The 239,036-nt window shown below is 46.5% G+C and overlaps 3 protein-coding genes, 2 long non-coding RNA genes and 1 pseudogene across 11 annotated transcripts; 2 read left to right on the forward strand and 4 right to left on the reverse strand.

The window, feature by feature from the left end:
* Positions 1–21,699: 21,699 nt before the first annotated feature.
* Positions 21,700–22,137, reverse strand: SMIM34 (small integral membrane protein 34). The gene has a single exon (XM_081573671.1). It carries the CDS (start codon positions 22,135–22,137, stop codon positions 21,700–21,702), a length of 438 nt encoding a protein of 145 aa, XP_081429797.1.
* Positions 22,138–34,753: 12,616 nt separating this feature from the next.
* Positions 34,754–35,095, reverse strand: LOC145526668 (transmembrane protein 230 pseudogene; annotated as a pseudogene).
* A 13,920-nt stretch (positions 35,096–49,015) lies between these two features.
* On the reverse strand, positions 49,016–68,984 carry KCNE1 (potassium voltage-gated channel subfamily E regulatory subunit 1). 2 transcript variants are annotated; one of them, XM_081572969.1, is made up of 4 exons: positions 68,913–68,984; positions 67,427–67,538; positions 55,352–55,446; positions 49,016–50,345 (listed from the first exon to the last, which is right to left on the reverse strand). In XM_081572969.1, the coding sequence occupies exon 4, from the start codon at positions 50,292–50,294 to the stop codon at positions 49,905–49,907; it is 390 nt and encodes a 129-aa protein (XP_081429095.1). In that variant the 5' UTR covers positions 50,295–50,345; positions 55,352–55,446; positions 67,427–67,538; positions 68,913–68,984; the 3' UTR covers positions 49,016–49,904. The 2 variants fall into 2 exon arrangements, with proteins under 2 accessions (XP_081429095.1, XP_081429096.1); XM_081572970.1 differs by having other exon boundaries at positions 49,713–50,341; positions 68,913–68,965.
* Positions 68,985–91,948: 22,964 nt separating this feature from the next.
* Positions 91,949–200,449, reverse strand: RCAN1 (regulator of calcineurin 1). 6 transcript variants are annotated; one of them, XM_081572976.1, is made up of 5 exons: positions 200,005–200,158; positions 110,583–110,685; positions 99,747–99,920; positions 97,148–97,307; positions 91,949–93,734 (listed from the first exon to the last, which is right to left on the reverse strand). In XM_081572976.1, the coding sequence occupies exons 3-5, from the start codon at positions 99,765–99,767 to the stop codon at positions 93,562–93,564; spliced, it is 354 nt and encodes a 117-aa protein (XP_081429102.1). In that variant the 5' UTR covers positions 99,768–99,920; positions 110,583–110,685; positions 200,005–200,158; the 3' UTR covers positions 91,949–93,561. The 6 variants fall into 6 exon arrangements, 5 of the variants coding, with proteins under 5 accessions (XP_081429102.1, XP_081429097.1, XP_081429098.1 ...); XM_081572971.1 differs by lacking the exon at positions 110,583–110,685 and having other exon boundaries at positions 200,005–200,449; XM_081572972.1 differs by lacking the exon at positions 110,583–110,685 and having other exon boundaries at positions 97,148–97,294; positions 99,743–99,920; positions 200,005–200,449.
* On the forward strand, positions 125,716–130,072 carry LOC145539256 (uncharacterized). Its single transcript, XR_014077672.1, has 2 exons — positions 125,716–125,770; positions 129,698–130,072. It is a non-coding gene; the product is annotated as an uncharacterized LOC145539256 (long non-coding RNA).
* Positions 200,450–200,557: 108 nt separating the features above from the next.
* On the forward strand, positions 200,558–228,532 carry LOC145539257 (uncharacterized). The gene is made up of 6 exons (XR_014077673.1): positions 200,558–200,693; positions 200,906–204,248; positions 218,549–218,693; positions 218,838–218,929; positions 227,008–227,258; positions 227,948–228,532. It is a non-coding gene; the product is annotated as an uncharacterized LOC145539257 (long non-coding RNA).
* The last annotated feature ends 10,504 nt before the right edge of the window (positions 228,533–239,036 follow it).

Consider the following 239,036-nt stretch of genomic DNA (forward strand, 5'->3'; position numbering starts at 1 on the left):
TCTCCTGCCTTTAATCTTTCCCAGCATCAGGGTCTTTTCAAATGAGTCAGCTCTTCGCATCAGTTGACCAAAGCATTGGAGTTTCAGCTTCAGCATCAGTCCTTCCAATGAATATTCAGGACTGATTTCCTTTAGAATGGACTGGTTGTATCTCCTTGCAGTCCAAGGGACTCTCAAAAGTTTTCTCCAACACCACAGTTCAAAAGCATCAATTCTTCGGCACTCAGCTTTCTTTATAATCCAACTCTCACATCCATATATGACTACTGGAAGGACCGTAGCCTTGACTAGATGGACTTTTGTTGGCAAAGTAATGTCTCTGCTTTTTTATATGCTGTCTAGGTTGGTCATAACTTTACTTCCAAGGAGTAAGCGTCTTTTAATTTCATGTCTGCAGTCACCATCTGCAGAATGCCAACAGGAGGTCATTAGAGCATCATGCATTTGCATCTTGGGGCCCTGGTTGCTGAGCCACCTGTGGTTGATACAACAGCATCCTATTCAAGTTTGGAGCTGCTGTTGATGGTAGTTGTAAGGATTAGTGGTGGCATTTTTCACTTTTATAGAAAAATACCTGCCTCCTATTAAATATATCACAAAACTCACTCTTGTTTATGTATGTTCAGGCATTAATTTTACAATTGAAGTGATTATGCTGGGATATGTTGAAAACAACATCTGAAAATTGCTACCCAATTCCCAACAGACTTGCCTATATGTCAGACGGGGAGACTAGGTTTCTGCTAGCCAATATAAAAGTGAAAAATGCCACCACAAATCCTTACAACTACCATCAACAGCAGCCCCAAACTTGAATATTTGCTTGTTGCCCTGCCCTACTCACTTCCTAAAAGTCTTTGGGAAGCATTCTGTCAGAAAAGAGATGTTCAGTGGTTTTTCAGCAACTAAGTGGTGGACTCCCACAGCATTTTGTGTTCATGCATTTTATCTGGGGATGAATTTCACCCACCAGTGCCAGTCACTTGGAACCACAGTCTCAGCTGCACCTCCCACTTTACAGCCTCCTGTGTTGTATGAATTTCTTGCGACAGCTGTAACAAGTGACCACACACTTGGTAGATTAAACCAACAAAAACTTATTATCTCCCCGTTCTGGAGGCCTGACGTCTGAAATCAGTTCCACTGAGTCAACACTGAGTTGCCAGCAAGGCCACCATCCCTCCACGGGCTCTAGGGGAGAATACACTTCTTGCCTCTTTCAGCCGCTGATGGCTGCCAGCATTCCTTGGCTTGTGGCCACATCACTCCAAACTCAGCTTCAGTGGTCACATGACTTTCTTCTCTTCTGTGTCAAATCTCTGTTTGTTTCCCTCTTTTTTTTTTTTCTTGAGGACAAGTAATAGGACTCAGACCTGCTTGGTGACCTCAGTGACGGGGGCCTGAGTGTGGGGATGTTGAATGCCCCCACACCACATTTATCTCACACTTGTCCAGAGTTCTGTAGTGAGAAGCACTAAGAGCTACACACACTTAACTCATTTCATCCTCACAACAGCTGGCGATGTAGGAATTGCCATTGTCTCCATTTCTCATAAGGGTAAACCGAAGCACAGAAAGATACGTAACTCGCTCCGGTGTGGAGGAGCTGAGTTGCAAATCCGGAGCTCCCGGTTAAGAGCCGTTATTCACACAGCCCCTCCACCAATGAGCATTCATTCATTCTCGTAACAATCCCTCTGTTTTACAGATGGGGAAACTGAGACCTTGAGCAGACACTTGGACCTGTCAGATTCTAAAGCCCACGTGTCCAGCTGCATGCTTGGCTCGGTTAATGAAGCCCACCTTTTCTTTCTCACCACACAATTCACAAGGCGTAAGGCTCGCCTCTGACATCAGACAGGCATCAGCCAACAAAACAGCTGCCTCCAACTGGACACCACAGTAAAATGTATTTCAGCACACAATTGAGCCAGAGGCAGATGCCTTTTCAAGACACATGATTTTGCAGTGAGAAAAAAAAAAAGGAGATTTTCAGGTTATCAAATGAACGAGATAGACCAACAGGAGTTATTTTTCTTTGAAAGCCAAAATGATCGAATAAAGTGCGATTAGGATTGTATGCCTTCAAGGATTTGTTCACTCATTAGAAAAACAAGAAGGGGAAAGAGAACATTGGTATAACCGGAGATCAAAGGGCCACTGTCAAAGTGTTGTGGGAGTACATAACATCATACTCATAATTAAGAAATGCTGCTTTATAGCATTGAAACATGTATATTACCACATGTGAAATAGATCTCCCGTCCAGGTTCAATGCACGAGACAGGGTGCTCGGGCTGGTGCACTGGGATGACCCTGAGGGATGGGATGGGGAGGGAGGTGGGAGGAGGGGTTCAGGATGGGGAACACATGTACACCCATGGCTGATTCATGTCAATGTATGGCAAAAACCACTACAATATTGTAAAGTAATTAGCCTCCAATTAAAATAAATAAATTAAAAAATACATATATGTATAAAGAAATGCTGCCTTATGCCAAGTGTGGAAACTTCAGCAGAAGAGAATGGAAAGTGCACTGGGTTTCGGGAATCAGATGGACCTCGGTAGAAGCTCAAGTTTCCAACTTGATAACTAGGAGAGTTTGGACAAGTTACTTTACTTCTCTGAGGCTCAGTTAACTCATTTGTAAACTATAGAGTTAAGGGCTTTAAATGCTGAGCACAAGCCATGTCACTACCTCAAGAATTAACATTGTTACAGTACAGGCTGGGGTTCCAGAAACACATCCACCATGAGACCTACTGTCGCTGACCTCATTTCCTTTTCACTCTTTTAGGAAAACTCTTGCTGCTTTTTATCATTTGGTTGTAATTAGGGTAGACACAGCCATCTTAAGATACTTTGATCAAAGGAAATGATGTTCACTGGCATTTCTTTTCAAGCCATCCGTGATAGGTTAGGAAAACAAGAATAATAAAGTTTCTCCGGGGGGGCGGGGGGTGGTGGACCAGAAGGGATGGTGAGGATAGCCTGAAATCTTTGGGGGGAGCAGCGCTTGTATGAGATAAACAGAGGATGTCAAAACACAGCGGCCCTGGGTGTGTGGACATGTCCCCTGGAGGAGTCTTTGTGATGTCGGTGGCACTGACTCAACCTCTTGTCCTCTTTGGTCCTCACCAGCACTAACAACCACATCGCCACTCCCTTACCACAGTGCTTCCCCCTACACACCCCCAACTCTAGGAGGTGGGATGTTGGGAAAATGGTCCAGCCCTGGGATGAGCCCAGAAGTAAATAGGAACATGGAGCCAGATGCCTACTGGCTCTGCCCTTGACCATCAAGGAAGGTCCAGGCTCAGCTGGGTTTATGGAGCCCACACCTGGCCAATCAGGGGACCAAGCTGCACCCCCACCCCAGGCAGGACAAACTCCTTCCATCTGTGATTGTTTTACAGAACGTTTTTACATACTTGACCTCATTCAGTTTAGACAGCCACCCTGTGTATAGGCAGGGCAGTGATCTTGAAGCCCATTTTACAGATGAAGACGAGGCCAGGTGGTAACTGAACTCACCTGGGGGCATGCACACCTGTAGGGACAGGAGGGTCAAAGCTAGAATCCACGTCTCCCTATTAGGAAGCACTCACATCCCTCTCTAGCTGGCTCTATGGGTCAGCCAGGATCAGGCCAGGCTACAAGTAGTGGAGCCCTAACCACAGAGGTTTAAACAAAGTAGAAGGTAACCCCCTAACCCCCCAACCAACACAAGAAGTCCTAAGGTGCTAAGGTGGCGTTTCACGGTTCATAGGATGGATCCATCGTCATAAAGAGCTCAGTGTCTTATCTTTTCCTTCCACTGTCCTAGACTTGGTTCCATCCTTGAAGTCCTAGTCCAAAATGGCTGCTGAACAGGTCATTGCATTGGCATTCCCAGCAGAAGAGAAGGAGCAAAAGCGGAAAGAAGGACTCCTCCCTTTTAAGGGACTTTCCAGGAAGTCTCACCGACCAGACTTAGGCTCAAGGGAAGCTGGGAAAGGCGGTCTTTACTTTGGGTGGTGATGCGGCCAGCTGAGCATCCCTGCTTTCCTTCCTTTGGGTGTGACCGCTCGTCCACTCAGCAAAAATGCGAGCACCTTCTATGTGCCTATAGTCTGTGCCCTGGACAAGGGTCCAAAGAAAGCAAGCTCGGGCCCTGGAGGCAGTCAGGCTGGTGGTAAGGAGCACCTCTCGGTCAGTGAGACACTGGAGGTGAGGGAAGTGAGGGGTCAGAGTCCAGGGCTGGTGTGGGGAGTTGTGGGCAGAGTGGCAGGAAGAGATGAAACGGGCCAAGCCCAGAGGAAGAGGTGCAGCTTATCACAGAGGGAGAGAGGGAAGGGACCGTGCACCCAGGCAGAAAATCAAGTGTGCCCAGGCTACCAGCTCCCTTAGTCGTGGGTTGGGTGAGCATGAACCTGTGTGTGTGTGTGTGTGTGTGTGTGTGTGTGTGTGTGTAATGGGGCATATGGAGAGTGGAGAGCGGTGTGAGTGGAATGAAAGGAAGAATGCAAATGTGGAAAGGACAGGGCGGAAAAAGGAAACAATGCACTGTGTGAGAAGGAGTCTGGGCTATTCTAGAAGGAAGGGAAAGGAAGGGGGGAACTGGGCAGGGCGGTGGGTTTCCGGTTTTCAGGTTAGGGTGGGGAAGCATAACTTTTCCCATGAGGAGTCCAGCTCCCGGTTAAATACCCTGTGTGGTTTTCCAGGCCCAACCGCGGCGGTTACAGAGGTGTCACCTGGCAGGGCTCATGGGGGCAAAAGCTGCCCTCCCCCTGCAGACTTGGAGACAACCCGCACCCTGCAGTCTCTGAAGGGAGCTGCAGTCGAGGACCCAGGGCCCCCCCGACCTGGAGGGAGAGGGGACTGCAGACCTCAGGCCCCCAGCCTCTGCCCACTGGGGCCGGCACCCCTCCTGCGCTTGGAGCCGAAGCCAAAGGGGAAACTGAGGCCCCCAGCACAGCTCCCCTGGACACCCCCTTGGCCCACATTTACCAAGGTCTTTAGTGCCCGGGCACCTGGATGCCACCCACCCCCGCCCAGCCAGCTTCCCTCCCCGCTTCCTCTTGCATCTCCCTCACCCTGTGACCCAACGCAAGCTTACTCCTTCTGGAAAAACCTTTCCCTGCCCCCTGCCTTCCCCTCCGGCTCCCACTGGCTCTGTCCCCGCCCGTGAGGTGCGCAGCAGGCAGCGAAGCTGGGAGAACTTCTTTACAATTTTCAAATAACCAGCTTGCTGTGTTTTCAGGTGAAATCCCTCCAAATTTAATTCAGTGGAGCTAATTGCGAATCTGAAAAAAACAGTACAGTACAAAAAAAAAATCAATATATTAGTGTTCAACACATCTGGAAAGGATTGAGCCAAGGAAAGTGAAAAGTGAAAGAGAAAGTAGCTCAGTCGTGTCCGACTCTTTGCGACCCCATGGACTATACAGTCCATGGAATTCTGCAGACCAGAATACTGGAGTGGGTAGCCTTTCCCTTCTCCAGGGGATCTTCCCAACCCAGGGTTCGAACCCGGGTCTCCTGCACTGCAGGCAGATTCTTAACCAACTGAGCTATCAGGGCCAAGGAAAATATTGGGCCAATTATTTGAAAACTAACCAGTTATTTGTAACTAACATTGCTCAGTGGACAGAGGAGCCTGGCTGGCTACAATCCACAGGGTCACTAAAGAATTGGACATGACTTAGCCACTAAACAACAACGAACCTGTTACTCAGGTATAATTTTGTTTCCTGACTTTGCAGATCACACACACACACACACACACACACACACACACCCTTTCACATACACACACACACTCTCGAAATAATGCAAATGGCACTGTTTCTTTTTTTTAATTGTTCTTTTTATTTTTGTCTGTGTCAGGATCTTTGCTTCTGGCCCAGGCTTAGTTGTCCCACAACATGTGGGACCTTAGCTCTCTGCTTGGAGATGGGACCCGCGTCCCCTGCCTTGGAAGGTGGATTCTTAACTACTGGACCACCAGGGAAGTCCCCCAAACGGGCGATTTCTATTTCCTCACACCCTCCCCGCTCTTCATAACCTGGCCTCTGTTCTCAGCATGTCCTCTTGAAGACTTGATGACCCATGACTTTGAAGACCAAGAACTGCCTGCCCGGTCCTTGCTCAGGGTTGCTAAGTGCAGCCCCAGAGCTGATCTAAAGGTCCGCATCCTCTCTGCTTTTGACAGAGAGGTCAGCCTTTCTGTGCCTTTGCTTCCTTATCTGTGAGATGGGGAAGATGACAACTGTTGGGGGTCATCGATGTCAAGCGGGTGTTCGGGTGTTCGAGTGAAGGGCTGAACGAGGATTCGCGGCTCCCTCCTTTCTCCCCCTCCTCATTCTACCTCTCCGGATGCGCTTTCCCAGCCTGGCTTCCGCTTCACCTCCCACTGCCCATATTTAAAGCCCCAAAGGAAGTTCAAGGACCATCTCCGCAGAATCCCCTGAGGGGGTGTTCAGATTCGTACACAGATTACCGGTCTCCCCCACAAGGGTTCTGATGCGCTGGGTATGGAGCCCAACCCAGGAACCTGTATTTTAAACAGCCTCTCGTGTGCGAGAACCCGCCTCAATCCTCTTTTCCCTCCAGATGCTCCATCACCCTGACTTCCCTCCGGGACGGAGGAGACCTGCAGGATCTCAGTGCATCCCGGGGCCCCTGCAGGTGGTTGGGAAGACGTCCTCAGGCAGGTATGCTTCCCTGAGATGAGAATTTCGGAGATTCTGGCGAGAGGGGACCTTTTAATAAGCACCCCAGACTTTTGGTTTGAAATATTTAGTTTCCGAAATACATTATGGACGTCTCTGCCTCGTTAAGCAAACTTTCACCTTTTCTTAACTGCTCGATCATCCTGAACAGGTTAAAAACAGGTGGTGTTCACGATGTGGGCTCGGTGATCCTACAGACGAGGTCTCAAGCCTGGTCTGCTGCTCAAAGACCGTCTGTCTTGCTCTGAGGTATGTCTGCTGCTAACAGCCTGTCTTCATTTCTGCTTGTAGTATATCCTAAGCTTGAAACCCAGCCCCCTCTCCCAAATGTGTTAGGAACCCGTCTAATAAAATTACATAGGATCCTAAGGCTCTCCTGTGTGTGGAGGACACAGATTTCAGTTCACGCTCTTTGCAACATCTTCCAGCTGCCCAGGGGTGGTCTTCTTCTTATGGATTCATCCTCCGTTATGGTCCAGAGAGGGGCTAGGTAGACGCCGTCAGATGCAGTCCTGAGTGTGGGCTTCACCAGTCGCTCCATCCACCGACATCCGTGTAGATTCACGTCCAACCTGTTATTTAAAGTCAAACTACAAATCTTCTGACTTCATGTGTATGGATTGGAAGAGTATCAATAACTCCAACAAGTAATTAATTGTTCAAACTACCGTACAACTGCACTCATTTCGCATGCTAGGAAGGTTATACTCAAAATCCTTCAAGCTAGGCTTCAGCAGTACGTGAACCGAAAACTTCCAGATGTACAAGCTGGGTTTAGAAAAGGCAGAGGAACCAGAGATCGAATTGCTGACATTTGTTGGATAATAGAGAAAGCAAGGGAATTTCAGAAAAACATCTACTTCTACTTCATTGACTACACCAAAGCCTTTGACTGTATGGATCACAACAAACTGTGGAAAATTCTTCTAGAGATGGGAATACCAGACCAGCTGACCTGTCTCCCGAGAAACCTGTAGATGGGTCAAGAAGCAACAGTTAGAACCTTACATCCAACAACCGACTGGTTCAAAATCAGGAAAGGAGTACAACAAGGCTGTATATTGTCACCCGGTTTATTTCATTTCTATGCAGAGTACATCATGCAAAATGCTGGGCTGGATGAACCACAAGCTGGAATCAAGATTGCCAGGAAAAATATCAGCCACCTCAGATATGCAGATGATACCACTCTAACAGCAGAAAGTGAAGAGGAACTAAAGATTTTCTTGATAAGCATAAAAGAGGAGAGTGAAAAAGGCTGGCTTAAAACTCAACACTCAAAAAATGAAGATCATGGCATTTGATCCCATCATTTCATGGCAAATAGACAGGGGAAAACATGGAAGCAGTGACAGATTTTATTTTCTTGGGCTCCAAAATCACTGCGGACAGTGATTGCAGCCATGAAATTAAAAGACGCTTGCTCCTTGGATGGAAGCTATGACAGACCTTGTTGTTGTTCAGTCACTCAGTTGTGTCCAACTCTTTGTGATCCCATGGACTGCAGCATGCCAGACTTCTCTGTCCTTCACTATGACAAACCTAGACAGCATATTAAAAAGCAAAGACATCACTTTGCTGACAAAGGTCTGTATAGTCAAATCTGTGATTTTTCCAGTAGTCATATATAGGTATGAGAGTTGGGCCATAAAGAAGGCTGAGCACCAAAGAATTTATGCTATTGAACTGTGGTGCTGGAGAAGACTCTTGAGAGTCCTTGGACTGCAAGGAAATCAAACTGGTCAATCCTAAAGGAAATCAACCCTGACTATTCATTGGAAGGACTGATGTGAAGAACTGGCTCATTGGAAAAGACCGTGATGCTGGGAAAGACTGAAGGCGGGAGGAAAAGGGAACGACAGAGGATGAGATGGTTGGACGGCATCACTGATTCAGTGGACATGAGTTGGAACAAGCTCCGGGACTTGGTGATGGACAGGGAAGCCTGGCGTGCTACAGTCCAAGGATTCGCAAAGAGTCGGACACGACTGAGCAACTGAACTGAATTGAACATATGGACTTTGTGCCCACTGCCTGCCCACTTTAACAATCAAAAGTGTTTTTTTCCAGGTGGCAGAAAGAGGGTATGGTGAACAGCAAACGAAAGTCAGCCTGTGTGCCTGTCTTTCACTGGGGCTGCCAGTTCTTGAGCTAATTCAATAACCTGTCTGTAAAGACTTGAATTTTGTACACTCAAGGCAAAATGACAGTTCACTTCAAACTCTAGCAGCCTCTTGAATTTCCTTTGTATTTTCTTATCTCCTTAGAGCTAAAGATGTTTCATAAACGTGCATAATGGATTCCATCAAATGAAAATATGGACAAAATGATTTAGCAGGTCCTTTACATGACTGTTGAATGGATGGGGATTTTCTTCCCAAGAAGATTTTCTTGGGACTCAAGTTTAGGCAACACCAGACAATAGGATTGAATCCTGTGCTCTCCAAGCACCTTTCTCAGAGGATAGAATCAGTGGATTTGGGTTGACAATTGTGGCCATTTTCTCTTAGAATTTTTCTTTTAGTAATGGGAACCATTTTCAGACCAAAATTGATATGGTTGCTAAATATGGAGAAGAGAAGTGTGTTTGCTTGGGGGAAGAGGTAAGGGTAATCCTATAGCCTCCCTCCCGTTCAGCCTCCCCTTTCTCCCCACTGCCCCACAGGACCCTGTGGCCTGGAGCAATGTGAAAACATTATTTAATACAATGAAGTCAATTCTAAGACAATAATTATTTTCTTCTCTCTCATCCAATCTTCAGTTATGTATGGATATGAGAAACATGCTCAGAAATATAGAAGAGACTGTATAATGTGGCCTTTGTGTAAATACATGTGCGTAAATGATAAATAATGTGCATATTTGCTTATATCTTCAAATATAAACAACAGAAGAATAAACCTAACACTAAATAAAAATGCTTACCTATAGGGGAAGGGATAAAACAGGAGGGAGGAAAAAAGTAAGAAATCTTTTCTGAATGCACCTTGTTTTATAGCTTTGACTAGAAAATGTAAACATCTTACATTTTAAAAAAAGTAAAAAAAAGAAAACTAAAACAAAGTGATCTCTACAATATGCAAGAAAAATGAAACTAATGAACCTAATTGCTTATCATGTCAGTAAACAAAAGAAACAAATCCAGTAGCAATGTATACTCCTACCCTCCAGGTTATGGTCTATTTATAGTATTTCCTGAGCTTCCCTGCTAGCTCAGTTGGTAAAGAATCCGCCTGCAATGCAGGAGACCCTGGTTCGATTCCTGGGTTGGGAAGATCTGCTGGATAAGGTATAGGCTACCCACACCGGTGTTCTTGGGCTTCCCTGGTGGCTCAACTGATAAAGAATCTGCATGCAATGCTGGAGACCTGGGTTCAATCCCTGGGTCAGAAAGATTGCTGGAGAAGGGACCGGCTACCCATTCCAGTATTCTGGCCTGGAGAATTCCATGGACTGTGTAGTCCATGAGGTTGCAAAGAGTCAGACACGACTGAGTGACTTTCATGTAGTGTTTCCTATTGAAAGAATCAGGGATCCTTTGATTCTAGGTCTGGGGAAGGAAATATACAAGATGAGCTTGGAACATCTTGTTCAGCCTGACAACAAGGAATCCAGCAAAGACCACCAGGATCCACCCTCAGGCAGGGAGGGGCCAAGCCTGCATCCAGGCAGGACCAAGAAGTAGCCTGCCAGGCAGCAACATGGGGCTTCAGTTCAGTTCAGTCGCTCAGTCGTGTCCGACTCTTTGCGACCCCATGGACTGCAGCACGCCAGGCCTCTCTGTCCATCAGCAACTCCCGGAGTTTACTCAAACTCATGTCCATCGAGTCGGTGATGCCTTCCAAGCATCTCATCCTCTGTCGTCCCCTTCTCCTCCCACCTTCAATCATTCCCAGCATCAAGGTCTTTTCAAATGAGTCTGTTCTTTGCATCAGGTGGCCACAGTATTGGAGTTTCAGCTTCAGCATCAGTCCTTCCAGTGAATATTCAGGACTGATCTCCTTTAGGATGGACTGGTTGGATCTCCTTGCAGTCCAAGCTTGGACTGAAGCAAAGTATTGCATCGTGGATGGTTGCAGAAACTCAGAGAACTCTTCCCTTCGCTCCTTCTCCTGACGGAAGCCCTGTGGATGTCCTCTTTTTTACCTCAAGTTCCACTGGGGCATACTAAGGGCTTGAGAGAAAGAACAAGGCTTTGCTAGAGTTATTGACACTTTGAAGATTTTTGCAAGGTGGCAGAAGGACCACCAGAGGGCAGTACACATATGTCTCCATGATGACTTACTAGGCCACACATTGTCAGTACTTCCCAGAACTGGAGATAGAACCTTGCTTTCTCAGAAGCCTCACAGTCCTACAGCCCCTTCCCAATCTCAGCCTGCTCCCTGGCCCCAAGAGTTACTACTATCTGCTTTTCTAGAAAATACTTCTGTACTTTTATTTTTGGCTGTCACGTTTAATTCTTTGAAACTGATTTTGTATAGTTGGGAGATCAAGCTTGTCAGTTCAAAGATGGATAGTAGCAGAAATCTGAACTCCGTGTGTAAGTATTAATGTGGCTCACATCTGGCACAAATCGTGCTTGTCACCAAAAAAAAGGGGAACCTTTGGTAACTGGTTTTACCAACCACAACACCCCCCTCTCTAGAAAGATCCCCTAAACTAAAACAGTCGACACATATATATAAATAGATGTGTGCTTACATGTGCTATCTTGAGTCTTATTCCACAAAGTTGATTATGCAGGAAACATTAGGCTTATTGCTTTAAATCAATCACGCTGGATTCTGGCATTGTTGGGGCCTCCTTACCCCTCCTCCAAGGCCAGAGTATTGGTGAGACGCTGAGGCCACCGCTCTCCTATGCTAACTGTGCGGACCTATGGATGTGCCTGCATCTGACCCTGTGGCCCCAGCTCCCGGGCACTGGAGTCCTGCTGGGTCTAGCAACCTCAAGGCCAGGATCCAGCCCACAGAGGTATGTGCCCCAAAGCCACTGCCCCAGGAGGCCCCAGGAGGCCCCAGGCACCTCAAGGGGTCCAAGAGTGAATCGCCCAAGGACCCTCTGTTCCCCCAACAAAAGAGGGTCTTTCTGGCCCCGGGCATGGGAACGCCTCTGCCCACACACTCTTCCCTAGTCGGCCCTGTCCTCTGCCTCCCTCTGCGGGAAAGTAGCTCGGCCTGGGCTTCACAGGAAGAGGGCCTGCCCTCAGGTTTATGGCCTGGCACCTTTATTCTCCTCCAGGGCAATGAGTCCCGCACCCCCTACAGACGGCAGGAAGGAAACGCTGTTAGGAAGAAACCTAACTTCACCGCCTGGCAGCTGATCCACCATTCTGTGTGTGTGTGTGTGTGTGTGTGTGTGTGTGTGTGTGCGCGCACGTGCACACGCATGCATGTGTCTCACTTTTCGCCCTCCCCCAGCCCACTGTTGGGGTGTCACCCCCAATGAGACACGTTTGTCATATGAGGTCACGAAGCCCCTGCTCTGTTGGCCAGTGGGGACAGTGGCAGTGTTTCTGAGCACTCGGCGCTGGGAACTGTTGTTGTTCAGTCGCTCAGTTGTGTCCGACTCTTTGCGACCCCATGGACTGCAGCACACCAGGCCTCCCTGTCCATCACCAACTCCTGGAGTTTACCCAAACTCATGTCCATTGAGTCGGTGATGCCCTCCAACCATCTCATCCTCGGTCATCGCCTTCTCCTGTCTTTAATCTTTTCATGCCCTCTGGCCATTTTACCATGGACCAGCTATATGGGCTTAAGATTAATAATCAGTTCAGTTCAGTTCAGTCGCTCGGTCATGTCCGACTCTTTGCGACCCCGTGGACTGCAGCACGCCAGGCCTCCCTCTCCATCACCATCTCCCGGAGGGCACTTGCCCTCCCCCTTGCAGTTGGGAGGACCAAGGGCTTCTTCAGCTTATGAGTGGCAGGCTCATGAGATGTGAGTCTCTCCTGGGCTGGAGCCTTTAGTCATCCAGGAGAGACAGTGACTGCTTCAGAAACCCGCGTCTCAGAGCAAGGCCAGTAGGACTTGTATGAGAGCCCCAGCCAACCCACTGTGTGCACAGGACCCGAGAGAGAAATGAACCTAGCCTGAAGCAGTAGTCTTCCCATTCCTCACCTTGGAAGAAAATTAAGGCATGTTTTGGACAAACAGTTCGCGGAAACATTGCATGAACTTAGCTTTGAATCTCTTGCCTGCTGTTTGACAATATACAAGGTTTTTTAGCCTCTTTGCCCCTCAGCTCCCTAATAGCATCCACTTCATGATGTTTGTAAAAGGACCACCTGGGCTAGTGCACATCAAAGTGCCCAGTGTTTGGTAGTGTTCATTAAATGTTCGTTTTCTTTTCTTTCTATGGCACTTTTAACGGACACGAGGTTGCCTCCCGCTTTCCATCTTTCCAAACACCCTCCACTGAGTACCCTGAGTTCACTTGAAGTGTTCACCTGTCTCCCATGAAGTGCAGGCTCTTTTGGAAGAGGCTGTGTCAACTCCTGCTCTAGATGTAAGCCGATCAGCACACCCCACTCCCCCAGCCACCGTGTGATTCAGGGTGTGCTTGTGATGTTCGTGGTGGTGGTGGTGGTGATGGTGGTGGTTTAGTCGCTAAGTCGTGCCAACTCTTGCAACCCCATGGACCATAGCCTGCCAGGCTCCTCTGTCCATGGGATTCTCCAGGCAAGAATACTGGAGTGGGTTGCCATTTCCTTCTCCAGGTGTGATGTTAGTAGCCCCAGTAAATTTCAGGGTTCTTTCTAGGGCTTCTGGGCCCTCAGGACCCAAGAGAGTCCTACACTTACTTCCCTGGATCTCTCTTTCCCCAGGAGGAGATCTGTTCTCTGTCCTTTGTGCAAACATCCTCACCAACACTTGCTCAGACCCATCCAACCCAGCAGGAGACACAGCCTGGGATCCAGCTGGGACCCTCCGCCCACTTACTTGTTTTCTGCTAATTAAGATTTCTAATACAACTCGTGCTAAGTGGGTTTGCAAGGCAGGGGGTGTGGGATAAAGGACCCTGCCTGGCCTAAAGAGGCTCCCCTCTGCACTTCCTGCTAATGAAGACACGCATGCATGAAAGTGCTTATCTGGGCTCTGGGTTAGCTGAGCGCAGAAGGCGCAAGGCAGTCAGGGTTTCAAACAACCCAGGAGGAACACGACTCGGGGGCAGATAGCTCGGCATCCCCCTGGCAAATAATAATTACAATACTCTCTGAAGAACTTCAGGATTTGTGCACACATGACAGCAGAAAATCCATGTCATGGAAATGATGTGGCTTAATTGGACATTTATGACTTTAATTGGAGGCTCATCAACACCAGCCTGCTGGTTGGTTTCACTTCATTAAATTTGCCAGTGTGTCAAATTATACTGCTAATGCTGATGGTGGATGACATAAATTCCCTTTTCTGCTCTGACCTGAGGTTCATTGAGCCACTTTTCAGTTCTGTTGTAACACATTGTCCCGAATCACTGACACTTTATACATGCTTCTCTTACAAAGAGTGCATAGCCTGTGTCTTTCTTCCCATGAGGACACCAATCCCATAGTAGGGGGTCCCACCCTCATGACCTCATCTAAACCTTGTGTGTGTGCATGCTCAGTCGTGTCCGACTCTTTGCTATCCCAAGGACTGTAGCCTGCCAGGATCCTTTGTCCTTGGGATTATCCAGGCAAGAACACTAGACTGGGTTGCCATTTCCTTCCTCAGGGGATCTTCCCAACCCAGGGATCGAACTGGTATCTCCTGCGTTGACAGGTGGATCCTTCACCACTACATCACCTGGGAAGCCTTATCACCCAAAAGCCCTACATCCAAAAGCCCTTATCCCCAAAGCTCTGCATTCTAACATCACCACATTGGGGATTAGGACTTCAACATAGCAATTTGGTGGGAGGTGACACAAATTTTCAGTCCATGCGCAGTACCAATGACCCACTCCCCTACCAGCCATCCACTAGCCTCTGCTGGCCTCTGTCCTGGACAGTTGTTTTCTGTAGCCTTCCCATCACGGATGCAGTGCACACCAGACTGTGTGTGAACCTGCCTGTGAGTGGACTCCCTACACTCTGATTCTCCATACCCATCCATTCTTCAGTCTTGACTCTCCTGGGCCAGAGAAACTGTTAACTGCTACTCAGAGACTGTGGACCAGTCAACCCTGTGAACCCTGTGAGCCCTCCACCACCCAGTGGCTGCAGCTACATCTTCTGTAACAAGATCTGCACCCCAGCCTTGAGGAAGTGACCCCCTACCTTCCAAGTTTGCTCTTCCCTGGGCATTCTCCCTTACCCCTAAGGTATACTTTAGTGTTCTCTCTGCATTTTTATATTTTCTTCCTTATCATCATTTAATCATTCTTTATAGAAACTGCCTCTGTTCAAATGACTGTGCGGTGTATCTCCAGCTTCATTTGTGGGTGTTATCATAGAGGCAGCATAGAACCTGGATGCAGAGGATGATTAACAGGCAAATGAGATAATACATGTAGAACATGAGTGCCTGGTATACACCAGGTCTTTTTATTTTAGCTGCTATTTTTTTAAAAAATATTGCTATTTTTTTTTTAGCAGATCAGTAGGATACTGGGCAAGGGGAGAAGACTTTCTGAAGGAGAGGATGTCTGAGCTGGTTTGAAGACAAACCAATGAGTTTGGAGTGGGAAAGGGAGCCATCAGGGCCAAGACCAGGAGATAACCCACCTCCCATGGTTCTTCTAAGGACTAAAATGAGATTAGAAAGATACGTGTACTTTGTCAACATAGAAATTATAAACAATAATAACCCAACTCCGTTTGCTTATTGAAAGCAGGCCTTAAGGACAACCAGTTTCCTTGTAGAAATTCCACACTCATTATATTTTGAGGACTGGACATTTCCACCAGAAGAAAGTGCCTAGAAAAAACTGTACCTACTGTCCCAAAGGGAATAGCACTCATTGTGAATAACTAAGCTGACACACTCATGCATGAATCATTCACTCATTCAGCGAATACTTCTTGTGTGTTCTGCAAGGAGTGGGTGATGTCAAAATTAATAAGATGTTGTCCTTGTCCTTAAAGTCATATTTTCATGGGCCACTAAGGGACACAGACTGGGGATCAATATTTTCAGTCTTACATGATATGTATTCTAATAGATGGACTGAGTTTTCAGGTCCCCCAAAGGCATTCACTCCACCCTCCCACTTCCCTGCACCCACTCTACAGGGATTTGGTTAAATTTGACACCAGCTTCCCCATGACTTTTGTTTATTTTTTTTTTTGATGAAAAAAAAAATCTTACTATTTTTAATTGGAGGATAATTGCTTTACGATGTTGTGTTGGTTTCTGCTGTACAACAATGTGAATCAGCTATATATACATGCACATATCCTCTCTCTCATAAGCCTCCCTCCCCCCTCCCCTATCCCGCCCTTCTGTGTCATCACAGAGCACTGAGCTGGGCTCCCTGTGCTATAGAGCGGCTTCAGGCTAACGATCTACTTCACACAGGGTAGCATATATATAATACATACGTCAATGCTACTCTCTCAATTTGTGCCACCCTCCCCTTACCCTTCTGTGTCCACAAGTCCATCTGCTACTTCCTGATGTTTCAGCTAAAGTGAAACTGGAATTAAAGTGCTTCTGTCCTCAACATCCATGTCCGCCTGCTGCCTCAACTCCACTTGCCTCAGACTCAACCCACCACCAAGTCCCTTCACGGTCTCCCGGACCACTCACTTCAAGCATTTGTCTCATGAGTTTCCTAACGTTGTAGATCAGGACTGGTGAGCATGATGGTGGGCCAGTCACTGGAGACATTTTCTCAGCGTGTCCTGTCATCCAGCGAAATTCCTAAGTCTCTCCGCCTTCTTTTCCTCCTCCCAACTCTCTTGAGAAGCAAATTCTTCTCCTTGTCTCCTGTAGAATAGTCCTGCCCATACTCAGGAGGCTCTGAGGTGTCACTTCCTGTACCGAATACTTGGTAAACAAATGCGGTTCCCTCCTTGGAGAAGTTCTGTTGCATAAAATTTTCTCTTTGACCCATCCAAGTGTTTACCAAGTGCTATGGCAGCCCTGGAGGAGCAAACAAGTCTGCTTTGGGGTCAAGAAAGTTTCAGAGGGTGATATCTGAGCAATGGCTCTGTTTATTGGCATTTTCTTCATAGACTTAGTGCCCCTGCAGGTCCTGTGAGTGAGCACATGACCCAGCTTCAACCAATCAGAGCTCTGCACTCCCTGGGTCCTCCTTGGTCCAAGGGGCAGGCACCTGCTATTCCTGATCCCATGCAATGCTCTCCTCTAACATTTGAAGCATGAGTGGAGGCACAAAGAGACGGCCTGGGAGCTCGCAATCTTCTGGGAGGGCCTTGGAGAGCAGGCCCTTCAGCTGGGGCCACTGAGTGAGGGCCTTGGGTGGACTGACCTCTCTTCTTCCCGAGGCCTGGGTAAGCTGCTGCCCTCTTGGTCCTGTGAGCTCGCTCAGCTGCCTTCTCACAGATCCGCACCCCCCTTCCACCTTTTTTTTCATGAGTGAGCTAAAATTGGTTTCAATTTCTCCAAGAGAAGAACTCTAACTTTAATTGAAGGGCGAGTTGACATTTCCGCTCTGGTTGAGGTCTAGACAATCAGAATCATTTCTGAGAATCAGAGCCACCTGCCATTATACGAACAGTCGGGTGACTAGTAACAAATCTTTCCCCTCTACATTATTTTTTTAAAATACTTAAATCTTGTGATAATTATATAAGTCATAATGCAGCAGAGCTGATTAGACTTTTATTTAGAATAGATGTGTTCTGGACTTCCCTGGTGGTCCGGTGGTTAAGATTCCGCACTTCCAATGTAGGGGGCACAGGTTCAACCCCTGATTGGGGAACTAGATCCCACATCCCACAAGGCACGGTGGGGGAAAAAAAAGAATCAATGTGTTCCAATCAACCAGGAAAGCTCTGGTAACCTTGATTCGATTTGGTACAAACTGTTCAGGGCTTCCCTGGCTCAGACTGTAAAGAATCTGCCTGCTATGCTGGAGGCCCGGGTTCAATCTCCGGGTTGGGAAGATCCCCTGGAGAAGGGCATGGCTACCCATTCCAGTATTCTTGCATGTTGAATTCCATGGACAGAGGAGCCTAGAGGGCTATAGTCCATGGGGGTCATAAAGAGTCAGACAGGACTCTTTCACTTCACTAGGACCGTAAGCCACAAATCTAAAAGGAAGCCATTCCTGGAGACAGTGAACCAGCTTCATTCTACATCAGTTTTAAATAATTTCCATTTCAGAGGAAGGCCTTCATCTGACCTGATTTGCTAATCTTGGGGGAAATTTACCACAATGAAAGCAAAAGTTTCTAGAATGTTGGGACTCACTTCGCTGTTCTCCCGTCTCCACCAAGGATGGTGAAACATGCATGTATCCTTCCCACTCGCTGACTTGGACACAGGCTGTGGTGCTGGTCCCTTCTCTCCTGGTACAACCACATAGGCTTTGCACAGGAAGTGATTGACTGCTGTGAGCCTGAACAGTTTAGATTTAAGGGACTGGGCACAAAATATCCTTAATACCTGAGGTTCTTTCCCACCAGGCTAGCTTAAAATGGAGCCTACACAATTCCCATCCAAGAACACGTCTCCCTAGCAAACACTCAGACCAGCTCCCCAGAGAGTGATGAAGTTGGATCAGACAGGAGTTAGGTATCCAGGGAAGATGTCCTTGGATTCCGTGTACCTGTGTCCTGGTGTCAACAGGAAGACAGCAGTTTTGCTCTTTAGGAAATACCCTTGGAGCCAGTCCTGACCTCATGTCTAACATGACAGGCCCTCTTAGGAGCTTCTATGACAAGAGTCAGGGATGGGGATTAAATGGAATGAAATCTCACTGAATGCCCTTTGAGAGGTCAAGTTATAAGAACTTGCAAGTAACTAGTGAGCTGACATAAGCATAGCGTGTTTTCCCCATAAACACAAAATTGTATAAATATAAAAAATCTCGGTGAAAGATGTGACCCCACTTTACCACATCACATTGCTTTTATCTAATTCCACTCCAAGGTCCACTTCCTTCAGGAAATTATTTCTCTAGTGGTATCATTAAGGATATTTTTGGTTGAGGGGGACAGAAAGCCTATCTCTAAAGGACTTGATAAAGGAAATTTATTGGCTCATAAACTAAAACAATCCAAGGGGAAATGAAGGCTTTGGGCACAGCCTAATTAGGAGTCTATCCTCTGTAATTTTCTCATATCTCCACTTTATGTTGACTTTTGCCCTCACACTGGCTTTGCCCATGGTGATAGAATGGCTCCAACAATTTCAAACTCAGGTCTGGATTTAACACCATCCAGCACAAGAGAGGGCTTCTGTGTTCCAGAATTCCCCACAAAGTCCTTTCCATCATTCTGATGGGGTGGGCTTACTTGCGTCATGAGTCCAGCTTAGTCCCTATTAGTGAGGCTGGAGATGAGATGTGCTGATTGGATTAGGCTCTTGAACCGGGAATAGTTTCAGCTTTCTTAGAGCCATATGCATTCCCAAATGCAAATTAAGGAGGCGTTGGATTGAGGAAGAGGAAGATCCATTGGGAGGAAGCAACCAACAAGACAGAGTATGTATTTTATCTTCAAATTCATTTAAGTTCTGACCTTGTGCTCCCATTTTAGTGCATTCTGCACTCCTATTCGAGGTTCCCAGGGGGCTCAGTGGTAAAGAATCCACCTGCGATGCAGAAGATGCAGGACATGCCACAGATCCGATCCCTGGGCTGGGAAGATCCCCTGGAGGAGGACACGGCAACCCACTCCAGTATTCTTGACTTGGAGAATCCTATGGACAGAGGAGCCTGGCAGGTTACAGTCCATGGGGTCACACAGAATCAGACACGATGGAAACGACTGAGCACTCACACATTCCTATTCACTGTGGATTACATTTTTGTCTGTCTTTGTGTCTACGTTTTATCCTGCCCTGTAAGAGTCTCAAATGTGAATGATGCCCAGCCCTAACTATATAAACAAACTAACACTTTTGCTGGAGAGCCTGTGAGATGATCATGTGGAAAATAGGAAGAAAAGAAAAATAGTTGGAAGTCTATCTCATTCTTTCAAAAAAAGCATGGCATTTAATTTAACCTTTATGAAATCATGCAGTTGATTATAGGCCACTGTGCATAAATAGGGGGAAATTTTTTTATTTGTTGTTCAGGGGACCCCTCCAAAAGCCAAGCCAGATAAACTTCACAAAGGTTGGTACAAAATATAGTTTTTCTCTTTGCCTGCTAAAAGTTGCTTGTAGAAATTCAGCTAATCACAATCTCTCTAAATGAATCAATCATGTAGGCAAGATCTTATTTCTTTTTGAAGCAGAGACAAGAATATAAGTAACAGATGTTTGTGAAACATTTGAATGAATCATATGATATCTACAGTAATGAAAACTAAAAGTGACTATTTTGTCTACGTGTACAACTTGAATCTCATGGACTTGATTCAGAGCACACGTCATCAACTTTTATGCAGATGTGTTCTCCTGTAGAATCAAGTAATGCAGCCATTACTTATAGCTATTACCAGTAGGCTAGTCATTTCCTGGACCACAGTAGCATCAACAACAGCACCAACCCTCACCAACAACATCATCCACAGCTACCACCACCACCATCATCAACATCAACCACCAAGACCACCATCAACACTGACCATCAACCACCACCAACACCATCAATAACAACACCAATCACCACCACCATCACCATCATCAACTCAACTATCAACCACCAAGACCACAGTCAACACTGACCATCAACCGCCACCAACTCCACTATCATTAACATCAACCATCAACCACCACCATTCACCACCAGTACTACCATCACCATGATTTAACATCAGCCACCATCATCACCACCACCACCACAGGTTTATATTTGCATATTTATTTTACTTTTCAAAATACGTTCATATACATGATTTCATTAGCTCTCATCTGCTTTGTGGGAGAAGGCAATGGCACCCCACTCCAGTACTCTTGCCTGGAAAATCCCATGGACGGAGGAGCTTGGTAGGCTACAGTCCATGGGGTCGCTAAGAGTCAGACACGACTGAGCGACTTCACTTTCACTTTTCCCTTTCATGCACTGGAGAAGGAAATGGCAACCCACTCCAGTATTCTTGCCTGGAGAATCCTAGAGACGGCGGAGCCTGGTGGGCTGCCGTCTGTGGGGTCACACAGAGTCGGACATGACTGAAGCGACTTAGCATCTGCTTTGTAAGGTTGGCGGAAAACTGGCATCATTATCTTCATTATCTGTAAGGAAACTAAGGCTGAGAGAGGTGAGTGGTGCATGTAAGGACATCAAAGTGGTCGAGAGTCTAACTCAGCGTAGAGTCTGATTCTTCTGACTCCAAAACTAATACATTTTTTGAATGGACCCTGCACTCTCAATGAAAATGAAGAACTTCTGAAAATTAGAATGTTGATATTGACTATTTTGGTTCAATATTTTAGACAGAGTCTTCAGAATGAATGACCCTCTGAGACCATATATCCCAACCCTCACATGTTCTATGTGAGCCACCAGCCAGTCAAAGTTCATGTGACCCTCTAGAAGTTGAATTTCATCCAAGGCATTTGACTCCAAATTCAGCCTTCTTTCCATGACAAGAGGCTACCTTCACACATGCCCCAGGAGCCTACGAGATTCCTTTGAGAACAATGGATGTCCCATGTCCTTGCCTGGAGCACAAAGTTTTCCAGAGAAGGGTGAGTAGGACTGAAAGCCACTACTCCTGCTCATCTCGGAGCATCAGAAAGCCTGAGAAGGAAACAGGATGCTGGCTTTTGGTCACGCCCCCATGCACCTGTGGCTCAATGATGCTCTTTCAGCCCCGCTCAAAGGCTCAACTCCTCTCTCAAGGTTCCAGGTAAGCCCAAAGCTGCTCCCTCAAGCAAGAAGTGTGAGCCTTGGCTGTGGAGGCCTCCTTCCCTTGACTTTCAAGGGGTCTCTTGGATTTCAGTGTGGGGGCTGCTGTTCCCGCCCTTTGTCTCCAGGCTGGCCTGGTTGGGCTGCTGCAGGACAGCTCTGCTGCTAGTGGTCAGGGAAGAGCATTTGGCTGCCTTGCTCCGGAGCCCTTTCTTTTCAAGTTCAAATGTCAGATTGGAGTAATAAGTGTCTTCCAAGGACTTTTCGTTCTTTCTGAGGATGTTGCTGGCCAATCGGAAGAGGAAAATCACTCCGTAGATGCCAAAGATGGTGAGGATATACCAAGCGGCGCTGGTCCCATCCGGAAGCTTCAGGGCCCTGGTGGAGTTGCTGCTGTTTCTTCCCTCTGTGTGGTCCCCCAGCAGGTGCCCCAGGACGGGGCCGGCTTGGGTCTGGTTGGGGGCTCCCCAATCCCCTGAGAAACAGAGACGTCCGTGTGAGACCCACATTCTGGGCTGAAGGCTGCCTGGCCAAGCCAGTGGCAGTGTGTTCACGTCAGTGGGGAAATGGGACTGCTGAAAGAGGCTTTTTCTGCTCAGTGGGTAGAAGCCTAACAACATACATGTCAATATATTTTTAAATTATTTTTTTAATTGGAGAATCATTGCTTTACAATCTTGTGTTTGTTTCTGCTGTACAATGAAGCTAATCAGCTGTATATATACATACATACACTTCCTCTTGAACCTCCCTCCCACCCCTGCCATCCCACCTCTCTAGGTCATCACAGAGACTGAGCTGAGCTCCCTGTGCTATATAGCACCTTCCCACTCAGTTCAGTTCAGTTACTCAGCCGCGTCTGACTCTTTGTGACCCCATGGACCGCAGCACTGTGTTACTCTATTTACTATTTTACACATAGTAGTGTCTATACATGTCAATCCTAATCTCCCAATTCTTCCCAACTTCCCCTTCCTCCACTGCGTCCACACGTCCGTTCTCTATGTCTGCATCTCTATTCCTGCCCTGCAAATAGGCCGATCTGTGTCATTGTTTAGAGTTCAGAACATCAAGTTCTTGAAGAGGAGACACAACATCTAATGATATCCATTTTCCCTAAGATAATCTATACAAATTAACATGATTGCAATAAAAACATCAATAGGATTTCTTTGTGAAATAAACAAGCTATGCATACTGAAAAAGCAACTGTCAAGACTAATTAGGAGACCTCTGAAAGAAAGAGTTGAAATGAGTAGAAGTTAGTCTAGCAAGAAATATAAAACTAGACAGCCAGAAAAATAAGTTTACTATTTTTTGAATGAATGAGTGCTTTATTTGCCCACAGTCCAGCCAGGGCTTAGTGGGCTTTGCAAATGGCATGAGAGGCTCTTCCAAACCAGGTGCAACTTTTCCCTGAAAAGTCTTCCCTATAAAACTACAATAAATAAAACAGTGTGACAAGATACATAGACTGGCAGACCAATGGAACAGAGTAAAACATCAATAGAGTAGGAATTGGAATTTGGTAGATAAAGGGACATTTGTGATCAGGAAAGAAAAGATGGAATTTTCAATAAAACATTAAAGCATTAAAACTAGATAATAATGAATCCACATCTCTCACCTCATCTCTTTCACCCAAAACAGTCCAGATAAATGAAAGATTTTAATATTTAAAAAATTTAATATTAAAAATAATTTAAAGGTTTTAATATTAAAAACAATTTAAAGTACTAGAAAATAATATGGTATATTTTTTCCCCCTTATCATCTCTTGGGGGCTTCCTGCATAGCTCAGTTTGTAAAGCATCTGCCCACAGTGTGGGAGACCTGGATTCAATTCCTGGGTAGTGAAGTCCCCCTGGAGGAGATGGCAGCCCAACTCCAGTATTCTTGCCTGGAGAATCCCATGGGCAGAGGAGCCTGGCAGGCTACATTTCATGGAATTACAAGAGTTGGACATGACTTAGCACTATGCTTATCATCTCAGAGTGGGATATCCCTTTCTAAGTATAACACAAAAATTCAGAGGTGGATAAAAAAGAAGAAAGACATAAAATGTTAAATCCAATTACACAAAAAGTTTTTAAGTGATGGCATACAAAAGACAAATGACAAACTAGAAAAAAAATAGATATTTATGCCAGTGAACTTCTTCATAAGCTTCAGTTCTACAAGAAAAAGTACAAAACCTCAGTACAAAACTATGCAAAGGATATGGACAATTAGTTCAGGGAAAGAAATGGACCTTGAACATAAGAAAAGCTTCTCAGTAACACTCATAATAGGAGAAACGCAAATTAAAACTACAGGAAGGTAATATTTTGTTATTTATCAGGTTTACAAACTCATGATGTCTCAGAAGACAGCCTAGATATGTCCGCAGGGCTGTCAGGCTTTTGCTTAATGACTGATGAGAGTGCAAATTTATACAACCAATATGGCAGGCACATTGACAAGATCTGTTGACATTAGTAACATGTTTACCTTTGACCCGGTGATTCTACCTGTAGAAATTTATTCTGAAAATATGCCAGAACAAGTCCAAAACAATGCATATTTAAGATTAGTCCTTGTAGCATTCTTGTGATGACTAATGTTTAAGAAGAGCCTGAATAGAGTCAACTGGGAGATGGTTTAATCCATTTTAGAAATTTCATGTGGTGGGATACAATGCAGCCAAAAAAAGTAACAAAGAGCTTTCTTGGTGCTAAATCTTAACAAATGAAAGATATCCTATGTATAAAGTGGAGTATGCTGTTTGCTTGAAACTTGGACGTATATAAAATACCTCTGGGAGAATACAGAAAGAATTGGTATCTAGGGTTGCCCTTGGGGAGGAGAACTGGGGGAAGGAGGTGTACATTTCACCAATGCCCTTTTGCACATTTTGTACCACGTGTATTTATTTTCAAAAAGAAATTACTTTAAAAATGGAAGAGTACAAGTGGGCATTTTTCTGGTCTCCTTGGTGAAGTGCCCCTGGGTAAAGACACTGTGCCCTTCTAAGACCAGAAGATTAAGATCTTAATTGCTGTTTACCTCAAAACTGTTTTCTCTGCTAGGAGAGCCGGTGAAAATGCAATGATAAAAAGTCAGAGAAGTAGTACCTAATCCTCTGAGATATTTTCCAACTGAGGCTCAGATTCTCATTTCTTGCTCTATGCGCATATAGATGTGTCCAGACATGTCATAGGATAAATCCCATCACCTGCTGAGCAGCCCAAAGGTGCTGCATTAAGTGTTTTCTATTTGATATCTGCTTGTTAATTCATTTTGCTAATGCAAAGCTCAGGGAGACCAGTATTCTTTTTTTTATTTATTATAATTAACTATTGAATGAATGAATGATCTTATTACTTTGAGATTAAGGGAGAAACCATTTAAAAATAACTGCAAACCACATGTGACAAAGTCCAAATTAACAGATTTCATTACATAAAATTGGTCAGTCATAAGAAACAGTACAGTGATCAGGAATTTTCCTACCGCTGTTGATAACATGGTTTGAGAACTTAAATAAGGAAGAGAAAAATGTTCCCATCATTATTAAAAACAAATCAACCCAACAAGAACATCATAAACCTTAATTAGGGTAAGAGAACTTGCTTAAACTTGGAATACATGAATCAACTCATAGACCTTTCTGTGAATTGTTGCAGAATGACGTGCTATGTTCAAATATATATAAAATAAAGCCAAGAACAACAGAGCATAAAATTATTTGAAAACCAGTCCATTTGTCACATGAAAGATTTTCACTGTTTTAATTAGGGCAGTACATTGTTCTTTACCTTTTTCAAAAAATACAGAAGAATAAGTTAGATGGTATCTTCTAGAACCTGTAGAAGAGGTCAAGCCTTTCATCTGTGTTGTTTTGAACATCTAAATCAATAATGCGAAACATATAAGAAATTCTAGCCCTGCCCATCCTTGTGTCAGGGCAGAATACTCACATTCCATGAGGTGGTGTTTTCCTTGACCCTTAGGGAGGCAAGTTTAAACATCTGCCATGGAAAGAGGACAACTTCTTTTTGCAAATGATCACAGTCTTTCCGAAGCCAACACTGAGGCTCAAGAGCAGAGAGTAACTTGATACCCGAAGACTCTTAGGGCAGCACCTAATAGAAGCTTAGCAGGGAGAAACTGGACTCATTTTCTCTCATTCGGTGAATCAGAGAATCAAAGTTGATCTGTCTTCTGTTGGCACAGGATAAAAATCACCTCCTGCCACTGGTTTGTTGAGAAGATCCAAAGCCCAAGAACTGTTTAAACACACGCTAGTTCCAAGGACACGGTGGCTCTTGCAGGTCCCATCTGGGGCGGCGGGGGCAGGAAGCTCTCCGAAGCTGGCTTATAGCCTGGATGGTTCCTGAAATTCCCTGTTCTGCACCTGTGGCAGGTGTGGCTCATGGTCAGGTGTGGCAGAGACCCGTTGTCAAGGGCCAGAGAAAGTCACCAGCTTCCTCTTGGACTGTTCTGGATGCAGAAACCCAGACAGGAAGGGGTCTGTACAGAAGAACACAGCTGAGGGCCCTGGGTCCCCTCAGGGACCAATGGGTGGTGGACTCGTAAGCCAGGCCGTGAGGAATGGGGCTGCTCTTTCCCACACCCCTGAGTCATGGAACACATTGGAATTAAAGTAAATTTAACTGGAAAAGAGACGTGTCTGGGAGAAATGGGAACACCAGGAGGAAAGGTCAGAAGACTTGGGCAGGTTCTCTGATGCAGCCACTGTTCCTGAATCCTCACTAATGTGGCCCTGATCTGCCTAACTCAGGAGGCTCACTGGCTTAACTTGATCACATTTTCATCAATAAGAGACTAGATAAGTAGGTTTAGAAATAATCCATAGAACCCAGCAATTCGACTTCTAGGTATATATTCAGGATAAACAAAAATGTACATCCAGACAAAAAAACTTGCATATGAATGTACACAGCCACATGATTCAAAATAGTTAAAAGTAGAAAATGTCCAAATGTCCAACTGGTGAACAGAAAAATAAAATGTGATCTATCCGTACTGTGGAATATTATTTGGCAATAAAAAGAAACAAAGTACCGATACGTGCTACAACATCAATGAACCTTGAAAGCACTATGCTAAGTGAAAGAAAACAGTTACAAGGACCATGTTATACAATTCTGTGTATATGAAATGTCAAGAATAGACAAATATGTAAAGGAAGAAAGTAGATTAGTGATTGCCTTGGGTTGCTGTAGGGGACTGAAGCGTGATAATTAAGGGATATAAAGCTTCCTTTGAGGTGATAAAAGTGTTTTACAATTGATTGTGGTGATATTTGTGAAAATCTTTAAACATAGTAAAATCCATTGAACCATGGACTTTAAGTGGGTGAATTTTGTAGGATATGACTTGCATTTTAATAATATAGGTAGACAATAGATAACTATGCATCTGTGAAATAGAATGAGGGAGCTATTTGTGTTGTTGTTTAGTCGCTAAGTCATATCCGACTCTTTTGAGATCCCCATGGACTGTAGCCTGCCAGGCTCCTCTGTCCATGGGATTCTCCAGGCAAGAATACTGGAGTGGGTTGCCATTTCCTCCTCCAGGGGACCTTCCTGGCCCAGAGATCGAACCTGCATCTCCTGCATTAGCAGGCAGATTTTTTTTTACCACTGAGTCACCTAGGAAGCTGAAGCACTCCAAGATGTTTTGCTGAATGAAAACAGCCAAGAAGAGAGTATGTTACCATCTACGTAAAAAGTAGGAGGAAAAATCATGTAGATTTTTTTTTTTTTTTTGCTCATATGGGCATTGAAGAGCTCCTTTAAGGATGCCTGAGAAAGTAAGAGCAGGAGGAACTTGGGGAGCTTAGAACTGGCTACAGGGAGGGCAGGTCGGGAAGGAGAATTCTTACTCCTTATGAATTCATATTCCTCATGACTATAAAGAAGTTCAGGGGATACAAGTGGTAAAGAATCCTGCCAATGCAGGAGACTCGGGTTCGATCCCTGGGCCGGGAAGAGCCCCTGGCAACCTACTTCAGTGTTTCTTGCCTGGAGAATTCCATGAACAGAGGAGCCTGGCAGGCTACAGTCCATGGGGTCACAAAGAGTGGGACACGACTGAGAGACTTTCACTTCACTTCACTTCATGTAAATCTTGGTCAAAGTGATGCTCTTGCTGTCCTGGCTGTGGGATGCCTGGATGCTGGCACCTCCAACTTTGCCCCAGAGTTAGAAGTTTTCAACACCAACCATGAGAGGCGAGAAGGGGCTGGAGATCCTTCATGATCAAGGGCTAATGGCAGCGATGAGGGATATAAGTCAGAGCTCTGGTCCCCAATGCACCCTTATTGTGTAACCCTGGGCAAGTCCCCACCCACCCTGTAGATTTCTCACCTGCAAGGTGGAGAATCAGCAGGATCAATACCCTCTGATCCCAGCGAGACAGGGAGGAAGCCCGGGGCATAGAGAAGAGCTAATCCTCCTGGGGGTGTCTGAACAGGAAGGCTGCCAGCTCTGGCAGCCCCAGGACAGGGAGGACACATCCAGGCAGCTGGAGCCCAGGAGGTGGAGGCTTGAGAGCGTGCATCAGCTGTGAAGTCAGAAGTTTCAGCAGGATGTCAGCGTGGGATGTGGGGAGAAATGAACTCCGGAAAAATAGGGGAGGTGCAAGGAAAGAGGGGACTTTGGTCTCATCCATGCCATCAAGGGGCACTGACATTAGGAAAGAGCTCTGTGCCAGGTGACTCATTGGAAATGACCCTGATGCTGGGAAAGACTGAAGGCAGGGGATGAGATGGTTGGATGGCATCACGGACTCAACGGACATGAGTTTGAGCAAGCTCTGGGAGATAATGAAGGATGGGGAAACCTGATATGCTGCAGATCATGGGGTCACAAAGAACTGGACATGACTGAGTGATTGAACAGCAACAAGGCACTTTCCTCTTGGGTCCCCCTCTTAAAATCCCTGAGAGGCAGGAGTACCATTCTCATTTAACGAGGCTCAGAGAAGAGACTTGCCTGATGTTACACAGCTCCTGGGTGCCAGAGGTGGGTAGTCTGGCACCAAAGGAGTTCTCCTTCCACACCCTGAATCTCACCTTCAAGCTGGACCCAGAGTCCCAAGAATTCTCCTGATTGTTTGCCGTATAGGTTGAATTGTAGACAGTCCCTGCTGAGACGTAACTGTGACCTTGAAGCCCTCCCATAGTTAGCTGAAATTAAACTATGATGTTAAAAGTCAAGGTAATGTATATCCTTCAGTAAAGGTGAATAGAGGGGGCAGAAAGGGAGCTCTAAAGTGCTGGCCATGTCCTGGTTTCAGGGCTTTATTCGGTTTGGGACACTTCCTAGAACTGGATTCACTTTTCACTATGTATGTTATGTTGTTGTTGTTCAGTCACTCAGTCATGTCCGCAACCCCATGGACCGCAGTGCGCCAGGCTTCCCTGTCCATCATCATCTCCCAGAGTTTGCGCAAATCCACGTCCATGTTTGTTATATTTCATTGCTAACCTCACCTTGCTGTTTAACACGGAAAGCCCTGATAGGTGATGGAAAAATAAAGCTGAAAGTTTTGAAGGTTTATCTAGAAAATGCAAATGCTGTTTTTAAAAAAAGGTTCTATATTCTGTCATGGCTGTGGGCACATGATACCATCTAAGGAAAAGTGCCCTGTGCCTGGGGGCAGAGGGGGTGGTCAAGATCACGGTCACAGGGTCTGGGTGGTGTTTACCATTCCCAAATGCTTACATAACAGCACAACGTACCCCCACATGGGCCAAGAATTTCCTTCCCTCCTGGATCTGTCTCCTCTGGGCTTCTGGTTCAGTCTAGACCAATACCGACCTCAAGGCAATCAGTGAAACCACTCATCCAGTAAATGTTTGTCTGAGCTACAGATCTGCGGAGAAGGACCCCAATACCCTCTAGCTCCTTTGACATTAGAACCTGAACTCTCCCAGGGGGCCATGACTTTTTATTTTTGTCACCCACAGAGCCCGTCAGCTCAGAGGATGGCTAAATTGGGAGCCAAGGTGGCAGTGATGTGTATTTGATTCTCCAAAATAAAAGAAAAAGAAAACAAACCCATGCTTTTGCATTTCAGGGGACCAGAAGGAGCATTTTTTAAATATCATTAGATAAATACCTATATCCACACTTGACCTTCTTTCTGAGGAGTATTTTCTGAGGCTGGGAGGAAGAGCCCACCAACCAGTTCTGACACCCAGCAGCGCCAGAGGACGTTAAAACTGACGCCCGAGTCCAACAGCCAAGAACTCAGATTCCAGACATGGCTGCCTTTGCAGGGGGTACAGCCTCCCAGAGAACTTTAAAAAGATGTTTTGCATGTTTCTAAAAAAAATCTTGAATGTATATGTCACCCCTGCATTTCCTTTCACTTTCACTGGTGTCTTCTAGCATGGAGGTCCCTGCTGTGTCCAGGCAGATGCAGAGAAGAGCTCAGAGCCTTCAGAACTAGAGGACCCAGGTTCTATATGGGGCTTTGTCACTTACTAACTGAGGGACTGTGGACAAGTTACTTCATTGCCCTTAACCTCAGTTGTAGATATAGGATGATAAATTGTGATGACATGAGAGACTCCAAGGGGCAAGTACAACCCCATCTCATGTCTTCTCCCAGTTAATTCCTTGAGCCCTCAACTGCTTGGTTCACAGCAACTCCCATATTTATTTCCCTCTTAAGGCCTCCCAGGTTGACCAGAGTCCCAGGAACTTTGTCCAGAGTAGGGAGAGGGCAGCCTAAATTCCTCTGCCAAGCCCAGAGGACCGGGAAATATCCTCTGCTGCTGTTGCCTCCAGCTGCCACATGGCGCCGCTGTTGAACACAGTCCTGGCATAGTCCTAGGAGAGGAGGATAAGCAAGTCTTCAAAGACTTAAAAAAATGAACCCAGGGGATTTCCCTGGTGGTCTAATGGCTAAGAACTTGGGGTCTCAATGCAAGGGGGCCTGGGTTTGATTCCTGGTCAGGGAACTGTGATAGAATCTGCAGGCCCCAACTAAGAGTTCACACGTGCTAAGTGGATTCCGGCACGTCTGACTCTTTGCAACCCCATAGACTGTAGCCCACCAGGCTCCTCTGTCCGTGGGATTCTCCAGGGGAGAGTTCACACGCTGCAGCGAAAAAGGATCTGTCATGCTGCAAATCCCACGCCGAAGAAGCGACACTTAAGACTGCTCTGATCTGCTGCTACTCTTGTTCCCCGGCTTCAGCCCCGCGGAGGTCAGACACCAGCGTCACAAGCCGAGGGAAGAAGCAGGAGAGCGGTGATGGGAGGAAGAAGGCCGCCCCACTTTCCCTCCGCAGTTCTCCTGCCCCTGAAGCCTAAGCTGGAGCCGGGGGAGCCCCAACCTGAGAGCGAGCTCAGAATTTTGATTATGACATGAGACTGCACATCATAATTACTGAATCAAGACCATTTCCCGAACCTGAATACAGGGCGGGGAAATCAAACCCCACGCTGCATTAGAGCTCACAGAGAAGAATTAAAGAAGAAAATAGGGCAAATGAAAAAAAACGAAAAAAAATGAACAACAAAAAAGCATGATCTAAAACCAGATAATAAATGAAGACTAAATATATTTGTCCTATCTATATACTGCAGATGGAAAACAACGGATCAACACAAACAATAGCCAATTATATTCATATTCAGAAATACAAAAGGGTTTTGTTTGTTTTTATTTTTTATTTTCAGCAAATACTTAATTAGCACTTGCTACGTGCTAGGCGTGTTCACAGTCAGCTTCCAATTACTGACTAATCTAAATCACTTAATGATATCAAAAGACAAAGAATGGGCATAGACACACAAAGAAAATGCAAATGTAAAGAAAGCAGAAATATCCCTGTTCATATCATTTGTATTGAATGCAATGCACAGAACTGTGTAAATTTACTAATAAGTGTTGGTGAAGATGTGGAGAAAAGGAAACCTTTGTGAACTGTTGATGGGAATTAAATTGGTGCAGCCACTGTGGAAAACTGTTTGGAGGTTCCTCAAAAAATTAAACTAGAACTACCATACAATCCAGCAATTCCACTGGACACTTGGCCACCTGATGCGAAGAGCTGACTCATTTGAAAAGACCCTGATGCTGGGAAAGATTGAAGGCAGGAGGAGAAGGGGATGACACAGGATGAGATGCTTGGATGGCATCACCGACTCAATGGAGATGAGTTTGAGTAGACTCTGGGAGTTGGTGATGGACAGGGAGGCCTGGCGTGCTGTGGTCCATGGGGTCATGAAGAGTTGGATACAACTGAGCAACTGAACTGAACTGAACAATCCAGCAATTCCACTGGATATTTATCCAAAGAAAATGAAAACACTAATCTGAAAGATATACGCACTTCTATGTTCACTGTAGCACTGTTTACAACTGCCAAGATATGGAAGCGACCTAAGTGCACAATAATTGACGAATGGATAAAGAAGATGTGATACACACACACACACAGGAATATTATTGTACCATAAAAGGGATGAAATCTTTCTATTTTTGTGACAAAATAGACAGACTTGGAGGGTGTTATGCTAAGTAAAATAAGTCAGAGAAAGAAAAAACTGTATGATTTCATTTATATGCGGAATCTAGAAAACAAAACAAATGAACAGACATAAAACAACAGAACCAGAGTCATAGATACAGAGGACAAACAAGTGTTTTTCAGAGGGGAGGAGGCCGAGGAGACGGGGGAATTGTGCACAGAAGGTTAAGAGGCACAAACTTCCGGTTACAAAATAAGCGAGTCGTGAGTGTGAAAAACACAGTGTGGGGAATATAGTCAATAATATGTAACATCTTTGTATGGTGATTGACTGCAACTAAACTTATCATGGTGATCATTTTGAAATATATAGAGAGATTGAATCACTATTTTCTGGATCAGGAACTATAATAGTCACAGGCCAATTATGCTTCAACAACAAACTCACAGAAAAAGAGATCAGATTTGTGATTACCAGAGGTGGGGGGAAGGCAAAATGGATGAAGACAGTCAAAAGGTACAAAATTACAGTTCTAAGACAAGTAAGTACTAGGAATGCAATGTACAATATGATAAATGTAATTAACACCGATATTTTCATATGTTATATATGAAAGTTTAGAGTAAATCCTAAGACTTCTCATCACAGAGAAAACAATTTTTTATTTTATTTTGAATTTATATAACATGATGGATGTTCCCTAAACTTACTGTGGTAATCGTTTCATGATGTGAGTGAAAGTCGCTCAGTCGTGTCCAACTCTTTGTGACCCCATGGACTATACAGTCCATGGAATTCTCCAGGCAGAATACTGGAGTGGGTAGCCTTTCTCTTCTCCAGGGGATCTTCCCGACCCAGGAATCGAACCAGCGTCTCCTGCATTGCAGGCGGATTCTTTACCAACTGAGCTATCAGGGAAGCCCATGATGATTTTATGATGTGTGTCAGTCTAATTATTACACTGTACACCTGAAACTTACATGGAGAAGGCAATGGCACCCCACTCCAGTACTCTTGCCTGGAAAATCCCGTGAAGAGAGGAGCCTGGTAGGCTGCAGTCCATGGGGTGGTGAAGAGTCAGACACGACTGAGTGACTTCACTTTCACTTTTCACTTTCATGCATTGGAGAAGGAAATGGCAACCCACTCCAGTGTTCTTGCCTGGAGAATCCCAGGGACGGGGAAGCCTGGTGGCTGCCGTCTATGGGGTCGCACAGAGTCGGACACGACTGAAGCGACAGGAGCAGCAGCAGCAGCAACACCTGAAACTTACATAGTGCTGTATGTCAATTATACCTGAATAAAACCAGAAGGAGAAAAAGACATCAGTTCAGTCGCTCAGTCATGTCCAAGTTTTTGCAACCCTGTAGACTGCAGCATGCTAGGCCTCCCTGTGCATCACAAACTCCGGGAGCTTGCTCAAACTCATGTCCATTGAGTCAGTGATGCCATCCAAGCATCTCATCCTCTGTCGTCCCCTCCTCCTGCCTTCAATCTTTCCCAGCAACAGCGTCTTTTCCAATGAGTCAGTTCTTCACATCAGATGGCCAAAGTATTGTAGCTTCAGCTTCAGCATCAGTCCTTCCAATGAATTTTCAGGACTGATTTCCTTGAGGATTGACTGGTTTGATCTCCTTGCAGTCCAAGGGACTCTCAAGAATCTTCTCCAACACCACAGTTCAAAAGCATCAATTCTTCAGCGCTCAGCTTTCTTTATGGTCCAATTCTCACATCCATTCATGACTATTGGAAAAACCATAGCTTTGACTATATAGATGTTTGTCAATAAAGTAATCTCTGCTTTTTTTTTTTTTTAAGATTTTGACATTTTAATTTCTTTTGAATACAAGTCACTTTTTGCAAGCTAGGAGGTCGATCAAGCTAAGGCAGTTCAATCCTCTAGAGAGCCAGGCCAATTCTTAAAATCTTCGGCAGAATGACATCATAATACAAGGTGCTAACAAAAGGGTTATAAACTCTAAATAATAACCATTTGTCTACATTTTTTCCTTAGGAAACAGCCAAAAGTCTAGTCCATAAAGGTATGATATACAGAACTTCTTGATCTACACAGGACAGAATGATCCAAATTGTATGCTGGCCAACCTATCAGTGAGCCAGATCAGAGCTGGCCAAGGATTGGTGAACAGAGAAAAGTGTTTACATTTTGAAAACTTGCTCTGAGGTTTAAAAAATTCCTGGTTGTTGTTAATAAGAAAGCAAGTAAAAAATATTATAGATGCACCACTCTGATATTGGATTGTGCCAAGGTCTTCCACTAGAACACAAAGTTCGAGTATGGAGATAAGACTCTTAGATATTTTCAAAGTAAATTATTTAGTAATAAGAAATCTGACATATTCATATGGAAAAACTTGTTAGGAGATTTTGCCAGGGCCAGGAAATGAAAAATAGAGAATGTCCTCATGGCAGTTCCTCCTGAGCTTAGTTAACATCTTTTAGGATGGACCCATAAAATCTGGTCACTGTTTTGTTAAACATCTGCAAACTGGAGAACTCCTTAGCCCTCAGTCAAACTTCTGCTCAATGTCTTAAAGCTGGCTTCAGTTCCATCTGTGACTCTTTTCTTCAGGGCTGGGGAGGGTGCTAGTCTTCAAAATCTAGAATGTCATTGTAGGAGTATCCCCGGTAGCCTTTGGATGCACTGTAGGTGATGCATCAGGTGGTAAAATCCTGGCAGGAACACCAGGATGCCAGTGATCAGAACAGGAATGGCCTGGTCTGCTCCCTCTTTGCTGATATAGCCTGCCAGCAGGAGGGAGTCTATGATAATGAGAAAGGCACCAATCAAAAACAGCACTGTAGCAAGTGCAATGGCCTTATATGGGATCTTAGGAGGGCTTTTCTTAAACTGAAGGTCAATGTAGCCATCATCTGTACTAGAGAGTCTTGAGTATTTCACTTTGCTACTGGGAATTCCAGTAGCCAGGTTGGTACGAGATGGCATCATAACATGCTGACTCAGCTGGAGAATCCCCATGGACAGAGGAGCCTGGCAGGCTACAGTCCATGGGGTTGCAAAGAATCCAACATGACTGAAGTGACTAAGCATGAATACACTGCTTCACCCCAAGCACTGGAAGGAGCAATTTCCCTTTTCAGGTTACTCCTTCAGTGGAGTCCCGGCCGAGCATGCTGCGCGCTGACAGCTCGCTCACGTTTTTTTTTTTTTTTTTTTTTTTAATATGCTGTCTACGTTGGTCATAGCTTTTCTTGCAAGGAGCAAGCATCTTTTAATTTCATGGCTGCAGTCACCATCTGCAGTGATTTTGGAGCCCAAGAAAATAAAGTCTGTCACTGTTTCCATTGTTTCCCCATCTATTTGCCATGAAGTGATGGGACCAGACGCTATGATCTCTGTTTTGTGAATGTTGAGTTTTAAGCCAGCTTTTTCACTCTTCTCTTTCACCTTCATCAAGAGGCTCTTTAGTTCCTCTTCGCTTTCTGCCATAAGGGTGGTGTCATCTGCATATCTGAGGTTATTGGTATTTCTCTTGACAACTTTGATTCCAGCTTGTGCTTCATCCAGCTTGGCATTTCACATGATGTAGTCTGCCTGCAATGCTGGAGACCTGGGCTGGGAAGATCCCTTGGAGAAGGAAATGGCAACTCACCCCAATATTCTTGCCTGGAGAATCCCATGGACAGAGGAGCATTGTGGGCTACAGTCTATAGGATCACAAAGAGCCTGACACGACTGAGATACTAACACACACACACTCTGCATGTAAGTTAAATAAGCAAGGTGACAATACACAGCCTCAGTGTTCTCCTTTCCAATCACCCATTATCACCACTGTCATTTAACATTGTGCTGGAAGAAGCATTCAATTCAATTAGATAAGAGGTACTAAAACTGGAAAAGAGAAGACAAAAAATTATCATTGATTATATGATTGGAAAAATAAAAAGAATCAATTGCAAACCTGTTAGAAATAGGAGGGTAATTTAGTAAGCTGAGTGGGCACAAGATAAATTCTAAAAAAATCAATATCTAAGAATCTATGTTAACAGCAATAACTTTGTAAATATAATTGAAGAAAAGATTCTACTTACAATTGAAACCAAAATACATAAAATACCCATGAATAGAATGAACATGGAAGATTCATAGAGACAAAAGCTTTGAAAAGAGGGACAAAAAGGAAGATTTGACTAAATGCAAATATTGCTTATCCTTAGAAAGACTGACTTGCGTAAAGATGACAATTCTTTTCTAATTCACCCACTGTGTTTTTGTTGTTGTTGTTCAGTCGCTAAGTGGTGTCTGACTCTTTTCAACTCCATGAACTGCAGCATGTCGACTTCCCTGTCCTTCACTACCTCCCTGAGTTTGCTCAAACTCATGTCCATCGAGTGGGTGATGCCATCCAACCATCTCATCCTCTGTCACCCTCTTCTCGTGTCTTCAATCTTTCCCAGCATCAGGGTCTTTTCTAATGAGTCAGCTCTTCTGTATATTTAGTATAATCCCAACAAAATATCCATGTACATTTCTTGTTGCGTTTTCCAGAACTACACCAAATGCCAAGTTTTCGGAGCCCTTACTCCATTTGTTAATGATCTTTATCTTCTCTTTTCCTTTCCAATGATATATTTCATGTTTTCAGGCCCAACATTTTGTCAGCTTCAATAAACAGAATTTCAGTTTTTTGGCTTGAAAAATCACAGCAAAATCTCAGCAAAGTCTAAAGGAGCGAAGATTCCTTCTTCCCCTGCAGCTGGAGAGAACAGCAGAGAGTATCCTTCATCCTCAACACACATCCTTGCAGGGATCATTCCAGCAAAGAAACAGGTGAATCACCTGGATTCTCAAAGTTGCCTCTATGCCCTGAGAAAAGTAAACTTGATTTCCCAAAGGCTATCATTCAAACTAGTCATTTTACTTAATTTATGTCGACATTGGCAAAGATAAAAATGGATAACTGTTTCCTCAAAAGCATCACTATAAGCATTGTTATCTTTGTTTGGATTTCTTCTTCTGCCACCTGAAGCATAAGGTAAATAAATCCACTAAATTTCTTATTTAAACAGAGACTTTGAGAGCCTTGCTCCATTCAAATTCACACAGATAAGGCTAAATTTTATACAGAAAATTGAGCATGCAAGCATAACCAAGAATTTTCTAGGGGAAAAAAGTAACAAAACATTCCTGCAAGATGTTAAAGCATATTGTAGGCATGCACGCTAAGTCGCTTCAGTCGTGTCCGACTCTTTGTGACCCCATGGACTATAGCCCACCAGGCTCCTCTGTCCATGGGATTCTCCAGGCAAGAATACTGGAGTGGGTTGCCAGGCCCTTCTCCAGGGGATCTTCCTGACCCAGGGATCAAACCCACACTTCAGTATGTCTCCTGCATTGCAGGCATGTTCTTTATCACGTCTGCCACCTAGGAAACCAAAACATATTGTAAAACCAAAGAAATTAAAAGTGCTTGATTCTAGCACATAAACAGGCAGACAGATGATTAAAACAGAAGAAATTCCAGAAACAGACTCGAAAACTTTCAGGAAAAGAGTATAAAATAAAGAGGAAGTTTCAGACCAGTGGAGAAAAGATCAGTTATCTCATAAATGCATGGGACAACTGGGTCAACATCTGCGAAAGAGTAAAATTGAATCTCTACTTTAGTATATCAAAATAAATTCCAGATGGAGCTAAATTACGATTTTTAAAAATAAAGCTATAAAAGAGCTGGAACAAACATGGGAGATTTATTTTTGTAATCCCAGATTGCGGCAATCTTTCCAAGCATGACACAAAAGTCAAAATTCCCAAAAGACAAGACTGATAAATCCAACTACATGAGAATTGAAAATTTCTTTGCGGCAAAAAAACCCCAAAATACTATCAACCGAGTCAAGACAAAAAAATAAATGATAAACTTGGCGGAAGCATTAGCAACATACAAGGTAATATGTCAAACTTCTTAACATTTAAAAGGTTTCTAACATTAAAAACAGAGGTCAACAGTCCAACAGAAAGATAGTCAAAGGACACAGGCAGCTATGTCACAGAAAAAGAAATTTAAAAAAAAGATTTAAAAATATGTAAAGAAAGAAAAACAAATGCGAATGACTTTTAAGTAGAAAGAATATACTCATTCTCACTTATAATAATATCGATGCAAATTCAAATTATAAAGCAATCTCATTTACCTCTAGTAGAAGAGGAAAGGGCTTCCCAGGGGTTGCTGGTGGTAAAGAACCTGCCTGCCAATGCCAGGAGACGTAAGAGATGCGGGTTCAACCTCTGGATCAGGAAGATCCCTTGGAGGAGGGCATGGTAATCCACTCCAGTATTCTTGACTTAAGAATCCCACGGACAGGAGAGCCTGGCAGCTCATAGTGTTGCAGAGTTGAACATGACTGAAGTGACTTATCACACAGGAGAGTAAAAATCCACTTGTAAATTGGGTGTATCCACAGTGTGTTCACTACAGTAAACAAAACCGTCTGAATGGTGTCTGACTCCCAGTGACGGATCATAGAAGTCAGTTATTATTACCATCGTTATTGAGGATAAAGGGCATTATTCACATTTTTGACATAAATTTTATAAAATATAAAAGATATAAATATAAAATTTTATAATCTTCTGACTACTCAGTCATCTTCTGGGAAGTTTGGGGGACTTAGGTGTGATTTGAGAGTATATCCAGGACATATATACAGGTCTGATCATTGCAAGCAAGAGACTGGAATCCATCTAAATGTCCATCAAGAGAGGGCTGGTAAAAATGATATGGGTTGTGTTGTTGTACAGCAGAAACCAACACAGTACTGTAAAGCAATTTTCCCCCAATTGAAAATGAATTTTAAAAAAAGATGATATGGAAATCCACACAATGGGATCCTAGTCAAGCATTAAAAGAAATGAGGTAGATGTTTGTGTATGAAAGGGGGACATCCTTCAATATCTTGATAAGTAGGAAGAAAATAAGCAAGAGGCTGATTGGCATGCTGTTCACCATTTGTATATAAAAGCTGGATATTCTTGTATATGCAAGGACTATTTCCAAAAAGACCTAAGAATCCTGTTATTATCCTCTGGGCAGTTTCCTTCTAAATTACATTTTTTTTTTTTTTTTTACTCTGTGTCTATTACCAATTAAAAAGACAAATCCATTTTTTAAGAGTGAAGAACTTGCAATGAATGTATTAACTCTTTACAGGGAAGCAGCCATTTCTGTGCTGAAGATGTTTGCAATTCTCGCTTTCAAACATCTTAAATCTAATGCCCTAGACGCCCATCTCTGCCTTTGATTTCCATCTTCTTGTAGAAATGTCCCACTGTGTAAGAGAAACAGCCTGCCTCACTCAGAAGAGGTATGAAAACTACGTGTGTGCAGGTTGCCCTGACTTTATTGCAAAGGCCCTTTGAAATTGAGTAATTCATTCTCCCTCTGACTTGGCACCGCCGGTAACTGCTGATTCAGTAGTTCAGTGTCAGCTGTCCTGACCTGACGACCACTAGCCTTCCTCTCTCCAAGGGCGCTCCGGGAGGCCCCTGAGGACTCTGGACTCAGGGATTCCCGCAGTGCGGGGCTCCGTGGTACCCATGGATGCTCCGCCACCTTGTGCTGAGAGGCTGCTATAGCAACCAGACCATCCCCACCGAGCGGCCCCAAAAAGGATTCCCTGGGTGACCAGCCCGAGGGTTTTCAATAGAGGGCGCTGATGAGACAGCCCTGTTTACCGTGGGACCTGCTCCATGCTTTCTAGAACAATGGTTAGATATGTGAATTTTACACGCGACGCGGACAAAAGCACTCAAAAAAATTGTGAAGTGCATAATTCAACAGTCAGTGATTTTTTTAAAAAATTCAAATTCTGTTATTCCATGCTTAACAGACAAAAATTCAAAGAACCGTGAAGGACGTTTAGCCCTGGCCTGCCTCCGTTTGACTCCAGAGAGAGCCCACCTGCCTCACACCTGTGGCTTCTGTATTTGCCTGTTACAAAATGTGCCTCCTCAGGGCCACGTGGGGCCACATTACCGGGTATTGCCAAGTCATCAAAAACCACAGGGTGGTTCCAGAACAGGGGTCGGCATCTTTTTTTTTTCTTTTTTTCTGTAAAGGACCAGATAGTCAATAGTTTTGGATTTGTGAGTCAGTGTGATCTTTGTCCCAAAGACACAATTCTGCCTCTGTAGCAGGTATGCCGTCTTAAGCCATATGTAAATAAATGTGTGATTGTGTCACAATAAAACTTTATTTATAAAAACAGGAATCCCCTGGCGGTCCAGTGGTTAGGTGGTGGTGATGGTTTAGCTGATGAGATGTGTTGGACTCTTGGTACCCCACGGATCGTAGCCCTCTAAGCTCCTCTGTCCATGGGTTTCTCCAGGCAAGACTACTGGAGTGGGCTGCCATTCCCTTCTCCAGGGGATCTTCCTGACCCAGGGATAGAACTCAGGTCCCCTGCATTGCAAGCAGATTCTTTACCGTCTGAGCTGCAAACCACCACCATTTTTAAAGACTTGACTGACTTTGTTAGAACACTGCTTCTGTTTTATGTTTTGGTTTTTCTAACAGGGAGGGGGTCAGTCCTGCCAGCTCTCAAGGGGTTGCTTAACAGCTGAAACTGCAGTTTTGCTTTTCTCCTCTCTTTCTTTTTCCTTTTGGCCACAAATATCAGAAAGTCCATCATTTACTTTAGCAAAGCAGGCAGGAAGTTTCACCTAGTATATGTCCAACCTGGAGCCCTGGAAGGCAGCCTCTGACATCCAACAAGTCGTCCCCATGGGTCAGTTTACATTTTGGCCCCAAATAATCAACCTTCCCTCCAATTCCCTGCGTCAGGCAGCCTGTGTGAGGATTGACAGGGCCATCGCCTTCCTAGAAGAGACAGGGTTCTCTTTCATGCCGTCCTGTTTGCTGGCTGCTGTCTGCCGTTAATACCTGCTTGTTTTCTCACTCTCTTTTCCCATTTTCACCTTTTTCAGGTCTTCAACACCTGCTTACCCACTTCTTCCCATTAATTTCTCTGCCAAAACAAACAGCGGGGTTTCTCTTTTCCTGATTGGACCCTGACTGATCAGACACAAATAAGTGATAAGGCCCGTGGTTGAAGAAGGAAAATGTGCAGTGATAACATCACTGGAGAAAAATCGCACCTGGGTTTATAGTAGCACCTTTCAGCTGGTGGAAACAGGTAATACTGACATATACTGAGAATTTATTATGTGCTAGGCACTGTCTACACCCATGGCCTAGAATCACAATGAAAGTGCCAAGTGAAAGTGTTAGTCGCTCAGTCATGTCTGACTGTTTACGACCCCATGGACTGTAGCCCACCATGCTCTTCTGTCCACGGGATTCTCTGGGCAAGAATACTGCAGTGGGTAGCCATTCCCTTCTCCAGGGGATCTTCCCAACCTAGGGGTCAAACCCGAGTCTCCTGCATTGCAGGCAGATTCTTTACCATCTGAGCCACCAGCGAAGCCCAGGATCACTATAGTGGATTGAATAAAATCCATGTCTACCCAGAATCTCAAAGTATGCCCTTATTTTGAAATCGGGTCATTACAAGTGTAATTAAGGTAAGGAACTAAATGAGACCATCTTGGAAGAGGGTGGTGTCCTTATAGGAAGAGGAGGGGACACGCAGAGTACAAGGCCAAGTAAGACAGAGACAAAGGCTGAATGATGCGACCACAAGCCAAGGAGATACCAGCACTGCAGGAGGCAGGAATGGTCCTCCCCAAGAGCCCCAGAGGGAGCAGGGCCCCGTCGACACCCAAGCCTCTGGAAGGGCCTGGGGCTCAGAATCCCGAGAAGCCGCTAAGACCCTCTTCTCCCTTCCTTGGTGCTAGAACCTGCTCACCCCCTCTAGATGGACTCTAGAACCATGAGGGGATGCATTTATCTTGTTTCAAGCCGCAATTCCACAGCCATTGTTCATGGCAGCCACAGGAAGTTAATACGACGGTTCACTGAATTCTCCCAGAAAAGCTATCTTTAAAAAGCAGTGAGGGGGACTCCCCTGGCTGTCTAGTGGCTAAGACTGTGCTTCCACTGCAGGGGCTGTGGGTTCAATCCCTGGTTAGGGAAATAAGATCTTGCATGCTTTGCAGTGCAGACAAAATCATAAAAAGTTAATTAATTTGCGAAGAGCTGTCTAATTGGAAAAGGCCCTGATGCGGGGAAAGATTGAGGGCAGGAGGAGAAGGGGACGACAGAGGATGAGCTGGTTGGATGGCATCACACAATGGACATGAGTTTGAGCAAACTCCGGGAGATAGTGAAGGACAGGGAAGCCTGGCATGCTGCAGCCCATGGGGTTGCAAAGAGTCGGACACGACAGAACGACTGAACAACAACAACAAAGTTTTAAAAATCAGCTAAGAGACCTGGGTTCTTTTCTATGGATCTCCAGGGTTGTCCCCAAAGAAGCCACATTCTCCATTCTTCGTGCTTCCTTAAGGTCTTTCGTGGCCAGGTTACCCCAGAGCCCTTCTCATCCTGGGGGAAGCCCCCCGCCCCCGTCCCCAGGGTGAGCCCAGCTCCAGACCCGGCCTCCTCCCACTCCCTCCCAGTCTGTACTCTGAGAGGAGCTGCTTCTGGGGACTGTCGGGTGTGAGAGGAGAATGCCCAGTGAGGGTAGGGGGTAGGCGAGCATTTGGCGGAGTGGGGGGAGTTGGGGGGATCCTAGACAAGCAGCCACTTTCTCCGTTCCCCTCCCTCGGCGTGAGAGTATTTGAACCAAGTCACCTGGGTGACTGGTACCCAAATTTGCTCAGCCATCTTCATCGAGATCAGCGGCCACAGGCCTGGACCATTATAGGGCCTTAGGTCTGGGTGAGAGGCGGTTACGAAGGGCTGGAAAAGATGTGAAGAGATTGCGGGAGAGGAGGAGGGGGTGAGCAGGTTCTAGCACCAAGGAAGGGAGAAGAGAGTCTTAGCGGCTTCTCGGGATTCTGAGCCCCAGGCCCTTCCAGAGGCTTGCTTCTGTCTCTCTCCCTCTTGTTTCATAATAATGACCACGGTGGGTCTGTCCCGCTGGACTTGACAAGTGAGTAGACGTCTAGCTTCCTGCGGATGTCTAAAAGCCCATCTGGAGGACCTCAGCGGGCTCCAAGTTTGCACCCACCTGGCTCCAGGTCCTCAGGGCTCCCGGCGCATTGAGAAATTCTCAAGCTGTCCACCAGGGGGCAGCCACACCCAGAGCGCCTTCCTCCACGCATGGAGACGGGCAAACAAAACCCAGCATTTCTGGAAATAACTGGGATACCCGTGGCCTTAAGTGGACACAACCAAGGAAACCGAAGGCCCAGTGACTCTAACTCCCTGACTCCTTCTTGTATTTGTATTTAGATTTATATATCCAAGGAATCAGTTAAAGAATTTACCAGTTTACCCATTATTAATCCATCCTTCACTTTCGGTACATCTCTTCTGGTCTCAAATCCTCATAGCCTTTGGTTACCTCCCTTAATCTGATTTAGTATTTACGTCTCATTTTTTTTCAACATTTGTGTGCCCAGAGCGAAGCCATCTACTGGTGTGGATTTAAGACCTGGTGTCCCCCTGGAGAGAGTCCTGGCCATTAACCTGCTCTCCGCACAGCCTTGCCTGGAGATTCAAAGACTGTGGGATCCATAACAATTTTCTCTGCCTGTCAGCTTGCTTCTAATTCTTGTGATGGCTGCTATCGAATTACTATAGTATCCTCAGGGGAGGCTGAAGTTCAGAGCCAGTGCAAAGATAATATTTCAAGTCATATTATCAGAATTTGCAATTGCCTTCTTTGGGGCTCAGTCTGCCTTTTTTTTTTTTTAATGTCCCAACCCGCCTGCTGGATTATCTTCTGTCTTGTCTACGCAGACCTCTAGGTATACTGTACAGATGGTACTGGGTTGTTTTTGAGAGTAAATTGTCTCATATTACTAAATGATACCTCATAAAAAATGATCGAGTCGAGTTAGTGTGTATAAAAGAATTAAGTCAGAGGCCCCTCGTTCCTTCCCCACCTCACGGACTCCTAGGAGCCCTTGACTGGTCAGCGAGGGCAGAAGTTAAGGAAGAGAACCTGCCGCTGGCTTTGTCCTTCCAGCAACCAATGACCTTGGGTGTGTCCTTGAACCTCGCTGAGGCTCGGTTTCCCCAGCATGGAAGTGAGAGCTGTGGTCCAGTTAACCCTCAGGGAGCTTGCTCTCCGAGGCCAACTGTCCAGTGAACTGCATGTCCTACCTAATGTGGAGCCATTTGCCCAGCCAGACCAGGTGCCCCCTGCAGAGGTGAGGTGCCCTGCCATTCTTTGAATTGGCTAGTGCAGCCCAGCTCACGGTCAGTCCTCAGTCCTGTAGGAGGCTCACAAGCCTGAATTGTCTGCTTACAGAGAGGGTCCCCTTCTCCAGGGCGAACTCCACAACTGGTTCCAAGTCTACAGAGCAAAGCTGGAGTTCATGCCCTCTTCTATACCGAAGAGTGGAGAAGGAAGTGGCCACCCACTCCAGTGTTCTTGCCTGGAGAATCCTAAGGACAAAGGAGCCTGGCAGGTTACCGTCCATGGGGTCGCAAGGGTCGGACGTGATTTAGCGACTAAACCACCCCCACCATACCAAAGAGAGTGAGAGGCCTGGCATCCGAATGGGAGGTGTCAGGTGGAGACAGCCCGATGCAGTGGCCCCCATCACGGGGACTGGGATCTGAGAGTCCGTGGCCAGGACCACACCTTGTCAGCCACCGCCAGTGATTCTGCCTGCCTCTGCCACCAGGGCAGGCAGCCCTGCAGAAGCAGGATCATCTCCTTGACTCAGTTTTCTATCGAGTGTGATGTGGGGCTGGCCGGGGCTATTCTTCCTCCTTAAAGCGGAGTTGTACATCAGTGGGTCTTTGAGCAGAATTCAGTTCAAGGGCACATTTTGTTTGGCCTACAAATTTTGAAAAAAATTGATTTAGTTGCCAATCTTTAAAAATCAGGAGATTTCAAATGAATACCCAGATTTCCAGCTTCTCTTCAAAACCAGCAAGTCCACCAAGACTCTGCCCAAAAATCATACACAAAGCTGTAATTCAAACAGACCCATTCACCCCTGTGTTCATAGCAGCTCTGTTCACATGAGCCAAGACATGGAAACAACCCAAATGTCCACCAACGAATGAATGGATAAAGATTTGGTACATATAGACAACAGAATACTACTCAATCACAAAAAAAGAAATTAAGCGGCATTCTTTCATTCCAGGTAGCAATATGGAGGTACCCAAAGATTATCATACTAAATGAAGTCAAGAGAGAAAGACAAATACTCTGTGATATCATTTATTATATGAAATCTAAAATATGACACAAATGAAGCTTTTTACAAAACAGAAGCAGACTGGCAGATGTAGACATCAGACTTGTGGTTTTCAAGGGGGAAGGAGGGTGGGAGAGGGATGGACTGGGAGTTTGGGTTAGCAGAGGCAAACTATTATATAGAGGATGGATAAGCAACAAGGTCCCACTGTATGGTGCAGGGAACTATATTCAATACCCTGTGATAAACCCTAATGGAAAACAATATGTAAATGAACGTCTGTGCTGTGCCTAGTCACTCGGTCGTGTCCGATTCTTTGCGACCCCATGGACTGTAGCCCACCAGGCTTCTCTGTCCATAGGCATTCTCCAGGCAAGAATGCTGGAGTGGGTTGCCATGCCCTCCTCCAGGGGATCTTCCCAACCCAGGGATCGAACCCAGGTCTCCTGCATTGCAGGCAGATTCTTTACCAGCTGAGCTACCAGGGAAGTCCAAATGAATGTCCACACAAATATATATGTGTGTGTGTGTGTGTGTGTGTGTGTGTGTGTGTACACACATATATAAATATGCACAATGAATGTGTATATATATATATACACACACATATATATAAACACTGAATCACTGCTGTACAGTAGAAATTAACAGAACATTGTAAATCAACTACAATAAAAAAAAAAAGAGAGAGAGAGGGAGACTCTGCCTGAATTTCTGGCTGGCTAAGAATACCTGGGATCCAGTGACAGCCTCAGCCCTGCCTTCAAAGGAGTCCTCCACCTGGGACTTTGCTCCCTTGCTTTCTCTGTAGAATCAGGAGTGTCGATGGCAATTTATCCATAGGCAATCACACTTCCTTATTCCAGAGCCCCTGGACCGCCTGGGCAGGGCCCCACCAAGAACCCACATTGACTTTTTTAAAAGTATCAGAGTGCTACTAACAGAACACACACCACAGATCATGATAAAAGACTCTAATTTTTTAAAAAGATGTTATCACTGCAAAACACATTGTCTTATCCAATGAACATATAACCTATTGCCTACGAAATGCTGAGATTCTGGTTTTAAAGAGCTCAGAACAGTACCTGGCTCATAGTCAGCACTCCATGCATGTTAAACAAAATTTTAAATATGGTAACAAGCATTTGAACACGGTGTGGCTTATAAGAGGTTTGATGGACGTGGGGAAGTGAGTTGAATGCCTGGTCCTTCAAGGACGGGGAGGACTATATCTCATGGGGCAGGAATCCTGCCTTAAAAGGGGTAGGAATCTCAGTGGGGGAACGTGAACCAGTGATAAAGAACCGTTCTGTGTGCCTGGAATCCCCGAGTCCGCCTGCCACTGAGGGTCACATTGCGGACCACGTGCGCTCTGGGTCCCTCTCCAAACCCGCGCACTCAGCCTGCTTTCCTGCACTAGGGGCCATGTGCGTTTGTCACAGCAGGGCGGTCACATGGGGCCGGAGGTACCAGCCATCACAGGTGGGCTTCCAGAAGCCCAAGAACCCCCAAGATGGTGGGTAAAAATATGTCTGTGTGCAACTTGGAGTGGGGCAGGGGGGTGATCATGGTTTTGATTAGATTTTCAAAGTACTCTGATGCAAATAACCACTCCTCTTGGAGACTAGTAACCTTGCCAGGCTTCCGCCTCAGAGGTGGCTCCATCAGGAACCTCACCTTCCAGCTGTCTATTACATGAAGCAAGGACTGGGTCCCTGTGGTCTATTTGAGGATGACCTGCAATCCTTGCGTATTGCTTCGAATTTATACTATGTGCATTTATTTTTATTATAACATATTTATATCATTTTATTTTTATTATTTTATATGCAGGTTTCTAACAAGTACATTTTCTGTAAGGATTCCACCCTCTTTAGGAATACCCAAGGAGGCAAGTGTTCAGGACCAGGCAGGTGACCCAGGGCCTCTGGGGAAGAAGGTTGAGACCAAGGGGGTATGTCCTGTGAATTTCTCATCTAGGCTCACGAGTATCTTTCTGCTGCCGTGAGCAAGTCCCTGGCACCATCCGCCTCCACCCCTGAATACCTTCCCCATCCCCCAGTTGGGAGGAAAGTGTCCAAGGGAATCTCTGTCTTGTGAGGAGACGAGCCAAGAGGAACGTGCTGTCTCTGGCGGGGGTGGTGGGGGAGAGGTGCTGTGTGAGTTACCGTGGCTGCTGAAACAATCTAATCCCACCTGAGGGGCTTCAGTCAGTACAAACTCCTGGACTTTGCAGTTCTGGAGGCCTGAAGTATGAAAGCACAGTGTCATGGGGCCAAGTTCACCCTAAAAGCTGTCTGGGAGAGTCCTTCCTTGCCTCTCCCAGGTTCTGGTTGTGACCCTCAATCCTTGGCAGTCCTTCGTTTGCTGCTGCATCACCCAGTCTCTGCTTGAGTTTCCTCTTCTTAAAAGGACACTGGGGACTTCCCTGGTGGCTCAGATGGTAAAGCATCTGCCTACGATGTGGGAGACCCAGGTTCAATCCCTGGGTCGGGAAGATCTCCTGGAGAAGGAAATGGCAACCCACTCCATATTCTTGCCTGGAAAATCCCATGGACGGAGGAGCCTGGTAGGCTACAGTCCATGGGGTCACAAAGAGTCAGACACGACTGAGCAACTTCACTTCATTTCACTTTATAAGAACATCAGCCGTATTGGATTAGGGACCACCTGGTGGCTCAGCAGTAAAGAATCCACCTGCCAATGCAGGAGAGGAGGGTGCAATCCCTGGGTTGGGAAAATCCCCTGGAGAAAATAGCAACCCACTCGAGTATTCTTCCCTGGAAAAGCTCATGGACAGAGGAGCCTGGCAAACTACAGTCCATGGGGGTCGCAAAGTCATACATGACTTAATGATGAAACAACAATGATTGTACCTTCCTTGATCACATCTGCAAAGACCTTATTTCTAACTAAGGTCTCATTTGCAGGGGTTATGACTTGAATATGTCTTTGGAGGGGGGAGGGGAACACAATTCAACCGTGGTGGGCACATCATCTCAAAAGGCCCTGCCACCCCAGTCCCCTGGGTTGGCCCCTGCCCACGCCCATGCCTTCTCCTGGGCTATTTTTCTTAAAAAAAAAATTTGTTTGGCTGCTCTGGGTCTTAGCTGTGGCATGTGGGATCTAGTTGCCTGACCAGGGAGCAAACCCCGGCCCCCTACCTTGGAAATGCAGAGTGTTAGCCACAGGATGACCTGGGAGGTCCCTCCTGGGCATCTCGAGGTGGTGGGTGCCACCATCCCTCCTGCCATGATACCTGAGTACCTTCCCCCTTGGTACACATTCTGAAGTGGGATTATTTTTTTTCCTGCATCTCAATCCTGCAGGACTGAGATTGAGCTATGTGAGTAGGAAAAGTGTGTGTGTGTCCTTACATATCTGTGTGTGTTTCTCTGTGTGTTTCTGTGCGCATGTGTGCACCTGTGGGTATGAGCCTGTGTCTGTGTGTGTTCTGGGGTGTGTGTGTGTGTGTAGGATGGTCATAAGGGAGGAGTGGGAGGCAGAAAAGCAGAGAGAGGATGGAGCCTCTGTAGTGAGTGTACAAGTGAAAAGAGCAAAGGATGTCCTGTAACAAGGGGGAAAGCATGCTTGTGACAAATATGGAAATGTTATGCCTTTGGTCTCAGTCCCATAAGAAAGGTGTGTTTGTTAGGATGTTGATTCTGTTACTTTGTGTGTGCATGCCAAGTTGCTTCAGTCATGTCCCACTCTTTGCAACCCCATGGACTATAGCCCACCAGGTTCCTCTGTCCATGGAATTTTCCAGGCAAGAATACTGGAGTGGATTTCCATGCCCTCCTCCAGGGGGTCTTCCCAACCCAGGGACTGAACCTGCATCTCCTGAGGCCCCAGCACTACAGCAGATTCTTTACCACTGAGCCACCAGGGAAACTCACTCTGATACTTTAACAGAAATCAAAATAACAGTGGCTTAAGGAAGATCAGAGTTGGTTTCCCATTCCTGTGAAGTTTGAGCTGGTGATTGACCAGACTCTGCCCCATGCCACTGCCCAGGGACCCAGATTTTTGTTGCTCTGCCATCTGCGAAAAACACAGTCCTTTTCCAGACTCAAAGCTGGCTCACCGCCTCGTCCATGTCCCACCAGCGAGAAAGGAGAAAGGGGACTGGGGGAACGTATCCTCTCCTTTTCAAGGCTCACTGGGAAACTGCACTCATCACTCCCCCTTCTGCTGGCCAGAATCTCATACACATGACCTTGCTAGCTGCAAGGGAGTCAGAGAAATACAGCTCTTATTCTCAGAGGCCATGATCTCGGGGATTTTGCTGCAATTAACAAGGCAGTCACGGATACTGGGGAACAGCTGACAATCTATTATAGAAGAAACGTGATTTTAGAAATATAGTGATATTAAATCCCCCTTTCACCCCTTAACGATAGACAAAAACCCCAATTATACTCATACAATAAAGAAAATAAGGAACATGTGATTAGAAAAATCAGCTCATCAGGGAGGCTCTGTCCAGTGTTGACTGGCCTTGGGGTCAGGACAACCGCTTCATCTCGGGAAGGTATGCACTGGGTCGCTCTACAGCCAGTTGGTTCTCAATGACATAACACGCCCTGCAGCTCTCCAGAATCCGGGCCTGGAAGTACGCCTTGTCCTGCTCCTGCCAAGTGTCAGACTCAATGTACACGTTGTACGGGTCGTGGGAGTGCTCCAGTTTCTTAGAGCGGATGTAACTCAGCATGATGCCCAGGGTGAAGAAGCCGAAAAAGCCGAGCACCATGAGGATGTAGAGGGCTGCCAGCTTGCCGTCCTCATGGCCCGGGAACCTGCGGGCCAGCCCGGACGTGTTGCTGCCCTGTTGAACTGTCTCCTGCCACAGCTTGGTCAGCACAGGTGTCACAGCCGTGGCGTTAGACAAGATCATCCTAAGAGTCAAGGTGTCACTGCTGGAGGGTGAACTTCCCAGGAAAACTGTCTTAAAGAAAAATGAAACCTGAAATCACAAAATATAGATTGGCCCCAAACCCACCCCCCCCGCCACCACCACCACACACACACCGCACAGAGTTTTTAAAAATCCCAGTGACAGGGGTGCCCTAACCACACTCCTCTGTTACGGGGTGTGCCACCTGGGATCTGCACAGTGCCCTCTCTTGATTGATCAAACGATAAATTGATTCACATTTATTTCTAGTCGCCATTTCCAGCCCCTGTCACCACAGGTGATCAGCAGAAAGAGTTCCTTGAATGCACATATTGTGTGATAGGTGTATCTTTTACTTTATGTGCTATGGACCAAACTGTGTCCCCCTCGATTCATATGTTCAAGCCCCAGCTCCTAATGTGGCTGGAGGCAGGGTCTTTAGCAGCTAATTATGGCTGTGTATGCACGCTCAGTCTTGTTTGACTCTTTGCAACCGCAAGGACTACAGCCGACCAGGCACTTCTGTCCATGGAATTTTCCAGGCACGAATACTGGAGCATATTGGCAACCCAAGAATACTGGGTTGCTGTTTCCCATTCCAGGGGATTTTCCCAACCCAGGGGTCAAACTTGCATCTCCTGGGTTTCTTGCATTGGCAGGTGGAATCTTTACCACTGAGCCACCTAGGTATGGTCCAGAAGGTAAGGCCCTAATCTGATAGGGCAGTGGCCTTATAAAGAAGAGGAAGAGAGACCCTTGGTCTGGGTTCCTGTCCGGCACTGGGACTTTTCCAAACTTCCCACATGATCCTGCTTGGTAGCCAGGATTGAGAACCCTAACCCTTAGGAAACTGACCAGTGTATTGTGCTCCCTGAACACCTGGAAGAACTTTGTATGAAGAGAAATAGCAATTTCATAGCATAATTTTCTAATGTTGTTTTTCAGAGTTTCTTTTTTAGTCTTGTACATCCCTCATACAACCTGAACAGGAGTTTTGGAGAAAAATTTCTAAGTCATCACTGTGACCTCAGCTGCCCCCGCCTGAACTCACGCTGGCATCTCTGATGAGCCTGTTGGAACTTGATGGCAAACCAGAAAAGCCAAATGAATTAACTGCCTTTCAAATAATAATGCTGTTATTTTTAACGAAAAATCTTTTCTGACTTTACACTTTTATTGTATCGCTTTTGCTAAATGCCTTCTGTGCCCCCAAGGCTTGCCTGCTGGGTCACATGGTGTGTTTGCCTAATGAGTCACAAGATGAGCTTGGCAATATCCTCTAATAATCGGCATGGTACAAATAACACAGAACCTAATCTGCACGACAGCTGGGGGCTTATGGCCCATTCCCTAAGTTCACATCCATTATAATGCCAAAGCACTGGCTGGTGGCCGCAGTTAAGACTGTTGGACTCCAATGGATTTGGAGACCAGCTGATTCAACACCCTTAGCTTTATAGAAAACTGAGCTGAATAGAGGTGAGCTGACTTGCTCAAGGTCATGTCTCCTATCAAAAATGCATCTATAAACTTTAATCTTTTAGCCATGGACTCACATTTTATTAGCACAGAAAAGGGAGTTCTCTGGGTCTTTCAGAGAGAAGGTGGATCTGTATTTAGGCTCAAAGGAACTGAGAAGCCAGCCACTTGAATCAGATAAAACTGGGTCTACCCAAGTGGGGACTGGCTTCTGATCTAAGCAGGCAACAGAAGAGCCCTCTCCCCGAACAGGGAGAAGCACAGCTTTTTCTATCTCGCTCAGGGAATAGGGGGATGGAGGAGGCAGAAGCAGCAGGAAGCAGGAAGGTCCAACTCCAAACACAACCAGCTTGATGCTCAGCTTGCGCTGAACATTTTCAAGCTGGCCTTATTGGGCCCAGAAAGAGGGGAGGATTGGTTCTAGAAGTTTCTGCTTCTGCCTGGGTTTGAGACCTTTCATGGAAAGAAAGTGAAAGTGAAGTCGCTCAGTCGTGTCTTTGCGACCCCATGGACTATAGCCCACCAGGATCCTCCACCCATGGAATTTTCCAGGCAAGAGTACTGGAGTGGATTGCCACTGCCTTCTCCAGGGGTTCTTCCTGACCCAGGGATCGAACCCAGGTCTCCTGAATTGCAGGCAGACCTTTACCATCTGAGCCACCAGGGAAGCCTGGTGAGACCTTTCAAAGGGTCTCACAGATACTGCCCCTAATCAAGGTTTGTTGTTGTTCAGTTGCTAAGTCATGTCTAACTCTTTGCAACCCCATGGACTGCAGCATGCCAGCCTTCTCTGCCCATCACCATCTCCTGGAGTTTGCTCAAACTCATGTCCATTGAGTCAGTGATGCCATCCAACCATCTCATCCTCTGTTGCCCCCTTCTCCTCCTGCCTTCAATCTTTCCCAGCATCAGGGTCTTTTCCAATGAGTCAGCTCTTTGAATCAGGTGGCCAAAGTACTGGAGCTTCAGTTTCAGCATCAGTCCTTCCAATGAATATTCAGGGTTGATTTCCTTTAGGATGGACTGGTTGGATCTCCTTGCTAGCCAGTCAAGGTTAGTGCAGTATTTTTTTTTTCAAAGCTTAGTCCCAGGGCTGCTGGTCCACTGAGACTCACTCAGGATTCGTGACTGTGGGCCGCTGGGGCGAGCTGGGCAGTTGCAAATGGAGACCAAGTGGGCCTCCAGCACCGCCCCCCCTGCACCCGGTGGGGGAGAGGGGGCAGCAAGTGATGTCACTGTATTACCGGTACAGGCCTCACTTTCCGCATTTTTCCCTGGAGTTCCAGCTCTGTCACATATCAGCACTGATAAGAGGCTTTTAGAGCAGCTTTCCTAGCACTGCACCTCTCTCTCTTTCCTACGGGTTTACTGAAAGGGCTTTTGTGTCTGACTCCAAGCTCTCTGCTGAAAGGGCCAGATTCTGGGGTGGAGTCCAGGAAGGAGGAAGGTCAGTGATACAAGTTCCAGCCCTGGCTCAGTTCTATTGAAACCAGGCAACTCCCAGGGACCATAGTGGACTTATCTAGGTGGGATGGGGGTGACATTCCCGTCACGCTTGACAGCATTCCCTAAGCCTTTCCTCGAAAGAGCAACCAGTTTTGAAATCAACATTCTTTGCTTCAGGAAGCAGAACTAGGGACAAACAATTATGGATAAGCTTCATTTGGGTGAACAGGATCTTACTGAGTCAAGAATTCGGAGAGGAAAATTCCAATTTTCCTTGGAAGTAACTGTCAACTGTTTTCATGTTTATCACAACACTATGTCCAAGGAGATCAAACCAGCCCATCCTAAAGGAAATCAACCCTAACTATTCACTGGAAGGACTGATGCTGAAGCTGAAGCTCCAATACTCTGGCCACTTGATGTGAAGAGCCATCTCATTGGAAAAGACCCTGATGCTGGAAAGATTGAGGGCAGGAAGAGAGGGTGGCAAAGGAGGAGATGGTTGGATGGCGTCACCTATTCAGCGGACATGAATTTGAGCAAATTCCAGGAGATAGTGAAGGACAGAGGAGCCTGGCATGCTGCAGTCTATGGGGTCGCAAAGAGTTGGACATAACTAAATGACTGAACACTGAATGTCCAAATTGCCTCTTGGCAGCAAAGAAACCAGCAGGGGCTCAGACCCTTCCAGGAAGTCAGTTGGCTTTGTTTTGGGCATTTCACCACCTTCCCTCCCAGCAGGGGAGTCACTAAAGTGGCCACAGTCTCAGAAAATCAGGGTGAAACCCATACAGAGGCACAACATCCGACTGCCCTCGAAGATCAGAAAAGTGCTTTCCATCACCTCCCTGCTGGCTCTTGAGTCTGGTCATAGGACCAAGAGCTTCTCAGACCTCTCTGTGGGTTACAGAGAGGAACTCTGAGGTGTGAAGGGTGGAGATGGGAACCAGGGAGCTGACGAGAGGACCCCGATCAAACTCTGCATGTGAAAAGGACGAGTCTTTTGGCATGGAGAATGGAAGGGCATTCTCTGGGAGGAAACCTGAAGTCACAGAGAAGGAAGAACCTCATCTGCAGCAAATTAAATGAATTCGGGGAGCCCCAGTTTCCTCATCTGAAAACTGAGGTTAATAGGATTTCCCCTGACTGTACTACAGGGTTTAGTGGAGGCATGGAACGAGGCCAAAGCTTTCCTGTCTTTTGCTTTTGCTGGTTTCTCTGCAAAAGAGGCGAGACCCCCACGTCTGCTTGTCAAAATTCCATGGGTCCACCATAAGCGCACGTCTATGCCAACCGGTGAAGTCCCTTTCAGAAGTCCCCTCCCCTGCTTTGGGCCCTTATAGTGCCCTGTCTGTACTGGCCAGATTCTAAGCTGTATTGCAATCCTTTGTAGACATTTCTGTGCATTTCCAGGGGGCTCAGGAAGGTCAGAGATTGTTTGTTCACCTTGACCTCACTCACGCCTCCAGAATGATTCAGTAAGGGTGTGCTGAATTAAATAGGAAAGTGCAATCAACTATGACATGAATGTGAGGAGGAAATAACCCATAAAGTAGAATTCACACTGGAAAGAGCTTAGTGGGCAACCAAATGAAAACCTCTTTCAATGTAGTCTGTTTTTATGTAATAAAATTTAAATTATTTTTATGTATAGTTAATTAGCATTATTTATCTTATATATTAAACTTTATGTTAATATAGTTGTATATTATATTATATATAGCATGCATTATATATAATATTAATATAGTTATATACATATACAACTCTCCTTTTCCTAAAAAGGTTTAAGGCCATCAGTGATTGTCAATAATACAGCAAAATTTTCACTCCTCCCTTCCACTTCCTGTAACTCTTATCTTTCTCCACCTTTTTCCAACTTATCAACTGCTCCCAGTATAGTTTCCTTGTTTGTTGTGTTCGTTGCTTATTGTTTGTCTTCCCTATCTTTGGAGGGCTTTGGAGGGCCAGGATCTTTGCCTGTCTTGTTCCCAAAGACTAGAACAATGTCTGGCATATGGCAGGAGCAGAGTAAATATTCACAAATGCAGGCAAGCAAGCATGAATACTTGAGTGAGTAAATGTCCCCCTTCAACTCCCAGAAAGCCCAAAACACACGGAAACTGTCTCACCAGCTCTGCCTTCAGAGACTTGAGATGACAAGAGTGAGTCCCTCGGAGGTCTTCACGATGTACTTTATTTTCAAAACAATCCACTTCCTAAGAACCTGTCAAAAGCCAGAGATAACCTGAATATTCTGGAAACCAAGGTTGCCTTCCTCAGACCCAACCTCGGCTCCTCTCTGATGGGCAGCGTGAAACAGACCAGAGCAAGCCTAGGGGTTTTGCACCCTGGTTAGAAGCCCATAGATCAGAGTCCACTGCACCTGTTGGCAATTTATTGATCACATGATTTAAAGCAGTGGTGTGACCACAGCAAAATTCCCTATCATCCTGACCATAAGTGACTGTTGTGGTTATTGACAAAACCTTCCTTTATGGAGGTGGACGCTCTTTCTTAACCTGAAAGGGAACTCAAACGGTCAGTTCATGTACAGCAATCTAAAAAAATCGAGGGTGGAGCTTGGGGATGATGGGGATGGGGTGGGTGTGTTAGCACGTGATGGGGTGGGTGGGTTAGCACGTGATAGCCAGGGCGCATAACAGGTCATTAGTACCAGATCAACTTTCTTCTAAAAGTTCCAGGCTTTCCCCACTTAAAACCAAGATCAGATATCAGTAATGTTCTCCGTGTCCCATGCCTTTTCCCTGGGGAGACGCCAAGGCCCAAGAACCTTTCTGATCCCCCAAAAGGAAAAAGTCCCCTTTGAGGCCAGTGTGTACGCGTCTTGCCTGATCTGGAGGTCTCTGAACCCAAGCGGGGGCTAAGATCGTGGACGGTTTTAATTTTCTTTGAATGCTTTTAAGTATAAGTATTTCCCCAACTTTCTACAGGAACGACTGTCATTTAATAATAACGGGAAAAAATTGTTATTTGGCTGTGACATGATTTTTCTATGCATGCGTTCTAGAAGTGAAGAGGGCCGAGGGGAAGAAGGCGTGAGGCCGGGTCATCTACTCTGCCTTCCAAGAAGGGGGTCGCGGCGCCCCCTGCCTGGGGGCACCCGCGGCCCCCAGAGGGGCTGAGACCCTGTGCCTGGACCCTCCCCTCAGGGTCGCCCGATTTAGGGCATCGCGCGCCGCCGGGCAAGGAGCTGGGAGGCAGGAGCCCTTGACTTACCGGGTCTGGGGCGCGGAGAGAGCCGGGTGCGCAGCGGGGTGCGCAGCGGGGTCCGCGCGGGCCGAGCGCAGGGCACCGACAGCCTCGCGGCAGGCAGCGCGCTCGGCCAGGGGAGCGCGCGGCGGGGCGGGCGGGGCCTTCGGAGCCACAGGGCGCCCCGCCCCATCTCCGTGCTTCCCGGACAAGCCCGCGGCCCCCGGGCCACCCCGGGCCAGCCCCGGGGTCACCCCGACCCTCTGCACCCTGTGTTTGACCCCAGCAAATGCTCTGGCCCTCGGAGTAGGCGCAGAGCCCACAGAGATTCTGTATTAGAACTGCCAGCCAGCCAGACAGCTATACCTTCCTGGGGGCCGAGGGTGGGGGGGGCGGGGGAGGGCAGGGGGCTTTGGAGTTGGCAGACATGGAGCCGCAGTGGCCAACAGAAGTCAGTCCCGGAGACTCCCACTCTCAGCCAGACACTCACTAAACACCTTTGCAAACAGCTCCAAACAATAACTTCAAGGACACTCTTCAAAACCCCAGCTGACCCGTGTTAACTGTGCCCAGTCAGTTCAATCAGTCAGTCGTGTCCGACTCTTTGCGACCCCATGGACTGCAGCACGCCAGGCCTCCTTGTCCATCACCAACTCCAGGAGTTTACTCAAACTCATGTCCATTGAGTCAGTGATGCCATCCAACCATCTCATTCTCTGTCATCCCCTTCTCCTCCCACCTTCAATCTTTCCCAGCATCAGGGTCTTTTCCGGTGAGTCAGTTCTTCCCATCAGGTGGCCAAAGGATTGGAGTTTCAGCTTCAGCGTCAGTCCTTCCAGTGAATATTCAGGACTGATTTCCTTTAGGATGGACTGGTTGATCTCCTTGCAGTCCAAGGGACTCTCAAGAGTCTTCTCCAACACCACAGTTCAAAAGCATCAGTTGAAACCCACTAGTGGCCATGCATCTATTTGGCAAGCTTTTATTGAGCACTTACTGACCAAGTGTCCTGTCCTGAGTATTTATTGAGCACCTACTGACCAGGCGTCCTGTCCTGAGTTCGGGGTGCAGCTGTGGACCAGACAGACGGGAGGGGGGGCGGTGTAGGAGGATGAACAGGTGTCAGTGACTGGAGCCACCCATGCCTTGGCAGCCCGGATCTAAAGTTCCTGGGGTGGTGGGGAACAGACTTTGGGGCCATCAGGGGGAAAAACTAAGCCATGGCCCCAGTAACCTCCAGGCAAATCTCCCAGCAGCTGCCCACTAGCCTGGGGTGGTGGGGGAGACCAGCTTGAGAGGGGCAATTCCTAAATGACAGTCCCTTGAAAGCGCTGGGGAACAAGGTCCAGGCTTACAGTCTGCAGGCAGGAAGCAGAAAAATTCGATTCTTGACCTAGAGATACAAGACATTTTCTCCTGCCCCTAAAGCCTTCAAGGATGCCAGTCACTTCTTGCATCTCTACCTGGGGATTCTCTTGGGGAGGACCCCACTGAAGGCTCTGGGAAGTGGTCCAATGGGTGTGGCATCTTAGGACGCAGCCCAGTGGGTACAAGTGGAGCTGGCACTACCCTGAACCATGGTTGCTGGTCTAAACCCATACAGCCACTCTGGAAAGTCTTCAAGTGTCCATGGCCTTGATGTGTACTTATACTGTGTGAAATCTATTCTATGTGGGGATCTGAATTGTTGAATAACTTTATGGTTAGAAAAGTTCTTTGCAGTTTTACTTTAAATAACTAGACTATAAGTGTCTCAAAATAGAAAAGTGGTTGCATTATGGCAGGTATTTTAGAATATTATCCTGCACACTGGAATATTGTATGTGGTCATTAAGATAATGCTTACAAATAGCTGGTAACGTGGGAGACAGTGTTTACAAATAGTTTGTACTGTTAAGTGAAAAATACGAACCCTAAATGGTACATTGTGCCCATCTTCACATGAAATGTTCCTTTGATAGCTCCAATTTTCTTAAAGAAATCTCTAGTCTTTCCCATTCTATTGTTTTCCTTTATTTCTTTGCATTGTTCATTTAAGAAGGTTTTCTTATCTCTCCTTGCTATTTCAGTTGGGTATATCTCTCCCTTTTTCCTTTGCCTTTCACTTCTCTTAGCTATTTGTAAGGCCTTGTCAAAAACCGTTTTGCCTTCTTGCATTTCTTTTTCTTTGAATGCTTTTGGTCACCACCGCCTGTACAATGTTACAAACATCCATCCATAGTTCTTCAGGCACTCTGTCTACCAGATCTAATCCTTTGAATCTATTTGTCACTTCCACTGTATAATCATAAGGGATTTGATTTAGGTCATACCTGAATGGCCTAGTGGTTTTCCCTACTTTATTTGCATTATTTCAAAAGACTGTAAGAAAACACACCACAGTCTTAGTATTATCTGCTACTGATGGCTTATATTGGATTCATTTTCATATTTATACCATTTGTGTTTCCCTTTCCTTTTTTTTGCAGCAACTATATTCCTTAATATTTAGGAAAAATACATAAACTTTATCTGAAAATTCCCTCGATTCTACTCCCTCAAGGTCATGCTGTATGTATGCAGTATTTTTTTTTTTTGCTGCTCACCTTTTCACAAAGGACTCCACACCAAAAAGGGAAAAAATGGATCATTGAAGCAAAACTCTTTGTCCTCTCGAACTTACGTGCTCCTCTTTTCTGTAATAACCTGTGGACCAGGTAAGCATGCATGGATGGAGCATCCCAGACTATCTGCAGAGACCCCTCCCTGTCAGGGGTTGGGGCATTGTCTCAACCCCTGACAGTATCATCAGCAATAAAGTAATTCGTCACACATGGGGTGGAATCAGAGAGAGAAATAAGAACATCCCCACTCATTAGGACCCTGTGCTTGCTTCCACTGCAGGGGGCCCAGGTTCAGTTCCTGGTGGGGGATCTAAGATCTCGCATGCCAAGAAGCATGGAAAAAAAAAATTGCCATTCACAGAATACCTTTTTGAAGACACTTCCAAACATACAAATACAGAGTCCGCGCAGTAACTGGGTGACGGGTGAGTTCTCTGTGCTACACAGTAGGTTCCGCTGTGTGTGGAAGAAAGCGCAGAGTTCTAATGAATGGTGATGTTCTTATTTCTCACTCTGATTCTCTCCATCTCACTTGTGATGAGCTATTTTATTGCTGGTGATATTGTTGCTGTCATTTCCTGTTTGTAATGATAAAACATGATTACGGATGAGAAAGAGTGTCTTTTGTTGCCTTTGGCGAACTTGAAGTGGCTTCTTTTCTCTTCCTTCTTCTTTCACTCTTTCATTTTTGCCTCTTCCCATTTAACAGGTGGGCTTCCCTTGTAGCTCAGTCGGTAAAGAATCTGCCTGCAGTGCAGGAGACCCGGATTCAATCCCTGGGTTGGGAAGATCCCCTGGAGAAGGAAATGGCAACCCACTCCAGTGCCCTTGCCTGGAAAATCTCATGGACAGAGGAGCCTGGTGGGCTGCAGTCCATTGGGTCGCAAAGAGTTGGGCACAACTGAGCAACTAACACACATTTACCAGGTGTGATTGGTCTTAAACAATCGTAACAACAGAGCCGAAGAGTCCTTGAGTCATTTCCTTATTTTTTTTTTCTCTCTGGCTCTTCCACCTTCTCCCTTCTTCTTGGTCTCAAGAACAAGGGCTACAGACTTGAGCCTTGCTCCTCTCAGTGGGTTTATCCCTCTTCTTTCTGCATTCCACCTCAGTGCAGAGGACCTCCGAGGCCAGAGCTCTGGCCACTTCTCATTCTTTCTGAGCGAGATCACAAAGCTCAGCTCACAGCTTGGAGAGCCTGGTCACGTTCCCAACCCTTTCCGCATGCTGCCACCCTCACCAGAGAGGACTCTCTTCGTTGGAACTCACCCTGGATGCACATATGGAGCCTGGCATCATGCAGACAGCTCTCTTCCCTCTGGCTGCTGTCCTATGGGTGTCCAGATGCCCCTGCATTGACCTGGGGACGTTCCCTCCCCCGAGGCCCCCTTCCTTCTTGCTTTTTGACCCTTTCCTCAGGGCTTCTACTATCCCCAAGTGCCGCTCTCACCTCTCAGTGAGAAGCGCCTGGAAAGCCAGCAACTTTTCTTGAGCAGCTGCAGGGGATGACCTGAGTGCTGCGTTGTGCTGAAATTGTAATGTTTTCTCCCGCCGAGAAGGACAAGGAGGAGGAAGCTCAATTCCCCGTCCTGCTTCTGGTGACAAGTGGGGAGATGCAGAATGATGGAAGAGAGCCTGGTGCTGCCATCGGGGACCCGATCCCCCCCAGTGCTGCTCCAGCTGTGTCAGCATCCCTCACAGATAAAGTCAACCTGTTCGTGTCTTCTCTGCTGGCCGCTAGGTGCTCACGTCTTATCTGTCTCTCCTCCTTTAGCCAACATCTCCCATCTGATTCACCTGGTCACAGGAGGCCAACTTCAGTTTCCTCCTGGGGTTCCCCTTTGGGAGTCCTGCGCATAAGAGGCATCTTTCTCAATTGCAGCATTTTCCTAACACCCTCTCAAGGGCTGCTCCTGTTCCAAAAAGAAACCATCCCCAGGCTGCTTGGGGCCATACAGGCCATTCCAGCTCCCCGACCTCATTTCCCACCTCTCTGCTCCTCTGAGCTCCCGGAGCAGCAGACTCGGCCCCTCTGTGCACGGCCCATCTTTTTCCCTGCCCCACTTCCTGAACGCTTCCTCAGGTTCAGCCCTTCACAAACCACAGGTTGATGATCATCCTCCAACTGGGGCTCAGGACTTGGTCAAATCCCAGATCTTCCACGAAAGTCTTAGAGGAGGGAACGCGGGCCAGTTCTGAGCCTCCAGGCAGAGGGCCTGTTTATTTGCTTTAATTCTGAATTGGTTTTTCAGATTAAAAAATGAGAGCTCTTATACCAAATATCTAGACGTTTGGCTTCTCTCATCAAACCCAATGGATCTAGAAACTTCATGCCTGTATTTATCAGAACCGCAAGTGACAGGAGCTAATGGCACAGCCCCTTTTCAGAAAAATGCAAACTATGTTCTCCCTGGGGCTTCCTTGGTGGCTCAGACAGTAAAGAATCCTTCTGCAATGCGGGAGACCCAGGTTCGATCCCTGAGCTGGGAAGGGGAGAAAGGAATGGCTACCTACTCCGGCATTCTGGCCTGGAGAATTCCATGGGTAGAGGTGCCTGGCGGGCTACGGTCCATGGGGTGGCAAAGAGTCAGACATGACTGAGTGACTAACACTTTGACTAACAAGGACACTTAGCAGGCCTGCCTGGTTCCAGGACATTATGGAATATCCTGCCTGGTTCTGCAGATATTGAGTTTGTCTCTTTTGTTCTGGGTCCCTTTCAGAACAAAGTTTCTGCAAGAGCCCTTTCTCTGGCTGCTCCTTGGAAAAGACCCTGATGCTGGGAAAGATTGAGGGCGGGAGGAGAAGGGGACAACAGAGGATGAGATGGTTGGATGGCATCACCGACTCGATGGACATGAGTTTGAGCAAGTTCTGGGATTTGGTGATGGACAGGGAGGCCTGGCGTGCTGCAGTCCACGGGGTCACAAAGAGTCGGACACGACTGAGCGACTGAACTGAACTGAACTGATGTAGGTGTTCTGTTTATTCTTTCAGAGCAATGGTTCTTGATTTTTCAGGATTCTTTTGGGAATCAGGGAAAAGCTTTGGCTCTCCCCAACCCTCACCCCAAAGGCACACATGGGCAACATTTTACCTACACCTCTGCAGACCTCTGGACCCCTGATATGCTGGGTGATTCATGGCTGTTACATTAGGATTTAGACCAAGGACTGCCTTTCCCATGAAACAAATTCAATTCTATAGCATCAATTCTATGGGGCGCTACTGTGACTGGTTCCACTGAATGTTGCCTGATAGGTGGATGGCAAGATCGTCCATTAAAATGGTCATTTAAGCTGCAGCTGTCTAGGTCTTGGGGGTGCCTGCGCTAATTTTTGTCACCCTCAAGTCATCCAAATAAGATGACACATCTGGCTACAGACACACGAATCCAGGCATCACAGCCGCCCTTGCGTTTGACAAATAACAACCTTCACCTTGTTATGACAAGAGCACAAGTCCAATTAAGAAAGCTTTTCCAAAAGAAATAACAGTGCTTATTTACTCCCCACCCCCACCCCGCCTTTCTCCACCCCTTTATGCCCTGGAATAATGCTGGGCCGATAGGAACATGGATAAATTAATTACAGCCTGGAATGTTATTTATGGCTAAGAAAGAACACTAATCTACACAAAAAGTGTTTGACATTTGAATACAAACATTTCCCTTGTGTCTATTTTTTTTTTTTAGACTCCGTCTGTCCAGTTTACCCTGACATATGTCTAATCCTTTTAAATGTTGTGGATTTAAAATCACAAAGGTAGCAATGTGCTGGCTGCTTTACTCAGCCAAAGAACAAGGAGATGCAAGAGTGAGATTAGCATCTCTTCAGTTCTTTGCCTGTCAGAGATTATTTTGGTGTACCTCCAACTCCTGATAACACAGAAGCGCTCTTGTGGCCAAAGTGCCTGAAATGGAAGGGCATTGGCAAGCCTGAATTTAAAATCAGTGTAGACAGCCTTTTTGGGAATGTGTGTGAAGGTCACTGTTTTAGAAGTGTCTGTCCTTTCTAACACAGCCATTGTCATGGTTTCTGTGTTATTTCAGCCGAGACCTCAGCCTGGAAGTCTAGATTCATGTGGGTTTCTGTGGGTCCTCCATGGGAATTGAAGGAATAAGTGAAGAAATCAGGGGTGGTATCTGGCACGACTCAAAGGGGAATGAGAGGGAAAATATTCAACAGAAATCTTTAGAAAGGCAAATTCCAAAATACCTTTAAGTGCAAGCTTTGTAAACAGTGAAAAGATTTGGATAACAATCTTTTGTTTATTAACTTTTAAACTTTTTGTTTATTTTATTTAAAATATTTTTTTATTGAAGTAAAGTCAATTTATATTATGCTAGTTTCAGGTATACAACACAGTGATTCAGTCGTATTTATGTATTATTTTTCAGATTCTTTTCTCTTTATAGGTTATTAAAAAATATTGAGTATAGCTCCCTGTAGGCCCTTGTTGATTGATAACAATCTTGATCTTGAAACTGAATCATTATTCTAAGTTATGTCCTAGTCTGAACTCAGACTCCTTTCCTTACAATTTTTATCAATAACCAAATCTTCTTGGATGACTAGTCAGTTCAATTCAGTATTTACTGAGTTCCTCTATGGGTAGGTTGTAGGGCATTCAATCAACGATATGTTCATATCCACTCACCTTGCAGATTGGAGTAAAAACATCCTTTATCTTGCTAACCTTCCCCACATCCCTCCCCCCCCCAACCAAACACACAGAAAGACTTTCCAGCAGAAACAGTCTTCTCTCCCTGCTGAGAATGGCTTTGAAGGTTCCAACAGCAACAGGGCATCACCTCTGACCCTGGTTCTCCACCCTCATTAGTGATGTCAGGACTATTTTTTTCTCCTTTCATTTCTGAAGCCCCTACCAAAGGCCATCCTGTATCAGCTTTTACCAGGAATCTTGCAAGAGTTTCTGGGCTGATCTCCTGGTTGAGTATGACCCTCTTCCTTTGTCCTCACATGGTCCACTTTGCCACTCGTCAATTTCTGCCTCACTCATCAGTAATCAATGACCTTGCCAGTTCTCTTCCAGCAATAAGCTCCAGAAGGATGGGCTCTCCCAATGGACTTGCCTTTCTGTCCTTTACTGCAACCAGCAAGGAGCTTGGCATGTGGAAGAGGGCTGCCTAGATATTTCTTGAGTGGATAACTGGTTGCTCATCTATTCATGGACTCGATATTCATCTATTCACGGACTCAACGGACCTGAATTTGAGCAAATTCTGGGAGACAGTGAAGGACAGGGAAGCCTGTCGTGCTGCAGTCCATGGGGCCACAAAGAGTCGGACACAACTTAGTGACTGAACAACAACATCTATGCATGATTTGGGGGACATCCCTTCCCTTTCTGGGCCAATCACAGACCAGACCATATCACCCGGTAGTATTTGAGCATGACAGAACTTCAGTGAACATTTGCTGAATTGAACGGAATAGAAGAGAATTTTGGAGCATGGAAATTTGGACAAGAAAGATAAATGGGTGGAATAAGTGGGAATGACAGTATCTAAATTAAAATCCAGCACTGTGACAGCAGTCTGAACGCTTTTCCCTCTGATACTATTCTTGAAATCACAAAATGCCCCAGGTATCAAAGCTTTGAGAAATCGGTCAGGGGAGTTGTCTTTAATGAATGCCATGATTGTTCAGTGTTCTGTTTCTCTTGGTAACAAGAGTGATGGAAGTATTGATAAAATGGGATGCACAGGCTCATAGGGGACCATCCATTCACTAAACCTGAAGTGAAGCACCTAACTCTGTTTCTTGCTTTGCTCATTTGTCATTCAAGATGATAAGAATACCTGCTCTATTTGACTCATTACATTGGTGTCATGAACTCAAATAGCTTCTTTAAATTCCTATGCCACAAGACAGTAAATTGAAAGTAAGAAAGATAGGGAAGAGTGTTTTGAACAAGATAGCTCAATGAGCTCTTGCTTTGATCCATCCTTTTGCTCTGAACACAGAGTCATGACAGATAAGGTATAAAAATAGAAAGCTAAAAAGAGATGTCTGGCTCAACAGAGGCAGAAGAAAACTGCCAGAAGCCTCTGACTCACTGGGATCTTTGTCTAAAATCAGCAAGAGTTTGTCTCCTGCGGGACAAACCCAAGACAAAAACACCCAAGATGGCAGACAGGAACTAGGTACATGGCTTAAGTCAGGAACTGCAGGGAGCCCTGAAAAAAAGAAATCATGGTTTACACTGTTTGGAGCCCAAGATTTTAGAAGAATGAGGGTCTGGGGCGAAGAGGCTGAAGACTCGACCCCTAGCTAAAAACTAAGCATAGTCATATACTGGTCTCATGATGGCACAAATGTCCACAATCTCTTGGGTCAGAAACCTCAAACTGCCTCAACAAAAATCCAGAATGAAGTCCCAGAGACCAGGGAAAAGCTATCACAGAATGATCGTCAGGGAGAGCCTCATTGGATGGGGTGGAGGCAGGTGGGCAGAAAAATGAAAAGAATAAAAACAAGCCTAAAAATCAAAACTCTAAAACATGTAAAGAAATCTCAAGTGAAGAGCTGTCAAAAATCCTCAACTCAACTCATTCTATGAACCTCAAACATTCTAATGCCAAACCACATGGAAAAAGGGACAAAGGGAAAAAAGAAAATCACAACCAATATTATTTCTGAAAATAGATGTAGAAATGCTAGATGAAATACTAGCAAATGGAATCCAGCAATTCTAAAACAAGCACTGTATTATAATAGACAGGTTTATTCCAGGAATGCCAGGTTGGTTTAACACAGTATAATATAAGAAAATCAGTGGGTATACTTAACATATTAGTATATATTAACATTATGATGTGGTGGTTAATTTTTTGTTTTTTAAATGCATATTGCTAAGTAAAGGAAGTCTGTATAAAAAGAGTGCATAGAGTATGCTTCCAGTTATATGACATTCTGGAAAATGTAAAACTGTAGACACAGTAAAGTGATCAGTGGGTACCAGGGCTCAGGAGGAAGAGGGGAAGGGTGAATACCATGGTGGGGTAGAGCAATAAAATTGTTGTAATATAAGTTTTTAGCGCAATAAAATGACTGTAATGGTGGATACAAGATGGTATGCATTTGTCAAAAGCTATAGAACAAAGAGTGAAATTTGATGACTGCAAGTTTTTAAAAAATCGTTTTAGAAGCTAGGGGGAATCTAAAAGGAATGCAGACTGTGACAAGAGAAATTAACTGTATTCCAAACATACAAAACAGCCTCACAGAAGGGGATGGATGGATAGGTGGGGCAGGGGGAGATGTAACCCTAAGTGCCTTTGGAAATGGGTGAGATCTCTAAGACTACAGGCAAAAGGAACTCTGTACCCTAGTAGATAAAGTTGTTTCCTTTGGGGTATTGGTTAACAATTCTGATACTGTTATATACATACACTGGATTGGAACAGTCACACCAATAGGTGGCAGGTGTCTCACTGTTGGAGTGGGAGTTTATAACAAGGGTAGGATGTGTGTAGTAATGGATTTGAGATATTAATATGAACTCAAGTTTGGCTTAAAATAGATACAGATGGTTTACATATATGAGTGTTTATAGCTAAGTATATATACACCACTTAGTACAAACACATGTATTTTTTGCTCTGTCATCTGAGAAGTCTTATAAAAAGTGATACCCCAGTATCAACAAGCTTGGCTTAGTACACAGATTTTTGTTTCTAACACCATTTTCTATTAAGATGAATGAATCAAGGCTCCTCGGAAAAATGGATGATTCTAAGACTGGGGCAGGAAATATACAAGATGAGCCTGGATAACCTGATAGTCCCTGAAAGTAAGGAAGAGCTCAGAACAAAACATTGATGGGTATGTCAAAGGGCAAAGGACCACAGGAGACAATCGAAAGAGTTCCCAGGGGTCAAAGCTGGAACTTCTGGGCAACAAAATAAAACAGTATTGGCTTGTAACCCAGAATATAAAGTAAAATGTCTACAAGTCCATACTGATGTGGATAAGTGATTGAATAAATTAATAAATGAGGAAGGAGACAACTCTTCCACACAGAAGAATTCTGGGGAATTTATGTAGATATTCTGTCTCCAAGGAGAGGGAATGAACTCCTCACTCTGTAGCTGAGGGCTCTGCAGAATGACCTTCTTCCAAACTGTACAACATACAGGGAGAGAAAAGGAGTCACTTTACGAGGGAGAAACCTGACAAACGCTACTTCAGGCAAGTGACTAAAGCCACCCAACAGTCATCAGTCATGTTGGCAGGACGTGTGCTTGGTATGGTGTCATGAAAATAGCACTTCACCTCCTAGTCTGCCTCCCAACAACCTAGACCCCAGTCTTATCATGAGACAAACACGAGACAAATCCCAATAGTGAGGCACTCCACAAAATACCTGAGCAGTCCTCCTAGAAACGCTCAAGGGCATCAAAAGAGGAAATGTCTGAGAAATTGCCACAGCCACCAGGAGCCTGAAGAGACTTGACAACTGAATGTCATGCAGGACCCTGGAACAGAAAAAAGAAAAAAAAAAAAAAAGGACATTATGTAAAGGCTAAAAATATCTAAATAAATCACAAACTTTGTTAATAAAGTATCGATCTGGGTTCATTAAACGTACCTACTAACCTAAGAGGTTAGTAACAGGGGAAAATGAACAAAGTATATGGAAACTCTCTATACTATCTCTCCAGTTTTTCTGACAGTCTAACATGGTTCTAAAAATAAACTCTCTTAAAGGGAAAATTTTAAACGAACAAACTACTGCTATGCAAAACACATAGATGAATTTCTCAAATACAAAGTTGAGCCAAAGAAGTCAGACACAAGGCTACAGGCTCCGATACCTTCCATATAGAGTTCTTTTCAAAAAATATTTTATTTGGCTGCACTGGGTCTTAGTTGCATCACTTGGGATCTTTTAGTTGCAGCAAGCAGGATCTTGTTCTATGACCAGGGATCAAACCCAGGTCCTCTGAACTGGGAGCCCAGGAGTCACTGGACCACCGGGGAAGCCCCCAGATAGAGTTTTTTAACCGGCAACTATGGCATGAGAATTAAAAAAAAATGTTCCTGTTGGGGAAGTTGAGCAGATGATGGCTACGTGATGTCATGTGTGGGCTTCTGGAGTGCAGTTAACATTCTATTTCTTCATCTAGTTTGTGGTCACATGGATATGTTCCCTTTACGTAAATTGATTGAGCTGGTGCTCATTATTTGTCTACTTCTCTGTACAATTCAATAAACCTGAATGATGGAAAGAAAACAGGGATGCCTAAAGAATGACTCAGAATATATTTCCACATGGGTAAACATAAGAAACAATTTGAATTTGAAAAGTAATCTGCCAAATAATACCTAAAATATACCAATTTTAAAAAATATACCAACAGGAAAACAAATTATATCTTACTTACAGACTTAAAATGTAATCTGAGTATAAAAGCACACATGAAATTATAAGTAGCAAACTCACGATAGCAGTTGCCTCTACAGAGAGAGGCAAGGAAATAGAATCAAGTTGGGGGTGTAGAGGGTTTTTATAATATTTTACAAATATGAAACATCTGGAATACATGTTGCAAGATGTAAAGTTGTCATATAGTTGGGTTCAGCTACGTGGTTAATCATAACTTTATCCTCTATTCTTTTTCCTAGTAACACACACATATATGTACATATGTATACAGAGAGAGAGAAAGTTCTATAAGAACATGCAGCCCATACCATATAGAACAATAACAACCTAGGAGAATTAATAAGTATTTTATGATCAATCCTTGGTCTCAGTGTTTCTGAGGAGGAATAGATGCATAGATCTTTGCAATATGGAAATTTTGGGCTCCTTTTTTATCAAGAGTTCTAACTCGAAGATTAGTTACCTTGACATTTCACCAGCCCATTGTTAATATCACACCTTTCATGAAATGTAATCTCAATTTTTCCTGGAAGATAAATTACATCTGCTGACAAGTCTCTTTAGAACCCCTGGGAACAGTCAGATATTGTTAGGTCAGTGAGAGACCAACCCGGTTACTTGTTCCTTCACTCAGCACCATGGACCATGTGAGATACGGTGAGGTCTGAACTAGGCTGGTAGCAGAGGAGACAGAAGGGTGGGGACACCAAATAAATAGAAACATTCCAAGGCTGAGCTGCCAGAAGTCACTGAATGGTTCTAAATAACGTGGCAGAGCCCCAGAGTCCAAGAAGTGAGAAAAGGAGTTTAAGAAGTTAGTTGGGGTAGCAGTAAAGGCTGAGCGGCTGTGTGTCATTAACTGAGATGAGGAAGATGGGAAATAATTTAAGAAATTTGTCTTTTGAACATGAGAGTTAGGGATGCCTTTCAAAGTCCAAGTCTAGAAGCCGGCACTTGTGTATTGAGTATGGAGCTTAGGGATATACACACGGGGATGTCATTAGTATTCCGATGGTGCCTCAAGCCAGGGGACTTGCTGAGACCTCCCCCCTCCAACTAGAGAAAGGGTAGCTAGAGACAAGCGGTCTGCAGTTCAAGTCTGGAGACACTCCAGGGATTCAAGTTTCACTCAGTCGTATTCGACTTGTTGGGACCCCCATGGACTGTAGCCCGCCAGGCTCCTCTGTCCATGGAATTCTTCAGACAAGAATACTGGAGTGGGTTGTCATTTCCTACTCCAGGGATCTTCCCAACCCAGGGGTTGAACCTGGGTGTCCTGCATTGCAGGCAGATTCTTAACCGTCTGAGCTACTCAAGAGGAGTGTGGAAATGAAGGAGGACCAACCAGATGAGAAAAGCAAAGGTTGTTTTACTGGGAGCTTTCTGCAGCAAGAGAGTCGGCCACCATCACTTGCATTTTGGCAGAGATTCAAAGGCAGGCCAAAGACTGCGAAAACCTCAGAGTGGTAAAAAGGAAGGCTTCAGTGTGCCCTAGTTTGAGGCTGTGGGCTTAGGAAAGCTGTGGGGGCATGTGTGGTGAGGGGGATAATTATCATTTTTTAAATATTCTATTCATTTATTTGACTGTGCTGGGTCTTAGTTGGGGTACACGAGCTCTTTTAGTTACAGCATGTGAGATCTAGTTCCCTGACCAGGGACTGAACCTGGGACCCCTGCAATGGGAACACAGAGTCTTAGCCACTGGACCACCAGGGAAGTACCTGACTATTGTTGTTGTTTAGTCACTAAATTGCGTCCAACTCTTTTGCGGCTCCATGGACTGTAGCCTGCCAGGCTCTGTCCATGAGATTCTCCAGGCAAGAATACTGGAGCGGATTGCCGTTTCCTTCTCCAGGGGATCTTCCCAGCCCAGGGATCGATCAAACCCAAGTCTCTTGCATTGGCAAGTGGATTGTTTACCTCTGAGCCACTAGGGAAGCCAGAAGTACCTGGGGGTGGGGGGTGAGGGTGGGGGTGGTAATTACAGCAGGGCCTCCTATGTGAATGCTTAGGGTGTATACTTGGCTGTCTCTGGTTGGCCTTAAGTCGGAAGTGGGGACAAAAATTGGAAAGCTGTCAGTTATTAAGTCCTGGCTATTTGGGGCCCATTGTTGCTGAAGTTATCAATGAGCTTACTGTATCGTTAGTGGAGACGGCAGTGTGACTGCCTACATATCTGACAGTGGGCTGGCTTCCTGGGCTGGTTACTGTAGACAAGGGGTTGGCTTTCTGGACAGGTTGCTCAGACTGTGAATCAGGGTTCTCTTTTTATATGTGATCTGACTATTGTTCATTGTATATTCAGTCTCTCTGGAGAGGAAAGCAAGAGAGGAGACTGAGAGGGACCTGCAAGAGGTAGGAGGAAGAGCAAGAAAGAGTACCATCCTGGGAGTCAGGAAAATAAAACATCTCAAGACGGAGGGACTGGTTAACTGGGAAGCATTGCTGAAATGTCTGATAAGACAAAGATGCAAAAGTAAATCAAGGTTTTCCAGGTGAAAAAGAAAAGTAACCATCATTCTTGCTGAATTTTCACACATGAGAAACATTTTTTGTGGCAGTGGTTGGAAACAGGAACTAGAGGATGGATTAGGAAGAGAAGATACTGTCCATCTCTGCAGTGGGGGGTCGGGGTCGGGGAGGGGCGGGGCATTTTATATCCTGGCAGATGTAAGGATGCAAGGAGGACTGAGCAGCAAACACTGCCCCCTACTGGGCAGAAAAAAAATTGTGGTGTTGGAGAAGACTCCTGAGAGTCCCTTGGACTGCGAGGAGATCCATCCAGTCCATCCTAAAGGACATCAATCCTGAGTGTTCACTGGAAGGACTGATGCTGAAGTTGAAACTCCAATACTTTGGCCACCTGATGTGGAGAACTGACTCCTTGGAAAAGATCCTGATGCTGGGAAAGATTGAAGGCGGGAGGAGAAGGGGACGACAGAGGATGAGATGGTTGGATGGCATCACTGACTCAATGGACATGAGTTTGAGTAAACTCCGGGAAATGGTGATGGACAGGGAGGCCTGCCATGCTGCTGTTCATGGGGTCGCAAAGAGTTGGACACGATTGAGTGAACTGAACTGAACTGAACTAGCCAGAAATAGTGATTGATTAGATTACACCTGAGATTTCCATGAACCTCAACAGGCACCCAAGACTTAAGCCCCACGCTAAATGACAACCCACTCCAGGATTCTTGCCTGGAGAATTCCATGGACAGAGGAGCCTGGTGGACTACAGTCCACGGGGTTGCAAAGAGTCGGCCACGACTGAGTGACTGAGCCAAAGCCCCTATTATTCCATTTTAGGAAATATCACTGCCAAGTAGGTTGGAAAACTGGTCCTTTTCCTTCACAGACTGTTGGAAACAAGGTGAAGAAAACTGAAGACAACAATCCTGGGTTTGACCCCAAGCATCCCAACCCAGGAACTTCAAATCTGCCACAATAATGTTAACCAGCAGGAATCGTTTAATGATGCTCTTTACCATCATAAATCTGGTTTTCCTTTAGCTATGCAATGTAACCACGTCACAAAAATGGGTACAGGTAAAATTATCCAGAATCTCTCACCCCTACCTCTGCGCTGTCAGAATCACCTTGCACTCGAATTTGATGGAGGACGTAAGCAGATGTTTCTGCCTTTTCATGAGGGGACATTTGCCTCACCTTTTGATGTGTACGCTAACTCCTATTCTTCTGGAAACTGACTTAGAGGCTGCAGAAATCTGAGAGTAGAAAGACAGGGAAAGGACGACCTTGAGCAAGGTCAAAGCCCTCTTTAATCCTTCTCTGGCGCTTCCTCCTGGTCCTGCTGCTCCACCCCCAGCTTAGGCTGAGACAACTCTCACCAGGATCACCCACCAGTCTCCTACCTGGTCCCTCTTCCTGTTCCTCTCCTGGGTACCCTCCCCAGGATACCCAGAGGGACAGATACTGCCGAGCATCTTTTCAAGTCTCCAATCTACTATCCTTCTCCCTTCTCAGAGGCTCCAGTCTGCACTCCCTACTAATACACAAACATCCTTCCACATTTTTCCTCCATCAGTGGTTTTCAACTGACAGTTTGGCTACACTTCAGAATCCTGGGGAGCTTTAAAAACCGCCCAGTGATTGCGGTTTAATCAGCCTGGGGAGGGTCCCAGGTATCCGGATTTTTAGTTCATTCCCCAGGACTTGGTGACACTTTCTGGAGCTATTTGCAGATTCCAGTGGCTCAAAAATAAGAAAGACTTTTGTGTTTCCAAGGTCACTCCATGAGGCATATGGTATGTTTCAGATGGGGAGAAGAGGGTGGAGATGAGGAAAGGAAAATGTGGGAATGTGGATTGGGGAGGGGGCTCGTGATACAAGCGGTCCCAGGACTGGCCAGTGGCCAGAGAATGAAGGCAGCCAGCCAGTGGGATAAGGAGGGCCAGCCTATTGGTGCCCCCATGGTCTAAGGGGCACTTCCAGCTGGGGGACCATCCTCCCAGGCAGCTCCACCCCCTCAGTGGATCCTCTCGCTCCTGACATCCCTGGGCAGCGTAATCGGTAATCATAAAATACAAATGAAAAGAAAAGATTTTCCCTGATGCCAGAAGGGAAAGAAAACTCCCTCCCTCCCTCCCTTTCTTAGAGTATTTCCTTTAGAATCCTTTCTCTGGGGACTTCCCAAGTGGTTCAGTGGCAAGACTCTGGGCTCCCAACGCAGGAGGCACCGGTTTGATCCCTGGTTGGGGAACAAGATTGTGCATGCCGCAGCTAAGACCCAGTGCAGACAAATAAAATACATAGATATAAAAAAATAAATAAATAAAATACAATACAAATTTTATTTTATAAAATAACATTTAAAAATAAAATAAAATACATTGATTTTTAAAAAAAAAAATCCTTTATCTGTCTCTTTGAGATGTGTGTAGACTTTTCAAAAAAAGCTAACCAAGCTGTTTACCAATTTGGCGTCCCGGAAGCATCTTTCCTGGGGAACCTGGAAATGTGAACAGTGAAATAGATGGTACCCTGACTCTGGGTCTCTTTTGGAAGTGAGCCTGGGTGCCTGACTCCCAAGTTGTAACTTCCTGCTTTCACTCAGTTCAGTTCAGTCACTCAGTCGTGTCCGACTCTTTGCGACCCCATGAATCGCAGCACGCCAGGCCTCCCTGTCCATCACCAACTCCTGGAGTTTACCCAAACCCATGTCCATCGAGTCGGTGATGCCATCCAATCATCTCATCCTCTGTCGTCCCCTTCTCCTCCTGCCCCCAATCCTTCCCAGCATCAGGGTCTTTTCCAATGAGTCAACTCTTCGCATGAGGTGGCCAAAGTATTGGAGTTTCAGCTTCAACATCAGTCCTTCCAATGAACACCCAGGACTGGGCTTTCACTAAGATATAAGAATTGTAATTTTCCTTAAAATTAGGTGTTACCTGCCAAATTGTGTTTTGGAGTGGATGAGGAAGGTGAGACATCACTCCAGGGTCAGCTGACCACGGCCTAAAGCTACAGGACTCAGCTTGGTTGGTCACTGCTGAGTTTTGGAGATACGGACGGTAGACAAGGAGGAATACGCATGTGTGAATGCCAGGTAAGGAGCTGCACGACCCTGGAAAGTGAATGGCCCAGGAAGTACACAGTAGCTGAGCGATGGAGGCCACCCCAAATATGGAAGGGGGATCTGGAACTCATCTACACATCACAGCGGAGAGCAGGACTAGGCACATCAAGGTTATCTGATATAGTAAGCTGCTGCCCAAAGAACAAGTGATGGATAAAGGGTCCCCACATCCTGAAACACAGAAGTTGCCTGCTCCAAACAGAAGATATGAGCGACTACCATCAAGGTAGACCTTGGTGACTGCTGCTTATAGCTCTGCTAGGAATGGAGATAGGGTTCCTAGTACGGAAGTGGGGTCTGGCATTCGTTGGTCTGGACGGATGTGCCCATCCCCAGGACTCCACTCTTGTTATTGTCCTAGAGGTAGATACTCAACTGTCTGAGAGAGAAGGTGAGGTCATGAGATCTTGCAGGTTTTCGCCCTGCAAAATAGGTTTCAGGACCCTGAGGGCTGGGTGGAGGTGAATGAGGGTTATAGTCTTTGGGTCCAAGAGGTGTGGTCGGTGAGAACACGGAAGTATTAAAGAGTCATTAGAGCCTGGGAGTGTAAAGGTGGGTACCTAGAAGAAAGCTATGGGTTCGTAGGCCCCATGCCAGTGCCCCAGGAACAAGCCCAGACGTGAGGACCCACCCCTGAATGATGAGCTCATTCCTGGGGGTTGGAGTGTCCATGACTTCTACAAGCTACTGACGGCCAGCATCTGTTACTCTCTGGTCAAGGTACACTTCAGCTGCACTCTGAACTCCAGAAACAGTGAGCTCAATAGTAATCCTGAACCTCTGTAAGCCTTGGGGGGCCCTGGATTCCAAGGTGGGCTTTGACTTGGGGTTATCACCAACCACGGGTGCAGACCTGGAAGTCCCATACCTCAGTAAGGGTGTGAATGTTGATGTCCTGGGAGCCGGGGACAGACAGGATTAAACATGCCACTGCTATGAGTTTGCTGTTGTGCCAACCGTCTAAAACACCTTTCCTTTTTTTGATCCATGTGGCAGAGTCCTTCCTGTGTGCCAAGAGTCACCATTAGCATCAAGAAGCTGCAGGAATCTTCCCTGGGTCCTCTCAGGTCGAATGGCCCAATCCTTCCTCTTGCATCCGGTCCTTGTTGATGAACTCAAGTTTGTGTGTCTGATGGACAGAGAGGTCAAACAAACCAAAATGTCGGAGTTTGAGGTGGAGAAAGGCTTATTGCAAGGTCGAGCAAGGAGAACAGACAGATCATGCTTGAAAAGCCCAAAGTCTCCAACAATTTTGGAGAAAAAGGCTTCTTTTTTTTCTTTTTCTTGGCCATGCCACGCAGCCTGTGGATCCTTGTCCTCTGATCAGGAATGGAATCCATGCCCCCTACATTGGAAGCATGGAGTCTTGACCGCTGGACCGCTGGAGAAGTCCTGGGGGAAGTTTTAATGGGCAAAATTTGGGTGGGGGCAGTGAGCTGCAGGGTATGTGACCTTCCTCTGATTGGCAGGTGGTGAAGTAATAGGGTGATGTTCAGCCTTCTATACGCAACCAGTTTGGAGTCCTCCTCCCAGGTGAGGGCCTTGGTTCCTGTAGAAGAACTCAGAGATGTATCATTAGGTATATCTTTCAGGAGGAACTAGGACTGATGCTGAAAACTCAACTTCTTTGTACACTGGTGCCGAAGCGAATCTCAGAGACAGATTTTGGATGAAGTGGAAAAGGACAAGCTCAGTACTTTGCTGGGCAAAGGGGGTCACAGTGCGCCAATGACCTTAAAACCATGTGTCTCAACTTGGGGAAGAGAGTGAGAAGCTTTATAGTAATTGTTCAAAGAGGGTGTGATCAGCTCGTGGACGTTCTTCTAGGGGTTGGTGGTGAGGTAAGTAGGCAACCTTCAGGTCCAACTGGTCTCCAGTCTACATCCTTGTGGGCAGCATACCACAAAAACAGCTCAAAGACACTATTGTGTGTATCCATTGATGGGGAAACAGAACCTTGCCCCAAGGCTGCTCTTAACTGTTTCTTCCTGGTCTCTCATCCCCTCCCTTCCCCGGTTAACAGCTGCTTGAGTCTGCCCACTGGAACTCAGGGAAGATCATGGAGGCTCCCTGAAGGCTGCTTCCTATGATCAAACCAACGGGGGGCACAGAAAGGCTTTGTGTCTAGGAGTCCTGCTCAATATCAGGCCCCGACCCTACCCCTGCCCTGTTAGTTTCTCGATTGCCTTTCTTTTGTGTCTGCCTTGCCTCATTCCTCTAATCAGTAGTTGTTTCAATCTGCCCTCTGGGACTCAGGGAAGGTCTAGGAGGCTGAAACCATTTTCCTACAGACAAGAAATGGGGGCCACAGAAAAGCTTTTGCACTCAGAAGGGCCCCACAGGATCCTGCCTGGTTTTCTCCTGGCTAGATAGTAAGGATTTAGACTCATCTCTCTAGCTCCATCATTTTCCCCCGTATCGGGCACCAAGCAGGTGTCAATAACTTCAGAGATGAATGACTGAATGAATTCAACAGGTGAAGAAACTGGCCTAAGGATGGTTTGCCCACTTGACCAAGTCACCCAGCTTGTTAGTTTCTCATCTCTTTGCACCAACCAGGAATAAACACCAAAACTCAGATTGGCTTTTTCATTTCAGGGTGAAATTTCATTTCATTTCATGATTTCATTCCATTTCAAGCCCAATCCTTCATACTGGTGTAGACGTACCATGGAGTTTTTGTTGGTGGTCACTCCTCTTGTTAAATAGTTTATTATTAGATAAACCCTAGTGCCTCCTGGATGGAGCTCATATTATTCGAAGAGAAGGGAAGCCCATGCCCCACCCCACCCATCCCCGCACTCAGTCACCTGATCCCGCCCGACGACTCTGTCCCTCCTTCAATCAACAAGAGCGCATTGAGGACACGCTGTCAACTGTTCACTACCGAGACAGGTGAAATGCCGAGAGTCGTTCAGGGCACAGGTCCGAGGCTGGGATGGAGCCGAGGCTGGGATGGAGCCAAGGCTGGTCAGATGACCACACAACACTCCTGATTAAGCCACGGCTGTTTCTCTTAAGAGGAGCGGCTCTAGAATTTCTGAGCTTTCCATACAAATCTCACCGTGGCTACTATCAGGCAGGGGTGAGTGCTTGTCTTCCAAAATCTCCTTCTCTAGAAAAACCACCTGCTTTACTCTAAGGGACGTACATCCTTAGGAAAAGCAAATTCTTTGAGGGTCTAGCATTTCAACATATGCCACCAAACTCTTTTCTTCCTTCTGACATTTTGGAGTAGCTCCTCACCTTGTGAACTGGTCACACTCCGACTTCACAGATGCGCGCATTCAAGCACATGTAGATACTAAGAGTTATCTCCCAGCGATCTCCCTCCCATAGTCCAGTTACACAGACACAAGAAGAAGGAGGGACGTTCATCTAGGTCATGGATGTCAGGAGTCCTCCCTTTGTCAGGAGAGCCCGCTTGCTGCAGGCTCTGAGTCCTGGCCCTTGTGTCGACCGGCAAGGGGCTTTCAGAGGAAGAGGAGGTCACTCCACGTAGTCTGGACCTAGGTGAGCATTTAGGGTGAGTGGGATTCTGGAGGATACAGGGTGAGGAAGGGGGCAGGGAGAGTGAGTCTCCAGTCAAAATGAATGGCCAGTTAAGTACAGGAGAAGGTGCTCAGCAGCACTGGTCATCAGGGACATGCAAACACGCCACAATGAGATGTCACTTCGTACCCACCAGGATGACCAGAATGAAAGAGTTAGGTAACAATAAACAACACGTTTTGGCAAGGACTTGCAGAAACCAGAACGTTCACACGCTCCTGGTGGGTGTGTAGAATGGTTCAGCTGCTTTGGAAAACAGAAAGACAGCTCCTCAAGTGATTAAACATAGAGTGACCATATAACCCAGCCATTTGACACTTGGTATCTTTCCAAGAAGAACAAGAACTTTGTTTGTCCACGTAAACCTGCACGTAGATGTTCGTAGCAATGAAACAGAGCAGGACCCTATGGTCCTTGCCCCGCCCCTCCCCGCCCCAACCATGTCCTGTGCCTGCCTTTTGCCTGGGGAAAACCTGAGTCAAGGAATAAGTTTAATCAGAGAAGTGACAAATGCGGAGACGAAGGAAAATAGTCAAAGGAGACTAAATGATAATAATGTAGTCATTAAGCACAGTCAAGGACCTTTAGTGCTTTCTCAAGGGCTGTAAATAATAGTCTGAGCCATATCCTGGGAGCTGTCTTATAGATACCAAAACACCAGGTGGAGAAGTTAACTACATAATGACCAGATGGTACCCAGGATATGAGCTGCCACAATTCCGAGAATTGACCACAAAGAAATGGGAACAAATGGACCCTTAAGATTGTCTGTACCTAAAACAACCAAGATGATGCTGGTCAGAGCACTGATGACCAATTTGAAGATGACTGTTAGAGATGACTGTGCTGTTTCCGCATGGAGTGCACCCCCCACCCCACACTCTGTTTATAAAAGCTCTTACCCCCTGCTTGTCAAGGGTGGGGAGTCGGCCTTTGGACAGACACCTGCCACCGTCGCCCACCCCCCAGTTGCTGGCATTGGAAATAAAGTAAACTTTCCTTTCCACCAACCTGGCCTGTTTATGGGCTTTTGAGCAGCGAGCAGTCGGACCCCACACACAGACTCTTTCAGTAACAGCAACACTTTCCATAAGAGCAGAAAAATAGCCCAAATGTCCATTAACTAATGAACACATACACAGAATGCTGCATATACACACAATGAAAGAGTCTTTGACCATAAAAAGGAACGGAGTACTGATACGTGTTACAATGTGGAAGAATCTCATATGATCTAAATCAAATCCCTTATGATTATACAGTGGAAGTGAGAAATAGATATAGGGACTAGATCTGATAGAGTGCCTGATGAACTATGGATGGAGGTTCGTGACATTGTACAGGAGATAGGGATCAAGACCATCCCCATGGAAAAGAAATGCAAAAAAGCAAAATGGCTGTCTGAGGAGGCCTTACAAATAGCTGTGAAAAGAAGAGAAGCGAAAAGCAAAGGAGAAAAGGCAAGATATTCCCACTTGAATGCAGAGTTCCAAAGAATAGCAAGGAGAAATAAGAAAGCCTTCCTCAGCGATCAATGCAAAGAAATAGAGGAAAACAACAGAATGGGAAAGACTAGAGATCTCATCAAGAAAATTAGAAATACCAAGGGAACATTTCATGCAAAGATGGGCTCGATAAAGGACAGAAATGGTATGGACCTAACAGAAGCAGAAGATATTAAGAAGAGGTGGCAAGAATACACAGAAGAACTATACAAAAAAGATCTTCACGACCCAGATAATCACGATGGTGTGACCACTCACCTAGAGCGAGACATCCTGGAATGTGAAGTCAAGGGGACCTTAGAAAACATCACTCTGAACAAAGCTAGTGGAGGTGATGGAATTCCAGTTGAGCTATTTCAAATCCTCAAAGGTGATGCTGTGAAAGTGCTGCACTCGATATGCCAGCAAATTTGGAAAACTCAGCAGTGGCCACAGGACTGGAAAAGGTCAGTTTTCATTCCAATCCCAAAGAAAGGCAATGCCAAAGAATGCTCAAACTACTGCACAATTGCACTCATCTCACATGCTAGCAAAGTAATGCTCAAAATTCTCCAAGCCAGGCTTCAGCAATACGTGAAATGGGAACTTCCAGATGTTCAAGCTGGTTTTAGAAAAGGCAGAGGAACCAGAGATCAAATTGCCAATATCTGCTGGATCATCGAAAAAGCAAGAGAGTTCCAGAAAAACATCTATTTCTGCTTTATTGACTATGCCAAAGCCTTTGACTGTGTGGATCACAATAAACTGTGGAAAATTCTGAATGAGATGGGAATACCAGACCATCTGACCTGTCTCTTGAGAAACCTGTATGCAGGTCAGGAAGCAACAGTGAGAACTGGACATGGAACAACAGACTGGTTCCAAATAGGAAAAGGAGTCCGTCAAGGCTGTATATTGTCACCCTGCTTATTTAACTTATATGCAGAGTACATCATGAGAAACGCTGGGCTGGAAGAAACACAAGCTGGAATCAAGATTGCCGGGAGAAATATCAATAACCTCAGATATGCGGATGACACCACCCTTATGGCAGAAAGTGAAGAAGAACTAAAGAGCCTCTTGATGAAGGTGAAAGAAGAGAGTGAAAAAGTTGGCTTAAAGCTCAACGTTCAGAAAACTAAGATCATGGCATCTGGTCCCATCACTTCATGGGAAATAGATGGGGAAACAGTGGAAACAGTGTCAGACTTTATTTTTTTGGGCTCCAAAATCACTGCAGATGGTGATCGCAGCCATGAAATTAAAAGACGCTTACTCCTTGGAAGGAAGGTTATGGCCAACCTAGATAGCATATTAAAAAGCAGAGACATTACTTTGCCAACAAAAGTCCGTCTATTCAAGGCTATGGTTTTTCCAGTGGTCATGTATGGATGTGAGAGTTGGACGGTGAAGAAAGCTGAGCGCTGAAGAATTGATGCTTTTGAAGTGTGGTGTTGGAGAAGACTCTTGAGAGTACCTTGGACTGCAAGGAGATCCAATCAATCCATCCTAAAAGAGATCAATCCTGGGTGTTCACTGGAAGGTCTGATGTTGAAGCTGAAACTCCAATACTTTGGCCACCTCATGCGAAGGGTTGACTCATTGGAAAAGACCCTGATGCTGGGTAGGATTGGGGGCGGAAGGAGAAGGGGACGACAGAGGATGAGATGGTTGGATGGCATAACCGACTCGATGGACATGGGTTTGGGTGGACTCCGGGAGTTGGTGATGGACAGAGAGGCCTGGCGTGCTGCAATTCATGGGGTCGCAAAGAGTCGGACACGACTGAGTGACTGAACTGAATTGAACTGATGCTAGGAAGGATTGGTGGCAGGAGGAGAAGGGGATGACAGAAGATGAGATGGCTAGATGGCATCACTGACTCGAGGAACATGAGTTTGGGTAAACTCCGGGAGTTGGTGATGGACAGGGAGGCCTGGCGTGCTGCGATTCATGGGGTTGCAAAGAGTTGGACACGACAACTGAGTGACTGAACTGAACTGAACTGAAGTGAAAGAAACCAGTCACAGAAGATCACATGTATGATTCTGTCCTTGTGAAGCTCCTGAATAGGGTAATCTATACAAAGAGGAAGTAGATAGCTGGTTGGTTGGGCTGGGCTCGGGGCAGGGCAGGGGAAGGATGAGATCAGGGAGGTGATACTAAAGGGTTTGGGGTTTCTTTTTGAAGTGATGAAAACGCTCTAAAATTGACTGTGGTGATATACCAAGAACCACGGAACTGTACACATTAAATGGGTGAATTGTACACCTGTATATCTCATAAAAGGGCTTCCCAGTGTCTCAGGTGGTAAAGAATCCACCTGCCAATGCAGGAGATGTGGGTTTGATTCCTGAGCCATGAAGATCTGAAGGAGGAAATGGCAACCCACTCCAGTATTCTTGCCTGGGAAATCCCATGGACAGAGGAGCTTGGCGGGCGACTGTCCATGGAGTCCCAAAAGTCAGACACGACTGAGTGACTGATAGTAAAGACATTTAAAACAAACAACCAAAACAAAATCAAAGACCTTCTTTCCGCCCTTTTGGTTTCTTTTGGCAGCTGATGGCCGAGGCACACTTTGTGACCCGGGAGATGTGGGTCCTAGGAGAGGCATAGGTGGACGGGGAGAGGGTAAGACTGGAAGCCACAGGCATCATGTAAGGCTCAGGATTTCCTAAGCTATGGAGCTGGGGTTTGACCTCTTCCAGGTCTTAGAGACTCAAGCAGGACCAGTCGACATGTGAGGATGCAAACCTGTCCTCTAATCCACACCACAACTCCTAGGAGCTGGGAATGGGCTGGTTTCCTTGTAGTCATTTTGAGGATGTCTCCTGAGTATGTTCAGCATCACCATACAGATTCTCCATCTCCCCTTTGTCTGATAAAAAGTCCAGTGCATGCAAACACCCAAACTGTTACTCCAGCTTAAAAGAGACCAGACTACACCCCTGAAAAGGCCCCTGGCTTCGGGTGTCTCCTAGTCATTTCCACACCCAGTTTCCGCCTCCAAGTTGGTAGAAATTCCCAAATGGACTGAGCTTCATGAGACAAGACAGAAGTTTCTAGGGGGAAAAAAATGTTCTTAAAGGGAGTAATTTTTTAATAGAACATTGTTTAGAAGTCATTTCAACATATACTCTTTGTAGGCGCTTGCATGTAAAATGCCTTATGCTTGGAGATTATTTTGTTTTCAGGTGCTACAGGGAATTCCTCAGGAATGAATCACTATTTTAGGTTCAAAATTATATGGCTGCAATGGTTCACCAACTCAATGGACATGAATTTGGGCAAACTCTGGGTGATGGTGAAGGACAGGGGAGCCTGGCATGCTGCAGTCTATGCGGTAGCGAAGAGTTGGAAGTGACTTATCAACTGAACAACAACAGTGGTTCCTATTGCAGGTTAAGATAAAAAATGCAGGAACATCCCTTCTGTCCCAACTCTTCATGGTTGGCTGTACAGATCCCAAGGGGACAGACAACCTTTCAGAAAACTGCTGAGCATCTAGACTAATCGTGTTTTCTCATCACTCAGGATTTCTTGCTTTAGCTTAACTCTGCCGACTGGATCAATCGGGCAGGTCATAATATGAACACAGCCACGGGGTGAGGAGATGGGAACCATCCTCTGTTGGACACAGCTGGGGAAGGCCAGGCCTGTGTTTCCATGTTGGCACACAGTCTCCATTGAGAAAACACCTGTGTGACGTTTTCATATTCATTAGGTTCTGCCTCCCTCCACCCCCAACATGGCCCTCTCAATTGTGTTTGAGGGATCTGCCTCCACTTAGAGTCAAAGAAAAAAGGAATCCAGGACCACAAAGCCTTTGATCCACTGCACTTAATTCTTTTTCTTTCCCTGTTAACAGCTGAGATGCTGTGGCCCTGCAGAACTACACCGACCGGAGCTCCAGCCTCTACTTCCCGGAGAATAGCACTGCCTTGAGTTGCTGCATGTACAAGTGAAAAGTAAAAGTATTAGTTGTTCAGTCGTGTCTGACCCTGTGCAAACCCATGGACTGTAGCCTGCCAGGCTCCTCTGTCCATGGGATTTTCCAGGCAAGAATACTGGAGTGGGTTGCCATTCCCTTCTCCAGGGGATCTTCCTGACCCGGGAATCAAACCCGGTTCTTCTACATTGCAGGGAGATTCTTTACTGTCGGAGCCACCAGGGGAGCCCTATGAACTGCTGTATGAACAAAATTGATTATAATCCCCAGCATCTACACAACCTCACCACGGCTGCCACTAACGTGAACCAGACGGTTGTTATGATCAGGTGACCAGTTTCCTGCAGACCAACATGGAAATCATCCCTGGAGTGACTTTTGGAATCACATTCTTTCAGTGGATTGGCATGCTGCTGGCCTGCTGTCTGTTCCGGTTCATCATGGCCAACCTGTATGAAACGATGTAAGGAGTCTTTCAAGACTGATGGAATGTAGGACTCCCCTGGCGGTCCAGTGGCTAAGACTCTGCACTCCCAGTGCAGGGGGCCCGAGTTCAATCCCTGACCAGGGAAGTAGATCCCACGTGCCACAATGAAGACTGAAGATCTTGCATGCTCCAACTAAGACCCAGCACGGCCAAATAAATAAATAACCCTTTTAAGGGTAAAAATTAAAAAGAAAAAAAAAACAAGAATGATGGAATAAGAAACTTGTTTTCAAAAGGAGCTGCAGTGATCTTTCAAAGACTTCCAAATAATCTTAGAGCACAGTATGTAACACACCCATCCTAACCTACCACCCTGACTACAGCTGACACTCTTACACTGCCTCTGCACCACCTTCAGCCTGTATCACATGTAGTGTTCCATTGTGTGAAGCCATCACAAGTAGCGTTCCATCTGTGAAGCCTCGTTGTGCCAGAGTGAGGCCAGTTTCCTTGCATCTAACTGTAGGGGTGGCCCCTTCCCTGAAGCCCCGTGCCTGCCAGCTCCTCTCTCAGCACTTGCAGCCTCTTACTCAATAGCTGGCTGCCAAGAGGGCAGCAGCAGAGGCTGCCAGGCCCTCTGAGGGTCAGAACGGACAGAGGGTCACTCCCCCATGTTCTGATGGTTATACCAAGTCTTGGGGGCCAGTGCAGACTCAGTGTGGGAGCAGACATCACCAGGGCACGGATGCTGGCAGCTGTGGCTCCTTGGGGGCCAGCTTTGCACTCTCGCTGCCATGGCTCACCGTGGAGGAGGGAAGTGCAGTGAGATGGTTAGAACTGCAGCTCCGGAGGCAGGTTAATATGGGTTGAAATCTTGACTCAACTACTTCCTGCCAAGAGTACCAGATGTGACCATGCAGTGTAATACATAAAATGAGACTCGAGATTATGTGATCTTGACATCTGATGAAACTAGGAGCCCTCTCACGACCCAAATGCAAGTTCCCCTCCCCACTCTGCTCCTGTGGCTAAAGTTCCCCAGCTAAACACCACCCCCTCATCAAACAGACAGGGCTCAGTTTCTGCCTACCCCCTAAGTAGTGGGCTTCATTGCCCTCCTGGCTGGTAGAATTACCAAACAAGGCCATCACATCTTCCCATGGGAACCAGGGACCACTGCACACTCTTGTTACTACAGAGCCTGCATCCCACAGCCCAGCTTTTGCACCCTGTTCTGTGTGATCCCCTCATGCTCCTGCCTAGTATACAGCGACCCCCTCTCCTAGGCTGTGAGTATAGTGTGTGTTAGTCACTCAGTCGTGTCCGACTCTTTTCCACCCTATGGACTGTAGCCCACCAGGCTCTTCTGTCCTAGGGATTCTCCAGGCAAGAATACTGGAGTGGGTCGCCATGCCCTCTGCCAGGGGATCTTGCCAACCCAGGGATCGAACCTGGGTCTCCTGCATTGCAGGCAGATTCTTTACCATCTGAGCCACCAGGGAAGCCTGGGGTGTGAATTTCTGTGACTGATAAACCTCTTTTCATCTCATCTGTCCTGTGTTGGATGTGCTGTGTTTATCTGTCCCCATAACCTTGGGGCCAGGAATCTCTCCTTCATGAATGGTGTGAAGGGGAGGTGGTTAAAACAGATAATAAAAGCAAAGGGCTAGAGTAACACATATTATTGTCACTGTATATTGTCACCCTGATTATTTAACTTAAATGCAGAGTACATCATGCAAAATGCCGGGCTGGATGAAACACAAGCTGGAAACAAGATTGCTGAGGGAAATATCAATAACCTCAGATATGCAGATGACACCACCCTTATGGAAGACAGCGAAGAAGAAATAAAGATCCTCTTGATAAAAGTAAAAGAGGAGAGTAAAAAAAGTTGGCTTAAAACTCAACATTCAGAACACTAAGATCATGGCATCTGGTTCCATCACTTCACGGCAAATAGATGAGAAAACAATGGAAACAGTGACATTTATTTTCTTGGGCTCCAAAATCACTGCAGATAGTGACTGCAGCCATGAAATTAAAAGACACTTGCTCCTTGGAAGAAAAGCTATGACCAACCTAGACAACATCAAGTGGCCAAAGGATTAGAGTTTCAGCTTCAGCATCAGCCCTTCCAATGAATATTCAGGACTGATTTCCTTTAGGATGGACTGGTTGGATCTCCTTGTTGTCCAAGGGACTCTCAAGAGTCTTCTCCAACACCACAGTTCAAAAGCATCATTTCTTCTGCACTCAGCTTTCTTTATAGTCCAACTCTCACATCCACACATGACTACTGGAAAAACCATAGCTTTGACTAGACGGACCTTTGTTGGCAAAGTAACGTCTCTGCTTTTTAATACGCTGTCTAGATTGGTCATAACTTTTCTTCCAAGGAGCAAGCGTCTTTTAATTTCATGCTTGCAGTCACCATCTGCAGTGATTTTGGAGCCCCAGAATTAAAGTCTCTCGCTGTTTCCACTGTTTCCCCTTCTACTTGCCATGAAGTGATGGGACCGGATGCCATGATCTTAGTTTTCTGAATGCTGAGTTTTAAGCCAACTTCTGCTAGGCTTCTACTGTCTTCACGACTGGGGACAAGGCAGCTGTCTCATTAGAGCAGGGGCGGCCTCTCGCTGGGCCTGCCTGCCCGGTATCCCTCTCTGCCTCCCCTCCTCTCCTCCTTGTCAGACCTCATCATTTCCAGTCCCCACGGGCAGTGGTCTCTCTGCTCCCTACTTCCGGAGTGTGTACAACTCAACACGGGCAGTAGGGGGCGCTGCTGGCCTTGGCTGGCGGGCAGCCCCAGGAGTTGGGGATGTCAGCCTCCGAAGCCCACCCGCATCTCGCTGAAACCCCCGCTCTCTGGGCAGAGAGGCGGGCTGTTCTCTGGGCCTGGAAGGTTAAGGAACGTGGGAGAAGGGATAGGCCTAAGGGTCCTGTGTGGAAATTAAGAAAAAAGAAAAATGAAACTGTGGATTTGGGCACATTTTTGTCCAAATGAAAAGCAAAATATAAAAAAAGACCCTGATGCTGGGAAAGATTGAAGGCCGGAGGAGAAGGGGATGACAGAGGATGAGATGGTTGGATGGCATCACCGACTCCATGGACGTGAGTCTGAGGAAGCTCCGGGAGTTGGTGAAGGACAGGGAGGCCTGCAGTCCATGGGGTCGCAAAGAGTTGGACACAACTGAGCGACTGAACTGAACTGAATGGCTAATGGTGTTGACAGAGGATGGTTTGATGGCATCACTGACTCTATGGACACGAGTTTGAGCAAGCTCCGGGAGTTGGTGAAGGACAGGGAAACCTGGTGTGCTGCAGTCCAGGGGAAAAAAATACACCCCAAGAACAGGGTAAAAGGAAACTCGCTCAGGAAGTTGCCTTCAGAGGCTGGCTGGCAGGTCAGTGGAGGTCAGTGCTGGGGGCTCTTAGGGTGAACGCAGGAATCCTGGGGCTCTGCCTCCCGCCTACCCCACCCCTACCCCTGCCCGGCTGTGCTGTGGGGGGGTCTAGTCCTTTCTCTGCAGAGGCTACGCCTGCCCTTGCTCAGGCCTGCATGGCCCAGGCAAAGAAGAAGCTCCTAAAGTGGGAGCTGCCATTGACTCCCAGTCTCACCAAGTATGGCTTCACACTTGGCGCTGAAACCCTCACCAGGATGAGTCAAGCTCTTCCGAGGTCAGCTCTCTCCTTTTGTAGCACCTTCTGTTTCTCCCACCCCAACTCCAACCAGTCCTGCCCCCCCACACCCATCTTGGAGCACAGATTCTTCACTCTGGCTCTTTTCTCAGACATTGGAAGCTTGACCACCAGGAAGCCCTTGATCTTTCAGAGATGGGATCTCCAGACCCCAGGATCCCAGGAGATCTTGTTGACATCATCTGGGGGCTAATGGAGAACATTATCCTGGTTGAGTCCATCCTAAAGGAAATCAGTCCTCAGTGTTCATTGTAAGGACTGATGATGAAGCTGAAACTTCAATCCTTTGGCCACCTGATGCGAAGCGCTGACTCATTTGAAAAGACCCTGATGCTGGGAAAGATTGAAGGCAGGAGGAGAAGGGGATGACAGAGGATGAAATGGTTGGATGGTATCACTGACTCAATGGACATGAGGTTGAGTAAACTCCGGGAGTTGGTGATGGGCAGGGATGCCTGGTGTGCTGCAGTCCATGGGGTCACAAAGAGTCAGACACGACTGAGCGACTGAACTGAACTGAATTGATCCTGGTTCAACACTTTGGAAGGGGAAACTCTTCCCATAGTTTTCCTAATAAGCCTACAGGGGTTAAAAGAACAAAAAAAGCAAAAAAAATCCATGTACTAGACTCAGTCAGAGATATTGAGTAACTTCAGGGAACATATGACATTCACTTTGGTGAAGCCACAAACACTATGAGGGTTAAATCCATCAAGAATCTGGAATCAATCCGCTCTCAACAAAACTGAAAGGCAAATCATTTATGAAATTGAGCAGAGAGAACCTGAAGTAACTGATTTGAAGCTGAAGCAGCTCCGGGTCTAAATGTTGCCCAGTTAGGTTTAGGGAACCAGTAGAAGGGCAGTCAGATGCCGAATGAAAACACGTCACATCTTGGTGTGGCTTTTAAGCCCCCCTTTCCTGTCTGTCCATGGTAGCTCAGCTGGTAAGGAGTCTGCCTGCAATGCAGGAAACCCCAGTTCGATTCCTGGGTCAGGAAGATCCCCTGGAGAAGGGATGGGCTACCCACTCCAGTATTCTTGTGTTTCCCTGGTGGCTCCACTGGTAAAAAATCTACCTGCAGTGCAGGAGACCTGGGTTTGATCCCTGGGTTGGGAAGATCCCCCGGAGAAGGGAACGTCTACCCACTCCAGTATTTTGGCCTGGAGAATTCCATGGACTATATAGTCCATGGGGTCACAAACAGTCGGACACGACTGAGTGACTTTTGCTTCCTCTCTCTCTATCTATCTCCTGGATTTGGCAGGACTGTATGTATTCTGCTGGGTTTCCCAAATGGCCCCAGTGCTAAAGAACTCGCCTGCCAGTGCAGGAGACTTAATAACAGACACTGGTTCGATCCCTGGGTTAGGAAGATCCCCTGGAGGAGGGCATGGCAACCCACTCCAGTATTCTTGCCTGGTGAATCCCCATGGACAAAGGAACCTGGTGGGCTACAGTCCATGGGGTCACAAAGAGTTGAACATGACTGAGGTGACTTAGCTGCATGTACGCATGTGGGCTTTCTGCTACAGACAGCACGTATGCACCTACTTGTTAGTACCTCTCCACCAAAGAGTTGCCACAAAGACCAAAAACTGAAGCTGGGACCAATTTAGCCTCATTAGTTGAAGCACACCTTTAAGTTAACACAGTTAAGAGAAGTCATTTGGCAACTTTTCCTATAATAAAACCGCATAAAATGTTAGATTATTGTGAGGCACAGTCAGATATGACAAAAGCCCCCACTTATAATGGTGGTTGAGGATCTTCTATAGCTTTTGAAAGTTATTTCTCCAATACTCATGGTGCTTAAAATTTTGTTAATGACAAGTGGGCTTCTCAAGTTCACCAAGTATTTTTTTTCTTTGTTTTGTAGTATTTATTTTTATTTATTTGACTGCATGCAAACTCTTAGTTGCAGCCTGTGGGGTCTAGTACCCTGACCAGGGATCGAACCCAGGCATCGGGAGTGCAGAGTCTTAGCCCCCGGACCACCAAGGAAGTCCTGTGGTGCTTAAATGTTTTTATAAGAAAAAGAACGATGCACATTTTGTATAATTTGCAGGAAAAATGTTTTAGAAGCTTCAGAAAGTTGACCTTGCAGAAACATACTGAGTTTTGTTTCTGTCGTTGTTACTTTGCTTCTTTTTCTAGTAGCTCATTATTTTCAGATGGATCATTGTGGGTGTATTTTCCTGTTCCAGTATGTCACTCCTGCCTGAGGCCTGATGAGAGTGTGGATGGACATTAGACACCTGCTAAAATGAATTTCATATACCACTGGTTACTTGTGGATGTTTATATTCCTGAAGAAGCAATTGGTGGGTTCTGAACAGGTGAAAAATTAGTTATGTATTAAACTGTAAGAAATGTGACTCAAGTTGATTTTTTAACGTTAACAAATAGTTATGGACATATCCAGTTCTTCTAGGAAAGCTTAATCAGGATGCGCATACTCTAATTTGGGAAGCTGCTTTGCCTTGCTGTATAATTCTGTGTTTAACAATGTTGCTGTGGTTGTTTAGTAGCTAAGTTGTGTCCGGCTCTTTGTGACCCCATGGAGTGTAATCCTCCAGGGTCCTCTGTCCTTGGGATCTCCCAGGCAAGAATACTGGAGAGGGTTGCCATTTCCTTCTCCAGGGGATCTTCCTGACCTAGGGATCAAACCCACGTCTCCTGCATTGGCAGGCGGATTCTTTACCACTGAGCCACCAGGGAAGCCCTTGAGTATGCTATGAAAGCATTACACACTTGAAAAATGACAAGGGTATGGTGAACATTAAGGCCTTCCCCTAATTTTTGTCCTTTGTCTTAAGATTTAAAATTTTTTTCCTTTATCATGATTTAAAAAATTAAATCAACTTTATTGAGACACGCTTTACATAAAACGAAACACACCCATTTTAAGTCTGCAGTTCTTGATGAGTTTTGGACAAATGCATGTACTTGCTTTACAACTACTGGGCTGTTGTTACTGCTTCTATTGCTGCATTGCTCCATCCAGATAGAGAACGTTTCCATTGTCCTGAAAAGTTCTTTCATGATTCAGTCACTCACCCTATTTTGATAAGAAATTTTAAAAACAAAATTTTTTCTTTCTTTTCTCATCTGTTGATCTACCCCAGCATAATCGTGTCTCCTTTTCTTTCTTTTTGATTATGGCTGCTCTGGCAGTCTGTCAGTTTGTTGGATTCAAACAGGGAGCTGCTTCTTGGCTCTACTGACTAGGCAGAGGGGAACACACTTTATTAGTTTTCTATTTTTTTTCTTAGTGACCTCTCGCACATCCTCTGAAATCCCCTTCCATACTCCCATCCCACCACCCACCACCCACCTATCCATTGACCCCTCCTCCACACACCCAGCTATCCATCCATCCAACTTTTGTTGAATGTCTACCATGAGCCACGGATCACCAGGAATCCCACCTCCACTTAATTTCTGTTCTAACAGGGAAGCCAGACAATTTAACAACTATGCTGAGAAGGCCATATATTTATGATGGGGAAGTACAGTGCACAATGGGTAACACAGCAGGAGTGGCTGGGAATGATTCTCGGAGAGGGGGAGACATTAATACTGGAGATGGAGGGCAAGGATCATTCAATTGGTTAATTATTTCAGGCCTATTTATCGAGCCCTACAGTCTGGGCACGGTGGTAGCTGCAAGAGATTCAGGCACAGGTGAGTAGGGAAGACATGAGACCGGTCTCATGGGATACACATCATTGTGGGGTTAGAGCAGGTGGGGCTGGGCAGTGGGGTGATGTTTTAGGAAACACACTCAGGGAAGAGAGGAAGGACAGAGTGAGTTAGAAACGCTGCAAATTCCACATGACCAGAGCAGGAAAGTCAATCGGGAAGTACAACTTTGAGCAGGGGGTACAGCAATCACTGGGCTCTCGGTTGCTGTGTAGAATGGTATCTAATCTCTAATCAGAGTCTTTAAACAGAGACAGGGACTGTAGGCACCTCATCTCAATCACTTGCAAATAATCTTGTCTTTCACAAGCATAGTCATGATTAAAATGACCTTTCACGAACAGTGGGGAGGGAGTGCTGAAGAAAATGAGGTATGTGAGAATAAAATTCATCTACCTGATTGCCATGTAATGTTTGGTGAGTCACGAGAGTGAGAATTTCAGATGTGAATTAAAGATTGCCAAAAGCGGTGGCATATTTGAAATTCCCTGTGCCCTACTTTAGAATCAGAAGACAGGAGAACTGGGAAAGAAAAAAAAAATGTATTTCTTATTGTATTCTAACTGCTCAAATCATTTTAATGTAAATTATTTATGTAGTTTCCATCTGAATTGTTGACCTTTAGATGAACTTTACTTGATAGGCACTTGGAGCAAATATTCCACAGGATTCTTTAAATGCTATAAAATAGGACATACATACCCCAGCTGCCAATTCAACTTTGGTCATAACATGGCCATAGAGTGTATTTGATCCTTTGCAACATTTGAGAAGATCTATTTAGCTAGTGATGAGGTCTGTACAATTTCACGTAAAATTAAAGCTCTCCAAAGACGCAAATCTCCTCTGGGCACTAAATCTCACAATATTCTGGAAATGACAAATCCTAAAAAGCTTGCTGACTGCAAATCAATGTTTTTAGCCCGAGTATTAATAGCTGCATGAAATGTTATACTTCTCTCATCACGGCAAGGAACTGGGAGTTTTCAAACCCAGACTGAAAAGAAGTGCATCCTTCTGAGACTGCAGAAGTCAAAGGGCTCACAGGCTGACCCTTAGAAATAAAACAACGGAAAGCTTTTCCATAAAGAGCATATTGCGTCAATTTATTATAGAATGCAGTTAAAAAAAATATCTCGAGGTTAGCCTCTCCAGTTGAAAAGCACTGAACTAAGAACACTTGAACTGCTATACAAGCATCTCTTGCTCATCTGTCCCCCACGCCCCACCAGGTCCTGTAAACAGGGTTTGGAGACCATTCAGTCAGTTTCTTGATAGGAACAGCCAAACGCCCTTGCTTCTTAAAGAAAGTCCTCTTCCCCGTTTCCAAAGCATGCACTGTTACTTGGCGTTAGGTATTTCAAAAGGACAAACATTGTTACAGTATCGTAAGGCCAAAAGAGAATACCTATTGATCAGACATACACAGGACAGCTAGAAAAAAAATTACAAATGTTAACCTAGAGTGACAATTCCACCAGGAATTAATGGGAAAGGCACTGCACCCTTCTTATATCCACTATCCACTTCACGTGCTTTGAATTCAAGTCCCATCAAACATCTGAAAGGCGTTTTCTACAACATACAATTCACAGGGAGGTTACCACATCTGACACTAGTCTTTCAGGGCCATATATGTCTCACCCAAGTGCACAATGGGTGTGAATACATACTATCGGCTTTATTTACAAGTTTATCTTGATGTTTCAGTGGGGGCAAAAAAATTAATGATCTCAACTGACTATTCCCCCCAAAAAGGGTTTTGGCTATGATTCATGTTATATAAACCACCGTGTCAAAGAAAGAAATGAAACCCACGTATTGTCTGATCTAAAACATCTAAACTAAAATTTCTCACCCACTAGAAGTTGGCAGTGAAAGTGCTATTTGCTGAATTTTATAAGCGAAACACTACACAGGAATTTCAGATTGACTTCTTTTGCAAAAGCACAAGTTGTAGGTTGCATCGGACAGGATGTGGAATGGTGTGTGTATTCCGTGTAGAGAATCCCCTCCACCCCGCCGTGGGTTCCGTTGCAAAGACAGTCATGAATCTGGAAAGGTGACAGACTTTGCAGATGCCTTCCTATCTCCCCAAAAGATGTAAAACAGCAATGGCGCAACTCTATATACGAATGAAGGTTAGTTCTGAGAAATCAGTAATATACATGCACAAACATCAGAACATGAAGGGGGAAAATGAAACGCTACAATTTCCACGTTGCACTGTCGCTTTCACAACCTTTCTGCACCAGACGCCTTGTGGCTTCGCGTGGTGCCTTTTCCCACCAGGAGAGAGAGAGAGTCTACCTCGTAGACTGATTAGACACAAAGACTCTCCCCGGGGGCCCGCAGATCAATCTGCCCCTGGCCAAGACAGAACCTACCAGAAGAGAACAAGTACAAAAACACTATTGTTATTGGTTTTCTCGAGATGCTCCCAGATGTCCTTATGCGATCACCCCAAACTCAGTGATTGGCTCGGGGCATGGCCAAGAGCCACGAACACTGACTGAGGCGCAGCGCTGGAACCAGGGGACGAAGCCTCGATTCTCTTCTGAGCAACGTGAACTGGAATTTCCGCCACAGCGGTCACGGCTGCCGCCTCCAAAGCTGTGACTGGCCGCTTCCACAGTAAAAGATGCCTTCTCGCGAGCATGGGTCGGAGCACGTCTTCGTCTGGGCGCTGGTTCAGCTTAAGTGGATGGGCGTGTACTCCGGCCTCCTGGTCTGGATAATTTTGGGCTTGGGTCTCTTCATCCTTTCCATCTCATCTTCCTCCTCGTTCTCCTGATCGCTCTCACAGACGTGGACCACCACGCTGGGGGTGGTGTCGGTGGCTGCATGCAGTTCATACTTTTCCCCTGGGGAAAGAAAATAATCACAGGGTAACTCAGGCAAAGGAGGTGAGGGCCAAAAAAAGCAACAGCAAAGGGATGTGCAGGCAGGGGTCAGCTCGGCCGAGCTTCTGTGGGCATCCGCTGGGGACCGAAGGACACAGCTATACACGATCTGGATTGGTGTTTCTTTGGTGGCTCCTTGGCTCAGATGGTAAAGCGTCTGCCTGCGATGTGGGAGACCTGGGTTCGATCCCTGTGTCAGGAAGATCTCCTGGAGAAGGAAATGGCAACCCACTCCAGTACTCTTGCCTGGAAAATTCCATGGACAGAGGAGCCTGGTAGGCTACAGTCCATGGGGTCGCAAAGAGTCGGATACGACTGAGCAACTTCACTTTCACTTTCTTTATATATCTCGACACTGCAAATGACTCTGTTTTCAATCAAACAGTCTGAGTCCAGGCATATGAAAGGTATGGAAAGAATGTATATTTAATTACTCTTTGCATGTATGGGCTTCCCTGGTGGCTCAGAGGGTTAAGAATCCCCCTGCAGTGCTGGAAACCCGGGTTTGATCCCTGGGTGGGGAAGATCCTCTAGAGAAGGGAATGGCAACCCACTCCAGTATTCTTGTCTGGAGAATTCCATGGATAGAGGAGCCTGGCAGGCTACAGTCCATGGGAGTTGCAAAGAGTCGGACACAACTGAGCAACTAACCTGTTTACTTTTTTTAGCATGTACACCAGGCTCTCTGAACTACCCAGGGGACTTCCCTGGTGTGGTGAAAGCGGCACCCTTTCAGGAAAAGATGTTGTATGAATAAAGGCGTTAGGTAAGGCCCTCTTGGGCAGCTCTCCCCACCCACAAGGCTCCCACTGAAGCTCACAGCCCAGGTTAGAGACGGGAAGCATGGGGAAGCCTCTTCGCCCAAAAGACACAGATGTGCATTTTGAACCAGGTGCTCCAAAAGCATTTTTGACCACAGCATCCTTTTTCACAAAATTATCAACCCCCTCAAACCAGGAGTGTCCTACTGTTGTACGGCAGCCTGAAATTTATCAGGCTCAGTCAAGGGGCTGGAGAAGGCAATGGCACCCCACTCCAGTACTCTTGCCTGGAAAATCCCATGGACGGAGAAGCCTGGTAGGCTGCAGTCCATGGGGTCGCTAAGGGTCGGACACGACTGAGCGACTTCACTTTCACTTTTCACTTTCATGCATTGGAGAAGGAAATGGCAACCTACACCAGTATTCTTGCCTGGAGAATCCCAGGGACGGGGGAGCCTGGTGGGCTGCCGTCTATGGGGTCGCAAAGAGTCAGACACGACTGAAGCGACTTAGCAGCAGCAGTCAAGGGCTTTTGCTCATTAAAAAAAGTGTTGCCTCTTCTCAAGCCCACGCATGAGACTGGAATGTTATTGTAACTGCCTCTAAAAGGGCCTCCTTTGTGGCTCAGCTGGTAAAGGATTCGCCTGCAATGCTGGAGTCCTGGGTTCAATCCCTGGGTCGGGAAGATCCCCTGGAGAAGGGCATGGCAACCCACTCCAGTATTCTGGCCTGGAGAATTCCATGGACGGTATTGTATTAGTCCATGGGGTCGCAAACAGTCAGACACAACTGAGCGACTTTCACTTCAATGAATGGGCGAGGGCTTCCCAGATGGCCCAGTGGTAAAGAATCTGCCTGCCAATGCAAAAGACGTAAGAGACACGGCTTCAATCCCTGGGTCGGGAAGATCCCCTGGAGGAGGAAATGGTAACCCGCTCCAGTATTGTTGCCCGGAGAATCCCATGGACAGAGGAGTGTGGTCCATGGGGTTGCAAAGAGTTGGACGTGACTGAGTGACTGAGTACCGTTAATGAGCTTCAGTATTCTCAAGGGGCATAAAGTTAAGGTAGAGGGTCAGATATATCACTTAAAATGTTGGTCACGATCCTCTTTACAAATCTTTATCTCCTGCCAAGGAGACATAATCCAGAAAGCAAGGGGACGGGATCACATTTGCAAAATCTTTGCAATCTTGTTGGCTGAAAAGCACAGCTGAAATATGAATTACTATTCAAGCTCATTGTTGGGTAAACTGAAAGCAAACTGATGTCTATTCTCTAAAAGGGCTTCTCAAACAAGATGTCTGTGAAAAAAACGGTAGGTTCTAGAGTGTAAAGAATGCTCATTAACAGCACTTCCTGCCCCTGGAACAGTTTGACTCCTTTCTCTAGGTGGACATCTTCCTTTTCCCTTCTCTAACATTCCAGAAGTTTCCAACCCTGGGCTCTGCTAATGCTCCTTAGCCTGGAGCTGCTCAGAGGAACACTGGCACTTCCAACCTGACCTTCATGCCACAGTGAGCAGCAGGTAATGTGATCTTTTTTCTACCATAGAGGGAATTTTCTGTCTGAGAGGTGTTAACAGCAATGTCACCTTTTTCATATGAAACTGCTGATGGTCCAAGAAAACAAAACCCGCCACTCAAAGGAACATAAATCAGATTATCGGTCAAGGAGAAAGCTGATGGCCTCGGTGTTTATTGCATTTGCCCCATGGATAGGGCAGAAGCGGGACTCAAACCTGGTCACCCCAAGACCCCTGCCTGCACCTTCCAGCTCACCCAAACCCTATCGATAGGATGGGAATCACCAACATTTTACTGCTTCCAGAAAACAGGTACTGAGCACTGCCAATGAGCCAGGCATTGTATGAAGTGCTTTTTACACGATGATCTTGTATATAGCTTACAAGTCTACCGGGGAATACCCATTTTCCGGATGAGAAGCCTGAGGCCAGAGTACCTTTCTTCCCAAATGCTCACAGCTCTGTCCCTTCAGAGGCACAGAGCCTCTTCCTTCCCTGGCAAGCTCAGTGGGTGAGCACCCCTACCTGTGGGCCTGTGTGTCTGGGGCTCCTTCTCCTCTTGTGATCTATGGGTCTCTGACTCCTCACACTTTCAAAAGGGCAGGTGAGGACTAGGTCGATGGACAAAATTCCCTTGACTAAAAATGAAACTTAACGGAAGTGGGGAAAGGCCCATTTTCCCCTTTCCAAAGTCCAACAGCTCATATCCGCTTGGAGCGACAGGATCTGCGAGGGGGGTCTTGGGTCCCCATCCCCCCACCATGGGCTGTGGTCAGTGGGTGAGGGGAGGGAGTCACGTGATGCGATTCGAGAGATCACAGTGATGGGTCCCCAGGGCCAGCTTGACCCCCTTCCTAAAGGGGGAGGCCAGAGGCAGCCGGGCATGCACTCTCCCCGACTATGGGTGACCCCGATGCAGAAGCAGAAAGCAAAACAGAGACAATTCACAGCACGCGCCGGACAGACGCGCCGGTATCCATCCGGTGATGCGGTGAGAGGGGTGCTCTGATGGACAACCTGGGCACAACCTCTCCAAGTGTCCTCACCCCTCACCCCCACCCCCCGTCCTTACCCGAGGGCACGGCTTACCTGGCCCCAGCTTTGAGATAGCGTATAAAAGGTCATAATTTATGACGGGAGTAGCGTCTTCCACTTGTTTCCAGCCGACCGGCGGCGAGGCGGGAGGAGAGATGAGGAACTGTTTGTCTGGATTCGGAGGGGCCAGGTGCGAACTGCCTATGTGTAAAGTCTGGAGGAGAGAGGGAGGAGGAGATGTTTCTCGAACGGGGAAGGACTGCAGCAGCCGGAGGGCGCCTCACGACCGTCTGAGGACGACAGGGGTGAGGGACGCAACCTCGTCCACAGGCTCAGCCCGGGATGAATCGCCATACGGTTCACAAGCGGCGGGGAGACGGAACTTGGTTCACCCTGCAAACGTGATTAGAGCGCCCTCCCGAGGTGGGGACTCGTAGGCACCGTGGACCACGAGAAAGGATGCTTGACCTAGACTCATTGGAAAAGACCCGTGATGCTGGGAAAGATTGAAGGGGAGCGGGGCGGGGGCAGGAGAAGGGGACCACAGAGGATGAGATGGTTGGATGGCATCACTGACTCAATAGACATGAGTCTGAGCAAGCTCTGGGAGTTGGTGATGGACAGGGAAGCCTGGCGTGCTGCAGCCCATGAGGTTGCAAAGAGTCAGACACACGACTGAGCGACTGAACTGAATTGAGACTGATAGAAAATATACAGAAGTAATTTTAGTACAGATGGGGGGGGGAAGCGCTGTGGCTGAGGTTAGAAGGGATCTCAGAACCAGCTTCCTGCAGCTCCTCGTGTTACCGAGGCATTACAACATATCACGGACGCTCCAAAGGCTAAGCGACACCTCCAGGACCGACATCAGTTTTCAGCGGCACAAAGCAGGGATGGGGACCCAGGACTCCTGCTCGCCATGCTCACAGGCTTCCCACCCGCTTTGGGGCTCTGAATCAGATGCCAAAAGGGAGGAAGGAAAAAATAAATGCACCTTTTAGGATGTGTGCATGCGTGCTAAGTCGCTTCAGTCGTGTCCGACTCTTTGCAACCCCATGGACGGTAGCCCACTCGGCTCCTCTGTCCTTGGGATTTCCCAGGCAAGAATACTGGAATGGGTTGCCATTTCCTCCTCCTGGGGAATCTTTCTGACCCAGGGATCAAATCATATCTCTTCTGTCTCCTGCATTGGCAGGCAGGTTCTTTACCACTAGCACCACCTGGGAAGCCAGCTTCTAGGATACATATTCAAAAATAATAATAATAATGATAAGGGACAATAACCAAGATCGTGGTTCTGGGGGCTTAGAAATTATGCCAGTGCATGGAGGGCTGTTCGGAGTCATCTTACATTCAAATCTGACCAGTTTGGATTTTCTTTGTTCTTTAGTATCCTGCCCCTCCTCCACCCCCCGCCTAAAAATTTCACAATGAACATGTCTTTAATAAACCAGAAAACGTCGTGGGAGGGTCTAAGCAATCACTTATACGGAACTGCACCAAACGCAGAAGGGCATTTGTTCCCAAGGATCCAAGGTCTAAGGCTTGGATCCACCAGGGGGCAGGGCATCCGGCTCCAATTACCCAGAGCAGGGCCGGCAAGTTCGCCTTCCCCGCAGAGTCCAGAAGCCCCTCTACAGGGTCTGCCCTGAGACTGGGGTGGGGGACTCAAGGCCCCCGTGGGGGTCTCTTTCACCAGGGAGCAGGAGCTGAAGGGCTCTTGCCCTCTTGCCAAGCTGTTAAGACTTCTATAGCATCATCAAGTGGAAATTTATGAGCTGCCTGGAAGGTGGGTGGTCTACCATCAAGGGGGGGAGGGGGCAGGAAGGGGGTGATGGGCAGGAGGAAAAGCAAACCTACCCCACAGCCCCCCACCCCACCTGGGAGTGCCCTGGTGCCCGGACCCCCGCCTACCGGAAGGATTTCTTCCCAGAAGGATTTCTTACCATTTTGCTACCTGCCTGATGAATCCATTTTTCCTCCCGCTTTCAGACCAGACCTGGCAGCCCGCATGTTGATGTGCAGGGCGGTTTTGCAGATACGGGCTCTCCAGAAGTGAGTGGGCTACTGAGCCCCGCCCAGAACATGCATAGAGCCAGAGCCACTCTGGTCTGGGGTTCTAGCAAAGCCATGCCCACCACCCTGTGGTCCTCCACCTTCCAGAGTCAGGAAAAAGACTCTTTTTCCCATCATCACTCAACTCAAGAAGGTCATCTCAGGTCAAGGATCAACTACACCCTGCTATCTTCTTAAAATAGGGGACATAAGGCACATAATACATTTCTAGTATGAATTTTGCCCCTCTGAAGATGATTTCTTGGAGTTTTCAATCAACATATAGGTAACGGGTGTCTAGGAACTTCCCTGGTGGCTCAGTGGTAAAGAATCCACCTGCGATGCAGGAGACCCAAGTCTGATCCCTGGGTTGGGAAGATCCCCTGGAAAAAGAAATGGCAACCCACTCCAGTATTCTTGCTTGGGAATCCCATGGACAGAGGAGCCTGGAGGGCTACAGTCCATGGGGTCACAAAGGAGTCGGACACAACTTAGCGACAACAACAACTTGGTTGGTAACAACAACAATGGATATATAAGCTGTTTTAAGGGTGAGAGGGAGAATGGGGAAGCGTGGGTGTCAGTGAAATCCACTCACCTGAGCAAAATATAATTTCATTTCCTTTCCAAGAAATTCAGTCTTATGTAGCTGGAGTCTGGCATCTGCTGCAGATAAGGGGTTGCTGAAGTTTATTCTGACCCGTTTGAAGCTTTTAAAATACTGAAAGGTGATATCTTTGTCATATGTCCTAAAGAGGGATTCAAATTTGGCCTGAAAAATAAAAAAATGAAAGGAATTGGAATTTACCTGCATATGACCTTTGACTGGATGGCTTCATTACAATTCTTATGGAGAAACTGAATCATTCCTTGTTTCAAGAACTTCCAACTTCAGATCCTATTGTTCCATGATCCTCCCCAAACCAGCGAAGGTCAGTCCCACCACTCTGCTTAGAACAATGCCCTATCCATCAAATATTACTTAGGGCTTTCAAGCACTGGAGGTAGTTTGGAAAAAAAAAATTTTTTTTTTATTGAATTGGGAAACAAGAAAGTTAATTTAAAAAGGCTTGCATTTCTCATTTTTTTTAATGCCCTATAGGTGGTAAAGGTACATTTTCCCTATGCTTATTTGCCTTTTTTCTGTTTGTTTTTGTTTAATCAGAGGATAATTACTTAACAATATGCGATGGTTTATGCCGTACATCAACATGAATCGGCCATAGGCATACATATGTTCCTTCCTTCTTGAAGCCCCTCCCACCTTCCTCCCCATCCCACCCCTCTAGGTTGTCACAGAGCACTGAGTGTGGGTTCCCTGTGTCTTACATCACACTCCCACTGGGGATCTATTCTACATATGGTAATGTATATGTTTCAGTGCTGTTCCCTCAAATCATCACATCCTCTTCTTCCCCCACTGCGTCCACAAGTCTGTTCTTTATGTCTGTGTCTCCTTTGCTGCCCTGTAAATCAGATCGTTAGCACTATTTTTCTAGATTTCATACATATGCATTAATATATGATATTTGTCCTTCTCTTTCTGACTTACTTCACTCTGTATAAAAAGGCCTTGCATTTCTTAATGTAAAGGAAGCAGTTTAAAAACAAAAAATTCCCAGTAGTATTTTCCCATTCAGTCTGTCACTTTTTAACTCTCTAAAATAGTACTGGTTTTGAAAAATGAACGTACTGTCAATGAACCCGTTTCTACACACTGGCTTTAATACAGGTACGCATTTAGCTCTAGTGTTTAAGAACTAGTGAACACTGTGAAACTGCATGAGATCTTAGAACTGAAATGCCTGAGTTCAATGATTAAAAGCCTAGATTCAGGAAAGTGTTTCATCAGCTCCTGGGAAAAGTTCTGCAGAAGCACACCCCCCCCCCCACTGGGTTGGGTCCTGAGTGGGGGTGTCCTTTTGGGGAACTGGGAGACCACTGCCATCTTTTCCAACCAGAGGGGAAGGTGTTGATGGACAGTCTTGAAACTTGTAGGAAGATTGTGCAGGGGCTGTCAGTCACTGGATTTCTGAATCTTTTTTGCAGACTAAACTCTGGCGATGGTGAGAGGCTGATGCAGGTGGCTGAGAGCCGGGCTGGGGCAGGTACCTCTACCCAGGTGACTTGCAAGACAAAGAGGCCTAGAAGGACCCTGTAAATCTATAGAGAGCGTGCTGTTTCTGCAAAGGGGAGGCAGGATTCCAGCAGAAGAAGAGAACGTCCCTGAGACTTTTTGGTGCTAGAAAGTGGGGGAAGGGATGGGCCTCTGGATGGATGGGTGGTTGGTCAGCTTCTGCTCCACTGGGCAGGGCTCCACGGGGCAGGGATGTGAGCAGGGCCTGCCTTCCCTCCTGGCTGGTGTCTCCACCAGGTGACTGGGAAGAGCTCACAGTTTCTCTCTTCCAGTTCCCTGGCTTTTCTGTGAGGTGTCGCAGAGAAACGGAGGGAGAGCGAATGCGCAGCAGATGGTCAAGCTTCGAGTTCATCTGGCCGCACGTGACTCGGTTGGTCTCTGCTCCTCCGCGGAGCACGGGCGAGTCGGGGGTGTGAGGGTGTCTGTGCGGATTTGGAATTTCACACGACTTCATCCGTAGGCACTGTGACCAACTGTTTCGAGTTATGATTCATAATTTAAGAGAGATGACTTTGATGGATATTTTTAGACAAGTCAGGGCTTAGGACCATAGCGCAAGAGAACCCACACTACCTTGTTAATTTTGTATTGCTCTTGTACCGTTCTTTTATAAAATAATCGTATTTGTTATTAGTTGTTGGGTGGCATCTCTACGGAACTGAGTAAACAGTGATTTTACTCACATAAGGCTAACATTAAATACATAGACTTTGTAGTACGTTTACACATAGATTGGGCTTCCCAGGTACCGCTAGTGATCAAGAACCCACCTGCCAATGCAGGAGACTTAAGAGACGTGGGTTCGATCCCTGGGTCGGGAAGTTCCCCTGGAGGAGGGCATGGCAACCCACTCCAGTATTGTCGCCTGGAGAATCCCATGGACAGAGGAGCCTGGCAGGCTACATACAGTCCATAGGGTCGCAAAGAGTTGGACGAGACTGAAGCGACTTAACAAGCACGCACGCACACATAGAACATGCTCTAATATCTAGTTAAAAAACTACGAGTCTGGCTTGTAAGCAGACTACAGAATTAGGGAGCTAAATTTGATTTTTTTAAAAAAAGAAACTTTCCCAAGTCTCACTATGGCTTTAGGTATAAGGATATAACATGATCACTGCCCCCTAAAGAGAACACACAGAAATCATTCATACACAGTCTTGTTATACAGATCAGTTAGATAGCTTCATAGCTACTGATGGAAATCTTGGCATTTTAATCAAATGAAGAAGTAAAGCATAGTAGTTAAAATCACTAGTTATATTAATAAGTTATATTAATAACCATTGATGAGAGCTGCTCTCCAGGAGGTAGGATATTTAACTTATCTATTTATTATTTGCTATGGGTGCATTTTCTCCACCTGGAAAAACCTAGAAAGTTGAAGACAGGCGCTTATAATTACTGCAAACATTCAAATGTCTCTACAATAGTGATTTCCTAAGATAAAAGCAAAGTATCCTGAACTCGAGATGTCAAAGTGAAACATTCTGTGCACTGTCAGAAAAGTCCTCCCTCCAAAAGTTTACTTACAATCTACACAGAATGAAAAAAGAAAAAACCAAACACCATGCTGAACCCTGCCTTACTAATTAATTGGCCAAGGGACACAGACATATTTAAATATTAAGCTTTAAAAAATTCCTTCAGAGCTAATTCCTCAGGCAACACCTTTTGATTCTGAACGCTCAAAGCATTCTGGATGCATTTCAAAACCCCCCCAAACCCACAAAGAGAACCACACATCCCCACCAACTGTCTCAGCTAATAATACCAATTAACATCACGCTTTGAAAACTCTCACACACACAAAAAAATCACATTATATCAGAAGCCTTACCCTGGTTTCACTTTCGCTGAAGATCTCACTGTTTGCCACACAGGCAATCAGGGAGCTAAAACTGTAGTTAAAATTTCTAAAGTGCATCTTGCTTTCTTACAGTGAGAGCTACAGCGACTCCTGCGGTCAAGCCCCAAGTGGAGTTCTTTTACCAGAAGCTGTTAGGTTCTTTCTCGAGCTGGCGCTTATAAAGCATCGAGGTGCGGCTCCCCGCCCCCGGGGAAAAAAAAAAAGCACCGCTTCCAGGGCATCCTGTTTGGACACCAAATTCCTGAGTCAAGCCCTACTTGACTTGCAGGCGGACAGGGACAGAATGTAAGTTTCTACTGGAAAGAGGTGACGTCAACACCTTAGTCATTTTCCCTATGCTAATTAACTTCGCTTGGGGAGGATGGAAAAAACGGCCGAGGTTTGCTTTGCAGCTGTTTTATCTCTCCCTCTTGCAGCATAGTTTCCACTGGTAGTAATTCCATTCAGCCACTCAGTCACCAGGCTCCTCTGCTGAATGGGACGACCCTTCTTAGGATGGAAAATGTTACAGACAGAAGGAGGAAGGGCTACAGCAGTAAACAGCAATTAGCCTGCGGGGAACGTTCAAGGCTGGGAGAAACCTGGAAACCGAAGTCTTGGGGAATGGTTTGATACCTGTAATTTCCTGAACACTTAAATCAAAGTTTCATACACTGGGATATTAGAGAAAACATTTGGAAATCTGTCTTGATCAATGACCTCTGTTTTTTAAAGAAAAAAAGTAGAATTTGTTTCGAAATGTGCCCCATCCACTTTTTTTTCCTGATGAAACTTTATTGGATGAATGTCCTCATTCCCACTTGTATTTCATAGTGAGAATGTGGGAAGCAATCCTAGGATTTTCGCTGGAAAACTTTGTAATTGGAGAACTAGGAATAGGCAGCTCTTTGATCATTTTCTAACGGCTACTGAATTCGGAAAAAATATACGAAAACATTTTAGAATAATCTGAACCTCTGAAACTGAGAAAGAAAACGTTAAGTGGCTGTCTGCTTGGAGACTCAGAGGCTGGGTGTTTTCGGCTTTGTTTTGAATAGGAAAGGATGAAAAAATAGAATGGATAGTACAATTGAAAAGTTAGTTCAGTTGGCCTTTTTGCAGGTAAGAGGTCTGCTCTAGAAGCATACTGGAATAGTAGGATACCAGTTCTTTGAAAAGGCTGCAATTCCTTTTTTCCCCAAATTTTCATTTTACTACTATTTTTTTTTATTGAAGTACAGTTGATTTACAATGTCGTGTAAGTTTCAGGTGTATAGCAAAGTGATTTAGTTATACATGTATGTGCATCTATTCTTCTTCAGATTCTTTTCTCATATCAGTTATTACAGGATATTGACTACAGTTCCCTGTGCTATACAGCAGGTCCTTGTTGCTTATCTCTCTTAAATGTTATTGTTGTTTAGTCACTAAGTTGTGTCCAACTCTTTGCAACCCCATGGACTGTAGCCCATCAGGCTCCTCTGTCTATGGGATTTCCCAGGGAAGAATACTGGAATGGGTTGCCATTTGTTTCTCCAGGGGATCTTCCCGACCGGATTGAATCCAAGTCTCCTGCATTGACAGGTCAATTCTTTACCGCTGAGCCACCAGGGAAGCCCTTAATCCCATTAAAATGCTGCAACGTCTTTGAACTTCCAAGTACTTTGTCAGTGTAGGTCCCTATGGCGGTCTGAGCGCTAGGTTCTTCTCACTCTCTCCAATTTCTTTATCACCTAAACGCAGTCACGTTATTTATGAAAAACATTCTCTAGTCTAGAGGCACACGTGGACACCTCATAAGCTTCCAAAAGTTGAGTGGAATCCTGCTGTTAATTTAAAAATTAACTTCAAAGATTCATTAAAGTCAACCAATAATGAAAAGAATATATGCAATGGGAAAGAGCAAACCAGAGTATTTATCCCTCCATAAAAGGAAACACAAAGTCTTCCTGGGTGAGTGAGGGTTGCTTAATCTCCATACATGGTTCCCTGCTGCCAGCTGTAGGGTTATGTAAGAGACCAGTTATGGTGTTTGCTTTGCCAAATTACCTGTAACTCCCAACCCAGGAGATTTAAATACAAAAGTTCTAGAAAAGTTTTGAATGCTGTGAAATAAGCGTACGTGTGAGTGTGTCTGCTCAGTTGTGTCCGACTCTTTGCCACCCCATGGACTGTAGTCCACCAGGCTCCTCTGTCCGTGGGATTTTCCAGGGAAGAATACTGAAGTGGGTTGCCATTTCTTCCTCCAGGGGATCTTCCTGACCCAGGGATCGAACCTGTGTCTCTTCTGTCTCCTGCATTGGCAGGCAGGTTCTTTATGGGATGCATCAGACACCAAGAAGAGAAGGTCACGTTGAGTGGTGCTTGGTTCCAGGAACTGTGCACTTGGACCGGCTGCATTTTCAGCGCAGAGGCTGCAGCGGACCCTGGGGGCACATGCAGGCTCTGGTGGCAGCGTGGGTATGGGAGGCATCAGTGGAGGGAGGTGACAGGGGAAAGGGACAAGGAGGCAGAAGACACAGAGGCGCACTCTACTCCCCCAGCACGCCTGTCCCTCCTGTCCTCTCTCTCCTGGACTCCGCCTCGGTTAACAAGAGCTAAGGGGAGATCAGGGGAGGAAGAAGAGGTTCATTTCTCCATCTCCTCCTCACTTGCCTTCCCCTCCCACTAAAACTCCTGACATGAAGCTCCAGTTCAATCGTGTGGGCAAACCTGGAACGTTTCTGTTCATCTGAGACAACACACTGAACTCACTCAAATTAACAAGTGTGGTTTCACGGTGTGCGTGCTCAGGGGTGTCTGACTCTTTGCAACCTTTTGAACTGTAGCCCTGCCAGGCTCCTCTGTCGATGGGATTTTTCAGGCAAGGATACTGGAGTGGGTTGCCGTGCCCCCCGCCAAGGGGTCTTCCCCACCCTGGGATTGAACCCACATCTCCTGTGTCTCCTGCCCTGCAGGGAAAAATTCCTTACCCTCTGAGCTATGGGGGCAGGGAGTGGGGGAAGTTCATGGTTTCATTATATGGATGGGAAAAAAAAAAAAGTTATCGTGAGGTATTCGAAGATGGTTCAACTGTCTTTGCTCAAAGAAATCAGTGATAAATGATAGATTTTTTCATTAGGCTATCCCTAAAGCCTCCCACAGCATGCCATTCTGTACCTGCTTTTGAATTGATGGTGAGCTCCATCTGAATTTCGGACAGTAAAGAAAGAATCTGCCTGCAATGCGGGAGACCCAAGTTTGATCCCCGGGTGGGGAAGATCCCCTGGAGAAAGGAAGGGCTACCCACTCCAGTATTCTTGCCTGGAGAATCCCATGGACAGAGGAGCCTGGCAGATTACATATGGTCCGTGAGGTCGCAAAGAGTTGGACGTGACTGAACAACTAACACTTTCACTTCCATCTGAATCATATTTAGGGAACTTGAGTGCTTCCATTTCTAGATCAAGGAAAGGGGCTCAAAGTGGTGCTGATTGTAGGGAGGCTAGCTTGGATGCTGGCAAAAACCACTGGTCACAAAGTGTCCCCAACCCCCGGCCCAGGAGAGATGGCACCTAGGGTCCAATAGCACAAGCGTCCCATGGTATGAGAGGTACAGGGCATGGACCCTTCGTGGTGTTCCAAAGCCCCATCTGGCACTTCATTTGCTCCCCTGATAGTTCTTGTTAGGAATGTCCATCTTGGACTGTATGTCTGTTACACACGGACTTGCATTTCTAAACATCCTATGGTATTTGTATGAGCTCCCTGTTGGTTCAGACGATAAAGAATCTGCCTGCAATGCAGGAGACCTGGGTTTGATCCTTGGGTCGGGAAGATCCTGTGGAGAAGGGAACGGCAACCCACTCCAGTATTCTTGCCCAGACAATTCCATGGACAGAGGCTACAGTCCATGGGGTCGCAAAGCGTTGGACATGAGTGACTAATGCACATGGTATTTGTATATCCCTTGTGGTCGGAAACTCAACTACCTTCTTAATTCTTGTTTTCAAGTTGGATGTAAGTGATTTGAAGAAAATAGTGCCCACCGAAACGTCTCATTAAAACTCTCAAAAAGCATGCTAAAAATTGCACTTAACATAGTAAAACTGCAACCAGAAGTTAGAGAAGCACAATGAAATGCTTTTGTCCATTGAACCCTTTAGATGGTTTGCATTTCTTCCATTCATACCATTCAAAATTTGAAATGAAGTTCTTCAACCTGCATTTCTGGCTCCAAGCAGTCAGAACATATTTTCATTAAGAAGTGTCTATTTTCAGCAAGGAAAAAATGAGGTTTATGTTGAAATTCATCATTCCCATTACAGCATGCCTAAAGCTGAGTGAAAATGACCTCATCACACCCATTACACACCCCAAGGGGTTCACAACCACGCCAAGAATGTGCCACCCGTGAAGCCTTCCAAGAGATGACCAGAGAGAAAAACTGAGTTCTGACTGTGTTTCGCAAACCAGAGCAGAGCAGAGGATGAAGACATTTGCGAAAGATCTCCTGGAAGGGAAAATGAAACACCCAACTGAGATCAAAGATATCAGAGTGTTTATCTTGAATGGCAAGGAAACTCACATTTTAGTGGCACCTTTAGCCTCTGAGATAATGGACTAGCTTTACTGTTATTTAATATTCACAGTCCTTCCCACTATAATGTGAAGCATTGTTCCCCCAACCTAAGTTATTGCACAAAAGAAAAACACAGCGGCTGCTGACTCATCTTGATCACTCCCCAGTCTAACAGGTGTTACTCACCGAAGGGACGTTCTTGTGCTCACCTTATCAACCGGGTTCATATCAAATTCCGAGTGACCGTAAAGACTCAACCATATGACATAGGCACAGAGCCCAGGACGGCGCCCGAAACACTATCAGTGGTTGGTGTGTGTTATGTTGAGTTTCTAGTTCCTGTCTAATCCGTAACGAAACTGAGGTTCAGAGGGGCTCACTGTGTTGGGGAGAGTGATCACCCCTTCGCCCTGATCCTCTGACTATGGAGTCCCTGCTTGTTCCATGGAACCACTCGTGCACTGCAGCCTTGTCCCTTGGTATTTCCCCATCTACGTTCTCTAAGTCTCTCTGGCATCTTGCATGGCTTCCTCTCCTAGGTGCCCTGCTGGTCAGTGGAGATGTCTCTAGGTTTTCTGGACCACTCCGCCCCCCCATTTGGCTCTCCTGCACCCTGCTTCAGGCAGCCCTCTGCAACCACAGTAGCTTTCTAACTGACCTCACTGTGGCCAGTTTCTTATTGCTTCCAAATAGCGTGTAATTTCCCCAACAAAAAACTTCCCGAAGCCAAGCCTGATCACATTCCTCTCCTACAAGACTATAGAGATTTCAGTGACTTCCTGTTGCTCTGTAGGTTAAAGATAAGATTTTCGCTTGGTATTCATCCGTTCATCCATCCATCTACCCAATTTTTTATCCAAGCACAGTTCCAGGTACTGGGTGTTCAAAGGTGAAGACAGACAAAACTCTCTGCCCTCATGAAGCTTATATTCTAGATGAGACAAAAGAAAAAGAAATGAGATAAAGCGTAAAATACACAGTGTGTTTCAATAGTGGTAAGAGGAATAATTAAAGTTGGGAAAGGGAGAAAGAAAGCGAGATAGAAAGAGAAAGTGTAAAAGAAGTAGGGAGGAGGGAAGGAAGGATGGAAGGGAAAACAGACAGACTCCCCAGGAAAGGTATCCCTGAGAAGATGACAGCTGGGTACATCAAGACTTAAAGGAAGTGGTGGAGTGAACTGTGGAATGCTTGGAACAGCATTCCAGGCTGAGGGAACAGAAGGCACAAAGTCCCCTGACACATTCCAGGCCCAGCAGCAGCCTCAGGGTGGGCTGCAGAGGAGGAATGTGGACAAAGTACTTGGGAGCGAGGCCACTTGAGACTTTTAGCCACTGGAAGGTCTCTGGCTTACATGCTGATATCAGAAGGGTCTGAGTAGAGGAGGGGCATCATGCCACAAAACTACTCCAATGTCTGGATTCAGAACACATAGGCTGGGGGCAAAGGTGCCCCCATGGCACGAGGCCTTCTCTGATTGCGGAGCTCGCGACTCCTCTAGGCAGCCCTCAGCTTTGCCTGCTCTCCTCGGGTCCCTCAGTGAGTTCCTCCCTAGTCTCTTTTCTGCATACCAACTCTGATTTATCCTTCAAAGCCCATCACTGAACACCCCTTCTCCCTGAGGCGCCCCTCCAGGCCTCATGTTCGCTCCCTCCTTTAACCCTGGTGATGCTCCTGCCCCACAACAGGCACTCCATGCAGTCTGCCTGATACCCTAGTTATATTCTTACCTGGCAGCCCTACAGGACTTCACCGGGAATGGTTCATCTGAGACAGACAAAGAGCTAGCATCCATCAGCCATCAAAAAGCCATGGCTGTCTGTGTTCCTAACTGGAGGGTGTCCCGTGTCTTTGGTTTAAACAAAGACCATGCCATTCCTTTTCATTGCAGGAGGTGCTAAAGGCACACGTTTGCTCAGCGGGTGCTGATCACATTCCGGGGTGCACTTCCTCCCTCCTTGCAGCTTAGTGGCTCGCGGATGTCCGGGCTTGGGTCTGACCACCAGCTCACCACCAGCTCCAGACTGAGGTGCCCCCATAGACACTCCCAGAGCCGTGTGACTCTCCTTAGGGGTCTACAGTCAGGGTCTCGACGACAACCCTTTGTCATTTGGGCGGAACGTGAACAATTTAATAGATGTTCACTTGTCTTTTTTAAAATGCCTGTTTTTAGGGTGTGTTTTGTTCAGGTGTACAGTGTAGAGTAGAATTTGTCTAGAATTTACAAATTGAATGCTTTTACTGGCAGTTGCACTCAGAAATCTTTTATCTATGAGGTTCAAGATCAAAAATGTTTGGAGACCTATCGTCTCCACAGTAGTGTGGTTAAATTCCCAACTTTCTGCTTTTTTGTGTGTGATGATCACATGTGAAAAAGAGAACTGAAACTATTCTTCTTTCTGATTTCCATTTTTGTTCTCTCTGAGGGGTAATGGGGGGGTGGGCGGGGGAGGGGGGCGGAGCCAGATGCGGCTCAGAAATTTACTGCTCATAGAATTGCTTTGTGACTGGTAAGATCTGCTCGGCCACAGCGAGGGGCCTTTGCATGAAAGAAAATGTAAGATGGAGCTGATACTGATAGCCTTTTTTGTGATGGACTTGGAAGGTTCTAACCAGAACCCCCTAGGCAAGAGAACTTACTCTATGGCTCACTGGGTAAAGAATCTGCCTGCAATGCCGGAGACCTGGGAACATGGGTTCTATCCCTGAGTCAGGAAGATCCCCTGGAGAAGGAGTCTTGTCGAGGAAATCCCATGGACAGAGGAACCCCGAGGGCTACAGTCCACGGGGTCACAAAGAGTCAGACAGGACTGAGTGACTGAGGACACACACACACACACACACACACAAACACACACCCAGCAACCCTTAGACAAGAGGGTGCGCTCACCTCCCACTACAGAGGATGACGCCTGTGAATTCTACATCTGGGCTAAGAAAACCCTTTTTAATGAAAATCATCTTTATGTTTCATCACCATTGATCTTCTGAATCTGTACAACACGGAAGAAAGAATAACACGTTATTGACTGGAGATGCATTCACACCACAGGTGTTAGTTCCTGCCAAAATCCCCCAGTCAGTGATGTGTTAAAACTAAACTTCAGCCTCGGTCACTTTTGATACTTTGGGAAAAAACTGGAAAAGCCTGAAATATCATTTGATGCTCTTCATAGATTAAGTATAAGATAGTGTACAAATAAATTGTATTTCTGGGATAACATAGAACTTCCTATTCTTTTTAGCCAAAGATGCCAGCTGCAGTGGTGAAAATGCTAGAGGTGTGTTTTAGCCGAACGGCAATGATGCTCCGTTAAAGCTTATGTGGAAATAAAAAAAAACATGCAGTCACCCCTTTCCCAAAAAAAGAAAGAAAGGAAAGACATAAAGTAAAATAAAATAACTGATGGGGAAAAGTAGAGAGGAGAAGCATGTTCAAATCGATACCTTAAAAGACAGGTCACAGTTCATCCAAGATTTCATTTTGCTTGTTAAATTCCATGGGCACTTGAAATCCCATTAACTTTTTTCCTTATTACCTCAATCTTTCCTTAGCATTAAGACGTGAAGGTTAACCACCCCTCTGTCACTTCTTGGAAACTCACTGTTTGCAGTTCTTGAGATGGAGAAATAGCCATAGGCAAATCTAAACTACACATGATGACTTGGAGACTAGCAGCTGCAGATTAAGGGAGGTAACATTTATTTAGAGATGACTGGGGCCCAAGCCACACTAATTAATCATTCCTTATTTGCTCTCTTTAGTCCGTTCCTTTCCAGACACACCTTGCTTTAATGATTGATTTTCACTTCTGCTTTGAGGCTGTTTTCAAGCCAGGGCACAACCCCGTGATGACAAAAACCTGGACAGCACAGCTGTGCAGGGGTGGGCTGGTGACAGGCTGTTCTTGTGTCCATCAGTCACCACGAGTGCATGCTCGGTGACCGAGTTGTGTCCGGCTCTTTTGAGATCCCCTGGACTGTAGACTGCCAGGCTCCTCTGTCCATGGGGTTTTCCCAGCAAGAATACTGGAGTGGGTTGCTATTTCCTCCTCCAGGGGATGGATCTTCCTGACCCAGGGATCGAACCTGCATCTTCTGCATTGGCAGGTGGATTCTTTACCACTGAGACACCTGGGAAGCCCTCATCAGTCCCCAGGACCTGTTTGTCTTCTTTCCATTCCAGTTCCAAACAGTTTTCACAACCCTAGAATACTTCATTCCCACCCAGTAAATCCCTTTACATTCAAAGGATGAGTTTGACACCGTTGTGTGAATGCTAGTGGAAAAGCCTTGTTTGTCTCCTTCTATGTTCCATACTCATCTTGGAAGGACTGACACAACTCAAACTCTGGCTGGTACGTATGCTGCCTCAAGGCTGGCCTGGATTCTGTTCTGGTTCTGCTAAGTTCTCCCAGGGAACCTGCGGGCCCACAGACACCCCATCAGTACCGGGTGAGTGACTGGCTGAACCAGAGTCAAAGGTCAAGAGAGACGAAGGGGGAAGGAATGAGGTCAGACCGAAATCTGTCAATCTTTAACAACAGAGAGAAAACTCAGTTTTCAATAACTTGGCTTCGCAGAGCTTGTATCTGCACCTGGTTTTAAATCTCAGGATCTCAGCTCAGAAATTGTGTTTTGCCAAGTGCGGGAGAAGAGAAAAGCATTATGTGTTCTTACCTACTCTTTCCATTACCACCCACAGGCCGCATTTCCACGTCTTTGTTGGGAAGTTACCCAGGGGACCACAGAGCACGCTGTCTTTTCACACTTCACATTTTCATCATCGAGGATTATTTTAAAATCTGATGATAAGTCACCTGCGGAAGTCTATGCTGTCACCTCCGTGTGGGTATCACAATAATTCAAAACAGACTTCACAACAATAAACACAGCACAAACAAGACATCACATCTTGGTTATTGACAGTCACCATAAAAAACAAGGACAATCATGCCAATCTTGTTCATTAGGAAGATTGCGGTGTTTCTGTCAAGTGACTTGAAATTTGCACACCCCTCTTTACACCAGAGCTTCTGAAAAGGAAGAGCTGCTTTTTCTCCATCAGGTTAGTTTGCTGGTTGTGAATGGGCAGTGCCCCTCCCCCAAATAAAATTATTAGTTGCCAATATTAAAAAACCGGGAGTTTTCACAGAGAAATAGAATTTCTTTTTTTTGGGGGGGGGCAGACTGAAAAAAAAAAAAGGAAGATGGATACATATATATGTATGTCTGATTCCCTTCATTGTTCATCTGAAACGATCACAACATTGTCAATTGGCTATACCCCAATACAAAATGTTTTGGGTATTAAAAAAATAAAAAATAAAATTTTTGTTTTTAATAAAAGGAAGATGTGGCAGTTCAGAGCCCAGATGCTCATGTGGCGACGGCTGAACCCGTGGCTAAGCCCCTGCTCTTCAGATACCAATGGCTCCACCGCTCCAGACCCCAGAGGCATCTGAGTTTTTGGCCTCTGGCTTAATTTAGTAAGTCATCAAAATAGATTAGTCACCTGCTTTGAGCCAGACACTGAGAGGTAGGGACACACACAAAGCAGCTTACCCATCCACATCCCCGGGCTCAAAATGTTCTGTGTCAAATAATTACTCCAAATAATACACAGAGAGAGCGTGTCCCTGGGTCCTCCTTACACAGCAATTCTTTATTTTTTTCTGACATATCACATTTCTATGGATGACTCCCTGAGCATTTGCAGTATGTTCTCTTCACTCCTGAAATTATACTGTTATGCAAGTGAATGGTGGGGATGCTAGTATGGAGATGACCGAGATTCCGCACAAACATTTACAAACCACAGTTGGTTTCTTTAGCAATCGTTAGGGAAGACAGGATTGGGCCATACCAGGGAGGCACACGTCACGGCTGAGAATCAACACTGACGGATTTCTGCAGAACCAGCTTATAGGTGAATGGAGACGGAAGGGTTTGGTTAGCAATGATATTCTACAACACGAGTTAGACCGATGATCTAAGGTAGATTGAGATCCCGGTATCCTCAGGGTGAGGCTTTTAAAGATAGTTTTCAAAAGATCCTTTTGAGAAGACAGTGTTTTAAAGTGGTCTTGTAAGATTCTCGGATACAGTTTGATCCATCTTCTAATGTGAAAAGAACTCTCAGGAAGAGGGAGCCTGACTTCATCCTTGAGTGTGAGCTGTGGTGGTGCAACCGCTCCCCTTGCGGGGGTGAAATTCTGTGGCACACTCAGTGATCCGTGGCCAGCGTTGGCTGAGCCCCTACTTCTGCTCCTGTAACTAACCCCCCCACCCCAACCAACCAAAAACCCAACAGTCACTGGCTGCTCCTAGACTCTGAGACACAGGTTATTGTGCAGGAGGTTTGTTAGGGAGTATGATAGCTCAGCTGGTAAAGAATCCGGAGACCCTGGTTCAATTCCTGGGTTGGGAAGATCCCCTGGAGAAGGGATAGACTACCCACTCCAGTATTCTTGGGCTTCCCTGGTGGCTCAGTTGGTAAAGAATCCGCCCGCAATGCGGGAGACCTGGGTTCGATCCCTGGGTCGGGAAGATACCCTGGAGAAGGGAGAGGCAACTCATTCCAGTATTCTGGCCTGGAGAATTCCATGGACTATATGTATAGTCCATGGGGCCACAAAGAGTCCGATACGACTGAGCGACTTTCACTTTCACTTTCTTCAGTGATCAACACCCAGGGATGGGAAGGAGATGGGACGGGTGGGAGCGGTGGGAGGGGAGGGGAAGGGAAAGGGAGTGGAGAAAAAGAGGCTGGGCAGAGAGAGGGTGGAGCTACCAGGTGGTCCCAGTGGAAGCCCTGCAGACTCTGTGGGGAGTTTCGAAGACGGGCCGACTCTCACTGGAGCAGAAGGGCTGGGCCATGGTACCCCCTGCATTGGTCAGCTCTGGGATGGGAGGTACCTTGAGAAGGAGGGGACTTAGGGAAGTGGCTCTCAGCTGAACTCAGCCCCCAAAAGGGGCAACAAGGACAGTTGGGGGACAAATCCATCATTCCTGAAGGGATCTGGGTATGTAACTGTGTCCCTCAACCCACCAACAAACCAGGCTTTCCTCATGGCTCAGTTGGGAAAGAATCCGCCTGCAATGCAGGAGACTCCGGTTCAATCCCGGGGTTGGGAAGGTCCCCTGGAGAAGGGAAAGGCTACCCACTCCCGGGGCTTCACTTGGGAAGCCCCGAGTGAACTGTAGTAAACCCAACAGTTTAAACTTTGAGTATAAACCAGGTCAACCAAAACCCTGAATTCCTCCCAGGAGTTTGTCCTAAGGAAATCCTCAGGGCTGTGGGAAAAGATTTCAATGCAAATACATTCCCTGCACCATTCTTTATGCAAATAACACACTAGAACAAACTAATCATCTGATCAGAAAACAGCTAATAAATATGCTGAATACACTACAGAGCCACTCACACCTCACAAGAAGGAGATGAGAACTATTTAACAACATAAAAACGATGTTCACAACTTGCTATTTAGAGGAGAAAAAAAAAAACAGTTTTCAAAGCAATGTTTACTGTTGTGACTTCATCTTGATGAAAAGAAAGATTGCAGTGCTTTCTTTTTTTCGCTTCTTCGGACTTATTAGAATTTCTAAAACGCACATTTATTGTTTTTGTAACAAAAAAGGCTTTTCTCTTCCGCCACCCCCACTCTGTGTTCTATGTCAGTATTGTGTCAAGGACCATGGGTAATAGATACACTGAGGCAGAAGGTTAGAGACGAAATCTACTCATTTTCTCTTTTGTTTTGCATAGCAGTCTGGTGTCATGGGACTTTCCAGGTGGCTCAGTGGTGAAGAATCTGCCCGCCAATGCAGGAGATGTAGGAGATGCGGGTTCAATCCCGGGGGCGGGAAGATCCCCTGGGGGAGAATATGGCAAACCATTCCCTGGAAAATCCCACGGACAGAAGATCCTGGAGGGCTACAGTCCGCAGCGTCACAAAAAGTTGGAGACGATTGAGCGACTGAGCACGCACGCGTGCACTGGTGTCATGACCTTTAATTCATTATTCCCAAGCCTTGTGTTTTTAACTCATTAATATTTGGAAGCTTCAACTGTGGGAAGAATCCCATTTCTAATCTAAATATCTTTAACAGATTTCACCAGAAAATGTTTACTTTGTTTACCTTTGATAAGGTCTCCCACCAACCCTCTTTAGCTGGTGAACTGTCCAAAGTGTGTGGACTGAGCCTGTCTCCCTGGAATCAAGGTCATGCATTGGCCAGGACAGGGTCCTGTGATTCTATCTGGCTCCACAGTGTGAGTCGCTGGGCTGAGCAGACCTCACATGTTCCTCCCTGTCCATCACCAACTCCTGGAGCTTACTTAAGACTCATGTCCATTGAGTCAGTGATGCCATCCAACCATCTCTTCCTCTATCATCCCCTTCTCCTCCCACCTTCAATCTTTCCCAGCATCAGGGTATTTTCCACTGAGTCAGTTCTTCACATCAGGTGGTCAAAGTATTAGAGTTTCAGCTTCAGCATCAGTCCTTCCAATGAATATTCAGGACTGATTTCCTTTAGGATGGACTGGCTGGATCTCCTTGCTGTCCAAGGGACTCTCAAGAGTCTCCTCCAACACCACAGTTCAAAAGCCATCAATTCTTCAGCGCTTAGCTTTATAGTCCAACTCTCACATCCATATGTGAGTACTGGAAAAACCATATCTTTGACTGGAATTACCTAATAAACCTTTCCCCGTGACTGTGTTCACAATGACAGCCGTTTAATGTATAAGACCTGCCCGAGAATTTGCATTTAATCATCAGCTTCTGGAGATCAAAGTCTCAGTCCAAAGTGAATGCATTACTAAGAGGGAAATTCCAGGCAGCAAGTAAGTTACAGGGGAAAATTCCTTGGACAGGTGGGTTCTCCCAGGGCTGGGTGTTTCCCTACCTGCAGATAAGACATTATTTTTCAAGCATCTACGCTGAGCAGCATCTTGTGTGGGCTGTTTGGAGTTAAGAACAGATTAACATATCTGAAGAAAACTCCTCGTTTGTTGATTGTTTAACTACCATTTATCAAGGATCTGCTCTGAGCCTTCTCAGATTCCACCACTGGGTTAAATTACACCTACTACATAGTCTCATAACACTGGGAACCTCTAGTGTTTAGTATTTATCACATATTCTTGGCCGCACCTCACAGCTTCTGGGATTTTAGTTCCCTCACCAGGGATCAAACCCCAGACCCTCCACAGTGAGAGCTCGGAGTCCTAACCACTGGATTGCCAGGGAATTCCCTTTATCACATTTTAACTGGTTTCCTCCACTAACTATGGAGAAGGCAATGGCAACCCACTCCAGTACTCTTGCCCGGAAAATCCCATGGACGGAGGAGCCTGGTGGGCTGCAGTCCATGGGGTCACTAAGAGTCAGACACGACTGAGCGACTTCACTTTCACGCATTGGAGAAGGAAATGGCAACCCATGGGGGGAGCCTGGTGGGCAGCCGTCCATGGGGTCGCACAGAGTGGGACACAACTGAAGTGACTTAGCAGCAGCAGCAGCAGCAGCTACTAAACTAAGGGCATACCAAAGTCACGGATCCTGGAACACTTAGGTCCTTCTGTAAGTATTTGTTGAATAAAGCATGCTGCTAAGTATCTGGTTCTTCACTGCAGGTGCAGAGAGGAGCGAGACATGACTAGTCCTTCATGGACAGGGAATTGGAATTCCCCTGTGGCCCAGTGGTTAAGAATCTGCCTTCCAATTCAGGGGTCTTGGGTTCGATCCCTGGTAGGGGAACTAAGGTCTCACATGTCTCGGGGCAACTAAGCCCACATGCCACAGCTCCTGAACCTGTGCACCTCAACTAGAGAAGCTCTCGCACCGCAATGAAGATGCAGGGCAGCCAAATCCAAACAAACAAACAACAACAACAACAACAAAAACCTCACAGTCAACTCAATCATGAAATTCTTACTAAGCCATGACCAGGTGCCCAGTACTCTGTGTGGAGAAGGAAATGGCAACCCACTCCAGTATTCTTGCCTGGAGAATTCCATGGACAGAGGCGCCTGGTGGGCTACAGTCCATGGGGTCTCAAAACACAACTAAGTGACCAACACACAGACAGACACACACACATAGTACTCTGTGAGGGGGTTCAAAAGCCTAAGACACAGTTCCTTCTGTTATAGGGGCTTAACATCAAAGCCTGTGAGATGAGACTGCAACTCTAGTGATGAGATAATATACATGAGCCATCTGTGTTGCAGGTAGTAAAAGCTCAGGATATGAGGTGGAGGGTAGGGATCAATGATGATCCTGTCTCAATACCCAATTAGTCCAGTTATGGAAAGTCCTGTGGGTTAAGGCCTTAAAAATAGGGTTAGATTTTTAAATGAGTAGGAAAAGAATATAGCTCTGTATTTTCTCATTACTACTTGAATATAAGGTATTGTTGTTTAGTGGCTCAGTCGTGTCCGAATCTCTGTGACCCCATGGACTACAGCACGCCAGGCTTCCCTGTCCTTCACTATCTCCCGGAATTTGCTCAAACTCATGTCCATTGAGTTGGTGATGCCATCCAACCATCTCATCCTCTGTCGTCCCCTTCTCCTCCAGCCCTCAGTCTTTCCCAGGGTCTTTTCCAAAGGGTCAGCTCTTTACATCAGGTGGCCAAAATATTTGAGCTTCAGCTTCAGCATCAGTCCCTTCCGCGAATATTCAGGGATGATTTCCTTTAGAATTGGTTGGTTTGCTCTCCTTGCTGTCCAAGGGACTCTCAAGTCTTCTCCAGCACCACAGTTTCAAAGCATCAAAGGTATTAGGAAAGTTAACATTTTCTTCATCCACAGTAATGCAGACTCAAAAAAGGAGTTGCTTTTTATTAAAGACATACATAGTGTGATTTTGAAGAAACTTCTTTGAGTGCCTGTATTTTGGCATGGCATTGGTTAAGTGTTGGTATTTGTTAATCTGATGTCTTGGATTTCTTGGGAAATCCTACTTTTGTTAGTTTATTTCTACAATACAAAAAAACCATGCAGTACATGTGGCTACATTTTTAATATTTTGATAGAAATATCAAAATAAATGAACTTATTAGACAAAATCTTCTGTTAGTTCACAGACCCAGTCTGGGGTTTTTGAATACAGTATCTGTCAGTGTGGGGAGGATGCAGAGAGCTGCTATAAAGACATTTTTGGCAGATGGAATTTTCTGAAGATAGTTGCCACAAACCTCCCCTCCCACATGCTCTTGTAGAACTTTGTCATTCCCCCACCCAGAGGACAGTTGTGTCTCTTCTGGCCTTGAACACGGGTGAGCCTTTGTGAGAGTCTCAACAGACACTGTGGGGCTTCCCTAGTGGCTCAGATGGTAAAGAATCTGCCTGCAAAGCAGGAGATCCGGGTTCGATCCCTGGGTCAAGAAGATCCCCTGGAGAAGGGAATGGAAATCCACTCCAGTATTGCTGCCTTGGAGAATCCCATGGACAGAGGAGCCTGGTGGGCTGCAGTCCGCTAAGAATCAGACACGACTTAGCGACTGAACAATAGCCACAGACGCTATAGGGTGGAAATGGCATCACGTGACTCCTGAGGCTAGAACATAAAAAGCCATGCACTTGTGCCTCGTTCTCTTGGAACCCAGTCACCATGCTGTCGGGAAGCCCAGGCAGCCTGCGGAGAGGAACTGAGGCCCCCCCGGCCCAAAGCCCTGGAGGGGCTACCAAACACCAGCTGGCACAACTTGCCAACCGTGTGAGTGTGACATCTGGAGTGGTTCCCCGGCATCCAGCTAGGCAAACCCAGCAGACGCCACGTGGAGGAGAGAAGAGCCATCTAGGCGCGAATCGCAGATTCCTGAGCAAAATAAATGACTGTTGCTGTTTTAAGCTGCTGAGTGCGGGGTGGTTTGCTTCCCAGAAATAGGAACCGGAAGGATGTTTCAGAGACAGGTGGAAGTGGCCAGGTCTCTGTAACTGATTACATTTGGACGGTAGGGAAGGAAAGACCGAAGTGATGGACTGCTTTCCCACGAAGAGTAGGATCTTTCACAGGCAGAGGGAGAGGCAGAGGATGGATGTGTAGGTTAGGGGTTGAGGTTGGGAAGGTTGATTCTGGTTTTTCATCATTTATATAAGTGGCTGCTTTTTACCTGGCCATGGACAAGAAGGATGTAACAGAGTGGGAAAGAGCATGGACTCTGGAGCCAGGCTGTCTGGGTTGGGGCCCTGGCATTGACATGTCTCAGCTGTGTGACCTTGGACAAGGTTCTTCACTCCCATGTGCTTTGGTTTCTTTGTCTGTAAAAGGAGGATCATAACAACAGAACCTGCCTCATACAGTGGTTGCGACAGTCGTGACCTAATGTCTAAAAAGGGCTTGGCACAGAAGAGGTTCTAGGAAAGTGTCTGCTGTTGTGATCCATCTAACTATGGGCCTTGCATAGTGAGGCGGGCTGAAGACCGGCCTCTCAAAGACATCCACGTCTGAATCCCTGGGACTCTGAACACATGACTTCACAGAGCAGAGGAGAACTTGCAGGTGTGATCAAGCTAAGGACCGTGACATGGGAGATGACCTTGAGATTGTCCGGGGACAGTAAGAAGGGTCAGAGTTGGCCCCTGATATGATGATGGAAGCGGGTCGAAGTGATGTGAGCCTGTGAACCAATGCTCTTGCCTCTAAAACTTGAAAAAAGGCAGGGAAACCAATTCCTGATTTTAGCCCACTGAGTGATTTTGGTGTTCTGACCTCCAGCACTGTAAGATAATAAACCTGTGTGGTTGCAGGCACTGAATCTGTGGTAGTTTGTTACAGCATAAATAGGAAACTAATTCAGATTTTAACCTTGGGGGAGGTTATAGAACATGGAGTAGATAGAATGAAAAGAAGATGAGTTTTGGAATCAATAAGACATCTCTTTATTCCTCTTCTCCTGACTTAGCATTGTTGGGACATTTCTTCTTTAATCTTAGCTTGTGGAGTAGCTAAAGCCCTGGCTCTGGTATAAGCACAGACTCCAGCTCTCATTTGCTGGGGGTCTTCCATCAGTGGGTGCCAGCCAGCAAGACCACAGTGGTTATACATGACCAGCATCTGCCCTGACTGGCTGATGTCCTTTCTGACTGATTGGTGCCCACAAGGTCTTAGTTGCTATTAATTTTGAATATTACCTCTAGACGTAAAACTGAGTTTTCTCTTCTATAACTTAGGCACAACTTAAGTCAAAGGTGACTGCTTCCATGAAATTAAAAGACACTTGCTCTTTGGAAGGAAAGCTATAACAAACCTAGACAGCATATTAAAAAGCAGAGACATCACTTTGCCAACAAAGGTCCCTATAGTCAAAGCGATGGTTTTTCTGGTAGTTATATGTAGATGTGAGAGTTGGACCATAAAGAAGACTGAAAGCTGAAGAACTGATGCCCTCAAATTGTGGTGTTGGAGAAGACTCTTGAGAATCCCTTGGACAGCAAAGAGATCAAACCAGTCAATCCTAAAGGAAATCAACCCTGAATAGTCATTGGAAGGACTGCTGCTAAAGCTGAAGCTCCAATACTTTGGCCACCTGATACAAAGAGCCCACACATTGGGAAAGACCCTGATGCTGGGAAAGATTGAAGGCCAAAGGAGAAGGAGGGGTGGCAGAGGATAAGATGGTTGGATGGCATCACTGACTCAATGGACATGAGTGTGAGCAAACTCTGGGAGACGGTGAAGGACAAAGGAGCCTGGTGTGCTACAGCCCATGGGGTCACAAAGAGTTGGATATGACTTAGCGACTAGACAACAACAACAAAAGTCAAAAGTGGTACAATTAGCCTAAGTAAGTAGTCCTCACAATGTACTTTCAAAGCAGCAGCATCTCTTTACCTGGGAATGTGTTAGAAGTACACAGAATTGCCCCACCTACTGTACCAGACAGAATTCTAAAATGGCCCACTGTCCCCCTTCCCTGGTGGACAAGGCAGGCATAACATTGTCCCCAGGACCATGGCCATGATGAGTTTTAGCCATGATTGGCTTATGACTCTTTGTGACCCCATGGACTGTAGCCCGCCAGGTTCCTCTGTCCATGGGATTCTCCAGGCAAGAATACCGGAGTGGGTTGCTATTTCCCTCTCCAGTGCCACACTGCACAGTTTGTGAAAGGGAGATAAGCCAGGCTGAGCCCTTAGAAGAGACCAAGCTCTTTCTGAAGTCAGAGATTAGACGCGTGAGAGAGATCCCTTGTCATTGGCTTGACGGAGGAAGGGGGTCAGTATGTAAGTTGCCTCAAGGAGAGAGGGTGGCCTTGGAATGAAATGGGGATCTGAGTGTTTGCAGAAGCAGATTCTTCCCCAGACTTCCAGAAAGGAAGGCAGCCCCACCTGTGACTTGATGCTAGCCTTGCATGACCTGGAGCAGAGAAGCTGGCCGCACCACACCCTGACTCTTGACTACACACCCCGACTTCTGACTCCAGACCTGCCAGCTAATAAGTGGGTGTTGAGTTAAGCCATTCCACTTGTGGTATTTCATTACATAGTGGAGAATATATTTACTGAATCAGAAGCTCTGGGTTTTAACAAGCCCTCCATGTGACTGGAATGCATGCGCAAGTTTGAGCACCTCTGGTGTCCACAAGGGGCCCACCCAGCAGAGATTAGGCAACTTCAGATGTGGTGAGCATCAGCTGCAGCTGTCCTAGCATATATTCCAAGAGTCTTTCTGCTCCTCTGCTGCATTTGAAAGAGTTTTAAAAAGCACACACACACACATAAACACACACAATGTTCCAGACTTGCCCTTTTCAGGTGGAATATCAGACAGATCATTAGACATTCTGCAAATACCAGACAAGGGGGGCCATGCAAACTTCCTTTTCCCCCTTCAACCTAAGAGTTCAGGGCAGTTGGAGCTATTACCCATAAAACAGCTGCAGAAGGGAAGTCCTAAGGGAAGTGGGGCCAGGGAAGGCAGGATCACATGCCATCTTCCGAGAGGCTGTGAGCAGGGCCAGGTTGACCTGAGTTTCCAAAACTATAAAAGCAGAACCAACCCCCTAGGGCGGCTGTGAGGCTGTTAAAGCCACACCCCGGGGCTCAGGACAGGGCCTGGCACAGGGACACAGAGGCGGGGGCACCTGTCCTGCCTCTGTCTCCGGTTCCATCTTCCTCCAGTTCATCCTTCTGCACGCTTCTCACTTCTCCCAGCTTTTCTGATTTGTCTCTTTTTTTTTTAATTAGTGTTCACATGGTTTATGTTTCTCTAACCTATTTATTTCATTTTGGCCATGCCATAGATCGAGCCAGTCCATCCTAAAGGAAACTGACTCTGAATATTCATTGGAAGAAGGACTGATGCTGAAGCTGAAGCTCCAATACTTTGGCCACCTGATGCGAAGGGTCGACTCATTGGAAAAGCTCCTGATGCTGGGAAAGATGGAAGGCAAAAAGAGGAGGAGGAGGCGGCGGCAGAGGATGGGATGGTTAGATAGCATCATGGAACGGACATGAATTTAAGAAACTCCAGGAGACAGCGAAGGGCAGGGGAGCCTGGCATGCTGCAGTCCATGCGGGTTGCAAAGAGTCAGACTTGACCAAGCGACTGAACAACAATAAAAGGGGCAGCCTATTTATCTGAAGGGACGGCTGGAAGCTCCGCCCGGCTCTCTGCAGGATCCTCTGCAGATGGGACCTGAGGCACAGGGAGGAGGAAGCATGGGGGGGAAGGATGCTGGAAGGGGAGCCTCAGAGAACGCACCATGGCTACCTCTTCTTTGAGATGTTCCCAAGCCAGGTGTTAAGAACCCAGCTGTCCTTTCCCTGTGAGCCCTCCTACAGCCTCCATTCACCCTCAGGAGAAAAACCCAGACTCGTGACAAGTGGTTCCTGCTATCCCTTGGTGCGAGTCCCGCCCGCGACGCAGGCCAGCTCAGGCCGCTGTCCTGGTTCCTGGATGCTGCCCCGGCCGGGTCTTCACGTCTCAGGACCTTTATCCAGGCAGCTATCTGCTGGGCCGCCTTGTGCGTCGGCTCCAACTCTGAGCCCCGCTTGAATAACAGCGGAAACACCACTCCCCAGAGATGCTGCCCCTCGGACACAGCCGAGTCCTCTGCTAAGCACTCCTTTCCCTTCCTGGCTTCTCTGGTGGCTCAGAGGGTAAAGCGTCTGCCTGCAATGCAGGAGACCCGGGTTTGACCCCTGGGTCAGGAAGACCCTCTGGAGAAGGAAACGGCAGCCCACTCCAGTCCTCTTGCCTGGAAAATCCCATAGATGGAGAAGCCTGATAGGCTACAGTCCATGGGGTCGCAAAGAGTCGGACACGACTGAGCAACTTCACTTCACTTTACTTTCCTTCCTGGAACACGTGACAGCGGTAACTGGTCTGGAGTGTAGGACTGGAAAGTGACCTCCCTGCTGGCACAGGGAGCCCTCCAGGCACATCCAGCCCAGGTCCCGGCCCCCGGGAGATGGCTCAGAGATTCTCTGTGGACTGAGTGGCTGAATGAATTCATGATCGTGTTCTCTGTAAATTCCAAAATATTGAAAAGGAAAGAGGAATTTAGGGAAAAAGAAAAGAAAAGAAAAAGATACCTGGCACCTTTTAAAACTTGTAAATGAGTTGCAGGAGAATCTGATTTGTGGTTCCTTTCCTTGGTCATTCATCAAGCTTTTTTCCTAAGCATCTTCTGAGGAGGAGCCACGCGGGTCCCTGAGAGAGAGCAAGTGAAGGAGATACTGCCCTGCTCTCTGGAAACACCCACTTTCCATCAGAGCTTCCCCGGTGGCTCAGATGGTAAAGAATCCACCTGCAATGTGGGAGACCTGGGTTCGACTCTTGGGTCGGGAAGATCCCCTGGAGAAGGGAAGGGCTACCCACTCCAGTATTCTTGCCTGGGGAATCTCATGGACAGAGGAGTCTGGTGGGTTATAGGCCATGGGGTCACAAAGAGTCGGACACGACTGAGCGACTAACAGTTTCACTTTCACTTAGAACTGGGGGGCTTCCCAGGTGATTCTAGTGGTACAGAACCTGCCTGCCAATGCAGGAGACATAAGGGACGCCAGCTAGATCCCTGAGTCAGGAAGATCCCCTGGAGGAGGGTACGGTAACCCACTCCAGTATCCTTGCCTGGAGAATCCCATGGACAGAGGAGCCTGGCGGGCTGCAGTCCACGGGGTTGCAAAGAGTCAGACACGACTGAGGCAACTTGGCACACATGCCCTGAGAACTCTCCTTTATGTCTTAGCCAACAGCAGTACTGGTGGTACGTGCAGAAGGGGAGCCCAGGGTACCACTGGGTGGGAGCAGGGAAGCTTCGTAAGGCTGTGCCATGTGAACACCAAGGCGCATCCCTGAAGGCCAGGGGGCAGTGAGATAAGATGGAGGCATCTGATATGTGGACCAAGCTTCTCCTCCGGCCCCCTGTCGGTGGTGTGAGAGCTGCTGGGACCACCTTTCCCCTGCCCTGCACCTGCAATCGTGGGTGGGCTGATCAGCCCTCTGGTTCAGCAGTCCCCGTGACTTCTCAGTGGAGCGCAAACTAAACCAGGAGGCAAGAGCTAAGCAAAGTCACAAGACCAGCACCCCTCCCCTACACCCTGGCTTTGTTTCACTGTCTCCTCAAGTTTGCTTCCTGCTCTGGGGTGGGGAGACCACAGCATCGCACAGTGGGCAGTGCAGGCCTGGTCAGCACGTGTCACCCACCCTTCCAAAACCCGGCCGGAGGACAATCTGAACTGCGGTTTCATATTTTCCCACAAAAGGTTGGGCCAGTGACGTATGTGAGCATGGGTCCCCACTGAGAACCGATCTGAGTCCTAAGAAGGTCATTTTGCAAATGAGGAAGTGTATCTCGAGCTCCTTGTGGTTTCTGATGAAAGCTGCTGCAATGTGGGACACGGGCGAAAGAACACTGAGAAAAGAGATGAGGTCACTCAGTCTGCCCCTTTGTGAAGGATGGGGGGGGGCGGGTGTCGAGTGGGAAGATCTTTTATGTCCTAAGAGTCAAGTGAGCCTATGGCTTGTCTCAGCGTTTCTCAGGAATTTTACACTCAGGACTTTTTTTTTTTTTTTTAATACAAAGCTGTGGTTTTTCCAGTAGTCATGTATGGATGTGAGAGTTGGCCCATGAAGAAGGCTGAGGGCCGAAGAACGGTTGCCAAAGAATTGAATTGTGCTGGAGAAGACTCTTAAGAGTCCCTTGGGCAGCAAGATCAAACCAGTCCATCCTAAAGGAAATCAACCCTGAATATTCACTGGAAGGACTGATGGTGAAGCTGAAGCTCCAATACTTTAGCCACCTGATGCGAAGAGCCACCACTTGGAAAAGACCATGATGCTGGGAAAGATTGAGGGCAGGAGGAGAAGAGGGTAACAGAGGATGAGAGGATTGGATAGCATCGCTTGCTCAATGGACAGGAATTTGAGCAACCTTGGGAGATAATGAAGGACAGGGAAGCTTGGTGTGCTGCAGTCTGTGGGGTGGCAAAGAGTCAGACCTGACTGAAAACAACAATAAACAACTTTATTGATATACAATAAACTTTCCATCTTCGAAATGTACAATTTGACAAGTTTGACTAATGTATATGCTCATGAAACAGGATGTTTTGGATGAAATGAACTTTCCCATGTTGTCCTGCTCTTTGCATTCTAGACTGTTTCAGGGACTCCTCCTTGAAGGTCAGCAGCTCTCCCCCTGACCCCACTCCCCGTCACCACTGCAGCCCCAATGTTTCTCACGATTTACAAACGTTCCTGGAAGGATAACAACTCTGGGATCTAAACTCAAGCAGGTTTGTTCTAACATTCTAAGAACAGCCCCAGCGGGCCAAACACATTCATTTAATGTCTTGTCCATAAGGAAACAATGACCTCTTTTAACAGAGTTCCTCTGGAACATGTCATTTAAAATGAGTCCAAAGGAGATACTGTCCAAGTCTCAACTGCTTGGTGAACACATGGAAAACTGTTGGGCGATTTCAGTGCATCTTGAATAAGATGACATCCCTCAGAGATACAACATGCTCTTTGATCATCGGAAGAGTGGTAAAAGAAAGTGACTTACAGAAGTAAAACAGATAACAACAAACATTTCGGTGACTCAGAAAATGCCTAGAAATCACACCAGGCAAAAGTTCACTTTTTTCCATTCAAAAATCCCCCAAAACTCTGCCTAATAACAACCTCCGGCTCCAAACACTTGCCAGCAGGCAGAGAACTTACTAAATTTTGGCTCTAAGAGGAAACGGACATGAACTGAAGAGGAAATGACATAAAAATCCTGACTCAATAACTTGTTCACCGTCTCTTCCTTTCCATTAGGTTTGGTTTTGCTTTAAACATAAAAACCATTTTATTTGCTTCAAACTAAGTACGCTTTCACTTAAAAAGCACTTCCTGCAATAATTGAGCATTAAAAGATTTGAAAAGAATCCCAGTAATGCTAATATATTGTCTACAGTTCAGTTCAGTTCAGTTCAGTCGCTCAGTTGTGTCCGACTCTTTGCGACCCCATGGACTGCAGCACTCCAGGCCTTCCTGTCCATCACCAGTTCCCGGGGCTTGCTCAAACTCATGTCCGTTGAGTTGGTGATGCCATCCAACCATCTCATCCTCTGTTGTCCCTTCTCCTCCTGCCTTCAATCTTTCCCAGCATCAGGGTCTTTTCCAAGGAGTCAGTTTTTCACATATTTGTCTACAGGTGGCCCACACATGAACATGAAAGAAAAACCACCTGTAGCTTAAAACTGTCTTTGTAGTTTGAAGACAAACATAGAGTTCTCAAACACTAATAAGCAACTAAGTTTTTGTAACCCTCCAGTTCAGTAAGTAGAAGTCAGGGGACATAAACAACATCCACTGTACCAGGAACTGAAGAATAGGAGGAAGTAGGTTCAAAATAGCAATGGGTTTTCCCTTGAGATGTACATGTTACAATAAGTGTTCGATTCCATTTTAGATATGGAAAGAGAGTGTCTTTTTTCCCACTGAGAGGGGAAACAGGAAGGGTATAAGTCGCTTGCCCCATTACAATGTCCTATCTGGAAAACTGAAAAGGTGGAGAAATGATGAGTCACAAGTGCATGACTTAGTAAAAATGGCCTTCTGGATTACAGGGACATGTCTGCATGAATGAATGCCTCCCACAGCCTTCTCTGTGGGGATCCTTGCTTTGAAACATCTACACAGTGAGCAGCATAGTGGGTTTGGGTGGTGTGTTTTGTTTGGAAGCGAAAGAGTCACAGAAAGGCTGCCACCAGGCTGCAGGCAGGCCACTTCCAGAACCAAGGGGCCGTGGTGTCAGGGAAGGACTAGAGTCCCTAGCAGCTGGGATCTCAGGACCTGAGCCAGGCACGGGAGAACCTGAGAGATCTGAGCATTTCCAGTGGAGCCAAGAGAAAAGCTTTCCTGGGTGATCTATCATCTCCACGCTTAGACCCTTACGTGCCATGAAGGCAAATACCCCAGCAGATACAGAAAATTTGGGAAAAGTCCCAGCAGAAAAAGTAAAAACTTGTCATGAAAGGGCCAGGAGAATGAGATAAACTAAGTACCTCTCCCTCTGCTATGGACCGAATTGCATCTCCCGCACCCCCACCTCAATTTCATATGTTGAAGACTTCAGCCTTCTTGATGGTCCAACTCTCACATCCATACATGACTACTGGAAAAACCATGGCTTTGACCAGATGGACCTCTGTCGGTAAAGTGATGTCTTTCCTCTTTAATACTCTGTCTAAGTTGGTCATAACTTTGCTTCCAAGGAGCAAGCATCTTTTAATTTCGTGGCTGCAGTCACCATCCACAGTGATTATGGAGCCCAAGAAAATAAAGTCAGCCACTGTTTCCATTGTTTCCCCATCTATTTGTCATGAAGTGATGGGACCAGATGCCATGATCTTAGTTTTCTGAATGTTGAGTTTTAAGCCAGCTTTTCCACTCTCCTCTTCCACCTTCATCAAGAGGCCCTTTAGTTCCTCTTTGCTTTCTGCCATATGGGTGGTGCCATCTGCATATCTGAGGTTATTGATATTTCTCCTGGCAATCTTGATTCTAGCTTGGGATCCATCAGCCTTGTATTTCGCATGATGTACTCTGCATATAAGTTAAATAAGCAGGGTGACAACATATGTGGTGCAGCCAAAAAAAAAAAAAAGATATCAAGAGGAAGAAAGACCAGAGTTTGCTGTCTCTTTGCCATGTGAGGACACGGCAAAAAGATAATCACCTTCAAGCCTCGCCAGCGAGGTTTCGGGAGACTCCCCAGAGTTCAGAATTGTAAGAAATACATGTCTGTTACTTAAGTCATCCAGACTGTGGAATTTCATTCCAGCAGTCCGATCTGCCAGTGCAGGAGACACAAAAGACATGGGTTCAATCCCTGGGTCAGGATGATCCTCTGGAGGAGGGCCTGGCAACCTACTCCAGGATTCTTGCCTGGAGAATCCCATGGACAGAGGAGCCTGGAGGGCTACAGTTCACAGGGTTGCCCAGAGTTGAACACGACTGAAGCAACTTAGTATGTACAGTTCACTACCATATTCCTTTAGAAGTTCTTTACCTGGGGAGATGAGCTAATTATTTGGAGTGGACTCAGTAGCATTTTCACGGTGTCCAGTTTAAGTCTGTCATATTTGTGAGAAATTTCAGGTGATTAACTTATGTAAAGTGTGAAAGTTGCTCAGTCGTGTCCGACTCTTTGTGACCCCATGGACTGTACAGTCCATGGAATTCTCTAGGCCAGAATACTGGGGTGGGTAGCCTTTTCCTTCCCCAGGGGATCTTCCCAACCCAGGGATCAAACCGGGGTCTCCTGCATTGCAGGCGGATTCTTTACCAACTGAGCTAAGAAGACTCACTATCTGTCAGCTTTGGAACCAGGATTGTGAACTGAAGTCTATGGGTTCTAAGCTCATGTTCCTAAGAACTACACTCTACCACTTTGTGAGAAACACTGGATTAAGACGTTCAATGTATTTTAATTACAGGGTACTGTTTGCTTTCAAAACTACATAGGAAACTTGTTTTGCAAGGTTAGATGTGAGCTGGATGATTCAGATTTCTGAAATAAACAATAGTCAAATCAGTTCTCTTAATAAAATGGCATCTCTCTGATTCCTGCAAAAGCTCTGGAATGACCTCTTAAGACTGGGAAAGCTGAGATTTCAAATGTAAACTTTGGAAAGTGCAGACTTCGAACGGATAAAAGCGGTCAAACAGGTTAAGTCAGTACATGCTCAGGAATTACCTTTTCTGTGCTATTGAAATGTTTGAAATAGGAGCATAGTATTTTTTTTTTAAACTGAAGTATAGTTGCTGTACAATATTATATGTTATAGCTGTATAACAGTGATTCACAATTCTAAAGGTTATATTCCATTTATAGTTGTTATAAGATATTGGCTGTATTCCCTGTATTATACAATATATTCTTGCAACTTATTTTATACCTAATAGTTTGTACCTCTTACTCCCTTACCTTTATATTGCCCGCTCCCTCTTCCTCTTCCCCACTGGTTACCACTAGCTCACTCTCTACATCAGCGAATCAAGCACAGTACATTTTAACACAACATTTATGTACTTAAAATTTAAATACTGTTATGGCAGCAAAATCTTTGTCTTTATCTTGTGATACAATTGATATTTTGCTAAACATGATGAGAAATAAAAGTTTTCATTGAAAAATATTACTCATAATAATTTAAAAAGCTGTTATGAATGTCTGCATCCCCTAGTAATTCTACTAAAGTCTACTGAAAAATGGGCTGGCAGAAGAAAGTTAAATTGTCTTGTGTGTGTGCTAAGTCGCTTCAGTTGTATCCGACTCTTTGCAACCCTATCTACTGTAGCCAGACAGGCCCTTCTGTCCATAGGATTTTCCTGACAAGAATACTGGAGTGGGTTGCCATGCCCTTCTCCAGGGGATCTTCCTGACCCAGGGATCGAACCCACATGTCTTAGGTCTTCTGCATTAGCAGGCAGGTTCTTTACCACTAGCACCACCTGGGAAGCCCAAAATTCTCTCCTGGTGTCATCTAAAGAAAACTTTCTTCCAAGTTTTATATTATGAATTCAAGCAAAGGACTATCACAGGATAAAGCAATTACAAAAAATGCATGTTTCTTGTCTAGGTTCGATGATTTTGCTGACTGGCACTGCCAAACGAACTGCCCTGTGGTCAACAACCGGGAGGGGGACTGTGAGATTTCGTTTGCCCGATGCGGTGACATGACCCACTAGGCACGTCTGACGACCCCCCTTCTGTTACGCATGCGCGTTACGGCCTCAATCCTATGTGACGAAAGGAAGCCGTGTGTCTCTGGCTGGTGACTAAGGCGCCGTGTCCATGCCTGCCCTGTTTGGGTCCTGGCGTCTTCTGACTCAGGCTGTAAGTGGCTCTCGAGGGTTCTGGGCAAAAGGCTAGAGTCAGGCGCCCAGCAGTCATGGTTTTGGTAGCCTATGTTCAAAAAGACGAAATCTGCCCCTACGGCAATTTCTCGGACAGCCTATGACTCGGTGTAATTATTATCTTTATTTCTTCATAACAGTGTTCATTTTGGCACATGGTGGTTTAGGTGGTTTAAAGACGTAACTGTTACAGGACGTGCTGTGGTTGCTCAAAATCAGTGTTAGTGCTGGGCAGCTAGACCCCCAGAGGACCAGTTGTGGAGGTAGATTTGGAAAATGAATAGTCTCTCCTCCAGCCTGGGTTGAAACAGGACTGCCCCATACAGCCTTGCTCCCAACATACCCAAAGCAAAGGGTGATGGTTAACTCCACTAGTGGGATCCTCTGCCCCTAAACGGACATGACAGAGGACAAGGAGGTCAGTAGCCCTCATGGCTTACACACTTCTGAAATTCACCCATTCAGTGAATATCTACCACAGGCCAGATACTGCCGGGGGCCCAGATATGACTCTACTGTGGTTCTTGGAGGAGCCGGCAGGCCCCCGGGGTAGACCTGGCCCCCAGCATTGACCCCAGGAGCTCCTAGGCACAGAAGCTGGGTGTTCGTCTGAGGGCCAACCCCCAGAAGTCCTGTAGTCTCCATGGCGAGGTGGGCCAGTGAGCAGGGAGGAAGCACAGCTGAGACTCCAAAGCGGCAGAGGTCCACTCTGTTACCCATGGAGCATTCTGGACGCCTATACTAATCCATTTCTCCTAGAGTAAAACCCTCCCCAGGGACCAGAAATATCACTTGGAGAACAAGGTTGCTGTTGCAATTCTTACTTCCACATTAAAATTCCAGATATGCCATTCCCCTGCTGAGATGCTGACAGGACCATTCTTGAAAAGGAGTGGATGGAATACAAAAGAATCCAAGTTTAAGAAATAATTTTGCAGTTTCAAACTAAGGTTTCTACAACCTTAGTTATGGGCTGAGTTGCATTCCCTCCCAAACCCCTGTGTTGCAGTCCTAACCCCCTAGAAGCTCAGAATGTGTCTGTATTTGGAGATGGGGCCTTCAGGGAGCTAGGTGTGTGTGTGTGTGTGTGTGTGTGTGTGTGTGTGTGTATGCATGCTCAGTCATGTCCGACTCTGAGACCCCATGGACTGTAGGCCTCCTGACTTCTCTTTCCGTGGGATTTCCCAATAATACTGGAGTTGGTAGCCATTCCCTTCTCCAGGGGATCTTCCTGACCCAGGGATCAAACCCTGGTCTCCTGCACTGCAGGCAGATTCTTTACTGTCTGAGCCACCCAGTGGTAAAGAATCCACCCAGGAGAGTCAGGAGACGTGGGTTTGATCCCTGGGACAGGACGATCCCGTGGAGGAGGAAATGTCAACCCACTCCAGTGTTCTTGCCTGGGACGTTCCATGGACGGAGGAGCCGGGTGGTCTCTGGTTCCAGGGGGTCTCCGGACATGACTGAGCATGCACACACAACCATATAACCACTCTTACCAAAAATCCTCATATAAGGTCTCTGCAGAGGCACAAATTCCTATCTACAGTTTGCCTGAATGTTTTCAAGGAAAAGGCACTGGAAGAAAACCATTTGGACAGGAATGTCACCACTGGAATGCACAGCCAGCTCCCTTCTGACACACTCAGTGGTGTGTGCAAAGCTCCGCTGTGTATCTGATGGAGCTCACATCCTGCCATCATCTAGGACCAAGCCCTAAGTCAGTCATTCATACATGCAAAGCCACAGAACTCTCTGATGTTGATAAAGTAAGACAGCCAACTCGATGACCATGATTCCACTTGCCTTTTCAAATGCCACATTTTTGGCAGTCATTTGGAATGGGGCTTTTTCTTTTTTCCTAAACAAAGACCCAAGGAAAACAGAGGCAAGGCTTTCAAAGGCACCCATTACACCAAGGGAAGCCATCCATGAGGGTGCGAGCGAGCCAAGAGTAACTATTTTTACTCCTACATTCTGAACACTGTTTCTTTTCAAACGGGCTGTGTGAGAGGTTGCTGGCCGGCTTCTAACTGGAAAAGTCACAGAAATTTACCCTTGCAGAAAATATCTATAACAGTTTCTTCCTTGGAAAAAAATGACAAACCCTGAATCATATTTCCTAGGATCTTAAAATAATGATGTCGATTTGCTGGTTTATTTGAAAATTCCATGGTCATAAAATAACCAATGAAAGATTCAATCTATTTCTATCGGAGCCATCAAGGGAGAAAGAGGCAGCTCCGATACTTTGATTTAACGATTCTTCAGCAAGTCCAAAACACAAAACCCACGTTCGGACAATGGGTGGTTCTGAAATACAGCAAGTGCTGCAGGGCCTAGGGTGGGGGCCTCCCTGGAGACCATTCTTTCTTCTTTCTTTTTCTAAATGAGCCTAAAGGAATTCTTAAACCTCTCAAATCATCACTGGTAGAACTTCCAGCGTTTCTCCCTTGGCCACTAAAGTTGAAATGCTTTCTCGTCCTCCTGAACTTTCTGAGCCCTGCACACTGGTGGATGAAGACAAGGGGGGTGTAATAAAAAAAAAAAAATCTTAGCATGAAGATTAAGAGTAGAGCTCGTGTTATACAGAGAGAAGTAAGTCAGAAAGAGAAAAATACTGTATATGAACGCATATATATGGAATCTAGAAAAATGGTACTGCTGAACCTATTCCGCAGGGCAGCAAAGGAGACACAGACATAAGGAACAGGCTTGTGGACACAGTGGGGGAAGGAGAGGGTGGGATGAACTCAGAGAGCAGCACTGAAATATATATGTTATCATATGTAAAACAGCCAGTGGGAATTTGCTATATGATGCAAGGAGCTCCAGCTGGTGCTCTGTGACAACCTAGAGGTGTGGGATGGGGTGGGTGGGTGGGAGGGAGGTTCAAGAGGGAGGGGACATACGTATACCTATGGCTCATTCATGCTGATGTGCGCCAGAAACCAACACAACATTGTAAAGCAATCATCCTCCAATTAAAAATAGATTAAAAAAAAAAAAAGAGTAGGGCTCATGGGTCCCATGAGAAGACTTAGATGACCAATTCTTCTAGAAATCTTCATACTAAGAAAGAGTATGGTCAGTGGAGATAGGGAAGGAATTATCAGGCCTTTACAGGCAGAATCCGGGGCAGACAACCATGTGTGTGGCTCAGAGGATGACGTGCGGCAGTAAGTTATGCTGGGTGAAGGGGGCAGCAGGGGACTCCTGCCACGTTCCTGTGAGGTTCCTCCATCCTGGGGTGTTTCCCGTCCTGCAGGGGGAGGTCTGAATGTCATGTCAAGAGACTGGAGGTCCTGGACACACAGGGCTCGGCAGGTATTAGCATCAGGGGGTGGCACCCTTCGGGGCTGGGCTTCTTGCTAACTCTGCAGACAGAGTTCATTTACAGAGCGCTGCCCTGGATGGCCCAGATACTCACGGGGCGGGCCCCAGCCGGCAGCACTGGCCTCACCTGTGAGCCATGAGACACGCAGAACACCAGGCCCCACCTGAGACCCAGCGAAGCAGAGTCTGCCTGTTCACAAGGTCCCCGGGTGACACCCGCACCTGCTGACTTTGTTCAGTTGCTAAAACAGAATACCACAGACTGGATGGCTTAGAACTGCAGAAATTTATTTCTGACAGTTCCAGGGACTGGGAAGTCCAAGATCGAGGTGCTGGCAGGTTTGGTGTCTGGTGGGAGCCTGATTCTTGGTTCGTAGAGGGCTATCTTCTTGCCGTGTCCTCGTGGCAGAGGGGGCAGGGAGCTCTCCTGGGGTCTCTCTTATAAGGGCACTAATCCCATTTGTGCTTCCCTGGTGGCTCAGGGTGGTAAAGAATCTGCTTGCCCATGCCTGCCAATGGAGGGAGATGTGAGCCCGACCCCTGGGGTCGGGAAGATCCCCTGGAGGAGGAAACGGCAACCCATTCCAGCCTTCTTGCCTGGAGAACCCCATGGACAGAGGAGCCTGAGATGGACTGACAGTCCATGGGGTCCCAAAGAGTCAGACATGACTGAGCAGCAACAATACTTAATCCCATTCATGGATTCTGCCTTCTGACCTGATCACCTCCTCAAGGGCCCCCCCCTTCCTAATCCCATCACGTGGCAGGGGGGCGTCTAGGATTTTCAAGTGTGAATTTTAGGGGAGATTGTTCAGCATCTGTCTGTGGCACACAGTGAGGTCCAGGCTGGAAGGGGAGGGAGAGGGTTCGATCGTTACCAGTGATGCCACGTGACAGGGACATGAAGCCGTCCTGCGGTTAACGTGGGGACAGGTGATTCGCCACAGGAATCTTACCAGGTGGCCACATGTGGCAAACAAGGCAAACCTGGTGGACAGGGTTCTTCCAGAGGAATGTTTATAAGGTTTCGAAGGGCGATAGAGTCAACTGGACTCTCACTGATGTTCAATGGGAGTTGAGTAGTCAGGCGTAGGCTCTATTCTTAATGAATCGTTCCACTAGATCGGCTGGTTAAAATATATATATTCATATACATATATCTGGAGAAGGAAATGGCAGCCCACTCCAGTATTCTTGCCTGGAGAATCCCATGGACAGAGGAGCCTGGTGGGCTACAGTCCATGGGGTCGCAAGAGTCGGACACGACTGAGCGATTAAAGGAGGATACAGATATCTCTATTTCTCTCTGAATCTCTCTCTATCTCTATATACATCTATTTTCCAAGCTGTAATTACTGAATGATGTTTGTACCTACCAAGCCCAACAGAGAGGACAGAGGTGACTTGATTATTCTCGACTGTCTTTAACCAACTTCTATTGCCAATAAAACAACAAACTTATTTCTCTCCGTGTTTATTTTTACCGGTTGACTCCGTTTTCAACAGTTTCCTCTAGGGACGTAGTTTTACGAAACTTACAAGATCCAAACTTCCAATCCACTCCTTTTCCGCAAGGTCCCCTTTGCCCTTAAATAGGATGATGGAAGGCCAGATCACGCCGCCTGGTTCTGAACTTCAGAGCACCCTTCCAAAACAGCACAACACGGGGAGAGCAACTCGCCTGCTGACTGGGAATGACATTGCTTCATAACCAGCAACACTAAGTATGAAAAAAAGTGTCAGAGACAACAAAAGGACAGAGGTCACCCCTCGGTAGCAGCGACTCTGTCAAGACTGACTGCTTTTCTGACTTGACCCAAAAGAGCTTCACCCAAAGGGCTTTCAGGTGAATGTCTGTATCCCTCACGGAGTGGGACTGGGGTGGAAACCCATTCGAGCTGTCAGTATGGATACACAACTACGGAAGAGGCTGTGCTTTCACTCCAGGATACTTTTCAATTCTATCTCAAAACTTGTGGCTTAAAAAAAAAAAAGACTCCAGGTGTCTGGAGCATTATGCCACATGATTTGCAGAACATAAAATCATGGAAAGTCACACCATTTCCTGATAGCACACAGCTCATGTTGGCCACCGAAACCCTTCTTCTGACTAATTCATTCCATGCTGTAGTTTTCCAAGGTTGACTCATAACCATATCCTACTTTTCTCATTTCCTGAAATGATTCTGATGAAGGTTATTCCACATAAAAAGTGGAATGATATATAAAATCCAGAGACCTAGGTTCAACTTAAAAATCTTTAGTCTAAGACCCAGATGAACTTTTGGTCATAAATTCATCAGCTGGACCCATGTTTCTGGGCTTCACAAGGACATCACACACTCCAGGAGATGAGGCTGTAACACAGTCCTGGGCTCGTGGTCAAAAGCTCCTGAATTCAATTCAGGATCGGATCTACCTTTTATGAAATAAGTAAGCTATAAAGCAGAAACATTTTCACACCAAAAAGAGGTCTGAAATCTAGATGAGGATGTAAAAGAATGAGGAGGAGTATAGTGTTAGTTGCTAAGTCGTGTCCAACTCTGTGTAACCTTATGGACTGCAGCCCACCAGGCCCCTCTGTGCATGGAATTCTCCAGGCAAGAATACTGCAGTGGGTAGCCATTCCCTTCTCCAGGGCATCATCCTGACCCAAGGATTGAACCCGGGTCTCCTGCATTGCAAGTAGCTTCTTTACCATCTGAGCCACAAGGGAAGCCCATGTTTTTCAGTCACTGAGTTGTGTCTGACTCTTTGCAACCCCATGGACTGCAGCATGCCAGGCTTCCCTGTCCTTCACTATCTCCCAGAGTTTGCTCGAACTCATGTCCATTGAGTCAGTGATGCCATCCAACCATCTTATCCTCTGTCGCCCCTTCTCCTTCTGCCTTCAATCCTTCCCAGTAACAGGGTCTTTTCCAATGAGTCAGCACTTAGAAGGAGTCTAGACCCTTCTGTTTTGTGAAATGGGATCACCATTATGCTTTGTTTAAAGAAAACGTCACTATTTAATCATTGATTTTTTTTTTTTACATTATTAAAAAAAGGAACATGGGGTACTTTATTTTTTATTCCATTAGTATGGAGTACTTTATTTTTTACTTTTTAATTTTTTTTTGGTACTTAGAACTTTTTTAAGGATAGTTACAATATTGAGTTGGTGTTTGCCATACATCAACGTGAATGTGGAATACTTTAAATTGATTTCCTCGTGTGTTAAGGAAGATACAAGCTTTAAAATCACTTGTGTTCTCTAAGAAAAAAACAAAACCCTCAGAAACAATGGAAATTTCAACTCTTTAATTGGCGTTTATGGGAAAAGAGTACAGAAGCCAACTCTTCACTAATTGTTTCTCAGGCCGGTGCTGTGCTCAGTCGCTCAGTCACATCTGATTCTTTGCGATCCCTGTAGCCTGCCAGGCTCCTCTGTCCATGGGATTTTCCCTGCAAGAATATACGAGTGGGTTACCATTTCCTTCTCCAGGGGATCTTCCTGACCCGGGGATCGAACCCAAGTCTCTTGCGTTTCCTGCACTTGCAGGTGGGATTCTTTACCACTGAGCAACGGGGGAAGCCCATACTCATCTCCTATCTTCGAGACTTAGAATTATTTTTTATTTTTCTAGTTAACAACTCGAAAAATATGTGTCTCTATATAAAGATGTAAAAACATTTTGAATCAGGCAATCACTTTTTCCTTAAAAAAAATCATGTTGAGAATCATTCAACGTGTCTAATACCCACTGAGGGACACTTTTGGAAAAATCTTTCAAAGTAAGTTATGCACTGGGTGCTGAAGCCCTAATGAAATGATGACTCAGGAGGCCAGGGTCACGAATGGCAGCTAAAACCAGGAGGTGAAAAGCTGACAGGGAATTTTAGAAGCTGGATCAGACTGACCACACAGCGATTCAGGGATAGACTGATCTGACACACAAAAGGGGAGACAGCAAAACGGCATGTGCCTCTTGATGGGCAGCAGTAACAGGACATCTCACGTAAATGAAAACAGAATCAACAAAACACTCTGACTTGACCACTTTTTCAGATCTCAGAGTTTGCAATAAATAGATGGATAAAGGGATGTGCTAACAGGGTGCTATTGCCAAAAAGTGTCTGAAAAGGGACTTTCTACCAGACAAATAACCCAGATATTAACAGAGGTTAAGAAATATCAACCAAGTGGAATGGGTCTGTCTTATCTGAATTATCATCCAAACATGCTAAGTAGAAAAACAGATTCTTGAGGCAGTTTGGGAAATTCAAATACAGAATCGATATTTGATATTAAGAAAGAACTTTTGTGACTCCTTATCTCTTAGAGACGCATATCATTGAAATGATATGATGCTAGGGGGTGTGTTTAAAACTACCAGGAGTTGTAAGGATGGGAAGGGGAGATATTCCATGTGTTGATTAGAAACTGGGTGATGAGCTGAATCCATGGGGTTCATTAGACTGTTTACTTTGCTTTTCCAAGTGTTTGAAAATCTTCATAAATAAAAAGTTATTTTCAAAAAGTAGCAAAAAATTGATAAGACATTACAGATAAGGGCAGCATTACCTGGGGCTTCCCTGGTGGCTCAGATGGTAAAGAACCTGCCAGTCAATGCAGGAGACACAGAAGATGGGGATTCGACCCCTGGGTTGGGAAGATCCCCTGGAGGAGGGCATGGCAACCCACTCAAGTATTCTTGTCTGGAGAATCCCACAGACAGAGGAGCCTGGTGGGCTATAGTCGGGCTCAGTTGGACACGACTGAGCAACTGAGCATACATGCACTCATGCTAAACTGACATGGTATAAGGTGGCTTTCTTAATAAAATGTATAATTCACACAAATTGAAAATACATAATTTTATATTTTTAGCAATCCTTCAAGAGAGTGAGGTCTCCAGTGAAAATTTTCATACTCTGACACAAAGTATACAACGGAACTCTCTTGGATGCAACTTGACCTAGGAGCCCCATACAGACAGTAGGGTAAAGATTTAGAACAATTTCCAGAATGCTGGAAAAGCATTTTTCCAGCACAAGGGAATAATCCCAGCCCATTTTTCGAAGGACGACACAATAGAATCAAAGTTTTTATTTCTTACTGTGTAGGAACTGTGTTCAATCAGAACTGGGTCAGGTCAGTCACATGACCCAAAAGGTCTAAGGTCATTGTTGAGAAGGATGCTATTACTGCACAGTTGATCAAACACTGGATGATTTATGGTACTTCAAAGCTGTGAGGACCAAACCAGAGCCAGGGGTAAGGGCGATGTCCCTTTGACCAGATAAGCCATGTGGACACCTCATACCTGCATGGCTCATTCCAGCCACCCACTTCAAAGACGTTAACTCATAACCTCCATAACAATCCAATGAGGTGTGGCAGGGGCAACCTGCTTTTATATCACCTATGGAAAGACTGATGCAGATCATATGATTGCCCAAGTCAGAGAGAGACTCAAGAAGAGACCTGGAAATAAAACCCAACCCAGGGACTTCCCTGATGGTCCACTGGCTAAGACTCTGAACCCCAAATGCAGGGGCCCTGGGTTCGATCGCCGGTCGGGGAACTAGATGCCACTCGCCACATGCTGCAACAAAGATCGAAGATCCCGAGTGCCACAACTAAGACCTGGCACAGCCAAAGAGATAAACAAATAACTATTACAAAAAAAAAAAACAAAACCCCAACCCAACACTTGGAAAGCCCAGCACATAGCTTTAAAAATCACAATATACTTTTTTCCAAGCTTGGGGAAGATACTGAACTGAGTGATATATTAAGATGTGTATTAGCATGGATCAAGTGGTGAGTTTTTTAATTTCCAGACAATTTTTCAAAAGAAAAAACACTAAAACAACTTTCACATTGGATGCGCTTTCATGCTGGATTCCCTGGGGGCTCAGCAGTAAAGAATCTGCCTGTAATGCAGGAGACCTGGGTTCCATCCCTGGGTTGGGACGATCCCCCGGAGAAGGGAACGGCAACCCACTCCAGTATTCCTGCCTGGAGAATCCCAGGGACAGAGGAGTCTGTTGGCTACAGTCCATGGGGTCGCAGAGAGTGGGACATGACTGAGTGACTGACACTTGGATGTACTTAAATCCAAGTGTTTAAGATAGAAAGGTGGTGTCTGGTCTTCACAAGAGAAGATGACACTGATCGCCTTGGCAGCCGACAGCAACTGTGATGATGATGAAGAGGCGGGAAAACAGCAGCTCCTGTAAGCTGCAGCTTCCTACTGACTTGGTTTGGGGGGCAAGTACTTGGCCCCTGCTCTCTTTCATCCACAGGCTTCTCCGCACTGAAAGCGCAAATGCTTTCTCACAGATGAGGAACCGAGGCTACAATGTCAGGCGTGATTCTCTTGGATGTTTGACTTGGAATCAGGATCCAAAGCAAAGTGACAATAAAATCGTACCCGGCCTGACACGAATTCTTAAAATAGTGGAGACTGATCCATCATACCCGGCGGCAAACCATGTTGACAAGATCAAGCCGTCAAGGAGAGGCCTGTGGCCCCATGAACTACTGATGGAAAAAGCCTGATTCTCTAAATGCCACTGACAGTTCACCAAGACACCTGGCCACTCCAGGGCAGATGTTATCCCATGCTGGCCCCTGCCCTGACAGATTAACAAAGGAACATGCTCAAAAAAAAAAAAAAAATCATCAAAAGATATACAAGGCCAATGACCTTCTATAGGAAAGCAGGCCTCAGGCTTGCTGTTTTTTATCTTATAAACCACATCACCTCCACCTACAGCAACACACAGTGACTAAAGCTCAGACTGATTGATGAATTGGAATCAGCTAGGAAAGGCATTATCAAGAATTGTCAAGAAAAGGGGCTTCCCTGATGGCTCAGGGGCAAAGAATTCGCCTGCCAATACAGGAGACGTGAGTTCCATCCCTGGCCCGGGAAGATCCCACATGCTGCGGAGCAACTAAGCCCATGTGCCACAGACTAAGCCTGCACTCTAGAGCCTAGGAACCAAAGCTGCTACAGCCTGCACGCCCTAGAGCTCAAGCTCCATAGCAAGAGAAGCCACCACAATGAAAGCCTGGGCACCGCAAGTGGGGAGTAGCCTCCACTCTCCGCAACTCCAGAAAGCCTGTACAGTAGCAACAAAAACCAGCTCAGCCAAAAAACAAATACGTATTTTTTAAAAAGAAGAATTACCAAGAAAAGAAATTCTCCAAAAAAAAAAAAAAAATCCTTTCATCTCTATTTAAGATTAAGGCAGGACTGGACTGTGAAACATTAGACACCAATCTCCAAATGGCTGTGGCTTAGTCACTCAGTTGTACCCAACTCTTTGCAACACCATAGACTGCACCGAGCCAGGCTTCCCGTCCTTCATCATCTCCTGGAGTCTGCTCAAACTCATAGCCATTGATGCCATCAATCATTCAGGGTTGCTTTCCTTTAGGATCTCCAAATAGTTAAACATCAAACTTCTAACGATCAGAATGTTATATCCTTTTCCTACAGAAAACCTGGCTGTTGTAAGGATTTTGAAGAGCCGAGGTTTTACTCTGGTTTTCCAAGGAGCTGTGAAGACTCTTGAGAGTCCCTTGGACAACAAGGAGATCAAACCAGTCCATCCTAAAAGAAAACAGCCCTGAATATTCACTGGAAGGACTGGTGCTGAAGCTGAAACTCCAATACTTTGGCCACCTCATGAGAACAACTGTTCTCATTTGAAAAGACCCTGATGCTGGGAAAGGTTGAGGGTGGGAGGAGAAGGGGACGACAGAGGATGAGATGGTTGGATGGCATCACCAACTCTATGGACATGAGTTTGAGTAAACTCTGGGAGTTGGTGATGGACATGGAGGCCTGGCGTGCTGTAGTCCATGGGGGTCACAAAAAGTCAGAGACGACTGAACTGAACTGATGGCATCTTAGGACACTGGTCCAGGAGTCACTTTCGGTCTCTGGCCCCAGCTTTGGCAAAAAGAAGCTATGCCGCATTGGGGGGCATATTTCATCTCCTTGGATCTGCCCCATCTGTTGCAAAATCAATGGTAAAGGAGCTCCAGGGAGATGACAGCAGGGACAGGAAAGATCATACATCACCTGGAACATAATTCAGCTTACAGAACAGGACAAACTGTGGGGAAGCGAGGCAGAGACATTAACACTCAAGTGTATTAATAGCTATGCTAATGGAGCACTGTACAACCGTTTCACCTGAATACTAAAAATAGGCTTCCGAGTAATCACCATCGTTTTTTTAAAAAAAGAACATAAGTTACTGTCAGCCTAGCTGCATGAAATTCCTATTAAGAGTCACTGGAAATTGTGAGGATGCAAAGGTGGATGAATGTAGCCTTCTTATTCCAGGAATCGTTGGAAAATTCATCCAAGGTCAGGATAGGGGGATGGGGGAAGAAGAAAGAAAACTTGCCCGAAAAATTAAGTAGTGTCAGGAAGTTTAACGTGATCTGTGTTTGATTCACAGCACAGGATTCTTTCGTAAGAGCTCTTTATCTGACCCCGTTTGCTCTAGATAGGGGCGGGTAGGCTTGTGAACATGAGTTCAGACAAGTTCAAGTTAATAAGCTCCACACTGAATCCTATTATGTAGGCGGTTCTGTAACTTTCGTAGGCAGGGGAGAAGATAAAGAACTTGTTTGTAAGGTGCACAAAGGTCCTGCTGGCTATGGTCTAGTTAGCTTAATGCTTCAGATGCCACTCTGTCAAATATCCCCTTGTTTCACGGATTAAGTCAGTCAAAATATCCAGAACCGGGTCTCAGAAGGTCCTGACCATCTTCCGAGAACATAGCTCCCCCTTTCCGGTTTATTATGCCGGCTCTGAATAATAATAATTTTAAGTTACATTCAACCCACGCTTGGCAGTTCACAAGTCTTGTCACAGGTACCAACTCATTTAAGTTGCCTGAAATCCTCGGATGATATAGAAGAGGATTTTATTATCCTTGCTTTTGCAGAAACGAGGCTTGGTGAGCTCAGATAGGTTGCCTAAGGTCATGAAGCTCCTACTGGCAACATGTAACGTGCACGTTCATGCCCTCTGACTGTTATTACCCAGGATGGCTGTAACCAAAGACACATTCTTGTAAATCCTTAAGACAGTACCAAAAAAGGCCCAGTTGAGGTATATACACATGTCCTCAGATTTCTGTGGTGAGTCAGTAAATATGTCTTAAAGGTGACGTTGGTTGGTGAGCTATTCATGTCAGGTTCTGAACTGAGGTAAGAGTTAAGACCATTAAGAAAATTTCCTCCAATTTATTTTTGAATCCAAGACGTCAGGTTCTAGGCATTCTTGAACACTCTAGCACAAACCCCAAATCAGCCTAAACTGTTAACAGAGGTGCGTGATTTGTGATCCTGATAAGCGTGCTTTAATCTGAAGGTGTTGGCTTATCAAAGGCACATGTCAGCACAGATGCAAGCTACCCGTGAAGGGGCTAGTGAGGAAGCACCCACCCTGGAAGGGGTTGGAAGTTGCTGTGAGGAAGGTTGGTTTTAAAACTCCTCTGTGGACATGTGTGTCTCAGATTCATGTCAATGTATGGCAAAAACCACCACAATATTGTAAAGTAATTAGCCTCCAATTAAAATAAATAAATTAATTAAAAAAAACAAACAAACAACTCCTCTGTGGAGAAATGCAAATCAAAACTACAACATGGTATCACCTCACACCAGACAGTGAGATCTCACAGCATCATCAGAAAGACTACAAACAATAAATGCTGGAGAGGATGTGGAGAAAAGGGAAGCCTCCCTACACTGTTGGTGGGAATGTAATTTGGTGCAGCCACTGTGAAGAACAGTGGAGGTTCCTTAAAAACTGAAAATAGAGATACCATGTGATCCAGTGGTCCCACTTCTGGGCATAAATCCTGAGAAAACTCTAATTCAAAAAGATACACGTAACCCCAATGTTCGTAGCAGCACTAATTATAATAGCCAAGACACATGAGCAACCTAAGCGTCCACTGGCAGATGCATGGATAAGGATGTGGTATATATGCACAAAGGAATGTTCCTCGGCCACAAAAAAGAATGAAATAATGCCATTTGTAGCAATATGGATGGACCTAGAGATGATCATACTAAGTGAATTAAGTCAGAGAGACAGAAAGACGAATACATGGTATCACTTACATATGGAATCTAAAACAAATGATGTAAATGAACTTATTTACAAAACAGAAGTAGACTCAGAGACATAGAAAACAAATTTACAATTACCAAAGAGGAAGTGTGGGAAAGGAATAAATTAGGAGTTTGGGATTAAATTACACATACTATTATATATAAAATAGATAACCAACTACTGTAGAGTACAGGAAATGATACTCAACATTTTGTAATAACCTACAATGGGAAATAATCTAAAAAAGAATATATATGTATATATTTATATCTGAATCACTTTGCTACACACCTGAAACTAACACAACATTGTAAATCAAATATATTTCAATAAAAATTTAAAAAACCTCCTCTGTGAATTACTCCATATAAGATTTCTGTAAGAACTTAAAAAGTCCTTACCATTTCTCCATTTTTCGTACTTAGAAGAGACAGGTAATAGTGAATAAGAATAAAAACTGAGTAACAAGAACAGCTGCATGCAGACAAGGTCCACATTGATATTCACCTCAAGGCTGTTGATTTTCACAGGACATCCATTTACTGGAAAACATCTTTCCATAAGGAAGGTTGTCGAACAGTTTTAAATAATGAAAACAGGGTTTTATAATGGAAACTATTTTGCAATTCTTTAATAATTTTAATACTTAATGTAATAATTTGAAATGTACCAGAAGAAAATCTGGTTGAAGTGACAACAAAAACAAGATGTCGAAAAATCATAAAAATCGACATCATTTCCCAAAGACATCAGAAGGATACATCTGTTTAGGGAGCACAGCGAGAGCCTGGGGGAAGTTACAAGGAGAATAATGAATGGTGAAATGATGAGACAAAAAAGAGGAATATCCAGCAAAGCCTCCCTGAGGATACTCATAAACGAATGCTGTGCTGAAATCATGACTGGTGTAAATACAGGATAAAGCGTATGCCATTTTCTCCAGCACCAAGAAACTCTTCTTGGTAAGTGGTTACTTTAAAACTTTTATTTTTAATGCCTGCCCCCCCCCCAAAAAAAATCCCCAGGTGTATTTGTAAGCCGTGGCTGGACTATTTTTGATGTCGACAATAATGATCTAGGGACTACCTGGGCACTCCGGTTAAGGCTTTGCGTTTCCAATGCAGGGGGCACGGGTTTGATCCCTCATCAGGGAACTAAGATCCCACATGCCACTTGGTGGAAAAAAAAAAAACCCTAAAAAAATTACAAAAAGAAGAAAGAAAGAAAATAGTGATCTGCCTGGGTATCCTATTTAAGTGCCATTCTGATGCTCTCTATGTAAACAAAAATACATTGGACTAGTTTTCCTTTCCTCCCGGAGTATAATAAAATACTGTTACCAGTGCTATGTGGCTAGTTTGAATAGTTGACAGCAGAACTGCAAGAATGAGCTCTCTCTGGAAAATGTTTACCTCTTCCTGGATTAGGTTAGGTTACATAAAAGTTAGCTACCTGAGTCATCCATTTATGAAAAGAAGCTAAACAGGAATTCATACGGTGTCGACACCAATAAAAGCTGAATTTTAACTCGGAACTATTCTGCCAACATTGGCCCCGTGTCGGTGGTGGGTGTGGAGGGGCACAATGGTCTTACTGTTCAAACCAGCTGGTGCTCACTGGACTGGCTCCTGGCCCGCTGAATTTTCCACTGGCTCAGGGTTTGGCTCCTTCAGAGGCTCAAGATCCTATCTCCTTCAATTCAAGGATCTACCCAGAAAATTCCATGCCGTGTGTCATTCCAGCACCCTAGTGTTACACTCCATTACATCCTCTTAAATGTGACTGCATTAACCGAAGCGGGCCACTCCCAGATCAGCCTCATATTTTCTGTGATGTCAGGCAGAACCAGCGTTTCAAGAAAATCCTGAGCCCTCTGTGAATTCCATTATGAAGGCATGTAAAACAACCGTCTTGCTCTGTTTCCCACTGGGGTAACCTCTGAAGGTCACATGTTGGCTGTAAATCAATAAAGACTTCCTGGAGCCCTGATTTCGTCCATGGCGACATCAGTCTGGGAATACGCTCATGCTCCTGAAAAATCAAATTACTCTATATTCCATAATTACCCCCAGTGCTCTGAGTATTTGACCATCACTGGATGAATACCTACTATAGGCCAGGCATTCCCAGGAAAGTGTATTTTCTGGGGGAGGCTAGACAACTGGGTGGCACAGGAAGAAAGGCCCGGAGCATGCCCTGGGGAGGACTGCGGAGCTCAGAGGGAGTGCATCTTTGGGAAAACAGGATGTGGGGATGGCGGTGCCAGCAGAGCCCGCATCGTCTCGCAGGGTTCCTACACCCGAAATATCTAGGACAGCAGCATCTCTGCACAGCAACGTCAATATACTTAACACGGCTGAGCTGTACTTAAAAGGAAAAAAACAAACAAACAGAGATATGAGACCTGAATCATGAGGAAACATCAGACTGATGGCCATTCAGTGAAATGACACATCTGGTACCCTTCAAAAGTGTCCAGGGCCTGAGAGTCCAGGAAAGATGGAAGAGCCGTTCTCAACCGAAGGGGAGTCAACCTCAGACAACCAACTGGGCACATGTGAGCTCCAGCAGGATCCAAAGGACGCCACTGTGGACCAGTGGAGAACTCTGAACGGAGTCTCAGGATTACACGGCAGCAATGTATCAGTGTTTATGTCCTGATTCCTACAGTTTTATGGTGATGATTTGGCAGTGTGTCCTTGTTTTAGGGGATATTCTACTGTAGGCAGGGGTGGTGGACACGGGTGGCAACTATTTTCAAATGGCTCAGAAAAAAAAGCTGCCTGTATTGAATTTGTGACTTTTCTGTAAGAATAACAGCAACAACAATACTAAACACAAAAAAGAACGACTAGGCAGACATATGGAGAAGTTCAACACAGCGCTGTCTCAGGGTGGTGTTGGGGCCTCCCAGGACTGAAGCCCAGCTTCACTCTCGATACTGTGCCACCTCAGGCAAGCAGTTTCACCGCTATGGGCTTTGCTTTCTCATTCATAAAAAGGTATGCTAGCTCACACAGTTGTTGTGGGGATCCAACAGGAGACGTGTAAAGTGCTCGCAGTGCTGATACAATTATCATGAGCACACACGTTAATCTGATATTCTTAACCCAAATAATCAAAGATGCTGTTGATGGCGCATCCTTGTCAACCTTCTGCCACCAGCGTGCCTGGCTACCTTTGTTACTTTCCAGCTTCACCTCTGCTTTTTTGGGAACTAACATCCAAAGCAGAAAGCCACTTCATTTGACGTGAGCTACTAGAAACCTAAGATTTCCCTGTAGCTCAGGGTACAGGGAAAAGAATCTGCCTGCAACACAGAAGACCCAGGTTCAATCCCTGGGTTGGGAAGATCCTCTAGAGAAGGGAATGACAACCCACGCCAGTATTCTTTCCTGGAGAATGCCCACGGACAGAGGAGCCTGGCAGGCTACAATTTGTGGGGCTGCAAAGAGTAGGACACGACTGAACGACTAACACTTAACACTTCACTAGAAACCTAAGAACTCACTATACGCTCCGGGGTAAAACTTAACTTGGCGCCAATATTGTGTGCAGGTCAGGAAGCAACAGTTAGAACTGGACGTGGAACAACAGACTGGTTCCAAATAGGGAAAGGAGTATGTCAAGGCTGTATATTGTCACCCTGCTTATTCAACTTATATGCAGAGTACATCATGAGAAATGCTGGGCTGGATGAAGCACAAGCTGGAATCAAGATTGCCAGGAGAAATATCAATAACCTCAGATATGCAGATAACACCACCCTTATGGCAGAAAGTGAAGAGGAACTAAAGAGCCTCTTGATGAAAGTGAGAGAGGAGAGTGGAAAAGTTGGCTTAAAACTCAACATTCAGAAAACTAAGATCATGGCATCTGGTCCCATCACTTCATGGCAAATACATGGGGAAACAGTGCAGACGGTGACAGACTTTATTATTTTGGGCTCCAAAATCACTGCAGATGGTGACTGCAGCCACGAAATTAAAAGACGCTTACTCTTTGGAAGGAAAGTTATGACCAGCCTAGACAGCATATTAAAAAGCAGAGACATTACTTTGACAACGAAGGTCCGTCTAGTCAAGGCTATGGTTTTTCCAGTAGTCATGTATGGATGTGACAGTTGGACTGTAAGGAAAGCTGAGCGCCGAAGAATTGATGCTTTTGAACCGTGGTGCTGGAGAAGACTCTTGAGAGTCCCTTGGACTGCAAGGAGATCCAACCAGTCCATCCTAAACGAGATCAGTCCTGAGTGTTGTTTGGAAGGACTGATGCTGAAGCTGAAACTCCAATACTTTGGCCACCTGATGCAAAGAGCTGACTCATTTGAAAAGACTCTGATGCTGGGTAAGATTGAAGGCAGGAAGAGAAGGGGATGACAGAGGATGAGATGGTTGGATGGCATCACCGACTCAATGGACATGAGTTTGAGTAAACTCCAGGAGTTGGTGATGGACATGGAGGCCTGGCATGCTGCAGTCCATGGGGTCGCAAAGAGTCAGACACGACTGAGCGACTGAACTGAACTGAACTGAATATCGGCCCCACCTTTTTGAGCTGAAATTCAGGATGTGTGGTGTTTTCGCCGAAAAGGGGCTCAGCCTTTCTGGGAAACAAGCTGGCAATATGTAACCATGTTTATAAGGTCTGTGATCTTGGACTCTATGGTTTCATTTGGGGGAAATAATTAGTATATTGGGCTTCCCTGGTGGCTCAGATGGTAAAGAATCTGCTTTCAATGAGGGAGACCGGTTTGACCCCTGGATTGGGAAGATCCCCTGGAGGAGGAGGGCATGGCAACCCACTCCAGTATCCTTGCCTGGAGAATCCCCATGGACAGAGGAGCCTGCTGGGCTACAGCCCATGGGCTCGCAAAGAGTCGGACACAACTAAGCACAATTATTACATTTAAAAGAAAAAAAAAGACAAGTTCATGATAGAAAAATATCTAAGGAAATGAAGCTGGAGAGGCAAGTGGGGGCCAGATCAGGCCTTGGAGGGATGTAGACACCATCCTGTAAGAACTGGGAGCCCACTGGAAGGAACAAGATAAGGCCTGAGACTCGGGAAGACCACTCCAGGCACCTCGTAGAGCTTGACCTGAACGGGGAACAGGGGTCAGAGGGGAGAGCCGCGTGGAGGTCAGGGCAGCCACCAGGTGGGAGGTGAGGAGGGCCAGGACCCAGGCAGCAGTTCTGGGCACACACACATGAAAAAATGGCCCGTGAATAAAAGCAGCACAAAAACCCAGTTAAGAATCACAACCATGTAAAATGCTACGTCTGTTCATCGGAAAAGATTTTCAAAGAAATTTATAGAGCGATGCAAATTGAATACGATACTCATTGATTTTCTTTTTTCTGAAAAGCTTATGAAAATCTCGTAATGATAAATACACCTTTATAATTTTAAGTCCAAGCTTTGACCCCTACTTGCCATTTTGGATAGTGTGACCCAAATGTGGTCAGCACTCGTCTGCCATGAGGTCAGAAGAGAAACTGAGTGTTTAGAAACTTTTAAAGCAATTTATCAGAAAAATTGCCCGTCTGTTGCATCTACCAATAAAACATTAAGGCTTGTGTTTTGTCTATCTTCCTATTCATACATCTAGCAAATCATTTTTATTATATTGTATTTATTAGTTGGCAAGAGGCTGAAACAAAGCAGGTCATCCTCAGAGACAGTTTGAGAAATGCTGATTGATAAACGCTGCACAGCTGGGGTCTCCCAGGGGCAGCTAGCAGTGCCTCTCAGCCCAGCCCCCCGCCCCAAATCTGGACAGATGTGCCATTTACATGGTGACTGGGATGTGGGGCTTAGCAGCTGGGAAACAGCCATATTATCCAGTTAGACAGTCATAGCTGGGGGAAGACACTGACAGTGATCACTTGCATGAGCGTGCATGTCACATACTACAACAGATCAGAAAACACTGCCTAAGGACTCCCCTAGTCCTTAAGATCCCACATGTCTCAGGGCAACAAAGCCTACCAACTGCAACTAGGACCTGATGCAGCCAAATGAATAAATTAATTTTAAAAAAGAAAACACTGCCTACACGAGAAAGGACATCGTCACAGAGCACTAGGACCTCTTCCTGGCTGACACCTTAATTTTTGCCATTTGAAAAAAGGGCACCACTAGATGAATCCAATGGTCTTTCCTCTATGTGCTCTCTGAAAGTTTTGCCACTTACGTTCAATAAATCTTAGCTGCAGAGAGATGACAGGACTTTTTACTCCAAGGGCTTCACTGTGTCTCCCTCCACAATGCCTGTGTATTTGCATGTGACCGATGCTCTGTACGGGCAGGCTCATGTCTGGATTTTTGCTCACTGTTGTACATGCATGCATGTGTGCATGGCACTGATCAGGACCACAGAGTGAGTGACGTGACCTCATGTTTACTGGCATGTGTGGTCTGTGGACAGCGCCCATCTGCAATGAGGTCACAACAGAAACTGAGCGTGTCTGGAAACTTTAAAAGCAATTTATCAGAAAAATTGCATGTTGCATCTAACAGCAAAACGTTAAAGCTTATGTTTTGTATGTCTTCCTGTTCCACTTCATTCTCCTACCAATTTATTTTTAAGCCTTTCCAAGCTTGTCTTAGGGGAGCTGCAATCTGTCTCCTGGGCAGTGAAGGCTAATTACTGCATTCACTGGGGAGCTTTCTGTTTCTCGCCTAACCTTCCACCTTTCTGGAATGTTCTAGACAATTCCACAGTATAAATGGGGAGAGCTGGCTTCAAAGACGGGGGAACTTTCAGAGCTGTGTAAAGATGAAAACGAGAAGCCTGGGGAGAGAGGAAGCTTCCCTTTCTTGGGTGCAGAGGCCGCACAGCCGCGTGGCATAGACATGGGGTGGGCCGGGGCACAGCAAGGTGGGCCCGCACAGATGGCTTCTGGACACAGAGGGTCCTCCCCAGACCCCAGGCCTCCAAATCCTGTGTGAAGAATTCCAGAGCAGCTCAAGATGAACAGCGCAGGGGTTCGAAGCAGGCTGCCTCCATGAACAAATGCAGGCCCACATAGCACGTTCCTAAATGGCCAGAAATTATACATCAATAATAAATTTTAAATACTTTCCATCTTCCTACTGAGAGAGTTAATTCTTAGGTAGGTTGATAAGAAATTTGGTGTCCCTGAGGAGGAGGAGATAGGGGTCCGGGGTTCTCAAAGAGGAGAAAGGGACAAACTTTTTTTTTTCTACATTCCCACATCTTAGTCACATGCAACATTTCTCTCTTTAAGCCCAGAGCTAATGATTACAAGACAAAACAACTCATCTTGCTAGAGGATATGATTTTCCTTAAACTAGATACCAGTGATTATATAACAACAATGTATCCTGCTCGAAGACATGTTTCTCCTTAAGAACCTTCAGACTAATCCTGCCATCTTAAAGTGCATTTTGTGGAAGTGGGTCTGCTAAGATCTTTCTATTGTTAGTTCTGATCCCATTATCTTATCATGTATGTTGTGGGAGTGGGTCTGGTAAGACCTTTACAACCTTGAGACATTCTTTTGATTTACTGTAACAACCAACTGAAAAAGTACATAGCTCCCTTGCTTAGACTAGTGAGGGGGCACTCTCCATCTCCCTCTGATGTCTATGTCAGAAGTTTTCTCTGTCCCTTTTTATACTTTAATAAAACTCTGCTACACAAAAGCTCTTGAGTAATCAAGCCTGGTCCCTGGTCCTGAAGCTAAATCTTCTTTGGAGATCAGCAATCCGTCATCATTCACCATAAGCTATCACTCCCTTGAAAAGAAAAAAAAAACTGCAATGCACAGAACGTTCCCCCTGAAAAATCCAGATGTGGAAGCCCTAATCCCAGTGTGATGGTATTTGGAGGTGGGGCCTTAAGGAGGTGATTGGGTCAAGAGGGTGGAACCCTCATCATAGGGTTAGTGCACTCATGAGAAGAGGTCAGAGGTCACTTACTCTTTCTGTCACGTAAGGATAACCATCAGCAACCCACGAGAGGGCCCTCACCAGAACCTAACCTTCCTGGCACTCTGATCTCACACTTCCATCCTCTGGGGCTGTGAGAAATACCTGTCTGATGTTTATAAGCTACCCAGCCTCTGGGGTTGTGTTATTGCAACTTGAGTCAACAGAGAGAGTCACAGAGTCCAGGAATACTGGGCTCAAATTTAGGATCTCAAACTCCTTGGTGTCCCTCACTGGAGTGTGACAGAATATTGACCTCTCCTACCATTGCCTGCTCCCCACACCCTGGGGTCACACCTCAAGGGGACTTCCCCACTCCAGGTGGGCATCCCAGATGACATGCGGAAGCTCTGTCCACAGCCCCAGAGACTGTGTCTCCCAGCCACCCTCTGGCCCAGCAGGGCATCACCTGTGGCTCAGTCCATGGTCTGGGGAAAGAGGCTCACGCAGAGCTTGTAAGTGGATTTGGGTCACTTGGGAGGGAACTGCAGGGTCCTGAGTTCCCTTTTGAACTGTGGTGCTGGAGAAGACTCTTGAGAGTCCCTTGGACTGCAAGGAGATCCAACCAGTCCATCCTAAAGGAGATCAGTCCTGAATATTCACTGGAAGGATGGATGCTGAAGCTGAAACTCCGATACTTCGGCCACCTGATGCAAAGAGCTGACTCATTTGAAAAGACCCTGATGCTGGGAAAGATTGAAGGCAGGAGGAGAAGGGGACAACAGAGGATAAGACAGTTAGCTGGCATCACCGACTCGATGGACATGAGTTTGAATAAACTCTGGGAGTGGTGATGGACAGGGAAGCCTGGCGTGCTGCAGTCCATGGGGTCGCAAAGAGTCAGACATGACTGAGCGACTGAACTGAACTGAGTACCCAGAATGCAGCACTAATGGAGGGGTGGAGGGTCTGGGTGACATGTCCCCTTGTAGGGGGGGCATGTGGATGTGGACGCAGGAGAGCTACTGTGGGGAAGCACTGGGCCCAGGGCCGGTGCCCGTGGCTGGGGTCTTTGGAGGTCCTGATTACGAGACAAGTAGTGCCAGGTTGCCTCCACACCCCACCCCCAATCCAAGACGGTTCCTTTGTCCTATAGCTTCTCAGTTACAAGGAACCAAACCCTCCCTGCCTCTGCTTCCCTGTTCTTTTCCCTTTTTCCCTTCCCAGTGTGTGCACACATGTGCACAAGGCACATACAGACACCTTGCACACGTGCACATCCCAGGCGCTCGTGTGCATGAGTGCACGCACACAGATCTGGGCCAAGAGGTAAGAGTGCATGAGGCCCAGAGGAGACACACAGGACCAGCAGGCCCTGTCCTCAGCTGGAAAGGGAGCTGAGGAGAGTCACACCAGGCGCCCTCACGTCAGTGTTCTTTGACCTGAAGGCTTTAAACTAAAAACCTGATAAACGGTATAGCTTTGCCATCTTCCCACTCCCGTGCAACCCCCAAGCCCCGTTATGGTTCTGCCTGTTTCTGCAATTTGAGGCTGTGTGGGCACAAACCAAGGGCTTTAAAGCAAAAGGAAACCCTGAATACTTGAAAGATGGCGAACACAAGGTCTAGGAGGTATCCCTCTCTTCGATAAAGGTAGCCAGCCATTCGGATTCATCTTAAATCAACTTTGAAATGGAAAACTTCAGTCCAGTTACTCACAGAGAAAATGCTTAAGGAAATCATTGCAGAATGTAAACTTAACAACCAGAGACATGTCTAGCAAGTATGGGCTCCACTGGAATTTCCTACTTCTTGCTGCTGATGCTGGTGTAATGGAATAGTAGCGTAACAGGAAAAGGGGGAGGGGAGGGAAAGCAGCTCTCTCTTTTGTGTATATTCCAGACTTCCGTCTGCTACTGGACAGGAGATAATCGGGGTGAACTAGATACTGGCCTGTCTCACGTGCATTTGGTTGGTCTCATGGTCAGGACCAAATTCCACATGATGTATAAAAGGGGCTTGGCTCTGAAAACAGGAGAAGGGTTGGCAGATTTGTGTGGCCGTGCACTTACGCAGTGTCCACAGGGACGTGAGCCTTCCACTCAGGACTGGAGGCCCAGCTTTGCAAGCACACGGAGGGCCTATTGTGGGAAGTCTGAGACACACGCTGAAAGCTGACTCCTGCTTCAGCACATCCGCTGGCTGCTGACGCCTTATCTAACGCCTCATCGCCCCCAAAGTCAGAATTCTGTCCTGAAACCTAGAGACTTTTCTGTGCTCCCATTAGGCAGGAGAAAGGCACTCTATATTGGATGCAATTCACCACCACCCCCAACCAAATCCATGGAAAGACCTTGCTAACATAATCCGATTGGCTGTTAAGAGCTTGACCTTGAGTAGAGTGTGCTTTAACCTGAAGGTTAATTTTGAGAATTCTGTTTCCCATCTTTACAATGATGTGAAATTGCAACTGAGTCTAAAATGTGCATCTGATGGTGGGAAACAGCAGCAATGCCAGGGAGCAAAGCTGTGTTGGTGCCACCTTAGTTCCTTGATGTTTATGGGACACGGAGCTCCTTACATGGATTTCCTTACCTTAATGGGGTGGGGAGTAGGGGGTGGGCTTCCCCGATAGCTCAACTGGTAAAGAATCCGCCTGCAATGCAGGAGATCCCGGTTTGATTCCTGGGTTGGGAAGATCCACTGGAGAAGGGATAGGCTACCCACTCCAGTATTCTTGGGCTTCCCTTGTGGCTCAGCTAGTAAAGAATCCACCTGCAATGCAGGAGACCTAGGTTTGATCTCTGGGTTGGGAAGATCCCCTGGAGAAGGGAACGGCTACCCACTCTAGTATTCTGGCCTGGATAATCCCATTCAACGTCCATGGGGTTGCAAAGAGTTGGACATGGCTGAACGACTTTCACTTTTCACCTTAATGGGAGGAATCCCATACTGATGACCAGTTAAGGATGAGGGGCTCTAGGCAGAAGGGAACTTTGCTTCTCTAAGTTACTGTGCTCACGGTACCCAGCTCACAGACAGCTGGGATGGAACCCATGGAATAGGACACGCTTGCACCTGCCTTTTCAGGGGCACATGGGAAAATGTGCCAAAATACCCCCCAAATGGTGGGCTCATAGAATTTGTCGGAATAAAACTGATTTTTGAAGCTGGGAGAATTGCTGTGTAGGAATTTCCCCAAATCCTGAAAGACTCAAAAAAAGAGCCCATTTCCTGGAAGTCATTTTTCAAAATGTTGTTGTTGTTCAGTCACTAAGTCATGTCTCTTTGCAACCCCACAGATGGCAGTACACCAGGCTTCCCTGTCCTTCACCATCTCCCAGAGTTTACTCAAACTCACATCCATTGAGTCGGTAAAAAAACGACTGCTGCCTTTATTTTGTGGTGACCCTGTGCACGCTAGCATATCTTGGATTAGAAACCCAATCTGACCATGATCTGGGGGGAAAGAACTTCCTGAGCTTCAGACAGAAGGCTGGGACCCCTCTCTCCCCCCACGCCCCTTGCCGTCTGCCCTCTGGGCACTGCTTGGGGCAGGGATGACGTCTCAAGGCAGAGCCTCCTGGATGGAACACGGGAGGGCGTGGGAGTGGAGGGATTAGCTGGAGGGAAAAGGAAAGAAAAGGAAGGGAAAGCAACTAACAACGTAAGCACATCCTATATGCTGGCAACGGTGTGACAGCGCTCGTAAATGTTATCTTTTAATACTTCTCATCTGGGTACATGTTAATTCCATTTACACAGGAGGAAACAATTTCAAAGAGGTGACAGCCTTGTCTGGGTTCATCAGTTAGTTCCTTTCTGGAGCCAAAGGTCCCTGGGCTCAGGGCATGTTCTCTAAGGGAGTGGGAGGGTGTGGAGGAGACAGGAGGCAGGTTCCTGCTGCTTCTCCTGAAGCCCGCGGCACAGTCCAACCACAGACCGAGCCTGGGGGAAAGGGGACAGGGAACCGAGGGCCTGTGTCCTCCAGGCCCCAACAGGAGAACCACAGGCCCCCATCTGAGTGGAGTTTTCAGTAAGTGCGCTGCCTGCTGTTGTTGCTGTTGTTCAGTCGCTGAGCCACGTCTGACTCTTCATGACCCCATGGACTGCAGCACGCCAGGCTCCTCTGTCCTGACTGTCTCCCGGAGCTTGCTCAAATTCATGACCATTGAGTCGGTGATGCCATCCAACCATCTCGTCCTCTGTCGCCCCCTTCTCCTTTTGCCCTCAATCTTTCCCAGCATCAGGGTCTTTACCAAGGAGTTGGCTCTTCGTCTCAGGTGGCCAAGGAGATTTTAAAGAAAACCCATCAAGCTAGAGGATCCCAGACTGTGAAAAAGACCTCTTCCTTTCTAAACATGAAGAGTTAAAAAAACAAAAAAGAAAGGTGGTACAGGTAAAATATGCTTTGGAGAAGATATAAGAGAATAAATCAAGTAAAGAAACAATAATTTAAAGGAGGAAAAAGAAGGAAGAAACAAAGAACAAGGAAAGGAGGAAGGAAAGAAAGTAAGAGGTGGGAGAGAGAGGAAGTTGGAGGAGGGAGGTAGGGAAATCCAGCCAGCTCTTCTCAGGCTCAAGAATTCTCCAAAAGACTAGGTGATTTGCTTCTTCCATTAACTACATTCCATTCCACACTTAATTTCCATTAATTTAAGTACCAGTGGTGTAAGAGCCCTTGTGAAAATAGAGAAAAATATCCTAGGAACAGGATGCAAATGACAACTTCTTAAACAATAAGTTTAGACTGCAGAGCGGCCTGGTGGCGTCTTGAATCAGCACTCTGCCACTGAAATATGCAAAGCACGCTGTCCACGTACTTCGTGCTTTATGGCTCAAAACTCTTTTGGAAATCACTTTCCATATCGCTTGTATCATCCATAACACATGTTCTGCATCATCTGTAACACATCTTTCTGATGACACATCTCTACCCTTTAAGGGTGGTGGATTTGGTTTCTTTTCTTTCCGTTTTTGAACACTTGAAACCAAAATTTGGTACGGTGAAGTACACGATCAACCTAGTAACACTATTATAACCCCCAAATAGAACGTGATTGTGGGTGTGTATGTTACCCGCTCAGTCCTGTCCAACCCTTTGCAACCCCATGGACTGTAGCCCTCCAGGCTCCTCGGCCCATGGGATTCTTCAGGCAAGAATACAGGAGTGGGTTGCCATTTCCTTCTCCAGGGGATCTTTCCTACCCAGGGATCGAACCCAGATCTCCTGCATTGCAGGCAGATTCTTTACTGTCTGAGTGACCAGGGAAGCCCTTAGAACGTGATCACAGTCCTCTCTAATTTTCTCAAGTACTCAGTGAACTTGCTCCAAACACAATTTGAAAAGAAGACCTACAAATTACTTTTAGTAAAGCACTAGAAAATGCCTATTTATAGAGATTTACATGGGTTTATATAAAACTATATATATTTTCAAAAATCCTTTCCCCCATCACAGACTCAAGGGAGTTGCAAACTTTAACAGAGACCCACAAAAATTAACCATGATTTTGAAGCATTCTCAGAGGGAAGCTGCTTTATCAATGACTGAAATGTGTTTAAATATGCCAAAACATAGTCTGATTTTCTGACAAAATTCTCCTGAGAAAAGAAAAATAAATCACCACTTAAAAAATGATTAGATGTATTCTATAAAAATTAAGCATGCATCTACCTCTTAAAAATAAGTATTATGCCAAACATGAAAGCACTTTTAATTAATGAAATCAAATTTTCCTAATAATGCCAACCAATTCATTTTAAGTCAAAGCTACACAGAGCATGACCGACTCAATGGACATGAGTTTGAGCAGACTCTGGGAGACAGTGAAGGACAGGGAAGCCTGGCGTGCTGCAGTCCATGGGGTTGCAAAAAGTCAGACACGACTGAGTGACTGAACTGTGACAGCAACAGAGACTACAGATACAATTTTTAACATTTATTATTTTAACTTATTTATTTGGTTGCACCGGGTCTTAGCTGTGGCACACAGGATCTTTAGTTGCAGGATGTGGGGTCTAGTTCCCTGACCACAGATGGAAACTGGGTCCTCCATGTTGGGGGTGTGAAATCTGAGCTGGAGTCTGACCCATTGGACCACCAGGGAAGTCCCGGCCGATAACAATTTTTAAATAATTTTATGGTTAATCACTAAGACACTTTATTTAATTTGATAAATTACAACAAACTGCTTTTACTGGCAGGCCTATCAAAGACCTAATTTAATGATCATTAACACAATTGGTGACCAAGGAAAGGCAGAGAACCATCACCCTACGGCAAGAAGAGCCCTCGTTATCACAAGGGAAATATGGCACTCCGTGTTGCCCTGGATGAGAGGCTGGAAAGTCTTCAGCATGAGCTTGCCCTTTATCTGAAGGGCACAGAGGCATCTGTGGGACCAGAACACGAGCAGTTAACACCCCTCTGAACGAGGGATTTCATAAGAGGCTGCAGTAAAAGAACCTCGGATTAAAAGTCTCCTGAGATATCTATCTCCTTTCATCCCTGCGAGGTTAGAATGTCAAAGATCTGGATCTGTCCACGGCCCTTCCGGGTCCAGAACCTGCTGCTTCTCAGTGGCAGGAAGACAGCCCAGAGACAAGAATACAGGGGGCCCGCGGGCAAGCTCTGACCTTGGCTGCCCTTTCATCACTTATAAAATAAGGGGAAATCCAGCGGGTCTGCAGCCACAGTGCCCCATGACGGGGGCAGCTACCCTTCGCTCTATGTGCTAGGTTCAGTGGAAGAGTCCATCTTAAGAAAATATTTCATTAAAAACAACAGCACCTCCGCAAAAATGAGACAAGTTCAAAACCACTGAGCTTGATCTCTTCAATCTGCCTGCAAGGCAGGAGACTTTGGTTCGATTCCTGGGTGGGGAAGATTCCCTGGAGAAGGGATAGACTACCCACTCCAGTATTCTTGGGCTTCCCTGATAGCTCAGTTGGTAAAGAATTCGCCTTCAATGAGGGTGATCCCAGTTCAATTCCTGGGTTGGGAAGATCTGCTGGAGAAGGGACAAAGCTACCCACTCCAGTATTCTGGCCTGGAGAACTCCCTGGACTGTATAGTCCATGGAGTCGCAAAGAGTCATTTTCTTTTCTTGGAGGAGGAAATGGCAACCCGCTCCAGTATTCTTGCCTGGAGAATTCCATGGACAGAGGAGCCTGGTGGGCTACAGTCCATGGGGTCGCAAAAAGTCGGACACAACTGAGCGACTAACACACTGGATCTCCAAGGTGTCTCCCTGCTTCAACACTCTACAGGCCATGAAATGGCTTCCCTGGTGGCTCAGTGGTGAAGAATCCGCCCGCCAATGCGGGAGAAAGGCGTTTTTGCTCTCTGATCCGGGAGGATCCCACATGCTGGGAGCAACCAAGTCCGTGCACCACAACTCCCGAGCTTGTGCTCTAGAGCCTGGGAGCCGCAACTGCTGACGCCCTAACACTCAGAGCCTGTGCTCACTAACACGAGAAACCACTGCAATGAAAAGCCTGCGCACGGCAACTAGAGAATAGCTCCTGCTTGCCGCAAAAGAGAAAAGTCTGCGCGTCAAATGAAGACCCAGCACAGCCAAAAAAAAAAACCAATTGAAAAAAAAATACATTTTTTAAAATAAATAAAGTCCATGAAAGTGGGTGCATTTGGCTTATCTGGACTCCACCTCTGTATCCAAGCTGAAAACTCTGTGGGTGAGCAGAAATGGCTGGTTTTATGACGGGGATCCAAGGATAATGTTTGAACACGGACTTGATACAAATGGAAAGATGGTAGCAGAGACCCTCAGGTTTGGGGACTGAAAGTTCCCAGCTTCCTCCTGGTCTCTGTTCTTCCTGGGACAAACATTGGCATGGAGATGGTGATGGGGGTGGGGGAACACAGAGAACAGTGGGACTTGGATAAAGTGAGGATTACTGAGCTCATTTCTTGATTAACAGCACTGATGAAAATATTTTGCCTCAATCAAGTTCTCTCATCAATGTCCTGTTACCATGCTCGCCACCAAACTTCCATCTCCCTCCTGCTCACAGCCCTGGATGTTACAAAACCTGGCCAACCAGTCCTACCACAAATACATCCTGTGTACCTCAGATGGGTCTTCAAGGTTTCTAGGTCAAACTTCTATTCACTGGATGTTGCCTCAGCTGAAGTTTCATCCCTTTTCGTACTCTTGAGCTTTCAGTCTAAATATATACCCTCAACTTCCACTTTATATGCTTATCAAGCCCGAGACACTCGGATCAACTTCTCCCCTCTGTACTATAACATTTTTCTGTGTCTTGACTTGGCTCCTTGGCGATCATGTCAATAATAAACATCCTTCCTTCTTCCCAAAAAGAAAGGCTTCATTCATTCCCTCAATTTTGTCCCCTCCTGTCTTCTCTGAGGCTTGAGTCCATCTTACAACTACCCCTGCTTGTAATTCTTGTTGTTCTTGTTATGATAGACATTGTATATTGTATAATTCTCCAACTAATAGAAAACTGCCAAAATTACCCACAAAATAAGAACATATAAAGATATCATCCATAAACAGAACGAAACTTTGCCATTTGCAACAACATGGATGGACTTGGAAGGCATTATGCAAAGGGAAATAAGTCAGAGAAAGACAAACACACACACAGATAAACATTATGAGACACAGCCATAGTCTTTCCAGCAGTCATGTACGGATGTGAGAGTTGGACCATGAAGAAGGCTGAACACCAAAGAATTGATGCTTTCAGAATGTGGTGCTAGAGAAGGCTCTCGAGAGTCCCTTGGACTGCAAGGAGATCAAACCAGTCAATCCTAAAGGAAATCTACCCTGAATATTCACTGGAAGGACTGATGTTGAAGCTGAAGCTCTAATACTTTGGCCACCTGATGTGAAGAGCTGACTCACTGGAAAAGACCCTGATGCTGGGAAAGATTGAAGGCAGGAGGAGAAGGGGGCAATAGAGGATGAGATGATTGGATGGCATCATCGGCTCAACGGACATGAGTTTGAGCAAGCTCCGGGAGGTAATGAAGGATAGGGAAGCCTGGCGTGCTGCAGTCCATGGAGTCGCAAATAGTCAGACGCAACTGAGTGACTGAACAACAACAAAGCATAATTCCACGAACCCAGGATACGCCCCCCAAAATCACCAACTGAGACCCAGAAGGGTAGACGAGACAGCAGCCACTAAGTGACCCTCCAATGAGCCATCTCACTCATCCTCGGGACAGTTCTCTGAGGTCTGTTTTACTGGTGAAGAGACAAGCTCAAAGGACTTGAACTGGCCCTACCCAGGCATGCGTAGCACCAGAGCGGGGGTTTTCTCCACCGCACCGTCGGGGATGCTTAAGTCTTGGTTACTCTGGGTGAGTGAGTGAGCCAGGGCCCTCCAGACATTTCCACAATCCTGCATCCCAGACCGGACGACTAGAGGAGAAAACACAGAATGTGTGGGGGAGCTTGAGGAAGACTTTGATTCACGTCCATGAACTCAGCAGCATAGACATCCCTAGTGAAAGTGGAAGTCGCTCAGTCGTGTCCGACTCTCTGTGACTCCATGGACTATACAGTCCATGGAATTCTCTAGGCAAGAATACTGGAGTGAGTAGCCTGTCCCTTCTCCAGGGGATTGTCCCAACCCAGGGGTCGAACCCAGGTCTCCCGCGTTGCAGGCGGATTCTTTACCAGCTGAGCCACCAGGGAAGCCCAGACGTCCCTAGGAATCACCCAAAGATAAAACAACACAGTTCCAAGCTCGTGGCCCCAGGTTCTTCCTTCTGTTGTTCAGTGTTCCTTCTGCACCATCTTTGTTCGCGAAGGATGATGCCCAAGTCCACGCGCTCCGCAGGCTCACATGTGCACCCCCAGCCTCAGCTGTGCCCTCTCTCTGACCTATTCTTTCCAGCAACAGGGCCTCTCCAAGGGCAGGGCTCTGGCCACCTTCCAGGCGAGCCCGTGACAAGGAGAAAAAGAGCCCCTGGGCCACCATCCAGTTCAGAATCAGCAAGCGGCGGGTGGGTGGCTATTAGGGGTTCAGCCTTTTTACTTGAACTCCGGCTGGGATTGCCTTTTGTGCTCTTAAACTCAGCCTCCTTTTAAAGGAAGAATGACACATTTTATTACAAACAAAACCCCAGCCAGCCGGCAAGTTATCATCTTTAGAAGAAAGACATTAGGGCAGCTTGAGAATAATGCAGAAACACTAAAAAAATCTGCACGTTTTGGTACATGCACGTGAATGTTTTAAAATTTAAACTGGGCAGATTTCCATGAAGTGTAATTGCTGCTCGGTAGGAAATTTACTGCAGTCGGATGAGTTTTATCATACTCAAGAGCATGAGTATGGGAGAAGACAATGCAGAGATACTTAATGAACCATGCTTTTCCTTTTGGGTCACTTCTATGACTGTTTTTAAGTGACTTGTTAACACTCATTCGTCAAACACTTGTTAATAATATACAACGTGGCAGGAAACTGCTAGGCGCTGGCAATGCTAGGCAGTTTCTTTATTTAAGAAGATCAGAGGTTACTTGGGAGAAGAAAGCCTATTTGGGAGGAATAAGCAGAGCACAGGGGATTTTTAGGACAGTGAAACTACTCTGTATGATACCATCATGGTGGATACATGTCGTTATCCATTTGTCCAAATTCATAGAATGACTGCAGCCATGAAATTAAAAGACATTTGCTCTTTGGAAGGAAAGCTATGGCAAACCTAGACAGCATATTAAAATGCACAGATATCACTTTGCCGACAAAAGTCCATATAGTAAAGCTATGGTTTTTTAGGTAGTTTTGTACAGATCTGAGAGTTCGACCATAAAGAACACCAAACGCTGAAGAAGTGATGCTTTCGAATTGTGGTGCTGGAGAAGACTCTTGAGAGTCCCTTGGACTGCAAGGAGATCAAACCAGGCAATCATAAAGGAAATCAACATTGAATATTCATTCAAAGGACTGATGCTGAAGCTGAATCTCTAATACGTTGGCCACCTGATGTGAAGAGCTGACTCACTGGAAAAGACCCTGATGCTGGGAAAGATTGAAGGTGGGAGGAGAAGGGGATGACAGAGGATGAGATGGTTGGATGGTATCATCGACCCAATGGACATGAATTTGAGCAAACTCCAGGAGATGGTGAAGGACAGAGGAGCCTGGCGTGCTGCAGTCCCATGGGGTCGCAAAGAGTTGGACACAACTTAGCAACCAAACAGCAATAGAGTATACAACACCAAGAGTGAACCCTTCAGTCAGACAGAGAAGGACAAATATCACACGATATCACTTTTATGTGTAATCTTAAAAAATGATACAAATAATCTTATTTACAAAAGACAAACAACTCACAGATTTAGAAAACAAACCTATGGTTACCAAAGGGGATAGGTGATGGTGGGGGGTGGGGGCAGGTGGAGAGATAAATTAGGAAGTTGGAATTAACATTAACTACTATATATAGAATAGATAATCAACAAGAATCTACTGTATCACACAGGGAATGCTACTCAATGATTTGTAATATCCTATATGGGAAAAGAATCTGAAAAACAATGTGTGTGTGTGTGTGTGTGTGTGTAACCGAATCACTTTGCTGAACACCTGAAACTAACTTAACATGGAAAATCAACTATACTCCAGGACAGGGAAGCCTGGTGTGCTGCAGTCCATGGGGTCACAAAGAGTCAGACACGACTGAGCGATTGACCAACAGCAAAATGTGCTGTGCTCTGCTTAGTCGCTCAGTCGTGTCCAACTCTTCAAGATGCTATGGACTGTAGCCACCAGGCTCCTCTGTCCACGGGGATTCTCCAGGCAAGAATACTGGAGTGGGTTGCCAGTGCCCTCCTCCAGAGGAATCTTCCCAACCCAGCGATCAAACCCAGGTCTCCCACATTGCAGGCAGATTCTTTACCATGTGAGCCACCAGGGAAGCCCATGAATACTGCAGTGAATAACCTATTCCTTCTCCAGGAGAACTTCTGACTCAGAAATTGAACTCCTACATTGCAGGCAGATTCTTTACCAGCTGAGCTACCAGGGAAGCCCCAACAACAAAATACTCCAACATAAAAATAAAAATTAAAAAAAAAAGAATGAACCCTAATGTGAACTATAGTCTCTGGGGGTTTATGATGTGTCAGTGTAGGTTCATCAGGATCAGGTATAAGAAATGCACCATTCTGGTGGCGGATGTTGATGATGGAGGAGACTCTGCACATGAGGAGGTGGGGTATATGGGAAACCCCTGCATCTTAAACTCAACTTTGCTGTGAACATAAAACTGCTGTAAAACAAAGTCCATTAAAAAAAAAAAATTAAAGGCTGTCAGAGGACTGGAAAGGGTCTGCTCAAGGCAAAAGGGGAGTGAGGCACCACAGCTGGAGTCAACATCAGTTTCCGTCACACAGTGTGCTGTGTTCTGGAGACCCCGCGTGGTTCTGCAGCGCTGCCTGGATGAGCTACGTTAGGGAACGGCAGGGAGCGTGGGCAGGAGCAGACAAAAAGCCTCCTTTGCAGAGTTTGGATTTTGAATTTCACCTTATAGACGAGGGATAAGTGTAGCCTGAAAGTGTTCATTGCTCAGTCGTGTCCGATTCTTTGTGACCCAATGGATTGTAGCCTGCCAGGCCCCTCTGTCCATGGAATTCTCCAGGCAAGAATACTGGAGTGGGTTGCCATTTTCCTTCTCCAGGGGATCTTCCCGACCGCAGGGATCGAACCTGGGTCTCCTGCATTGCAGGCAGATTCTTTACCGTTTGAGCTACTAGGGAAACCCAATAAGTGTAGAAGAGCTGGTAAAAGCAGATGAAAAAAATAGAGGTGATGGAACGAGTCTTAGAACAAGCCCTCGGGAGCAGACTAGAGGTGGACTGGAGGTTGCTGGAGTAGAACAGGAAGGCTAGGTAAGAGGTTACCTGTGCATGCTAAGTTGCTCCGTCATACCCAATTCTCTGAGCCCATGGACTGTTGTCTGCCAAGCTCCTCTGTCTGTGGGATTCTCCAGGCAAGAATACTGGAGTGGGTAGCCATTCCCTTCTCCAGGGGAATCTTCCTGACTCAGGGATCAAATCTGCATCTCTTATGTCTCCTGCATTGACAGGTGGGTTCTTTACCACTAGCGCCCCCTGGGAGCGCCAACCCAGGTAGGAGGTTGATGCAGTAACTAAGGCAAGAGGTGTTCTGAGAACCAAGACAGTTTGCAGGTAGGATGGGAATGTGGAAACAGGTGGAAAGCATGTTGAGATGTGAAATCTACAATCTTTTGGCTGAACAAATGAGGATGAGAGAGAAGGCGGCAGCATTTTCCCTGTTTCTGGCTCAAACAACTGGGTGGCTGGGAGGGAACCAAGGAGAGGCGGCAGGTTCGGGAGTAAAGACCGTGGCCAGGGTTCGGACCCACGGAGCTTGACGTGTCTGTGATGTCGCAGCGGAAGGTCCCCTAGGAAGGTGGCAAGCCGGGTCTGCGGCCCTCCTGAGGGCTCTGGACGTGCCAATGAGCAGACCACTAGGAGTGGCGAGTAGGGTAGGGAAGCTGAGCCAGCTGAGGTCAGAGTCCTGAGGAGACCTGACCCGGAGGTGAGGATTCAAAAAGGCAGAAGAGTAAGAAGTGTGCTGTGGAGATTTAAATACCAGGAAACTGAACAGAAAAGTCTGCATTTCTGACTTCACTTGGATGACAAGGCGACTTGCATTTTGACATGGCAACTTGCATTCCTGCAGGGCGGCAGGAGACTGGAGCTAAGTTGCCTTCTATAGACAGGGCGTGCGCTCCTTGGTCCGTAAAAATACTTGCTCATGGTTGGCTTCACCTATTTATATGCAAGCCTGTCACCTGTAGACATTAGAGTGTGCAATTTCCGATAGACAACCTGGTTTTGATTTCATTCTCTTATTACTGGAATGGGCAATTTTCTTTTTACAATTGAATGGGAGTTGAAATTGTGTTTCGGGGTTTTTTTTTTTGTAGTGTTGTCTGCATCATTACAGAGATACAACTATCAAACGCTAGAGTAGGAGGAAATCTTAGCAGTTGCTTAATCAGCCATTCATGACGCACATGGAGAATTTAAGATCCAGAGAAGGGCAGGGGCAGAGGCTAACTGAGAGTTGGGAAAGTTCACATAATGGTAAGGATAGAGTTCAGGTCACATGGTTCCTATGCCGTGGACTCTTCTGTTACTAACATATACTGACACGTTTGCTCTCAATTAAACAGAAAAATTGTATTTATATCTGGATGGGAATAAAGAGACACCAGAAAAAAAAAAAGATGCATGCAGTGGAAATAGACAATTTTGCATTGCCCTTGACCCTGTATCTCTCTGTCTACTTACCTCATGATCCTCCCTTCTCAATATATATATAATTTAGGTAAGCCCAATAAGGATATCATACTGGAAGCCATGTTAAATGAGTATCATCTGGAAAATAAATTTCCCCCTAATAGGGAAAGGAGTATGTCAAGGCTGTATATTGTCACCCTGCTTATTTAACTTATATGCAGAGTACATCATGAGAAACGCTGGGCTGGAGGAAGCACAAGCTGGAATCAAGATTGCCAGGAGAAATATCAATAACCTCAGATATGCAGATGACACCTCCCTTATGGCAGAAAGCGAAGAAGAACTAAAGAGCCTCTTGATGAAAGTGAAAGAGAAGAGTGAAAAAGTTGGCTGAAAACTCAACATTCAGAAAACTAAGATCATGGCATGTGGTCCTATCACTTCATAGCAAATAGATGGGGCAACAATGGAAACAGTGACAGACTTTATTTTTGGGCTCCAAAATCACTGTGGATAGTGACTGCAGCCATGAAATTAGAAGACGCTTGCTCCTTGGAAGAAAAGTTATGACCAACCTATACAGCATATTAAAAAGCAGAGACATTACTTTGCCTACAAAGGTCTGTCTAGTCAAAGCTATGGTTTCTCTAGTAGTCATGTATGAACATGAGAGTTGGACTATAAAGAAAGCTGAGCACCGAAGAATTGATGCTTTTGAACTGTGGTGTTGGAGAAGACTCTTGAGAATCCCTTGGACTGCAAGGAGATCCAATCAGTCAATCCTAAAGGAAATCAGTCCTGAATATTCATTGGAAGGACTGATGCTGAAGCTGAAACTACAATACTTTGGCCACCTGATGCGAAGAACTGACTCATCTGAAAAGAACCTGATACTGGGAAGATTGAAGGAGGGAGAAGGGGACAACAGAGGATGAGACAGTTGGATAGCATCACTGACTCAATGGACATGAGTTTGAGTAAACTCCAGGAGTTGGTGATGGACAGGGAAGCCTGGCGTGCTGCAGTCCCTGGGGTCTCAAAGAGTCGGACACGACTGAGCGACTGAACGGAACTGCACTGATTTGATCTGGAAATAAGTTAGAATATTAGATTGAGAAACTTCAGGAAGGAGGAGGGATGGAAGAAAAACATCAGAATTCTCTTGCAGGAGGAAATTAAGAAATATATTACATCATAGGTTAGGAGGTCTCCTGCTGTGAGTAACAATTAGCCAGACTCCCTGGAAATCTGAGACAGACCACACTATGTATTCTTATCACCTCTCCACTGAGCCAAACAAGCAATTAGATAGCCAGTGCCCCATATGAAGTCTCCCGGACAATCATTTATACGTGGGCCGTCTCTAGCACGATGCAATGCACAGCGTGATTAATATAATCCATACTGTCTTGTGTTATATATGAAGAGTAAATCCTAAGAGTTCTCATCACAAGGGAAAAAAATGTTTTTCTTTTTCTTTTATTTTGTATCTGTATGAGATGATGGATGGTCACTAAACATTCTGGTGATCATGCCATGATGTATTAAGTCAAATCATGATGCTGTACAGCTGAAACTTAAGAGTGCTGTGTGCCGATTACATCTCAACAAAATAGGGAGGGAACTCAAACCGGGGCTCTGGAACAACCTAGAGGGGTGGGATGGCAAGGGAGGTGGGAGGGAGGTTCAAGAGGGAGGGGACATAGGTATACACCTGTGGCTGATTGATGTTGATGTTTGGCAGACACCAACACAATATTGTCGGAGAAGGCAATGGCACCCCACTCCAGTACTCTTGCCTAGAAAATCCCATGGACGGAGGAGTCTGGTGGGCTGCAGTCCATGGGGTCGCTAAGAGTCGGACACGACTGAGCGACTTCACTTTTACTTTTCCCTTTCATGCACTGGAGAAGGCAATGGCAACCCACTCCAGTATTCTTGCCTGGAGAATCCCAGGGACGGCGGAGCCTGGTGGGCTGCCGTCTATGGGGTCGCACAGAGTCGGACACGACTGAAGCGACTTAGCAGCAGCAGCAGCAACACAATATTGTAAAGCAATTGTCCTTCAGTTTAAAATAAATACATTTAATTATTTAAAAAAATGTGGGAAAGACAACGTAAATAATGTATATTGATGATTTTTAATACTCTTACCATCATAGATAGCTAGCTCTTAATTATTTATGGAAATGGGCTTTGGTGATATTAAAGACCATGAGAAAATAAAAATGTAGATCTATCTATAAAAAAAATTGGAAGAAAAAACTTTTTAATAAAATAAAATGGGCCATATAATGGAAGCCACCGACAAGTGAAGCTCATGGTCTATGACAAGTGACCTGACTGTGTCAGAGTAGGATTCCCAGGCCGGCTGCTGTCTCAGGGCAGCTAAACTGGACAGACCAGCTCTGTTTCCAGGCTAAGCCCTGGCACCTGCTCTGGTCTTGGTGGGTCCCGGCTGAGCCATAGGGAGGTGGGCTTGCCCGGAGACAGAGAAGGCTTTCTGGACAGCCCCACAAGCAAGGCTTCCAGAGGGCTGGGGAGGACTCTCCTGAACCTACTGGGTCCTCCGAGAGGCCCGTCCCGGCCAGAGTGACTCTGCAGGAGCCTGGGCACATGTCACCAGGAGTGGTCTGGGTGGCTCTGCAGACACTGCCCTGGCCATCTGCCCCGGGCAAGCCATGCTGTTGGGCCACGTTTACGCTCATGCCCTGGGGACGACACAATGGGGTTTCCAGTCCCAACTCTGATGCTTGCCTAGTCACATGACCCCAGGCAAGGTTGCTTAGCTTTTTGGGCCCTGCATTCCTTACCTGAAGGACAGCAAAAACAGATGAGCAGAAAAATAAACAGGCAAATGCAAAAAAGAAAGATTTATACTCAGTGATTCTCAAAGGTGGGTTCTTTAGCGACTTTCAGGCTGGCTGTTTAGGAACCCCTTGGGGATTTTGTTAGACATGCAGCGCTGGGACTTCCCTGGGGGTCCAGGCAGGCTTGAGGTGGATCCCTGGTTGAGGAACTAAGATCCCGTATGCCTCAAGGAGCAGCGAAAAAATTAAAAAAAAGAAAAAAGAAAAAAATAGAAAAGCAAAAGAAATTCAGTGCTAAAGGCAGAAGGCAGGTTACTGACCCAGGTCTTGAGTAGTTTTGGGGCATCCGTAGGTTTGATAAGCCCTCAAGATGATTCTAACAAGCAGCCTGATTTGGAAGCCAGTGGATTAGATGATTAATAAGCCCCTCCCAGCTCTTAAAACATGACTCATTGCATGTATTTAACAAATGCTCCTGAACGATTCAACAACTGTGACCCCAAACCTAACAGTGGTCTTGCATTACTCAGACATCGCTTAATGATTGCCAATGAATAACTCTTTGCTTTATGGAAAATGGAATGAAATGAAATTTAATAAGGGGTCCTAAAATAGACCCATCTCTCATTTCCCTTGAAGAAATTTTCTAAAACTGAAATAGAATGTCCCCAAGGAATGTCCCTGGGCGCGGAGCAAGGAGGTGAGGGTTTGGCAAGTCCAGGGCCATGAACTCTAATTCCACTCGGGCCTACTGTTTTGCAATGATGACCCCGAGCAAGCAGGAGAATGCTTTTTTTCCTTTTAAATTGCCTTTCTACTCTGTAAGATAGAAATAACAGCCACCAATCTCTCTCCCAGGGCTCTTGGGAAGAATCCATATGGAATTTGCTATCAAGCTCACTCTTTACAACTAACACCACGGGACACAGGAGTGAAATGTCACATTGCATTATTGTCAGACCCGAAGTGTCTGCACTGCCAACTGCATCGACGGCTCAAAATGAAAGCGCCTGACCGAGAATTCCCAAGGAGCAAGGAGGAGGCCCTGATCGTTTCGCTTTCCCAGGTGAGGTGCAGTCCAGCTTTAGAAAAACCAGAGATAGCTTATCTCTCTTCAAGGGTGCTGGACACGGTGAGGGCCGGTCGGCCCGACCCAGGTCAGCAGTTGCAACTTCCTCTGGCCAAACGTGCTGGCATTCACCCCGACAGCAGGGCGGGTCAGCGGGGATGGAAAGAATGACAGCATGTCCTTCCGTCTTCTTGAGGCTCCGGCTGATATGGAAACCGGCTGGTGCAGGCGGCAGTGGAAAGTATGAATCCATTCTTGCCTGGGGTTGAATGACAGGAATAATCAGATCGGGGCTCGTGTTCAAATATCACTGCAGCTCACTTGATGGGCTCCCATCCAGACACGTCCTCCGGGGCTGCAGGAGTTATGGACTGCGGCTCGAGGCAGCTGGAGGGACAGCACTCGCAAAGGCAGGCAGCGGGGGGAGAGGGCGAGCTCCTGACAACTGAAGGTGGGGAGGTGATGGGGTGGAGGGTGGGAAGGAGGGTGACCGCCTGTGCTCCTCACAGTCCCAAGCGCCCAGCTAGGCTCTGGAGTCTTCTATAAGGCTGCTCACCATTGTGGGAGCCTCACTGTGATCCCAAGAGATGTAACAGTATTTGCCCCACTCCCTGAATATTTACTGGAGAAGGGAAAGACTACCCACTCCAGTATTCTGGCCTGGAGAATTCCATGGACTCTACAGTCCATGGGGCCGCAAAGAGTTGGACACGACTGAGTGACTTTCACTTTCACTGAATATTTACTGGAAGGACTGGTGCTGAAGCTGAAGCTCCAGTACTTTGGCCACCTAATGGGAAGAGCCGACTCACTGGAAAAGACCCTGATGCTGGGAAAGATTGACGGCAGGAGAAGAAGGGGATGACAGAGGATGAGATGGTTGGATGGCATCACCGACTCCATGGGTATGAGTATGAGCAAACTCTGGGAGATGGTGAAGGACAGGGAAGCCTGGTGTGCTGCAGTCCATGGGGTTGCAAAGAGTTGGACACGACTGAGCGGCTGAACAACAACAACGGATGAGAGAATCCAACCCTCCAGAGACTAAATGCCTTGCCTGAGGTTGTACAGAGCAGAGACCCCAAGCTGGGCCCTTTGGGTCTGAAGCCTGGCACCTGGGGGCTTCCCACTACCCCGCTAGCGTCACCTTTACACGGATCTAAAACATCAGTGCGAGCCGGGGAAGGGCAGAGAATGGCCAGCGACACTGGGGACGTTTGTGAACAGGACAGGGAAGAGGACGCAGGGGTGTTAGGCCAAACTTCAAACACAGCTTTTAAGCCAGTACTAGGATAAGGACAGAGGAAAAAAACAGAAGCACTGAGCAGTGAGTCTGGAGCTCTCGATCCTTCTAGAGACCTCTTATCCTTGAGCTGTCCCAGAGTTGTCTTAGTCTCTGTGGGAAAGAGCAACCAGACATGCACCCAGGTTGGAGAGTTTAAGGAACCAGTGTGTTTGGGCTGCCCTGGTGGCTCAGATGGTAAAGAATCTGCCTGCAGTGCAGGAGAACCCGAGTTCGATCCCTGGGTCTGGAAGATCCCCTGGAGGAAGAAATGGCAATCCGCTCCAGTATTCTTGCTTGGAGAATTCCATGGACAGAGGAGCCTGGCGGGCTACAGTCCATGGGGTTGCAAAGAGTTGGACAGGACTGAGCGACTAACACTTTCATCACTTTCTCAGAGCATCTTAGAACTGAAAGATGCCGGTTCTAATGTCCCGGTCAAATCAGGGCGCTGTTTCTAGGATCCTGACTGCCTCTGCTCAGAGAGCTCGGGACTGGGGTGGAGCAAGGGAGGCAGGGAGTAAAGGCTTCTTAAAAACAGAACGAAATAAAATGAATACCTCGGAGAGTCAAAAGATGCACTGTTATCACCCCTGAAAAGACCTTGCCAATCTGAGAGAGGTTTATTCATACCCCCTTCTTCCCTCTTACTGGAAAAGTTTCCTCAAATGGAAGAAGAAAAATAAGAGGAAGAAGCAGGAGGAGGAGGAAAGAGGAAATTCCCTCCCCTGCCAGTGCCTGCTTCTCCCCTGATTCTCGCCAATGGCTAAATTCTGAGCCTAGAAGCCAAGAGCCCCAAAGAAAAAGAGCGGTCATTCCCAGATGGCAATCCCGTTACATGTGACAAAGATCGCTGAAAGTGAAGTCTGTTCACACATCCATCATGTCACAGACTTACCCGCTCCTTTCATGTGTGTGATGAGAACACTTAAGGTCTACTCTCTAACACATTTCAAAAGTACAGGAGCATCAACCACAGTCACCATCCTGTACGTCAGGTCCCCAGAACACGTTCACCTCATTTGACCAACATCTCCCCATTTCCTCCACATCGTCCAATCACCATCCTACCCTCTGTTTCAGCTGGAGAGTGAAGATTACAATAACAGTGTGTATAGGTGCTTAGTTGCTCAATCATGCCTGAGTCTTTGCGATCCCCTGGACAGTAGCCTGCCAAGCTCCTCTGTCCATGGAATTTTCCAGGCAAGAATATGGGAGTGGGTTGCCATTTCCTCCTCCAGAGGATCTTCCTGACCCAGGGATCAACCCCCCATCTCTTGTGTCTCCTGTATTACAGGCTGATTCTTTACCACTTAGCCATCAGGGAAATACACACACACACACTAATAGCGTTCTGGCTCAACTGTGACTTACCCCCCGCCCCAAATTCATGTGTTGAAACTCTAACTCCCAGTACCTCTGAATGTAACTACCTTTGGAGATAGGGCCTTTAAAGAGGTGATTACGGTAAAATGAGACCTTTGGGGTGGGCCCTAACCCAATCTGAATGGTGTCTTTATGAGAAGAGGAGGTTAGGACATAGACATGCACAAGGCCAAGGCTGTGTGAAGGCACAGTCATCTACAAGCAAAGGAGAGCGGCCTCAGGAGAAACCAAACCTGCCGCCACCATGAGCTTGGGACTTCCAGCTCAGAGCTACAAGACAGTAAGCGTCTACTGTTTAAGCTGCCTAGTCTGTGGCACTTGGATACAGCAGCCCTGGCAAACACCAAGAGCCTCTATGTTATTTGAATCTCTGTAGGTTGATAAACTTAACCACACTTCATAGACAGTCGGTGACCGGGTCAGCCATTGCGGAGACCTGAAGGCTCACCATTAAAAAACCAAACTGCAGGGACTTCCCAGGTGCTCTAGGAGTTAAGACTTTGCACTTCCACTGCGGGGGTCACGGGTTCAATCTCTGGTCAGGGAACTAAGATCTTGCATGCTGCTTGGTACAAACAAACAAACAAAACAAATACACATACACACACAAAGCTAAATAGATTAAGAAGTCTAACTGAGAGCTACCTGTTTATTCCCAATTACCACAGGATAACTTTTCTTTGAACTTCCTGCTTAGGTGGGCAGTGGCCCCGGCTTCTGTACGGATTCCCAAGGACAGGGCTGCTCAGAGACAGCATGCAAGAATCCTCCGGAATGCCTAGCCTGCTGCCCACCAGCAGGCGACAGTTTATTGAATTTCACCTTTGCCAAGTGAAAAAGCTGGCTTAAAACTCAACATTCAAAAAAAGAAGATCATGGCATTGGGTCCCATCACTTCATGGCAAATAGATGGGGAAACAATGGAAACAGCGACAGACTATATTTTCTTGGGCTCCAAAATCACTGCAGATGGTGACTGCAGCCATGAAATTAAAAGACACTTGTTCCTTGAAAGAAAAGCTATGAAAAACCTAGACAGCATATTAGAAAGCAGACACATTACCTTGCTAACAAAAGCCTGTATAGTCAAAGTTATGGTTTTTCCAGTAGTCATGTATGGATGTGAGAGTTGGACCATAAAGAAGGCTGAGCACTGAAGAACTGATGGTTTTGAACTGTGGTGTTGGAGAAGACTCTTGAGAGTCCCTTGGACTGCAAGGAGATCCAATCAGTCCATCCTAAAGGAAATCAGTCCTGAATATTCATTGGAAGGACTGATGCTGAAGCTGAAACTCCAATACTTTGGCCATCTGATCCGAGGAACCGACTCACTGGAAAAGACCCTGATGCTGGGAAAGACTGAGGGCAGGAGGAGAAGGGGATGACAGACGATGAGGTGGCTGGATGGCATCACTGACTCAATGGACATGGGTTGGAGCAAGCTCCTGGAATTGGTGACGGACAGGGAAGCCTGGCGTGCTGTAGTCCATGGGGTCGCAAAGAGTCGGATGTGACTTAGCAACTGAACAACCACCACCTTTGCCCAAATTCTAGACACAGAAAAGTCACACCTTATTTCAAGAAATTTCAATTTATATCCCTTCCCAGCCCTCAGAGGACATTAAGAACCTAAACAGAAATCAGAAACTCAGCCTTAAATATCCCAAATGTCTCTCTTATTCAGGATGAATGAACCAAAAACACCTCATAGCAAAATAATGATGAAAAACAAGCCTTTCAATATCAAAAGTATTTCTCTTTCCTGATGCTTCTACCAAATCGAAGTAAACAGACATTGTTTTTTAAAAAAAATTGTACTCGGTAAAAATAAAACTTCATAATTATAGTATGTTCTTCTGAAAAACTCCTCAAATACATCCTTCTTGCAAAAGGTTTTCTTTTACTGACCTCCTCTTCTTTCATCGCTGACTGCAGTGGAAAATTACATTCCCTTACGAAATATAATCCTGTTGATATGAACACCCATTAAGATGTTCATCAAATTGCTAGGTGAGCTGGCATAATTAGGGACAGGCAGGGGGAAAATTACAAAGGATGCAGAGGACATCAGCCCAAAGGAGGTAAATACTGAAAAGATCATAAGTTGTTTTTAGCTTTGGATCATGTGCTTAGAAATTTTTTAAAATGCTCACAAGCCAAGTTTCCTCAAACCACTGCAGAAGCAAGTACCTGCCTGCCTGGGGATAGTCTGTTTTGAAAAGAAACCTCTATGCTTTCTAAGCCTGACTTTCACCAGAGGCTTCATAAGAGCATCCTGAATGCCAATGACAAAAATCAAACACACACCAAGCACGGGTCCCTAGAGCCTCGTGCAGATATGTGACATTAGGTCTGATTTGAGGGTCATGCTTTGACACGCATTTAGTGAATACCAGTGGCGTGAGCTGAAAGGGCAATGGTTTAGACTCCTATACAGTTGTTTGAAGACAACTGTGAAGACAGATGGGAAGGGGCAGAGGGACTGTGTGCAGCTTTACCTAGAGATTCAAGGAAGCTCTCTGTGGAGCTGACATCTGGGCATGGCTATCTATAACTATGAATATGCAAATTAGTTTGCTTCTATTCACATACAGACATAAGCTACATACAGGAGCAGGGAGATCTCATTTTACTGCACGTTGAAGTGACTGCACTTTTTTGGCGGGGGGGCGAGGGGGAGGGCTTCTCTGGTGGCTCAGAGGGTAAAGAATCCGCCTGCAATGCAGGAGACCTGGGTTTGATCCCTGAGTCACGAAGATCTTCTGGAGGAGAGCATGGCAACCCACTCCAGTACTCTTGCCTGGAGAATCCCATGGACAGAGGAGCCTGGCGGGCTACAGTCCACGGGGTCACAAAGAATGGGACATGACTGAAGCTACTTAGCACAGCACAGCACTTTTTCAGAAATTGCAGGTTTGTGGCAACCCTGCCTCCAGCAAGCTCCTGGTGCCATTTTTCCAACAGCGTTTGCCCACTTTGTGTCTCTGTGTCATATTTTGGTAATTCTTGAAATACTGCCAATTTTTCATTATTATTATGTTTGTTATGGTATCTGTGATGGGTGACCTGTATTGTTACAACTATGATTCATCAAAGGCTCAGATGATGGTTAGCATTTTTTAGCAATAAAGTATTTTTTAATTAGGGTATGACTTTTTTTTAGACGTAATGCTATTGCACAGTTATTACTATTATTACCAGTAGAGAGTAATGTGAACATTACTTTTATGTGCTCCGGGAAGCCAAAACATTCATGTGACTTGCTTTATGGCGATAATTCACTTTACATCTAAGGGTCTGGAATGGGATCCACACTGCCTGAGGTCTGCCTATAGACACTGATCTCTCCTCTGAGTTCTGTTTCTCTGGAAAGCCCTAACTGATACAGAAGTCCAGCAAACACTTTTCAATACTCTGTTGTTCAGTCGCTCAGCCGTATCTGACTGTTTGCAGCCCCATGGACTGCAGCACACCAGGCTTCCCTGTCCTGCACCATCTCCCAGAGCTTGCTTAAACTCATGTAAACTGAGTCGGTGATCCACTCAACTATCTTGTCTTCTGTTGTCCATTTCTCCTCCTGCCTTCAATCCTTCCCAGCATCAGGGCCTTTTCTAATGAGCTGGCTCTCTGCATCAGGTGGCCAAAGTATTGGAGCTTCAGCTTCAGCATCAGCCCTTCCAATGAATATTCCGGATTTCAATATTTAACCTTATTTTCCTTTGCTTACCACTTCCTGTTCACACCAGCTTCCTGTGTGAAGGTCCCCCATTCTTTCTGCTGAGGCCTCTGCACCAGCCACCCACCCTTCCTGGACCTTTCCTGGCTATTTGCACCCTCAGACCTCAGTTTAGACGTCACCTCCTCAGAGAACCTTCTGGGCCCCCATTAAATCCTTCCTGTTCCTGCTCCTCACAGCTCCCCATTTGCTTCACCCGTAGCAGAAATCATAATCTATAACCAAGACATTTAAAAATGATCTGAGGACTTCCTTGGTGGTCCAATGGTTAAGAATCCACCTTTGCGATGCAGAGGACGCGGGTTCGATCGCTGGTCAAGGAACTGAGATCCTACGTGCCGCGGAGCAACTAAGCCCACGCGCCACAACTACTGCGCCTGCGTGCTCTGAAGCCCTCGAGCCACAGCTAGAGAATCCGTGCGCTGCAATGAACGATCCTGCGTGATGCAACTAAGAACCGACGCGGCCAAATAAATGACTTTTAGAATATTTAATAAATAAAAAAGATGAGCTGTCTCTGCCATGCAAAGGTCCATCCCCTGATGGCCAAAGCATGGCTCGGTTTTCCCCTGGATCTGAGGACATGGCCAGAAGAGTTGAGAAAATATTGGCTGGGCAAACGAGGGAATGAATAAATGAATGTCTGACGAGCATGCCACACAGGAGGGCAACCTCAGGACTCTGATCTAAAAGAGGGTGAGAACTCACACCCAGGAAAAAGTTCTCAAGTCCTTTTCTAAACTGTACCCTTCGACTGAGTCTTTTCTCCATATTATCCTGACACACACTTTATCAGGTTAACAAACCTCCCCTTACCAAGCACCGGACAGTGTTCTGCTGTGCCAGGACCACAAGATTTTAGCCAACGCTTCCTCTGACGGTGGAGCCAGGGCAGAAGGCTGGTCTGGCCTTGTGGGTAAGTCTTCGAGGAGGGTTACAGAAGGACTGGAGGCCTCGTCTCCCTACACTTGAGAAGCTAGGAATCTCATGGATAAGAAAAACTGAGTCCTCGTTAAGACATAAAGCCTATCTAGCCAATTACAGCTGTATAATAAAGTGATCAGAACCATTGGATTTGGATGGTCTAGAAATTTCTGGGCACAATAATATTCTCTGTTGTGATCTGGGCGGGAGGTGATGATAAAGATTTGCTTATTTAGTAAAAACTTCATCAAGCTGCACCCTTATAATGTGTGTCCAGGTGACACCTGTGCTCAGAAGGAATCCAGGAACCACAGAAGCTTCTCCTTATGAAGAAGTGAAAGTGTTAGTCGCTCAGTTGTGTCCAACTCTTTGCTTCCCCATGGACTGTAGCCCACGAGGCTCCTCTGTCCATGGAAGGGGCAAGAATGCCTCTTGCCTCTTGTCCAGGCAAGAATACTGGAGCGGGTTGCCATTCCCTTCTCCAGGGGATCTTCCCGACCCAGGGATCAAACCCAGGTCTCCTGCATTGCAGGAAGATCCTTCACCATCTGAGCCACCAGGGAAGCTCCTTATGACACACAGGGTATCAATAGAGAGCCGAGCCCAGGGCTTACCTCCTGGACGCTGCCCAGGAGACACCAGGCAGAGGCAATCTGTCTGGAGGATTCCATTCCTCATTTGATACGTACTGATGTAGGCACCTACTGTGTACCACGCAGAGCTCTAGGAATGGGGGACACAGTCATAGCGGTGAACAACCGGAAACAAACCTCCGCCCAAGCACAGCTCACAGGCAGGTAGGAAGCAGTGGGTGATAAATAATAAGTAAGACACGTGGCATGTGAGGAGCAACACAAAGGAAAACAAAGTGAGGGGAACAGAAGATGTGGGGGGATGGGGGGTGCAGTTGAAACAGGATGGCCAGGGACCTGCTCCCCGAGATGCTGACAGGTAAGCCAAGACCCAGAGGACGTGAGAAGCCAGCTATGCTTTCTGAAAGAAAACCCCTCCAAGAGGAGGGAAGAGCAAGAACAAAGGCCTGGGGACCCACGGAGGCGGCAGAGACGGACCGATCAACGCAGGGACGCCCCTGGACGCTGGGGACAAGGGAAACCCTGGAGGATGTGAAGAAAGGGGTGGAAATGGAAGTTGAGCTTCAATCACAACTACTTGGACACTAAACAGAGTTTTAAGTCATTGAAACGCTGATGAATTCCAATTCAATTAATTGATCTACTTAAAGGGTTCAAGATCCCACAACTTGGATCTTAACGATGGTCAGTTCAGTTCGGTCGCTCAGTTGTTTCTGACTCTTTGCAACCCCATGGACCACAGCATGCCAGGCCTCCCTGTCCATCACCAACTCCCGGAGTTTACTCAAACTCATGTCCATTGAGTCGGTGATGCCATCCAACCATCTCATCCTCTGTCATCCCCTTCTCCTCCTGCCTTCAATCTTGCCCAGCATCAGGGTCTTTAATGAAAACCCAAAAGGCCCTCAGTGGACACAAATTGGTAGAAAAAGCCACCATCTCATCTAACCCACCCACTCCCCTTCACCCCCACTACAACACACGTGGTCTACACAGCTAGCTGCAGCAAGGCCAGGAATCTAGCTGTAAAAATGCCACCAAGAGTGGGGAACACTCTCTCTGACCCCCTTGCTCCCTCTGTCAGGCTTTCAGAGCTCATCATCTTGACCTAATCTTCCTTTGTCAACAGATGAAAGAAAAATGATGGGGAGCCGGGAAACCCGAGAAAAACAACCCAGTTCACTCAAATGTCTCAACTTTCATACAGAAGAGAAGTGCTGCTTATGGGGGCCAGGGAGCAGGGTAGGCACAGAGGGAGGAGGGAGGAAATGCCAGGCTGGCATCACACCTGGGCGTCGGGAGGAACCAGGACCCCACCCCTGCTGGCCCCACCTGCAGGGAGCTTTCTCCTGCTCAGCTTCCCTCCCCAAACAGCCCTGCCTTCATTAGTGCAGGGTGATGGCTTCAAGCTCAACATTCAGAAAACAAAGATCACAGCATCTGGTCCCATCACTTCATGGCAAACAGATGGGAAAACAATGGAAAGAGTGGCAGACTTTATTTTTGGGGGCTCCAAAATCACTGCAGATAGTGACTGCAGCCATGAAATTAAAAGATGCTTACTCCTTGGCAGGAAAGTTATGACCAGCCTAGACAGCATATTAAAAAGCACAGACATTACTTTGCCAACAAAGGTCCACCTAGTCAAGGCTATGGTTTTTCCGGTAGTCATGTATGGATGTGGGAGTTGGACTATAAAGAAAGCTGAGCACTGAAGAATTGATGCTTTTGAACTGTGGTATTGGAGAAGACTCTTGAGAGTCCCTTGGACTGCAAGGAGATCAAACCAGTCCATCCTAAAGGAGATCAGTCCTGAGTGTTGTTTGGAAGGACTGATGCTGAAGCTGAAACTCCAATACTTTGGCCACCTGATGCAAAGAGCTGACTCATTTGAAAAGACCCTGATGTTGGGAAAGATTGAAGACAGGAGGAGAAGGGGATGACAGAGGATGAGATGGTTGGATGGCATCACCGACTGAATGGACATGAGTTTAAGTAAACTCCAGGAGTTGATGATGGACAGGGAAGCCTGGTGTGCTGCACTCCATGGGGTTGCAAAGAGTCAGACACAACTGAGCGACTGAACTGAACTGAAATGATGATGCCCAGGCACATGGCCACACCAAGCTGGCACTGTCCCCTGATTGAGGGGCTAAAAAAAGATTTGATAAAACCCAAGGATCAGTCTTTAGGCTGTTCTTCTGAACACAACACCCCGTCAGGAGGTGATGAACATTTGCGGAGGGGTGGGGTGGGGGAGGGGGAAGTCCCATTTTCCCAGCTCCAGGATTAGTTGGCAGGTCAACACAATGCAGGGGTGGGTGGTGCAGATGGTAAAGAATCTGCTTGCAGTGCAGGAGACCCGGGTTCGATCCTTGGGTCGGGAAGATCCCCTGGAGGAGGAAACGACAACCGACTCCAGTATTCTTGCCTGGAGAATCCCATAGACAGAGGAGCCTGGTGGGCTGCAGTCCATGGGGCTGGAAAGAGTCAGACAGATCGAGGGACGAAGCACACACTCACAGGAGCAGGAAGACAGGATCGTGCCCTGGGCTCTAAGCGGTCAGAGTGGTCTTCGGTACACAGGGGGCCCACAAGCACAGTCACATGCCAGGGCTGGATGGGCTGGCCTTCTCTCTGAAATGAGCTAAACTTTCCCTCACCGAGATTTCAATAAAACATAACTCGAGTTTACATGGACCGGGTCTTCATATGAGGACCTCCATCCTGCTCCAGTTGCAGAGAAGGTCACTGAGACGGTTTCATACGAGAAACCTGATCACAGAGGGAGGTGTGATAGTGAAGCATCAACAATTTTAGATAAAAAAAGAAAAATGCTCAGATACTGGCAGTTTCGCGTGTTTCGACACAAGGCTAATGAACCCTCCCACCCATCAACTGCATGCTTGCAGAGTGCCTATCGCTATTGGACAAGGCACAACCTGTGTTTATCAGATGCAAAGCTCACCCTCACTGGACAGATCCCTGGATGCATCATCACAGATGATAAAACACTTGTTACGAATAATATTCGGCTGGTGACATGGGCTGAGGTGCGACCTCAAATCACAAGCTGCCTTTCAGGGAAGTTATGAAGGGACGCTAAGCGAGCTGGTGTTACTGCTGTCTCGTCTCTTGCGTTTTCTAAGGATGGGAAGGTCCTCGTACGTGAACCCACTCGGCTTCTCTGTTAGGCAAGGGATGGGGGGGAGAGGCGGCCTGAACTGGAATAACTGTGTGGGTTTTGTGGATGTGGACACAGAGCCTCCCAAGACTGGGGGAACTGGGCCTCAGTGAGATGTACCCAGAGAACAGGTGTGCATGGTTTTCAGAATAGGAGTTAAGAGTTCAGTGAATAAAGAAATGGGGAAATGTCTGGGCAACCGAGAAGAAAACTGCTGTGGGCATTCTCCTCTCTCATGGAAGTTCTGGGCCAGTTTCTGTTTTCCTGGGTCTTCCCACCTAATACATGTGAGCTGCCCAGTTGTTCCCTTGATCGACACCTGTGGAAGGTTCCAGCATGCCAGGCCCCGGACAGGAGGAACCAGGTGCAGCCTCGCCCTCCATGCAAGAAAAACACTGCCACTCCACACTTGGTTTTTTGTTTATGTTGTTGGCCTTTTTATTTTTTTTTTGGCCACACCATGCAGTATACAGAATCTTAGCTCCCCGACCAGCGATCGAACCTGCATTCCCTGCAGTAGAAGCATGGAGTCTTAACCACTGGACCACCAGGGAAGTCCCTACCCTAGGTTTTTGATTGTGAGGCTGGAGGGCTGAGGGACGGACACGGCCTACCTTCTCACCCCCTTACTCAGCGCCAAGGGCATGTGATTATTTTCAGAGCCACTAAGAACAGAAGAGGGACAGAGATGTTATGTATCGCCTGATGGGCTCAGGGGAATTTCGGTCCTGACCCTTGAGTCGGACGGGGGACCTGCCTGAAACAAACTGTCCAGCAGCTGAACAGGCAGACGATATGAATTGTCCAGAGGAAATAAGCTGGAGGAAACAGGACCAGTCAACACGCGTATGGGAAGACAGAACAATTTTGTAGTCAGAGGTGTGGCTAAAGAAAAACAGAAAGAATATGAGAATGTTCCATGGGAGAGAGGAGGGGCAGACAGGCGCTCCCTTTATGGGAGCCTGGAGCCCCTTGAAGTCACTCAACTTGATGGGTGATGTGACGGGGTGGGGAAGGTAAGAGTCCAGGGGCTGGGACTGGCAAAGCCTCTAGGCACCAGGGAGGAGCGGGGTTCGCAGTCAGGGCCTTGGGTGTGGCGTCCGAACCCCAAGCAGGCTACTGGCCTGGACACCGACTCTCCAGGCCTCAGCATCTTCACACAGCAAGTGACTACCTCCCAGGGATGCTGGCTTCAGACAAAGTGAGGGAACAGAGCGGAGAGGCGGTGGGGGTGAGGGGGGGAGTGGTTAAGAACCCAGACTCTGAGTTCAAGTCCTGCCCCCGCCCCAACTTAGCTGTGCAGCGATGAGCAGGCTCCTTGGCCTCAGTGACTGCATCCATCAAATGGGGACAAGAACAGCATCTCTCGCCCGGGTCTGTGTGAGGATGAAATCCATCCACGTTGCTAAGCATGTATGACAGCGCCTGGCATGGAATAAACACCACACAAGCGTTTGCTTCAGCGCCCCCAGGTGCGCCCCTTGCTCTGGGCATTGGCACATAGTAGGTGCTGCCTAGACAGTGGGTCAAGTCACCAGGGCTCCATTTTCCTTCTCTGGATGGTGCTGAGAGGCAGGGGAAAAGGTCATCCCAGGGGGAGGAAAAGTTACCCAGTTTTTAAGAAAGTTCTCCAAGATTTTTCCCTGACCATGGCGGGGCGAAAAAAAATGGAGCAACATCTGCAGAGGACTGGAATCCTAGATATGCTGTGTTCTGATCAAGCTGAGTTTGACCTTTTAGCAAATTACTGACTCTGCGATGAGTGTACACAAGCCATGTATTCATTGCAAATTCCAGCATTTGGGGGCCAGGCTCTGCGGGTGGGTGCCGTCATTGGAGCCTCCGTCGAAGCCTGGGCTGAGAAAGAGAAACAGGGCAGGGGGCGGGTTGTGATCAGGCTTCCAGGAGGCAGGCCCCCCCTCCCGCCTGAGGAGCTGACACCCCAACAGCTCCAACAGGGGTCATGGGGGCAGGACCAGCCACCCCGAGGGGCCTGGGACCTGTGGTCAGATACACCAGCTACCCCTCCGCCAAGCCGGGTTGTACGTATGAGTGATGCAACCAGGAAAGGAGACTCTCTGGGGCCAGGGGGTTCAGCCCTCTTCATACACCCAGGAGGTGCTCCCCAAATCTGTCTGCATTCAGAGCTTCCCCAGAGGGGCAGAGGGGGACTGGGCCTGGGGACCTACCTTCAGGACAGGGAGAGCGGTCACCTCTCCTGTATGAAGAAGAATGACCCTCTGCGGAGGGTGTCCTGGCAAGGCGGGCCCTCTGAGCTCGCTCCATCTAGGGACTCACACACTCTTCACTGGGAGCCCTGGGAGGGGCCCTGAGGGTAACCACCTCCATTTTCCAGGCAGGAAAGTTGAGGCACAGACCAGGTGGAGCGTGGCCTGGCCTCGTGGAAGGAGGGGCGGAGCTGGGCTGGACCCCAGGCGGTCCTGCACTCTTAACAGCTAAGCTGACCTTGACCAGAGAAAAGGAAGAGCTTCTTCCAGCGACCCCATGACTATTCAGTCCATGGGAACTCTCTAGGCCAGAATATTGGAGTGGGTGGCCATTCCCTTCTCCAGGGGATCTTCCCAACCCAGGGATCGAACCCAGGTGTCCCGCATTGCAGGAGGATTCTTTACCAGCTGAGCCACCAGGGAAGCCTTTCTAAGATGATTATATATATATATATATATATATACATATACATATGTGTGTGTGTGTGTGTGTGTGTGTGTGTGTGTGAAGTGAAAGTCCCTCAGTTGTGTCCGACTCTTTGCGACCCCATGGACTATACAGTCCATGGAATTCTCCAGGTCAGAATACTGGAGTGGGTAGCCTTTCCCTTCTCCAGGGGATCTTCCCAACCCAGGGATCGAACCCAGGTCTCCCACATTGCAGAAGATTCTTTACTGTCTGAGACACCAGGGGGAAGCCCGGTAAGGGGGCAAGGAGGAATAAATTGGAAGATTTGGGATCAACAAGTACACACTATTATATATAAAGTAGGTAACTAATAAGGTCCATCCTAAAGGAGATCAGTCCTGGGTGTTCATTGGAAAGACTGATGCTGAAGCTGAAACTCCAATACTTTGGCCCCCGGATGTGAAGAGCTGACTCATTTGAAAAGACCCTGATGCTGGGAAAGATTGAGGGCAGGAGGAGAAGGGGACGACAGAGGATGAGATGGTTGAATGGCATCACTGACTCGATGGACACGAGTTTGAGCAAACTCCAAGAGCTGGTGAAGGACAGGGAGGCCTGGAGTGCTGCAGTCCATGGGGGCAGGGGGCTGGGGCAAAGAGTGAGACACGCCTTAGCGACTGAACAACACCCAGGCACAGTGTGGACGTAAACACAATGGTGAGTAACTTCTTGCTAAAGTTAGCATGTCGTGGCTGTCCTCTGACTGGAAGGTCGGATGAAGGCTGAGTTATCCTGGACCGAAAGCACAAAGAAAGCGCTCCAAGAACTATGAGCCCGGATCACACCATGCTAAGGCCCTTCGATCCAGTCTTCAGTCCCCACAGTGCCGCTCTATGATGTAAGCATCTGGAACGGCTGACCTAGGGACAGACTGTGGGTGCCATGCTGCTCCGGGGATGAGGCTCAAGTTTTTAAAGACTGGCTCATTTAATTAAAAGCACAGCAGGCCACTGAGTACTAAGCAGACAGCATGCATTTCATTAAGGAAGGTCATCTTTCCTGGCACAGTCTGATGGAAACCAGGGCAGCAGCGTTCAGAGGTAAGAAAAGCACAAGTTGACTTTGCCCTCTTTGGACGAGATTTGGCAAAGAATGACCTGCTCCCTTCTATCAAGGTGGCCAGAGGCTGGCTAGCACGTGGGATGCAGCAGATGACAATGAATTTCTGAAAAGATCTAAGTGTCCTCAAAAAGGCATTCTAAGAACAAGGAGAGAGAAGGGAGGGGAGGGAAGCAGAGAGAGAGAGAGAAAGAAGAAAGAAGGGAGGGATGGAGGGAGGGGGAAAACCTCACCAGCAAAGATGACTATATTTTTCAATTACAGCATTGTGTGTGTGTGTGTGTGTGTGTGGAGAAGCCTAGATTTCTTTTCATCATCAATAACGATTTTGTTTCAGATAAAATCGATGGGTTTTATGTCCATTATCTTATTGACTTATTTTTTTAAGTGATTATAGTTTTGTTTTCAACATTGTGGCAACACTCATCATGTTAAAACATGGTTTTCTAAGCATTACAAGTGATAACAAGCCAGGGTAGTCTTCTGGTATAATACACTTCACAACAGTATCCTAAATGTTGAGGAAAATCTAAGCCTGTCTAATTTCATACAGTCGTGTCGCGTGTGTGTGTGCACGTGTGCGCACGCGTGTGTGCGCGCGCACATGCACGTATGCAACAATTTTAAAGCTGCAGAGCCTCTGCGAGCTGAGTCCGCTCAGTCATGTCTGACTCTCTATGACCCCACGGACTGTAGCCCACCAGGCTCCTCTGTCCATGGAATTTTCCAGGCAAGAATACTGGAGTGGGTTGCCATTTCCTACTGCAGGGGATCTTCCCAACCCAGGGATCAAACTCCGAGTCTCCCGCATCGAAGGCAGATTCTTTACCACTGAGCCACCTGGGAAGCCCAGCAGAGCCTACTGGGCTAAGATAATGTAGGCGGCTTCCAGAGGTGCCTAAAATTACTCCTGGGAAAATAAGGCTTAACGTTTAATGAACTTAAAAGAGCAATACTTCCCTTATAATGTTAATGTCTTATTTCCACTGCTGCACGAATATTTATTAAGTGCCTATTATGTGGCAGACACTGTCCTGGGTATAGGATTACAGCAGTAAGCAATCTCAGATACAAGTCTTTGCATTTTAGTAACCACTGAAATAAAACTGCTAACATTTAGAAGGTAATATTCTTAGCCCTTTGTTTATATGCTCTTTTCATCTCCTACTTTTATTACCCCATTTTACAGAGGGACTGAAGCACAGAGATGATAACTGCCTTGACCAAGGTCACACAGAGCTGGGATCTGAATTCAGGCTGACTTGACTCTGGAGTCCACCCTTGCAACTACTGCATCTTACTGCTTCTGTAACATGTCTGTGCTGTGCTCAGTCGCTCAACTGTGTCCGACTCTTTGTGCTTTTTTAACACACGCCAATGTAAGGTAGGTTATTGTTGTCATGCCCGACTCTTTTGCGACCCCATGGACTGCAGCCCAGCAGGCTCTCCTGTCCATGGGATTTCCCAGGCAAGAATATTGGAGTGGGTTGCCATTTCTTTCTCCAGGGGATCTTCCCAACCCAGGGATTGAACCTGCGTCTCCTGCATTGGCAGGCAGATTCTTTACCACTGAGCTACCATGGAAGCCCTAAAGGAAGGTAGGCATTTGTCCATAAAGAAGGCGGGCATTCTTGGGGCAATGCGTGCATTCTCTTTTGTACACTTTAACTCTGGGCTAAGCCATAAAAATAAGCTGAACAACAGGCAAGAAAAAAACCTGCAAGTAGGTGATCCTGCCAGTGTGGTCCCTGTGCTATCTAGGAGAGAAAACAGAGGAGGAAAAGAAATAAAAATGCAATGGCTATTCAATACATTGGCATCACCGACTCAATGGACATGAGTTTGAATAAGCTCCGGGAATTGGTGATGGACGGGGAGGGCTGGCATGCTACAGTCCATGGGGTCGTAAAGAGTCGGACACAACTGAGTTACTGAACTGATTCAATGCAAAACCTCTGATCATAAAGTAACTGAAATTAAAACAAAGTCCTTGATAAAGACTAAACAGATCATTTCAGGGTATGTTCTGCCTTCCAAGTGTTATCACAAACATGGCCTTGCTGTATTTCACTCTCGCAGTATCCTAGGAAGGTAAAGGACCACCCAGCCCTTGTTTTACGATAAAAGATAAAAATGTGCTCAGAATCTCAGCCACAGGCTGGCTGGTACTGCTTCATTCCAAGCCACAGATATAGCACATTGGACTCTATTCCGTCCTCTGCACAGCTACCCTCCAATAAATGCAGGAAGTCACCCCCCAAACATACAACCTCTCTACGCCCACCCAACTCACCTACACCACTGTCTCAGGCAGGTTCACGGTAGTGAGAACCAGGTCATTATCCTAAATGTGTTCCAAATAACAGAAATACTCTGAACGTGGAGGTTACAGACTACCTGACCATTTGATGATGGTATTTCCCAAGATATATCAAGGAAATGACAAGTAACAGAACACACTGGGGTCCAAGCGCACCGTGAAAACTTATAATCACTGTGAAGAAATACACAAATTCAGAGTTGATGCAAAAAATGAGAACCGCTCTGGAAATGCTGTGTTAGGGTCAAACAGGTGGTTGAGTTTAGGATACATCTACAATGGGGCTGTTCCAGAGAGGGAGAGATGTTGCCAGACGTCTGCAAGGGTTTCCTGGCCAGTTCATGAACTGTAACCCAGTGAGTTTTGCTGGCGAGTGGTCCATTTTTAGGAGTTTTTAGTCAGTTGGACCATAAAGAAGGCTGAGTACTGAAGAATTGATGCTTTCGAACTGTGATGCTGGGGAAGACTCTTGAGAATCCCTTGGACTGCAAGGAGATCAAAGCAGTCCATCCTAAGGGAAATCAACCCTGAATGCTCATCAGAAAAACTGATGCTGAAGCTGAAACTCCAATACCCTGGCCGCCTGATGGGAAGAGCCGACTCACTGGAAAAGACCCTGATGCTGGGAAAGATTGAAGGCAGGAGAACCGGGCAATAGAGGACGAGATGGTTGGATGGCATCATGGACATCATGGACTCAGTGAACATGAGTCTGAGCAAACTCTGGGAGACAGGTGAAGGGCAGGGAGGCCTGATGTGCTGCAGTCCACGGGGTCACAGAGAGTCAGACACAGCTTAGCGACTGAACAACAGCAGTCAGCTGACTCCACCCTGAGGGTTCTCCATCACCATCTGAGATCTGCAGCTTAGGATGGAAAGGTGGTTGTGTGAGCAGAGATGAGATCTACCCGAATTGTCCCAAATCCTCCAGCCTAGAACAATACTGTCACCCCGTAGCCTGGGCAGCAGGTAATTCCTCCCACAGGGGTCTGGTAATCTATGCAACAGCATGAGCTCTGCCTGTGAAAACTAATCTCCCTAGTAACCTAATGGCAGAAGCCAGCTCAGGAGATTTCCCTTTTCTCTGCAGTGAAGTGCCTGTTTCATCTGAGTGAGCTCTCTCTTTGTATATCTTTAAGCTGATCGTTTGAGCCACCGTTTGAACGAGTAACCACAGATCAGAGGAGGGGGCGGAGGACGTCACCGCACGTACCAGGGGCAGCTGGAAGAGGAGGGTCACTCTTCAAGGCGAGCACAGCATCCTTGTTCCCTGTTGGAAGCAAAGGGGGTCCCACTGCCCAGCAGCAGGGAGGGTCCCCTCCCCTGGCTGGCTTTCTGGGAGGGGAGGAGGTGTCTCTCCACTTGTGAGCTGCAACTACACGCTGATGATTACGATATCTTCTTCTGCAGCAAAAGGAGAGAGTTCTCCCTCTGAAAATGCACCTTTTGTCTTTGATGCCAGAAATAAAGCCTAAGGCAACCACCAGTCTCTATGGCAGAACTTATGTGAGGTGGCCGCTCCCTGCTGGCGGGCGCGGGTGTTCGAACAGCCCGGGGACTAACTCGCAAGACACCATCCCCTCTGCCCCTCCACCAGGACCGGCCACAGATACCTTGCTCTTCGGGGGCCCCCTAACGGTGGCGCGGTGACAGTTCTTCCTGTTCCGGCCGATAAGACTCTGAATGTCCACCTCATTATTCCCATGCCCTGGGTACTCCCTGGAGCAGGAGATGGCAACCCACTCCCGTATTTGTGCCTGGAAAATCCCATGGACAGAGGAGCCTGGCGGGCTACAGTCCACAGGGTCGCAAAAGATTCCGACATGACTCAGCCGACTAAACAGCAACTCCGGGTGCTTAACGAGGGGGCGGGGGATGGAACAGGGGAGGACATCACTGCCCAGGAAATTAGACAAGCGGTGTAACCGGCGGGCTGGGAGAAAATTCTAGTTCTGCCAATGTGTAGTGAGTTCCCCCTGAGGAAACCTCAGCACCGCTCTGAGCCTTGATTCCTCCCTGCAGAAATGAAAACGGCTTGAGCCCGAGGTCCTTTTGCCGTGGTTCTGTAGCTGCGCCCAGAATCTGATGCCCAGTTGCCATGGGATTCTATGTGCTGCTTAGCTTCACAAAGGCAGCAGAAAGACGTTGTCATCTAAAAAATGGGCAAATACAGTATCTACCACAGAAGGTTGTAAGAAGGATGAATAGGCTTCCCTGGTGGCTCAGACAGTAAGGAATCCGCCTGCAATGTTGGGTTGGGAAGATTCCCCTGGAGAAGGGGATAGCTACCCACTCCAGTATTCTTGCCTGGAGAATCCCAAGAACAGAGAAGCCTGGAAGGCTATAGGGCATGGGGCTGCAAAGAGTCGGACACAAGCGAGCAGCTAAGCCCAAGAAGGATGAAGTTTAATGATGTACATAAAATATTTGGCCAACGGTAAGCGCTAATAGGGTGTTTATCACGAACTGTATAATTACTAAGTATGTATATAATTGATCACTCAAACTTCAGATGAGAGAGGGGACTACTAGTAACCTTCCTGGGATGAGATGGGCAAATTGGAGCATACAGTCCCCCTGTCAATAATAAATGACTATCAGGAGATCTGGAAAAGTCCCTAGTAATGGACAAACTTAAAAAAAAAAAAAAAAGTTCCACTCAAGTGTTCTGGCTTTGTGAGGATAAATCCCTGGCAAACTCTCAAATAGTAACTGGACAGAATCAGCCGTGGGGTCAGGTAGAGTGTCTCTGACAGAGGTTCCTCTTGGAGTAATGAAATTTCCCAGACCAATTACAGACACAAGTGTTAAGTGACTGAAACTGACCTCCTCTCTTCCACAAACCAGCAGTCAGGGTTCCCAAGGACCACTGCAGGGTAAGGCAGGCGTGTGGGGATGGGGAAGCCAGAATGTCACCCCCCAAGTATGCCTCTTCGACATAAAAGTTACTTGGAGCTGAAGGCAGTTACAAAGCACATATGCAGGAAACCTCCATCTTCCCTCTCTTTCCTGCCTGAAGGTAGGATATAAACGACCCTCTTAATGGAGACATTCCAGACTCTCATGGAGGAGTGTGCCAACGTGTCCATCAGCTTCCTTCCACGAACTGACTTCCCTGCAGTGAGCTGGAAGCCTGAAACAGCTTCCCTCCCTCCTACCATTTCTCTTATCAATTTATTCTTTGTTGAAGAGGCTGTATAAGCCGAGTTCTAAGTCTCCACGTTGTCGTGCTGAGAGTTCTCCCCCCTGATGCACACTGCACGCGTTAATAACTGTTTTTCTCTTGTGATCCATCTTTTTCTCAAAGAGCCACAGCTGAAAACCTAGGACAGGCAGAGGCAGGGTTCTGTCTCCCCTACAGGTGCAAGGCTGGGAAGCTGGATGGAAGAGAATTAGAGTCACGGTCACACTAGGGAACATTCTGTTCCTGAGCCAGTTCCTGCTGGGGAAATTCTAGGGGGAACAAGGGGCAAACGGGCCGCGCTCCACCGATGGAAGAGCCGGAAGCGACCTCACTGAGCTGATCCAGTTCAACCTGCTCACTTCATAGATGAAGCGGCAGAGGTCTGGGCAGACATCTTGCCCAAGGACAGGTGGTTTGTCATGGATCTGTTAAGCCCTTGCGTGTGTGTGTGTGTGTGTTCAGTTGTGTCCAGCTCTTTGCGAGCACATGGGCTGGATCTGTTAAGCCCTTGCGTGTGTGTGTGTGTGTGTGTGTGTGTGTGTGTGTGTGTGTGTGCTCAGTTGTGTCCAGCTCTTTGCGAGCACATGGGCTATAGCCCGCCAGGCTCCTCTCTTCATGGGATTCTCCAGGCAAGGATACTGGAGTGGGTTGCCATTTCCTTCTCCAGGGGATCTTCCTGACCCAGGGATCGAACCCACATCTCCTGCACTGGAAGGCAGGTTCTTTACTACTGAGCTCTCTGGGAGGCCCATGAAGCCCTTAGGCTGTATTTACATAGCATACACAATTAAAAAAAAAACATGTGTCCTCCCTGCTGGCCTGTGAGCCCCACAGGAGGAAGGATGCTGTCTGTCATTCACCAGGGGCTGTGACCTCTCACACTGACCTCACCGAGCCTGGGTGGGGGATGGGGGGTTACTGTCCTCCTTCTGCAACTGGGCAGACTGGGCCTGGGGAGGTTGACTGACTCACCTGGGGTCCCACAGAGGGCCCTGCCATCAGCACAGTGCTCAGAACACAGCAGGCCCTGAGAAATACGTGTTAAAATGAATATGCCCTTTGACTAGACGAATTCTCTGCCACCCATCTGAAGTGACTCATGGAAAAGTCATGTGTAACAGGAAAAGTAAGGAAGAAAACCAAATATCTACCACCAGGGGCTGGTTAAACAAAGTATAGTATGTGTGCAATGGAATACTATGTAGCAGGAAAAAATGAGACCTTTCTGTGTACCATTATAGAAACATCTCCAAGCTATACTGTTATGTGGGGAAAACATACAAGATAGAGAACAGTAAACAAATATGCAACTTTAGTGTGTAAAGGCAAAAGAGATGAAAGTCTAGTGAAATACCCTTGTTATATTCAAATATGCATATAGAAACTCTGGAAGCAGAAAATTTACCAAAAATCAGTTACTTTTGAGAGGACTGACTATCAAGGACTGGAGAGAGACTTTTCACTATATACCTTTTAATACTTTCTGGGTTTTGAACAATGTGAATGTATTACTATATTAAAAAAAATTAAATTTAAAAACGCATCAAAATGTATAAACTCAATGACAATAATAAAAATAAAATTCAAACAATATATTACCTAAAAAAATACTTGTTGAATGAGTGAATGAGTGAATGATTGAAGGAAGGAGTGAATGAGTTGAATAAATGAATAAATGAGGGAAGTGATGGAGCCAGGATTCAAATCCAGGTCTGTCTGGAGCCAGCACCCAGGTACTGCCTACTGACCCAAGAATGTCATCGGGGCTGTGAATGATGTACCAAAAGCACTCAAATATATCTGTTAAACATAAATAAATGGCTGAGAGAATAATAGAGTTGTAATTCATCTGAACCTCAGTTTCCTGTGGATAAAAGAACTTTATTCATAGAGCTATCCTAGGGCTGAAATAAGATGTGAAAGATACGAAAAATTCACGTGCATTACTGCATACTGTAAGATGATTCCAGAACAGGCTTTGGAGTTGGCTAAAGCCAGTTTTGTGCAATGTAGGAGACTGGGGTTTGATCCCTGGGTCAGGAAGATCCCCTGGAAAAGGAAATGGTTATCCACTCCAGTATTCTTGCTTGGAGAATTCCATGGACAGGAGTTTGGTGAACTACAGTCCATGGGGTTGCAAAGAGTTAGAAATAATTGAGCAACTAACACAAAAGTAGGTTTACATTATAGGGCCAGCACTTGAGTTCTTGTAAAATGATAAAATGGTATATATTACACAGAAAGCACTTCATGTAAATGAACAGAAACTATTTTATTATCAGTAAAGCAGAAAATTTAACAAAAATGATAAAGGTGACAAAGTAAAACAAGCTATTGTTGAATGAAAAAAAAAAAACCTCCAAAATTAGCTGTCTGAATCCAACAACATTTCTGTCTTTTAATTCTGAATTCAGGCCAACTTCAAACACCTCTTTCTCCAGTGTTAATTATGATTACACATGGGAACTACATATTGCACCTGCTGAAATTAGTAATGAAAGGAAAAGTACTGAGCCTTTCCAACGTTAAAAAAAAAACAAAAAAAACCCTTTAGTTTCCTGAGCTTTCAGTTCTGAAGTATATGGACTGACAGCTTTTGCTGTAAACCTATCAATCAGGTATTTTACTTACATTAAGCAGTGGAGTTTAAAATCACATCCTTTTATAGTGTTACAGGTTTGATCTCTGGGTCAGGAAGATTCCCCTGGAGAAGGGAATGGCAACCCACTCCAGTATAGCCATGGTATAGCCCATCACTGCTCAGAGGACAAAGCAGAGTCACTTATAGTTTCATTAAGTGTCAGCGTCTCCATGTTCTGATTAGTATTTACAAAGGAAATAATTCTCTGTCGCAACTGAATTGTATTTTGAATGACTAGTGCTCCTCAGCCCTTGAAGTGGGTCCTAACAATTGTGCACAGAAACCGTACACTGAGGAGGCTATTCCCCAGCTCACCCCCAGCACACACCGATGTGCACAGGAGTGGGGCGTTCACAGAACAGGGGGTGGTCTGTAGGCAAAAGAATGGACCGGGTCATCTGCTGGCCTTTTTAGAAAGGAGCAGAGCCTGAAATATAAACACTGGAATCAAACAGCCTCTGCTTTAGCTGTTCTATCACCAAGCCTTTTTTTTTTTTTTCGGTTCCCTTATGTAATTGTCTTGGGGCTTGAAATGTCTGAGTTGCTGACAAGAGTCTTGAAAACGACTGCACCGAAGAAGACGTGCTTTGAGCAACGAATGAAGGGTGCTGATGGGTTGAGCTGAAAAGGGGATCGAATCCTTGCAAGGGAGGGGAACAGGGAGGAGAGATCAAAAGAACCTCGTGGACGTTAATATATTCTTTGTTCGTTGATACATGAGCCAGAAATTCTGAAATTAGGGAAACGGTGGATAACTGTACACTTTGCACATACATAATAGGCGGGCTTTTCTTAAACTTAGAACATTCTGAACTTTCCTAAATAAACTAAAGCATACCATATTGGCTTAAAATCTCTCCACACTTGAGGAGGTTTACGGGGAAATGTGAGGCCTGGTTCAAGTCTGAGAAAGCCAGTGACACTAGGCTGAGAAGTGCAAATGGTCTGGGCAGGCGGGGACGTCACCCTGCAACGGAACCCAACTGTTACCTCTTCTGCCGGAATGTCACATTTTACAGCATGCTGCCACGAACTGACTCGAGACAGGCACAGACGGCTACACGGCCAAGCACAGAACAGCCATACAAGTGGAAACCACGCGTCTCAGCTGTGCCACTTGGGATCGCCCCGAGGTTCCAATCATCAGATCACTACAGAGTGATAACTTGAGTACTACCAAACTACAGGCTTTGGGAGGACAAGCCTGGGATCTGACATCTGGTGGAGAGAACCCTGTGGACAGAGGAGCCTGGTGGGCTGCTGTCCACGGGGTTGCACAGAGTCGGACACAACTGAAGCGACTTAGCATGCATGCATGCTTTGGAGAAGGAAATGGCAACCCACTCCAGTGTTCTTGCCTAGAGAATCCTGTGGACCGAGGAGCCTGGTGGGCGGCCGTCTATGGGGTCGCACAGAGTCGGACACGACTGAAGTGACTTAGCAGCAGCAGCAGGAGAGAGAGCAGCAGCACAAGAGGATGAGAATGGAGGCCACGAGGCAAGCCCACGTTGGAGGAGGTGTTCTGGTTTCACGTGTTCTTGTTCTTGTCCCAAAGGCTGGGCTCTCGGGCTGATGGCCAGGCACCCTGCTTTACATCCATGAGGTCAAATGGCGCTTAGGAGAAGGGAGGCCCCAGAGCACGGCCCTGACTCTCATTTTTGGACTGGAGGAGCCCAAGGCACAGAGCTGGCTGAGAGTGGAACCAATGATCAATGACTCAAGGCTCTTTTCATGATATGGCTACGACTCTGGTCAGGCTAGACCCCTTTTGGCTAGACAGCGGTCCTCCACCTTGTCTCCCAATTAGAATCACCTTGGGGAGTCCCCCAGGCCAAGCCTCCCAGGCCGAGACTGGAGTTGGTCTGGAGGCGCCTGGGCACAGGCGTTTCTCGAACTGCTCAGGGGCCTTCACTGATAAAAAGAATTTAAGGACACTACTCCAACTCCTTTCACGACCATCAGGATATTTCCTGTTTTTAAAAGAAAGTCGTGGCAGTATCGCAAATCTTTCATGGGCATTTGTTTTAAGAAAGGTGAGTTTATTCACTAGGAGAGTGAATTTTTCTATGATTAGCATGTTCCAAATTAGCCTGCAGGCAAAGCTCTGTCGATCAAATACACATTCATGGCTCAGACGACAGAAACATGATGTTCGTTTCCATTACTCTATGGAACCATCTCTACTGCCTGGAAACTAACAATATACTATGTGAGAACTCTAGACTTCTGGTTAGCTTGGTGACAACTGACTGAACTCTTATTCCAGGGAACCAGCCAACCACTGCCAACAATCCAAAGCACAGGTAATTACTGGTGCAAAGCACAGCTCTGCTTTCTCAGTAAAAAGCAAAAAGGTTCACAAAAAGAATACGGTAGTGGAATATGCTAAAGCAAACGTTTGTACGACAGAAAGATAATCTTATTTTAATAAAAGTTTTCATTTATTTGTAATGGTGTGAATCTCTCATATATTATTTGAAATGACTAATATTATTTGAAATTAATGTTGATATGGTTTCAGTCATTTTTTAGATAAATAATTAATGAACATGTTGATTATAAATCATTTACAATAATGGATGATGATCCAGCTAACAAAAATACATTTTACATATCAGATCCAACTGTGATACTTAGAAAATGGGCTTCCAATATAAACTCCCAAATGAACTTATGTTAGTTGCTCAGTCCTATGCTGACTCTTTGCGGCCCCGTGGACTGCCGCCTGCTAGTCTCCTCAGTCCAGGGAATTCTCCAGGCAACAATACTGGAGTGGGTTGCCATTCCCTTCTTCAGGGGACCTTCCCAACCCAAGGATCGAACCCTGGGTCTCCTGCATCACAGGCAGTTTCTTTACCATCTGCGCCACCAGAAAATGAACTGGTGGTTCCGGTCAATTTCCTTCTTCCCTTTAAGATGAAGGTCAGCGAATGCCATGAGCACATGGGAAGAACACTGACACAGCCTTTTTCCTTCACATCACCTGCCATCATCTGGATGCCTGTTTTCCCCAAATTCATAGACTGATAGCTTCCCCCTCAAAGATGATGGTGTCAGCTGTTAGGAGGTGATTAAGGATCATGAGGGTGGGGCCCTCATAATGGGATTAGTGCCCTTGTAAGAGATCCCACAGAGCTCTCTCATCCCTTCCACCGTGTGAGGACACAGAGGAGCCTACGACCCACAAGAGGGCCCTCCCCCAGCCATGCTGGCCTCCACAACTGTGTGAAACAAGTTCCTGTTGTTTAGAAACCACTCAGTCTGTGGTATTTCATTACAGTAGCTTCAACGGGTTAAGACACTGTCACTCACCCAGGGGACCCTCCAACAGACTGGGTAAAGAGACTCTCATGGCCAGACCACCAGCACAAAGGGGACCTCTGTGGGCAACACAGCTGACAGTCTGCCTCCTCAAGGGCCAGACACCGCCGACCTCAGGTAGAATCACATTTTCACTACAGCTCCCCAAGGTGACACTCCAGCTTTAGGAAAAATGGGCTTCAAAATGATAAGGTTGTCCGCCTGAACTCTCAGAAGCCGCATCTTTCCACCTGGAGGGGTGGCGTTGGCTAAATGAGAGACTAGCTTTCTACTGGAAATCTCTCCAGTGGTCTGAAGGACCCTGTAGATGGTCAACCAAGGCACAGAGCTCCCCCTGCCCACATTCGGAGGCTCCTGACCCCCAAATGGAGAAGAGAGCACGGTTTCCAACCCCATCAGCCTAGTGCAAACACCTGGCCGGCTCCCCTGACAACCCAAGCTAAGATCCTTACAAGGGGCCTCTTTGCTGCCTCTCCTGCCCACCAAACCTCCTTCCCCAAAGCCATTCTCCAGCTAGCTTTTAATTAGAACAGGACCCGAATCCCTCCCAGGCCCTCGAACTGTTCCCTGGCTGCGTCCAACCTCGGCCACTGCCACCACCCTCACTGGGCCCTGGAAAGGCCTTCACTCATCCCTGCACTGGAACTTTCCCATTTGCTATGCCCTCTGCCTGGATGCCTGCCACACAACATCTACATGAGGAGCTTCTTCCTGCCAGCCACGTCCAAGCAGTGCAGAGCGGCCTTCTGGGGCCACTCGGTGTAAAGTGGGCTGCAGGCTGACTCTCTCTGCAGGTCCTCTTTACCGGCACTGATCCCAGGGCTGTGTTCTGCCCCCTCCACCTTCTCTGAGCCCTGACCCCACCTACCAGCTGCATTGCTTAGAGTCCCCAGCCTCCTGGCTGCCAGCTTGGTTCCACCAATGATGAGATCAGAAAGCTGGAGCAAGTTGGGCTATTTCTGAACCTGTAGCTCGCTCCTGCAGCATCTCAGTTCCATCCCTTCATGCCTGTAGCTCCTGCCAGGAGGTTCCTCCCCTAGGGTCCCGGCAACAGGACTTCCCTCCATCCAACATGCTCTGCTGACTCCCTCAGTCCTGCCCCAAACAAACAGTCCTTCATTAAACCTCCTGAACCACCGCAGTGTCCCTGCTAGGCCTTGACTGGTATAGCCCAGTCCCTGTCCTCTCCTCGGTCACTCGCTATCACAGCATCCTGATTCCCACCTGTGCACCTCCTTTTTAAAACTGTCTCTCTCTTCAGCAGCCTCTGCTAGAACATAAGCAGAAAGCTCATCACGTTCACCACTCTGTCCACTGGGCCTAAAACAGCATCTGAAGCACAGGACGCATTCGCTAAACAGTAAAAGAATAAATGAATGAATGGTGTCTCTGCTCAAAACAGCACCTTGTGAGTAAGCCTTTCCCGGATCGTTTTATGGTAAAACAGCAGTCCCCCTCCCCTCCCCATCTCTTAAGGCCAACTTTTTCCCTATAGTACCATCACCTCCTGACCTATTTGATATGTATTTGCTTATTGTCTTGTTTCCCCCAACAAAAATGCCAGTCCTGAGGGCAGGAAGGCTCTTTTCTTCACTGCTGTGCCCTCAGAGCTTAGAACAGTGCCTGGCTCAAAGCAGAATCTCCACTCATTTGTTAAAGTGAAGAGCTTGCAGGGTGGGCAGCATTTCAGACAAAGCAATTTCAGGATGGTCTCCGACACAGGGAAGACTGCAAAACTATGAAACTGCTAGGCACACAAGCGGCATCTTGTATAATCTGATCTTGCTCCTTTGGCATGATAGCCTAGGACCCTTAAGAAACTCCGTATGGTGACAGACCTCAGCCTCAAGTAGAGAAAAGGTTTCAGAGTGAAAGGAGTTAGACCCTGTATTTGTGCCAACTGTAGCTTTAGAAAGCACGCGTGGATAAGCACCCTTATCTAAGCACATAGCACTGGACATCCTTTCTGACAGTAGATGGGCCTATACCTGATAAACTGATGGGTCTTAAGTGCATCATTCTCTGTTCCAATGGTGTCTCTCTTGGCAGCTGCCTTCAACTCCAGTTCACTGACAGTAATTGCGGACTCCGAGCCAAGCATCCGAAAGCAGCACTTTCTTTGATAGCTGCTCTCCTAATGGGGCATCTCTCTCAAAGGCAGGTTTTATCCTGAAATGCCTCAGGAGATCCAAATTTTATCCTGCACACTGATTGCAGATCAGAAATAAACCCCTCCTCCCCACCACCATCTGTTACTCATACCTGCCCCCTCACCCTCCAACGTGTCTAAACTGTGGGGATCTGGAGGGGAAAATAAAAACAGAAAACAAAATCCAATTCCTCCTTTACTGAGTGTCCCCTGTCCCCCTCTTCAGGGAGCGGGATTCCCGACTATCTTCAAGGCCTAGCAAATGGCCCCTTCCCCCCAACACCATTCGACCAAAACTGGCCAAGCGCTGGATAAACAGCAACCGCGGCTCCTCACCCAAACACTGGCTTTCCTTTCCAGGCGTGCAGATTGAGAGTGCGGAGACGCTGTCCTATTTATGCACACTGAGTCAACGTCGAGCGGCTAAAGGTCTCTGTTTCCTCCTCACTAAGAATGAAGCGACCTCTCCTCAAAGGAGTTAAGTAAAGTGCCCGGCACGGCCCAAGCCCCAAGGTGAGGGTACCAGCATCCCCGGCCACCTGGGCAGCTAATTCATCCTCCGATCGTCTCCTGCTATGTCGCCCCTCTAACCCACCCGAGTTCACACCCGGGGGCGGAGGGCAGGGGCATCGCTGGGAGGCGGGTACCAACCAGCCCAGGTGAAAGGCGAGCTCCCGTGAAGACCACCGCCCCCCAACCCTGGGCGGGCAGCGTGCGGCCCGGCAGGTGCTCGGGGACCCGGATCTCGGGGAGGGCGCCCCCACCCCAGCCGGGACAGAGGGGGACCGAGGCAGGGTGGCCGGGGACATCGCTGCGTTCCCCGGCCGGCGTCCCGGCTTGAAGAGGCTGCCCCGGGCCGGCCCCGGATCTCGGCGCCGCCTCGTCCCGGCAACAAGTGTCCGCCCTCCGCCCGACAGGCCGCCGCGCCCGGGCCCTCACCCGGCACAGGCCGTCCACGAACACGCGCGGGTCCAGGTGGCAGGCGATGGTGGCGCTGGGCAGGTCCTGCAGGTCCACCTCCTCCATCATCTCGCAGTCGATGAAGCTCCAGTCGCCGCCGCCCTCGTCGGGCGCGGCCGCCCCCGAGAACGGCGTGAAGGGCCGCAGCGTGCCCCCGGGCTGCGCTCGCGCCTCGGCCGCCGCCCCGAGCCGGGGCTCGGCTGAGCCGTCCTCCATCCCCCCGCGCCCGCGCCGGGCTCGCGCGGGATCCTCGCGCGCCTCTCCGGTCCGCAGACTCGGCTGTTAACCGCCTCAGGGCTCGCGTCGCAGCCGGCGGCGGTCACCGCGGCTCCGGGAGGGCGCTGGGCCCCGCCCGCCGCTTTTCCTTTCGGGGGCCCCAGCCGGCCACCGAGGGCAGAGCTCCGGCGGAGACAGCCGCGGGCCCTTTAAGCCCGGCCCACGTGGATTTTTGTCCCCGTGACCGCCCAGCAGAGAAAGCCAATAGAAGAGCGCGACTTGCCTCACGTGATCCGTAGGCTGCAGCCCTCAGTCTGAAGCCTCAGAGCGGCCATGTTGGTTAGGGGCAAAGATCTTTCCCCCCAGTTCCGCTTTTCTGACAGCAGACGCCAGCCAAAGGCGCCGGGCAGTGTCTTCCGCGCAAGGGTGATAGCTAGAGCGGCAGCGCTTCTGTGGGTCCCATGCGGTGACGTTTTTGAGGCACAGAGGCCAACTTTCGGGGATTTAAGCGAGATATAGTCCTGGCTGCCGCCGTTGGCAAGTGGTTAAATGCTTACCGTATATTGTCAGATATAGGCGCAATGAGGGAATTGAACCAGACCCTGATTAACAATACTCTCCTTTTAGATTTTTAGCTTATTAATCATTATATCATTGTTCACAGAGGTAGTCTTTGAATTACTGCTATGAACTGTGTTCCTGCGTGCGTGCTAAGTCGCCTCAGTGGTGTCTGACCCTTTGCAACCCTATGGACTGCCAGCCTCCTCTGTCCAAGGGATTTCCCAGGCAAGAATACGGAGAATTCCGGAGTGGGTTGCCCTGCCCTCCTCCAGGGGACCTTCCACACCCAGGGATGGAACCAACATCTCTTTGCGTCTCCAGAATTGGCAGGCAGGTTCTTTACTGCTAGCACCACCTGGGAAACCAGGTGTACACTCAGTTCAGTTCAGTCGCACAGTGGTGTCCGACTCTTTGCGACCCCATGAACCGAAGCAGGCCTGGCCTCCCTGTCCATCTCCAACGCCCTGAGTCCACCCAAACCCATATCCATCGAGTCAATGATGCCATCCAACCATCTCATCATCTGTTGTCCCCTTCTCCTCCTGCTCTCAATCTTTCCCAGCATCAGGGTCTTTTCCAGTGAGTCAGGTCTTCGCATCAGGTGGCCAAAGTATTGGAGTTTCAGCTTCAACATCAGTCCTTCCAATGAACACCCAGGACTGATCTCCTTGCAGTCCAAGGGACTCTCAAGAGTCTTCTCCAACACCACAGTTCAAAAGCATCAATTCTTTGGCGCTCAGCTTTCTTTAGAGTCCAACTCTCACATCCATACATGACTACTGGAAAAACCATAGCCTTGACTAGACGGACCTTTGTAGGCAAAGTAATGTCTCTGCTTTTTAATATGCTGCCTAGGTTGGTCATAACTTTCCTTCCAAGGAGTAAGCGATCTTTTAATTTCATAGCTGTAATCACCATCTGCAGTGATTTTGGAGCCCAGAAAAATAAAGTCTGACACTGTTTCCACTGTTTCCCCATCTATTTGCCATGAAGTGATGGGACCAGATTCCATGATCTTAGTTTTCTGAATGTGAAGTTTTAAGTCAACTTTTTCACTCTTTCACTTTCATCAAGAGGCTCTTTAGTTCTTCACTTTCTGTCGTAAGGGTGGTGTCATCTGCATATCTGAGGTTATTGATATTTCTCCCAGCAATCTTGATTCCAGCTTGTGCTTCATCCAGCCCAGCATTTCTCATGATGTACTCTGCATATAAGTTGAATAAGCAGGGTGACAATATACAGCCTTGACGTACTCCTTTTCCTATTTGGAACCAGTCTGTTGTTCCATGTCCAGTTCTAACTGTTACTTCCTTACCTGCATACAGGTTTCTCAAAGCAGATCAGGTGGTCTGGTATTCCCATCTCTTGAAGAATTTTCCGGAGCTTTTTGTGATCCACACAGTCAAAGGCTTTGGCATAGTCAAGAAAGCAGAAATAGATGTTTTTCTGGAACTCTCTTGCTTTTTCGATGATCCAGCAGATGTTGGCAATTTGATCTCTGGTTACTCTGTCTTTTCTAAAACCAGCTTGAACATCTGGAAGTTCACGGTTCACGTATTTCTGAAGCTTAGCTTGGAGAATATTGAGCATTACTTTACTAGCATGTGAGATGAGTGCAATTGTGCAGTAGTTTGAACATTCCTTGGCATTGCCTTTCTTTGGGATTGGAATGAAAATTGACCTTTTCCAGTCCTGTGGCCACTGCTGAGCTTTCCGTATTTGCTGGCATATTGAGTGCAGCACTTTCACAGCATCATATTTTAGGATTTGAAATAGCTCAACTGGAATTCCATCACTTCTACTAGCTTTGTTCGTGGTGATGCTTCCTAAGGCCCACTTGACTTCACATTCCAGATGTCTGGCTGTAGGTGAGTGATCACACCATCATGATTATCTGGGTCATGAAGATCTTTTTTGTACAGTTCTTCTGTGTATTCTTGCCACCTCTTCTTAACATCTTCTGCTTCTGTTAGGTCCATACCATTTCTGTCCTTTATCGAGCCCATCTTTGCATGAAATGTTCCCTTGGTATCTCTAATTTTCTTGAAGAGATCTCTAGTCTTTCCCATTCTATTGTTTTCCTCTATTTCTTTGTGTTGATCACTGAGGAAGAATTTCTTATCTCTCCTTGCTATTCTTTGGAACTCTGCATTCAAATGGGTATATCTTTCCTTTTCTCCTTTGCTTTTTGCTTCCAGTCTTTTCACAGCTATTTTTAAGGCCTCCTCAGACAGCCATTTTGCTTTTTTGCATTTCTTTTTCTTGGGGATGGTCTTGATTCCTGTTTTCTGTACAATGTCACGAACCTCCAGCCATAGTTCATCAGGCACTCTGTCTATCAGATCTAGTCCCTTAAATCTATTTCTCACTTCCACTGTGTAGTCATAAGGGATTTGATTTAAGTTGTACCTGAATGGTCTAGTGGTTTTCTCCACTTTCTTCAATTTCAGTCTGAATTTGACAATAAGGAGTTCATGATCTGAGCCACACTCAGCTCCTGGTCTTGTTTTTGCTGACTGTATAGAGCTTCTCCATCTTTGGCTGCAAAGAATATAATCAGTCTGATTTCGGTGTCGACCATCTGGTGATGTCCATGTGTAGAGTCTTCTCTTGTGTTGCTGGACGAGGGTGTTTGCTCTTGGCAGAACTCTATTAGCCTTTGCCCTGCTTCATTCTGTACTCCAAGGCCAAATTTGCCTGTTACTCCAGGTGTTTCTTGACTTCCTACTTTTGCATTCCAGACCCCTGTAACGAAAAGGACATCTTTTTTGGGTGTTAGTTCTGGAAGGTCTTGTAGGTGTTCAGAGAACTGTTCAACTTCAGCTTCTTTGGTGTTACTGGTCGGGGCATAGACTTGAATTACCATGATATTGAATGGTTCACCTTGGAAATGAACAGAGACCATTAGGAGATAACAAAAGAAAGAAAATCTTGGTCCTTGCCTTTGGGGAGTTTATGGACACAGGAAAAAAAGATCTTCAAATAAGTCTCTTTCTCCCTCTCCTCCCTGCCCCTCTCCCCCTTTGCTGAAAAATAGGTAGAATTTCTTCATCGTAAAGGGCAATGTGGTTCAGGGAAAATTTGGGTCTAAAGTCTAGCTTTGCTGTTAATTACTTGGACGAGTAGCCTGGATTTCAGTTTCCTTATCTGAAAAATTGGAGAAGGCATTGGCACCCCACTCCAGTACTCTTGCCTGGAAAACCCATGGACAGAGGAGCCTGGTGGGCTGCAGTCCATGGGGTCGCTAAGATAAGACTGAGCGACTTCACTTTCACTTTTCACTTTCACGCATTGGAGAAGGAAATGGCAACCCACTCCAGTGTTCTTGCCTGGAGAATCCCAGGGACAGGGGAGCCTGGTGGGCTGCTGTCTATGGGGTCACACAGAATTGGACATGACTGAAGCAACTTAGCAGCAGCAGCATCTGAAAAATAAGATCATATATGGTAAGTATCCTGTAAGGGCCCAATAAGTGGTGTTTCTGTGTAGGCGTCTTTGGAAGATGTGAAATTAGACCTGTACTTTCTCCTAAAGCAGGCTTACCCTCTAGTTTGGAACTGTAAGTGATCATAATAAAAAGGTCATCCAACTGACAGGTGAACTTTGTTCAGAACCTGCCCTGTGCTGTGATTGCTATTATGACAGCCTCAGTGCGGTTCATGCCCTCTAGGAGTTTAAATCCAAGAGGGACAGTGATATTCATGCAGAGATAGCTCATATAGTAGAATGTAATTTGAAGGTCTTGAGAAATTGGACCAATCACATATTGCTGGTGAGAATGTAAAATGATGCAGCCGCTTTAGAAAAAGTTTGGAGGTTCCTCAAAAGCTTAAACATACAATTGTCACCTGACCAAGCAGTTGCTCTCCTGTGTGTAGACCCAAGAGAAATGAGAGTATATGTCCACACAAAAGTTTACACAGGAAGGTTCATAGCCACATTATTCACAATAGCCAAAAAAGTAGAAATAACCCAAATGTTCATCAAAGGATGAATAGGTAAACCAGATGTAGATCCATGCAATGGAATATTCTTCAGCCATAAAAAGAAATGAAGTACTGATTCATGTACATTCATGTACAACATGAATGAACATTGAAAACATGATGATAAATGAAAGAAGCCAGAAATCCAGCTATTTTATGTTTCCCTTCATATGAAATGTCCGTGCATGCATACTAAGCCACTTCAGTGGTGTCTTTGTGACCCTGTGGACTGTGGCTCGCCAGGCTGCTCTGTCCATGGGATTCTCCAGGCAAGAATACTGGAATGGGTTGCCATTTCTTACTCCAGGGGATCTTCCTGACCCAGGGATTGAACTCATGTTTCCTGCATTGGCAGGCAGATTCTTTACCACTAGCACCACCAGGAAAGCCGATGAAATGTCCAAAATAGGCTAATTCACAGAGACAGAAAGTAGGTAGCGGTTCCCAGGGAATGGGGGAATAGAGAAGGGGAAGTGATAAATAGAATATTATCTGCCAGATTAGTAAGCGAAGAATGTCACGGTCATCAGAGATGCAACCACCACCTGACAGTGAATGGGTGAGTCCTGAGGGAAACAGAGGAAAACAACAGAATGGGAAAGACTAGAGATCTCGTCAAGAAAATTAGAAATACCAAGGGAACTTTTCATACAAAGATGGGCTCAATAAAGGACAGAAATGGTATGGACCTAACAGAAGCAGAAGATATTAAGAAGAGGTGGCAAGAATACACAGAAGAACTATACAAAAAATATCTTCATGACCCAGATAATCACAATGGTGTGATCACTCACCTAGAGCCAGACATCCTAGAATACAAAGTCAAGTGAGCCTTAGGAGGCATCACTATGAACAAAGCTAGTGGAGGTGATGGAATTCCAGTTGAGCTATTTCAAATCCTAAAATATGATGCTTTGAAAGTGCTGCACTCAATATGCCAGCAAATATAGAAAACTCAGCAGTGGCCACAGGACTGGAAAAGGTCAGTTTCCATTCCAATCCCAAAGAAAGGCAATGCCAAAGAATGCTCAAAAACACCACACAATTGCACCCAGGGATGGGGGAGCCTGGTCGGCTGCCGTCTATGGGGTCGCACAGAGTCAGAAACGACTGAAGTGACTTAGCAGCAGCAGCAGCAGCACTCATCTCAGACGCTAGCAAAGTAATGCTCAAAATTCTCCAAGCCAGGCTTCACCAGTACGTGAACCGTGAACTTCCAGATGTTTAAGCTGGATTTAGAAAAGGCAGACGAACCAGAGATCAAATTGCAAATATCCATTGGATCATCAAAAAAGCAAGAGAGTTCCAAAAAAACATCTACTTCTGATTTACTGACTATGCCAAAGTCTTTGGCTGTGTGGATCACAACAAACTGTGGAAAATTCTTGAAGAGATGGGAATACCAGACCACCTGACCTGCCTCCTGAGCAATCTGTAGGCAGGTGAAGAAACAACAGTTAGAACTAGACATGGAACAACAGACTAGTTCCAAACCGGGAAAGGAGTACGTCAAGACTGTATATTGTCACCCTGCTTATTTAACTTATATGCAGAGTACATCATGAGAAACGCTGGGCTGGAGGAAGCACAAGCTGGAATCAAGATTGCTGGGAGAAATATCAATAACCTCAGATATGCAGATGACACCACCCTTATGGCAGAAAGCGAAGAAGAACTAAAGAGCCTCTTGATGAAAGTGAAAGAGGAGAGTGAAAAAGTTGGCTTAAAATTCAACATTCAGAAAACTAATATCTTGTCGTCTGGTCCCAGTACTTCATGGCAAATAGATGGGGTAACAGTGCAAACAGTGACAGACTTTATTTTGGGGGACTCCAAAATCACTACAGATAGTGACTGCAGCCATGAAATTAAAAGATGCTTGCTCCTTGGAAGAAAAGTTATGACCAATCTAGACAACATATTAAAAAGCAGAGACATTACTTTGACAACAAAGGTCCATCTAGTCAAGGCTATGGTTTTTCCAGTGGTCATGTATGGATGTGAGAGTTGGACTCTAAAGAAAGCTGAGCACCGAAGAATTGATGCTTTTGAACTGTGGTGTTGGAGAAGACTCTTGAGAGTCCCTTGGACTGCAAGGAGATCCAATCAGTCAATCCTAAAGGAAATCAGTCCTGAATATTCATTGGAAGTACTGATGTTGAAGCTGAAACTCCAATACTTCGGCCACCTGATGCGAAGAAATGACTCATTTGAAAAGACCCTGATGCTGGGAAAGATTGAAGGCGGGAGGAGAAGGGGACGACAGAGGATGAGATGGTTGGATGGCATCACTGACTCAATGAACATGAGTTTGAGTGAAGTCCGGGAGTTCATGATTGACAAGGAGGCCTGGCGTGCTGCAGTCCATGAGGTCGCAAAGAGTCAGACACAATTGAGCGACTGAACTGAACTGAGGGCACTCAGAAAGGAAAGAATACCTGGCATCTAACAGCCACCCGACCGCTGCCACTCCCTACAGTGAGCCCCGAGGAAACTCAGGGTGTGTGATAACACAAGGGGCTGGCCCCAGAGAGCTGAAGTTCATGTCAAAGGAATGATTTCAGTGAGCCCAGACTCTTTCTTCCCATACATTAAAAAGTGCTAAATTCCTTAACTTGATATATCTGGTTTTCTTTAATTAGCAGTAATCTTTTGATGTTTAGACTACTTGCCCTTTGTTGTTTCTTTTATAGAACAGAGAGCAGGAGGAGGTGAGGAAGTAAAGTCAAAAGACCATTAGTCTTGCAAAATATCTCCTGGCTTGGCCAGCATTAGGATGGGGATCTGGTGATTCCTTCTTTTCTGTAGCCGTTCATGGGTGGGCAGATTCCCTCCCACCCAGACAGGCCATTGTGAGTGTTTGCAGCTATAGACAGCATGCTTTCATTGATTATAATAAAAGCAAGGAAAAGCAAAGGTTAAAGTTAGAGAAACAGAACCCACCTGGAGTCAGATTTCGCTCTTTCCTGTTACAAAAAGAGCAGGTTCCACCTCAGGCAAGTGGTAAAGACACAATTACCTGTAATTGACTATGGAGTGCGGTGAATCATCACTAACACACAATGTCACGCAATCCTTCAGTGATTTCAGGTTCCCATCTTTCTCTCTCTCCTCTCCCTTGTAAAGAGGGTATCATTGTGGAGTTGTTTGTATGACTCCAGTAATGACATCAATTTTATTTTGGTGGATCTTAAATAGTTAATGAGGGGCACACCTAAACCAGTTCACCAGGTTCTCATAAACAGTTATTATTACTCCAGGTTCGTAGAACTGGGGCTCAAAGAAATAGAATGAACTTCCCACAAGCAAACACACAGCAAATGGCAAATCAGGACACGAGCTTCCTTTCTCCCACCCCGGCACTGCCTCTGCCTTTTGGGACCATCAGTTCAGTTAAGTTCAGTCACTCAGTCGTTTCCGACTCTTTGCGACCCCATGGACTGCAGCACACCAGGCCTCCCTGTCCATCACCAACTTCCGGAGCTTGCTCAAACTCATGTCCTTCAAGTCAGTGATGCCATCCAACCATCTCATCCTCTGTCGACCCCTTCTCCTGCCTTCAATCTTTCCCAGAATCACGGTCCTTTTCCAATGAGTCAGTTCTTCACATTAGATGGCCAAAGTATGGGAATTTCAGCTTCAGCATCAGTCCTTCCAATGAATATTCAGGACTAATTTCCTTTAGGATGGACTGGTTGGCTCTCCTTGCAGTCCAAGGGACTCTCAAGAGTCTTCTCCAACACCACAGTTCAAAAGCATCAATTCTTCATTGCTCAGCTTTCTTTAGAGTCCAACTCTCACATCCATACATGACCACTGGAAAAACCATAGCCTTGACTAGATGGACCTTTGTTGTCAAAGTAATGTCTCTGCTTTTTAATGTGCTGTCTAGGTTGGGCATAACTTTTCTTCCAAGGAGTAAGTGTCTTTTAATTTCATGGCTGCAGTCACCATCTGCAGTGATTTTGGAGCCCCCCCCAAAAAATAAAGTCTGGCACTGTTTCCACTGTTTCCCCATCTATTTGCCATGAAGTGATGGGACCGGATGCCATGGTCTTAGTTTTCTGCATGTTGAGCTTTAAGCCAATTTTTTTCACTCTCTCTCACTTTCATCAAGAGGCTCTTTAGTTCCTCTTCACTTTGTGCCATGAGGGTGGTGCCATCTGCATATCTGAGGTTATTGATATTTCTCCCGGCAATCTTGATTCCAGCTTGTGCTGTAGGGACTATAGGAAACAGGAAAAGGAAAGGAACCGAAGAAACGTTGTGGAGAAAAGTAGAGGACGTGGAAAGGAAAGAGAAGGAGAGAGAAAAAGAAGGGGGAAGAGAGAGGTAAGGAGACCGAGAACAGAAAGTAAGCGGTGCTGGCAGTTCAGAGTAACGATGCCAGAGAGGGCTGGCCGGGCAGTGTCGATTCTCACAGATGCAGAGCCAGCGCTGGCGGAGCTGCTTGAGACGAGGAGTTGTTGCTGTTGTTTTTCAGTCACTAAGTCATGTCCGACCTCTTTGTGATCCCATGGACCACAGCACACCAGGCTTCCCTGTCCTTCACTATCTCCCGGAGTTTGCTCAAACTCAGGTCCGTTGAGAGAGCTCTCAATACATCAGAGGGAAATAATGGAAGCTCTTGTTACTGGGGTGGGGGGGTGGGTGTGGAAAAGCACAACCTAAAACTTGAGAATTATGCTTTATTCAGTGAACACAGTGAAGACTTAAGCCAGGGAGACAGCCTCTCAGATTTGCTCTGAGAGACTGCTTTGAAGAGATAAGGGAGGAGCCAGAATATAAAGGAGTCTTTGCAAAAAAAGATCAGATAGATATGATCTCATGTGGCCTCCACGTGCAATGACTTCAAGCAGGGCTTGGGTTCCTAGCCAGAGATTGGGGGCTGGGTCAGAGTGGGGAAAGCAGATTCAGGTTCTGGCCTTCCACTTTTCAGAAAATAATTTCCACAAAGACAGTAGTGAAGCAGGTAAAGTATTTATTAAGAGGAAAAGAGTACAGTACGTCTGGATAGACACACGGGCAGACTCAGAGGGCGAGTTCCTGAGTTGCTGAGTCTCTCCCTTGCAGTTTGAATTACTCTCATGGGGCATTTCTTCCGAGTTTTCCTTTGGTCAGTCATTATGATTAACCTGGTTCACAGTCCATATTTGGTGTGTCTCAGGAGCCTTCCATGTGTGCACACACATCTCTTAGCCAAGATGGATTTTACCAAAAAGGAATCTGAATAGAACACCTCTTGACATAACTCCCCTTTGACCTGCAAGGAGCCTTTTCTGCCCATGTGCGATCAGGGAGGTCTCCTGACTTCAAGAACAAGAAATAGTGGTCTGGGTGGGGCCCAGCCTCCTCACCTTAACTGTCCTACTATTCTCGTCTTGGAGTTTTGATCCACAGGGAATGACTCTCCGATCGCTTTACCCTGGTGGGGGATGGGCAGCATCTAGCTCCTACCTCAGTTGAAACATCAAAAGATTACTGCTGTTGAAGAAAGAAAACCAGACCTCTTAAGTTAATGAGCTGAGCACTCTTCTGCATATGAGAAGACGCAGAGTCTGGGCTCACTGAAATCATTCCTTTGATATGCACTTTAGCTATCTGGGGCCAGTGTACTGTACTTTCTCATCCTGAGTCTCCTCAGGGCTCACCTTTGGGGTAGCTGTTAGCTGATGGCTTGGTGGCTGCAGCATCCTTTGTTTACTGATATGACAGGCAACTTTTTTTCATTGACACTCTCCACAAATAGGATTGCTGTCATGCCTTCCACATCTGGGTACCCAAGGTTCTTGCCCTACTGCAGGTGACATCTTTAGTAATATAAAGATTCTTCTTTCTGTCTAGAAAATTAAAATTTATAGTATCTTACTTCTTTAAGAAAGGCGGACACTGTGCCTTGTCCCTTCAGTGCCACCTCTAAAAATGAACAATGATCAATGGTCACTCCCAAGGAGGAAAAAAAACAAACAAACAGAAAATGTGAGCTGCCAACAGCACAGGGAGAAACAGCAAAACAAGCTGCTTACGTATGAGTGTGGATGTTTATAAGGATGAAATCGAGTAAATTTGAGAGTGCTCTTTTAAGAGTTATTTCACCATAAAGCCAGTATGGAATTCCTAACGTATCCTTTGGGAATTCATTGCTGTCCCTCTTTTTTTGAGCAGAGGCAGTGGAATCTGAGATCTATCCCTGCTTCCTGCCTGGGACTCTAACTAGGGAGACTTCCCTCCTCATTGGCTCAAAGTGTTAGGGGAAACACTGACTGAAACTGCCCACCTTGGCCAGAGACCATAGTAACCATTCCTATGAGTTATTTTATATCAGGATGTCCTGGTAAGGAAAACGGAACTAATAAGCCACCACCAATTGGAAGAGTTCAGAAAACGTCAAATGGAGATGCCAAGTGTCCTACCCCTTCCCAGAATCCTCCTCACTGGCATCCATTTTGGCTGAGCAATGCATGCACCACCAGGAGGGACCCTGAGTCAGAATGATTGGCCAGAGACAACCCAGAAACTAATCCCATCACCGTAAAAGCCGAGACTGTGAGCCACGTGGCAGAGCAGTCCTCCTGGATTCCCTTAGCCTCCTGCTCTCCCTCCGGGCGCCCCTTCCCAATAATCTCTCTTGTTCTGTCAGCATGTGTATCTCTTCGGGCAATTCATTTCCAAGTATTAATCAGGAGGCCCCTTTTGGGCCCTGGAAGGGGTCCACCTTCCTGCAACAGAAGGAGCAGATTTGATCCAAATCTTCAGATACCCAGAGAGGAATGTATCGACTAAAAAATATTTTCACAACCGAAAAGTTGAGAGTTCTGTTTTAGTTGGTGGCAGTTTTTAGGACTTCAAGCCTGGAAGGGTAGCATCTCAAGTAGCCCTGAGAGAACTGCTCCAAGGAGGTGAGGGAAGGAGCCGGGTTATATAGAAGTTTTGCAACAAAGGGCAGGTAGTCTGAGCATCAAAAAGATGGTTGTGAATTAAAGAAAACCAGATATCCCAAGTTAAGGAATTCAGCACTTTTATATGTGTGGGCTCACTGAAACCTCCTTTGATAAGCATTTCAGCTCTCTGGGGCCAACATCCTGTGTTTCTGCTTCCTGAGTTTCATCAGGGTTCACCGTGGGGAGTGGCTGCAGCCTCATGGCTGCAAGATGGCTGGTATTCTTTCCCTCCTGAGTTCCCTGAGTTCCCTCAGGGCTTGCCAGCTGTCCAGGGGTGGCTGCAATCACTGCTGACTGTGCCATCCTTTGTTCACTGATCTGGCAGGCAATATTCCATTTCTCAAAGAGAACCTACATGAGTAAAGAGTTGTTCTTAGTGATTGTTTTCTTTTTGAAATAGGTGCACATTTCAATGGGTGTATCCTACCGCCTCTCACTCATGTTCCTCCCCTCACACTTCTTTCGTGTCAGTCTTTGCAATTACAGAACACAGAGATGATGAAAAGGTGCTGAGAAAGCTACCTTTTGTTATTTGTGTTCTTAGTACCTGTCTCTTATCTCTGATGCAGCCCGGTTACGCAAACATGCCTGTGTATAAAGCAGCCTATTCATTTGCCATGTGGGAAAGTTTAGCTGTAGGACACTTGCTTGAGATTGCTTCCTATATTTTTCTGGAAATTGAAGGGGGCTCTGTGTGACTTCCCTGGTGGCTCAGATGGTAAAAGTGTCTGTCTACAATGCGGGAGACCTGGGTTTGATCCCTGGGTTGGGAAGATTCCCTGGAGAAGGAAATGGTAACCCACTCCAGTACTCTTGCCTAGAAAATCCCATGGACAGAGGAGCAGGCTACTGTCCATGGGGTCGCAAAGAGTCGGGCACGACTGAGCAACTTCACTTTCACTTTTTCTGTGCAGGAGACACCTGCTGAATGCTTATTAAATGAACCAAAAGCATTTCTGCACATTCTGGGAAATTACAGACACTTAAAAACTTAAAAAAGTAAAGGTGAAAGTTGCTCCATCGTGTCTGACTCTTGGCGACCACATGGGCTGTATTCCACCAGGCTCCTCTGTCCATGGAATTCTCTAGGCCAGAATACTGGAGTGGGTAGCCGTTGCCTTCTCCAGGGGATATTCCCAACTCAGGGATTGAATTCAGGTCTCTCACATCGCAGGCAGATTCTTTACCATCTGAGCCACCAGGAAAGCCCTTCAAAACTTATGATAGAAGACAAATAGCTGATTTTCTGAGTGTTTGCTTTTACAAAGAATAAACTTTTCCAAAGACTACTCAAATGAGTAAACACTTTAAATAACCCAACTGAAAGTGTCTGTTTTATTATTATGTCTTGTCAAATGAATGAAAATACATATGTTGTTGTTGTTGTTGTTTATTTTAGAGAAATGAATGTTTTTCCTACTCAGTTCAGTTCAGTCGCTCAGTCATGTCCAACTCTTTGTGTTCCCATGAACCGCAGCATGCCAGGCCTCCCTGTCCATCACCAACTCCCAGAGTTTACCCAAACTCATGTCCATTGAGTCAGTGATGCCATCTAACCATCTCATCCTCTGTCGTCCCCGGCTCTTCCTGCCTTCAATCTTTCCCAACATCAGGATCTTTTCAAATGAGTCAGCTCTTCACATCAGATGGCCAAAATATTGGAGCTTCAGCTTCAACATCAGTCCTTCCAATGAACACCCAGGACTGATTTCCTTTAGGATGGACTGGTTGGATCTCCTTGCAGTCCAAGGGACTCTCAAGAGTCTTCTCCAACACCACAGTTCAAAAGCATCAATTCTTTGGCGCTCAGCTTTCCTTATAGTCCAACTGTCACATCCATACATGACTACTAGAAAAACCATAGCCTTGACTAGATGGACTTTTGTTGACAAAGTAATGTCTCTGCTTTTTAATATGCTGTCTAGTCATAACTTTCTTTCCAAGGAGTAAGCGTCTTTTAATTTCATGGCTGCAGTCACCATCTGCAGTGATTTTGAAGCCCAGAAAAATAAAGTCAGCCACAGTTTCCACTGTTTCCCCATCTATTTGCCATGAAGTGATGGGCCCGGATGCCATGATCTTAGTTTTCTGAATGTTGAGCTTTGAGCCAACTTTTTCACTCTCCTCTCTCACTTTCATCAAGAGGCTCTTTAGTTCTTCTTCACTTTGTGCCATAAGGGTGGTGTCATCTGCATATCTGAGTTTATTGATATTTCTCCCAGCAATCTTGATTCCAGCTTGTGCTTCATCCAGCCCAGCATTTCTCATAATGTACTCTGCATATAAGTTAAATAAGCAGGGTGACAATATACAGCCTTGACGTACTCCTTTTCCTATTTGGAACCAGTGTATTGTTCCATGTCCTGTTCTAACTGTTGCTTCCTGACCTGCATACAGGTTTCTCAAGAGGCAGGTCAGATGGTCTGGTATTCCCATCTCTTGAAGACTTTTCCACGGTTTATTGTGATCCACACAGTCAAAGGCTTTGGCATAGTCAAGAAAGCAGAAATAGATGTTTTTCTGGAACTCTCTTGCTTTTTCGATGATCCAGCAGATGTTGGCAATTTGATCTCTGGTTCCTCTGCCTTTTCTAAAACCAGCTTGAACATCTGGAAGTTCTCAGTTCACGTATTGCTGAAGCCTGGCTTGGAGAGTTTTGAGCATTACTTTACTAGCGTGTGAGATGAGTGTAATTGTGCAGTAGTTTGAGTATTCTTTGGCATTGCCTTTCTTTGGGATTGGAATGAAAACTGACCTTTTCCAGTCCTATGGCCACTGCTGAGTTTTCCAAATTTGCTGACATATTGAATGCAGCACTTTCACAGCATCATCTTTCAGGATTTGCAATAGCTCAACTGGAATTCCATCACCTCCACTAACTTTGTTCATTGTGATACCTCCTAAGGCCCACTTGACTTCACATTCCAGGATGTCTGGCTCTAGGTGAGTGATCACACCATCGAGATTATCTGGGTCATGAAAATCTTTTTGTACAGTTCTTCTGTGTATTCTTGCCACCTCTTCTTAATATCTTCTGCTTCTATTAGGTCCCTACCATTTCTGTCCTTTATTGAGCCCATCTTTGCATGAAATGTTCCCTTGGTATCTCTAATTTTCTTGAAATGATCTCTAGTCTTTCCTGTTCTATTGTTTTCCTCTTTTTCTTTTGCACTGATTGCATTTTCCTACTCAAGTTTCTTTCTTAAAGTCCCCTCTTAAAGATCTGTTATTTTTAAAATCATTGGTTATATGCACCTGGTTTGTACAATATATCCTTGTAGCTTATTTTGTACAGGATAGTTTGTACCTCTTAATCCCTTAAAAATCCCCATTATTTTTAATGGTCTTCTAAGTGCTTTTTAAATCAGAAAGCCAGAGTTATAAATTAGGTTTTGCAGAAAGGAATTTGGTTACTTTGCCTTTCCAAGCTTAGAAAGAAATTTCAGTGGTTTTTACATTACTCTAAGTTCTCTTTCAAACATACTGACACTCATGTGATTTTTATATGACTTATGATTCTTCTGATTGCAAGTAACCAAAACCCATGGAGCTGGTTTAAATTCAGGATGTTGGGCATCTCAGGGTAGCCAAAGGCAAGAATGTGGCCAGGCCCTGGGAAGGTCCTGGAAACCAGACCTCAGTGGTTATCCAGTAATCAGGCTGCCACTGAGGGCCATCTTGAGGCCATCAGAGATGGGGGATGGACACTTAAGCAAATGTATGTCCCCTTTTGAAAGTTCACAGATTGTGGATTTTCAGTGAGCACTCACAGTTCAAAATGTCTCCCTTTGTGTTGATGTAAAATGATCACTCCTGTAATAATACCACACAGTCTCCTCTATTGATCCAGACACCAGGTAGATCCAGTCTAAATTCCAGTTCTGTCCTTTATTTATTATCTCCGTGGGGTTGGAGAAGTCACTTGACCTGTTGGAGTCTCTGAATTCTCTGGTATAGATAAGTGATGGAAATTGCTTCCTTTCAGAAGTGTTGCAAGGGTTAGAAATCTTGTGTAGCCTCTTCCTGACACATGCAAAGATCATCATTTTACTCTTGGTCTCCCACTTGGAGACCCCCTTCTCCTCTGAGTTAAAATCTGTTAACAAAGGGCTAACAGGTAATCACTCTTCCCCTCTGGCCAGCTTCTAGGGAATGAAATCAGGGCAGGGGCTGGGTCTAGGGAGAGTTACCTGTTGTGATTGTTATGAGTCCTTCTTTAGACTGTGAACTGGATGGAACTGGATGGTACATTACCGATTTGTTCCACTTCCTGCCCAGTCTATCGGCAGTCTGTCCTGGTGATCTCAGAGAGGCAGCAATGAGCCGTGGTGTGAAGTGAGATCTTAATTCCCTGCTCATGAATTGAACCTGGGTAGCCTGGATGAAAACCAGGAATCCTAGCCACTAGACCACCAGGGGTTAGAGGCTAGAGGCAGACTTCCCCTGACTCTTGTCCCCATTGAAAAATGTGTTTCTTTAGGAGGCAAAAACTGTAAAAGCTGGTACAAAGTTTATTATTAGAGACACTGCACAAGCGGGAAAGCAGACAGAGAAACAGTTAAGACAGAAGCAAGGCAGAGATGCACACGCAGAGAGACAGGGTGTGGGCCTCCCCGCTAGTGAGGAGAGCAGTAAAGAGGTGATTAAGTAATTTATATAGGGCAGTTTTTCTGGCTCTTTGTTTACTTTTGGCCAATTATGTGGTTTCTTTTTCCACACCTGACTGGCCCTAGGACCCTCCCCAACATGCGTGCACAACTTTTTTCCGAGATGGATTCCAGACCAGAGGCCTGTGGGATGGCCTTAGCATCACATATTATGGGATGGTGCCCCCTCCTTTTTGACCCCCAAGGAGCCTTCCTGTACCTATGCAGTGTCTCCCTTGCCCCAAGGAGGGGAACTACGTGACCACTTGATCGTCTACTCAAACAGGGTTTAGCCCCTCTGTCCTTGCTATGACTGTTACCTTCAAGTGTCCTCAGGAGACAAAGCCTGGCTCTTTACCCTGTTCCTGCTGTTATTTCTATTTGGAAGTGTAGAACACGTGGCTGATTGTAAATACCCAGCCTCGAGCCCACCTGCCTGCTTCCTCAGGAGATGTAAACAGGAGGCTGGTTGTAAATGCCTTGCCTGGAGCCCACCTGCCTCCTGCCTCACTGGGAAGCCACCTGTGTGCAATGCGCAAGCCTGTCCTGAGATCTCGCTGGTGTCATCATCATTTGTTTTAGTGATGGGGGTAGGACATCACTGGTGCCTCTCCAGTGCCCTTCCTCCAGGCTGGTTTCGTTAGGTAGTTAGAATAGGAGAGAGGAGTCCAGAATGGCGGTGGCTAAAAGACAAAGAGGGGAGAAGCCCACTAAAATAGAACAACGGAAGGTCCGAGGACCAGAGTGAGGACCTCGGGTAAGACAAACAGCCCTCCTGGCTAGCGCAGTTTACATAGAGCAGGCCCAGGGAGAGAAGAAAAGACATATAAGAAGAGGAGCCAAAATTGAGCCGGGGGGCTTCTCTTCTCTTTGCATCTCTTGGGTCAGCCCGCCCTCTCGCCTCGAAAATATATTTTCCTTTACTTTCTAAATAAAACTGAGCTGTAACATGGGGCTGTAACACTGGTCCATCTGTGACTTCAAATTTTTGTTGCGACAAGACAGAACCGAGGAAATTACAAACCCCCCAGACGGTTTTAACCACTGTGATGGGTTCCTTCTTTGGTTTCTACCTATAGTGTAGGAGCCACATGATATGTGCCTGTGACATGTAACAGTGCCTGGTGTGTAGCATAAAGCAACTGAGTGTTCAGGAACTCACCAGGAGCAGGGCTAGAGGGACAACACCAAGCCATCTTTGTTCAGGCCCAGCCCCATCCCGACTTTGACTCTGGGGGCTCCCATGCTCATCGGGGTGCACACAGGACAGACAAAAAAACCCTCTGCCCTCATGAAATGTACTTTCTAGTGGTGACTTTTTATAGGGGCAGGGGTGGGCAGTAAAGAAGATGTGTAAAGAAAACATGTAGTTGTTGGTTATGAATATAACATGTAAGCTGTCCAATGATAAGTATTAGGAAGCAAACAATGCAGCAGGAAAAGGGATCAGAAACTGTGTGTAGGGTTGGTGGGGTGGGGGGAGGACCTCAGCTAGGTCAGCCAGGGAAGACCATGAGTAAAGGAAGGGGGAGGGTGTGTTGCTGGCTGAAATCTTGGCTTTCTCTGCCTACTGAAGTGGAATAAAAAAATTCTGAGAGAGTTTGAAGGAAATAAAAAGGTGGCTTTAATTCTCAGCCAGCAGAGAGGGGAATAGAGTAGGCTCATGCCTCGAGAACTGTGCCAGCCGCCCCACCACCACCACCATGAGGAGTCTAGGGGCTTATTTAAGAAGAGGGCTCACAGTCAGCAGTCGGTGATGAGAAACAAAGGTGATAGGATCTTGATTTCTTCCTCTTGCAGAGTTTCAAAGGCAGTCATAGATTGGCATCAGCAACGTGGTAATGAAGTCTGGCAGTTCAGTGGCTCTGCAGCCTCCTTTCTGATCTGTAACTACAAGGAGAAGGATAATGTAAGGGTAAACACCAGATAGGGGATGTATTTAGCATAGAGTCAAAGGAAAATAAGTGCAAAGTGTAGCTCCTGCAGAATTAGGGGGCAGAAAAGTAAACTTCATTACAGACATGCTGAGTTAGGAGCAGTGAAAGTAAAAAAAAAAAAAAAAAAAAAAACTAGGAATGTTCAGGCCTGCTCACTGTTCTCTTTGTCTTCTTTGTTCTTAGGAAAGGGAAAGAGAAAAACTCATTCTTCTCTTTTTTCCTTTTCACTGCAACAGATGCCATGCCCACTTCCAGGAGAGAGCATTCCAGGCAGAGGGGCAAGTGCAAAGGCCCTGAGGCAGCAGCTGCTTAGCCCATTGAAGGGATCATTCGAAGGCCAGTGTGGCTGGAGCAAGTGGTCAGGGCAGGAGTACTGCTGAGGTCAGAGAGGTGGTTGGGTCTGATCCTAAAGGGCTTTGTTGGGCACAGTGAAGATTCTGGCTTTCATCCCCTTTGAGAGAGGGAGCTGGTAGAGGGTTTGAACAGAAAACAACTAATGTGATCTGACTTTTTTGTGACTGTCAGGATGGCTCACTCAGGAGTTACGTGCCCAGTTCCCTGTGTGGGGAGAAGATTGGAAGCTGGGGACCAGTCAGGAGGCTACTCCAACAATCCAGGTGAGAAGCGATAGGGATTCGGATAAGGGTAGGAGACCTGAAGTGGTGAGAAAGCAGTAAGATTCTCTCTTTATTTTAAAGTTTCAGTTCAGTTCAGTTGCTCAGTCATGTCTGACTCTTTGTGACCCCATGGACTGCAGCACACCAGGCCTCCCTGTCCATCACCAATTCCTGGAGTTTACTTAAACTCATGTCCATCAGGTCAGTGATGCCATCCAACCATCTCATCCTCTGTCATCCCCTTCTCTTCCTGCCTTCAATCTTTCTCAGCATCAGGGTCTTTTCAAATGTGTCAGTTCTTCACCTCAGGTGGCCAAAGTATTAGAGTTTCAGCTTCAGCATCAGTCCTTCCAATGAATATTCAGGACTGATCTCCTTTAGGATGGACTGGTTGGATCTCCTTGCAGTCCAAGGGACTCTCAAGAGTCTTCTCCAACACCACAGCAGAATTTCCTTAGTGTATTCTTTCCCTATTGATGCTGTAACAAAACACCACAAAGTTGGTGGCTAAAAAACACTCCCAAATTATTTTATTGCTCTGGAGGTCAGACTTCTAAAATGAGGGCTTCTTCTGTAGGTTCTAGAAGGAAATCCATTTTCTTGTCTTTTCCCAGTTCTAGAGGCGACTGCACTCTTTGGCTTCTGACCCTGCGTCACTCCAAGTTCTGTATCCACCATCACATCTCCCACTCTGACCTTCACCCTTTGGTCTCTCTCTTACAAGGACCCTTGTGATTGCATTGTGGCATCCACCTGAATGATCTATACAGATCCTCTCCCAATTTTAATCACATTTGCAAAGTCCTTGTTGCCTGAAAGATAACGTAATCACAGGTTCCGGGTTTTCACATCTGGAAATCTTTCGGGGGAATCATTATTATATCTACCACACTAGGAGAAAGGAGGGAGTCAAGATCAACCATAAGGTTTGTGGGCTGCCCAGCCACCAGGAAGGAACTAGCTCTAGCCTTGGGGTGTGTTAGTTGCTCAGTCCTGTCCAACTCTTTGCAACCCGATGGACTGTAGCTTATCAGGCTGCTCTGTCCATGGGATTTCCCAGGCAAGAATACTGGAGTGGGTTGCCATGCCTTCCTCCAGGGGATCTTCCCAACCCGGGGATCAAACCCAGATCTCCCACATTGCAGGTGGATTCTTTACCAGCTGAGCCACAAGGGAAGCCCAAGAATACTGGAGTGGGTTGCCATTTCCTTCTTCAGGGGATCTTCCCAACTCAGGGATCAAACCCAGATCTCCTGCATTGCAGGCAGATTCTTTACCATCTGAGCCACCAGGGAACCAGCCAAGCTTGGGGAGGGAAGCATTTATCAGGAGCTCACAATGGGGCAACTTAGCCTTGAGAGACCACTTAGACCCAAAAGGGGAGATTGTCAAGGAGGCAGTTGGGTAGTGAGTCTGGAGTTCACGGGGAAAGGCTGGGGTCTTGCACTGGGGAAGGCAGCTCTAGGTGGAAGGTAAAAGGATGAGGCTGTCCAGAGAGACTGCCTCGGAGTGAGGCGAGAAGTGAGAGCTCAGCCATCAGTCAGGAGGTGCCCAGGGAGGCCGGTCATAGATCCAGGAACTGCCCACAGGTGGGGTGTCCTGGCAACCAAGCCAGAGAGGGCTTCAAGCAGAGAAAGGTCCTCCATGTCCAAAGCTGGCTTGCTGGCCTTGAGAACCCCTGGGAAGTAAGCTTTGGATTTCACAGTTTGGAAGTCATTACTGACCTTGGCAAGAGAAATTTGGCAAAATAATGGGAAGTAAATGCCCTAAAGAGTGCCCTAAAGAGTGCCCTAAAGTAAATGGGCTTCCCCGTTTGCTCAGTCAGTAAAGAATCCACCTGCAAGGCAGGAGATGCAGGAGAAGAGGGTTTGATCCCTGGTTCGGGAAGATCCCCTTGGAGGAGGGCATGGCAACCCACTCCATATTCCTGCCTGGAGAATTCCATGGACAGAGGAGCCTGGCGGGCTACAGTCCATGGGGTTACAAAGAGTCGGACACGACTGAAGCGACCGAACACGCACGCACAAATGCCCTATTGGGAGAAGAAGAGTTGGAGGCGATGACTTTAGGTAACTCAAGAGGTTGTGCTGTTGAGGGGCACAGCGAAATGGGACAGGAGCTGGAAGAAGTGGGAGGAGGGGAAGTGGTTTTGGTTGTACGTTTACACACGGGAGAAGAAACCCCAGGTTTGTACGCTGAGTGGGTGGCATGGGGTGGGAGGGTTTCTGGAGCTTTCTATGTGCAGATAGTGGGGGAGGGCAGCTGGGACAGAAGTGGAGAGGCAGGCCCTGGGTGGAAGACCGACTTCCGTTCACTGTCGTGGAAACAAGGCAGCAAGCTCAGCACAGGTGGCTGGGGTGGCTGGTGGCTGGGGTGACGTGATATGGTGAGGATGATGGGGATGGTGAGGGTTCTCTGTGGATGCTTCGATCTCCTCCATGAAATAGGAAGCAACGCCATCAGCTGAGGGTGAGGATGAGGACCAGGGCGTGGAGAGTTTAAGGCGTGTTAAGAAAAGGTGGAGAAGCTTTTAGGGATGGGGGAGAGTGAATGGACTGGGAAAATGTAGGAGGATTGCACACACACACACAGATGTAGTATAATGCAAGTTACAATCTGTAAATACATGTGGACAATTATAATATGCTGGGAAAGATTGAAGGCAGGAGAAGAAGGGGACAACAGAGGATGAGATGGTTGGATGGCATCACCAACTCAATGGACATGAGTTTGAGCAAACTCTGGGAGTTGGTGATGGGCAGGGAGGCCTGGTGTGCTGCAGTTCATGGGGTCGCAAAGAGTAGGACGTGACTGAGCAAATGAACTGAACGGAACTGAACTGAAAGAAATATATTTATATCTAATATACAATGTAACACACAACATAAAATTATTATAATCAATAATATCTAATATATTATATGAAATATGGTATATGAATATATGTTCATCCATCATCTATGCATATAGAAACACATGCAGATAATGTGCATAATAATGTATTACTGAGCTGTGTATGGACTTCCCAGGTGGTGCTGGTGGTAGAGAACCCGGCTGCCAATGCAGGAGATGCAGGTTCAATTCCCTGGATCAGGAAGATCCCCTGGAGGAGGGCATGGCAATCCATTCCAGTATTCTTGCCTGGAGAATTCCATGGACAGAGGATCCTGGTGGTCTGCAGTCCACGGGGTTGCAAGACATGACATAGCAACTAAACGACAACAAAGCTGTATATGTTATATACATTTAAAAACATTTATTTGTGAATTTGGAGAAGGCAATGGCAACCCACTCCAGTACTCTTGCCTGGAAAATCCCATGGATGGAGGAGCCTGGTAGGCTGCAGTCCATGGGGTCGCTAAGGGTCGGACACGACTGAGAGACTTCACTTTCACTTTTCGCTTTTATGCATTGGAGAAGGAAATGGCAACCCACACCAGTATTCTTGCCTGGAGAATCCCAGGGACGGAGGAGCCTGGTGGGCTGCCGTCTATGGGGTCGCAAAGAGTCAGACACGACTGAAGCGACTTAGCAGCAGCAGCATTTGTGAAGTATCTGTCACCCCAAATCTATTCATGATACATATGATGCATATGATAAAATACACACAGAAATAGAAATTTTAAAAGTGTGAGAAAGGAGTAATAAACACAAGTTTAAATGTCTATTGTGTTTTTATCTTCATCTCTAGCTTGGAAGATAAATGAAGGCAAAGCCTTTACCAACAATCAAAATTATTCTGTTTTCTCAAAAATCTTCTGTTACCCTCCATAACAAAGAGGATAACTCTTGAGAGTCCCTTGGACTGCAAGGAGATCCAACCAGTCAATCCTACAGGAGATCAGTCCTGAGTGTTCATTGGAAGGATTGATACTGAAGCTGAAGCTCCAGTACTTTGGCCACCTGATGCAAAGAGCTGACTCATTTGAAAAGATTGTGATGCTGGGAAAGATTGAAGGTGGGAGAAGAAGGGGACGACAGAGGATGAGATGGTTGGATGGCATCACTGACTGAAAGGACATGAGTTTGAGTAAACTCCTGGAGTTGGTGATGGACAGGGAGGCCTGGCGTGCTGCAGTCCATGGGGTTGCAAAGAGTCAGACACGACTGAGCAACTGAACTGGACTGAACTGGCTGTTTTCCTTTGTTTCTGCATTTCTCACTTCTCTGGTCAAGCTTGTTCTTTGACTAAAGCTTTCCACAGACAAAAAGCAGGCAGGAGACATGGTGCGGGGGCCACGGACCACAGGGCCCGGCTTCATTTCAATGTGATCGAACATGCTTCATCCTCTTGGAAAATCATAGCGGGTATTGTGTGCTCTGCTTGTTAACTCAGAATACTCAGTTTTCAACCCCATCTCCCAAATACGCAAAATTTTATTATAATTTATTGTTAGTAGTATTGTTGAGGTGCAGTTAGTATATTTCCATGGTCTTTGCTATCAGAGACTGGTTCTTGCAAATTAATAGGAAACTGCTTGTTTTTATATGTTTCACAAATGGGTTTTAAAACCCAGAGAATCCCTCAGAAGCTTTTTAACAGATTAGAAAATGGTGTTTCCAAGTTTTAAAATGTGAGATATGAGAGCTTTTATAGATTCACACATCATTTGTCGGCAATAAAATCACTTAATGATAGAAACCTTTCCCAACGTCTGTTTTCGGAATAGTCTCATCCCAGCACACGCTTCTGGCAGCGGTTACTCTCTCACTCATAGTGAAGTGTCACCATGACCTTGAATGTTCGGGTTATATCTGTTCATTTATCTATTTAAATCTCCCGCCAGTGTTCAGACTTCATAAGTTGGCTGGCGGTGGCTCATCCCTGGAGTAGAGAAGCGCCAGCCCTCCCCTTTCTTGTCTACCTCTGCGTGCTGCCTTAGCAATACCTCCATGCCCTAGTTCAGTGGGCATCTTTGTCCATTTTCATGAAGATTCATTTAGTTAAAAGCTAGATAATATAATCTGCACATTTAATTTGGAATCTTCAATAACAGCAAAATTCTGGAACAAGGAAAGTCTGAGAAGTGGCATCAACCCACGCCACCTGGAGCTCCCATCGTGGTGCCTGGTGCTCCCCCATGACACCTGCCAGTCTGGCTCCTGCAGTGAGAGCGTGCACCTCGGTCCACCCACGTGGCAGATGGACAGAGCGCACTTTTCTTTTTCTCTCTTTCCTTTCTTGCTCTTCCTCCTTCTCTTTCCTTCCTTCCTTCTTTTCTTTCTTTCAAGATAGAAACCAATAGAACGAAAGTACTAACATTTTTCACTCACCCCAGGGAGTAGTCTTGAACCAGCAGGGCAAATCAACAGAATGGACAAGACTCCTTCCACCTGGACCGTCTCTCTGTCTCTGTGACCCAGGACCTGTGAGTTTTAATCATGGGGCTTACTGGGCTTTACTACTGAGTTCTGCTCCCTTTACCCCCACCCCTCCTCCCAGCTCATCACTGGGGTGAGAAACAGGCTAGTCTTCAGAACACTCCAAATTCAAAAGGCCAAAACTTAAGTCCTCACCTTTCTCATCAAACGTGATCATCCTCCTCTGCTCTGTTTTAATTTGCATCCTGCATGCAATCTGCCTGGTGACTGCGGAGGAAGTCAGGAATCCTATAGGCTGCCCCTGTGTGTTACACACACACACACACACACACACACACACACACACACACACACACACACACACACACACCCCTAACCCATCCCCCACTCCAGATGACCAATCACCAAGTCCTGCCTGCCCTTCCTGCTGAAATTGTCATGCCATATTAAATTTTAGTTAATAATAGTGTGTCAATATTGACTTAATAGCAACAAGTGTACCTCACCAGCGCAAGATGTTAACAATAGGGCGACTGTGCTGTGTAGGGGTGATTTTAGGTGATAGGAGAGAATTCTCTGTCCTTTCTGATCAGCTTTTCTGTAAAGGTAAAACTGATCTTAAAAAAAAATTCCGTGTGTGTTTTTTTTAATTGGGGGCAGGAAGAGAAGAGGACGACAGAGGATGAGATGGCTGGATGGCATCACCGATTCAATGGACATGGGTTTGGGTGGACTCAGGGAGTTGGTGATGGACAGGGAGGCCTGGCGTGCTGCGATTCGTGGGGTTGCAAAGAGTCGGACACGACTGAGCGACTGAACTGAACTGAACTGAATTGAATAACATGGACACAAAGCACCTGATTTAAAGCAAGAATGTCAAGTAAACTTGCCAAAACACAAGTTGCAAATTGTACTTGTCTGGGATAATACTGGAGAACATAGGTCAAAGGAATCATCTGGTTTTAGAGTAGCTAATTGTGGTGGTGAGGGGGGGAGTGGGGTGGTTCTCCCTCCTTAAACACCTGAAAACCATCTCCTGTGTCTGTGGGAGCGTTTCTAGCAAGTTTCAAGGTGCAGGGGGCTTCCCTGGTGGCTCAAACGGTAAAGAATCTGCCTGCCGTGCGGGAAACCCGGGTTCGATCCCTGGGTCAAGAAGATCCCCTGGAGAAGGGAACGGCAACCCTCTCCAGTATTCTTGCCTGGAGAATCCCAGGGACAAAGGAGCCAGGCTGGGTAAGGGACAGCAAGGTGTGCAAACATTGCCACCTAGTGGTAAATTATGGACTTGCAAAAACCGTAGCCAGCGGCTTTGCACAGATCAGATTCTGCTGTTATCACTGACACTGGGCAAGGGCCCACATCCCTTTATAAAAGCTGGGAGAGAGGAGAAAGGGGGGAAGGGAGAAAGCAAACGTGAAGGAGAAGGAGGCCCGCCAGGGATGCCCACCTGATCAGGTACCTAGTGTTTTCCATCAAACTGATCAAGGTTGGCAGAAGGAGCAGTTCTGGGGAACCCGGAGGCTCCTACACAGATAGCAAAAGTGTTAGTCAGCCGTGTCCAGCTCTTTGCGACCCCATGGACTGCAGCACGCCAGGCCTCCCTGTCCATCACCAACTCCTGGAGCTTACTCAAACTCATGTCCATTGAGTCGGTGATGCCATCCAACCATCTCATCCTCTGTCGTCCCCTTCTCCTTCTGCCTTCAATCTTTCCCAGCATCAGGGTCTTTTCAAATGAGTCAGTTCTTCTCATCAGGTGGCCAAAGTATTGGAGTTTCAGCTTCAACATGAGTTCTTCCAATGAACATTCAGGACTGATTTCCTTGAGAATGGACTGTTTGGATCTCCTTGCAGTCCAACGGACTCTCAAGAGTCTTCTTCAACACCACAGTTCAAGAGCATCAGTTCTTCAGTGCTCAGCTTTGTTTAGAGTCCAACTCTCACAACCATACACAACTACTGGAAAAACCATAGCCTTGACTAGTCATTGCATTAGGAGCCCCAAATCCCATACGACCTTACCTTAACTCAATTACGTCTGCAAAGTGTGAACCTACTTCCGAATATAAGGTCACATTCACACGGAGGGAGACTTAGAACTTCAACCTGTGCTTTTTGGGGACAGGTCACCTTTCAATCCACAGCACCCTGCCTGAGTTGCTTTATAGAACAATCCACCAGGAATGACATCCTTGCCCTGTGTACTAGAGCTGCATTTGGTCTGGTGTGTCTGTGACTTTGGGGTCCTTTAAGTTAAGGGGAGTCTCTGCTCGGTTATTTCTGCCCCAATCAAGGGCCAGCTGCTGAAAGTCTGCTTGTCTGCAGCCTGTTGTATAGCTTTCCCGTTACATTGTTGATAACCAGAGTGATTGTCCTCCTCAGTCTGGGGAAAAAGTGGTGGCTGGATCATGCTTTCTGACTCTGGAAGGTTAGGACTCTGTTCTCGTGACCTCATTGTACTTTGTGCTCAGTTGCTCCGTCATGTCCGACTCTTTGAGGCCCCGTGGACTGTAGCCCACCAGGCTCCTCTGTTCATGGGATTTTCCAGGCAAGGATACTGGAGCACATTGCCATTTCCTTTGACCCAGGTATCGAACCTGTGTTTCTTATGTCTTCTGCATCAGCAGGTGGATTCTTTACCACTGAGCCACCTGGGAAGCCCGTATTCTACAATAAAGGTAATCAAAATCAGATTTTAATTGGGTTAAACTTCAATCAGATCTTTCTTATCTCTTACCTCTCCTTCATTTTCCTAGGGCTTGAAAAATCTTAAAGCAGTATACAGAGGAAAAATGGACTAATACAATATAGAACAGAAAATATGATTAACAGGTTCTCCTTCACCCCTGTCACTGAAGATTTTCAGACAAGAAGCAACCGCAAACTATTAGAATGGAGAGTTTTTATTGGGAAACACACATACTTTGATATGCTTGACATTTTACTGGGATCTAATTATTTTGTATTATCTCCTAAAAGACCTGTCTTCAAAAGAGTCACCTTGCAGGTAAGGGTTTCGGTGTGAATTTGGAGGGGGGCAGGGACATGGTCCAGTCTAACACAGACTGGCTGCTCTTCGAGGGTAGGGACTCGGCTTTATTCATCACTGAGCTCTTGGGGCGATGTGTACATGTGTGCTAAGTCACTTCAGTGGTGTCCAACTCCGCGACCTTTGGACTGTATGTAGCCCACCAGGCTCCTCTGTCCATGGGATTCTCTAAGCAAGAAAACTGGAGTGGGTTCCCATGCCCTCCTCCAGGGGATCTTCCCGACCGAGGGGTCAAATCCATGGCTCCTGCATTGACAGGCAGATCCTTCACCACTAACACCACCTGGGAAGCCCCCCTTGGTACAATAAATGGCAATAAACACTTAATGAATGAATGAATGGATTGATGAGGATGTCAGGAGATGCTGGCTAGACTGCCCCCAACAACTCCATGAGGTGGTGTGGCAAGTGTGATCTTATTCTTTCATCCCACCCTGCTTCTGCTGGGCTTTCCTTTTCTGCAGAGGCTGCAGAGGCTAAAGCTGCCTTTGCCAGCCTGTCTTGCCAACAGGGCTATGGATACAATTCAGGAGGTGCAGATTAGATGGGGCCGGGAGAGAGCTGAATTTGGAACAGAATTAAGAGCATAGAGAGGCAGCAGTCAGGTGCACCTGTTGATTTATCTATTGGGTGTTCTGTCTCTGAAGGTGGAGGTTCCCTGACTGAGCAGTCTCCTGATTCTGGGACTTCTGCTGGATGCCAAAGAGGCAGCTCCCTTGGCGGGTTAGTTCTCTGAGTCGTTCCTGGGAGCCTGACCTGCTGCCTCTTCTGTAGCCCTTCTGAAAGTTCTGTAAGCACATGAATTGGCTAATAGATCTATCTCTGCTTAAAATAGCTAGCCTGGTTCCTACCACTGCAAGGGGACGCTGCCTGAAACAGATGGGGACTCTCACACCGCTTGCCCAAAAGAGATCTGGGAAGATGAACAGCTACCCAAGACCTAAATGTCCCAAGGGCCTGCCCTGGTGTCTGAACCCAGGCCTGACCCAGTGAAGAAGAGGCAGTATGGAGCAGAGTGGCATGTTTACACAGTGCTGGGGTCCCTGAAGGCCCACTGGCGCTGAGGATGAGTCAGTGAAGGGAAGACAGCGGCAAGCAGATGAGAACATCTTATCTACCCCAGATCTTAGAGGAAGTGATATGCATGTATTTACACCCCACTTTCTTCCAATGGGATTTAAGATATTGGCTCTATCACAGTAGATTTTATACAAAAAAAAGTGAACGTGTAAGTCGCTGCGTCGTGTCTAACTCTTTGCGACTCCTTGAACTGTAGTCCGCCAGGCTCCTCTGTCCATAGAATTCTCCAGGCAAGAATACTGGAGTAGGTAGCCATTCCCTTCTCCAGGGAATCTTCTTGACCCAGGGATCGAACCTGGGTCTCTCTCATTGCAGGCAGATTCTTTACTGTCTGAGCCATCAGGGAAGTAGATTATATAAACTTCACTAAAAAAGTAAAATTTCTGACCTACTTTTCTTTCCTTCTTTTTCCCCTCAATACCTTCATTTTGGATTTCTAGCCTCCAGAATTCTGAGAGAATCAATTTCTGTGTTTTTATAACTGCAGTCAAATATCCGTAATATTTATCATTTTAACAATGGATAGGTAAACAATAGGAAAGACCCTGATGATGAGAAAGATTGAAGGCAAAATGAGAGGACAAGTTGGTTGGATGGCATCACTGACTCAATGGACATGAATCTGAGCAAACTCCGAGAGATAGTGGAGGACAGAGGAGCCTGGCGAACTACAGTCCATGGGGTTGCAAAGAGTTGGACATGACTTAGTGACTGAACAGCAACAGCTATACAATCCATTGGTAGTATATGCTTGCACAATATTGTATCATGAGCAGCATTGTCTACACCTAAATGTTTCATCACCCCAACATAAACTCTGTATTCATTAAACAACAATGACTCTCTCTCTCCCCCTAGCCCCTGGTAACCCCTCTTGTCCTTTCTGTCTCTATGAATTTGACTGTTATACCTATTTCACATGGGCTTTCCAGGTGGTGCTAGTGGTAAAGAATCTGCCTGCCAATGCAGGGGAACAGAAGAGATGCAATTTCATCCCGGGTGGGGAAGATCCCCTGGAGAAGGACATGGCAACCCACTCCAGTATTCTTGTCTGGAGAATCCCATGGACAGAGGATCCTGGCGGACTACAGTCCATGGGGTCATGAAGAGGCAGACATGACTGAATCAACTTAGCACGCACTCACAGTACCTCACATAAGTGGAATCCCACAATATTTCCGGCTGAAGCAACCAGGCATGTTAGTTCCTTCCTCCACCTTCTGTTCTGTTCAGGCCCTCAATGGACTAGGGGATGTCCAGCCACACTGGGGAGGGCCATTTGTTTACTGGGTCCACCCACTGAAACACTAATCTCATCCAGGAACCCCCTCACGGACACACCCGGAAATAACATTTGAGCTGGTCACCCCATGGGGCGTCAACCCACACATAAGATTAACCATCAGGAGGACTCAAATTTCTCCATCACTTAAGAAGAAACTTTCCTATTGAAGTATGGTTGATTTACAATGTTTCAGGTGCAGAGCCAAGTGACTCAGTTCTATCTGCACATGTATATTCTTTTCCATGTGACCATGATTATAAGATATTGAATATTGTTTCCGATGCCAAGGGTCCCCAACCACCGGAGTGTCCCACTATTGAACTCAGTCCTGACACCATCTACTGAAGACGGTGTAAGATCCCGCAGGTTAAGGACTCAGTGTTGCAAGAGTCCTCTCCCCTGCCCCATTTCAGATGTCAATAACAAGCTTAGGTTGTTACCAGCACCACTGAACTATCAGCTATGAATCAGAGGTTCCCACTACCCCTTCCTCGGGTTCAATTAATTTGTTGGAGTTGCTCACAGAACTCAGGAAAAGTTTACTTATGTTTGTTGTTGTTAAAACTCAACATTCAGAAAACTAAGATTATGGCATCTGGTCCCATCACTTCATGGCAAATAGATGAGAAAACAGTGAAACCAGTGACAGACTTTATTTTGGGGGGCTCCAAAATCACTGAAGATGGTGACTGCAGCCATGAAATTAAAAGACACTTGCTACTTGTAAGAAAAATTATGACCAACCTAGACAGCATATTAAAAAGCAGAGATATTACTTTGCCAACAAAGGTTCATATAGTCAAAGCTATGGTTTTTCCAGGCATCATGTATGGATGTGAGAATTGGACTATAAAGAAAGCTGAATACCAAAGAATTGATGCTTTTGAGCTATGGTGTTGGAGAAGACTCTTGAGAGTCCCCTGGACAGCAAGGAGATCCAACCAGTCCATCCTAAAGGGAATCACTCCTGAATATTCATTGGAAGGACTGATGCTGAAGCTGAAGCCCCGCTACTCTGGCCACCTGATTAGAAGAACTGACTCATTTGAAAAGACCCTGATGCTGGGAAAGATTGAAGGCGGGAGGAGAAGGAGACGACAGGATGAGATGGTTGGATGGCATCACTGACATGATGGGCATGAGCTTGAGTAAACTCCAGGAGTTGGTGATGGACAGGGAGGCCTGGCGTGCTGCATTCCATGGGTTGCAGAGTTGGACACAACTGAGTGACTGAACTGAACTGAACTGAACTGAGTCGATAAGTTGTGTCAGACTTTTGTGACCCCATGAACTATAGCCTGCCAGGCTCCTCTGTCCACGGGCTTTCCCCAGGCAAGAATACTGGAGTGGGTTGCTATTTCCTCCTCCAGGGGATCTTCCCGATCCAGGGATTGAACCTGCGTCTCCTGCATTGGCAGGCAGATTCTTTACCACTGAGCCACCTGGGAAGCCCTTACTTACATGTACTGGTTCGTTATAAAGGGATATGATAAGGGATACAGATGAGTATTCGGATGGAAGAGGTGCCTAGTGAGAGGTGTGTGAGAGGGGGAGGGGTCTGAGCATCCCTGTCCTCTCTGGGTACCAGCCCAGATACTCTCTGAACCACCTACTATTGGGATTTCATAGGCTTCATCATATGAGCATGATTAATCATTAATTCCACTTTCATCCCTTCTCCCTTCTAAAGAGAATGGGAGGTGGGGCTGAAAATTCCAAGCTTCTCATCATGGCTTGTTTTTTTGTGATGACCATCAGTCACCCAGAAGCCTCCAGGAGCCCACCTATAGTTGCTTCATTAGAACAAAAGACACTTCTATCACCCAGGAAATTATAAGGGTTTCAGGAGCTCTGAGGCAGGAACCAGGGGCAGAGACCAGTATTTTTGTATTATCTCACACCCTTTAATGAAAAAAAAAAACTACAATGATGGAACTAAGCTTTTAGTTCCTATTACAGGGTTTTTTTCAGCGTGTCTGTGAAATTGTTGTGGTGGTTGTCATTAAGTTGCTCAGTTGTGTCCAATTCTTTGCAACCCCATGGACTGCAGCACGTCAACGCCCTGGTCTTCCACTATCTCCTGGAGTTTGCTCAAATTTATGTCCATTGAGTCATCTTTGTTGTTGTTTAGTTGCTAAGTCATGTCTGACTCTTGGCGGCCCCGTGGACTATAGCCCACTTAACTCCTCTGTCGATGGGATTCTCCAGGCAAGAGGACTGGAGTGAGTTGCCATTTCCTTCCCCAGGGGATCTTTCTGACCCAGGGATTGAACCCACATCTTCTGCATTGGCAGCCAGACTCTTTACCGATGAGCCACCAGGGAAGCCCTTTGAATCATCTTTATTAGGCATGAAAACAAGCCAGCTTGGCTACTTCCTGGTTAGGCACTTACAAAGGTGCTCTAATGCCATATCTCCAGTATTAGTGATTGATAGTCTCAGCATCATTGAAACTATCACACTCTGGAATTATTTCAACAAAGAAAGTTCATGCTGTCCTCAGGGGAAAGGATACCGGTGCTAGAGTGTCCCCTGGTCACCCTACGTGTCCCTCAGGTCCTACAGAGAAGGGAGATGCCCTCCTGCTCTGGACACTGAACTCCCTTCTGCATCAGGTCCCCTCTGTGCTTATTTCCATGGGTCCAGCCAGCACACTGGATCCTCCTCACTCACATCACCTACAAAGATAGCCAGCCAAGGTCCAGCCTCTGGAACTGTGGGAAGGGTTTTGATTCCTTTTCTCTGGTCGTGGTGGAGGCATGCCAGCCTGTCTGATACAGACTGGTGTGTCATGAGTTCCATGGGCTGCCCCTCCATATCGGGGAGTTTGGGCCCCCTGATCTGGGGATTTGGTTAGCAAGTAGTGGCTTCAAATTCCTTTGGGGAGTTGATCACCCGCCAAAAACCCCTTTACAGGTGAACCTGTCCTGAAAGGAGGGCTTACACAGCTCAGATACGTGATCCACCTTCCTAATGAGCCAGCGGCCTCTAAAAAGGTGCAGGAAGGGACAGAGGCAACAGTGGAGGAAAACAGGGAGCCTTGAGCACTCAACCGCCTATGGGTAGAGGGGAGGGATCCGGTGATTGATTCATTCAAAAGCTTCCCTGTAGAATAAAGGCGTTTCATAGGTCAGTCCTGGAACAAAACAAGATTCACTGAAACCAGACCACTACTTGGCTTAAGGAAAGATTAAAGGGAAGGTTGAGCCTTTTGCAAGAAATTGGGAGCAAATGCGCTGTGTAAATTTCACAGGGAAGGAATATCAGCCAGTCTGATATTTTGAGAAAGATGCTGCTGGTTTAGTAAAAGAGGAACCGTCTTCAGAGAAACCCGGCAGAAGTCCAGAAGATTTAGAAATTTGACAATCTGAATCACTCATCTCTGTTTAAAAAACTCATATAAAATTTTTGAATTGGCAACAATAATTTTTAATATTTTCAATTTTAAATATAATAAATTGAACATAGAGGAGTCAATAGTCAAAGCCACACGTGGATGCTCAGTCATGTCCGACTCTTTGCGACCCCATGGACTGTAGCCCGCCGGGCTCCTCTGTCCATGCGGATTCTCCAGGCAAGAATACTGGAGTGGGTTGCCATGCCCTCCTCCAGGGGATCTTCCCACCCAGGAATCGAACACATATCTCTGGCATCTCCTGCATTGCAGGCAAGTTCTTTACCTACTGAGCCACCTGGGAAGTCCAGGCTAAGCCATACCAAACAAGCATTCAGAGAAACAACTCCCTTCCATCCTGACTCCCTCATCTAGTAACTATCTATTGCTATTTTTCCTGCATTGAGACACCAGCCAGCCCTGGGAATGTGGGAAAGCAAAGAAGAGAAGGACCTGATGAACTGATGATCCTTTCCATCTCTGGCCAGGAGACGGCAGCTTTAATCCAGGCCCCCTTCCACTGGTGGGGGCACAGGGGTCCCCCTCACTGTCTGCTGAGTAGACTCCAGCCAGAGTAGAGTGAGTCCCTAAGACTGTGATGGAGAGTGATCCAGGCTGATTGTTGAAAATCTACCTTCTGTGCACAATCACTTCGAGTCCACATTTGCTGAAAAAGTTCCCAAGAGAAGAACTTCAATCTGGGGAGAGTAGAAACCTACGGTCTAAAAAATGTGTTAAGGATTTCCCAGGCAGACCAGTAGTTCAGAATCTGCCTTCCTATACTATTTTTGTTTAGGTTTATGAAGGAAAGCATGCCACACCACAGTTATATAGTTAGAGAAGGGAGGAATAATTTCACACCCTTTTTACTTTACTGTGGATATTCTTCTTTGACACTAAACCCAGATTTGACAGAAGGCAGTTTTTCTAAAGGTCGTTGCAGCATGGAGTCTGAAACCATGTGGAAGAAATTTTGTGTTCTGTTATGTTAAGAAAAAAAAATTGCCTTCCGATGCAGGGAGCACGGTTTCAATCCCTGTTTGGGGAACTAAGATCCCATGTGCTACAAGGCATGGCTAAAAATTAAAAAGAAATTGATTAATTTAAAAACTTTTAAAACATTGAAAGAAAAAGACTCCCCAAGTCACCCCATTTCAGAGCCCATGCTAACAAATAGACCATAGCCAAAGCAAAAGTGTTCGATGATGCACCTCAAACATTTTATGAGCTTTTGTACTCCCAGTATCCTAATTTATGTCAACATAGTAACTTAAAAATTTAGCCGCTCTCCTTTATCTTTATCCATTTCTCTGTCAGTGGATGTTTAGGCTTATTCCATGTCTTGGCTATTGTAAATTGTGGTGCAGTGAACACTGGGGTACAAGTATCTTTTTGAATTAATGGTTTTTCTCCAGATGTATGCCACATATTCGCATATTTGCTTTAATCAGAAATTTTATATAATAGTTACAGAATATTACACCCTAAAGCATACACGAAAAGCAGGTACTAAGAGTGTTAATACCAAAAAACTCTGGATATGTGCTTTTATTTATTCCTTTGTCTCTGGGGTGTAGACATCCTTCCCCTTTGGGGACCACTGGTTCTGGAGGGAGAGGGGGAGTTAGATGAGAGATCCCTGTCTCAGATGCCTTCATCTCGTGTCCCAGACTCGCAGCGGGGCACGGGGAAAGTGGGGAAGGGCTGATGCTAACCCTCTGTCATTGGTCAGCACACAATCAGCTCATTTCATCCTGGATCCAGGGATCAGCCTCTGATGTATCAGACAAGCCTCCCTGGTGGGTGCCAGATCACCCAGTCTGCACGGACTGGACCGGGGTGCAGACCTACTCCAGGGAGTCAGGAAGCTGAAACCAGGACTTAGAGCCTGGCACAGGGGCTTCCTAACATTTTATCTTGTTTATTTTTTTAAAGCACTGTTGGAATTGCTTAAAAGCCTTGTTCCATTTCCTTTTGAAGTTAGCCACTTTAGAGAGCCTTGTTTCTCTATCTTTGTCCCACGGGACACTTGTTGTGAATTGCTCACGAGTGGCTTTGTTTGGGTCATCAGTTTGGTGTGTGGTTTCCCATCGTGGGTACTACTTGGCATTTGGGGCCGGATCAGTCTCTGGCCTGGGGGGCTGTCCTGTGTCTTGTAGCATGTCTAGCAGCACCCCTTGGGGTCTACCCACTAGACGCCAGTGGTACTCTCCCAAGCTTTCACAACCAAAACGCCTCCAGATTTGGCCAAATGCCCCCCTCAGTGGAGAACTACTGCTTGGAAAGTCACAGCCTTACAGGTGGGTGATTCCTTTTCAGGAACCACACCCCTGCCCCGTGACTCTTTGCTGTGGAGCCCGGGGCCATCATCAGAGTCCTGCACTTTGTGAGGTCGGACCGTCCACTTTCCAGGAAGCAGTTGCATGAGATCTAGAGACTGGGAGCCAGGGCCCTCCCCTGGGCCTCAGCCACGTCCTTCAGACTCACTCACCTCCAGCAAGTGACACCTCCCTCCTTTTTTTTCCCTTTGCTTTTCTCTTCTCTTCATGTTTTTTCTTTGCTTTTGCCAGTTAAGCTTCTGTTCTTTTTTCAGGTGTACCTTACACCTGGTCAAGCCTCCAGTTCAGTTCAGCTCAGTTGCTCAGTCGTGTCCAACTCTTTGCAACCCCATGGACTGCATCACACCAGGCTTCCCTGTCCATCACCAACTCCCAGAGCTTACTTAAACTCGTGTCCATAGAGTCGGTGATGCCATCCAACCATCTCATCCTCTGTCATCCTCTTCTCCTCCTGCCTTCAATCTTTCCCAGCATCAAGGTCTTTTCAAATGAGTCAGTTCTTCCCATCAGGTGGCCAAAGTATTGGAGTTTCAGCTTCAGCATCAGTCCTTCCAATGAACACCCAGGACTGATCTCCTTTAGGATGGACTGGTTGGATCTCTTTGCTGTCCAAGGGACTCTCAAGAGTCTTCTCCAATACCACAGTTCAAAAGCATCAATTCTTTGGTGCTCAGCTTTCTTTATAGTCCAACTCTCACATCCATACATGACTACTGGAAAAACCATAGCTTTGGCTAGATGAACCTTTTTTGGCTAAGTAATGTCTCTGCTTTTTAATATGCTGTCTAGGTTGGTCATAACTTTTCTTTCAAGGAGCAAGCATCTTTTAATTTTGTGGCAGCATTCACCATCTGCAGTGATTTTGGAGCCCCCCCCCAAAGATCTGTCACTGTTTCCATTGTTTCCCCAACTATTTGCCAAGCCTCACTCCACATCTATTCAGCCCCAAGTCAGGGTAGGGTACTGCTCCTGCGTGCTCCTAGATGGGCTGCCCTCTCCTAATACAACATTCACTGCCTCCCTCCCCCACTCCCCTGTTGCAATTACTGGGCTAATTGTCTGAGCCCTCCCAGGAGTGTGGCTCCATTAGGGCTAAGGCTGTATGGCTTTGTCACCCCTGTGCTCCAGTGCCAGCGCCGTGACTGGCACGCCGGCAAGTCTTAGGGCGTATCTGCTCAATACATACAGGTGACTGGCACCAGGTCCATGCCTCTCAAGTATTAGGAAGGGTCAAGTTCATAGGATTAAGTTCACTGATTGGAGTCAGGCTGTCTAGGTGCATCACTGAGTTGTGCTGCTTTCCAACTGGGTGACTTCAGGCAAAACACTTACCCTCTCTATTCCTTAGCCTCTTCCTCTTTTGTGCAGAGTAATAACAGTATTTACCTTAAGAATTATTATAAGCACCATATACCTGGTGGATCAGACAGTAAAGAATCTGCCTGCAGTGTGGGAGACCTAGGTTGGATTCCTGGGTTGGGAAGATTCCCTGGAGAAGAGAATGGCAACCCACTCCAGTATACTTCCCTGGAGAATCCCATGGACTGAGGAGTCTGGCAGGCTACAGTCCATGGGGTCACAAGAGTCAGACATGACTGAGCAACTAACACTGCTACTACTACTACTATGAGTTAATACAGGGCTTCCCTGGTGGCTCAGAGGGTAAAGAATCCGCCCGCAATGCAGGAGAACCACAGGTTCGATCCCTGGGTTGGGAAGATCCCCTGGAGAAAGGAATGTCAACCCACTCCAGTATTCTTGCCTGGGACAGAGGAGCCTGGCTGGGCAGTCCATCTGGGTGTCACAGGAGTCAGACACGACTTAGCAACTAAACCACCACCATCACCAGCAGCAGACAGTCAGCACTAAATAAGAGTTTGCTGTTAGCGTTTCTGAACACTTACTAGAACTCACTCACACTAAGGGGATAAGATTTTGCTTTGAAGGAGATGTAGCTGATTGGGATGAAGATAGGGGCAGAGGCAGGGAGGCTCTGGAGTTCTCATGTCAGTAAAGGAGGAAACCAGGAACCTGTAATTCTCAGCAATAACATTAGGACCTCAGAGAGGGAGCAGAAGAGGCGGGGAGGATTCCAGAAACACACTCATTTTATGAGAATATATGACCTGTTAGTTTGGGGTCCAGGAAAGAAGAAGGAAACTCTCTTTGCTTATTTCTCTGATCTTCAGCCCTCCCATCCCCAGATTCACAGGAGGAAGTGTCTCTGGATACCTAATCGCCACTTATCACAATGTTTCCACCAGAAAAATGCATCTCAAATTCCCCCCTTTGGCTTGTCAACACATCCATTAGAAAAGAGGAGGCTACCGGTTATGTAAAACCACAGCAGTTTCTTGTTATCAAGCATTTGGTTGAAATGGAAATTTTCAGTCTGCCTTGGGGGATATTTCTCATGTTCTATATTTATACCATGGGTTAGTTAACCAAAATCTGAGATCTTTATTTTTTTAAAATTGAACTGTCGTTGACATACAATAGGTGGCTCGGCGGGCAAAGAATCCACTTGCGATGCAGGAGACGTAGGAGACGAGGGTTCGATCCCTGGTTTGGGAAGATCCCCTGGAGAAGGAAATGACAACCTACTCCAATATTCTTGCCGGGAGAATCCCATGGACAGAGTAGCGTGGTGAGCTACAGTCCATGGGGTCGCAAAGACTTAGACACGACCGAAGGGACTCAGCATGCACGCATGTAATTGACTTACAATATTACAAAACCTGAGTTCTTCATCCATATTTTCAGTTTTATGTTCACAGGTCTAAAGTCATAGAGAAGTCACCTGGTGTGGTGTTAAGTCTGGGTCTTGGTGTCTAAAAGGGAAATGACTTCGAACTTCTGAACAAGGTTATCTCCACTTGAGAAGTCAAGAACAGGAGCATTTTCTTGATCCTCGATTCTGCGTCTGTCAGCTCACACTGACCTTTTCTGACTATTTGAGCTCAAGCAGTTTGGGAATGCAGTGGAAGCTGTTGAGTTAATTTGATTGTTTAAACAATTACATCAGACAGCCAGGTAGGCAGGCAGACAGCAAATATTTGCCTGACCACTGCGCTAGGCACCTGGGACGAGGCAAGGGTGACGGTGACCTGGTGTAGCGGTCCCCAGGGTCGCCTATGCGGTCTGAGAGATCTGGCTTGGATCATTGGCTCTGTTGCTTTCCAGATTTATTTGATACCCTGAACCTCAATCTACCTATCTTTAAAATGGGCATCATAATTTCAGTTACCTCATAATGCTCTGAAAGGATGGAGCGAGATAAGCCACCTGCAGAGTTTAGCACATTCACATATCATTATTCATGTTACTGCCCCTGTTTCATTCTCCAGCAGATGGAATGATCCTATCAGGGGAGAGAACTGATTGGCAAAAGCACCTCCGATGAGACATTTGGGTTGGAACAATAGCTCTCAGGGCATAAGCAGATTGGGTGAGGAATGAAACAGGAGGATGGCTAAATCACTGTGTGAGCAGTCTAAGGTGGAGACGGAGAGCGGGACCCCTGTTATAGGAGTAATTCTTGGGACCAGGAATTGTCTAAAGGCCTTAAGAATCTATATATCTAGTCTGCAGTTCTTGTCATTTTTTCCTTCTCGTGGTTCTGATGTAACCAACTGCTT

The sequence above is a fragment of the Giraffa tippelskirchi genome, chromosome 2 (genome assembly GCF_054371585.1).
Source record: "Giraffa tippelskirchi isolate mGirTip1 chromosome 2, T2T-mGirTip1v1.2.pri, whole genome shotgun sequence".
In the NCBI taxonomy this organism is placed as follows: domain Eukaryota; kingdom Metazoa; phylum Chordata; class Mammalia; order Artiodactyla; family Giraffidae; genus Giraffa; species Giraffa tippelskirchi.

What these genes read in the sequence shown, in the direction of transcription:
- RCAN1 (XM_081572971.1), bottom strand. Translation starts at nt 200,241, where the DNA reads ATGGAGGACGGCTCAGCCGAGCCCCGGCTCGGGGCGGCGGCCGAGGCG. An exon ending in TCGTGGACGGCCTGTGCCGG is followed by an intron (nt 99,921 to 200,004) that starts GTGAGGGCCCGG and finishes TTTATTTTTCAG; the next exon opens with GCCAAATTTGAATCCCTCTT. An exon ending in TATCTCAAAGCTGGGGCCAG is followed by an intron (nt 93,735 to 97,147) that starts GTAAGCCGTGCC and finishes TTCTTTCCCCAG; the next exon opens with GGGAAAAGTATGAACTGCAT.
- KCNE1 (XM_081572969.1), bottom strand. Translation starts at nt 50,294, where the DNA reads ATGATCTTGTCTAACGCCACGGCTGTGACACCTGTGCTGACCAAGCTG.
- SMIM34 (XM_081573671.1), bottom strand. Translation starts at nt 22,137, where the DNA reads ATGTGGGTCTCACACGGACGTCTCTGTTTCTCAGGGGATTGGGGAGCC.